The sequence below is a fragment of the Somniosus microcephalus genome, unplaced genomic scaffold (genome assembly GCF_052327205.1).
Source record: "Somniosus microcephalus isolate GS21.2 unplaced genomic scaffold, FLI_Smic_1.0 unresolved_chr2, whole genome shotgun sequence".
Classification (NCBI taxonomy): domain Eukaryota; kingdom Metazoa; phylum Chordata; class Chondrichthyes; order Squaliformes; family Somniosidae; genus Somniosus; species Somniosus microcephalus.
Window position 1 is genome coordinate 78842511 of NW_028225180.1, and position 288358 is coordinate 79130868.

Consider the following 288358-nt stretch of genomic DNA (forward strand, 5'->3'; position numbering starts at 1 on the left):
TCTTGTGCAACGGTTTTTTGGAGAGAGACCAAGGAGGAGAGCTTACTGGTTTGGACCAACACTAGGACAGGTATTTTTGGCTCAGGCCAGAGCTTAGCAATTATCTTTGCCTTCATTGAGAGCTCATTGTTTGCCAGCATATAATGGGGGCTGCATTGGGTGCCAACGCTGACTTTCAGCCTTATGCCAGAAGGGCTTACAGACGCCGTGAGAGAGTGGCAGCCCTGGCTAGATGCAGAGGGGGCAACAGGCGTCGCCAACTGAGGCCTTACCCACCCAGGGTATACCGCCAGCAGTCCTCCTATCTGACCATGTCTGCCGCGATGTGTGTAAGGAGGCTGCGATTCAGAAGGGAGGTGGTTGCAGACATCTGCCAGCTGCTTCAGAGAGATCTGCAGCCACAGCTGATGCGCAGGACGTCTCTGTCGGTGGCAGTGAAGGTGACGGTGGCTCTCAACTTCTATGCCACCGGCTCCTTCCAATCCGCTGCTGGGGACATCGCTAACATCTCCCAGTTCGCCGTGCATTGCTGCATCCGCCAGGTGACCGAAGCCCTTTTCAGAAGGAGACATCAATTCATCTCCTTCCCCATGACCCTGGACAAGCAGCAGCAGCGTGCAGTGGGATTTGCAAGAATAGCGGGCTTCCCCATGGCGCAGGGCGCCATTGACTGCACGCATGTGGCTTTGCGGGCACCTCTGGAGCATGCCGAGGATTACCGCAACCAGAAGGGCTACCATTCCCTCAACGTACAGCTGGTGTGTGACCACAGGCAGCGCATCCTAGCTGTCAATGCCCGCTTTCCAGGCAGCAGCCACGATGCCTTTATCCTGCGACAGACAACTGTGGCTGACATGTTCCAGGCACAGCCTCCCCCAAGAGGATGGCTTATCGGGGACAAAGGCTATCCTTTGTGTACCTGGCTCATGACCCCGCTCCGCGCGCCCACGACCCCTGCTGAAGAGGCATACAACGAGAGCCATCAAGCGACTAGGAACATCATAGAACAAACAATTGGCATCCTCAAGCAACGGTTCCCCTGTCTCGATCGCTCTGGGGGAGCCCTCCAGTATTCGCAGGAGCGAGTCTCCCAATTCGTCGTCGTTTGCTGCATGCTGCACAACCTGGCTATCCGCAGGACTCAGGCACTGCCACCTCACGTTGGACCCCCACCTCAGGAGGAGGAGCAGGAGGAGCATGAGGAGGAGGAGGACGAGGAGTACCAGCCCAGGAGGGAGGCACAAGGTCCAAGGGCCGCCCGTCGGCGGCTTATTGAACGTCACTTCTAGGCCCCCTGTCAGGGAATGGCTTGTGCCAATGAAAGAACATGATTGCAGCCGCTCCGCAAGCCCTCAGCCGGTTAAGGCAACAAACACTTCAAAGATCAAACATGGACAATGTTAATAAATAAAATGCTTTATTGTACAAACTCAGGGCCCTTCCCACATGAAAACCAAAAACAGACGAAACCCCCAAAAAACACTCAAACACATTACTGGCTCCCACAACCTGGAGAGGATTAACAAAACAGTGCAACTAAAATGGCCGTCATCCTCGGACTTTGTAAAATACAAACATCACATCCTCGGCCTTCAAAAAACAAACATCCAATTCTCGGCCTCAAAAAACAAACATCCAATTCTCGGCCTCAAAAAACAAACACAACTGGCCACACATTCGACTTTTTGGCCCGCTAGGGCGATGCCTTGGCCATCTTTGTGTGGCCCCTGCCCGCCCTGCTGCTCCTCCTCAAAGTAAGGCCATTGGCTGCTGCAAGGCTGGGGGCAGGCTCCAGAGGGGCACATGTCGTGACGGCAGATGCCCTTGGGGGTCGGCCTAGTCGAGGTCTGGCCGTCGAGTGGGCGGCTGTTGAATGCTGCAGCTGTGGCTGGCCAGCATCAGTCGCTGCAGCAGCTCCTGGCAGCTCCACTGGGGGAGTGGCAGTGGCGGCTGGAGGAATGGGGGCAAGCTGGCGGATGGCAGGCGCTCGCTGGTCGCCTGAGACACTGGCACTCGCCCGGGCCAGCACTGCAGCATGCGCACCAATCTGCCGAGGGACAGACCGCTGTGCTGCTGCAGCGTGCCGGGTGCCCTGGTGATGCCTGGCTGACACAGCGAGTGTGGCAGCAGTGAGTGCCCGTGTTGACCTGTTCAGTGACCTCATCAGAGCACCCAGTGACAGCACGGCACCACTGATCAGCTGCCCACTCGCTACCTGAGCTGCCCCGAATGCCGCCCGACTCGCTGCCTGATCTGCCCCGAATGCCGCCCGACTCGCTGCCTGCTCTGCCCCGAATTCCGCCAAACTGATGGCCTGTGAGGCCCCGACGTCGGTGACACTCCGAGAGAGGGACTCGATGGCCTCAGGCAACCGTGCCACTACCCCCATGAGCTCCGTGTGCCGGCGCTCTGAGTCCGCGGACAAGTCCTCGAGGCGTTCCATCTCCTCGGCGAAGACCATCTCCGGACTGGAGGCCGGACTCTCCCTCTGGGGAGAAGGCCGCCGAGCTGGCCGACCCTTCCTGCGTTGCTGGACGCCGCTGGGCCCAGCAATTGGACTCCCCTCCGACCCTTCCCCCCTCTGGGGAGAAGGCCGCCGAGCTGGCACCCCCCTCCCGCGTTTCTGCAGGCCGCAGGTCCCATGAGCTCCCCTCCCCTCCGACACTTCCGCGACGCTCCCCTCCAGGGAAGACGTGTCCCCTACATTGGCATGGGTTGCCACGGCTGAGGGTTCCCCTGATGGGCCGCCTTCCTCTTGCTCCTCCTCCTCCTCTGAGGGGCTGTCACTGGCAAGTTCAGGGACCTCCTCCTCACCATCTGAAAGCAGGAAGGCACAAGAGTAGTTTTAGAGTGAGGAGAGGGCGTCAGCGAGGGATGCATGAGTGGTGGCATTCAGCTCATTGGTCGGACAGTGGCAAAGGATGTAGATCTGATGCGCAAGTGGGACAAGAGAGGTCCAAACGTTGATGTCCTTACCATTGGTGCCCAGAACAGGGTCGGCATCTCCACATGCAACGGGGCCAATCACCCGGCCACCCATGATGCGCTCCACGCGATGTTGCAGCTCGGTGAGCGGCTGGATCTGGGGTCGGCCTCCCCCGGTCGCAGTCCGGCTCTTCTTGTTATTGGCCAGCTTGGCCTGCAAGAGAAAGGACGGCCTCTAAGTACAGTGTGTAGCCCTGATCTTGTGTGCACTGCCTCCCATGGTGGAATAGCCTGGCCAGTGTGTCGCCCTGATCTTGTGTGCACTGCCTCCCATGGTGGAATAGCCTGGCCAGTGTGTCGCCCTGATCTTGTGTGCACTGCCTCCCATGGTGGAATAGCTTGGCCAGTGTGTTAAGTGCAGAATGTGCAATTGATGTTCATGCCTGTTCCATAGCTGCTGGATGAGGGCTGGCCATTAGGGCTTTCAGGTCCCTTTGCCCATAATGTGAGGTGCATATGCAAGGATGAGGAGGTGACTGGAAAGGGTACTCACCCTGACAATCCGCGTGAGGTCATTAAACTTTTTGCGGCATTGGACACCGGTCCTGGGGACCTCGCTGTTGGCTGACACCTTGCTGGCGACATGCCTCCAGGCTCTCCGGTAGGCGCGGACCGGCGCCTTCCTGCCATTGTCCGGGTACAAAATATGGCGCGTCTTCTCCACACCACCACACTCCGATCACGCTCTGAGAAGCGCTGCGCTCGTTCACGGGCCCTCTGCATGGCTTCAGGCGCTATTTGGGTCCAGCAGCAGTGTTCAGGCCTAGCTGGAGGGCTCCACTATCCAGGGCGTGGCAGCAGACAAAGTCGACCCTTCCCCCTTAAGAGCTGGCCGGCGCCAGGGTGTCTGCTGTCAATCACGAGATGGCCGCACCTGCACTGCGCCCGGCCTGGGCGCTCTCGCTCAGCACCTCCGGCTTAGCGCCTAAAGAGAGGCGTCCAGCGCCAGTTTTAGCGCTCGAGCAAACTCTTAGGGCGAAGCTAATGAATATCGGAGAAGTGGCCTCGATTTGGCGGCCGCCCGACTTTAACGCCCCAAAAGTGGCTACAATGAATTTCTAGGCCTGGTGGTTTACAGGCTCATAGTGGTGGTAGTGGGAGCAATTTGAAGGGATAAATTAAGACTATCATGGAAGAAGTATATCGTACAATATTATATTATCAATTATCAGAAACATTACAGATTTAGAATATGTTATTGTATGGCCCGCTGTAAAAAGGTGAACATGTGCTAAAGAGGGTCAGTCGTCCCGTAGCCATTCAGAGGATGATGGTGTGTTGAGAGTGAGCTGTGTTTGGTTAAACAGTCTGTTTCATCAGTGCAATGTGTGTTTCCTGCACTGGAATCTCATCCCTTTTTCGTTCCTTTTCTTTTTCAGCACTTTTTTTTGCTCTACACATAAATAAAACAATCTATGATTAGAAAACATTTAACTTTTCTTTCATTGCCTAATTTTCTCCCCTCGCCGAAGTGACCATTCTTCATGTGTGAGCCCAGATAAAGAATCAAGACCAACGTCTCATCTAAGCAAAGACCTTTTCTCAGCAGAAATCCAAAAACCCCCACAATTTCCAGCAGGAGTCAACTGGATTGCGATGACAAATGGGAACCCTGGGAGTTGCTGAGGCCCATTGTAGCAGTTCTCTTACTGCTCTGGTTGAGATTACCTACCTCAAGAGAGATTGTACATTGAATCCAGGACCTTCCTGAATAGTGTAATAACATCCTATATGACTGTGGTGCACTATCCCTCCTCATCCTTCTCGACCGGTCTGCAGCCTTTGACATGGTTGACCACACCATCCTCCTGCAATGTCTCTTCTCCATCGTCCAGCTGGGTGGGTCTGGGCTTGCCTGGTTTCATTCTTATCTGTAGCCAGAGAATCGCCTGCAATGGCTTCTCTTTCCGATCCTGCACTGTTGCCTCTGGAAAGATGAAACTGTTGGACCAATAGTTTTACTTTAATATGGTAACCCTGCCTCTTAATAGTTTTCCAAGTCCACAAGTGCAGAAGTGAACTGAAATGGCTGTAAGACTACGTGGAGTACCCATCATTTTCTAATACGTTGAAATCCTTGTGTTGTTTAAATTGAGCCCTGAGTCACTGTGAATTTTTGACATTACAAACCTGCTTTCCACTTCCTCAATGGTGTCTGGTAAAGGAAGGTTCAGTGTTTCCAGTAAGAAAAAGGTAGCAACTCCAGATATTATTGCCATTCCACCATATGTAACCATCGGTAGAAATGGTATATAATCACCGGTCAGCCTTACAACTGGTGCGGTCATGGCTCCCGCCCGGGCCATCATACTCACAAGTCCCAATCCCGTCTGTCTGCAAGGGGAAAGAAACAAACTAAGTGAGTCAGAAGTTGATGAAACATTTCACTTTTTAACAGTTGTTTTTCTTGTTCTTTTTCTCTAATGAAGCTGCTGAATCTTGCTGGGGTATGTTCAACTTCAGTATGACACTCCCTGATATAGCCCATACCTGTAACTTCGATATACCCCACACCCTCATTGCAGCACTCTGATATAAACCACACCCTCCCTGTAATAGATGTAGTCTTCTAATATTCGAGAGCTTTGACTATTTGATTTCAGAAGAATTTTGGGTCATTTTTAAAATTAAGATCTTGCTATTAAGTTAAATTAGGCTCACAAGGGATTAAATCCACAACACACAGTTTTTGGGAATGGGAATTAACATTCAGATGAGGCGTCTGTCTAGAATGATGCTTACTGCATACCATATCGGATTGAGACAATGGAGGTTTGTTGCAGACATTCCAGTAAACGTGCACACATGGTGTGTTGGAGTGTCTTCATTCATGTAACTTCAGATGGGGGTTGGCTACCCACTCCTAGGAAGGCAGTAGAGGCTCGACTGGCCCAGCTGAGGTCACCTAACTTGGCACAAAGGAGGAGGGAGGAAAATGAGCAAGATTGTCAAACAGACGGGGTGAGGGTTGGATTGTTTGTACAAGGATGAAGAGGCCCAACTAGTCTCCATCCACCACTACCTTCCTCCGCCTGGCCGAACTTGTTCTCACATTGAGCCACTTTTACTTTGACTTCACTCACTTCCTCCAAATTAAAGGTGTAGCTATGGGAACCTGCATGGCTCCTGGCTATGCCTGCCTTTTTGTGGGATATGTGAAACATTCTTTGTTGCAGTCCTACTCGGGTCCCCTCCCTCACCTCTTTTTCCGGTACATTGATGACTATCGATGCCGTTTCCTGCTCTCGCCCTGAACTAGAAAAATGCCTTCACTTGGCTTCCAATTTCCACCCATCTCTCACCTTCACATGGTCCATTCCGACTCTTCCTTTCCTTGACTCTGTCTCCATTTCTGGGGATAGGCTAATGACAAACTGATGGGCCTTCAATAACCACAGAACTAGAAGTTATAGACTTAAACAAGTTGGCTTTTAATCACTAAGATCAGAGCTAACATCTCAACACACCGACTGGTTCACAGGAATGAGTCATACAGATCCTGGGATCTTTATGTAAGAGAAGTCAGGGGCAGAGCCAAGAGCCAAGACCTGGAACCTCCCAGGTTAGTCGGGAAAGAGGAAGTGAAACTATACACAGTGGGGGAGGGTAATATACAGGAGTACAAAACGAATACAGGATCAAGACAAACAGATTTCATTACATTCACCCCTTCTATAGATTTAGTCCATCGGGGTGATGTTTCTTAAAAGTTGGTATAAGTGAGTCTGTCAGGAGGTTTTGCAGTTCTCAGTGATCGGCGCAAAGCCGGTTGGGGTGCCTCTAGGGGAGTGGATTCTGGTTCCTCCGCTGTCCGGGCCTCCGCAGTGTCTTCCAGGTTATCTGCAGTGTCCTCCAGGTTAAAGTTGGGTATTGATACCTCTGGGCGTCCTGTCTCTTTGTAGTGTAGGCCTTCATCGGGTAGTCTCCCATCGTTCTCTCCGCTCCCCGAGGGAGCGAGGTCTTTTATGGAAACAGTGTCCTCTCGCCCATCAGAGTATTCGATATAGGCGTACTGAGGGTTTGCATGGAGGAGCTGTACCTTTTCCACAAGGGGGTCCGTTTTATGGCCTCACGTGCTTCCGCAATAGTACTGTCCCCGGAGACGTCAGCCACGTGGGTAGAGATATGCCTGAGGTGGATTTCCGGGGGAAAACGAACATCTTTTCGTGAGGGGTAGCGTTAGTGGCAGTACATAACAGAGACCTTATGGAGCGGAGCACGTCTGGGAGGACTTCCTGCCAGCGGGAGGTCGGAAGGCCTTTTGACTTTAAGGCTAACGTGACAGCCTTCCAAACAGTAGCATTCTCCCTTTCCACTTGCCCATTACCCCGGGGGTTGTAGCTAGTGGTTCTGCTAGTGGCTATCCCCTTCGAAAGCAAGAACTGGCGCAGCTCGTCACTCATGAATGACGTCCCCCTATCACTGTGTATGTAGTTCGGCATGCCAAACATGCAGAATAGATTACAGAGACACTTGATGACCGTGGCACTGGTCATGCCTGGGCAGGGGATGGCGAAGGGGAAGCGGGAATATTCATCAATGATATTGAGGAAGTATACGTTACGGTCGGCAGAGGGAAGGGGTCCCTTGAAGTCCAGACTTAGGCGCTCGAATGGCCGTGTGGCTTTGATAAGGTGTGCACGGTCAGGCCTGTAGAAACGAGGCTTGCATTCCGCACAGATGCGGCAGGCTCTGGTCATCGCCCTGACCTCCTCGATGGAGTGGGGCAGATTGCGGGACTTTATAAAATGGTATAGTCGGGTGACCCCTGGGTGACAGAGGTCGTTGTGGAGACCCTGTAATTTGTCCGTATGAATGCTGGCACACGTTCCCCGCGATAGGGCGTCTGGGGGTTCATTAAGGGCTCCCGGCCTGTACATAATATCATAGTCGAACGTGGATAGTTCGATCCTCCACCTGAGTATTTTGTCATTCTTGATTTTCCCCCTTTGTTATTAAACATGAAAGCCACCGACCGCTGGTCGGTGAGCAGGGTGAAATGTTTGCCGGCTAGGTAGTGTCTCCAGTGCCGCACTGCCTCCACTATAGCCTGTGCCTCCTTCTCGACAGAAGAGTGCCTGATTTCAGGTCCCTGATTTCAGGTCCCTGAAGGGTTCGGGAGAAGAAGGTCACAGGTCTCCCAGCCTGATTAAGGGTCGCAGCTAAGGCAAAGTCTGACGCATCACTTTCGACTTGAAAGGGAATGCATTCGTCCACTGCACACACTGCAGCCCTTTCAATGTCCTGTTTAATACTGGTGAAAGCATCCCGAACTTCAGCTGATAGTGCGGAGGACGTCGATTTAATGAGGGGTCGGGCCTTATCAGAGTAATTGGGCACCCATTGGGCATAATACGAAAAAAATCCCAGGCACCTTTTTAAAGCTTTGGGATTGTGTGGCAGGGGCAGTTCCTTTAGGGGGCGTAATCGGTCAGGGTCCGGTCCAATTACCCCATCTTCCACCACACAGCCGAGGATACAGAGACGGGTTGTGTTGAAGACACATTTGTCTTCGTTGTAGGTTAGATTCAGCTTTAGGGCAGTTTTAAAAAATCTCGTAAGATTTAGATCGTGGTCTTGCTGGTTGTGCCCGCAGATAGTGACATTGTCCAGATAGGGGTAGGTAGCTTGTAGTTTATTCTCAACCATGTGGTCCATCTCATGTTGGAAGACCGAGACCCCATTTGTTACTCCGAAGGGCACTCTGAGAAAATGGTAGAGGCACCCGTTCGCCTCGAAGGCGGTGTATGGGCGGTCCTCCGTTCTAATGGGGAGCTGGTGATACGCTGATTTGAGGTCGATAGTCGAGAAAACTCGGTATTGCGCAATCTGGTTGACCATTTCTGATATGCGGGGTAAAGGGTAGGCGTCCAGCTGGGTATAAATATTAACAGTCTGGCTGTAGTCAATTACCATCCGTTTCTTTTTGCTATTTTTAACTATGACTACTTGGGCACGCCACGGGCTGGTACTGCATTCAATAATGCCTTCCCGCAGGAGTCTGTCCACTTCCGCCTTGATAAAGTGTCTGTCTTCCAGACTGTGCCGTCTACTTTTGGTCGCTATGGGCCTACAGTTCGGAGCGAGATTAGCGAATAAAGAGGGCGGGCTGATTTTTAAGGTTGATAGGCCACAGACTGTGAGTGGCGGCTGGGACCCGCCATATGCTAGCGTGACACTTTCGTGGTGGCACTGGAAGTCCAGGCCCAAGATTACATTAACACAGAGTTCTGGCATCACGAGGAGTTTAAAATCCTTGTAGTCCGTGCCTTTTACAGTCAGTGTTACCACACAGTAGCCCAAAATGTCCGAAGTGTGGGGCTTAGCAGCCATAGCAATTCTGCTCCGTGTAGGGGTTACCGTTAATGAGTGCCGCCGTACCAGGCTAGGGTGGATAAAACTCTCGGTACTCCCACAGTCAATTAAACATTTCGTTAAATTCCCGTTTACCTGTATGTCCATCATGGATTTTGTCAACGGGTGTGGCCTGGATTGATCCACCGTGATCGAAGCCACTGTTGGGCCCTGGGCGGCCGTTGAGTCGGGAAAAGATGGCGGATCCCAAGATGGCGGCCCGCACGGCACGCACGAGGCGGTGACGGAGTTGGAAATCGGATTCCCCCTGCACTTTGCTAAAATGCCCCTTTTTCTTACATTTGAAGCATATAGCGTCCTTCGCTGGGCATCGTTGTCTGGGGTGCTTGGCCTGGCCGCAGAAGTAGCATTTCGGGCCTCGAGAGATTGCCGCTGTAGTAGGACTCCTGGGTGAACTTGTGTGGGGACTCCGGCAGCGTAGAGCTGGTCCGAGACCTGGATGGGGAAGATGGCTGATTCCAAGATGGCGGCCCCCTCGGCGCGCACGAGGTGGTGAGGGCCGCATGGCCGGAAGAATAAGAGTCAGAGTTTTTCTGGGCCACGTCCAGCGATCGCGCAGTGGCCACTGTCTTTTTTAAGTCCAGGACCTCCTTCTCCAGCAGTCTCTGCCGGATATAATTCGATTTGAGGCCCGTGATGAAGGAATCGCAGACCAATTCGTCAAGCGTACGCGTTGGCCGTCACGACCTTGCAGTTACAGTCCCGGACCAGGTCCTTTAGGCCCTGTAAGAAATCGTCCATTGATTCCTCTGGTCGCTGCCTGCGTGTAGCCAGCAGATGTCTGGCGTACACTTCGTTTACCGGCCTCTGGTATTGGGCCTTCAGGATAGTGATGGCCTCCGTGTAAGAGGTGGCGTCCCGGATGAACGAATAAATCCGATGACTTACGCGAGTAGTCAGTAGACTCAGTTTATCTACCTCGCTAGCGGATGAGGCCCCCGCGAAGAGTTCGAAGCATTTGAGCCAGTGTCCAAATTGATTTGATGCTTCAGCAGAATGTGGATCCAAGTCCAGACGCTCTGGTTTTAGGAGTCGATCCATCCTAGTATTCTTTAGTGATTAAAATTGATGGGCCTTCAATAACCACAGAACTAGAAGTTATAGACTTAAACAAGTTGGCTTTTAATCACTAAGATCAGAGCTAACATCTCAACACACCGACTGGTTCACAGGAATGAGTCATACAGATCCTGGGATCTTTATGTAAGAGAAGTCAGGGGCGGAGCCAAGAGCCAAGACCTGGAACCTCCCAGGTTAGTCGGGAAAGAGGAAGTGAAACTATACACAGTGGGGGAGGGTAATATACGTGAGTGCAAAACGAATACAGGATCAGGACAAACAGATTTCATTACACAAACATTCACTATAAGCCCACTGACTCCCACAGCTACCTTGACTACACTTCCTCCCACCCCGCTTCCTGTAACGACTATTTCATTCTCCCAGTTTTTCTGTCTCTGTTGCATCTGCTCTGACTGACACCTTCCATACTAGCACTTTCGATATGTCGTCCTTTTTCCTCAACTGAGGATTCCTCTCTACCATGGTTGACATGGCCCTCGACCGAGTCCATTCTATTTCCCACACTTCTGCTCTCACCCCTTCCCCTCCCTCCCAGAACCATGATAGGGTTCCAGTTGTCCTCACCTTTCACCCCACTAGTCTCTACATTCAACGTATAATCCTCCGCCATTTCCACCACCTCCAGCGTGATCCCACCACCAAACAAACTTCCCCTCCCCTCCCCTTTCAGCCTTCCACAACACCCTGGTCCACTTTTCAATCACCTCCAACGCCCCTTCTCATGACATCTTTCCATGCAACTGCAGGAGATGCAACACCTGCCCTTTTACCTCCTCCCTTCCCTCTGTCCCAAACACTCCTTCCAGGTGCAACAACGATTTACTTGTACTTCTTGCAAATTAGTATACGGTATTCGCTGCTCACGATGCGGTCTCCACTACATTTGGGAGACCAAACGCAGATTGGGTGACCGCTTTGCGGAACACCTCTGTTCTGTCTGTAAATGTGACTCCGAGCTTCCGGTCGCCTGTCACTTTAATTCACCGCTCCACTCCTACTCTGACCTCTCCGTCCTCGGCCTCTTACACTGTTCCAACGAAGCTCAACATAAGCTCGAGGAACAGCACCTCATCTTTCGATTAGGCACTTTACAACCCTCTGGACTCAACATCAAGTTGATCAATTCCAGACCATAATCTCTGCCCCTAGTTTTTTTCCACATGGCAGCTGTTGATGATTCTGCCATTCCAATTTACACCTCATCTAGACTCATCTTTTGTTTCTTAACTTGTCCCTTTACTATCTCCTTTTGCCTTGCACCATCATCCCTTTTGTCATTTAATCTCTCCTGCCATCTATCCTATCACAGACCTTCCCTTTTGTTCTTTCCTCCCCTCCCCGCTTTCCCTGCCCCTGCAGCTGCTTAAAATCTGTTACATCTCTAACTTTTTCCAGTTCTGACGAAGGGTCATCGATCTGAAATGAACGCCCGCAATTTTGTAAATAGAGCGGGTCAGGTTGTTTCTGGATTCCAGTCCCGCCTCCAACTACATCTGGCCCACGGACATGATTTTACACTGATTGACGTTGTTAAGCCCGCCCTGCGGGCCTGCCGGGCAATTAAGAGGAAGCCGGTCAGATGACATCATTTGATGACGTGTCATCTGCCGGTTTTCTTAAAGTGACCACGCACAATTTTTCTTTGGCAGCTCATTTCTCAATGTTTGACAGCATTGAGGTGCTGCAAATACTGACACACTGTACAAAGGTGAGCTCTTGCACCCAGGCTCTCCAGTGACTCCCTCCATAGGCTGGAACAGATGGCAGCTGCAGGTGAGGTTACAGAAGCGATCTGTCAATAGTGAGAGAGGTTCTCCCAATGAGGTGGGACTAGACATTGATTTCAAAACTTTTTACCTACAGAAAAGTGTAAAAGCATTAAAAATGATTTTCCCAACATTTCCTTACCTCTGAAACTTACCAGCGCACCATTGGATCCTTCACCCCACCTCTGCAGCTGCCAGCAATGCAGAAACACTACAGCAGACTCACAGCACGCCACACTTACCTGGCGTGGTGTCCAGATGTCAGGAACCCCGAGGCAGAAGCGTCAAAATTGAAAAAGAGCCTGTTAACTACTACAGGAAACTTTGTGATATCCGGGACCGGCGTGTTGCCGATCTATCAAAACTGCCGGACATACAAAGTTAATGTTGAAGCATACGGAGGTTTTCATCTCCGTATCTGACAACAAACACTGTTGCTTAGCAACAGCTTCTAAAGCGTCGGCTGCAGCTGCAAGCGTCTGTAGCTGAAGCTGTTGCTATAGCTACAGACCTTGCAGTGGCTGACTGGGAAAAAGAAAGAACGAGATCTAAAAAAACTTACAGAAAACGGCTCCTGATTTTTGCTGTTAGATAGAGTATTCCGGACATACAACCTCCAGATAAACCAAAGTTTCCTGTATCAAGTACCTGTTAACAGGAAGGTAAGTGGCTTTAATCCTCTTCCCACCGCTAGATGTCGGGTCCATGCGCAAATCGGGGACCCGACACTTGAGAAAATTGTTAAGGCAGATTGACGGCGGGATTGAAACCCACCGCCAATCAAAACGATTTTGACCCTTGACCCGCCTCCAAACCTGCCCACTCAGTGCCGATAAAATCGCAGCCGACAACTCGGTTTCTCGCTCCACAGATGCTGCCTGACCTGCTGAGTATTTCCAGCATTTTCTGTTTTTATTTCAGATTTCCAGCATCCGCAGTATTTTGCTTTTATATATAGATAATAAATTGGACTTGTGCATAGGGCGTACAATCTAGAAATTAGCTGATGGCTCAGAAATGGATAGGTTAGTGGAATGGGCACACAAGTGGAAAATGCAATTTAATGCAGATAAGTGTGAGGTTTTATATTTTTTTGAATGCAAGTACACACTCTGGAAAGATGTTGATGGTGTGGGTAAACAGAGACCTAGCGATTCATACACAATTTCTTGTAAGCGCGAATACAGATAGTAAAATCCATAAAAGAGACCAACAGCATTTTGGGTTTATTAACTAGGACCATAGAGTAAAAAAGTAATGATCAATTTGTACAAAGGATTGGTTAGGCCATAGTACTGTGTGCAGTTTTGGGCACCCTATTATAGAAGGGACATTAAAAGCGATAGAGAGCATACAGTATAGATTCACCAGGATGATGCCAGTGATAGGAAACTTGACCTGAGGAGAGATGAGATACTGGGACTATTTCCACTGGAGCAGAGAAGGCTAAGAGGAGATTTAATTGAGGTTTTTAAATTATGGAAGGTTTTGATAGAGTGAATAGGGAAAGACTATTTCCTCTGATTGGGAGTCAGTGCTAGTGGTTATTGAGAGAGTGAGGAGAGAGATTAGAAAAACATTCTTTATGCAGAAAGTTGTTGACACATGGAATGCTTTGTCACAGGTAATGGTTGGGACAGACACCATTGCATCTGTTAAGGGAAAATTGGATAAATATTTGAAGCAGAGGCAATGTAGGGCTATAGGGAGAGAGTGGAACAGTGGGATTCGTTTTGGATTGCCCTAGCAAAGAGTCGGCACAGACACAATGGGCCAAATGGCCTCCTTCTATGCTATAAACTCGTATGGTTCTATTGAATCAAACCTGGTCTGAATGGCTCAGCATACAGCAGAGTCTTTACTGTCAGAGCTCTATCCTGGTGATTGTAAATGGAGTTACTGAGCTTGTTCAAATGAATCAGTTGTAGAATGTAACAGGAGTACTCACCTGACCACAGTTGGGTAGAGTTCACCTGCGTGGAGATAGCAACAGCTGAACGCAGCTGCAAGACATCCCTTCCCAACAGAAGCAAATGAAGTTCGTACGGCCTGCAATTCTGAGAGAGATGGAGCAGTAGAAATTTCACTGTGTGGTATTTTAATGAATTGATTAACACGTTTGGGTGAAATATATCTGCTTGAGATTTTAGCATTCATTAATTGATTTTAATTAATCAAATCTGAAAATAGCAAATACAGGAATTCCAGCAGAACCATTAAACCAACTGGTTAAAAAGTGAGATTTCTATCCCTGATCCAACATCTGCACCCACACACTTTCAACAGAAATCACTGGTTAATGATGAGGACCCTGGTTAATTTTTCCTCTGTTAAGTCTAACACACTTACTACAACTCAGCACAACCCAGGGATCAACCTGGCATTTTCCTGGCACAATTGGTGCAGGAACACATATGTCCTCTTCCTGCCGTGGGACCTAACCTGTATCTCTTTAATCTGTCAAATAAAGGGTCCTGTCTATTTCTTTTTTGAACGTTTGAACACAGCCTAATTCAATGCACGTTATCATCTCTAATTATGAATTAATTATTCTATAAATGATGTTCAGCTCATACCTAGCTTATTATTTTCTGGTTCAGTACAAAGAACATGTCACCTTGCATATACCGATTCTCAGGATCGTGTTTTCCTCCCTTCTCCAGTTTTTTGTTTTTCCAATGAGCATAGATTGAGCTCTTCAGAATTTCTTGATAGCTCAGTGATTTAAAACCCATAACTTGCTGGTAGTTAGAATGAGATGGACAGCCTCATCTTGATAAGTTAGTAAGTAGACAACTATACAACAACAAGGAAGAATGAGCAGTGGCTCTTGCATCTGTGTTCCTCTTTGGCCAGTTATAGATCACCATTGTCAGTTGATCTGGGCAGATGGCATCTATTCTTTCCCCAATTTTCTCCTTGTTTCTCTGCTCCTTTCTTGATGAACTGACTTCTGCTTGGGTATGGTTCCACAGGTGGCAGCAACATTCCAGTATCTTGTTCTCACCCGATATACGCAGACAAGCATCTTCTTGGGGAGGGGGTAACATAAGAACATAAGGAATAGGAGCAGGAGTAGGCCATTCAAGCCTGCTCTGCCATTCAATGAAATCATGGCTGATCTTCTGCCTCAACTCCATTCACCGGCCCTATCGCCATATCCCTTGATGCCTTTACTAGTCAGAAATCTATCGACCTCTGTTTTGAATATACCCAATGACTGAGCCTCCATAGCCCTCTGGGGTAGAGAATTCCAAAGATTCACCACCCTCTGAAGAAATTTCTTCTCACCTCAGTCCTGAATGGCCTACCCTTTATCCTGAGGCTGTGGCCCCTGGTTCTAGAGTCCCCAGCCAAGGGAAACATTCTCCCAGCATCCACTCTATCAAGCCCTGTAATAATTTTGTATGCTTCAATGAGATCCCCTCTCATTCTTCTGAATTCAAGAGAATACAGGCCTAGTTTACTCAATCTCTTCTCATACGACAGTCCCGCCATCCCAGGAATCAATCTCGTGAACCTTCGTTGCACTCCCTCTATGGCAAGTATATCTTCCTTAGGTAAGGAGACCAAAATTGTACACAGTACTCCAGGTGTGGTCTCACCAAGGCCTTATATAATTGGAGTAAGACTTGTTTACTCCTGTACTCAAATCCTCTTGTAATGAAGGTCAGCATACCATTTGCCTTCCTAATGGCTTGCTGCACCTGCGCATTCACTTTCAGTGACTCATGTACAAGGACACCCAGGTCCCTTTGAGCATCTGCATTCCCCAATCTTTCACCATTTAGGAAATACTCTGCTTTTCTGTTTTTTCTACCAAAGTGGATAATGTCACATTTATCCACATTATTATATTCCATCTGCCATGTTCTTGCGCACTCACTGAGCTGGTCAAGATCCCCTTGAAGCCTCTTCACAACTGACACTGCCACCTAGCTTTGTATCATCAGCAAATTTGGAAATGTTACATTTAGTCCCCTCATCCAAATCATTAATATAGATTGTGAATAGCTGGGGCCCAAGCACCGACTCTTGCGGTACCCCACTAGTCACAGCCTGCCATCCTGAAAAAGACCCGTTTATCCCTACTCTTTGTTTTCTGTCTGTTAACCAATTTTCAATCCATGCTAGTATATTACCCCCAATTCCATGTGCCCTAATTTTGTTCACCAACCTCTTGTGTGGGACCTTATCGGAGGCCTTCTGAAAATCCAAATACGCCACTTTGTTTACTCCACTAGTTACACCCTCAAAGAACTCCAATAGGTTTGTTAAACAGGATTTCCCTTTCATAAATCCATGTTGACTCTGCCTAATCTTACTATTAGTTTCTAAGTACCCATTTATTGCATCCTTAATAATAGATTCCAGCATTTTCCCAACTACTGATGTGAGGCCAACAGGTCTGTAGTTCCCCGTTTTCTCACTCCCTCCTTTCTTAAATAGCAAGGTTACATTTGCTATCCTCCAATCTGCAGGAACCATTCCAGAATCTATAGGATTTTGGAAGATGACAACCAATGCGTCCACTATCCCAATGGCCACCTCTTTCAAAACCCTTGGGATTAATGACTTTTAGTCCCATTAATTTTGCCAGTACTGTTTTTTTACTAATAATAATTTCTTTAAGTTCCTCATTCTCGCCACACCCTTGGTTTTCTCATATTTCTGGGAGGTTTTTTGTGTCTTCCTCCGTGAAGACAAAAACAAAGTATTTATTTAATTTCTCTGCCATTTCCTCATTCCCCATTATAAATTCTCCTGTCTGACTGTAAAGGACCTACATTTATCTTCGCCAGTCTTTTCCTGTTCACATACCTATAGAAGCTTTTACAATCCATTTTTATATTTTTCGCTAGTTTGTGCTCATATTGCATTTTCCCTTTATCAATTTCTTGGTTCCCCTTTGCTGATTTCTAAAAAATCCCAATCCTCAGGCTGACCGCTTTTTCTGGCAACTTTATAAGCTTCCTCCTTTGACTTAATACTAGCTTTAATTTCTTTTGTTAGCCATGGTTGGATCACTTTTCCTTTTGGGTTTTTAATGCCCCAGAGGAATATATGTTTGTTGCAAATTATGCATTATTTCTTTGAATGTTAGCCATTGTATGTCCACCTTCATACCTTTTAGTGTAGTCTCCCAATCTACCATGGCCAACTTGTCCCTCATACCCTTGTAGTTTCCTCTGTTTAGATTGAAGACCTTAGTTTCAGATTGGACTACATCACTCTCAAACATAATGTAAAATTCAATCATATTATGGTCACTTGTCCCTAAAGGCCCCTTTACCACAAGATTATTGATGAGCCCTTTCTCATTACACAGTACCAGCTCCAGAATAGCCAGTTCCCTGGATGGTTCCTCCACATATTGATCCAGGAAACCAGCTCGCATGCATTCCAAGAATTCGCCCTCCACACCATTAGTGGTAATTTGATTTGCCCAGTCAATATATAGATTAAAGTCCCCCATGATTATCGTATTGCCCTGTTACATGCACTTCTAATTTCTTGATTGATACTGTGCCCTACATTACCACTACTATTTGGTGGCCTATACACAACTCCCACCAATGTTTTCCGTCCTTTGCTGTTTCTTAGCTCCACCCAAACTGATTCCAGTTCTACATCACGATCTGCCAAGCCAAGATCTTTTATCTCTACCATACCGATCTCATCCCTTATTAGCAGTGCTATGCCACCTCCTTTTCCTTTTTGTCTGTCCTTCCTAAATGTTGAGTACCCTGGAACATTCAGTTCCCAGCTTTGGTTACCCTGCAACCATGTCTCTGTAATGGCAATTACATCATACCCATTTACTTCTATTTATGCCATTAATTCATCCACCTTGTTGCGAATGCTGCGTGCATTTAGATAAAGTGCCTTCAACTTTGCCTGTTTAATTTTTTTCTGCACTTTGAACCTTTTTACTGTTGGCCTTTGTTTCTGCTCCCTACTAGTTTTGCTGACTACTTTTCTAACTTGCACTTCCAGCTTTGTTTCTCTCTGTTCTGGGCCCACACTTAGGTTCCCAGACCACTGCCAAACTAGTTTAAATCCTTCCCAACAGCACTAGCAAACCCCCCCTGTGAGGATATTGGTCCCGGTTCTGCCGAGGTGTAATCCATCCAGCTTGTACAGGTCCCACCTTCCCCAGAATCTGTCCCAATGCCTCAGGAATTTAAATCCCTCCCGCCTACACCATCGCTCCAGCCACGCATTCATCTGGTCTATTCTCCTATTTCTGCTCTCGCTAGCACCTGGCACTGGGAGTAATCCTGAGATTACTATCTTTGGGGTCCTGCTTTTTAATTTATTTCCTAGCTCCCTATATTCTGCTTTCAGGACCTCGTCCTTCTTTCTACCTATGTATGGATATGGACCACTACCTCTGGCTGTTCACCCTCCCCCTTCAGAATGTCCTGCAGCCGCTCAGTGACATCCTTGACCCTGGCACCAGGGAGGCAGCATACCATCCTGGAGCCACGTCTGCGGCCATAGAAACGTCTATCTGTTCCCCTTACGATAGAATCCCCTATCACTATTGCTCTCCCACTCTTTCCTCCCCTCCTGTGCAGCTGAGCCACTTGTAGCATCCACTTGGCTCTTGCTGCATTCCCCTGAGAAACCGTCTCCCCCAGCAGTATCCAAAACGGAAAATCTGTTGGAGAGGGAAATGAACCCAGGGGACTCCTGCACTTCCTTCCTAGTTCTTTTAATCTGTCTGGCGGTCACCCATTCCCTTTCTGCCTGTGCACTCTTTACCTGCGGTGTGACCACCTCATTAAACGTGCTATCCACGTAGATCTCAGCCTCGCGGATGCTCCACAGTGACTCCAGCCGCAGCTCCAGCTCCAAAACGCGGATTTCGAGTAGCTGCAGCTGGAGACACTTCCTGCACACGTTTTCGCCCTGGACACCAAAAAAGTGTCCCTGACTTCCCACATAGCATAGGAGGAGCACTCCACGCTGCCGAGCTGCCCTGTCCTACCCTTAATTTACTCCCTTTACTTCCTCTAAATTAAAGAATATTAAATATACTAGGGACCTTACTTCACTTTACACACTACTTACTCTAAACTAGAGACCTTACTTTTTCTTTAACGACTGGACTATAGAAATACTCTCCAGGTACTACTTACCAATCAGCTCCTTCCCTGGTTGTGATGTTACTTTAGTGGTTTTGCAGTTGTTGTTGTTGTTTGACTGCTCCCGCTTTCAGACTCTTTCCTTGGTGTAAAGTAAGAACCAATTCTTACGGGGTGAAAAGTTAGGAAAAGCAAAGGCGAAGCAAGGAAGCTCCTCCTCCTTCCACTCCTCACCTAACTCCCTCACTCACCCAACTCCAGCACTCTGTTCAAACCGCACTCAGTGCAAATCACACTGCAAAGCCTGTTTTTATAGGCCTGGAAACAAAGGAGCTGGCTGAGCCCTGCTGCAGGAAAACCAGTTTAATCTAGTTTCCCTAATTAACTGCCTTCAGCTGCTCTGAATTGTAGGCTTTGTATATCCCTGCATATCCCTGCTTAAGGCTGGGAAATTTAGATTTTAAACAGTAACAGTAAATGTGAAACAAGCAAAAGTTTGATTTTTAGAAAACAGTCAAGACTCCCTCACTCACCCAACTCCAGCACTCTGTGCAAACTGCACTCAAGGTACATGAAGGTCATTGCATAGGGATAAAGAGCAGGAACCCTGACTGATTCTTCCCACTTGTTAGCCCTAGGACACTTTGACCAATTGCAGCATGCCAATTGCTACCCCTGCTGAGTTTAGCTAACTTAGCATGTCGCAGAAATTGAAGCCTGGATCTTCTGCTCTATACAGCTTCATACCATTCAATAGGCCATCAAAGGAACAGAACAATGGCATCTATGAGTCCCTATTCTCCTGGATGACGAGAGTGACGTGGATTCAATTCCCTTTGTGGGGAAAGGAAAATATGTAACTATAAGACCTTACCTTTTGGGATGAAGATGTTTGTTATTATAATGCTTCCTGCCAGGATGAGGGAGGTGCCTTGTGTGAACCGTCTGCCTATATAACTCACGGCGATAAAAGCAACAAGTTTTGCTGGAATGTCGACAGCTCCAAAAATGACTTGGATGAGGTAAATATCAACTCCAAATCCTTGCAGGTCGATCGATAACCCATAATATGAAAAACTCGTTGAAAACCTGTTTCAGGAAAAGAAGAAGCAGATTTTTTTCATCATGTCCAAATTGTTTCTGTGGATGGAAATGTTATTTGCATCTTCCCCATTCCAACCGCCTTATCAATCATCTATTTGGCTTCAGAGGAAACCAGTCAACTTGTAACAATCTTAGTTCTTTGCTTCATTGTTTCCCTTCCTTTGCTTCCTGCTTCCTTTTTTTCACTGGCATTATTAGTTTATGGGCACCACTTCACACCTAGTTAGAATGAATTATCTAATAACTTACCAAATAAGCATGGTACAACATGCTGTCTTGCGCATTACGGGTGTCTGGAACAGATCTAACATACTGTAGGAATCTTTGGTGTTTGACAGCTCTTTCTCCATAGTCGATTTGAGAATCTACGAAAAACACACACAATGAAACGACACATCTGCACTGAGCATATTCCTTTTATTGGCGTATTCAGCCCATGATATATTCATGACTTTAATAGGACTACTCACAATGAGATGATGCCATGGAGAAGCTCAGAGGGCATCCATTTTCACAAGCATCACCTCAATTTAAGTAGCCATTAAACAGTGGGCTGGATGCTGGGCTGCTCTGTCACTTGTCTGCAGACTCATGTCTTAATCGCCTACCATGTAGCCCTGGCAAAGATTGTTGATAGGTTGAGATATACTTTAAGGCGGTCCAGAAGCTTTCTGCTATTTGGACGCCCCATTCTGACACTCCCCTTTAACTGTTGCCATCTGTTTAAGTTTCACTAACACACAATTTCCCTCTCCTATCTCTAGTGTCATCCCTAGTCCTGTCTGAGTATGCACCTGGAGTTGTGAATAGAATCATAGAATGAAACAGCACAGAAAGAGGCCATTGTGCCTGTACCGGCTCTTTGAAAGAGCTATCTAATTAGTCTCATCCAAAAGAGGTGCCGTCTTTCGGGTGAGACGTTAAACCAAGGCCCTGTCTGCTCTCTCAGGTGGACGTAAAAGATCCCATGGCACTATTTCGAAGAAGAGCAGGGGAGTTATCCCTGGTGTCCTGGCCAATATTTATCCCTCAACCAACATAACAAAAACAGATTATCTGGTCATTATCAGATTGCTGTTTGTGGGAGCTTGCTGTGCGCAAATTGGCTGCCACGTTTCCCACATTACAACAGTGACTACACTTCAAAAGTACTTCATTGGCTGTAAAGCGCTTTGAGACGTCCGGTGGTCCTGAAAGGCGCTGTAGAAATGCAAGTCTTCTTCTTTCTTTCTTTTACTCCCCTGTTCTTTCCCCATCGCCCTGTTAATTTTTTTCCATTCAAGTATTTAACATAAGAACATAAGAAATAGGAGCAGGAGTAGGCCATTTGGCCCCTCGTGCCTCTTCTGCCATTCAATACATATCCCTTGATTCCCTTAATATTCAAAAATCTATCGATCTCTGTCTTGAATATACTCAACGACTGAGCCTCCACAGCCCTCTGGGGTAGAGAATTCTAAAGATTCACCACCCTCTGAGCCAAGAAATTTCTCCTCATCTCAGTCCTAAATGGCTGACCCCTTATCCTGAGACTGTGACCCCTGGTTCTAGACTCCCCAGCCAGGGGAAACATCCTCCCTACATCTACCCTGTCAAGCCCTGTAAGAATTTCGTATGTTTCAATGAGATCACCTCTCATTCTTCTAACCTCGCGAGAATATAGGCCTAGTCTACTCAATCTCTGCTCATAGGACAATCAGGATGTCTCTCTCAGTGGCAGTGAAGGTCACAGTCACTCTCAATTTCTACGCCAGTGGCTCCTTCCAAGCTTCAACAGGAGATATTGCAAACATTTCACAGTTCGCCGTCCATTGCTGCATCCGGGAGGCCACAGATGCTCTGTACAGAAGGAGAAGGGAGTACATCTCATTCCCCATTGCCAGAGACAAACAGCACGAACGCTCACGTGGCTTTGCAAGGATAGTGAGCTTCCCCATGGTTCAGGGCACCATTGACTGCAACCACATGGCATTGTGGGCACCTCATCACAATGCAGAGGTGTTCCGCAACCGCAAAGGCTACCACTCTCTGAACGTGCAGTTGGTGTGCGACCAAAGACAGTGCATCCTCAATACCCGCTATCCTGGCAACAGCCACGATGCATTCATCCTGCGACAGACTAGTGTCCCAGTACTGTTCCAACCACCACATGAAGCTCGTGGCTGGCTGCTCGGAGACAAGGGTTATCCACTCACCACCTGGCTAATGACACCGCTCCACAGCCCCAACACTGCTGCTCAGCATGCATACAATGAGAGCCATAGCACCACCAGGAACCTGATCGAACAGACTACCAGCATGCTAAAGCAACGGTTCCACTGCCTTGACCGCTCTGGAGGAGCCCTGCAGTACTCCCCTGATCGAGCCTCTGTTTTCATTGTTGTGTGCTGCATGCTGCACAACCTGGCCATTCTGAGGGTCCAGCCATTGCCACCAGGGATTGCAGGTCCACCTCAGGAGGAGGATGAGGGACAGGAGATGGAGGAGACGGATGAAGAGGAGGAGGAGCAGCACCAACGTAGGAGGAAGCAATGTTGCTTCTGCAAGGGCCGTTTGTGAACGCCTCATTACACAACACTTCCAATAAATGAGATAGCACGTGGCATTTGTGCAGAACAACCATATCATTACAGCCAGCTCGCAGCCCCTATGACCGGGCAAAGCTCAAATGAGAAACATCACAAAATTTGCTACGTTAAAATAAACATTTATTATTCTCTTATCAAACACAACCAATAAAAAGCAAACACAACAATTTATGAACAAACACAACTGGTTCTTAGCAAACTATCTATTTCTTACCAACTGAACAATATATTTACAAACACATCAACTTTTGTGTACAAACCTGCCGCCTCCCGCCCCCCCCCCAATTTGCTATTAACATTTTATTTACTGGGCCTTCCTCAATGATTTCCCAGCCCATTGCAATTCCCCCCTCCCAACCCTACTGCTCCTCCGAAATGTGGCCCCAGTGGCTGCAGCAAGGCTGGCGGAAGGCTGCTGCGTCTGGGAGCCAGATACTGCAGATGGCCTTGCAGGACACCCTCGACCAGCTCTGAGCAGGGCCGGGACTGATGTCCTAGGGGGAGTGTTTGCTAGTGCTCTGGGGGAAGGTTTAAACTAAAATGGCAGGGGGTTGGAAACCTGAGCGGGGAGACAGAGGAAAGGAAAACAAGGATAAAAGCAAAAGACAGGAAGGAGAAAAACAAAAGTGGCAGACAGAGAAATCAAGGGTTTAAATCAAACATGGCCACAGCAAATAATAATTCTAAAAGATCTAAGAGCGTTAAAAAAACAAGCCTGAAGGCTTTGTGTCTTAATGCGAGGAGCATTCGTAATAAGGTGGATGAATTAGCTGCGCAAATAGAGGTAAACGAATATGATTTGATTGGGATTACGGAAACGTGGCTCCAGGGTGGGCAAGGCTGGGAACTCTACATCCAGGGGCATTCAATATTCAGGAAAGATAGGCAAAAAGGAAAGGGAGGTGGGGTAGCATTGCTGGTTAAAGAAGGGATTAACACAATTGTAAGGAAGGATATTAGCTCTGATGATGTGGAATCTGTATGGGTAGAACTGAGAAATACCAAGGGGCAGAAAACGTTAGTGGGAGTGGTATATAGACCTCCAAACAGTAATGCGGCGGTTGGGGACGGCATTAAAAGGGAAATTAGAGAAGTGTGCAATAAGGGCACAGCAGTCATCATGGGTGACTTTAATCTACATATAGATTGGGCTAACCAAATTAGTAACAATACTGTGGAGGAGGAATTCCTGGAGTGTTTAAGGGATGGTTTCCTGGGCCAATATGTCGAGGAACCAACCAGAGATCAGGCCATCTTAGACTGGGTATTATGTAACGAGAAAGGATTAATTAGCAATCTTGTTGTACGAGGCCCCTGGGTCGAAGCGATCATAATATGATCGAATTCTTCATTAAGATGGAGAAGGAAGTAGTCGAATCAGAGACTAGGGCCCTAAATTTAAATAAAGGAAACTATGATGGCCTGAGGCGCGAGTTGGGTAGGATTGATTGGGGAATGTCACTCAAAGGGTTGACGGTGGATAGGCAATGGCAAACATTCAAAGACCGCATGGATGAACTACAGAATTTGTTCATCCCAGTTTGGCATAAAAATAAAACAAAAAAGGTGACTCAACCGTGGCTAACAAGGGAAATTAGGGATAGCATAAGATCCAAGGAGATGACATATAAATTGGCCAGAAAAAGCAGTAAACCTGAGGATTGGGAGCAGTTTAGGATTCAACAAAGGAGGACAAAGGGATTAATTAAGAAAGGGAAAATAGAATATGAGAGTAAGCTTGCAGGGAACATAAAAACTGACTGTAAAAGCTTTTATAGATATGTGAAGAGAAAAAGATTGGTGAAGTCAAGCGTTGGTCCCTTGCAGTCAGAATCAGGGGAATTTATAACGGGGAACAAAGAAATGGCAGACCAATTAAATACATATTTTGGTTCTGTCTTCACAGAGGAGGACACAAATAACCTCCCAGAGATTTTGGGGAACATAGGGTCTGATGAAAGTGAGGAACTGAAAGAAATCAGTATTTGTAGGGAAATGGTGTTAGGGAAATTGATAGGATTGAAGGCCGATAAATCCCCAGGGCCTGATAATCTACATCCTAGGGTACTTAAGGAAGTGGCCCTAGAAATAGTTGATGCTTTGCTGATCATCTTACAGCATTCGATGGAATCTGGAACAGTACCCATGGATTGGAGGGTAGCTAATGTTACCCCACTATTCAAAAAAGGTGACAGAGCGAAAACGGGGAATTACAGACCGGTAAGCCTGACATCGGTAGTGGGAAAAATGCTAGAGTCCATTATAAAAGATGTAATAGCAGAGCACTTGGAAAACAGTGACAGGATAGGACAAAGTAAACATGGATTTACAAAAGGTAAATCGTGCTTGACTAATCTGCTGGAATTTTTTGAGGATGTAACTGGTAAAATAGATAAGGGAGAACCAGTGGATGTGGTGTATTTGGACTTTCAGAAGGCTTTTGATAAGGTCCCGCATAAGAGATTAGCACGTAAAGTTAAGGCACATGGGATTGGGGGAAAGGTATTGACTTGGATAGAGAACTGGTTGGCAGACAGAAAGCAAAGAGTTGGAATAAACGGGTCTTTTTCCGACTGGCAAGCAGTGACTAGTGGGGTACCGCAGGGATCGGTCCTTGGGCCCCAGCTATTGACAATATATAGTAATGATCTAGACAAGGGAACTAGATGTAATATCTCCAAATTTGCAGACGACACAAAGCTGGGTGGGCGTGTGTGCTGTGAGGAGGATGCCGAGAAACTCCAGGATGATTTGGACAGGTTGGGTGATTGGGCAAAAGCATGGCAGATGCAATATAACGTGGATAAATGCGAGGTTATCCACTTTGGTGGCAAAAACAGAAAGGCAGATTATTATCTGAATGGCAGTAGATTGGGAGAAGGGGAAGTGCAACGAGACCTGCCTTGTGCACCAGTCGCTGAAGGTAAGCATGCAGGTGCAGCAGGCGTTTAGAAGGCAAATGGCATGTTGGCCTTCGTAGTGAGAGGGTTCGAGTACAGGAACAAGGATGTCTTGCTGCAGTTGTACAGGGCCTTGGTGAGACCACATCTTGAGTATTGTGTGCAGTTTTGGTTGCTTTATCTGTGGAAGGATGTTCTTGCCATGGAAGGAGTTCAGCGAAGATTCACCAGGCTGATACCTGGGATGGCAGGAATGACGTATGAGGAGAGATTGGGTCGATTGGGCTTGTACTCGCTGGAGTTTAGAAGAATGAGAGGGGATCTCATTGAAACTTATAAAATTCTGACAGGACTGGACAGACTAGATGCAGGAAGGATGCTCCCGATGGCCGGGGAGTCCAGAACCAGGGGTCACAGTCTAAGGAAAAGGGGTAAGCCATTTAGGACAGAGATGAGGAGGAATTTCTTCACCCAGAGAGTGGTGAACCTGTGCAATTCTCTACCACAGATGGCAGTAGAGGCCAATTCATTAAATATATTCAAGAAGGAGTTGGATATATTTCTTAAGGCTAAAGGGATCAAGGGATATGGGGAGAAGGCAGGGACCGGGTACTGAATTTGGATGATCAGCCATGATCGCATTGAATGGCGGAGCAGGCTCGAGGGGCCGAATGGCCTACTCCTGCTCCTATCTTCTATGTTTCTATGCTAAAGGTGTATCACCTTTTACTGTTCACTTGCTGCTGGAGGTTTCAAGAGGACTTTTGAAACACATTGGGGGACTTTCTGAGACACTTTGTGAAGGCTTCACCAATGCTCTATCAACATTTATCCTGGAAATTCTCTGAGGACCACTTAAAAAGAGTGAGTGCTGTGCTTCTCTACCTTATTGGACACCTTATAGGAGTCACCAGGAGAAATGGAGTGCTTGGTCATCGGCATCCTGCTGGGGGTCCACCTTGGCCTACAGGAGGAATGGGAGGAGGATATGAGGCCCGGCAGAGTAGCACCAGCTACTGCAGGAGAGAGGAACAGGACGGTGAGGTGGACACCTTCCCTCCTGCAGGTACAGAACATTCCTCCTCCTCTGGACCACCTCAACCAGGACCTCCAATGCTGCATCCGAGAACCTGTGCGCCCTCTCCCTCGGTCTGTGAGCCATCCTATAACCTGCTGCTGTATGTCAGCCAGCCCACTTCATACCTGCAGTGGAAGTGGGTGTGTGGAGCTGACATATACTGCGCCACGAAAATTGCATGTAATCCGTGCTTGAATGCTCAACCTGCAGGTTAGCACCCCAGGAAAGATCACATTACGGTAATCAGCAATTAGGCCCAAAATAACGTGCTAAAAGTAGACTTTCAAACAGGCGTGTTTTATTAGCGCAGCACCCGTTTAGCGCCTGTTTTCACTCTTTCACCAAAATACGCTCCCCCCCCCTCCAATTTGGTGCCCTCCCCAAATTTTGAAACTGTACTTCTGATTCCTGAATCCAAATTGTTAATGTCAATTGTAAACAACAGTGGTCCCAACACCATTCCTTGTGGAACACCACTTTCCACCTTTTGCTGAACTGAGTAGCTGCCCATAACCCCTTTTTTTTCCTGTTTTGTCACCACCTTGTGATGCATTCTGCTACCTGTCCCCTGACTCCACACGCTCTGACCTTATTCTACTATGCAGTGTCTTATCGAAGGCCTTTTGATAATCCAACTATATAACGTCTACTGCATTACCCTTGTCTACTCTTTCTGTAACTTCTTCAAATGATAATTTAATAATGTTGATCAAACATGACCTTCCCTTTTGAAATCCATGCTGACTACTCTATTATATTTTCGGTTTCTAGAGGTTTTTCTATTACATCTTTGATTCAAGATTCCATTATCTTTGCTACCACCAATGTTAAGCTAACTGATCTATAGTTCCCTGGACTTGTTCTATCTCCCTTTTTTAATATAGGAATAACATTAGCTGTCCCCCAGTCCTCTGGCACGATTCCCTTTTCTAATGAATTCATATATATATGTAATAGTGCCTCTGTTATCTCTTCCCTAACTTCTTTTATAATATGTGGATGCAATCCATCCGGACTGAGAGTTTGATCCTCTGTAAGTTTGATTCGTTTATCAATTATCTCCCCCCTTTCTATCTTAAATGTCTTTAAATCTTTTTTGATCTCTTCTTCTAATGTCATATCCACCATGATAATCTCCCTGGTAAACACCGAGACTTAGTAACTATTCAATATTACTGCCATTTCGCTGTCATTACCTGTGACTTTAGCTAGGGGGCATAATCTAATAATAAGGGGCTGCCCTTTCAAAACTGAGATGAGGAGAAACTTCTTCACTCAGAGGGTAGTAAATCTATGGAATTTGCTATCCCAGAGAGCTGCGGAAGCTGCAACATTAAATAAATTTAAAATGGAGATAGACAGTTTCCTAGCAGATAAGGGAATTAGGGGTTACGGGGAGAGGGCAGGGAAGTAGACGTGAGTCTAGATTAGGATCAGCCATGATCCTGTTGAATGGCGGAGCAGGCCCGAGGGGCCGTATGGCCTACTCCTGCTCCTACTTCTTATGTTCTTATGTTCTTATGCATCCCTGGTCCTACCCCTATCCTGATCAGGGAGGGGGAGAGTTACCTGGACTCTGTGTATCAGGAGGTAGTCACACCAATTAGATTAATTAATTCAGATGTAGTCCGTGGCCAGGGTCAGGATGGTGTGACTAGAAGTGAGGCAGGTACGGGGATCCAGGAGGTAGTGTTGGAGGAGCCGCAGCCCTTGCTCTTGTCCAACAGGTTTGAGGCTCTTACTCCCTGTGAGGATGGGAACGGGGACTGCGGGGAGGATGAGCAACCCGACCACAGCACCGTGGAGCGGGGGGCCATTCAAGTGGGGGGAGGTAAAAGAAATGTTGTAGTGGTAGGGGATAGTATCGTTAGGGGGATAGATAGAGTTCTTTGCAGCCGAGAGCGAGAGTCCCGAAGGCTGTGTTGCCTGCCCGGTGCCAGGGTTAAGGACATCTCCTCTGGGCTGGAGAGAAACTTGGAGTGGGAGGGGGAGGATCCAGTTGTCGTGGTCCATGTTGGTACCAACGACATAGATAGGACAAGGAAGGAGGTTCTGCTGAGGGAGTTTGAGCAGCTAGGGGACAAATTAAAAAGCAGAACCACAAGGGTAATAATCTCTGGATTACTACCTGAGCCACGTGCAAATTTGGCTAGGGTAAATAAAATTAGAGAGTTAAATGCGTGGCTCAAAGCCTGGTGTGGGAGAAATGGGTTTTGCTTCCTGGGACACTGGCATCAGTACTGGGACAGGAGAGAGCTGTTCTGTTGGGACGGACTTCACTTGGCCAGTGCTGGGACTAGAGTCCTGGCGAATCGAATAACTAGGGCTGTAGAGAGGGCTTTAAACTAATTATGGGGGGGGAGGTTTTAAGAGAGCGAAAAATAAAAATGACAGCGGAGAAGGCAATAGAGCAAGGTAGCAGTGGGGGAATTAAAAACCAGAGTGTGTCAGGAAGGGACAGAATGTATAATGATAAAGGTAAAGTAGTAAAAGGGGTAAAAGCAGGAATAAATTGTCAGAAAACATATTTGAAAGTTCTTTATCTGAATGCACGCAGCATTCGTAACAAAATTGACGAATTGACGGTACAAATAACTACACATGGGTATGATCTGGTGGCCATTACGGAAACATGGCTGCAAGATAATCATGACTGGGAACTAAACATACAAGGGTATTTGACAATTAGGAAGGACAGACAGGAAGGAAAGGGAGGTGGGGTTGCTATGTTAATCAAGGATGGAATCACTGCAATAGTCAGAAATGATATTGGGTCAAAGGATCAGGATAGTGAAATAGTTTGGGTGGAGATAAGGAATAAGAAGGGGAAAAAGTCACTAGTGGGCCTAGTCTATAGGCCTCCTAACAGTTGCAACTCTGTTGGTCGGAGTATAAATCAGGAAATAGTTGGGGCTTGTAATAAGGGAACAGCTATAATCATGGGGGATTTTTACTTTCATATTGACTGGACTAATCAAATTGGGCATGGCAGCCTTGAGGAAGAGTTCATAGAGTGTATTAGGGACGGGTTCCTTGAGCAGTATGTAACTGAACCAACCAGGGGGCAGGCAATCTTAGATCTGGTCCTGTGTAATGAAACAGGATTAATAAAAAATATCCTAGTAAAGGATCCCCTTGGAATGAGTGACCATAATATGGTTGAATTCCAAATTCAGTTTGAGGGTGTAATGAAATCTGTTTGTCTTGGTCCTGTATTCGTTTTGCACTCATGTATATTACCCTCCCCCACTGTGTATAGTTTCACTTCCTCTTTCCCGACTAACCTGGGAGGTTCCAGGTCTTGGCTCTTGGCTCCGCCCCTGACTTCTCTTACATAAAGATCCCAGGATCTGTATGACTCATTCCTGTGAACCAGTCGGCGTGTTGAGATGTTAGCTCTGATCTTAGTGATTAAAAGCCAACTTGTTTAAGTCTATAACTTCTAGTTTTGTGGTTATTGAAGGCCCATCAGAGGGTGAGAGAGTTGGATCTCAAACCAGCATACTGAGCTTAAATAAAGGAGACTATGACGGTATAAGAGTAGAATTGACTAAAGTGGACTGGGAAAACAGATTAAAGTGTAAGACGGTACAAGAGCAGTGGTCTACATTCAAGGAGATATTTCACATCTTTCAAGATAAATATATTCCACTGAGGAAAAAGGGGAGTAAAAGAAAAGACAGCCATCCGTGGCTTAGTAAAGTAATAAAGGATAGTATCCGACTGAAAACAAGGGCATATAAAGTAGCCAAATCTAGTGGGAGGATAGAAGATTGGGAAGCATTTAAAAGCCAGCAAACAATAACTAAAAGATTAATTAAGAAAGGGAAGGTAGATTATGAAAGTAAACTAGCAAAAAATATAAAAACAGCAAGAGTTTCTACAGCTATATAAAAAGAAAAAGGGTGGCTAAAGTGAATGTTAGTCCCTTAGAGGATGGGACCGGCAAACTAGTGGTGGGGAACATGGAGATGGCCAAGACGCTGAACAAATATTTTGTATCAGTCTTTATAGTAGAGGACACTAAAAATATCCCAACACTGGACAAACAGGGGGCAATGGGGGGGGGGGAGGAGCTAAAGACGATTAAAATCACTAAGGAGATGGTACTGAGTAAAATAATGGGACTTAAGGCGGATAAATCCCCCAGACCTGATGGCCTACATCCTAGGGTCTTGAGAGAAGTGGCGGTAGGGATTGTGGATGCATTGGTGATTATTTTCCAGAACTCCCTGGACTCAAGAAAGGTCCCGGCAGATTGGAAAACTGCTAATGTAACACCCTTATTTAAGAAGGGAAGTAGACAAAAAGCTGGAAACTATAGACCAGTTAGCCTAACATCTGTGGTTGGCAAAATGTTGGAGTCCATTATTAAGGAAACAGTAACAGAGCATTTGGATAAACATAATTTAATAGGACAGAGTCAGCATGGTTTTATGAAGGGGAAGTCATGTTTGACAAATTTGCTCGAATTCTTTGAGGATGTAACATACAGGGTGGATAAAGGGGAACCAGTGGATGTACTGTATTTGGACTTCCAAAAGGCATTTGACAAGGTTCCACACAAAAGACTACTGATCAAGATAAGAAATCATGGGATTGGGGGTAATATACTGGCATGGGTGGAAGATTGGCTATCTAACAGAAAACAAAGAGTTGGGATAAATGGTTCATTCTCGGGCTGGCAATCAGTAACTAGTGGTGTTCCGCAGGGGTCAGTGCTGGGACCCCAACTCTTTACAATCTATATTAACGATTTGGAGGAAGGGACCGAGTGCAACATATCCAAGTTTGCTGACTATACAAAGATGGGAGGGAAAGCAATGAGTGAGGAGGACATAAAAAACCTGCAAAAGGACATAGACAGGCTAAGTGAGTGGGCAGAGATTTGGCAGATGCAATATAATGTTGGAAAGTGTGAGGTTATGCACTTTGGCAGAAAAAATCAAAGAGCAAGTTATTATCTAAATGGAGAGAAACTGCAAAGTGCTACAGTACAAAGGGATCTGGGGGTCCTGGTGCATGAAACACAGAAGGTTAGTATGCAGGTGCAGCAGGAAGGCCAATGGAATCTTGGCTTTTATTGCAAGGGGGATGGAGTATAAAAACAGGGAAGTCTTGCTTCAGTTATACAGGGTATTGGTGAGGCCGCACCTGGAATACTGCATGCAGCTTTGGTTTCCATATTTAAGAAAAGATATACTTGCTCTCGAGGCGGTTCAGAGAAGGTTCACTCGGTTGATTCCGGAGATGAGGGGGTTGACTTATGAGGAAAGGTTGAGTAGGTTGGGCCTCTACTCATTGGAGTTCAGAAGAATGAGAGGCGATCTTATCGAAACATATAAGATTGTGAGGGGGCTTGATCAGGTGGATGCGGTGAGGATGTTTCCACTGATGGGTGAGACTAGAACTAGGGGGCATAATCTTAGAATAAGGGGCTGCCCTTTCAAAACTGAGATGAGGAGAAACTTCTTCACTCAGAGGGTAGTAAATCTATGGAATTTGCTACCCCAGAGAGCTGTGGAAGCTGCAACATTAAATAAATTTAAAATGGAGATAGACACCGGGGGCACGGTGGCATAGTGGTTAGCACTGTTGCCTCACAGCGCCAGGGACCCGGGTTCAAATCTGGCCTCGGGCGACTGTCTGTGTGGAGTTTGCACATTCTCCCTGTGTCTGCGTGGGTTTCCTCCGGGTGCTCCGGTTTCCTCCCACAGTCCAAAGATGTGCAGGTTAGGTTGATTTGGCCATGATAAATTGACCCTTAGTGTTAGGGGATTAAATACGTGGGGTTACGGGGATAGGGTGGGATATGTGTCGGTGCAGGCTCGATGGGCCGAAATGGCCTCTATCTGCACTGTAGATTCTGAGATTCTGACAGTTTCCTAGCTGATAAGGGAATTAGGGGTTACGGGGAGAGGGCAGGGAAGTGGACATGAGTCTGGATTCGGATCAGCCATGATCCTATTGAATGGCGGAGCAGGCCCGAGGGGCCGTATGGCCTACTCCTGCTCCTACTTCTTATGTTATGTTCTTATTTTCCTTTTGTTATGTGTATGCCTGTAGAATACTTTACTATTTCTTTTAATTGTCCTTGATAATTTAATTTCATAGTTCTGCTTTGCTTTCCTTATTTTTTTAATTTCCTTCCTAACCTCTTTGTATTCCCTTTTCTCATCCTTTCCTTTATTGTCCATGCACTTACTGTATGAATTTGTCTTTAATTTCAATTTTATCCGTATCTTTTTATTCATCAATGGTGTTTCATTATTGACTAATTTGTTCTTGTTTTTTAGAGGAATGTATTTCTCCTGAACTCTACGATAACCATTTTAAATATTTCCCATTGTTGTTCTATCTCTTTGTCTGTCAAATAAAACTTCCAGTTTATCTTGGAAATACTGAGCAAGTCAGGCAGCATCTGTGGAGAGAGAAACAGAATTGGGCTGGATTTTATCAATGGGGATGCGTTGGGGGCGGGACTGCTGGTTGTCGGGTATCAGTCCCGCCCCCAATGACGTCCGGCCAACCCACGCTATTTTCCCTTGATTGACCTTGTTAAGCCCGCCCTGCGTATGACGTTTCATCTGTCAAAAATTTTTGACAGATGAAATGTCAGCATTTGACAGCTTTGAGAAGTTGTCAAACACTGACAATCTCTGTTCTTTGGTGAGTCCTTGTACTGAAGACTCACTAAACCTCTTTCTTTAGCAGAAAGCAGATGGCTGTTGCATCGGAGAATGCAGCAGCCATTCTGTCATCTCTGCCGTTGAGCTGAGGCACCTCCGGATCTCCAAGGGTTGAAGCCTGCAGGAAGAAGCAAAGGTAAGTAAACTTTTTCTAACACTTTACACTCACCTCTCATACTCACCTCTCCACACTAACACCCATCACTCACCTCCACAGCGGACCTTTTGACCCCTCTCACCCCCGCAAACCCACTGCTTGCCTCGCTGGCCCTGACGAGGTTCGCAGTTGTCGGGAAGCCCGCACTTGTGTGGGTAAAATGGGGATAATCCTCTTAACTGCCTGGTAACTACCTGTTAACAGGCAGTTAATTGGCTGTAATCCCCTTCCCACCTCGAGGAGATGGGTCCCTGCGCGAGTCGGGGACCCGCCTCCCGGGAAGATGGCACAGAAGCAGGTTGGGAGCGGGTTCGGTACCTGCTCCCAGTTTCTACCATTTTCCCGGCAGTCCCGCCTCAATATCCACCTCACCAGGGCTGGCAAAATTCCCCCAATGTTTCAGATCAATGACCCTTTGTCAGAACTGGAAAAAGTTGGAGATGTAACAGATTTTTAAACAAGTGCAGGGGCAGGGAAAGGGGGAGGGGAGGAAAGAACAAAAGGGAAGGTCTGTGATAGGATGGAAGGCAGGAGAGATTAAAAGACAAAAGGGATGATGGTGCAAAGCAAAAGCAGATGGTAATGGGACAAATTAAGAAACAAAAGATGAGTCTAGATGAGGTGTAAATGAGAATAGCAGAATGATCAACAGCTGCCATGTGAAAAAAAAAATAGGGGCAGAGGTTATGATCTGAAATTGTTGAACTCGATGTTGAGTCCAGAAGGCTGTAAAGTACCTAATTGAACGATGAGGTGCTGATCCTTGAGCTTATGTTGAGCTTTGTTGGAACAGTGGAAGAGGCCGAGGACGGAGAGGTCAGAGTGGGAGTGGAGTGGAGAATTAAAGTGACAGGCGACCAGAAACTCGAGGTCATGCTTGCGGACTAAACGGAGGTGTTCCGCAAAGCAGTCACCCCAATGCAGAGGAGACCACATCGTGAACAGCGAGTACAGTATACTAAATTGCAAGACGTACAAGTAAATCGCTGTTTCACCTGGAAGGAATGTTTGGGGCCCTGGACAGTGGGAAGGGAGGAGGTAAAAGGGCAGGTATTGCATCTCCTGCGCTTGCATGGGAAGGGGAAGGGGTGTTGGAGGTGATTGAGGAGTGGACCAAAGTGTCACGGAGGGAGTAGTCCCTTCAGAATGCTGAAAGGGGAGGGGAGGGGAAGATGTGTTTGGTGGTGGGATCACGCTGGAGGTGGCAAAAATGGTGGAGGATGATACGTTGAATGTGGAGGCTGGTGGGATGAAAGGTGAGAACAAGGGGAACCCTATTGTGGTTCTAGGCTGGAGGGGAAAGGGTGAGAGCAGAAGTGCGGGAAATAGAATGGACAGAGTCGAGGGTCATGTCACGGTAGAGGGTAATCCTCGGTTGAGGAAAAAGGAAGACATCGGAAGCACTAGTATGGAAGGTGGCAACATTAGAGCAGCTGTGACGGAGACGGAGAAACTGGGAGACTGGAATAGAGTCCTTACAGGAAGCGGGGTGGGAGGAAGTGTAGTCCCGGTAGCTGTGGGAGTCAGTGGGCTTATAGTGAATGTTTGTCAATAGCCTATCCCCAGAAATAGAGACAGAGAAGTTGAGGAAGGGAAGGGAAGAGTCGGAGATGGACCATGTGAAGGTGAGGAAACGGTGGAAATTGGAAGCAAACTGATTGGTCGATCAGAGACCAAAAAAGAAACCTATGCATGGAGGCAGAGGGTATAGCTGAGGTACGAAATAAGTACTTTGCATCTGTCTTCACCAAGGAAGAGGATGCTGCCATAGACATAGTGAAGGAGGAGGTAGTAGAGACACTTGATAGGATAAAAATTGATAAAGAGGTATTGGAAAGGCTGCTGTACTTAAAGTAGATAAATCACCAGGAGCGGATGGGATGCATCCTAGGATGCTGAGGGAATTGAGGGCAGAAATCGCGGAGGTACTGGCCATAATATTCCAATCCTTCATAGATACAGAGGTGGTGCCAGAGGACTGGAGAATTGCAATACTTAGTATACATGGATTTCTCAAAGGTGTTCGACAAAGTGCCACATACTAGGCTTGCCAGCAAAATTGAAGCCCATGGAATAAAAGGGACATTTGTAGCCTGGATACGAAATTGGCTAAATGACAGGAAACAGAGAGCAGTGGTGAACGGTTGTTTTTCGGACTGGAGGAAGGTATACAGTGGTGTTCCCCAGGGGTCGGTATTAAGACCACTGCTTTTCTTGATATATATTAATGACTTGGCCTTGGGTGTTCAGGGCACAGTTTCAAAATTTGCAGATGACACAAAACTTGGAAGTATAGTGAACAGTGAGGAGGAGAGTGATAGACTTCAGGAAGACAGACAGGCTGGTGAAATGGGCAGACACGTGGCAGATGAAATTTAACGCAGAAAAGTGTGAAGTGATGCATTTTGGTAGAAAGAATGAGGAGAGGAAATATAAATTAAATGGTATAATCCTAAAGGGGGTGCACAAAAGAGAGACCTGGGGGTATGTGTGCATAAATCGTTGAAGGTGGCAGAGCAGATTGAGAAACCGGTTAAAAAAGCATACAGGATCCTGGGCTTCATAAATAGAGGTATAGAGTACAGAAGTGTGGAAATTATAATGAACCTGAATAAAACACTGGTTCGGCCCCCAACTGGAGTACTGTGTCCAATTCTGGGCACCACACTTTAGGAAGGATATGAAGGCCTTAGAGAGGGTGCAGAAAAGATTTACGAGAATGATTCCAGGCATGAGGGACTTCAGTTACGTGTATAGACTGCAGAAGCTGGGGTTGTTCTCCTTGGAGCAGAGAAGGTTGGGAGGAGATTTGATAGAAGTGTTCAAAATCATGTGGGGTCTGGACAGGGTAGATAGGCTCATCGGGAGAAGGGTCGAGAACCAAAGGACACAGATTTAAGGTGATTGGCAAAAGAACAAAAGGCGACGTAAGAAAATACTTTTTTATGCAGTGAGTGGTTAAGATCTGGAATGCACTGCCTGAAAGGGTGGTGGAGGCAGACTCAATTTTATGTTTGAAAAGGGAATTGGATAAGTATCTGAAGGAAAAAGAATTGCAGGGTTACGGGGTAAGGGCAGGGAAGTGGGACTAGCTGAGAGTCGGCACGGGCTCGACGGGCCAAATGGCCTTCTTCCGTGCTATGATTCTATGAATGAAATTTTCTAGTTCAGTGCAAGAGCAGGAAATGGCACCGATACAGTCATCAGTGTACCGGAAAAAGACGTGAGGGAGGGGACCTGAATAGGACTGGAACAAAGAATGTTCCCCATATCTCACGAAAAGGCAGGCATAGCTAGGACCCATGCTGGTTCCCATTGAAACTCCTTTAATTTGGAGGACGTGAGTGGTGTCAAAGGAGAAGTTCAATGTGAGAACAAGTTCAACCAGGCGGAGGAGGGTGGTGGTGGATGGGGACTGGTTGGGCCTCTGTTTAAGGAAAAAGCAGCTGACCTCAGGATGTCCTGGTGGGGGGTGGAGGTGTAGAGGGATTGTACGTCCATAGTGAAAAGGAGACGTTTGGGGCCAGGAAACTGGAAACTGTTAAAGTGGCGGAGGGCGTCCGAAGAGTCAAAGCTGTAGGTGGGAAGAGGCTGGATAAGGGGAGAAAAAAGAGTTTGTGGGGCAAGAACAAGCTGAAACTATGGGTCTACCAGGGCAGTCCTGTTTGTGGATCTTGGGAAGGAGGTAGAAGCGGGCTGTGCGGGGTTGGGGGTCTATGAGGTTGACAGCCATGGAGGGAAGATCTCCAGAGAAGATGAGGTCAGCAACAGTCTTGGAAATGATGGCTTGATGTTCAGTAGTGGGGTCATGGTCCAGGGGGAGGTAGGAGGAGGTGTCGGAGAGTTGGCGCTCAGTTTGCCAAACAACAACAGCGCCACCCTTGTCAGCAGGTTTAATGACAATGTTGGGGCTGGATCTGAGAGAACGGAGAGCTGCAAATTCAGAGGGTGGTAGGTTGGAGTGAGGGAGGGGAGCAGAGAAATTGAGACGGCCGATGTCACGCCGGCAGTTCGCAATGAAAAGATCTAGAGAGGGTAAGAGGCCAGAAGGAGGGGTCCTGGTAGAACGAGACTTCTGAAAATGGGACAAAGGCTCAGCTGTGCGGGGGGAAGACTCCTGGCCAAAGAGGTGGGCACAGAGTTGAAAGCGACAGAAAAAGAGCTCAGCGTCATGCCAATTCGAAATTCATTGAGGTGGAGGTGTAAGGGGATGAAGCTCAGGCCTTTGCTGAGGACTGATTGTTTGGGGTCAGGGAGGAGAAGGTCAGAGGGGATAGTGAAAACAGGGCAGGGGGTGAGATTGGAAGAACAGATGGGGTCAGAGGAAAGCGAATGGGAAGAAGAGGGGCGTTGGTGTTCAAGAGTCGGTGCTGCTGAAGAGAGAGGTCGAGAGCATGCATTTGGCGGCGCATAGCGTTGAGCGTGGATCTCACGATGCGGCGAGAGCAGTGGTTCGAGGAATGCTGACTCCCACAGCTACCTGGACTACACTTCCTCCCACCCCGCTTCCTGTAAGGACTCTAATCCATTCTCCCAGTTTCTCCGTCTCCGTCGCATCTGCTCTGACAACGCCACCTTCCATACCAGTGCTTTCGATATGTCATCCTTTTTCCTCAACCGAGGATTCCCCTCTACCGTGGTTGGCATAGCCCTCGACTGTGCCCGTTCTATTTCCCACACTTCTGCTCTCACCCCTTTCCCTCCCTCCCAGAACCATGATAGGGTTCCCCTTGTCCTCTTTCACCCTTTCACCCCATCAGCCTCCACATTCAGCGTATCATCCTCCGCCATTTCTGCCATCTCCAGCGTGATCCCACCACCAAACACATCTTCCCCTCCCCTCCCCTTTCAGCATTCCGAAGGGACCGCTCCCTCCGCGACACTGATCCACTCTTCAATCACCACCAACACCCCTTCCCACGGCACCTTCCCGTGCAAGCGCAGGAGATGCAAGACCTGCCCTTTTATCTCCTCACTTTCCACTGTTCAGGGCTCCAAACACTCCTTCCAGGTGAAACAGCGATTTACTTGTACTTCTTGCAATTTAGTATACTGTATTCGCTGCTCACGATGCGGTCTCCTCTACATTGGGGAGACCAAACGCAGATTGGGTGACCACTTTGTGGAACACCTCCATTTAGTCCGCAAGCGTGACCCCGAGCTTCTGGTCGCCTGTCACTTTAATTCTCCGCTCCACTCCCACTCTGACCTCTCCAACCTCGGCCAATTTCACTGTTCCAACGAAGCTCACAGTAAGCTCGAGGAACAGCACCTCATCTTTCAATTAGGCACTTTACAGCCTTCTGGACTCAACATCGAGTTCAACAATTTCAGACTATAATCTCTGCCCCTATTTTTTTTCACGTGGTAGCTGTTGATGATTCTGCCGTTCCCATTTACACCTCATCTAGACTCATCTTTTGTTTCTTAACTTATCCCATTACCATCTGCTTTGGCCTTGCACCATCATCCCTTTTGTCTTTTAATCTCTCCTGCCCTCCACCCTATCACAGACCTTCCCTTTTGTTCTTTCCTCCCCTCCCCCCTTTCCCTGCCCCTACACTTGCTTAAAAATCTGTTACATCTCTAACTTTTTCCAGTTCTGACGAAGGGTCATCGACCTGAAACATTAACTCTGTTTCTCTCTCCACAGATGCTGCCTGACCTGCTGAGTATTTCCAGCATTTTCTTTTTTTATTTCAGATTTCCAGCTTCCGTAGTATTTTGCTTTTGACCCAGCTTATCTTCCCTAGTTCCATTCTAATCCTCCTCAAAATTACATTTTTGTCCAATGTATTACTTTAGTCTTAGTCTTACTTTGTTTGGAATTGTTTGAAAAAAATACTGTCGCAAAAACAATGGGGGTGATTTTGCCAATGGGGATGCGTTGGAGGCGGGACTGCTGCTTGTCGGATTTTTGTCCCGCCTCCATCAACGTCCGACCAATCCACGCTATTTTCCCTTAATTGACCTTGTTAATCCCGCCCAGCGGGTTTAGCAGGCCAATTAAGGGGAAGCCAGTGACAGAGAACGTCAGCGTATGATGTTTCATCTGTCAAAAATTTTTGACAGATGAATTGTGATCGTTTGACAGCTCTGTGAAGCTGTCAAACACTGACATTCTCTGTTGTTTGATGAGTTCTTGTATTCAAGACTCACCAAACCTATTTGCTGAGCAGAAAGCAGATGGCTGTTGCATCGGAGAATGCAGCAGCCATTCGGTCATCTCTGCCGTGGAGTTGCCGGAGCCTCCAGATCCCTAACAGTTGAAGCCTGCAGGAAGAAACAAAGGTAAGTAAACTTTTTCTAACACTTTTCACTCACCTAACATACTTACCTCTCCACACTTGCACCCATCACTCACCTCCACAGCGCACCTTTCGACCCCTCCGACCCCCGCAGACCCACTACTCACTGACCCTGGCGGGGCTTCCCGACGTCGGGAAGCCCGCACTTGTGCTGGAAAAATTAGGATAATCCTCTTAACTGCCTGTTAACTACCTGTTAACGGGCAGTTAAGTGGCTGTAATCCCCTTCCCGCCTCGAGGAGACGGGTCCCAGCGCGAGTCGGGTACCTGCCTCCTGGGAAGATGGCACAGAGGCGGGTTGGGGGCGGGTTCGGTACCCGCTCCCAGTTTCTGCCATTTTCCCGGCAGTCCCGCCTCCAAACCCGCCTCCCCAGGGCTGGCAAAATCGCCCCCAATGTGTTTCCCAATGGGAATCTCCCAATCTAAGGTATTTGGAGGACTACAGAGGGATGCCAGACAGGTTAGGCTGCACAAGAGGTGCTGTGTGCCCATCCACCAGCATCCACACACCCACAACTGTAGAGAAAAACAAACATATCTCGCTTAAGCAGATGATTAGTGCATATGAAGGCTCCTATTGCCAAAGAAAGCCAGGACAGCAGATCCAATGCACCAGTTAGATATGTGAATGTCTACTATTGGATGTTTCCTTGGTTTCCAGGTGATCAACGGCCAACACACCCTGATTGGTGGTGCTGCCAACCACACCTACCTGGCAATAATTGTGGGAAACTGCCTTAACAGGGTCTTCACAATCTACTTTTTAGAAATATAGAAAAATAGGAGCAGGAGTAGGCCATTTGGCCCTTCGAGCCTGCTTCACCAATCAATATGATCATGGCTGATCCTCTATCTCAATACCATATTCCCACTCTCTCCCCATACCCCTTGATGCCTTTTGTGTCTAGAAATCTATCTCCTTCTTAAATATATTCAGTGACTTGGCCTCTACAGCCTTCTGTGATAGAGAATTCCACAGGTTCACCACCCTCTGAGTGAAGACATTTCTCCTCATCTCAGTCCTAAATGTCCTACTCCGTATTCTGAGACTGTGACCCCTGGTTCTAGATCCCCCAGCCAGGGGAAACATCCTCCCTGCATCCAGCCTGTCTAACCCTGTCAGAATTTTTTACGTTTCAATGAGATCCCCTCTCATTCTTCTAAACTCTAGTGAATACAGGCCTAGTCGCCCCAATCTCTCCTCATTTTTAAATCATTCCATTTCTAAGCGTTGCTGGTAAGGCTGGCAATTTTTGCCCATTCCTAGTTGCCCGGAGAGGGTGGAAATCGGCCTTCCTCTTGAACCACTTCAGTCCATATTCTTTGTAGTGGTTTGATATAACTGAATGGCTTGCAAGGCCACTTGAGAGCTAACCACACTGGTGTGGGACTGGAGTCACATATGGGCCAGGTAAGGTCGGCAGGTTTCCTTTCCTAAAGGACATAAGTGAACCAGTTAGGTTCTTAAAACAATCACGCCCAGGTCAGGCAAAGCATGTAGAGTAAAGCTTGCTCTACTCTTCCCCAACATTGTGCTTCAATCTCAACCTTAGCAGAGCACTCCTCCTGTACCAGCGGGTCATTTTCCCATTTCCACACTCATACCTGAATGTTTGAACTGAACACTCCTCTTGGGTGTCAGATTATCCCAGTGCATACACATCCATTGAAAGAACTTCCTTCAGTTCCACATTATACACAATGCTATTCAAACCTTAAGTAAAATAGACATTCTCAGTCGTACCTCGCTAACTATTGTAGCTTTAAACTTGGAGTCGTCATACGTCCACCCGTCAGTGCACATCTGTGTGTCGTATTCGGTCCCATTTCCCCACGTCTTGTTGAGATCCAGAAGGTGCCACTGAGGTGAGGAATACACACGGCATTTCTCCAGCTGCTGCTCCTGGTCCAGAGGGATGAAAACCCGGAGAAGCTCCTCTGTCTGCAGCTTGTCTGTTACATTAATGTACCTCGAGCCATTCGCTTCCAAACGGATCCTACAGTGATGATTGGGTACAGCAGCCACAAAGTTCTGAAGCAGATTGTGGCTAGGCATCAACAAAATTGGAAATATTATCAAAAGTAGCTGGATAATTTGGAATTTTCCCACACTTCCAACAGTCTCCAGGATATCAGCAAAGCCCATGGCTGCGGACGACAGACGGAGAGATCGTTAATTGCAGAGAGACTGTTAATGACTGGGGTTGTTCACTTACTGTGTATCTTTGGCTGTACTGAACAATAGTACATAGATTAACTAATGCTTCATCTGGTGATAGCAGAGTTACTTTTTCACTCTAACATGCAAATCTTCGAGAACGTTATTGGTCAAAAGTATATTTAGAAAGATCACAGGATACTTAGGGATCAGGAAGGTCCTTTGGCCCATCTTAATTTATCAATCCGGAACAGCCCTACATTCCTCCCATTGCTGTATCTAAGGCCTAGAAATGCGGGGGTTTAGCGCCGGCCGTTAAGGCCCGTTTTGATGAAAAAGGCTTCTAGCATGTCCTGCGACAGCCGCCATTTTGGGGAGATCAGTAGCGCTGCCGTTGCAGGCGTCGCTCCGGATATTTAGATTAGGCAGATTGTGACGTCAATGAGTGTGCAACATTAATTTGACGCACGATCTGTCATTTTGGACGTTGCTGCTCCATTTAATGTGCTCTCCTAATCACAACCAGCTAACCAAGCGTTCAGCAGCAGGAAGGAGCCCCCAGCAGCACTGTTTAAAGGGATCATTAACAACTTGCAGCTGACTTGCTTTTTCAGTTCTACTGACTGTCTAAGTTTGTGCAACTGCTTGGAGCTTTCTAAAGTTGTTTAAAGATGCTGAGGTCACAGGGAGTGTTGCTGCAAGTGGAGAATGCCTTTAAAGGCTTCTGCTCACACCACTTGTTCCCAGTCATGGGGGCTCTACTTGTAGGCCCCCTCGCGCTTGAGTATGATAGGGAGATGGAGCAGAGGCAAGAAGAGGACAAGATGCTTGCAGAGGGAGGAGGAGGAGGGGCAGGACGGCTCTCAGCAGGAGGCCTTACCAACCTATCGTCTTCCGAGAGCACTTCTCCTACCTGCACTTAAGCCAGGAGCAGTATATTAGCAAGCTCCGCTTCACCGAGGAGGTGGTCACAGAACTCTGCCACCTCCTACAACCAGACCTGCAGTCTCAGAGCAGGATGTCAACGGCTCTCCCAGTGGCCCTCAAAGTCACCGTGCCCCTCAATTTTTTCACCACTGAATCCTTCCAGTCTGCAACAGGCGACATAGCTAACAACTCCCAGTTCGTCATCCATTGCTGCATCCGGGAGGCCACAGAGACTCCACTCCAGGAGAAGGGACTTCATTGTCTTTTCTCTGAACAGAGAGAAGCAGGAGGAGCGCTCATGTGACTTTGCCAGGATAGTGTACTTCCCCGTGGTCCCATCGACTGCACACACGTGGCTTTGTGGGCACTGTATACCAATCCTGAGAAGTTCTGTCACCGCAAAGGCTACCATTCACTTAATGTACAGTTGTTGTATGATCTCACCCAGCACAATTTGATGGTGAATGCCCAGTTTCCCGGCAGCAGTCATGATGCCTTCATCCTGCGCCAGCAATCTTCCAGCGACCACGTCAAACCCGAAGGAGGCTGCTCAAAGACAAGGTCTATCCGCTTTGTACCTGCCTCGTGACTGCCCTCCGCAATCGCACCACTCGTGGCCAGCACTCATATAATGACAGCCATGCTGCCATGAGAAACGTCATCGAGCAGACCATCGGGGTGCTTAAGTAACGGTTCCACTGCCTTGACTGCTCGGGAGGAATGCTCCAGTACAGAGTGGGTGTCCCATTTCGTGGTGGTCTGATGCATGCTCCACAACTTGGCCATCATGAAGGCACAGCCTTTCCACCAGGGGTTCTGGGACCATCTGAAGAGGAGGAGGAAGGGAGGAGGCACGCAGGAAATCCCCACTCCAGGCTGTCCGTGAGCACCTCCTCAGGCTCTGATTCCAGTGAATGAAACCCCAGATTCCCATTGCTCACCACTTCCCCATCATACCATCCCTCTGTCACGGAACATCACAGTGTCCTCCTGGGCACAAAGCTGAAATAAGAGCCACCACAAAACACACATTCCAAACAAAAATCATAAATTTATCAAATTCATATCAAAAGGACAATGTCAGGTAATCACCTTTGTGCATTCGCTTAGGCCTAGAAATTTGTGCTCGCCACAAAAGTTGCAGGTGTCACCGGCAACTGGAGTCGACGGTCACTGAAAATGGCCACAACGCTAACAAGACTAAACTCCTCTGGGGAGCTGGAGATTGGTGGTGCAGGGCTTACCTTCTGTGCAACACCATTAGTGGAGACCTCCGAGGCGAAGTTCCCGTCCTGAAGTGGCGTTCGAGCTTCTTACAGCCTCTGGAAGCGAGGCAGTGCAGCTCGCAAGGAATTGTGGGCAATCAAAAGGGCTGTGAATTGAAGGCCATGCACTCAGAAGTAATACAAATTAAAAATGCAGTGACGCAATGAAGTTTACAGCCCTTTCTGCCTGTCAAAAAAAAAATTAACATTAAAAAGTCCCAAATGTGAATATTCAGCTCTTAAAGCTGAATTCCCTTTCTAACCTCAAAAAATGGCAAAACTGCTTCAGCACTAACACAAATGGAAGAGATGGTGCAGGCCATTCTTGGCAGGAGCATGGCTGAGCCCTTGGCCAGCGGCGGGGCTGAAAGGATAAAAGATGCTGGTATCCTCATACGTCATCCTCCTTCTGGCATGCACTTCATGCTTTCCCGCCCTCCCGTCACCACAACTCCACCCATGTGCCTTCCTCATTTCACACACTCACGAAATTCAGCCTACCCAGCCAGTGACCAAGAAGAGGGAGAGGAGAGTAAAGAAGAAGAGTGATTTGATACTCCCAGCCACCAGCTCATCAAGGTCAACCAGCAAGGACATTTGCAGTGGTAAGATGTGGGACCAATGTTGAAAGAAGAATTGGGGTTGTGCTCATTAGGACTGCAGGCAGATGATTCCATCCCAGATATCCTGGCAAAAAAGGGGCTGTCTGGAATGACTCCTTCTGCCTGCATCCTCCTCTCCTACTTCCTCCTCTTCAGCTTCCTCCTCTTCCGCATCCTCCTCTCCTGCTTCCTCCTCTTCAGCTTCCTCCTCTTCAGCTTCCTCCTCTTCCGCATCCTCCTCTCCTGCTTCCTCCTCTTCAGCTTCCTCCTCTTCAGCTTCCTCCTCTTCAGCTTCCTCCTCTTCCGCATCCTCCTCTCCTGCTTCCTCTTCAGCTTCCTCCTCTTCAGCTTCCTCCTCTTCTGCTTCTTCCTCTTCTGCTTCCTCCTCTCCTGCTTCCTCCTCTTCAGCTTCCTCCTCTTCAGCTTCCTCCTCTTCTGCTTCCTCCTCTCCTGCTTCCTCCTCTTCGGCTTCCTCCTCTTCGGCTTCCTCCTCTTCTGCTTCCTCCTCTTCAGCTTCCTCCTCTTCTGCTTCCTCCGCTTCGGCTTCCTCCTCTTCAGCTTCCTCCTCTTCGGCTTCCTCCTCTTCAGCTTCCTCCTCTTCTGCTTCCTCCTCTCCTGCTTCCTCCTCTTCAGCTTCCTCCTCTCCTGCTTCCTCCTCTTCGGCTTCCTCCTCTTCGGCTTCCTCCTCTTCAGCTTCCTCCTCTTCGGCTTCCTCCTCTCCGGCTTCCTCCTCTTCGGCTTCCTCCTCTTCAGCTTCCTCCTCTCCTGCTTCCTCCTCTCCTGCTTCCTCTTCTTCGGCTTCCTCCTCTTCAGCTTCCTCCTCTTCGGCTTCCTCCTCTTCGGCTTCCTCCTCTCCTGCTTCCTCCTCTTCTGCTTCCTCCTCTTCAGCTTCCTCCTCTCCTGCTTCCTCCTCTTCAGCTTCCTCCTCTTCGGCTTCCTCCTCTTCAGCTTCCTCCTCTTCAGCTTCCTCCTCTTCTGATACCCCCTCTTCAGCTTCCTCCTCTTCTGATACACCCTCTTCGGCTTCCTCCTCTTCTACTTCCTCTTCTTCTGTGTCTTCCTCTTCCCTCTGCGAGCAGCTGCTGTAAACTTTAAATGACAGCATAAAATGCTGGAAATACTCAGCAACATCTCGACCTGAGCCGTGAACTCTGTTTTTCAGTCAAATGTGGCCTTGATGTTACTCTCACCTCACCTCTGGAATTCAGCTCTTTTGTCCATGTTTGGACCAAGGCTGTAATGAGGTCTGGTTTCCTTGCCCGTGCTTGACCTGAAGCCACGAGACTTCATGGGATCCGAGTCAATGTTGAGGACTCCCATGGCAACTCCCTCCCGACTGTGTACTACTGTGCCACCACCTCTGGTGGCTCTGTCCTACTGCCGGTGGGACAAGATATACCCAGGGATGGTGATGGAGGATTTTGAATACCTCTTAATGTCTCTTCACTTCTCTTTTGTTCTCTCCCAGCCCCCAACCTGGCCATTTAATCTATTTCATTTCCTGTGCTTTTTCAGTCTTGACAAAGGGTTTTGACCCAAAATGTTGACTCTTTTTCTCTCTCCGTGGATGTTGCCTGGCCTGCTGAGTTTTTCCAGCATTTTCTGTTGTTATTTCGGATTTCCAGCATCTGCAGTATTTTGCTATCGTATGGTGATGGAGAAGCCTGGGACATTGGCTGAAAGGTATGATTCTGTGAGTATGATTATGTCAGGCTGTTGCTTGACTAGTCTGTGGGACAGCTCTCCCAATTTTGGCACAAGTCCCCAGATGTTGGTGCAGAGGACTTTGCAGGGTCGACTGGGCTGGGTGTGCCATTGTCACGTCCAAAGCCTAGGTCGATGCCGGGTGGTTCGTCTGATTTTATTCTTATTATTGTTTCTCGTAACGGTTTGTTACAACTTAGTGGCTTGCTAGGCCATTTCAGAGGGCAGTTAAGAGTCAACGGGGGAGAAAGTCGGTATCACCTGTTAGGGGCGCTAAATTTTGAAAGCTGGAAAAATTAGCGCCAGGCGTTAATGATTCTCAGCTTTTGATAAATTCAGTGTTAGTGCTCCAGGAAGGAAGTGGAGCGCTCTAACAGAGTGCAGGGCTGATCAATCGCACCATTTAAAAATGTTCAAAATGCACCCTAAAGGAAGGAAACGTATTTCTCCTGAAGACCAGCGGCCTTACCTTTAATTAGCTCTCCCGAAGCGCACAGCCTCCCGCAGCTGTTGGTGGTATCGCCCGGTGATGTTGCAGGGGGCACCACCTAATTTCAGGTCCAGTGCGCTAACGGGGCACTGTGCAGCCGAATGACGTCACGATCTCTGGGCGCAGGAAATTGTGGTGCTAGGGCTTACCACCGCCGCAAACCGGCAGGTGACTTTCACGGGCAGCGGTAATCTGTAACCTCATGGCCCGGCATATCCCTCACTCTACCCTTACCATCAAGATTGTAGAAGAGCATGCCAGGAGCAGCACCAGGCTTACGTAAAAATGAGGTGGCAACCTGGGGAAGCTGCAACACAGGACTACATGCATGCTAAAAAGCGGAAGCAGCATGCTATAGACAGAGCTAAGCGATCCCACAATCAACGCATCAGGTCAAAGCTCTGCAGTCCTGTCACATCCAGTCATGAATGGTGGTGGACCATTAAACAACTAACAGGAGGAGGAGGCTCCAATAATATCCCCATCCTCAATGATGGTGGAGCTCAGCACGTGAGTGCAAAAGACAAGGCTGAAGTGTTTGCAACCATCTTCAGCCAGAAGTGCCGAGTGGATGATCCATATCGGCCTAGTCCTGAGGTCCCACCATCACAGAAGCCAGTCTTCTGCCAATTAGATACACTCCACGTGATATCAAGAAACGGCTGAGCGTACTGGATACAGAAAAGGCTATGGGCCCCGACAACATCCCGGCTATCGGGCTGAAGACTTGTGCTCCAGAACTAGCCACGCCTCTAGCCAAGCTGTTCCAGTACAGCTACAACACTGACATCTATCCGACAATGTGGAAAACTGCCCAGGTATGTTCTGTCCACAAAAAGCAGGACAAATCCAACCTGGCCAATTACCGCCCCATCAGTCTACTCTCAATCATCAGCAAAGTGATGGAAGGTGCCGTTGACAGTGCTATCAAGCGGCACTTACTCACCAAAACCTGCTCAGTGATGCCCAGTTTGGGTTCCGCCAAGACCACTTGGCTCCCAACCTCATTGCAGCCTTGGTCCAAACATGGACAAAGGAGCTGAATTCCAGAGGTGAGGTGAGAGTGACTGCCCTTGACATCAAGGCAGCATTTGACCAAGTATGGCATCAAGGAGCCCTAGTAAAACTGAAGTCAATGGGAATCAGGGGGTAAGCACTGGAGTCATACCTAGCACAAAGGAAGATGGTTGTGGTGATTGAGGGTCAATCATCACAGCCCCAGGACATTGCTGCAGGAGTTCCTCAGGGCAGTGGGCCTGCGGGCCAATGATAATTCAATATGCAAATGTTACAGGCAGTGTCCTAGGCCCAACCATCTTCAGCTGCTTCATCAATGACCTTCCCTCCAACATAAGATCATAAATGGGGATGTTCGCTGATGACTGCACAGTGTTCAATGCCATTCAGAACTTCTCAGATAATGAAGCAGCCCATGCGAGAGTCTAACCACCTCCCCTTGACATTCAATGGTGTAATGTATATACCTTTAAGGGGGGAACTATCTTTTACAGCTCATGTATACTGCAGTACCGGCAGTGACCACACCTGTATATAGCACTGAGTAGTAATCTGTACAGATCAGTTCCAGTGTGAGCCACGTTGAGTAAACACCTGTTGTACCGTTCTCCTGCAGTCTGTGTCTTATTATACACGGACACAACATTGGCGACAAGGCAAGTTCGAACCTACCTGCAACTCTGCATCACCTCCCGGGGATTCGTTCCTGGAGATCAGTGGATTGGAGGTCAAGGCCAGAGACTCGGGCATCGACCATGGGCAACCGCCCAGTCATCCAGCAGAGACTCGAGAATTGCGGGGGAGGCTGTCGAGAGCCAGGCTTGGCTTTCCAGTCGAGGTGGTCCAGCGAAACGGGCTGGCAACAGGTAGTACGCAGACCCTTCCCGGACAGCGGCGGGCTAGAGCCCGACCGAGCGGCACAGCAAAGGGCCGAGCAGCGTCGACAGGGGAGAGAGAGAGAGGGCAGAGCGCACAGGGTGCAGCCGGTGTTCAGGGGCCGAGCAGCGTCGAAGAGAGGGAGAGAGAGACGCCATTGCCACGAGGACCGCCGAGAGCGGCGTTCGCAGCAGCGCAGGAGACGCGCGCGAAACCTACAGGGCGCCGCCATTGCCACGAGAACCGCCGGGAGCGCCGTTGGCAGCAGCGGGGGAGGAAGGAAAGCGCGGGAGATGCCATTTTAAGCCATTGGGAGACGCCATTTTAAACCACACCCAAAATGCCGAAGAGTGGCAGTATCACCGCATTTGACAATGAAGTCGAAGATTGGACTATATATGTCAAACGAATAGAGGTATACTGCAAGGCAAATGAGGTGTTAGATGACAAGAAAGCGTCGGTATTGTTAAATTTAATGGGTGCAAAGACGTATGGTTTATTACGAAATCTAGTAACCCCAACGAAGCCAATGGAAAAGAGTTTTGAAGACATAATAACGATACTACAGGAACATTTAAACCCCACACCGCTGCTGATAGCAGAAAGATTCAAGTTTCACAAACGGAACCAGCATAAGGATGAAAGCAATGCTGATTATTTAACAGAACTGCTCAAACTATCGAAACACTGCCAGTTTGGAGCGGAACTGGCAGATACCTTAAGGGACAAGTTTGTGTGTGGGCTTCAAAGTGAAGGAACCCAGAAACGGCTTTTATCTGAAAAGGACCTTACGCTGGAAAAGGCTTTCAGCATTGCGGTATCATATGAAGCAGCAGCACGGGGCGCTGCAGAGATACAACAGAGACCTCAAGAATATGGCACAAACGAAATGTCATATGGAACAGAGAAGTGCTATCGCTGCGGCAGAACAACACATGACCAGAATGATTGCTGGTTCAAAGACAAAGTGTGCAGACAGTGTGGAAAAGTAGGACACATAGCACGAGTCTGCAGGTCGGGCAAGAAAACCAGCAATAAGAAACCTACCAAAGAAAAGTACAAGAAGGTACATAAGATGACGGAGAATAGTTCAGACGAACAAAAGAGTGATAACGACTCCGAAAGCAGGGAACTGAGTTGTCTGAAACTACATAATGTGATCACAACGGAGGATCACCGAACCATTTGGGTCACTCTCAAGATAGCAGGAGTCCAGGTAAAGATGGAATTGGACACGGGATCAGCCCTAACAGTCATAAACCGACGGGACTACGAGCGGCTATTCTCACACATACCCTTGAGAGACACAAAAATTATTTTGAAGACGTACACGGGGCAAAAAGTCTACCCCAAAGGAAAAATAAGGGTGACCGTTATATATAACGGTAAGGAAACACCAAAACTAGACCTGTATGTATTGCAAGATGGAGGACCACCATTACTGGGACGTGAATGGATCCGGAAAATACAACTGGATTGGCATTCCATACAGGCACTGACTGTAGCTGACAAAAAGGATGACGACGTCACACCTGGGCGACTGTCAAAGATCCTAACTGACGCGAAAGAAGTGTTCCAGCAAGGACTCGGAACACTAAAAGGCATGACAGCGACGATTAAAATTGAAGAAAACACAAGCCCCAAATTTTTTAAGGCCAGACCGGTACCTTATGCGATCCGCCCAGCCGTCGAAGCAGAGCTGGAGAGTCTGGAACGTTCAGGTGTACTGTCCAAGGTAGACTGGAGCGAGTGGGCTACACCCATCGTCCCTGTGATGAAAAAGTCGTTGAGCAGCACGCCTGGGGAACCAAGGAAGGTTCGCATCTGTGGGGACTTTAAGGTAACAGTGAACCCGGTCCTTCACACCGTACAATATCCACTTCCGCGGATTGAAGATATTTTCGCCTCGCTATCTGGAGGGAAACACTTCACTAAGATTGATCTGGCCCAGGCGTATCTGCAAATGGAGGTAGAAGAAGCATCAAAAAAATACCTCACAATCAACACCCATAAAGGTCTCTACCAATACAACCGGCTGGTATTCGGGGTAGCATCAGCTCCGGCTATTTGGCAGAGGGCAATGGAACAAGTCCTGCAAGGGATCCCAGGGACCCAGTGTTATTTGGACGACATCCTGGTCACGGGCGAAAATGACAGTGATCACCTTGCCAACCTGGAGCAGGTGCTCACTAGATTGCAGGAATATGGGCTCCGAGCTAACCGCCCCAAATGCGAGTTTTTTAGAAAACAGATCGCGTATTGTGGCCACGTTATCGATAAAGAGGGGTTACATAAGTCCCCAGAGAAGATTGAGGCAGTAGTCAAGGCTCCAGCACCGGAAAATGTGTCACAACTGAGGTCGTTCCTCGGGCTGGTAAACTACTAACATAAGTTCTTGCCAAATTTGTCTACAATACTACACCCACTGAACACCCTACTGCAAACTGGGGTGCCATGGAAGTGGAGTGACGAATGTAGACGAGCTTTCCAGAAGAGCAAAACACTAATCACATCGAAAGAGGTATTGGCCCATTACAACCCAGCATTACCAATTAGGTTGGCATGTGATGCGTCACCCTACGGCATTGGAGCGGTGCTGTTGCACAAATTCTCGGACGGCTCAGAGAGGCCAATAGCCTTTGCGTCACGATCACTAACCTCAGCCGAGCGTAACTACGCCCAGATTGACAGGGAGACCCTCAGCCTAGTGTGGGGAGTGAAAAAGTTCAATCACTATCTGCACGGGCAGAAATTCACCTTGCTGACTGATCATCAGCCTCTTGTCTCCATTTTTAATCCGAAGAAGGGCGTTCCGGTGATGACTACGCAACGACTACAAAGATGGTCACTTTTTCTAGGGGCGCACCACTATGAGATTGAATATAAGGGCACGAAACAGCATGGAAATGCTGATGGGCTATCACGCCTGCCGCTGCCTACTGCGGAGGAAGCAACAGCAGTGGATCCTGTCGAAATATTCCATTCGAGTACAGTTGAATACCTACCGGTAACTAACGCTTGTATCGAAAAGGAAACCCGAAATGACCCGACACTGTCTCGGGTATATGATTTGACGGTGAAGGGATGGCCAGCACATGGCGACTCACTGTTGCCAGCATTCTCGAGAAGGAGAGAACAGCTGTCACTATGCCGGGGGACCTTGATGTGTGGATCCCGAGTGGTAATTCCACCCAAGTTAAGGGATAGAGTGCTCAATGAGCTTCATGAGGGTCATCTGGGAGGGGTAAAAATGAAAAGCCTAGCCAGGGCTTATGTGTGGTGGCTGGGAATCGATAAACAAATCGAGGACCTGACCAAGAGTTGCTCAGGATGCCAGAAAGTCCAAAATGCACCACCACAGGCCCCTCTACACCCATGGGAGTGGCCCTCATCTCCATGGCAATGGGTGCATATTGATTTTGCTGGTCCATTCATGGACTCAATGTTTTTAATAGCCGTGGATGCGCACTCGAAATGGCCTGAGGTTATCAAAATGCCCTCCACCACCACGGAGAAAACTATTGCAGTCCTACAGACCATTTTTGCCAGGAATGGCTTGCCAGAACAGATTTGCTCCGACAACGGACCACAGTTTGTGTCCGAAGAGTTCCGGAGGTTCTTGAAAAAGAATGGGGTAAGGCATTACACATCCGCTCCGTATCATCCAGCCACAAATGGATTGGCTGAGAGGTTCGTACAAACCTTTAAGAAGGCAATAAAGGCTATGTACAATGACAACATTCCGCTGCAGCGCAAGGTGGACAATTTCCTGTTCGCCTACCGGAATGCGACACATGCAGTCACCAACCAGGCCCCAGCCATGATGTTCTTTAACCGAAGGTTAAGATCTCGCCTGGATTTGCTCAGACCAAACGTACGAAGAGATGTTGAGAGTAAGCAATTCCAGCACATCCATGAGAGGCCAACAAGGAGCTTCAATGTAGGGCAACCAGTCCTGGCCCGCGACTACCGAACAGAAAAATGGCAGCCAGGAACGATATGCACACGGCAGGGCCCACTAATGTACACAGTGGACGTTGGGGAGAGCATCGTGAGACGCCATGCTGACCAGATCCTAGAGTCACAGGAACAAGTCAACCCCATGCCTCGCCCATACGTACCTGGTGATGAACCCGACCTACTGGTCGCATCTACCCCAGAAACAGTAGCATCGGAAGCTGATGAACCAACCGACGACAGGGGGCCAGAATCGCCTCCGCACCAAGAGCAAGACACTCGGGAAAGGCGCTATGCAGAAAGGATCAGGAAGCCTCCCCAAAGACTGAATATATAAATAGACTATTTTCAGCTAATGTTGCATGTTAAAAGTGTTAATTGTAATTAGTTTGATATTTAATTGTTAAATGAGTGTTATGGTACTGTTAATCTAAAAGGGGAGGAATTGTAATGTATATACCTTTAAGGGGGGAACTATCTTTTACAGCTCATGTATACTGCAGTACCGGCAGTGACCACACCTGTATATAGCACTGAGTAGTAATATGTACAGATCAGTTCCAGTGTGAGCCACGTTGAGTAAACACCTGTTGTACAGTTCTCCTGCAGTCTGTGTCTTATTATATGCGGACACAACAAATGGCATTACCATCGCCGAATCCCCCACCATCAACATCCTGGGGGTCACCATTGACCAGAAACTTAACTGGACCAGCCACATAAATACTGTGGCAACAAGAGCAGGTCAGAGGCTGGGTATTCCGTGGCGAGTGTCTCACCTCCTGACTCCCCAAATCCTTTCCACCATCTACAAGGCACAAGTAAGGAGTGTGATGGAATACTCTCCACTTGCCTGGATGAGTGCAGCTCCAACAGCACTCAAGAAGCTCGACACCATCCAGGACAAAGCAGCCCGCTTGATTGGCACCCCATCCACCACCTTAAACATTCACTCCCTCCACCACCGGCGCACCGTGGCTGCAGTGTGCACCATCTACAAGATGCACTGCAGCAACTCGCCAAGGCTTCTTCGGCAGCACCTCCCAAACCCGTGACCTCTTCCACCTAGAAGGACAAGGGCAGCAGGTGCACGAAAACACCACCACCTCCAAGTTCCTCTCCAAGTCACACACCATCCTGACTTGGAAATATATCGGCCGATCCTTCATCGTCGCTGGGTCAAAATCCTGGAACTCCCTCCCTAACAGCACTGTGGGAGCACCTTCACCACACGGACTGCAGCGGTTCAAGAAGGCGGCTCAATACCACCTTTTCAAGGGCAATTAGGGATGGGAAATAAATGCTGGCCTTGCCAGCGGCGCCCACATCCCATAAAACGAATTTTAAATTTTTAAAAAAATATCACCACGCCCAGGCGTGAAGTCGTTAGCACCCTGTTATTGCCCCCTGGAGGCACTAACCAACTGAATTTCTAGCCCAACCACATTGCTGGGGCTCTGGAGTTACATATAGGCCAGACAAGGTAAGAGCAGCAGATTTCTTTCCCTAAAGGACATTAGTGAACTAGATGGGTTTTTAAAACAATCTGATAGTTTCATGGTCACCATTACTGATATTAGCTTTTTATTCCAGATTTATTTAATTAACTGAATCTAAATTCTGCAGCTGCCGTGGTGGGATTTCAACTCACATCTCATGGACCATTAAGTCCAGACCTCTCGATTACTAGTCCAGTAAAATAACCACTATGCTACCGTTCACGCTTAACTCATTCTGTAATTTCTGGGCTGCCTCCTTCGATTTCACCACCGCACCAAGTTTGGTATCATCTGTATTTCCATTGAGTTTCTGAATCCATGTCATTGATTTAAATTATAACAGTAGTGGTCCCATCACTGAGACCTGGAGCACCCGGCTCCATTTCCACACTCCCACCCTGACAGTATCCCTTTAACCAGTGCCTGTTGTTTTCAGCCAGTTTGCTATCAAACCTAAATTTTTCCCTGATTCCCAACAGATTTGAGATTAATTAGTAATCTTTCGTGTGGAACTTTGAAGTCGATGTGCACAATGTCATAGAGTTTACCACAGTCGATTTGAGTTGTCACTTCCTCAAAGAAATTAAGGAGGTTGGTCGGGCAGGATCTTGCCAGTCTAAAGCCTTGTTGACTACTCTTCACTAGGTTGTTGTTATACAGATTGACGTAATAAAACTCACTACGCACTTGGTTTGAGGATAAAGCAAGGCCTTAATCAACTTGTTTCAGAACATGGAAGTCTAGTTGTATTTCACTAGCTCTTTGTCTTACAAAATGTCCCTGGCAAGCTGGGCCCACGCCCGAGTATTTATGCTCCTTGGACGGCGCCACCAGCTGGCCGTCCAGCGTTATTTCATAAGTAGTTTCTTGATGATGAAATTTATAACACAGATAATACTCAAGTTTAATCCTGATAATCAGTTCCATTATCAGTAAGGTCAAACCCACCGTCTCTTAACTCACGAGACAATCTATTAAAAATCATGAGATTTGGTAAGAAATCATGAGTTGCTATTTTTTGATTTATTTAATCTCTAACAGGTCACAGCTCTTTACAAAAACTATATTATTGCATCTGAAAGTGCTTCACAAATTTAAAAAAAAAATCCTACCTGTTATCACCACCGTTCAGCTGGTGCCCAACACAACCACTCCGCAATGCAGTCCCTGCAGCTGCCAACCAACAGTATGTAAGGGAAAAATACATCAGAAACACCCTCCCATGGAGATAGGAGTTGCTATCTCTCCCAGGGAACATTGATGTAATTGGTGATGTAAAAACTTTTATCTTCCCTTCCGCTGAAAGGTAACCCTACAGGTTCAGCAACATGCCAGTTGAATACTTTACCAGCGGCGGCAGGTAGCGAGAGCGGCGGACCTGTGGGGGACTCGGCGGCGGCGGCAATAAAAGCGGCAGTGGGGCCAGGAGAGGCCTCAGAGCAGCGGCGGCAGGTAGCGAGAGCGGCGGACCTGTGGGGGACTCGGCGGCGGCGGCAATAAAAGCGGCAGCGGGGCCAGGAGAGGCCTCAGAGCAGCGGCGGCAGGTAGCGAGAGCGGCGGACCTGTGGGGGACTCGGCGGCGGCAGCAATAAAAGCGGCAGCGGGGCCAGGAGAGGCCTCAGAGCAGCGGCGGCAGGTAGCGAGAGCGGCGGACCTGTGGGAGACTCGGCGGCGGCGGCGGGGTACTTGAAGCGGCAGCGGGGCCAGGAGAGGCCTCAGAGCAGCGGCGGCAGGTAGCGAGAGCGGCGGACCTGTGGGGGACTCGGCGGCGGCGGCAATAAAAGCGGCAGCGGGGCCAGGAGAGGCCTCAGAGCAGCGGCGGCAGGTAGCGAGAGCGGCGGACCTGTGGGGGACTCGGCGGCGGCGGCAATAAAAGCGGCAGCGGGGCCAGGAGAGGCCTCAGAGCAGCGGCGGCAGGTAGCGAGAGCGGCGGACCTGTGGGAGACTCGGCGGCGGCGGCGGGGTACTTAAAGCGGCAGCGGGGCCAGGAGAGGCCTCAGAGCAGCGGCGGCAGGTAGCGAGAGCGGCGGACCTGCGGGAGACTCGGCGGCGGCGGCGGTGGCGGGGTACTTAAAGCGGCAGCGGGGCCAGGAGAGGCCTCAGAGCAGCGGCGGCAGGTAGCGAGAGCGGCGGACCTGTGGGGGACTCGGCGGCGGCGGGGTACTTAAAGTGGCAGCGGGGCCAGCAGAGGCCTCAGAGCAGCGGCGGCAGGTAGCGAGAGCGGCGGACCTGCGGGAGACTCGGCGGCGGCGGGGTACTTAAAGCGGCAGCGGGGCCAGGAGAGGCCTCAGAGCAGCGGCGGCAGGTAGCGAGAGCGGCGGACCTGTGGGAGACTCGGCGGCGGCGGCGAGGTAATAAAAGCGGCAGCGAGGCCAGGAGAGGCATACCAAACTCCAGTCTGCAAGCTCAGAGGGCAGCAGAGAGGTAAAAAGTAATCGGGGTGTGACGTCACCAGGGAGCAGGTAAGTGATTGGTTGGTGAGTATTTCTCTCTTTTCAATACAAGCTTGAATTCTGTGGTGTTAAATTTCTAGGGTCTCTGTTGTAGTGGGGACAGTTGGTAAATAAAGCGCCCTAGAGTATACCTGTAACTGGGGTATTGAATAAATTTTTAAATTAATTAAAGGAGTAAGTCATGGCAGGAGAGCTCAGCCCCGTGTTCTGCTCCTCTTGCTCCATGTGGGAAGTCAGGGACGCTGCCAGTGTCCCTGGCGACCATGTGTGCGGGAAATGCATCCAGCTGCAGCTACTTGTAGACCGCATTGCGGCGCTCGAGCTGCGGGTGGATGAGTTTTGGAGCATGCGCGATGCTGAGAGGGTCGTGGATAGCACGTTTAGCGAGTTGTTCACGCCGCAGGGTAGGGCTGCACAGGCAGAAAGAACTTGGGTGACCATCAGGCGGAGCAACAGAGGCAGGCAGGAAGTGCAGGGGCCCCCTGCAGACATCCCCCTTTCAAACAGGTATACCAAGTTGGATACTGTTGAGGGGGATGACTCACCAGGGGAAGGCAGCAGCAGCCAGCTTCCTGGCACCAGGGACGCTTCTGCTGCTCAGAAAGGGAGGAAAAAGAGTGGGAGAGCAATAGTGGTAGGGGATTCTATCGTAAGGGGAACAGATAGGCGTTTCTGTGGCCGCAAACGTGACTCCAGGATGGTTTGTTGCCTCCCTGGGGCCAGGGTCATGGATGTCACTGAGCGGCTACAGGGCATTCTTAAGGGGGAGGGGGAGCAGGCAGAGGTCGTGGTCCACATTGGGACCAACGACATAGGTAGGAAGGGGGATGAGGTCCTGCATCAAGAATTTAGAGAGCTAGGTAGAAGATTAAAAAACAGGACCTCAAAGGTTGTAATCTCTGGATTACTCCCAGTGCCACGTGCTAGTGAGTATAGGAATAGGAGGATAGAGCAGATGAATGCGTGGCTAAAGAGTTGGTGTAGGGGGGAGGGTTTTACTTTCCTGGATCACTGGGCCTGCTTCTGGGAAAGGTGGGACTTGTACAAGTCGGACGGGTTGCACCTGAACCAGAGCGGGACAAATATCCTTGCGGGGAGGTTTGCTAGCACTGTTGGGGAGGGTTTAAACTAACTTGGCAGGGGGATGGGATACAGAGGGGAGCTGAAATAGGGGGTGATGTGCTGCCAATTATAGAGAAAAAAACAAGTCAGCTTGGTAGACAGGGCAAATATACAAGGGCAAGGCTGGATGGCATCTATTTTAATGCAAGGAGTCTTGCAAATAAGGTGGATGAACTGAAGGTGTTGATAAACACATGGGAGTATGATATTGTTGCTATCACGGAGACATGGTTGAGGGAGGGGCAAGACTGGCAGCTCAATATTCCGGGGTACAGAATCTTCAGGCGAGACAGAGGGGGAGGTATAAGAGGAGGGGGTGTCGCAATATTAATTAAGGAGTCAATTACTGCAGTAAGGAGGGATGACATATTAGCAGGTTCCTCTAATGAGGCCATATGGGTGGAGCTTAAAAACAGAAAGGGGGCAAGCACTTTGCTGGGAGTGTACTACAGGCCTCCAAACAGTCAGGGGGAGATAGAGGAACAGATATGTAGGCAAATCTCAGAGAAATGTGCAAATAATAGGGTAATAATAATGGGGGATTTCAACTTCCCCAATATTAACTGGGATAGTCAGAGTGTGAAAGGCACAGAGGGTGTAGAATTCTTAAAGTGCATCCAGGAGAGCTTTTTGAGCCAGCATGTAGAAGGTCCTACAAGAGAGGGGCGGTACTGGACCTAATTCTAGGGAATGTGGCCGGCCAAGTGGAAGAAGTGCTAGTAGGTGAGCACTTTGGTGACAGTGACCATAATATGGTGAGATTTAAGGTGGTCATGGAAAAGGACAGGGATGGGCCGGAAATAAAGGTTCTAAATTGGGGGAAGGCCGATTTTAATAGGATAAGGCAGGATCTGGCCAAAATAGACTGGGATCAGCTACTTGTAGGAAAATCCGCATCGGAGCAATGGGAGGCTTTCAGAAGGGAGATTGAGATCATACAATGGCAACATGTTCCCGTAAAGGTCAAGGGTGGTTCCAAAAACCACAGGGAACCTTGGATGTCAGGGGATATACGAGAATGGATTAGAAAAAAAAGGAGGGCTTTTGGCAGATACAAAAGGCTAAAGACGGAGGAAGCCCTAGAGGAGTACAAAAAGTGCAGGGGGATACTTAAAAAAGCAATTAGGAGATCAAGGAGGGGCCATGAAATAACACTGGCGAGCAAAATAAAGGAAAATCCTAAGATGTTTTATAAGTATATTAAGGGTAAGAGGATAACTAGGGAAAAAATAGGGCCCATTAGGGACAAAAGTGGCAATCTGTGTGTGGAGCCGGAAGATGTAGGAGGGGTTCTAAATGAACTTTTTGCATCTGTTTTCACTATGGAGAGGGACGATGTAGACATAGAAATAGGGCGGGGGGACTGTGATATGCTCGAACATATTAACATCGAGAGGGAGGAGGTATTGGCGGTTTTAGCAGGCCTAAAAATGGATAAATCCCCAGGCCCGGACGAAATGTATCCCAGGCTGCTGTGTGAGGCAAAGGAAGAGATTGCGGGGGCTCTAACACATATATTCAGAACCTCTCTGGCCACAGGGGATGTGCCAGAGGACTGGAGAACCGCTAATGTAGTACCATTATTCAAGAAGGGGAGTAGGGAAAAACCGGGGAACTACAGGCCAGTGAGCCTAACATCAGTGGTAGGAAAATTATTGGAAACAATTCTGAGGGACAAAATTAGTCTCCACTTGGAGAGGCAAGGATTAATCAGGGATAGTCAACATGGCTTTGTCAAGGGAAGATCATGTCTGACTAATTTGATTGAATTTTTTGAGGGGGTGACTAGGTGTGTGGATGAGGGTAACGCAGTGGATGTGGTATACATGGATTTCAGTAAGGCCTTCGATAAAGTCCCGCACAGGAGACTGGTCAAGAAGGTAAGAGCCCATGGAATCCAGGGTGCCTTGGCACATTGGATACAAAACTGGCTTGGTGGCAGAAGGCAGAGGGTGATGGTCGAAGGTTGTTTTTGTGACTGGAAGCCTGTGGCCAGTGGGGTACCACAGGGATCGGTGCTGGGTCCCTTGCTGTTTGTGGTCTACATTAATGACTTGGATATGAATGTAAAAGGTATGATCAGTAAGTTCGCGGACGATACAAAAATTGGTAGGGTGGTAAATAGCGAGGAGGGTGGTCTCAGTCTGCAGATCGATATAGATGGGTTGGTCAGATGGGCGGAACAGTGGCAAATGGAATTTAACCCGGAAAAGTGCGAGGTGATGCAGTTTGGGGGGACTAACAAGGCAAAGGAATACACAATGAATGGTAAGACCCTAGGCAAGACGGAGGGTCAGAGGGATCTGGGCGTGCAAGTACACAGATCCCTGAAGGTGGCGGAACAGGTGGATAAGGTGGTAAAAAAGGCATATGGGATACTTGCCTTCATTAGCCGAGGCATAGAATATAAGAGCAAGGAGGTTATGATGGAGCTGTATAAAACACTGGTTAGGCCACAGCTGGAATACTGTGTGCAGTTCTGGTCGCCACACTACAGGAAGGATGTGATAGCTTTGGAGAGGGTACAGAGGAGATTCACCAGGATGTTACCAGGGCTGGAGCGCTTCAGCTATGAAGAGAGACTGGGCAGATTGGGTTTGTTTTCCTTGGAGCAGAGGAGGCTGAGGGGGGACATGATTGAGGTGTACAAAATTATGAGGGGCATAGATAGGATGGATACTAAGGAGCTTTTTCCCTTAGTAGAAGGGTCAATAACAAGGGGGCATAGATTCAAGGTAAAGGGCGGGAGGTTTAGAGGGGATTTGAGAAAGAACTTTTTCACCCAGAGGGTGGTTGGAGTCTGGAACTCACTGCCTGAAAGGGTTGTGGAGGCTGGAACCCTCACAACATTCAAGAAGCATTTGGATGAGCACTTGAAATGCCATAGCATACAAGGCTACGGACCAAATGCTGGAATATGGGATTAGATTAGACAGGGCTTGATGGCCGGCGCGGACACGATGGGCCGAAGGGCCTCTATCCGTGCTGTATAACTCTATGACTCTATCACTCTATGTCATTTCTCTGCTCTGCCTGGGGTGGGTTTAGGCTCAGTGGCACCTGTTGCAAACACTGACACCGTTTCAGGTGCCACCCTCCACTGCCCGCCTGCTCACTGCACAGCTGCTGAGTGTTTCAGGGTTTTTTCCTCCCCCTCTGCTGTTTACCGGCCTGTCTGCACGGACCCCAGTTTGAGAACCACTGGATTGTTCTTCCATTAACCAAATACATGGGAAGGCTGCTGTCATATCCAATTAGCAAATGGCAACAAGATTACCGGATATTGGTATTATAAAGTCACTTCAGTTAACTGGTTGTGTGGGCTTACCTACAGGAAAGACTTTTGTCACTGGACTCAAGAAAACCATCTGATGCAGCCTAAAAACTTGAACTCCCTTCTCATCACCCTCCTCTTTCCAGTCTGGACCTCCATCTGTCTCCCATTCCTCTCTGTACCCAATGCTCTCTCTGCATCAATCTTCCCCCTCCTCTCTCTCTGCGCCTCCATCTCTTTCTCCTTGTCACTCTTCCCCAATCTCTCTCTACCTCCATCTTTCTCCCATTCCTCTCTGTACCCCATCTCCCTGTCACTCTCCACCATCTCTCCTCTCCTCACCCAAGCCTCAGCCTCAACAGATCATACTCGCTGGGCTGGATTTTTAATGAGGAGGCGGGACTACAACTTTCGGGGTTGTAGTCCCGCCTCCATCGAGTTGTGGCCAACCAACGTGATTTTCACTTGATTGACCTTGTTGAGCCCGCCCAGCATGCTCAGCAGGCCAATTAAGGGCCACCCGGCAACAGGTGAGGTCACAGATTGACATTTCATCTGTCAAAAGCTTTTGACAGATGAAATATCAGCGTTTGACAGCTGTTTGAAGCTGTCAAACACTGACAATCTGTACTCCAAGTTAATTCCTTCCTCTCAGGCTGATTTAGAGATCTCTCCAGAACAGAAAGCTGAATGCTGCAGATTTTGACAGCTCGCAGCCATTCTGCTTTCTGTGCCGGTGAGATGAGGGACTCCCGAGACCTGAAGGAAGGAAGGCTGTAAATGTAAGTAAAACTTCTTTAAACACTTTACACACACCAAACACACTTACCTCTGAACTCATGCACCCATCACTCACCTGAACACCGGACATCTCGAACCCTCCAAGCCCTTCAGCCCGACAGTCCGCCTCGCTAACTTGGCGTGGTTTGGAGCCATCGGGAATCCCACACTTCAGCAATAAAAATAGGGATTAGGCTAAAAACTGCCTGTTAACTACCTGTTAACAGGCAGTTAATTGGCACTAATCCCCTTCCCGCCTCGGGGAGGCGGGTTCCAGCACAGGTCGGGTATCCGCCTCCTTTGAAACTGGCATGGAGGCGGGTTGGGGGCAGGATGGGTTCGTGCCCCTCGATTTCGAGATTTTAACCCCCCACATGCCTGCAATCCCGCCTCCATGGCCCAACGAAAATCCTGCCCGCTGACTCTGCCGATTCGTGCGCATGCACAGGTGAATGGTGCAAAGCAGTGCATTGTTGCAAATGCAGTTCTCACCGAGCCAGACTTGTGCAGCTCCGAATGGTGTTATGACCAGAATGGAACTGCATCTCCCAGCATGCCCAGCAAGTTGGACTCCTCCGCATAATGTGTGGCGGAGCGCGCACTTCCGATTTGCTCACCTTGTCAACAATATTGCAGACGAAGTTTAAAATCACAAGTTTTCTTAGGTGAATCACGAGTTGGGCTGAATTTTCATTAAAAATCGCGTGCTTGGCAATTAAATCACGAGAGTGGACATTACTGTTAATTCCTTTTCTTACTACCATCTCAGGTGCATATGCCTAATGAGCAATCAGGGAAGCCTATATGGTCCTTGTTAATATGTATCAATAGCAAAACCTGATAGTCAGCCAGGAAAAGAAGTATTGTTGTTTTATGCAACTACCAGGATGGTAGGCAATCTGGATGGACCTTGGTCTTTCTTTGTCTAGCAATTCCTATGCATCTGAGAGGAGATCTTATAGAGGTATACAACATAGTTAAGGGAATGGAAAGGTAAATCCAGCATATTACTTTAAACAGTAGAACAAGGGACACAGTAGTAAAAGCTAAATTTAGGACTGATATCAGGAAGTTCTTCTTCACAAGTGGGTCAAGTGGAGAATGTTACAGTTGGAGAGCATTTCAGGAATAGTGATCATAGTATCGTAAGGTTTAGATTAGTTATGGAGAAGGACAAGGAGCAATCTAGAATAAACATACTTAACTGGAGGAGGGTTAATTTTAGCAAATTGAGGAGGGATCTGGTCCGGGTAAACTGGAGTCAAAGACCTAGTAATTGGATACGGTCCGAAAACGGGCGGTGTCCTGGCGCAATGCTATTTAGCTGTGCCGGATCGAAGTGGTCCAGATAGCATGCAAAATTCATGCTGAGTGCTCACCTACATGATTATAGTGCTGATCTCAGTGCTAAACATGCTGCTGATTGGCTTACCACTCAACAGGTGGGAAATGATCAGATGCAGCCTAATTGCAAGTAATGTTTGGCCTCAGCTTTCCCCACTACTTAAAGGGGAGGTGCTTTGATGCAGCAGCACCTCATTGTCATTGTAGTTGGAGCTCGAATTGGAATCACACCTGAAATTGGAAGACATGGCTGAGCACCAGCAAAGAGAACGAGCCTGAAGGTTCTCAGATGCGGCTCTGGAGGCACTGGTGGTGGCCATGGAAAGGAGGCGCAGACTGGCAGGAAACCATCAGCCCATACATCGAGAAGGCTCTGGTATGAGATATCTGGGTACGTGATGGCCAACAGTGTGGTCCGCAGAACTTGGATCCAGTGCCGCAAGAAGTTTAATGACCTCACACGGCAGGTCACGGTGATTGAAGGCCTCAGCGAATGCCATATCCCACCATCTGCACCACCAGCCTCACACACTGCTCAATGCACCACACCCCCAGTACTCACCCACCAACAATATCTACCTATCACCACTCATACCTCAAAATCATAGCTTCACTTCACCCTCACAACCTTACTGCTGCAGAACTCACACCTTGCATACACTGCCAGCTGGAGGAGCGCGTGCTCGACATCATTGGGAAGGAAGTCACCGAGCCCATGGGGACAATAATGGTATGCTCATTCCTAATCCTTCTTCTCACATCTCACTTCCGCCTCATCCCACAATCTCTTCTCACTTACAAGCTGCTGATGCTGTAAGCGTGGATATCTTACTTTCCCCCACTGCCCTCACTATAATCGGACTCTTGTGCCTCTCTGCTTTTAGATGACGAAGCTCTGCCCGCCACACAGCCTGTCCCCGAAGCAATGGAGGAGAGTGAAAGAGAAGAAAGCACACTGTCACTGCATGTGACACTCGCAGACAGCAGCCCAGAAACTGGCACTGCGCGGAATTTAGAGGGTACTATAGATGCGGGATCTGCACATGGTGAGGCACCGGGCACGAGTGAGCTGCGGCAAGGCTAAAGGGAAAGAGTAGCTCGGGGGCTAGCTCCTAGGAGGGTGAGTTCTGCTGCACACGACTCAGATGAGGACCTCAATGGGGCGGCCTTCAGAAGAAAGGTGATAGGCATGCACACCGGATTGCTAGGTGCAATGGCAAGCCTGCCAGAGAGCCTCTTGACAATGTCAAGGATCATGGAGGAGTCCGGCTCCAACATTGGATGTGGCTTTGTACAGAGCTTGGAGCCCGTGATTTCCAGGCTGGAATTGATGGACAACTTGAGGAGAGACCGTGTCGACCCAGGCATGATGCTCTGTGAGTTGGGTGATGTCACGACTGCCATTGCATCACAGGTGTAAGCGACCCAACGTCTTAGCGCTGCAGTGGAAGCACAGACCGCTCTCCTGCAGTCTCAGCTTGCTGCCACGCAAGCTCAGACTGCTGCCATCATGGCTGGGTTTACCAGTGTCAAATGGGGCTTGCAGGGCATCTTCCAACAGATTGCTAGGAATGTTGAAGCGCCGTCCCGGGGGAGTGGCAGTGGATCTGTGGAGCAGGAACCTGCTGTACTCTCTCAGGATGACAGCGTTCCTATTCCCACCACTGCCACTCCGCCATTGCCCTTGCTGTTGTCTGTCCGCCAGCCAGCTCAGACTCCTGCCGCACATGCCGAAGTGGTGCACTGTACAGCTGGGCCTTCTAGGTCCATAACTGGTCGAGGTCGTCCTGCAAGGCCATCTGCAGTCTCCCCCACAGAATCTGAAGACTCCCCTACGGAATCTCAGCAGCCTTCCAGCAACCGTGCTGCAGCCACTGGGGGAGCACCGCAGGAGCACCAGAGTAGGATAGGGCACATCAACGACAGGCACGAAGGGATTGCACAAGGGTGATTAGTTGATATTGTAATGTGACTTGAATAGTGATGATTTTAATAATTTTGTTTGGAATGTTAGTTTTGTGTAAGATTTGCATCGCAGGTCACACACAAATTACCCAAAAGCGTCTTAGGAGTCATAGGTCGTTTTATTAAGGAGCAGCTGTTCAATTATAATCAAAATCAATACTCAATCAGGATAGACATAGTAGACATACGATCCGTAACAGATGTGAATGGTTTACCGGTCCCGGAACGGACGGATGGACGGAGGTTGTGACAGAACGGTGGTCTCGGATCCCTGCAGCCTGCGGCAGTGGTATCTTCCTCTTTGGTCATCTCCCGAGGCTGGCGGAGGTGTTAAGCCGAAGCTAGCATGAATACACCCAGGGGAAGCTCTTCCTCTCTCCGCCTCCCCGGGAAAGCTCTTCCCCTCTCTGCCTATTTATCCCTTTCAGCTGCCCGTTTATATACCTTATTTTGGGGGGCAGGCAGATACCTCGCGTCGGCTTGATGGCATGGCCGGAATGGCTCTTGGCGGTTGGTGTCGGGAGCGGGGCGGTCGGACGCGTCCTACAACCCATTCAATTGTCCAATTACAGGTACCTATGGCAAACCTCGCCTGTCCCCATGAGATCATCCTGCCGCTTATCTCTTGTTTGGACCTCTGGTTACCTTCTCTTGGACAGTCTGTTCATCTCAAAGCTCCTTGCTCAATCATCTTACCAGGCCCAGTCATGCCTACATGAAGGCCTGTTTCTGCATTTATGCCCTTGTAAATAACCTCAGCTCTTTGTGCAACTCCTTATCTGACATGATTGGAATTCTTCTGTGTCATCAGCTCATCCTGGCTGCTGAGCTAGGCAAACCCACTTCTTTTATAAAACCATTATTTTTTTTACAATTCACAACTTCTTCCAATTCACGATTTCTTACATTTGTGGTGGTTCTCATTTCAGCTTTGTGCCCTGGAGGACGCCGTGATATTCTGTGACAGATGGATGGTATGATGGTGATGTGGTGAGCAATGGGGTTCTGGAGTTTCATTCAGTGGAATCGGAATCTAATGAGGCATTCACGGACAGCCCATGCTGAAGGGGAATTTGCTGCCTGCCTACTCCCTTCCTCCTCGTCCTCTTCCTACTGCTCCTCTTCCTCTTCCTTCTCCTCCTCTCCTCTTCCTGAGGTGGTCCCGCAATCCCTGCTGGCAAGAGCAGCGCCCTCATGATGGCCAAGTTGTGGAACATGCAGCAGACCACTACAAAATAAGACACCCAGTCCACCGAGTACTGGAGGGCTTCTCCCGAGTGGTTAAGGCAGCGGAATCGTTGCTTCAGTATCCCAATGGTATGCTCGATGATGTTCCTGGTGGTAGCATGGCTCTCATTATGAGTGCTGGGCACGAGTGTTGGGGTTGCAGAGGGGCCAGGTGCAGAGCAGACAGACCTTGTCTCCGAGTAGACACCCTTGGGTTTGACGTGGTGGCCCGAAGATTGCTGCCACACTGGACTGACGCAGGATGAATGCATCATGACTGCTGTCAGGATGGCATGCATTGACCATCAGGATGCACTGTGCGTGGTCGCACAACAACTGCACATTAAGTGAGTGATAGCCTTTGCGGTTACAGAAGATCTCAGGATTGTTATGCGGCATCCGCAAAGCCACGTAGGTGCAGTCGCTAACGCCCTGCACCATGGGGAAACCCGCTATCCTGGCAAAGCCACATGCGCGCTCCTCCTGCTTCTCTCTGCTCAGAAAGAAGACAACGTAGTCCCTTCTCCTGGTGTAGAGAGCCTCCCAGGTGCAGTGGTGGACGGCGAACTGGGAGATGTTAGCTATGTCTCCTTGAGGGCCAATTGGAGAGCCGTGTTCACCCTGCTGCGAGGCTTCAGGTCTGGTTGCAGGAGGTGGCAGTGTCCCGTGACCACCTCCTTCTTGAAGCGGAGCCTCCTAATACACTGCTCCTTGCATAAGTGGCCCGAAACGGGCCTTAACGGCCAGAGCAAACACTACAAATTTCTAGGCCACTGACTGGCAGGCAAAATTGTAATGGAGCAATGGGCGGCCTTTAAAGAGGAGATGGTTTGGGTACAATCTAGGTACATACGGGCAGCACGGTGGCATAGTGGTTAGCACTGTTGCCTCACAGCGCCAGGGACCCGGGTTCAAATCCGGCCTCGGGTGACTGTCTGTGTGGAGTTTGCACATTCTCCCCGTGTTTGCGTGGGTTTCCTCCGGGTGCTCCGGTTTCCTCCCACAGTCCAAAAGATGTGCGGGTTAGGTTGATTGGCTATGATAAATTGACCCTTAGTGTTAGGGGGATTAAATACGTGGGGTTACAGGGAGAGGGTGGGATATGTGTTGGTGTAGGGGTTACGGGGATCGGGTGGGATATGTGTCGGTGCAGGCTCGATGGGCCGAAATGGCCTCTATCTGCACTGTGGGGTTTCTGTGATTCTGTGATTCCTACAAGGGGGAATGGGAGGGCAACCAAAGCCAGAGCTACCTGGATGACAAAGGAGTTGGAGAGTAGGATGAAGCAGAAAAAGGGGGCGTATGACAGATATCAGCTTGATAATATAAGGGAGAATCAAGCTGAATATAAAAAGTACAGAGGAGAAGTGAAAAAGGAAATAAGAACGGCAAAGAGACAGTGCAAGAAGAGATTGGCGGCTAGCATAAAGGGGAATCCAGAGGCCTCCACAGGCATATCTATATATATAAAAAGGAGTCGATCTGTCTGTCCTTCTGTCTGTCCTTCTGTCTGTCTGTCCTCGGGTGTGCGTCTGTCCGGCTATGCGCTCGAAAGTTAGAGTCTACCTACGCGTGCGTTACGTCGAAAGAAAGCTTACCTTTCCAAAACGGTCTTAAGCGTATTTACGTTTCGGCCGGGCTAAAATCGCGCCCGCGGTATCCGAAAAACCTTCAACATTCCGCTCATTAGCATCTCATTATCCGCTCATTAGCGACAGAGTGACCTCGAGGTTGACCAATCGTACGCCGGGTTGCTGGCACGTGCGGCCGGGCCCTCCTACGGTCGAGTGACGGGACGATTGACCAATCCTACGCTTTGGTGACCTGACGGTCGACCAATCGGTGCGTGTGTGGGCGGGCCTTATCGTTCTGAACCGAGGTGAGTAGCCGCCATCTTGCTTCCATTCTTTTTCCTGCTTTCTGCGTCTTTCTTTTCAAATATACATTTCCAGCAAAATAAAATTGCTTTTATTAAATTGTTTTAAAAAAAACTTCATTCATTTGTAAATATTTTCTCTAACCTGAAGATTCTTTTTCCTACCTTTCCCCGTTTTTGTTAGGCCTCAAAGCCTGGGTCTTTCTTGCCCAGCCAGGCCCAAGCTAGGTAATTGTCCCACGGCTTCTGCTAAGCTCCTCACCCCCCCCCCGCCCCCCCCCCCCCGGTGTCACGTTACCCGGGGCAACGGCGTCAGCCACGAGGGTCAGGGGTGCGCGCGCAGCAGGAGCAGCTGAGACGCGGCGTCTCTCTCTGTTCCCCGTTCGGCTCGGGCGGGGGGGGGCGGGGCTCTCGGGAGTGCGGATCTCGGCCGGGGCTTGGTGAGCGGGAAGGGTTACCCCGGCAACCGGGCCCGCCGGCCGTCTCACAGCCGCAATCGGCGGTCTTGAAGCCAGCTCGGGAGGGCGGGGCTCCGGAGGGTGGGGGGGGCGGTGCTCGGAAGGTCGGGCCTCTGGAGTTCGGTGCTTGGTGGGGGGGGTGGGGGGGTTGAGGGGGGGGTGCGGGGGGGGTGGTTGGGGTTGGTGGGGGGGGGTCGGGGTGTGGGTGTGGGGGGGGGTTGGGGGGGTGGGGGGGGTGCGGTGGTGGGGGTGGGTTGGGGTGTTGGGGTTGGGGGGGGGCAACCTCGGGGAGTTCGGGGGGGGGTGAGCCTCGGGGGGGGCGGGGATCGGGGTTCGGGGGGGTGTGGGGGGCGAGCCTCGGGGATCAGGGGGCTCGGGGACTCTCCCCCCTTCCCCTCCCCCCCTCCACTTCCCCCCCCTCCCCTTCCCCCCCCTCCCCCCCTCCCCATCCCCCCCTCCCCTTCCCCCTCCCCTTCCCCCCTCTTCCCCCTAGTCGCTCTCTCTCTTCCCCCAGTCACTCTCTCTCTTCCCCCCAGTCGCTCTCTCTCTTCCCCCCAGTCGCTCTCTCTCTCTCTTCCAACAACATGCCCTCGAAAAAGCCTCGGCACCGCCGGGCACTCCAGCTAGTTAATAATAAAAGAGTTGTCAGAGGAGCGGTGGGGCTGATTAGGGACCAAAATGGAGAACTATTGGTGGAGGCAGAAGGCATGGCTGAGGTACTAAATGAGTACTTTGCATCGGTATTTACCAAGGAAGAGGACTTTGCCAAAGCTATGGTAAACAAGGAGGTTGCTGGGATACTGGATGAGATAATAAAAGTAGATAAAGAGGTGGTACTGGAAAGGCTGGCAGTAATTAAAGTGGATAAGTCACCCAGTTCAGATGGGATGCATCCTTGGTTACCCGGCGCAAAAGATAACAGAAATTCAGTTTGCGCTGAAAATAAATTGAACTTGAAATTCTGCAATCTTTTGCGCTGGTTTGGCCGATTTTGGGCAAAATAGCAGGAACTCTACCCCGTGTGTGAAACAGCACTGCCCTCAATCCTTACAGACAGGCATCTGATAGAACCTTTTTCAAGTGATAAAGTTGAATATTCTATGGGTAATGGTGGTTTGCGTGGGACCTCGCAAAATTGCCCTTATCTTTCTTTTGATGTGGAATTTTAGCTGGACCAGAGTTGGCAACTTTACCCTGATTTCTGTTAAATGCTATCTGCAACGAGTTTGTTCTGCTTTCGTGGGGATGTGTGTGACTTGAGCAAATACACATACTTCTGGCTGGAACCATTCCACATTAATGGCCCCAGGAATTATTTCCTGAAAGGTTCCTGTGGTGTATGTAACCTGTTCCACCTTAAGAGAACTTAAGCCTGTTCCACCTTAAGAGATGTACTACTTTCTCTGGCTGCTGTATACGTAATACCGGTGGTGACCACACCGGTATATAAGCACTGTGTAGTAATATTGTATTCAGAATAGTCCCTACCTCCAACCAGTAAAGACCTGTTGAATTTACTCTTGTAGTCTGTGTAGTAATTATCACTATAACACACAGACTTAACAGTGGCGACGAGTCCGATTCTTACCCTGCAGCAGTTATTTCCACGGCGGCTTCGTCCACAGACAGGACGTCGAAGAGAGGTTTCCACCCTCATCACCCTACTGGAAGACACGTCGAGCAGCAGGCATCGAGAAACCGGAGTGCAGAAGACATCCTGACCTCGAAGCCTCCATCAGCGACTGTCAGCTTTCTTCTTTCTACCTCGGTGGTGGGTAAGCCGGGCAGCGACGCGACAGAAAGTCAACCGCGTTGGCTGTACAGACGGGGCTGGGAAGACGGAGGAATAAGGGCGGTGAGATTGATCGCGACCGGAGATAAGGGCCGGGCCACTTTCGAGCGAGAGGCGCAGCGCGGAGACATCGATCGCGACCGGAGATAAGGGCCGCATTCGGGCTAAAAGGCGCAGCGTCTGGGGAAACTGAAGGCGCGAGAGCCGCGGTGAAGCGGAGACAGCGTCGGGGGATGGTTGAAGACCGCCAAGCGCGGGAAAACCACCATTTTGTGGGCGGAGGACGACGACAAGAGCGGGAAGCCGCCATCTTGGATAACATAAAAATACAATAAATTGCAACGATGCCTAAACATGGGAACATTAATACCTTTGATAGTGACATCGAAGATTGGGCCATGTATGTAGAATGCATACAAAATTATTGTAAGGCAAATAAAATTCCTGATGCAGATAAAGCACTAACATTATTAAATTTAATGGGTGCGAAGACATACGGGCAATTGAAACACCTGTTATCACCAGATGAACCGGCGGATAAGTCGTTCGATGAGATTGTTACTGTCCTGAAAAATCATCTAAACCCCACGCCGCTGATGCTAGCGGAACGATTTAAATTTTACGACAGAAGGCAGCTGCAGAATGAAAGCAATGCTGAATATTTGATGGAATTACGTAAGCTAGCAAAATATTGTCAGTTTGGAACGGGACTGACAGAGGCACTACGAGATAAATTTGTGTGTGGTTTATTTAAACAGGATACACAAAAGCGACTGCTCGAGGAGAATGAGCTGACGCTTGAGAAGGCGGTCACTATGGCAGCAGCACACGAAGCCGCAGCGAGAGGCACAGCAGTAATATAGCTACGGTCACCGGAACTCGGTACAAACAAATTGGCTTTGAGTTCTGTCAAATGTTATCGTTGTGGACGATCAGAACCAGTGTTGGTTTAAAAACCAAGAATGCAGAACGTGTGGCAGGCTTGGCCACATAGCTAAAGTATGCCGGTCAGGAAAGAAGACGAGCAACAAAAAGTCACCGCAAGGAAAATACGCAAAGGTACACAAGGTGACAAAGAACAGTTTGACCGAACAGAAGTCAGATTCAGACACTAGCAGTAATGAACTGGATAGCTTAAGAGTACACAACGTTGGTAAGGATGCAGATCTCCAGACAATTTGGGTCACTCTGCAGATAGCAGGAGTCCAAGTAAAAATGGAATTGGACACTGGATCGGCATTGACGGTCATGAATAAGAAAGATTACAGAAGGTTATTCCAACATATTCCCCTACAGGATACGGAGGTTATATTGAAAACATACACGGGGCAAAGAGTGTACCCCATCGGGAAAATAGAGGTAGAAGTGGTCCACAAGGGCGAAGAAAGCCAAGTAATGGACTTATATGTGCTACCTGAAGGAGGTCCACCACTACTAGGATGGGAGTGGATTAGGAAAATGAATATGGACTGGCACTCCTTGAAGGCACTAACGGTAGATTCCGGGGAAACAGATGTCAAACCTAAACGATTGTCCAGAATATTGGATGATGCTAAAGAGGTGTTCCAGCAGGGACTGGGAACACTGAGAGGAATTACGGCAAACATCAAGATTGATGAACATGCACAACCAAAATTTTTTAAAGCCAGACCGGTACCCTCTGCAATACGACCTATTGTTGAAGCGGAACTGGAAGCACTAGAACGTTCAGGTGTACTGTCTAAGGTAGATTGGAGTGAGTGGGCTACGCCCATTGTTCCCGTTATGAAACGTCCTGCGAGCAACAAGCCAGGAGATCCAGGGAAGGTTCGCATCTGTGGAGATTTCAAAATCACCGTTAATCCAGTGCTTCACACGGTGCAGTATCCGCTTCCACGGATTGAGGATATTTTCGCTTCATTGTCTGGCGGGAAACACTTCACCAAGATAGACCTGGCGCAGGCGTACTTGCAGATGGAGGTTGAGGAAGAGTCACGCCAATACCTCATGATCAACATGCATCGAGGGTTGTACCGGTACAATAGGCTGGTTTTTGGAGTGGCATCGGCTCCAGCAATTTGGCAGAGGGCCATGGAGCAGGTATTACAGGGAATTCCAGGCACACAATGTTACCTGGACGATATTCTGATCACAGGTGATGGTGATGAACAACATCTCGCAAACTTGGAACTGGTGCTCAACAGACTGAAAGAGTATGGACTTAGAGTGAATCGGCAGAAATGTGAGTTCTTCCAGAAGCGGATCTCGTACTGTGGCCATGTCATTGACCGGGAGGGGCTTCATAAGTCTCCTGACAAGATTGAGGCAGTTGTAAAGGCTCCCGCTCCGGAGAATGTCTCTCAGTTGAGGTCGTTTCTAGGATTAATTAACTATTACCATAAATTTCTGCCAAATCTATCCACGGTACTGCACCCGTTAAACGCTCTTTTACAGAAAGGGGTACCATGGGAATGGGGCGAAAACTGTAAGAAGGCATTTCGCAAAAGCAAAGAATTGATCACCTCAGAGGAAGTGTTGGCTCACTTCAACCCGACACTGCCTATTCGGTTGGCTTGTGATGCTTCTCCATATGGTATTGGGGCAGTACTCTCACACAAGTTGCCAAATGGCACGGAAAGGCCAGTCGCGTTTGCATTCAGATCATTGACCTCCGCTGAGCGCAACTATGCGCAGATCGATAGGGAGGCTCTTAGCCTTGTATGGGGAGTGAAGAAGTTTAATCATTACCTGCAGGGCCAAAAATTCACACTTCTGACAGACCATCAACCATTGGTATCCATTTTTAACCCTAAGAAGGGTGTTTCGGTGATGGCAGCGCAGCGTCTCCAGAGATGGTCTCTTTTCCTAGGGGCACATCAATATCAAATAGAATTCAAAGGTACGAAACAGCATGGCAATGCTGATGGGCTGTTGCACCTGCCACTACCTGAAGAAGAAGACACGACGAAAGTTGACCCTGTTGAGTTATTTCATTTGACCATCATCGAGTGTTTACCAGTCACCAATGCAAGTATTGAAAGAGAAACCAGGAACGACCCGACACTGTCCAGAGTCTACGAGGTGACAGTGAAAGGATGGCCAACACGGGGTGATCCTCTGTTACCGGCATTTTCGGCAAGGTGAGACCAGCTGTCCGTCTGCCATGGTACCTTGATGTACAGGACAAGAGTGATTATTCCTTCCAAGTTAAGGGAAAGAGTTTTAAACGAACTGCATGAAGGTCATCTGGGGGGAGTTAAAATGAAAAGTCTTGCTAGGGCTTATGTATGGTGGCCGGGTATTGACCAACAGATTGAGGAGTTAACGAAAAGCTGCGCTGGGTGCCAAAAAGTGCAAAATGCACCTCCGATAGCACCGCCTTCAGCCCCATGGCAACGCGTACACATTGACTTTGCTGGTCCATTCATGGACTCCATGTTCCTAATCGCGGTGGACGCACATTCCAAATGGCCAGAAGTCATCAAGATGAATACCACTACTTCAGAAAAGACAATTGCGGTGTTAAGAACAATATTCGCAAGGAACGGATTGCCAGAACAGATCTGTTCGGACAACGGACCACAGTTTGTATCGGAAGAATTCCGACAATTCTTAAAGAAGAATGGAGTAAAACATTATACCTCTGCCCCATATCATCCGGCGACAAACGGGTTGGCTGAAAGATTTGTCCAGACATCAAAAAGGCAATTAAGGCCATGAACGATGATCAGATTCCGCTGCAACACAAGGTCGACAAGTTCCTGATGTCATATCGAAACGCCGATCATGCAGTGACTAACCAAAGTCCTGCCATGATGTTTTATAACAGGAGGTTGCGGTCCAAGTTGGACTTGTTAAAACCAAATGTGCGGAGGGAAGTGGAAAACAAACAGTTTCGGCATATTAACAACAAGACCACTCGAACTTTCGACGTAGGACAACCAGTGTTGGCAAGGGGCTATGGAAAAGAAAAATGGCAGTCCGGAACAATTCGGGCCAGACAAGGACCTCTGATGTACACAGTAGATATTGGTCATAATGTGATAAGGCGTCATGCGGATCAACTGGTAGAGTCGAGAGCAAGGGTCGAACCCATGGTTGTGACAGAGACAACTGTGGAAGACGTTAATGAACCTGAAGCATCTACCTCGGCAGGGAATGTACTTGATGATGATGACACCCAATACATTGGAAACCAAATAGAGGAGGCACCTCAACAACAAGAATCAGAGACTACTGAGAGGCGTTATCCAAGCCGCATCAGAAAGCCTCCTGAGAGACTGAACCTTTGAACTGTTATACCTGAAGTTATATATGTATATATGTTATTATGTTATGTTAAATGGGGATATGACTGTTAAGCTAAAAAGGGAGGATTGTGGTGTATGTAACCTGTTCCACCTTAAGAGAACTTAAGCCTGTTCCACCTTAAGAGATGTACTACTTTCTCTGGCTGCTGTATACGTAATACCAGTGGTGACCACACCGGTATATAAGCACTGTGTAGTAATATTGTATTCAGAATAGTCCCGACCTCCAACCAGTAAAGACCTGTTGAATTTACTCTTGTAGTCTGTGTAGTAATTATCACTATAACACACAGACTTAACAGTTCTGGTTGACCAAGTGAACAGTAGATAATCAAATTATGCATCCTTTGATGGCAATAGTTATTTCTTTCACATGACTTTAATGATATTACATTGAAATGTGCAATGGGCAATGAGGAACATTTTGGCACGGAAAAACAGGTCTACCTCACAGATGAGAACATTTTGCATAATGACTGTTCCTCTTCCTATTCCCGGGCCACTGAGGCCAATTGTAGCATCCCTATCAATGTTATGGCTGAGATGAGCTAACTTAGCACAGGTCAAAGATTAATCCTAGGACCTCCCAGTTCGATGTCGTTCAATTCAAAATTGCCTTTTACCAAATGAGCCATTAGGGAGCTTGTTGACCACAAATAATATTTGTTTATATTCATATTCAGATATGAAAACTGGATTGAGACTGTCTAAACATATTTCTTGTGGTTTTTTTCAGATTTGTGTTATCACCTCAGTAATCAAATGTTTAATATGTATTTTAGAAATCTTCCAGGCTAAGAATGTGTTATTGAATGGCCTGTTGTGAAAAGGTTATGAAAAGTTTGTGAACTTGTATGTTATAGAATGTCTGTCATCATGCAGCCGCTCAGAGGCTGATGGTGTGTTGAGAGCGCGCTGTGTCTAGTTAAACAGTCTGTTTCATCAGTGATCTGTGTGTTTTCTGCAGTTCAAGCTCATCCCTCTTTTGCTCCTCGTCTTTTTCAGCACCTTTTTTTGCTCTGGAAAGGAATTAATCATAAAACAAACACAGTGTTTAGAAAATATTCCAAATGTATTGTGAACCTCCCAATTTCCACCCCCCCCCCCAATCCTGAAAGTACTTTGCACATGATTGTTTCCATGGTGGCAAGATACAAGAGGTCACAAACTTACAAAGAGAATTCAAGGGGAGGTTAAGAAAAATGTCTTTTACAGAAGAGGGAGAGAATGGGGAATTCCCTGCCACAGACTTGTTGATGCAAAATCCATAAATTCTTTTGAAAAGGAATTAGAGTTTGCTTGAAAAAAAGAGGAATATTAAAGGTGGAGAGTAGGATTATGCTAGGTGGGTCATGTGGAAAAGAACACCAGCACAGACTTGATGGACCAAATGTCATGCCGAAACATTCCAGAAATCTGAATGGCTATATTTTTATAGAAAAATAGGAGCAGGAGTCGGCCATTCGGCCCTTCGAGCATGCTCCACCATTCAATATGATCATGGCTGATCCTCTATCTCAATACCATATTCCCGCTCTCTCCCCATACCCCTTGATGCCTTTTGTGTCTAGAAATCTATCAATCTCCTTCTTAAATATATTCAGTGATTGGCCTCCACAGCCTTCTGTGGTAGAGAATTCCACAGGTTCACCACCCTCTGAGTGAAGAAATTTCTCCTCATCTCAGTCCTAAATGTCCTACCCCGTATCCTGAGACTGTGACCCCTCGTTCTAGACCCCCCAGCCAGGGGAAACAGCCTCCCTGCATCCAGTCTGTCTAGCCCTGTCAGAATTGTATACGTTTCAATGCGATCCCCTCTCATTCTTCTAAACTCTAGTGAATACAGGCCTAGTCGACCCAATCTCTCCTCATACGACAGTCCTGCCATCCCAGGAATCAGTCTGGTGAACCTTCGCTGCACTCTCTGGCAAGTATATCCTTTCTTAGGTAAGGAGACCAAAACTGCGCACAGTACTCCAGGTGTGGTCTCACCAAGGCCCTGTATAACTGTAGTAAGAAATATGAGTGGAAACAGGCTATCATTACATGTGAGCAAGATCCTTTCCTCACCTGACGTGTACATACACACACACACACTGGATTATAGTTTTTTCCCCCTTCTCCCAAACTGGGGATGCTGAGGCCAGTTGTGGCATTCCCTACTGCTGCTCTAGCTGAGTTTAGCTGTCTCAGTAGAACCTGTAAACTGAGTCTGTGACCTTCCTGGGCTGTATGGCTCCACAGCTTACTCGCTGAGTCGCTCACTGCATTCTGTAACAGAGGGTCTTGTGAGGATTCCACAATATCTTTCTGTGTGGGTTAGAGATGCAGGGAGTGAATTCCCTCAGAGGTTCTCCCGCTCATCTGCCGTAACTCCAGTGGAAGAGCCACGGAAATCCTGTAAAAACAACGTAAATGTCTATGATTCTGAGTTGGTTCTTCAAAATCTTCCATGTCTAGACTTCAGTCTCTCCATTACATCCTTTCTTGTGTTTTATATATATAGTAATCTGGGATGTTATGATTAAGGTTATCCACCAGGTGGTGCTGTAGCCAATGCTGCTGCTAAGTGTAGTGTATGTACCCGTCTACCTTTAAGGGAACTATTGAATGTAACCGTTCACCTTTAAGAGAACTACTTTAGGTGTGGCACTATTTGTTTGGCTTCTGTATACTGTAATACCGATAGTGACCACACCAGTATATAAGTGTTGTGGCAGGATTGCTGGGGCAGATTCGCCCGGACCTTCGAATAGTAAAGACCTGTTTGTTTGTTACTTCTGAAGTCTGTGTATTTATTAACTGCACAACCCACAGACTTTACAGTGGCGACGAGTCCGATCGTACCCTGCGGCAAGACTACCAAAAGCAACGAAGAGCATCGAAGAGAGACAACCGCCCTCGTCGTGCTACCAAAAGAAAACACGAGGCTACAACAACAGAAAGCAGGAAGACTAACAACAAAAGCTGTATCAGCAACAGGCACTGACTACCCTTCTGCCACGGTGCGGAGTGAGCCGACCAGCAAGAAACAAGGCGGCCGAAGAGACTGTGAGTAGGGGAAGGTGTAGAAGTATCCGGAGGATAAGGGCAGAGCACTCGACCTCGGTCGAGGGGGAGCTGTGCCGGCCAAAAGTCGGGTCCAACGGCGTCGGGTGACAGCCGGACCGCGATCGGGGGAAAACTCCGGGCAGCGACCGCAGCCACGAAGCGCAGAGCCTGCGAGTAGGCGCGGGAAGAGAAACCCAGCCGCAGCCGGGGAGGGAAACACCGGTCTGCGAGAGGGCTGGGGAGGCGAACGGGAACCGTGCGGGTGAGAGCCGGGTGCGGAGAGAGAGACTGCGAGGAGCCAGTCCAGCGGCTGAGCTGTTCTCCACCAACGGGGTACTCAGAGCCGGCAAAACCGAACGTGCGGGAGTGGGTGAGAGACACAGCCGAAAACGGGGTGAGAGACTGCGCGAGAGCCAGTCCAGCGGCTGAACTGTTCTCCACCAACGGGGTACCCAGGGCCGGTAGCACCGAACGTGCGGGTGAGAGAGCGACAGAGCCGGGTACGGAGAGAGAGACTGCGCGAGAGCCAGTCCAGCGGCTGAACTGTCCTCCGTTAACGGGGTGTACCCAGCGCCAGTAGAGCCGTGCGGGCGGGAGGAAAAGACATAGCCGAGTAAGGGGAGCTGTGCGGTAGCCAGCCAGCGGCTGAACCTGTCCGCTGTGGGGGAAGCGTACCCCTTCCACCGGGAAGAAACGCGGGAAGCCGCCATTAGGCGGAGAAGACGCCAGAAGCGGGAAACCACCAATGAAGTGGGCGGGGCGAGAAAGGAAGAGCGGGAAACCGCCATTTTCGTGGGAAAACCGCCATCTTGATTGACATACCGCCATTGAAGTGGGCGGGGAGAGAAGGAAAGAGCGGGAAACCGCCGATTTCGCGGGAAAACCGCCATCTTAGAAACAAACAAATAAATAAGAATACTTAAAGAAATACTGGTGCTGCTCCCAAGGGAAGAAAGATGCCTAAGCGAGGGAATATTAATGATTTTAATTCTGAGATAGAAGACTGGGCCACGTACGTGGAACGCATCGAGATCTATTGTGAAGCCAACAAAATAGAGGAAGACGACAAGGCGATAACATTGTTAAACTCGATGGGCGCAAAGACATACGGGCTCCTGAAGGATTTACTAGCACCAGCTAAACCGGCGGATCAGTCTTTCGAAGAGATTGTGGTTGTTCTGAAGGACCACTTGAACCCCACACCGTTGATGTTGGCTGAACGATTCAAATTCTATGCAAGAACGCAACGGAAAGACGAAAACAACGCAGAATACTTGGTCGAACTGCGTAGGCTAGCGAAATACTGCCAGTTCGGAGGGAACCTGACAGAGGCACTGCGAGACAAGTTCGTAGGCGGATTGTCCAAGGAAGGGACGCAAAAGCGCCTACTCGAAGAGAACGACCTTACACTTGACAGGGCTGTCCTTATAGCCGCATCACACGAAGCCGCCGCGAAAGGAACGGCGGAAATGCAACTAAAGGCGGCGGCGCTCGGGGTGGACCAAATTACCTCGAGTACAACAAAATGCTATCGTTGTGGGAAGACAACACACGACCAGAATCAATGCTGGTTTAAGAACCAAGAATGTAGGAAATGTGGCAAACTGGGTCACATCGCTAAGGTATGCCGGTCAGGGAAGAAGACCAACAACCAAAGGAAGCCATCACAAGAAAAGTACAACAAGGTATACAAGGGGGCTGAGCAGAGTTCAGACGAACAGAATCCAGACTCAGATCCAAACGGCCAGGAGCTGGGTAGTCTGAGTATCCACCATGTGAGTAAGGAAGCTGACCTACAAACTATCTGGGTCATGCTAAAAATAGCTGGAGTCCAAGTGAAAATGGAGTTGGACACTGGATCAGCTGTATCAGTCATAAATCGAGGGGATTACCACCGGCTATTCTCACACATACCCTTAAGATATACCAAGTTCGTATTGCAGACATACACGGGGCATAAAGTATACCCCATGGGAAAAATAAGAGTCAAGGTGAGAGATAGGGGTAAAGAACACCCAAGAATGAACTTGTATGTACTACATGAGGGAGGACCACCACTTCTAGGACGGGAGTGGATCAAGAAAATAGACATGGAATGGCACTACCTACAAGCAATGACGAGTGAGGACTCGGTGCAGACAAGCAGCTCAGACTCTGAGCCGGAAGACGATAAGTCCAGCCCACGTATGAAAAACAAGGTTAACATGAACTCACTGACTAAGGTTGGAAAAACGATGGCGTGCATAAAGACAGAGAATTCTGAGTCTGTTCAAGTCACAGACATATGCATTACGGAGGAACACCGAGCTCGAACTCAACGTTATTTCAAAGTACGACAACAATTCGAACAATTAAGTTACCGTCTCGTACAAGAGATGAAAACAATGAAAAAGTTCTATGACACCGAATGGGAGAGTCTGGAAAGACAACAGAACCTGCTGGCTCAAGCAGAGAGCGACCATAGAGCCATCGTGACCAATTACCGATCACACCTCCCTTATGATGTTCAGGAGTTAGAATATTTGCATGATCTAGAGATACAGCATAAAGGCAAACCACGCTACACTGAGGATTTTGTTCTGCAATTGGAGACGGAGCTAGTGCAGGCAAGGTTAAGAGAAGCTGAATCGCAGTGTGCACTTAAAGAGATGCAGAAAAAAATCTTGGACATGGAAAAGAGAAACGCTTCTTTACCTGATGTGAATAATGTGGCCATGTTGCAAGAGGAGCTTATCACTCAGTTAAATGAAAATAAACGGAAAATGACTGAGATAGACTGCAAGAATAAAGAAGATTTGATGGCAGTGAGACTTCAAGAGGCAGATAGCATAGCAGCCTTGGCTGAACTCCAACAGGAAATTGCGAAAGAAGCAAATGAAGAGGAATCTTCAGGAAGCCGGGATTTTATTCCAGTTCTTCTCTACGACTCCTTACAAGCAGAGTGTGAGAAGTTGAAAGAACAGTATGAACAGGCCCAGGCTACAATTCTGGAGGGGATTAACTCGGCAACCTCCGAAAAGCTAGTTTCAGTAGAAGCATATGAACAACTAAAGGTTGAACATGAGCAAGAAGTCCAAAGGCTGCAGGAAATTCTTGATGAGCTCAAGGCCAAGACAGACTCATCTGTAGAAGTTCCATCCATAGATGAGAATTTAGAGGTGAAAGACATGGCAGAACATGAAAGACAAGGGCCTAGAAATTCAGTGCCCTTAGCGCCGATTTTGCGGCGCTAGAGGGCCTAGCGCTGCAATTGGCGCCGGCGCCGAAATTGCCTGGGGCCCTTCCGCCGCGGTAGACCAGTAGCGCTGCGCCGGCACCGATGACGTCATCGGTGTGCGCAGCATCCCGGTTGCCATGCCGACGGGCCCCAGCGCCGAAATTCAGTTGCGGCCGCCTCGCCCGTGGCAGCCGCAACTAAGACTCTGGCAACAGAGTCTTACATGACTTTGCGCCGGCGCATTAAAGGCCCTGCGGCGGCCGGCCGCTTTCCCGCCGGCCGCCTGGCCGCAGCTCCCTCCCCGGACTTCCCCCCCGCCCCCCCCCGGAACAGAAGCAAGCCCGGCACTTGTCCGAGGTGCCGGGCTCATTTTTAAAAAGATTTTCGCGGGCCGCGGCCGGGTGCAGGCAGCTCCTCCTTAAGGGAAGGAGGAGGCCTGCACTTCCCGAACCTGCCGCACCGCAGCGGGCGCCGCAGCGCCGGAATAGCGCCGAAATTCAGCGCGTTGCGCCAGTTTTCAGGCGCAAACAGCTCTCAGCAGCGCTGGCAGCCGTTTGGGCGCAGAACTATTGAATTTTGGGCCCGACCAGCGCGACTTAGCTCCGGCACTAACTTCCGGCGCTAAAGCCCTGGCTGCACCAAAACTCAATTTCTAGGCCATGATGTCCAAGAACTCATAAAAATATTGAAGGAAACCCAAGACAAATATGAGGCGGCAATGACCGAGGTTCAACGACTTGAAGAGCAGAGTCAACTGGGAATCCTTTCAGTGGAAGGGAAGGAAACTGTAAGAAACACAGAGACTGTAAGAATGGGCTCTGAACATGAGCTTGGGAGCATCAAGGCGCAACTTCTTCGAGCGCTTGAAACCAAAGTACAAGAGGAAAGGAAGGTGAAAGCATTGGAGGGTAAGGTAGATGAAATGGTGAAGACTCTGATCCACAGAGTCCCCGTGGAAGAGTTAACGGTCAGCCAACTCCTTCACATGCTGAGAGACAAGACTCCACAATGGGAACACGAGCTTCAATCTGCAAAGGGAAGGAATTCGGAGCTCCCAAAAGTTACGGAAATAACTGAGGTGGCAACACAGATTTTGTGTTACAGTTTACTCTATGAAGAGTTCGTTGAATCACGTCAATGTGAACAGAAGAATGTTGAAACAGCTGCTTCAGTAGAAGGATTAAATAGCCTGATACCGCAATCCCCGGTGGAAGGGAAGGTATTGAACTCACAAATGAGGTCAGTAGTGAAGGAATGGCAGACAACCCAGGAAGAGCGGGATGAATATGAATGCATGAAGAAGTCTTTTCAAGAAAGATGTCTAGGGAAGGAACCACCGTCAGCTAACGTCCAGACGGGTGAGGAGGAAGAAGAAGGCTCTCTCGCTGGCCTAACTCAGGACGAACCCGAATATTACCATGACCTGTTGAGTGACACTGAATATTACGAGGATGTGGTCTGCCCAGCTTGTGATGAAAACTCCCAAAGTGCTGAAATCCGGAGGAAGCACTTAAGGTCTAAGGAACATAGAGAGTTGGTGGCGCTACAGCTGGCAGCCGAGAAAGGAGCTCCGAGAGTTTCAAAAAGGCAGAAAAGAAAAAGAAGAAGCAGAAGATAATAACTGTCTAAAATATTAGCACTTCTACCATCTCAGGCGGGACACTACGAAAGGAGCTAAATTAGTTGAAAAACTGGAAAATGTCAAGACAGCCAGTTGGTTGTAAAAGTCCGCACTGCTGGTTCAACAGGACGAAAGTTCAAGCTGTTAACGTCAAGAAAAAGGCTATGGAGGAGTCACGCTAGCCAGGTGAACCAGCTGCACCAAAGAAATGTTGTTCGGAACGAGTCAAGATCAGAGACTGAATCTATGAACTGTTTCCGCAGAAACTGAACCTGTGAACTGTTCCCACCGAGATTATATCTGTAAATTGTTTTATATGACATTGACTCCACCGAGATTATATCTGTAATTTGTTTATAGGAAGTTGAAGATATGTATGTTTAACGGAGACTCTGTAAGTAATAAGCTAAAAAGGGAGGATTGTAGTGTATGTACCCGTCTACCTTTAAGGGAACTATTGAATGTAACCGTTCACCTTTAAGAGAACTACTTTAGGTGTGGCACTATTTGTTTGGCTTCTGTATACTGTAATACCGATAGTGACCACACCAGTATATAAGTGTTGTGGCAGGATTGCTGGGGCAGATTCGCCCGGACCTTCGAATAGTAAAGACCTGTTTGTTTGTTACTTCTGAAGTCTGTGTATTTATTAACTGCACAACCCACAGACTTTACACTAAGGTCAGAGGTCTGCTTCCTGTTAAGGTCAGAGGTTTGTTTCCTGTCAAGGTCAGCAAAGGTGAAATGCCAGGATGCAGGCATGATGTTTGTTACTCTGTTTGTTAATAAAGTACTCGTGCTAATTCTACGATATCGCCTCTTTGAGTCCTTGTCTCACTACATGGCTTTATCACATTTGGCGACGAGGTAACTAAAGGACCCTGAATAAAGAAGAAAAGTCTGCCAGGACGTTTAAACAACAAAATTACGAGCTACGGTTAGCTACCAGCTGGAAGAGAGCATGGCTGCCACGGTAGGAACGGTTTCCGCTTTTGATAGTCAAGCACAAACCTGGGAGGAATACTGTGAAGTGTTGGGTTATTTTTTCAAAGCAAATGAAATAAATGATGCTGGAAAAAGGAAAGCCATTCTGCTTAGTTCAGTGGGATGCCAAACCTACAGTTTGATGAAGAATCTGCTCAGTCCTGAAAAGCCTGGAGACAAATCATTTGTTGAATTAGTGGCTTTGCTAAAAGAACATTTCAACCCTAAGCCTAGTGAGATTGTACAGCGGTTCAAGTTTAATTCAAGGAACAGGAAAGAGGAAGAGAGCGTAATGGACTATGTAGCGGTGTTGCGTAAATTAGCACAAGATTGCAATTATGGGAACAACCTGAAGGAAATGCTGCGAGATAGGCTAGTTTGCGGAATTATGGATGACCGAATGCAGCGTAGATTATTATCCGAGACTGGGCTTACTTATGAAAAAGAATTGGAACTTGCTCAAGCCATAGAGACAGCGAACCGAGATGTAAAAGAAATACAGGGTTCAGACAAGGCTAATGCTACGCAAGTTGCAGGTCAGGTTGTTGTGCACAAGTTGAACATGCGTCAGAAACCACAACGTGAGCATGTGAAGGCATGTTATAGATGCAAGGGCAATCACCTGGCGAGTGAATGCCGGTTTCTGGAGGAAAAGTGCTACAAGTGTGGGAAACAAGGACACATAAAACGAGCTTGCAGGGCGCAATCACCTGTGGAGGAATCCAAACCAAAAGGGGGAGGACAGCAAAACCAAGGGAGAGAAGTGAAAAAACATGGAGCACACCACATCAGCGGGGAAGCTGAGGAAGAAGAGGACATGTTCATAATGTACAGCATGTTAGAGAACATTCCAAAAGTGGCTCCTATCACATTGCAACTGACAGTAAATGACTCTAAGGTGAACTTTGAAGTGGATACAGGGTGCGGCGTGACCACAATGAACAAGGCAGAGTACTCAAAATTGTGGAACCGTGCAAAAGTTCCAGAGTTAAAGCCTTGCTCCCTGCATCTTAAAACATATACAGGTGAACGAGTAGCGACATTAGCTACAGCTAATGTAACTGTGCAACACAGGGACACAGTGGAACAGCTACCTGTAGTTATAGTATCGGGTACCGGACCAAACCTGTTAGGTCGGGGCTGGATAAAAGAACTTAAATTAGACTGGGGAGCAGTACATCAAATAGATGCGGGCAAACAGTTGACTTTGCAAGAAGTGTTGAGTGAACATGAGAATGTGTTCAAGGAGGAACTTGGCACATTTAATGGCCCCCCAGCTAAGATTTATGTCGACAAGGAGGCACCGCCAAGGTTTTTTAAACAACGACCTGTGCCTTATGCCATGAAGCCAAAGGTAGAGGCTGAGCTTGACCATCTATTGAGAGAGAACATACTGGAGCCAGTGAAATGTTCGGAATGGGCAGCTCCCATAGTACCTGTTTTAAAACTGGACAATTCGGTAAGACTCTGTGGAGACTATAAATTGACAGTCAATCGGGTGTCCAAACTAGAGCAGTATCCGATTCCCAAAACAGAGGATCTCTTTGCAAACCTGGCTGGAGGAAAGAAATTCACAAAGTTGGATATGAGTCATGCCTACTTGCAGATTACACTGGATGATGAATCAAAGAAGTATGTCACCATAAATACACACAAGGGCTTGTTTACATATAACCGCTTACCGTTTGGTGTCTCATCTAGTCCAGCTATCTTCCAGAGGACAATCGAAGGTGTACTGCAAGGGATTCCACATGTTTCCATCTATCTGGATGACATTCTGGTGACGGGAAGAACCGACCAGGAGCATCTGAGCACTCTGAGAGAGGTACTACAGAGATTGGAGAGGGCAGGGTTCCGGCTCAAGAGGAGTAAGTGCACTTTCCTGGGGAATGAGGCAGTGTTCCTGGGACACAGAGTGGACGCCACCGGGCTCCATCCACTCAAGGAGAAGGTACAAGCACTGCAGGACGCCTCTGCTCCTACAAATGTGGCTGAGTTAAAAGCTTACCTGGGACTGCTGAACTATTATAACAGGTTTTCACCAAACTTGTCAACTGTGTTAGCACCTCTTCACAAACTACTGCGCAAGGAGACACAGTGGCAGTGGGGAGAGGAGCAGGGGTTTTCATTTGAACAGTCCAAGAAACTGATGCTGTCGTCAGATGTGCTGGTTCACTACAATGCAGAGAAAGACATCATTCTCTCTTGTGACGCTTCACCTTACGGGGTGGGGGCAGTTCTTTCACACTGCATGGAAGATGGAACTGAAAGTCCAATAGGGTTTATGTCCCGAACTCTAACACCAGCGGAAAAAAACTATTCCCAGTTAGACAAAGAGGGGTTAGCAGTAATGTTTGGGTTACAGAGGTTCCACAAGTACATATATGGCAGGAAGTTCACCATATGCACCGATCATAAACCTCTTCTCTCTCTTTTCAATGAAATGAAAGCAGTTCCACAGATGGTGTCACCCCGGATCCAGAGGTGGGCAGTGACGTTGAGGGCATATGAGTATGTCATCATCTACAAGGCAGGCAAGTACCATGGGAACGCAGATGCCTTGAGTCGTCTTCCACTGCCAGGCACACCTATCCGTGCAGCTCCAGAGGACAGAGTTTTGATGTTGGAGGACACTGACACGGCACTTGTGACTGCAAAGCAAAGAACATGGACAGGTAAAGATCCAGTACTGTCTAGAGTTCGAGAATATGTGGTGAGGGGATGGCCACAGCATCCAGAAAGGGCTGACTTCACACCTTACAGTGTCAGGAAAACAGAGCTGAGTGTGCAGGATGGTTGCGTGTTGTGGGGAGCACGAGTGATTATTCCACAGCCAGCACGACAGTCTATCCTAGAGCAACTACATCAGTGTCATCCTGGGGTCTCGCATATGAAAGCCTTGGCTAGGAGTTACTTGTGGTGGCCAAAGCTAGATGAGGAGATAGAAAATCTAGTCAAGACATGCAGCACTTGTCAGGAACACCAGAAGGCACCAGCAGCGGCTCCTCTCCACCCCTGGGAGTGGCCGGATAAATCATGGAGAAGATTGCACTTAGATTATGCGGGTCCATTCATGGGGAAGATGTTCCTCATAATCATTGATGCACATTCCAAATGGATGGATGTTTATCCTGTAAATTCTGCTTCCGCCACTTCTACTATAGACTGCCTGCATCGGAGCTTCAGTAATCAGGGGCTACCGGAGATCGTGGTGAGTGACAATGCCACTTGTTTTGTGAGTACAGAGACAAAAGAGTTCTTGAGAAAAAATGGCATAGTGCAGGTGACCTCAGCTCCATATCATCCGTCCTCGAATGGACTTGCGGAGAGAGCCGTACAAACATTTAAGGAGATGATGAAAAAAAGTGCAGAAGGGAGTTTAGCAGCCAAAGTGTCACGGGTTCTGTTAAGCTACAGAATAACACCTCAATCCACCACAGGACTCTCTCCTGCTGAGATGTTATTAGGTCGTAGACTACGCTCCACTCTTGACCTTGTCCATCCAGACCTAAAAAGGAAAATGGAAAACAGACAAAACAAACAAAAAGAGAACCATGACAAAAGAACAAAGAGCCGAAGTTTTGGAGAAGGAGATGCGATCCTTACCAGGAATTTCAGTTATGGACCAAAGTGGATTCCTGGCTTCATAGACTCAATGACGGGTCCAGTATCATACAAGGTCATGTTGGGAGATGGTAGGGTAGTACGCAGACATGTAGATCAGATACTTCCCAGACAAGGGGAAATTGAAATGAAGGTTCCAGATGCAATGACTGAAGACAGGGCTGCCCCCAGTTATCCAAGTGCATCTGTGGTGCCACCACCAGGGACAGAGATAATTCCACAGGAACCTATCCGTCAAGAGGAAACCATCGTTGCAGAGTCAGATACTCTGAGCACTGCTCAGGAGCAGCTGGTGGCTTCACCACAAACAAGCAGGGACTTTACTGTTAGACATTCACAAAGGTCTCGCAAGTCACCAGAGAGATTGATACTGAACTGTTAGATTCATCAAGTATGGAACATGATGAATGGAGACTCCTTATGTGACCCTCAGGAATGGTTGTTTGTTAAGAAATTCATACTGAAATCTTAAGGGGGGAGGGATATAGTAATCTGGGATGTTATGATTAAGGTTATCCACCAGGTGGTGCTGTAGCCAATTCTGCTGCTAAGGTCAGAGGTTTGCTTCCTGTTAAGGTCAGAGGTTTGTTTCCTGTCAAGGTCAGCAAAGGTGAAATGCCAGGATGCAGGCATGATGTTTGCTACTCTGTTTTTTAATAAAGTACTCGTGCTAATTCTACAATATCGCCTCTTTGAGTCCTTGTCTCACTACATGGATTTATCACAATATACTACTATAGTCATTGATTTCTTCATTTGCTCTTTGCAGATTTCACATATGCTCCCTGCATCACAACTGTTGGATTCAAGGCTTTATACAGATTCCTACTCTAAGTCATTCTTCTATCAGAACCTCAAACTGTGGAACTCCTTACCCCATCAGTGTTTCCTGCCTCCTACAATCTTCAACCATTTAAATCCCAAGGTAACACCTAGCCAATATTTACTGATTTACCCCATCTTCTCTTCATGTCTGTTTGGCTCAGTGAGCAGCACTCTTGCTTCTGCGTTAGAAGGGTGAGGGGTTCATATTCCATACCAAGGTTTGAGCCCACAATCTGAGCTAACATTCCAGTGCAGTACTGAGGGAATGATGTACTGTAGGAGGTGATGTTAAACCAAGGCCATGCCTGCCTTTTGAGGGAGAGCCAAAAGATTCCATGGCACTATTGGAAGAAGAGCAGGAATTTCTCCAGGCGTTCTGACCAAATTCCTCCAACCAACACCAAAAACACTTGGTTAACTAGTGATTTATCTCATTGCTATAAGTGAGATATTGCTGGTGCAACTTGGCTATCGCATTTGCTTCTATAACAAATTCAAGTTGTTAATATTTACTCTTTTCATTCCTGTGCCCTTCCCTTGGTTTTTCAATTTAAAAAATTGATCAATAATTATATTAGTGTTTGAGTAGATTTTATGTAAGGTTGCGCTGTGTCACGAACTTTTTAATCAAAGAGCCACAGTCCCAACCTGTATCTTGCCCGAGAGCCACTCCCAAGAGTGAACCAGCTTTCAGCCCCACAGAGTGATTGGATGTGGGCTGCACCCTGTAGTTCCTCATAGATTCTGTTCCTGATTGCTGACATGCTGCTCTGGCAAATTGCTTGCTCCACCCTCTGTAAACTTGAGCTCATCCAAAACTCTGCTGCCCGTATCCCAACTCACACCAAGTCCCGTTCACCCATTACCTATGTGCTCCCTGTCCTACATTGTCACCTGGTCTGGCAATGCCTCAATTTTAAAATTCTCTTCCATGTTACATTCTCCTCCAGCCCTACAACCATCCCGAGATCTCTGCGCTCCTCCAATTCTGACCTCTTGCGCATTCCCGATTTTTATCACTCCACCATTGGCGGCCGTGCCTTCAGCTGCCTGAGCCCCCAAGCTCTGCAATTCCCTCCCTAATCCTCTCCGCCTCTCTCTCCTCTGTTAAGGCATTCCTTAAAACCAACCTCTTTGACCAAGCTTTTGGTCACCTGCCCTAATATCACTTTATGTGGCTCGGTGTCAAATTTGATCTGATAACGCTCCTGTGAAGCATCTTGGGACGTTTTTACTACATTAAAGGCGCTGTATAAATACAAGTTGTTGATGGAGACCAGGCAACACTTCACAGGAAGAGAAAGGATTAAGGCAAAACTGTTGGGCCAATAGCTTTATTTTAATCGGGTCCTTTCTCTTAAGATGTGGAAAATTGGCTTGCACTGCCTCCTAATAGTATTCCTTTGTATTATTTTGCTGGAAAAGGCCATGGGAACAGCACTAAACCCCAGGCATGTTTACAGCTGGCCAGACAATGAATGGAGGCGCAGATACAATTCTGCAAAGATAAAGATGGGCTGCTCGGACCCCTAGACTGTGTTACAAGTATCAGTGCAATAGTCCCAGGCCGAAGAGCTCTTTTCGTGTAATATATTGAGATCCTTGCTGCCATTTTAGAGCAGAGAAGGTTAAGGGGAGATTTGATAGAGGTGTTCAAAATCATGAATGATTGTGATAGAGTAAATAAAGAGGAACTGTTTCCAATGGCAGAAGGGTCAATAACCAGGGGATTGGCAAAAGAACCAGTGGTACAATGAGGAAACATTTTTTATGCAGCGAGTTGTTGTGATCTAGAACGCGCTGCCTGAAAGGGCGGTGGAAATAGATTCAATAGTAACTTTCAAAAGGGGATTCGATAAATACTTGAAAAGGGAAAAAAAATTACAGGGCTATGGGGAAAGTGCGGGGGAATGGGATTGATTGGATCATTCTACCAAAGTTTAGGCACAGGCATGATGAGCCGAATGGTATCCTTCTGTGCTGTCGCATTCTATGATTTTTAATTTGTGCCCTGAATCAGTGTGAATTTTTGACATTACAAACCTGTTTTCTACTTCTTCAATGGTGTCTGGTAAAGGAACGTTCAGTGTTTCCAGTAGGAACAAGGCAGCAACTCCAGCTATTATCGCCATTCCACCATATGTAGCCATCGGTAGAAATGGTATATAATCACCGGTCAGCCTTATAATAGGTGCTAGCATGGCTCCCGCCCGGGCCATCGTACTCACAAGCCCCATTCCCGTCTGCCTGTGTGGGATACACAAAAATACAGAGGAAGCTGATTATAAAACATTTCACCTTTTATCATTTTTTTCCAACATCCTTCCCCCAGAAGATGCTGACTCTTGCTGGGTATGGGCCAACAAACATCCTTCATTGTAGTGCCCTGATATATCCTGTGCCTCTGACTGTAACACTGGTACTCCTTACTGTATTTTCTTGATATACCCACAGCATAATATCCTGGCACACCTCACACTCCTCACTGTAACACAAATACACTCTACACCGTTCATTGCAGTACCAATATAGCTCATAATCTTGATTATAACATTCTGATATAGCTAATATCCTTCACTATAACACTCTCTGCTATAAACCATGCCTGCCCTCTGTAACACGCTTGACGTACCCCACACTATTACATTGTTGCCACTGTAATACTCTTTGTAGTGTCAGCTTGGCTTGGTTGGTTGCAGTCTTGTCTCTGAGTTACGGACGTTGTAAGTCCAACTTACTCCACTCCAGGACTTGAGCACATAATCTAGAATGACACTTGAATACAGGACTGAGGGAGTGCTGCCTCTAGCATATGAGATGTCAAACCCTGTCTACCTGTTCAGGTGAATGTTAAAGATGCCATGGCCATATTTGAAGAAAAGCAGGGAGTCCTCCTCGTGTCCTAGGCAAAATTCTTCTCTCAACCAACACCACCAAAAACAGATTAACTGGTCATTCATCTTAATTGCTGTTTATGGAACCTTGCTAAGTGCAAAATGGCTGCCATGTTTGCCTGGATAACACCAGTGACTGCAATTCAAAGTAATCCATTATATCCTAAGATGTTTTATAAGTATATTAAGGGCAAGAGGATAACCAGGGAAAGGGTAGGGCCCATTAGGGACCAAAGTGGCAATCTGTGTGTAGAGCCAGAGGATGTAGGCGGGGTTTTAAATGAATTTTTTGCATCTGTGTTCACTATGGAGAAAGACGATGCAGACATAGAAATCGGGCAAGGGGACTGTGACATACTTGAACATATTAGCATCGAGAGGGAGGAGGTGCTAGCGGTTTTAGCGGGCCAAAAAGTGGATAAATCCCCAGGCCCGGACGAGATGTATCCCAGGCTGCTGTGGGAGGCAAGGGAGGAGATTGCAGGGGCTCTGACACTAATTTTCAGAACCTCTCTGGCCACAGGGGATGTACCAGAGGACTGGAGAACAGCTAACGTAGTACCATTATTCAAGAAGGGTAGCAGGGATAAACCAGGGAATTACAGGCCAGTGAGTCTAACATCTGTGGTGGGGAAATTATTGGAAAAAATTCTGAGGGACAAAATTAATCTCCACTTGGAGAGGCAAGGATTGATCGGGGATAGTCAGCATGGCTTTGTCAAGGGTAAATCATGTCTGACAAATCTGATCGAATTTTTCGAGGGGGTGACTAGTGGGGTGGATGAGGGAAATGCTGTGGATGTGGTTTACATGGACTTCAGTAAAGCGTTTGACAAAGTCCCGCATAGGAGACTGGTCAAGAAGGTAAGAGCCCATGGGATCCAGGGTGCCTTGGCGCGTTGGATCCTAAACTGGCTGAGTGGCAGGAGGCAGAGGGTGATGGTTGAAGGTTGCTTTTGTGACTGGAAGCCTGTGTCCAGTGGGGTACCTCAGGGATCGGTGCTGGGTCCCTTATTGTTTGTGATCTACATAAATGATTTGGATGAGAATGTAAAAGGTATGATCAGTAAGTTCGCAGATGACACGAAAATTGGTGGGGTGGTAAATTGCGAGGAGGAAAGCCTCCGGCTACAGGACGATATAAACGGGTTGGTCAGATGGGCGGAAAAGTGGCAAATGGAATTTAACCCTGAAAAGTGCGAGGTGATGCATTTTGGACGGACAAATAAGGCAAGGGAATACACAATGAGTGGTAGGACCCTAGGAAGTACAGAGGGTCAGAGGGACCTTGGTGTACATGTACATAGATCCCTGAAGGCAGCGGAGCAGGTAGATAAGGTGGTTAAAAAGGCATATGGGATACTTGCCTTCATTAGCCGAGGCATAGAATATAAGAGCAGGGAGGTTATGATGGAGCTGTACAAAACGCTGGTGAGGCCACAGCTGGAGTACTGTGTGCAGTTCTGGTCGCCTCACTATAGGAAGGATGTGATTGCTTTGGAGAGGGTGCAGAGAAGATTCACCAGGATGTTACCTGGGATGGAGCGCCTCAGCTATGAAGAGAGGCTGGACAGGCTGGAGTTGTTTTCCTTGGAGCAGAGAAGGCTGAGGGGGGACCTGATTGAGGTGTACAAAATAATGAGGGGCATAGATAGGGTAGATAAAGAGGAACTTTTCCCCTTAGTGGGGGGGTCAATAACAAGGGGGCATAGATTCAGGGTAAGGGGCAGGAGATTTAGAGGGGATTTGAGGAGGAACTTTTTCACCCAGAGGGTGGTTGGAATGTGGAACTCAATGCCTGAAAGGGTGGTGGAGGCAGGAACCCTCACAACATTCAAGAAGCATTTGGATGAGCACTTGAAATGCCATTGCATACAAGGCTATGGACCAAATGCTGGAAAATGGGATTAGACTGGACAGGGATGGATTGGCGGCGCAGACACGATGGGCCGAAGGGCCTCTTTCTGTGCTGTAAAACTCTATGACTCTATGAGGTGCTTTAGATGTCCTGAGAGATGTGGCAAGTTGCTGTATAAATGCAAATTCTTCCTTTAATCTAGCCAATCTCTGTTATCAGGAATGTTGTTTCTGGCTCTCACTAATGGAGTACCTTCTCTATAATTCGGCCTCCCTGTAACAGACATATGTATCACTTGAAAATCTGCAATAGAGGATCGAGTGCTGCAATATTCTTAATACTGGGCACATTTACTGAGGGTTATATTCCTGATTATTTTTTTCTCAATTTCTACCCTCCTCTTGAAGGCACTAAGGCCGGAAATTTCTGGAGTCCACGTGGGCGCAATTGGAGGCGGGTCCGGAGGGACATTTGAAAAACCTTGGAGCGGGTTGGGAACCCGCCGTCAACCCGCCCCGACACGCCTTTCCCTCGGGCGCATTTGCCAGCACGGCAGCGACCCGACCGGCAGAAATGGCCAAGGTAATTGCGATCATTAAGAGGTACTTGTCAGACGCTTAAATCTCTTTTTAACCCTACCTTTCAAATTTCCCTGGATGACCACGGGAATCACGCAGCTTGGGAACCACGTCTGTGAACCTGAGGCGGAAGTTGAGTGGCCATTGATCCACCTCATTAGTGCACAGCATGAAAAGTACAATAAAAACTCCCACCTGACAGTGGGTCACTTTCCTAAGGCAGATGCTGTTGCTGAGTGCATTGTCAGCACAGATTTAGCTTTCTAGAGGTTGCAAGTGTTTCCAGCAAAGTCAGGATCCACTGTCACCTCATTGGTAGAACCTATCACACCATTGACAGGTTGCTTCTGTCATTTCGACTTGACCTGCCATCTATTACATCAGCATGGGTGCCATTTATACTGTCTCACCTGGACATGCAAGGTATGTTGGTGTGAGTAAGGATGTGCAGGAGTAGGATGGGGAAGTCAGAGTGATGGGGATATGATGAGAGGCACAGCAGGATGAAGTTCAGTGTGGCTTTGCACTCACTTTTCCTCATCTAATGAGATCATTGAAACGTTTGCGGCACTGCACCCAGGTCCTCCTGACACCATCCCTGCTGTTGATCCCCTGCTATTTGGAGCCAGGCTACTTTGGTCTGCTAGGGTGGTCTCTTCCACCCATCAGAAGGGAAGAGGACCTCCCTGTGTGCTCTCACTCCCTCTACAAACATATGGAGGGAGTCATCTGAGAGCATGGGTGCAGCCCTCTGCCTCTGTGCAGTCATGTTTGACACTCATTGCAACACTCCAATGGTGCAGGGTGCTGCCTGCACTATCCTAGATGAACCTTCAAATGCAATGTGGCCATGGCTGCTTTAAATATCCCGGCTGAAGACGCGTCATCGATGACATCATCAGACCCGCACCATTTACTAGGGCCGGGTAACACACAGGTCTGCCTTAATAGGCGCCATTAACAAAAAGTCGATCTCAGGAGCGGGATGGAATGAAGAACGGGGTCGCAATCCGCCATGGCAACCGCCCGTACCCCACCCGCCCAGTTACAGAAAACTCCGGCCTAACTCTTCAGTGGTGAGATTCCATGGGCACTGGTACCTCACTCAATTGGCCATTGTTCATGAGGGAATGAGTTTGTGTCATTTTCTGGGCTTTTGTAGCTTTTGATCCAACGTTGCAACAGATGAGCCTGCGAAACCTCACAGACATTCATCCCATTGTCGGGCATCACAGTTGAGCCCAATTGTAACCTCCAACCAGAGTTATTGGATAGTGAGCAAGACTGAACAGTCTGGAGATTTTGTCGTTTCCTTCTTAATGCAGGGGGGCTCAGACCAGTCGAGGTGTTGGACTAGCTGAGGTGAGTTAACTCAGCACAGACTGAGTATTAAACTTGGTCTGAATGGCTGTGTACAGTGGAGCCTTTACTCACCAGTCTATTGTCAGAGCTCTGTTCTGGTGATTGTAAATGCAGTTGTTCAAATACATCAGTTGTAGAATGTAACAGGAGTACTCACCTGACGACAGTTGGGTAGAGTTCGCCTGAGTAGAGATAGCAACAGCTGAACGCAACTGCAAGACATCCCTTCCCAACAGCAGCAAATGCAGTTCGTACGGCCTGCAATTCTGTAAGAGAGATGGAGCAATAGAAATTTCATAATTTTGAACAAATTGATTAATGAGTGAAAATTGTTCGTTTTAAACAGTCATTAACTGATTTAAAATAAAGAGATCTATTAAAGTAGCAAAACAGAAATTCCATCTGACATTTAATCAATTGGTTAAAAATAGAGGGATTTCTGCCCCTAAATATCTGATGATAACCTTCAGGATTGGGATATGGGGCATAAATACTTGGGGTTTTTCTGCTCGTATGCCATAACTTCAGTGGAAGACCCACACACAACTGAGATATTTGGTATAATATAACCTACAGGGCTGGGACATTGAGTATAATATAACCTACAGGGCTGGGACATTGGGTATAATATAACCTACAGGGCTGGAACATTGGGTATAATATAACCTACAGGGCTGGGACATTGGGTACAATATAACCTACAGGGCTGGGACTTTGGATATAATATAACCTACAGGGCTGGGACATTGGGTATAATATAACCTACAGGGCTGGGACATTGGCCTAGAAATTCAGTATCGCCACGTTTGGGGCGCTACAGCCGGGCGTTCGCTAAATTTAGCACCTGGCGCAACTTAGCGCCACCTTTGGCGAAATTGAGTTGCATCGCCCCAAGAGGTTGCTGCTGCGCTAAAGCAGGCGATGCACGACTATCATAAGGCGCTAAGCCGGCGAGCCGAGGCGCTAACACCGAGGGCGGGCGCAGCGCAGGTGCGGCGAGTTTCTGAATGAAGGCAGACACGCTGGCACCGGTCAGCTCTTAAAGGGGGTGGGTCGACTTGTTTGGCTGCCATGCCCTGCACACTGCAGCCCTGAAGCAAGGCCTGACCATTGCTGGTTCATCAGTTCTACGCCCTGGACCATGGGGGAGCCCGCTATTCTACCAAATCCGTTTGCACGCTCTTGCTGCTTGTCCAGGGTCATGGGGAAGGAGATGTACTGACGTCTCCTTCTGAAAAGGGCAATGTTAACCTGGCGGATGCAGCAATGTACCGCGAACTGGGAGATGTTGGCAATGTCCCCAGTAGCGGATTGGAAGGAGCCGGTGGCATAGAAGTTGAGAGCCACCGTCACCTTCACTGCCACCGACAGAGACATCCTGCTCCTCAGCTGTGGCTGCAGATCTCGGCGAAGCAGGTGGCAGATCTCAGTGACCACCTCCCTTCTGAATCGCAGCCTCCGAACACACTGCTCCTGAGACATGTTCAGATATGAGAACTGCTGGCGGTATACCCTGGGTGGGAAAGGCCTCCTGTGCCGACGCCTGTTGGCCCTTCTCCGTCTGGCTATGACTGGCACTCTCTCACGGCGTCTCTGATCCCTTTGAATGCAATGCAGAAAGCCAACGTTTCCACCCATTGCAGCCCCCATTATATGTGGCAACTCAAGGTTATGGCACTGAAAGTTAAATCCAAGTGCAAAGCTCTGGCCTGAAGCCAGAAGTACCTGTGCGAGTGCCGAGTCAAAGCAGAAAGCTCTCTGCCTTTGTCTCTCTCCAAATATCCGTCTCTCACACAGAAGGATTGGCACAAAATGGCTGCCACTTATAATGCAGGAGGAGTCCCCTTTAAATAGCGCCCACCGCGCCCCGCAGCGACTGGAAACCGTTCCCCTCTACCTGTCGCTGCGGGCGCCAGGCGCAAAGAGGGGCGGCGCCACTGAAGTTCCGGTTCGGGGCGCACCAAGGGCATTGCACCATGAAATGACATCACGATCTGCGTGCGCAGCTGAGCGGGCGCTGCGGTTTTGCACCGCCGCTAAATCTTGAGTGAAGTTCGTGAGAGGCGCAGATCGCGCCGCGCCCGGGCGCTAGCCGCTTAGCGCCCCACTTCTCCTCCTCCTAAGGCGCTAGCGGCTAGCGCTAACAACTGAATCTCTAGGCCATTGGGTATAATATAACCTACAGGGCTGGGACATTGGGTATAATATAACCTACAGGGCTGGGACATTGGGTATAATATAACCTACAGGGCTGGGACATTGTGTATAATATAACCTACAGGGCTGGGACATTGGGTATAATATAACCTACAGGGCTGGGACATTGGGTATAATATAACCTACAGGGCTGGGACATTGGGTATAATATATCCTACAGGGCTGGGACATTGGGTATAATATAACCTACAGGGCTGGGACATTGGGTATAATATAACCTACAGGGCTGGGACATTGGGTATAATATAACCTACAGGGCTGGGACATTGGGTATAATATAACCTACAGAGCTGGGACATTGGGTATTATATAACCTACAGGGCTGGGACATTGGGTATAATATAACCTACAGGGCTGGGACATTGGGTATAATATAACCTACAGGGCTGGGACATTGGGTATAATATAACCTACAGGGCTGGTACATTGGGTATAATATAACCTACAGGGCTGGGACATTGGGTATAATATAACCTACAGGGCTGGGACATTGGGTATAATATAACCTACAGAGCTGGGACATTGGGTATAATATAACCTACAGGGCTGGGACATTGGGTATAATATAACCTACAGGGCTGGGACATTGGGTATAATATAACCTACAGGGCTGGGACACTGGGGATAGTATAACCTACAGGGCTGGGACATTGGGTATAATATAACCTACAGGGCTGGGACACGGGATAATATAACCTACAGAGCTGGGACATTGGGTATAATATAACCTACAGGGCTGGGACATTGGGTATAATATAACCTACAGGGCTGGGACATTGGGTATAATATAACCTACAGGGCTGGGACATTGGGTATAATATAACCTACAGGGCTGGGACACTGGGGATAATATAACCTACAGGGCTGGGACATTGGGTATAATATAACCTACAGGGCTGGGACATTGGGTATAATATAACCTACAGGGCTGGGACATTGGGTATAATATAACCTACAGGGCTGGGACACTGGGGATAATATAACCTACAGGGCTGGGACATTGGGTATAATATAACCTACAGGGCTGGGACATTGGGTATAATATAACCTACAAGGCTGGGACTTTGGGTATACTATAACCTACAGGGCTGGGACATTTGGTATAATACAATGTACAGGGCTGGGATGTTGGATATATCACAATGGTAGCATAGTGGTTATGTTACCGGACTAGTAATCCAGAGGCCTGGACTAATGATCTGGAAACATAGAAACATAGAAGATAGGAGCAGGAGTAGGCCATTCGGCCCTTCGAGCCTGCTCCGCCATTCAATGAGATCATGGATGATCATCCAAATTCAGTACCCTGTCCCTGCCTTCTCCCCATATCCCTTGATCCCTTTAGCCTCAAGAAATATATCCAACTCTTTCTTGAATATATTTAATGAACTGGCCTCCACCGCCCTCTGTGGCAGAGAATTCCACAGCTTCACCACTCTCTGGGTGAAGAAGTTCCTCCTCATTTCAGTCCTAAATGGCTTACCCCTTATCCTTAGACTATGACCCCTGGTTCTGGACTCCCCGGCCATCAGAAACAGCCTTCCTGCATCTAGTCTGTCCAGACCTGACAGAATTTTATAGGTTTCGATGAGATCCCCTCTCAATCTTTTAAACTCCAGTGAGTATAAGCCCAATCGACACAATCTCTCCTCATCCGTCATTCCTGCCATCCCAGGTATCAGCCTGGTGAATCTTCGCTGCACTCCCTCCATGGCAAGAACGTCCTTCCTCAGGTAAGGTGACCAAAACTGCACACAATACTCAAGGTGCGGTCTCACCAAGGCCCTGTACGACTGTAGCAAGACATCCTTGTTCCTGTACTCGAACCCTCTTGCTACGAAGGCCAACATACCATTTGCCTTCTTAACCGCCTGCTGCACCTGCATGCTTACCTTCAGCGACTGGTGCACAATAACACCCAGGTCTCTTTGCACTTCCCCTTCTCCCAATCTATTGCCATTCAAATAATAATCTGCCTTCCTGTTTTTGCCACCAAAGTGGATAACCTCACATTTATCCACATTATAGTGCATTTGCCATGTTTCTGCCCAATCACCCAACCTGTCCAAATCGTACTGGAGTTTCACGACATCCTCCTCACAGCTTACCCTCCCACCCAGCTTTGTGTCGTCTACAAATTTGGAGATACTACATCCAATTCCCTCGTCCAGATCATTAATATATATTGTGAACAGCTGGGGTCCTAGGACCGATCCTTGCGGTACCCCACTAGTCACTGCCTGCCACTCGGAAAACGACCCGTTTATTCCAACTCTTTGCTTTCTGTCCGCCAACCAGTTCTCTATCCAAGTCAATACCTTGCCCCCAATCCCATGTGCCTTAATTTTGCACGCTAATCTCTTATGTGGGACCTTATCGAAAGCCTTCTGAAAGTCCAAATACACCACATCCACTGGTTCTCCCTTACCTATTTTACCAGTTACATCCTCAAAAAATTCCAGTAGATTAGTCAAGCATGATTTACCTTTTGTAAATCCATGTTGACTTTGTCCGATCCTGTCACTGCTTTCCAAGTGCTCTGCTATTACATCTTTTATAATAGACTCCAGCATTTTCCCCACTACCGATGTCAGGCTTACCGGTCTATAATTCCCCGCTTTTTCTCTACCACCTTTTTTGAATAGTGGGGTAACATTAGCTACCCTCCAATCCATGGGTACCGTTCCAGAGTCTATCGAGTTCTGAAAGATGACCAGCAATGCATCTACTATCTCTAGGGCCACTTCCTTAAGTACCCTGGGATGTAGACCATCAGGCCCTGGGGATTTATCGGCCTTCAGTCCCATCAATTTTCCTAACACCATTTCCCTACAAATACTGATTTCTTTCAGTTCCTCCCTTTCATCAGACCCTATGTTCTCCGACATCTCTGGGAGGTTATTTGTGTCCCCCTTTGTGAAGACAGAACCAAAGTATGTATTTAGTTGGTCTGCCATTTCTTTGTTCCCCATTATAAATTCCCCCGATTCTGACTGCAAGGGACCTACGCTTGGCTTCACCAATCTTTTTCTCTTCACATATCTATAAAAGCTTTTACAGTCAGTTTTTATGTTCCCAGCTAGCTTACTCTCATATTCTATTTTCCCTTTCTTAATTAATCCCTTTGTCCTCCTTTGTTTACTCCTAAACTGCTCCCAATCCTCAGGATTATTGCTTTTTCTAGCCAATTTATGTGTCCTCTCCTTGGGCCTTATGCTGTCCCTAATTTCCTTTGTTCGTGAGTTCAAATCCCACCACGGCAGCTGGAGAATTTAAATTCCGTTAATGAAATAAATCTGGAATAAAAAGCTGGTATCAGTAATGGTTGATCATGAAATTACTGCATTGTCATAAAAACCCACCTGGTTCACTGATGTCCTTTAGGGAAGGAAATCTGCTGTCCTTACCTGGCCTGTATGTGAGACCCACAGCAATGTGGTTGACTCTTAACTGCCCTCGGAAATAGCCTAGCAAGCCACTCAGTTGTAACAAACTGCTACAAAAAAACACCATCCAGGACAAAGCAGCCTGCTTGATTGGCACCTCATCCACCACCTCAAACATTCACATACACTCCCTCCACCACTGGCGTACCGTGGCTGCAGTGTGTACCATCTACAAGATGCACTGCAGCAACTCACCAAGGCTTCTTCGGTAGCACCTTCCAAACCCTCGACCTCTTCCACCTAGAAGGACAAGGGCAGCAGGCACTAAGGAACACCACCACCTCCAAGTTACACACCATCCTGACTCAGAAATATGGACTGCAGCGGTTGAAGAACGCAGCTCACCATCACCTTCTCAGGGGCAATTACGGATGGGTAATAAATGCTGGCCTTGCCAGCGACGCCCACATCCCATGAACAAATAAAAAAATATACAGAGCTGGGATATTGGATACAACACAATGCACAGGCCTGGGACATTCTGGGGTGAAATTAGGCTTGGTAGCGCCCATTTTTTGGGCGCTACGAGGTCCTTAAGGTTCCAATATGCCGTCCATGATGCATGTGCCCACATCTGACGCGAAGTGCACCGGACACCATCTTGCTAAAGGGGTTAGCGCGTGCACACTTAACGTCTGCCGGAAGCATGCAGAGCAGGCAGATCATGACGTCAATCAGCGTGCCATTTTGCAGCTCCACGCTCCAGCCTACGCCCTCTTTTAACCTCGCACAGCTGAACGCGATGTTAAGCAGCAGGAAACATAGAAGATAGGAGCAGGACACCCAGGTCTCGTTGCACTTCCCCTTCTCCCAATCTATTGCCATTCAGATAATAATCTGCCTTCCTGTTTTTGCCACCAGAGTGGATAACCTCACATCTATCCACGTTATCTTGCATCTGCCATGCTTTTGCCCAATCACCCAACTTGTCCAAATCATACTGGAGTTTCTCGGCATCCTCCTCACAGCACACACGCCCACCCAGCTTTGTGTCGTCTGCAAATTTGGAGATATTACATCTAGTTCCCTTGTCTAGATCATTAATATATATTGTGAATAGCTGGGGTCCAAGGACCGATCCCTGCGGTACCCCACTAGTCACTGCCTGCCACTCGGAAAAAGACCCGTTTATTCCAACTCTTTTCTTTCTGTCTGCCAACCAGTTCTCTATCCAAGTCAATACCTTGCCCCCAATTCCATGTGCCTTAACTTTACACGCTAATCTCTTATGCGGGACCTTATCAAAAGCCTTCTGAAAGTCCAAAGGAAGGAACGCCCACCAGTGCTATTTAAAGGGATCATCAACTACTTGCAGTTTAGTTGCCGGTTTATTTCTTCTTGCTGTTGCTACAATTCTACACGTTTTGGGTGCTTTCTATAGTTGTTTCAAGTTTCAAAAGTCTACAGAGATGGTGTGGTAGGTGCTGAAGTACTTTTTGCTGACTTCAAGTCTTCTGCACAAGCCAGTTGCTCCCAGATATGGTGCACGAGTATTCCTTCATCTTGGAATTAAGCATGACTGGGAGAACGAGCAGAGGCCACAAGAGGACGACAAGCTGCTTGAAGAGGGAGCAGGGGGAGAATGGCTCTCAGCAGGCCATATCTGCCCAGAGTGTTCAGGGAGCAAATCTCCTACCTGAACTTCAGCGACGCCAATGTTTGAGACGTTTGCGCTTCACTAAGGAGGTGCTCAGGTCCTCACTGAAATCTGCCAACTGCTGCAGCCACAACTCCAACCTCAGAGCAGGGCAAGGACCGCATTGCCAGTGGCTGTGAAGGTGACTGTGGCTATAAACTTTTATGCGTTAGGCTCCTTCCAGGCTGCTGCTGGAGATACTAGAAACATCAAGAGAGATAATTTCATTTCATTCCCTCTTGCCAGAGAGAAGAGGCTTCCCTATGATGCAGGGTGCCATTCACTGCATGCACATTGCTTTGTGTGCGCCTCATGTCAACTCTGCCATGTACCTGAACCAAAAGGGATTCCACTCCCTCAACATGCTGCTGGTATGTAACCATAGACAGCACATTATATCCTGGCAGCAGTTACGATGCATTCATTCTGCGGCAGTCCTCTGTGTCAGCTATATTTCAACCACCACGTCAAACCAAAGGGTGGTTACTGGACGACAAGGGCTATCCTCTGACGACATGGCTCATGACTCCAGTTTGCAACCCACGCACATGTGCAGCAGACATACAATGAGGGCAATGCTGCCACAAGAAATCTGATAGAGCAAACCATTGACGTACTGAAGCAAAGATTCCGCTGCCTGGACTGCTCTGGAGGAGCCTTGCACTACTCAGCTGAATGGGTCTCAAGCTTTGTGGTGGTATGCTGCACAACCTTGTCATCATGAGAGAACAGCTTTTGCCACCGCCTATCAGACGAGAAGCTGTGGAGCAGGAGCACGAGGAGGCGGAAGAAGAGGACAAGCAAGAGGAAGGGAGGCTGCATCCTAGACAGCCCCTTTCTGCCCGGGCAGTGCATGAACAACTAATTCAAGAGCGATACCAGTAATCTCAACCCCAACTCCCCATTCACCAACAGTCCCACACTCCTTACCTTCCCTCTGTCACTGCGTCCTCTTGCCCAGAATGCAAAAATAAATGCCAACACAAAATACACATTTGAATCCAAATTTACAAACTGCAGGAAACTTTGTTATATCCGGCACCGACGGGACCGAGCTGTTGCCGATCTATCAAAACTGCCGAACATACCAGCGTTAATGTTGAAGCATACGGAGGTTTTCATCTCGGTATCTGACAACAAACACTGTTGCTTAGCAACAGCTTCAAACAGTCGGCCCGTATCTTGGAAGCGTCTCTGTAGTTTAGCAACAGCTTCAGAGAGACTTTCCAGAGCCTGACTGTTGAAAAAAAAGCCACGAGAAGAAAAAAAGCCACGAGAAGAAAAAAAACCTAACAATACGGCTCCTGATTTCTGCCGGTAGATCGAGGTTTCCGGACATACAACCTCCGGATAAACCAAAGTCTCCTGTAAATCACACCATATTGCATACAAAAATAAACTAATCACCCTTGTGCATTCCCTTAGTGGCTGTCTTCCATGTGCCTTTGCCTGTTCTAGTGCTCCTACGAGGTGCTACCCCAGTGGCTGCGGCATGGCTGGTGGAAGGCTGCTGACTTTCAGTGGAGGAGACCACTGGCCTTGGAGGATGACCTCGAGCTGCTCTGGGCCTAGAAGGCCCGGCTTCAGACTGCACCATCTCGGCATGGGCAGCAGCAGTCCGGGCTGGCTGGCTGACAGGCAACAGCAAGGGCACTGGCGGAGTAGCAAGGGTGTGAGCACAAATGCTGTCATCCTGAGAGAGGACAGCGGGTTCGAGCTCAATGGAGCCACTGCCACTCTTCCAGGGCAGCACCTCAGCAATCCTAGTAATCTGTTGGAGGACAGATTGCTGGACTGCTGTGACACCCTGAAGCCCAATTCAACACTGGTATCCAGAGCCATGATGGCAGCAGTCTGAGCTTCCACTGCAGCACCCAGACGTTGGATGGCTGCTGCTTGTGCTGCAATGGAAGCTGAGACATCGGCCATCAGATGCTGCATCATGGTTGGTTCCACAAGTGTGTTGATGGAGTTGGCCACTAGTTCCATGCTGGAAAGGATAAGCTCCAAGCTCTGCTCAAAGCCCTGTGCCAAATTGGTGCCGGACTCCTCCATGCTCCTTGACATTGAACGCAGGCTTTCCAATTGAACGCAGGCTTTCCAATGCACCAAGCATTTTGTTGTGTACACCCATCAGCCTTTTTCTGTAGCCTGGCCCATCGAAGTCCTCATCTGAGTCCTTTGCAGCAGAACTCGTGTGCGGCCTTGCTCTCTGACGCCACCTTCTCCTGCAAGAGAGAGGGAAGTGTGTCAGTGAGTGTCATGCAATATATTTGGCTGATGTGACTGTCATAGTTGAATAGCTGGCAGTGCGTTCAAGCTGTGAGATGTGGGTATGAGGCTTGCAAAAGTGTAAGGTTGTGAGGGTGAAGTGAAGCTTTGATTGTGAGGTATGAATGGTGATAGGTTAAGATTATTGGTAGGTGAGTGCTGGGGGCATGGTGCATTGAACAGTGTGTGAGGCTTGTGGTGCAGATGGTAGGATATTGCATTTGAAGATGACCACTCGTATGAGATAATTGAACTTCTTACAGCACTGCACCCAGGTCCTCGGGACTAAGCTCCTGGCATTGACCTCGGCAGCTATCTGTTCCCACTGCCTTCGCATCATGTGTCTGGAGGGCCTCCTGCCCCCCAGAGGATACAAGACATCTCGCCTCCTCTCCACTTACTCCACCAAGACCTCCAGCGCAGCGTCCAAAAACCTGGGTGCTCGCGCTCTCCCATGGTCAGCCATCCTTCACTCTTTCCCAGGTCAGATTCACTTGTAGAATGACTACCAGCACCTGCTCCAGCCACAATGCACCTCCCCTTCACATGGTGCAGGCTAGCTTTAAGTATTGCAGGCTAGCTTTAAGTAGTAATAAAAACTGAAAATGCTGGAAATACTCAACAGGTCAGGCAGCATCTGTGGAGATAGAAACAGAGTTAGCGGAAACGTTAACTCTGTCTCTCTCTCCACAGATACTGCCTGACCGGCTGAGTATTTCCAGCATTTTCTGTTTTAATTTCAGATTTCCAGCATCCACAGTATTTTGCTTTAGCTTTAAGTAGTGCAAAGTTAGTAACGATATTGGCCCCCCCGCTGATGCATACAGCCAATGAACAGTAGTGCTGGCTGCACGCGGAAATCATTATAATTAGCACGCAGCACGAAGTTGGCATGCTGCCTGCATTCCACTGAACGGCGCGGGTTAATCGCGTATCGCGATCCCCGCGCCCATTTTTGGGGGCTAACCAATTTTACATCCTGCGTATAACACATTGAACAGGGCTGCGTCATTAGGTATAACATAACCTAAAGCACTGGGACAGTGAGTACAACAATGCACAGTACTGGGACATTTGGTGTAACACAATGTACAGATCTGTGAATTTGGGTATCACACATTGCACAGGGCATGGCCATTGAAGATAATACAAGGCTGGGATATTGGGTCTCACAGAATCTATAGGGTTGGCACATGTGGTATAGAAGAGGCTCGAGGGCTAGCACATGGGTTGAACAGTTTATTGAGATGGGGCAGAGAGCACAGCACATAGTTTGTAGGACCAGTGTCAGCTGTGGTTCAGTGGGTAGCACACTCTCCTCTGAACCAGAATGGTTGTGAGTTCAAGTCCCATTCCAGGGACTTAAGCACATAAAAATCTAGGCCGACACTCCAGTGCAGTACTGAGGAAGTGCTGCACTGTCAGAGATGCCATCTTTTGGATGAGACGTTAACCGAGGCCCCGTCTGCTCTCTCAGCTGGACGTAAAAGATCCCATGGCACTATTTCGAAGAAGAGCAGGGGAGTTATCCCTGGGGCCAATATTTATCCCTCAACTTACACCTAAAACAGATGATCCAGTCATTTATTTCATTGCTGTTTGTGTGCTCAAATTGGCTGCCGTGTTTCCTTACTTTGCAGCAGTGACTACGTTTCAGAAGTACTTCATTGGCTATAAAGCGCTTTGGGACATCCTGAGGTGGTGAAAGACACTGTATAAATGCAAGTTCTTTCTTTTCTTCCTAACATCTACAGACAAGCACCCTTTGGGCAGGGGGTCAGGAGCAGGAACCCTGACTGAATTTTCCATTCCCTAGTCCTGGGGGACAGAGCTGAACTTTTCCCTTTTGGGGGGAAAAGAGAAGATATGTAAATATAAACCCTTACCTTTTGGGATAAAGATGTTAGCCAGAATAATGCTCCCTGCCAGTATAAGAGAAGTGCTCTGTGTGAACCGTCTGCCTATCAGACTCAGGGAAAAAAAAGCAAAAAATTTTGCTGGAATGTCGACAGCTCCAAAAATCAACTGGATGAGGTAAATATCAACTCCAAATCCTTGTAGGTCTATCGCTAATCCATAATATGCAAGGCTCGTTGAAAACCTGTTGCAGCAAAAAGAAGAATCAGAATATGAACATGTCAAAATTATTTCTGTGGATGCATTTTTCCTGCATCTTCTCAGTCGTAATCTTCTATTCAATCACTAATATAGCTTCAGAGCAAGTGGTCCCAATGTTCCTCCCTATAGAAGAGGAAGGTTCATTAAACACCCCCTTTATATTGCCTCGCGATTTCAAAAGTAGGCTTCCACAGACAAGCACAAACCCAACATGATCATGGAAATGAGGTCGGAGGAAGCTTTGCTGACCCTCCCCCCTCAATTTTTTCTCAGTATGACCAGCGAGTGTCCACTTCTAGTGACATCCCAAGAAGCTGGCGTCAAGCCTTGCACCCGCAATCCTCTCAGATCAGAGCGTCTGAGGGTGCCAGGCAAAGAGGACCCAAAAGGTAAGTTTGAGCTTTCATTTTCAAGGATGCACCAGTTCCTTGAGCCTTCAAGCTGCTTTGCTCCAACAGTACCAAGGAAGCTCTGAGGCTACACAGCTGCAGGTCTGAGGCCAGTAGCTGCACCTCTGATTCCTGGCGCAAAGCCCTGCTTGGGTCAATGCTCGGGTTGCGACTGGTCCATCAGCCCACCAACTTATGATATGCTCCACCTGCCTTTCTCCTGGGCAAGAGAACTGCAATATCAGGGCCAGCCAATCAACTTGTAACACTCTCGGTCTTTTCCTGGATATCCCTCTTCCTTTTCTTCCTGCTCCATTATTTCCACTGGCATTGCCCGTTCATGGCCACCACTTGATAACCGAGTTAAGAGAACTCATTATGCAAATTTGATAACCTAGGTAAAAGAACTCATTCATCAATAACTTACCAAAGAAGCATGGTACAGCAGGCTATCTTGCGCATGGCAGGTGTCCAGAACAGATCTAGCACACTGTGCTTTTTATTGGTGTCTGACAGCTTGTTTTCCATATTTGACTTGAGAATCTGTGGAACGCACACAATGATATGACACAACATCAATACGAAGCATGTCCCTTCATTACAGTATTCAACCATGTGATAGAAAAATAGGAGCAGGAGTAGGCCATTCCGCCCTTCGAGCCTGCTCCGCCATTCAATATGATCATGGCTGATTCTCTATCTCAATACCATATTCCTACTCTCTCCCCATACCCCTTGATGCCTTTTGTGCCTAGAAATCTATCTATCTCCTTCTTAAATATATTCAGTGACTTGGCCTCCACAGCCTTCTGTGGTGGAGAATTCCACCCTCTGAGTGAAGAAATTTCTCCTCATGTCAGTCCTAAATGTCCTACCCTGTATCCTGAGACTGTGACCCCTCGTTCTCGACCCCCTCCGCCCCCCCCACCCCCCAGCCAGGGGAAACATCCTCCCTGCATCCAGTCTGTCTAGCCCTGTCAGAATTTTATATGTTTCAATGAGATCCCCCTCTCATTCTTCTAAACTCTAGTGAATACAGGCCTAGTCGACCCAATCTCTCCTCATACGACAGTCCTGCCATCCCAGGAACCAGTCTGGTGAACCTTCGCTGCACTCCCTCTATGGCAAGTATATCCTTTCTTAGGTAAGGAGACCAAAACTGCACACAGTACTCCAGGTGTGGTCTCACCAAGGTCCTGTATAACTGTAGTAAGACATCCTTGCTCCTGTACTCAAATCCTCTTGCAATGAAGGCCAACATACCATTTGCCTTCCTAACTGCTTGCTGCACCTGCATGTTTGCTTTCAGTGACTGGTGTACAAGGACACCCAGGTCCCTTTGTACATCAACATTTCCCAATCTATCATCATTTAAATAATACTCTGCCTTTCTGTTTTTCCTACCGAAGTGGATAACTTCACATTTATCCACATTATACTGCATTTGCCATGTATCTGCCCACTCACTCAACTTGTCTAAATCGCCTTGAAGCCTCTTTGCATCCTCTTCACAACTCACAATCCCACCTAGTTTTGTGTCGTCAGCAAACTTGGAAATATTACACTTGGTTCCCTCATCCAAATCATTGATATATATTGTGAATAGCTGGGGCCCAAGCACTGATCCCTGCGGTACCCCACTAGTCACCGCCTGCCACCCCGAAAAAGACCCATTTATTCCTACTCTCTGTTTCCTGTCTGTTAACCAATTTTCAATCCATGCCAGTATATTACCCCCAATCCCATGCGCTTTAATTTTGCACACTAACCTCTTATGTGGGATCAAAGGCCTTCTGAAAATCCAAATATACCACATCCACTGGTTCTCCCTTATCTATTCTACCAGTTACATCCTCAAAAAACTCCAGTAGGTTTGTCAAACATGATTTCCCTTTCATAAATTCATGTTGACTTTGTCTAATCACGTTGATATTTTCTAAGTGTCCCGTTATCACATTCTTTGTAATAGACTCTAGCATTTTCCCTACTACTGATGCTAGGCTAACCGGTCTATAGTTCCCTGCTTTCTCTCTCCCTCCTTTTTTAAATAGTGGGGTTACATTTGCCAACCTTCAATCTGCAGGAAATGTTTCATAATCTATAGAATTTTGGAAGATGACAACCAATGCATCCACTATTTCCATGGCTACCTCTGGGATGCAGATTATCAGGCCCTGGGGATTTATAGGCTTTCAGTCCCATTAATTTCTCCAGCACTATTTTTTTACTAATACTAATTTCCTTTAATTCCTCCTTCTCATTAGACCCTTGGTTCCCTAGCATTTCTGGGAAGTTATTTGTGTCCCCTTCCGTGAAGACAGAAGCAAAGTATTTGTTTAATTGCTCTGCCATTTCCTTGTTCCCCATTATAAATTCTCCCATTTCTGACTGTAAGGGACCTAATTTGTCGTCACTAATCTTTTTCTGTTTACATATTTGTAGAAGCTTTTACAGTCCTCTTTTATGTTCCTTGCAGGTTTACTCGCATACTCTATTTTTCCCCTCTTAATCAATCTCTTGATCCTTTTTTGCTGAATTCTAAACTGCTCCCAAACCTCAGGCGTGCTACTTTTTCTGGCAACTTTATATGACTCCTCTTTGGATCTAATACTATCCTTAATTTCGTTTGTTAGCCATGGTTAGGCTGCTTTTCCTTTTGTGTTTTTGCGCCAGAAAGGAATGTATAACTGTTGCAATTCATGCATTCGTTCCTTAAATGTTAGCCATTGCCAATCCACCATCATGCCTTTTAATGAAGCTCCCCAATCTATCATAGCCAAACCATTCCTCATACCTTCGTAGTTTCCTTTGTTTAGATTTAGGACCCGAGTTTCGGATTGGACTACTTCACTTTCCATCTTAATGAAGAATTCTATCATGTTAGGTCACTCTTCCCTAAAGGACCCGCACAACAAGATTATTAATTAACCCCTTCTCATTGCACAATACCCAATCAGGATAGCCTGTTCCCTAGTTGGCTGCTCAACGTACTGGTCTAAAAAACCATCTCGTACACACTCCAGGAATTCATCCTCCACAGTAGTATTGCTAATTTGGTTTGCCCAGTCTATATGTAGATTAAAGTCACCCATGATTACTGTAGTACCCTTGTTACATGCATCTCTAATTTCCTGTTTGATGCCGTTCCCTACATTACCATTACTGTTTGGAGGCCAATAGACAACTCCCACCAATGTTTTCTGCCCCTTGGTGCTTCTTAGCTCCACCCAGACTGATTCTACATCATGATTTTCTGAGCCAATATCCTTTCTCACTATTGCTCTGATTTCATCCTTTACTAACAACGCCACCCCACCTCCTTTTCCTTTTTGCCTGTCCTTCCTAAATATCGAATATCCTTAGATATTCAGCTCCCAGCCTTGGTCACCCTGCAGCCATGTCGCCGTAATCACAATTATATCGTATCCGTTTACGTCTATTTGCGCTGTTAATTTGTCTACCTTATTACGAATGCTTTGTGCATTCAGATACAGTGCCTTTAGATTTGTCTTTTTAACATTTTTAGACATCTTAACATTTTTTTGTGCTATGGCCCTATTTGTCTTATTACCATTTTTTCTTACCCGGACCCTATTTGTTAGTGCACTCTTTTGTTTGTATGCTCTGTCCCTTCCTGACACAATCTGGTTATCCTTACCCCCATCACTTTCCTGCACTACTTCCTTGTCTTTTCTCATTAGCATTCTCGATTTCTCTCCACCGGGACCCTCCCCCGCCCCCCCCCTCCTTATTTAGTTTAAAGCCATATCTACTTCCCTAGTTATTCGATTCGCTAGAACTCTGGTCCCAGCATGGTTCAGGTGTAGTTAGTCCCAACGGAACAGCTCTCTCTTTCCCCAGTACTGGTGCCAGATCCCCACAAATCGAAACCCACTTCTCCCACACCAATCTTTGAGCCACGCATTCATCTCCCTGATCCTATTGACCCTATGCCAATTTGCTCGTGGCTCAGGTAATAATCCAGAGATTATTACCTTTGTGGTTCTGCTTTTTAATTTAGTCCCTAGCTGCTCAAACTCTCTCAGCAGAACCTTTTCCTTGGTCCTACCTATGTCGTTGGTACCTACGTGGACCACGACAACTGGATCCTCCCCCTCCCACTCCAAGTTCTTCTCCAGCCCGGAGGAGATGTCCTTTACCCTGGCACCGGGTAGGCAACATAGCCTTCGGGACTCATGCTCCTGGCTGCAGAGAACAGTGTCTATCCCCCTAACTATACTGTCGCCTACTACAATCACCTTCCTTTTTACTCCCCCCACTTGAACGGCTTCCTGTACCACGGTGCCGTGGTCAGTTTGCTCGTCCTCCCCGCAGTCCCCGCACTTGTCCACAAGGGTTGCAAGAACCTCGAATCTATTGGACAAGTGCAGGGACTGAGGCTCCTCCAATGCTACCTCCTGGATCCCCGTACCTGCCTCACTCGCAGTCACACCCTCCTGTCCCTGACCACGTGTCAATTCTAAAGTATTTCATCTAAGGGGTGTGGCAGCCTCCTGGAGCAAAAGGTCCAGGTAACTTTCTCCCTCCCTGATGTCTCGCAATGTTTGCAGCTCGGACTCCAGCTCCTCAACTCGGATAGATCCGTGACTTAGTCTTATTTAGAACTTGATCTATCAGATACAATTAGAAGAACTGACGGATTCTATAGAAAGCTTTTTTATTGAAAAACATGGGCGTAAGACCAAAGTCCATTGCATAGGACACCACCAAGGTGGAAGAATAAAAGAGAAGATAATGTAATTCAAAAAGGAGTGGTTTTAAACCCCTTCAGATTGGAGTAGCATGGAAAGACTGAGGGAGATGAAGATAAAGAGTTCCACAATGATGAAGCAGTGGGAAAAAAATAATTAGAACCAGAGACTGTAAATTGAGTGTAGTTTTCAACATAGTGAGAATGTGTAAAGAAATTTCACCTCATCTCCCCTCTAATTCTTCTGCCAATTATTTTAAGTCAGGGTCCTCTGTTTACCAACCCACCCGCAAGAAGAGAGGAAAAAGATGCAAGGCATTGTATTTGTAGGTTTAGAAAAAACAAGAGAGGAAAGTTCAGGAAAGCAACGACAATAATATCGATAAAGTCAGAGAGAAGAAAGGCCAAGAAAGGTCAGAGGTAAAAGGGAAACTGCTTCTCAGATGACATTTTTTCCTGTATCCTGTCAGGAGGGCGACAGAGATGTTGGAGAACCTCCCCAATACAGGAACAGTATTCTAGTCTTGAAAGTATTTGGCCTAGAAATTCAGTGGGCTGCGCCACCCGTTAGCGCCCAAAGAGGGCACTTAGTGGGTTTTGTGCCAATGGCCACGTCTCCCGCTAAATTTAGCGGGACGCGAATGGCGGCGCTAGCCGTTAGCGCTGCGCCGCCACCGATGATGTCATCGGTGTGCGCAGCGCCCCGCTACCGCCCCGATCGCGAAATTTGGTAGCGCCCCCTGCTTTAACGCCGGTCGCAATTTGCGACCGGTTCAGGGGGGGCCTACCTGCGGCGGTTGAGGTGCGGGGCGGCCATTTTTTTTGCTGGCCGCCTGCCAGCACCTCTCCGCGCCGCCGTCCCCGGCCTCCTGAGCACCCCCCCACCCCCGCGTTGTGCCGGCTGTGTCCCAAGAGTCTGGCACTTCTCCTCGGTGCCGGTCTCTTTTGCCGGCACTCGCGATCGCCAATCGCGCTGCAGCGGGCCCCTCCCCTTTAAGAAGGGGAGGAAGGCCTGCAGTACCGCAGTGTGCCATGCCGCAGCGTGTGGCACTGCGGCACGTTGCGCTACGGTTTTCAGTTGCAGCGCCCCAAGAGGGATGCAGGGCGCCTCGAGTAGCGCTGCGCTTCCGTCTGGGGCGCTGAAACTGAATTTCCGGCGGGCGTTCGCGACTCCTTCCGGGGCGGTACTTCCGGCGCCCTGGCGAGACTGGCGCCCCAAACGGGGCGCAAGTGAATTTCTAGGCCTTTGGGTTTTATGGAGAACTAAGAGTTGTTGAGGGAAAAGAAATGTTTGCCATGAATGAGAAAACAAAGCTTCTTGGAGGCAGTTTAGTTATGGAGGAGATGTGGAGTTCTATTCAAGGCCAGAGGAGATTGAGTTAATAGCGCCATAGTTGTTGCGGATATTTTCTTAATCTACTACATAATTACAAGTATGATATTATTATGCATGTATTTATATGCTAGCAGTCCTCCCTGTTGTGTTGTCTACTGTAGGTCAGAAGATATGCTAAATAACAACAGAAAATGCTGGAAAAACTCAGCAGGTCAGGCAACATCCGTGGAGAGAAATTTGAGTTGACGACCCGAAACGTCAACTCAAATTTCTCTCCATGGATGTTGCCTGACCTGCTGAGTTTTTCCAGCATTTTCTGTTGTTATTTCAGATTTCCAACATCTGCAGTATTTTGCTATCAGAAGATATGCTGTTTTACAAGGACAGGAATATTATATCATGTAACACACAATGTATTATTCTGTTGCTAAGGTGCAGATATGCTTAACTGAGCCTATTCTTTTAAGACTGCAAAGTCCAATTTGCTGTATATAGGAGCATCCCAAGGTCAATTGACCGATATCCTATGGTTAGCTACTGTTAGTGAGGGAAGTTTACACATTGGCAGGTGCTTGTATATTCCTGGCTGCAGGTCAGAAGAAACCACTTGCCCCTTTCTGTTTATTACTTTTGACACTCTGAAGTGTGATGTCTTCAGAGAGGAGCCCAAGAATGTCAGTAGAAAAAATGGTGTCATCCTATTACCTTCACTGTGTAAAGAGATTAAAAACACCAGTTCCATGGTGCACTGAGCGGGGTGAGTAAGTGTAAAGCATTTCTTTTAACATCAGCACTTACTGCGATGGTGAGTTTTTCCCCTTCTGCCTCCTTGCCGTTCAGTTTTGCCACCCTTTTGAGCTGTTTCAGAGCCACATCAGGCTTGTCATTTAGAATGAGCCAACGAGCAGACTCTGGGAACCACCTGTGAAAATGACCAGGATAATTAGGAATAGCACCGCAACAATAAAAGATCTCTCAGATAATTTAGGAGCAGAACAGTCTAGTATTGGAGTTGCATTAATCGCTAATTAAACTTAATTGCTATAAAGAGATACGCTAGATTCTCAGTACTATTTCACCCTACAGGACTTCCCTTGTTTTCCCAATTTTCTTCCTTCTCCCAGACGCTCCTGAAATTGGCAACTCATTGTGGAGTATGGTTGTACAGGTGTCAGAAGCCTCCTGCAGTCTCATGCAAGTAATCGGTCTCCATGTGTGAGCACTGACAGTGAATGCTGGTCATGGGGGCATCCCAGCTAAACCCGATTCTAACCTTACTCGACATCAACATTCATGAGCTTTCTGACATGGCTCAGAGAAGGTGACCAGCACTAGGAAGCCTGGATAATATTTCATTTTCTCCAAAGCCCAGTGGCACTGTGGCCGATTGTAGTGTCCCTGTTGCCTCAGATTAAATCAACTAGTTCAGCACACGCCAGGGATTGAAGCTCAGAATTTCTGGTCTGTGTGGTTTTACTGCCGTAAATACAGTTGAATAATGTTAATTAGCTGCACCCAAGGGCAAATAAAGTCTGAGTTGGTTTCATCTAAATACAGCCCTGACAAAATGGCCAAAGTATCTCAATACCAGAGTACTGAGCTTTGATGGCCGAATGGCCTTTCTTTTCTCTGACTTTTCTTATGTCCTTTGGCTCCATTCCTATGGGACCATGAGAATATCACACTTGTAGATTGTGGTGGTCAGGGTTGAAGAGTGTAGCTTGTACGATCAGATTGATATACTGGAGTTTTCACTTGGTTAAGTACGGGGACTGGGGGGGGGCGGTGGTCAGTAAAATTTCAGAGTTGTTCATCTTGGAAGTTTTGCCTGTGGTTACTCATTTTACTCAACAGATTCCTTAAGGTCCATGGCAGTACAAATTCTACTTAGTCAGTTGGAAGGAGTGGGTTCAATGGACTAAATGGCCTTTTCTCATTCCATGCTTTCTTTTTTTTTTAAATCCCCCTTTACTTTATCTCTGCTCATGCTGGGGTACAGTTCTATAAGCCCTTTGGATCCTAGCCCAAGTGGTCATTCTGCATTTGTAACCTTAGGCAATGGGTCTTGAGAGGCTATTCAACTGAGCCCAGTCTTTTTGGCTAACCCATTGTCCAGCAGAGGGTCAGTGGATCAAAAGAGGAAACTTGGCTGCTTTTTCCCCTTCCTAGCCCAGGAATACTAAGGCTAATTGTAGTTCACACTCCTACAGGTGGCCCAGATGAGATCAGACAATTCAGCACAGAATGAGGATTAAAGCTAGGACCTTCTTGGCTCAGCACCAATACCATCACACCCACCGAGCCATCAGGAATGCCTTTTATTAAATACATGGACTGTATCGTATTTAGAGAGACTGTTAAATAATGCTGCACGGAAGCAATCTTGATTTCTCAAAAGCAAAGGTGAGAATTTCAACTTGAAACTAAATGATTTTCATTTTTAGCTCATCCAATGTTTTGTGGTTGAGATTTTACTTACAAGGCTTTTCACTGTCAGATATACACCCCTATACTTTCAACCTAATTTTTTCCCTGTCTGTAAGGCCCTGACTCACACTGGGGTACAGATCCAAGGATGCCAAAACCACTTGGGTACCTCGATTTATTTGCTTATTTTTCCTTCAGTTCCTTGAATTGAGCCCTTTTAAAGTCATGTACCTGTCTCCTGGTCTTAGGTATTTCTGACTCCCAAGCTGCTACGACTTCCATTTGCTGTACATTTTCTGGGTCATTTACAAATACAAAATGAGCATTGCCTCTCATAACTTCCTTGGCACACTGGGTCAGCTCTGACTCCAAACCACTTGGGAACCCCTACTTAATGTTTGGTTGATTGAAGTCTCCCATTAAAATATTTTTTCCATTTTTACATAGCCTTCTTATCTCTTCATAGAGCAAATTGTTCTCTTTCTTATATTGGCCCAGAAATTCGGGTCCCAACGCGTGAGTACGCACGGGGTACTCACGCGTGGACCCGATGGATGTGCCGGTTTCTTGCATGCACTGCGCATGCGCGGGAAACCGGCACTTCCATTCCTCTGAATGAAGGGGTTCAGAGGTCGAACGCGTGTGCGCGGGAGTCTGCGCGTGCGCTTTGAACTTACATTTTTTTTACAGGTTTTTCCGTGAGGGTAAGTCTTTAGATTTCAGAAATGTAAAAACCAGGCATAAGGCCTGCATTTTAAAAGGTAAGTGATCAATTAATTAAAATTAAAACATTTTTTCCACAGGTTTATTGGCCCAGAACTTGGTGTCGGGGGCTTGCCGCGCGTGCAAGCCCCCGATGTGCACTTACCCGGCGCGCCGACATCTGAAACCTGGCCCGCAGTGGATTTCCTGTCAGTGCCCCGGTTCTGATGTCGGCGCGCTGTGCTAACCTGACCCAGCGGCGTAGTTAGTGCGATGTGCCGGCTGGGATCAGGTGAGCACTGTTCAGCCAATCAGGGGAGGGGAAACTTCATTCATAAGTTTGAGAGTAAGAACTGTCAAACTCATGAGAAGTACTGCACCCCAAAACACTACTTAAACTTTAAATAAAATTTTTAAAAACATCCCAATCATTAAATTAAGTATAAATAAGTTTAAAAAAATAATTTAAACAATTTTTTTTTTGAAAAAAATAAATTTTTAATAAAAAGGGTCTAAAACTAAACTTACCTTATTGTAGATTCTTTAAAATAATAAACCTGTGGAAAAAAAAATTCTAAATTGCACTAAAACACCACTTACCTGTAAAAATAAATACTTGCGTGTGCTTTTTACAAGCGTAAAGACCGGAGGCCTTTAGACATGCGCAAATCCCCCAAAACAGAGGAAATCCAAGACGCACGCGCTGCCCCCTACAGCGCACGCGCTAGCCTCTTCACCTCTTGGGTTAGAGGAGAGGAAATGCCGGTTTTCAGCGCATGCGCTGTGCATGCTGAAAACCAGCATTTCCTCCGGCCAGACGCGTGAGTACCCCTTCCGTACTCACACGTTTGGGGAGGAATTACTGCCCCATTATTTTTAAATACTTTAAAGCAAGGTAAGTTTATTTTCAGCCCCGTTTTTTTATAAAATTATTTTTTTCAAAAATTTAAATTATTGTTTAAAATAGTTATTTAATGTAATTTATAGTTTATTTAAAAAGTGTGATTTAAAAAAAAGTTATTTGAAGGTTTACTGTTATTTTGGGGCCCGTATATTCATAAGTTTAGACAGGTCTTCCTGTCAATCTTATGAATGGGCTTTTCCCTCCTCTTATTGGCTGCCCATGGCTCACGTGATCCCAGGGGACGCATCGCACTAACTACGCCCCTGAGACACGCAAGCACACCGCGCCGGCAGCTGGGCTAGGCCCCGGAGCGGAATTCCATGGGAGCCCAGAGCTCAACTGCCGGCGCGCAAGGTATGTTGTCCTGGCAGTCTACAGGATCCACTAGTGTTAACTTCCTTATGTTGTCCTGGCAGTCTACAGTATACACTAGTGTTAACTTCCTTATGTTGTCCTGGCAGTCTACAGTATACACTAGTGTTAACTTCCTTGTGTTGGCCTGGCAGTCTACAGTATACACTAGTGTTAACTTCCTTATGTTGCCCTGGCAGTCTACAGTATACACTAGTGTTAACTTCCTTATGTTGTCCTGGCAGTCTACAGTATACACCAGTGTTAACTTCCTTATGTTGTTCTGGCAGTCTACAGTATACACTAGTGTTAACTTCCTTATGTTGGCCTGGCAGTCTACAGTATACACCGAGGGCTAAAAATTCGGTTCCGCCGCGCCAGGTCTTTAGCGCACACCCGGATGCCCCTAGCGCCCGCCTGAAATTCAGTAGCGCCGCCCCAAGACGGCGGCGGGCGCTATTGCAGGGTTTGGACGCCTCGTTTGGGGCAAAGACTGTCAGTTTCCGGCGCCCAGCTGCCGCTGCGGCAACCGATGCGGTGCGGCAGGCTGGGGTACTGCAGGCCTCCTCCTTCTCTTAAGGAGGAGCTGCCTGCAGCCGTGAGATCGCCGATGGAATCCCCCGGCAAATGAGCCCGGCACCACGGAGAAGTGCCGGGCTCGCGGGAGTCACACACCAATGCCGCGGGGGGGTGGTGCAGGAGTCCGGGGATGGAGCTGCGGGCAGGCGGCCGCCGGAAAAGCGTCTGACCGCCGCTCCACCTTTATGCGCCGGCCTTTCGGAGCTGCAATGCACCGTTTTGCAAACACTGTTTGCGGCCGCAACTCAATTTGGCCATCGGGACGGTTTATCATTGGAACCGGGGCGCTGCGCACACCGATGACGTCATCGGTGCCGGCGCAGCGCTAACGGCTAACGCTGATGTTAGGGACGAACTCAATTTCGGGCGTTAAAAACTTACGGCGCAAACCCACTCTATAGCCAAAAAGTGGGCGCAGACGCAACTGAATTTCTAGGCCCTAGTGTTAACTTCCTTATGTTGGCCTGGCAGTCTACAGCATACACTAGTGTTAACTTCCTTATGTTGTCCTGGCAGTCTACAGTATACACCTAGTGTTAACTTCCTTATGTTGTCCTGGCAGTCTACAGTATACACCTAGTGTTAACTTCCTTATGTTGTCCTGGCAGTCTACAGTATACACGAGTGTTAACTTCCTTATGTTGTCCTGGCAGTCTACAGTATACACTAGTGTTAACTTCCTTATGTTGTCCTGGTAGTCTACAGTATACACCTAGTGTTAATTTCCTTATGTTGTCCTGGCAGTCTACAGTATACACTAGTGTTAACTTCCTTATGTTGTCCTGGCAGTCTACAGTATACACCTAGTGTTAATTTCCTTATGTTGCCCTGGCAGTCTACAGTATACACCAGTGTTAACTTCCTTATGTTGGCCTGGCAGTCTACAGTATACACTAGTGTTAACTTCCTTATGTTGTCCTGGCAGTCTACAGTATACACTAGTGTTAACTTCCTTATGTTGTCCTGGCAGTCTACAGTATACACCAGTGTTAACTTCCTTATGTTGGCCTGGCAGTCTACAGTATACACTAGTGTTAACTTCCTTATGTTGTCCTGGCAGTCTACAGTATACACTAGTGTTAACTTCCTTATGTTGTCCTGGCTGTCTGCAGCATACACCTAGTGTTAACTTCCTTATGTTGTCCTGGCAGTCTACAGTATACACCTAGTGTTAAATTCCTTATGTTGTCCTGGCAGTCTATAGTATACACTAGTGTTAACTTCCTTATGTTGTCCTGGCAGTCTACAGTATACACGAGTGTTAACTTCCTTATGTTGTCCTGGCAGTCTACAGTATACACTGGTGTTAACTTCCTTATGTTGTTCTGGCAGTCTACAGTATACACGAGTGTTAACTTCCTTATGTTGTCCTGGCAGTCTACAGTATACACTAGTGTTAACTTCCTTATGTTGTCCTGACAGTCTACAGTATACACTAGTGTTAACTTCCTTATGTTGTCCTGGCAGTATACAGCATACACTAGTGTTAACTTCCTTATGATGTCCTGGCAGTCTACAGTATACACCTAGGCCTAGAAATTCACTTGCGTTTGCGCCCAATTAGGGGTGAAAGAGTGGGTTGCGCCGGAAGTTGCGTCGCGCCCGAAATTAGGTTGGCCCTAACATCGGCATTAGCCGGTAGCGCTGCGCCGGCACCGATGACGTCATCGGTGTGCGCAGTGCCCCGGTACCGCCCGAAACCACGCCGATCCCCATCTTCAGTAGCGGCCGCCTCATCCGTGGCGGCCGCTAACAACATCGGGAGACCGGGTCCTTACAGCCGCCTTAGTGGGGCGCTTTAAGGTGGAGGTGTGGCCGGCCGCTTTTTCGGCAGCCGCCTGCCCGCGCCTCCTTCCCCGGCCTCCTCCACCGCCCCCCCCCCGCGGCATTGCCGGCTGGTTTCCGTGGAGCCCGGCACTTCTCCGTTGTGCCGGGCTCTTTTGCCGGCACTTGCAATCGGGGCTCCGGCCGTTGCAGGCACCTCCCCCTTAAGAGAAGGGGGAGGCCTGCAGTACAGCAGCCTGCCGCACCGCATCGGGTGGCGCAGCGGGACCGGCAGCGCTGAAATTCACTTTCAGCGCCCCAAGCGGGGCGGCCAAACCCTGGAACAGCGCCCGGTTCCGCTTTGGGGCGCTGAACGTGAATATGGGGCAGGCACAACTGGCTCCGCGGCGGGCGCAAAATTTACGGCGCAAACGAGCTGGCGGGGCTATACCCAATTTCTAGGCCCTAGTGTTAACTTCCTTATGTTGTCCTGGCAGTCTACAGTATACACTAGTGTTAACTTTCTTATGTTGTCCTGGCAGTCTACAGTATACACCTAGTGTTAACTTCCTTATGTTGTCCTGGTAAGTCTACAGTATACACCTAGTGTTAATTTCCTTATGTTGTCCTGGCAGTCTACAGTATACACTAGTGTTAACTTCCTTATGTTGTCCTGGCAGTCTACAGTATACACCTAGTGTTAACTTCCTTATGTTGTCCTGGCAGTCTACAGTATACACCTAGTGTTAATTTCCTTATGTTGTCCTGGCAGTCTACAGTATACACTAGTGTTAACTTCCTTATGTTGTCCTGGCAGTCTACAGCATACACTAGTGTTAACTTCCTTATGTTGTCCTGGCAGTCTACAGTATACACCTAGTGTTAATTTCCTTATGTTGTCCTGGCAGTCTACAGTATACACTCGTGTTAACTTCCTTATGTTGTCCTGGCAGTCTACAGCATACACTAGTGTTAACTTCCTTATGTTGTCCTGGCAGTCTACAGTATACACTAGTGTTAACTTCCTTATGTTGTCCTGGCAGTCTACAGCATACACTAGTGTTAACTTCCTTATGTTGTCCTGGCAGTCTACAGTATACACTAGTGTTAACTTCCTTATGTTGTCCTGGCAGTCTACAGTATACACCTAGGCCTAGAAATTCAGTTGCGTTTGCGCCCACTTATTGGCTATAAAGTGGTTTGCGCCTGAAGTTTTTTATCGCCCGAAATTCAGATGGACCCTAACATCGGCGTTAGCCGGTAGCGCCGCGCCGGCACCGATGACGTCATCGGTGTGCGCAGCGCCCCGGTTGCAATGCTATTCCGGCCCGATGGCCAAATTCAGTTGCGGCCGCCTCGCCCGTGGCAGCCGCAAACAGCGTTTGTGAAACGGGGTCTTGCAGCTCTGAAAGGCCGGCGCATAAAGGTGGAGCGGCGGCCGGCCGCTTTCCCGGCGGCCGCCTGCCCGCACCTCCCTCCCCGGACTCCTGCACCACCCCCCCACGGCATTGATGTCTGAGTCCCGCGAGCCCGGCACTTCTCCGTGGTGCTGGGCTCATTTGCCGGGGGAATCCACCGGCGATCTGACGGCTGCAGGCAGCTCCTCCTTAAGAGAAGGAGGAGGCCTGCAGTACCCCAGCCTGCCACACCGCATTGGGTGCCGCAGCGGGAGCTGGACGCCTGAAAGTGACATTCATCGCCCCTAGCGAGGCGGCCAAACCCTGCAATAGCGCCCGCCTCCGTCTTGGCCCGTCGCAACTGAATTTTAGGCGGGCGCTACTGGAATCCTGGCGAGCGCAAAATTTCGGGCGCAAAATACCTGGCGGGGCCATACCGAATTTCTAGGCCCTAGTGTTAACTTCCTTATGTTGTCCTGGCAGTCTACAGTATACACTAGTGTTAACTTCCTTATGTTGTCCTGGCAGTCTACAGTATACACCTAGTGTTAACTTCCTTATGTTGTCCTGGCAGTCCACAGCATACACTAGTGTTAACTTCCTTATGTTGTCCTGGCAGTCTACAGCATACACTAGTGTTAACTTCCTTATGTTGTCCTGGCAGTCTACAGTATACACTAGTGTTAACTTTCTTATGTTGTCCTGGCAGTCTACAGTATACACCTCGGCCTAGAAATTCAGTTGGTTGCGCCAGCCGGTAGCGCCTTAGGAGGAGTAGATGTCGGGCGCTAGGCGGCTAGCGGCCGGGCGCAGCGCAATCTGCGCCTCGCCCCAACTTCACTCAAGATTTAGCGGCGGCGCAAAGTCTTTGCGCGCGCTCAGCTGCGCGCGCAGATCCTGACGTCATTTTCTCGTGCAACGCCCTTTGTGCGCCCCAAACCGGAAATTCAGTCGCTTCGCCCCATTGTGCGCTTGGCGCCCCTAGCGACTGTTACAGTGGAACGGTGCTCAGTCGATGCGGGGCGCGGGGGGCGCAAATTAAAGGGCACTCCTCCTGAACTATAAAAGGCTGCCATTTCGCAGCACTCCTTCTTGAGAGACGGATCTTTGCAGAGAGACCAAGGTAGAGAGCTTTCTGCTTTGGCTCATCACTCGGACCGGTACTTGTGGCTTCAGGCCACAGCTTTCCACTTGTCTTTGCCTTCATTGACATCTCATTGTTTGCCAGCATATTATGGGGGCTGCAATGGGTGTAAACGCTGGCTTTCTCAATTACATCCAAAGGGCTCACAGACGCCGTGAGAGAGTGGCAGCCCTGGCTAGACGGAGAGGGGGCAACAGGCGTCGGCAAAGGAGGCCTTACCCACCCAGGGTATACCGCCAGCAGTTCTCCTATCTCAACATGTCTGAAGAGCAGTGTGCTCGGAGGCTGCGATTCCGAAGGGAGGTGGTCACAGAGATCTGCCACCTGCTTGGCGGTGATCTGCAGCCACAGCTGAGGTGCAGGACGTCTCTGTCGGTGGCAGTGAAGGTGACGGTGGCTCTCAACTTCTATGCCACCGGCTCCTTCCAATCCGCTGCTGGGGACATTGCCAACATCTCCCAGTTCGCTGTGCATTGCTGCATCCGCCAGGTCACCAATGCCCTTTTCCAAAGGAGACGTCAGTTCATCTCCTTCTCCATGGCCCTTGCCAAGCAGCAACAGCGTGCAATGGGCTTTGCAGCATTCGCGGGCTTCCCCATGGTGGAGGGCGCCATTGACTGCACGCATGTGGCTTTGCGGGCACCTCTGGAGAATGCCGAGGATTACCGCAACCGGAAGGGCTACCATTCGCTGAACGTCCAGCTGGTGTGTGACCACAGGCAGCTCATCCTAGCTGTCAATGCCCGCTTTCCAGGCAGCAGCCACGATGCCTTCATCCTGCGACAGACTTCTGTGGCAGACATGTTCCAGGCACAGCCTCACCCACGAGGATGGCTTATCGGGGACTGTTGTGTATGTAACCTGTTCCACCTTAAGAGAGCTTAAGCCTGTTCCACCTTAAGAGATGTACTACTTTCTCAGGCTGCTGTAGACGTAATACCGGGGGTGAACACACCGGTATATAAGCACTGTGCAGTAATCTTGTATTCAGTGTAGTCCCTACCTCCAACCAGTAAAGACCTGTTTTATTGTTACTGATTAAGTCTGAGTATTAATTACTTGAACAACTCACAGACTTAACACTGGCGACGAGTCAGATTCTTACCCTGCGGCAGTTATTCCACGGCGGCTTCGTCCACAGACAGGACGTTGAAGAGAGGTTTCAAATCTCACCACCCCACTGGAAGCGACAGGCATTAGGACCCTGAAGCCTCCATCAGCGACTGAAAACTGGAGGACAGAAGACATCCTGCAGCTTCTTTTTCAACCTCGGTGGTGGGTAAGCCGAGCAGCGTTGGCTGCAAAGACAGGGCTGGGGGAAGTCGGAGGAACAAGGGCGATCGGAGATAAGGGCCATCGATCGCAATCCCTGATAAGGGCCGCACTCGGGCTGAAAGGCGCAGCGTCGGCAGACACTGAAGGCGCGAGAGCCGCGGTGAAAAGCGCGGGCCATCGATCGCGGCGGAGATAAGGGCCGCACTCGGGGCTGAAGGGAGACGGCGTCGGGGGACGGGTGAAGACCGCCAAGCGCGGGAAAACCGCCATTTTGTGGGCGGAGGACGACGGCAAGAGCGGGAAGCCGCCATCTTGGATAGCAGTAAAAAAAAAATCTGAGAAATTGCAAATCTGATAAAGTACTACAATGCCTAAACACGGGAATATTAGCAACTTTGATAGTGACATCGAAGATTGGGCCATATATGTTGAACGAGTTAAAAATTATTGTAAGGCCAATAAAATTCGTGAGGCTGATAAAGCACTAACATTATTAAATTTAATGGGTGCGAAGACATACGGACAATTGAAACACCTGTTATCACCAGATGAACCGGCGGATAAGACGTTCGATGAGATTGTTACTGTCCTGAAAGATCATCTAAACCCCACGCCGCTGATGCTAGCAGAACGATTTAAATTTTATGACAGAAGGCAGCTACAGCATGAAAGCAATGCTGAATATTTGCTGGAATTGCGTAAATTAGCGAAATATTGCCAGTTTGGAACGGGACTGACAGATGCACTACGAGACAAATTTGTGTGTGGTTTATTTAAACAGGATACACAAAAGCGACTGCTCGAGGAGAATGAGCTGACGCTTGAGAAGGCGGTCACTATGGCAGCAGCACACGAAGCCGCAGCGAGAGGCATGGCAGTAATGCAGCTACGGTCACCGGAGCTCAGTGCACACAAATTGGGTGTGAGTTCTGGCAAATGTTATCGTTGTGGAAAGACAACGCATGATCAGAACCAGTGTTGGTTTAAAAACCAAGAATGCAGAACATGTGGTAAGCTTGGACATATAGCTAGAGTATGCAGGTCAGGGAAGAAGACCAGCAACAAGAAGTCACCGCAAGGGAAATACGCAAAGGTACACAAGGTGGCCGAACAGGAGTCCGATCCAGACGCTAGCAGTAATGAACTGGCTGGCTTAAGCAGTATTGAACTGGCTAGCTTAAGGGTACTCAACGTTGGTAAGGGTGCAGACCTCCAGACAATTTGGGTTACTCTTCAGATAGAAGGAGTCCAAGTAAAAATGGAATTGGACACTGGATCGGCATTGTCGGTCATGAATAAGAAAGATTACAGAAGGTTATTCCAACATATTCCCCTACAGGATACGGAGATTATATTGACAACCTACACGGGGCAGAGAGTGTACCCCATCGGGACAATAAAGGTTGCAGTGGCCAACAAGGGCGAAGGAAGTCAAATAATGGACTTATATGTGCTACCGGAGGGAGGTCCACCACTACTAGGCCGGGAGTGGTTTAGAAACATAAATATGGACTGGCATTTGCTAAAAGCCATAAAGAGTGAGAACTCGGTGCAGATAATCAGCCCAGACTCTAGAACTGATGATGGTAAGACCAACCCATGTGCAAAAGACAAAGTTTCAGCACAGAATTCCACTGAGCAACAACAACATAGTTTAACAGAGAATTCTGAGTCTGTCAAGTCTACTGATATGCACATTTTTGAGGGACACTGGGCTCGAACTCAACTCCATTTCAAACTACAACAGCAATTAGAACAAATGATTCGCCGTTTTGAGCAAGAGATGAATGAAATAAAAAAGTTCTTTGTTACAGAGTGGGAGAATCTGGAAAGGCAACAGAAGCAACTGATGGAGAAAATGGAGCAGGAGCACACCAACCATCTGCGCGAGGAGGCCGAACGAATCAAAGCTGATTCAGGTTCTGAAGGTGCGTGCCATAATCTGGTGTCAGAAGAGTTAACGGTCAGCCAACTCCTTCATATGCTGAGGGACAAGACTCTGAAATGGGAAAAACTTGAACACGAGCTGCGATCTTCAAAGGAAAAGGGTTCGGAGCTCTCAAAAGTCATTGAGATGGCTGATGCGACGACACAGACTGAAACGACTGCAACAGAGCAGCCATTGGATGCCAAAAGTACGCTGACTCACGTCAATGTAGAACAACAGACCGCTGAAACAGCTGCTCCGGTAGAGGGATTGCATAGTCCGATCAATCAATCTCCAAAGGAAGTTGAAGTATTAAAATCACAAATGAGGTCACTAGTAAACGACTTGCTGAAAGCCCAGAAAAAGCTGGATGCAGAGGTACACATGAAGAAGTCTCTTCAGGAAAGATGTCTGGATTTGGAACAAGAGCTGGCTAACGTCCAGCTGGGTATGGAGGAAATAGACGACCCTCTCACTGGTCTAGCTCAGGACGACACCGAATATTACCATGACCTGGTGGACGACACCGAATATTACGATGTCCTGTCCTGCCCAGCTTGTAACTTCGACTCCCAAAGTGCAGAAATCATGGAGGAGCACCAAAAGTCTACGGAACATCGGGAGAAGCTGGCTCTACGACGGAAACAGGAGGAAGAGAAGGAGGAACTGCGCATGCAGCTGGCAGCTGTGGCAGCTGACAATGGAGCCCAGAGAGTCTCCAAGAAGCAGAAAAGGAAAAGTAAAAACAGAAGATGACCCATCTGAACCATTATCACCTCTACCAGATCACACACGTGGTCCCTCCGAACGGAGCCAAATCAGTTCGGAAGTTCAAGCTGTTAAATCCATGAAAGGACTATTGAATGAGTAACGTGAACCGACTACACCACAGAGATTGAATCTGTGAACTGTTTTCCGCAGAGACTGAATCTGTGATATGTTACGTTAAACATGAAGTTATATATGTATATATGTTATTACGTTATGTTAAATGGGGGGATGACTATAAAGCTAAGAAGGGAGGAGTGTTGTGTATGTAACCTGTTCCACCTTAAGAGAGATTAAGCCTGTTCCACCTTAAGAGATGTACTACTTTCTCAGGCTGCTGTAGACGTAATACCGGGGGTGAACACACCGGTATATAAGCACTGTGCAGTAATCTTGTATTCAGTGTAGTCCCTACCTCCAACCAGTAAAGACCTGTTTTATTGTTACTGATTAAGTCTGAGTATTAATTACTTGAACAACTCACAGACTTAACAGGGACAAAGGCTATCCTTTGTGTACCTGGCTGATGACCCCGCTCCGTGCGCCCAGCACCCCTGCTGAAGAGGGATACAACGATAGCCATCAAGCGACCAGGAACATCATCGAACAAACAATCGGCGTCCTGAAGCAACGGTTCCGCTGTCTGGATCGTTCCGGTGGAGCCCTACAATATTCGCCAGAGCGAGTCTCCCATTTCGTGGTCGTTTGCTGCATGCTGCACAACCTGGCTATCCGCAGGACTCAGCCACTGCCCCCAGAGATTGGAGGACCACCTCAGGAGGAGGAGGAGGAGGAGGAGGAGGAGGAGGACCAGCACAGGAGGGAGGCAGAAAGTGCAAGGGCCGCCCGTCGCCGGCTTATTGAACGTCGGTTCTAGGCCCCCTCTCAGGGAATGGCTTGTGCCAATGTCAGCAGATGAATGTAGCCGCTCCACAAGCCCTCAGCCGAGCAGGCCAACCAGGACTTAACCAAAAAACCATGCACAGTGCAATTTAACAACAATAATTTATTGCAAACCTCTGCCCTTCCCACATTACATCCTCATGTGGAGAAGCCCCCTCCAAAAACACAAAACTACCAGTCTCGGCCTTACAAAAAGAAAGAAAGACACCAGTCTCGGCCTTACAAAAACACAACTGCACCAGTCTCGGCCTTACAAAAAGAAAGAAAGACACCAGTCTCGGCCTTACAAAAACACAACAGGCATTTGAGCATACCTTCTATTTTTTGCCCTGCAAGGGCGATGCCTTCCGCATCCTTGCCTGGCCCCTGCCCGCCCTGCAGCTCCTCCTCAATGGGAGCCCAGTGGCTGCAGCAAGGCTGGGGGAAGGCTGCTGAGGGGCAGATGGCGTAACGGCAGATGCCCTTGGGGGTCGGCCTGCACCAGCTCTGGCCTTGGAGTGGCTGGCTGCTGACTGCTCCAACTCTGGCTGGGCGGCAGCAGTCTGTCCAGCGGCTCGTGGCAGCTGCAATGGCGGAGTGGCAGTGTCGGCTGCAGGAATGGTGCCAACCTGGCAGATCGCAGGTGCTCGCTGGTCGCCTGATACAGTGGCACTCGCACGGGCCAGCACTGCAGCATGCGCAGCAAACAGCTGAAGGACAGACTGCTGGGCTGCTGCTGCACGGCGGGTGCCGTGGCAATGCCTGGCTGATCCAGCGAGGGTGGCAGCAGTTAGTGCCCGTGTGGCCCTGGTCTGTGTCCGCATGACAGCAGCCAGTGAATGGACGGCACGACTGAGCACTTGGCTCGAAGCCGCCTGTGCTGCCGCGAAGTCCTGCAGACTCCTGGCCTGTGCTGCTCCAAATTGCTGCACACTCCTTGACAAAGACTCAATGGAGTCAGGCATCCTTGCCACTGCAGCCATGAGCTCATTGTGCCTGCGCGCAGCCTGGACGGCCATTTCCTCCAGGAGCCGCACCTCCTCTGCGCTGACCGTCGCAGAACTGGAGGCCACACTCACCCTCTGGGGAGAAGTCCGCCCAGCTTCCCCACCCCTCCCGCGTTGCTGCAGGCCGCTGGGCCCCGGAGCTTCACTCTCCTCCAACCCTTCCCCCCGGCTCCCCTCCAGGGAAGACATGTCCCCTACATCGCCATGGGCTGGCGCGGCTGAGGGTGGCACTGATGGGCCGGCTTCCTCTTCCTCCTCCTCGTATTCCGAAGCGCTGACAGTGGCAGCTTGAGGGCCCGCCTCCTCACCTGGCGATTCACCATCTGAAAGCAGGAAGGCACAAGAGTAGCTTTAGAGTGAGGACAGGGCGGCAGCGAGGGAGGCATGAATGCTGCCATTCACCGCATTGGTCGGACAGTGGCAAAGGATGCTGATCTCATGCGCAAGTGGAACGAGAGAGGTCCAAAAGGTGATGCCCTTACCATTGGTGCCCAGAACAGGGTCGGCATCTCCACTGGCGACGGGGCCAATCAGCCGGCCTGCCATAATGCGCTCCACACGCTGGTGGAGGTCGGAGAGCTCTTTGAGGTCAGGACAGCCTCCTCCGGTCTCAGTTCGGTTGTGCCGGTTGTGCGCCACCTTGGCCTGCAAGAGAAAGGACGGCCTCTAAGTACAGTGTGAAGCCCTGATCTTGTCTGCACTGCCTCCCATGGCCGAATAGCTTGTACAGTGTGTAAAGTGCTGAATGTGCAAGTGATTTTCATGCCAGTCCCATAGCTGCTGGATGAGGGCTGGCCATTAGGGCTTTCAGGTCCCTTTGCCCATAAAGTGAGGTGCACATGCAAGGATGAGGAGGACACTGGAAAGGGTACTCACCCTGACAACCCGAGTGAGGTCGTTGAACTTCTTCCAGCATTGCACAGGAGTCCTGGCAACCACGCTGTTGGAAGACACCCTGTTGGAGACCTCCCTCCAGGCTTTCCGGTAGGCGCAGGGCAGCGGCCTCTTGCCACCTTCTGGGAACAGAACATGGCGCCTGCGCTCCACTCCGCCAACCAGCAGCCTCAGGTCATCATCGCTGAAGCGCTGCGCTCTCTCCCTGGCCTTCTCCATAGCCCTGGGCGTTGTGCAGGTGAAGCTGAAGTGGTCAGGCCTAGGTTGAGGGCTGCAGTGTGCAGGGCGTGGCAGGCAAACAAATCGACCCTCCCCCTTTAAGAGCTGACCGGCGCCAGAGTGTCTGCCGTCAATCAAGAACTCGCCGCACCGGCGCTGCGCCCGGCCTCGGGGGTATCGCTCAGCAACGCCAGCTTAGCGCCTAAAGATAGTCGTGCATCGCCTGTTTTAGCGCAGCAGCAACCTCTTGGGGCGATGCGACTGAATATCGGCGAAGGGGGCGCGATTTTGCGCCGGGCGCAAACTTTAGCGGCCGCCCGACTTTAGCACCCCAAAAGTGTCTATACTGAATTTCTAGGCCCTAGTGTTAACTTCCTTATGTTGTCCTGGCAGTCTACAGCATACACTAGTGTTAACTTCCTTATGTTGGCCTGGCAGTCTACAGTATACACTAGTGTTAACTTCCTTATGTTGTCCTGGCAGTCTACAGCATACACCTAGTGTTAACTTTCTTATGTTGTCCTGGCAGTCTACAGTATACACTAGTGTTAACTTCCTTATGTTGGCCTGGCAGTCTACAGTATACACTAGTGTTAACTTCCTTATGTTGTCCTGGCAGTCTACAGTATACACCTAGTGTTAACTTCCTTATGTTGTCCTGGCAGTTTACAGTATACACCTAGTGTTAACTTTCTTCTGTTGTCCTTGCAGTCTACAATATACACTAGTGTTAACTTCCTTATGTTGTCCTGGCAGTCTGCAGCATACACCTAGTGTTAACTTCCTTATGTTGTCCTGGCAGTCTACAGTATACACCTAGTGTTAACTTCCTTATGTTGTCCTGGCAGTCTACAGTATACACTAGTGTTAACTTCCTTATGTTGTCCTGGCAGTCTGCAGCATACACGAGTGTTAACTTTCTTATCGCTGCTCACGATGCGGTCTCCTCTACATTGGGGAGACCAAACGCAGATTGGGTGACCGCTTTGCGGAACACCTCCGTTCAGTCCGTAAGGGTGACCCCGAGCTTCCGGTCGCCTGTCATTTCAATTCACCGCTCCATTCCCACTCGGACCTCACCGTCCTTGGCCTCTTGTACTGTTCCACGGAAGCTCAACGTAAACTCGAGGAACAGCACCTCATCTTCCGATTAGGCAGTCTGCAGCCTTCCGGTCTCAATATCGAGTTCAACAATTTCAGATCATAACCTCGTCCCCTATTTCATTTTCACATATTTTTCCACTCCTTTCCTTTCCCCCCCCCCTTTCCTTTTGTTTCTCTCTCACACCTGGCAGCTATCTTTTGCCCTGCCAGTACACTTTACACCTAATCACAGCCTATTACCATCCCGTCTAGCTTCTAATCTCTTTTACTTCTTTTGGTTCTTTAATTCTTTTGTCCGATCGCAGCCCTGCCTTCGATCTAGTTCCTTTTCTCTCCAGTTTTGAAGAAGGGTCAAACCCGAAACGTCAACTCAAATTTCTCTCCACGGATGTTGCCTGACTTGCTGAGTTTTTCCAGCATTTTCTGTTGTTATTTTTAACTTTCTTATGTTGTCCTGGCAGTCCACAGTATACACCAGTGTTAACTTCCTTATGTTGGCCTGGCAGTCTACAGTATACACTAGTGTTAACTTCCTTATGTAGTCCTGGCAGTCTACAGTATACACTAGTGTTAACTTCCTCATGTTGTCCTGGCAGTCTACAGTATACACTAGTGTTAACTTCCTTATGTTGTCCTGGCAGTCTACAGTATACACTAGTGTTAACTTCCTTATGTTGGCCTGGCAGTCTACAGTATACACTAGTGTTAACTTCCTTATGTTGTCCTGGCAGTCTACAGCATACACCTAGTGTTAACTTCCTTATGTTGTCCTGGCAGTCTACAGTATACACTAGTGTTAACTTCCTTATGTTGGCCTGGCAGTCTACAGTATACACTAGTGTTAACTTCCTTATGTTGTCCTGGCAGTCTACAGTATACACCTAGTGTTAACTTCCTTATGTTGTCCTGGCAGTCTGCAGCATACACCTAGTGTTAACTTCCGTATGTTGTCCTGGCAGTCTACAGTATACACTAGTGTTAACTTCCTTATGTTGTCCTGGCAGTCTACAGTATACACCTAGTGTTAACTTTCTTATGTTGTCCTGGCAGTCTACAATATACACTAGTGTTAACTTCCTTATGTTGTCCTGGCAGACTACACCATACACTAGTGTTAACTTCCTTATGTTGTCCTGGCAGTCTACAGTATACACTAGTGTTAACTTCCTTATGTTGTCCTGGCAGTATACAGTATACACTAGTGTTAACTTCCTAATGTTGTCCAGGCAGTCTACAGTACACACTAGTGTTAACTTCCTTATGTTGTCCTGGCAGTCTACAGAATACACTAGTGTTAACTTCCTTATGTTGTCCTGGCAGTCTACAGTATACACCTAGTGTTAACTTCCTTATGTTGTCCTGGCAGTCTACAGTATACACCTAGTGTTAACTTCCTTATGTTGTCCTGGCAGTCTACAGTATACACCTAGTGTTAACTTCCTTATGTTGTCCTGGCAGTCTACAGTATACACCAGTGTTAACTTCCTTATGTTGTCCTGGCAGTCTACAGTATACACTAGTGTTAACTTCCTTATGTTGTCCTGGCAGTCTACAGTATACACCTAGTGTAAACTTTCTTATGTTGTCCTGGCAGTCTACAGTATACACTAGTGTTAACTTCCTTATGTTGTCCTGGCAGTCTACAGTATACACTAGTGTTAACTTCCTTATGTTGTCCTGGCAGTCTACAGTATACACTAGTGTTAACTTCCTTATGTTGGCCTGGCAGTCTACAGTATACACTAGTGTTAACTTCCTTATGTTGGCTTGGCAGTCTACAGTATACACTAGTGTTAACTTCCTTATGTTGTCCTGGCAGTCTACAGTATACACGAGTGCTAACTTCCTTATGTTGTCCTGGCAGTCTACAGTATACACTAGTGTTAACTTCCTTATGTTGTCCTGGCAGTCTACAGTATACACCTAGTGTTAACTTCCTTATGTTGTCCTGGCAGTCTACAGTATACACTAGTGTTAACTTCCTTATGTTGTCCTGGCAGTCTACAGCATACACCTAGTGTTAACTTCCTTATGTTGTCCTGGCAGTCTACAGTATACACTAGTGTTAACATCCTTATGTTGTCCTGGCAGTCTACAGTATACACTAGTGTTAACTTCCTTATGTTGTCCTGGCAGTCTGCAACATACACCTAGTGTTAACTTCCTTATGTTGTCCTGGCAGTCTACAGTATACACTAGTGTTAACTTTCTTATATTGTCCTGGCAGCCTACAGTATACACTAGTGTTAACTTCCTCATGTTGTCCTGGCAGTCTACAGTATACACTAGTGTTAACTTCCTTATGTTGGCCTGGCACTCTACAGTATACACTAGTCTTAACTTACTTAGGTTGTCCTGGCAGTCTACAGTATACACCAGTGTTAACTTTCTTATGTTCTCCTGGCAGTCTGCAGCATACACCCAGTGTTAACTTCCTTATGTTGTCCTGGCAGTCTACAGTATACACCTAGTGTTAACTTCCTTATGTTGTCCTGGCAGTCTGCAGTATACACTAGTGTTAACTTCCTCATGTTGTCCTGGCAGTCTACAGTATACACCTAGTGTTAACTTCCTTATGTTGTCCTGGCAGTCTACAGTATACACAAGTGTTAACTTCCTTATGTTGTCCTGGCAGTCTACAGTATAAACTTGCGTTAACTTCCTTATGTTGTCCTGGCAGTCTACAGTATACACTAGTGTTAACTTCCTTATGTTGGTCTGGCAGTCTGCAGCATACACCTAGTATTAACTTCCTTATGTTGTCCTGGCAGTCTACAGTATACACTAGTGTTAACTTCCTCATGTTGTCCTGGCAGTCTACAGTATACACTAGTGTTAACTTCCTTATGTTGTCCTGGCAGTCTACAGTATACACCGAGTGTTAACTTTCTTATGTTGTCCTGGCAGTCTACAGTATACACCAGTGTTAACTTCCTTATGTTGTCCTGGCAGTCTACAGTATACACTAGTGTTAACTTCCTTATGTTGTCCTGGCAGTCTACAGTATACACTAGTGTTAACCTCCTTATGTTGTCCTGGCAGTCTACAGTATACACCTAGTGTTAACTTTCTTATGTTGTCCTGGCAGCCTACAGTATACACTAGTGTTAACTTCCTTATGTTGTCCTGGCAGTCTACAGAATACACCTAGTGTTAACTTCCTTATGTTGTCCTGGCAGTCTACAGCATACACTAGTGTTAACTTTCTTATGTTCTCCTGGCAGTCTACAGTATACACCTAGTGTTAACTTCCTTATGTTGTCCTGGCAGTCTACAGCATACACAAGTGTTGACTTTCTTATGTTGTCCTGGCCGTCTACAATATACACCTAGTGTTAACTTTCTTATGTTGTCCGGGCAGTCTACAGTATACACTAGTGTTAACTTTCTTATGTTGTCCTGGCAGTCTACAGCATACACCTAGTGTTAACTTCCTTATGTTGTCCTGGCAGTCTACAGTATACACTAGTGTTAACTTCCTTATGTTGGCCTGGCAGTCAACAGTATACACTAGTGTTAACTTCCTTATGTTGTCCTGGCAGTCTACAGTATACACTAGTGTTAACTTCCTTCTGTTTCCTGGCAGTCTACAGCATACACCTGGTGTTAACTTCCTTATGTTGTCCTGGCAGTCTGCAGCATACACCCAGTGTTAACTTCCTTATGTTGTCCTGGCAGTCTACAGTATACACTAGTGTTAACTTCCTTATGTTGTCCTGGCAGTCTACAGTATACACCTAGTGTTAACTTTCTTATGTTGTCCTGGCAGTCTACAATATACACTAGTGTTAACTTCCTTATGTTGTCCTGGCAGACTACACCATACACTAGTGTTAACTTCCTTATGTTGTCCTGGCAGTCTACAGTATACACTAGTGTTAACTTCCTAATGTTGTCCAGGCAGTCTACAGAATACACTAGTGTTAACTTCCTTATGTTGTCCTGGCAGTCTACAGTATACACCTAGTGTTAACTTCCTTATGTTGTCCTGGCAGTCTACAGTATACACCTAGTGTTAACTTCCTTATGTTGTCCTGGCAGTCTACAGTGTACACCTAGTGTTAACTTCCTTATGTTGTCCTGGCAGTCTACAGTATACACTAGTGTTAACTTCCTTATGTTGTCCTGGCAGTCTACAGTATACACCTCGTGTAAACTTTCTTATGTTGTCCTGGCAGTCTACAGTACACACTAGTGTTAACTTCCTTATGTTGTCCTGGCAGTCTACAGTATACACTAGTGTTAACTTCCTTATGTTGTCCTGGCAGTCGACAGTATACACTAGTGTTAACTTCCTTATGTTGGCCTGGCAGTCTACAGTATACACTAGTGTTAACTTCCTTATGTTGGCTTGGCAGTCTACAGTATACACTAGTGTTAACTTCCTTATGTTGTCCTGGCAGTCTACAGTATACACCTAGTGTTAACTTCCTTATGTTGTCCTGGCAGTCTACAGTATACACTAGTGTTAACTTCCTTATGTTGTCCTGGCAGTCTACAGCATACACCTAGTGTTAACTTCCTTATGTTGTCCGGGCAGTCTACAGTATACACTAGTGTTAACTTCCTTATGTTGGCCTGGCAGTCTACAGTATACACTAGTCTTAACTTCCTTATGTTGCCCTGGCAGTCTACAGTATACACTAGTGTGAACTTTCTTATGTTGGCCTGGCAGTCTACAGTATACACGAGTCTTAACTTCCTTATGTTGGCCTGGCAGTCTACAGTATACACTAGTCTTAACTTCCTTATGTTGTCCTGGCAGTCTACAGTATACACCTAGTGTTAACTTCCTTATGTTGGCCTGGCAGTCTACAGTATACACTAGTGTTAACATCCTTATGTTGTCCTGGCAGTCTGCAGTATACACTAGTGTTAACTTCCTTATGTTGTCCTGGCAGTCTGCAACATACACCTAGTGTTAACTTCCTTATGTTGTCCTGGCAGTCTACAGTATACACCTTGTGTTAACTTCCTTATGTTGTCCTGGCAGTCTGCAGTATACACTAGTGTTAACTTCCTTATGTTGTCCTGGCAGTCTACAGTATACACTAGTGTTAACTTCCTTATGTTGTCCTGGCAGTCTACAGTATACACTAGTGTTAACTTCCTTATGTTGTCCTGGCAGTCTACAGTATACACCAGTGTTAACTTTCTTATGTTGTCCTGGCAGTCTACAGCATACACCTAGTGTTAACTTCCTTATGTTGTCCTGGCAGTCTACAGTATACACCTTGTGTTAACTTCCTTATGTTGTTATGGCAGTCTGCAGTATACACTAGTGTTAACTTCCTTATGTTGTCCTGGCAGTCTACAGTATACACCTAGTGTTAACTTCCTTATGTTGTCCTGGCAGTCTACAGTATACACTAGTGTTAACTTCCTTATGTTGTCCTGGCAGTCTACAGTATAAACTTGCGTTAACGTCCTTATGTTGTCCTGGCAGTCTACAGTATACACTAGTGTTAACTTCCTTATGTTGGTCTGGCAGTCTGCAGCATACACCTAGTATTAACTTCCTTATGTTGTCCTGGCAGTCTACAGTATACACTAGTGTTAACTTCCTTATGTTGTCCTGGCAGTCTACAGTATACACTCGTGTTAACTTCCTTATGTTGTCCTGGCAGTCTACAGTATACACCTAGTGTTAACTTTCTTATGTTGTCCTGGCAGTCTACAGTATACACTGGTGTTAACTTCCTTATATTGTCCTGGCAGTCTACAGTATACACTTGTGTTAACTTCCTTATGTTGTCCTGGCAGTCTACAGTATACACTAGTGTTAACTTCCTTATGTTGTCCTGGCAGTCTACAGTATACACCTATTGTTAACTTCCTTATGTTGTCCTGGCAGTCTACAGTATACACTAGTGTTAACTTTCTTATGTTGTCCTGGCAGTCTACAGTATACACTAGTGTTAACTTCCTTATGTTGTCCTGGCAGTCTACAGTATACACTAGTGTTAACCTCCTTATGTTGTCCTGGCAGTCTACAGTATACACCTAGTGTTAACTTTCTTATGTTGTCCTGGCAGCCTACAGTATACACTAGTGTTAACTTCCTTATGTTGTCCTGGCAGTCTACAGAATACACTAGTGTTAACTTCCTTATGTTGTCCTGGCAGTCTACAGTATACACCTAGTGTTAACTTCCTTATGTTGTCCTGGCAGTCTACAGTATACACCTCGTGTTAACTTCCTTATGTTGTCCTGGCAGTCTACAGTATACACCTAGTGTTAACTTCCTTATGTTGTCCTGGCAGTCTACAGTATACACTAGTGTTAACTTTCTTATGTTCTCCTGGCAGTCTACAGTACACACCTGGTGTTAACTTCCTTATGTTGTCCTGGCAGTCTACAGCATACACTAGTGTTAACTTTCTTATGTTGTCCTGGCCGTCTACAATATACACCTAGTGTTAACTTTCTTATGTTGTCCGGGCAGTCTACAGTATACACTAGTGTTAACTTCCTTATGTTGTCCTGGCAGTCTACAGCATACACCGAGTGTTAACTTCCTTATGTTGTCCTGGCAGTCTACAGTATACACTAGTGTTAACTTTCTTATGTTGTCCTGGCAGTCTACAGTATACACAAGTGTTAACTTCCTTATGTTGTCCTGGCAGTCTACAGTATACACTAGTGTTAACTTTCTTATGTTGTCCTGGCAGTCTACAGCATACACCTAGTGTTAACTTCCTTATGTTGTCCTGGCAGTCTGCAGTATACACTAGTGTTAACTTCCTTATGTTGTCCTGGCAGTCTACAGTATACACCTAGTGTTAACTTCCTTATGTTGTCCTGGCAGTCTACAGTATACACTTGCGTTAACTTCCTTATGTTGTCCTGGCAGTCTACAGTATACACTAGTGTTAACTTCCTTATGTTGTCCTGGCAGTCTGCAGTATACACTAGTGTTAACTTTCTTATGTTGTCCTGGCAGTCTACAGCATACACCTAGTGTTAACTTCCTTATGTTGTCCTGGCAGTCTACAGTATACACCTTGTGTTAACTTCCTTATGTTGTCCTGGCAGTCTGCAGTATACACTAGTGTTACCTTCCTTATGTTGTCCTGGCAGTCTACAGTATACACCTAGTGTTAACTTCCTTATGTTATCCTGGCAGTCTACAGTATACACTAGTGTTAACTTCCTTATGTTGTCCTGGCAGTCTACAGTATACACTTGCGTTAACTTCCTTATGTTGTCCTGGCAGTCTACAGTATACACTAGTGTTAACTTCCTTATGTTGGCCTGGCAGTCTACAGTATACACTAGTGTTAACTTCCTTATGTTGTCCTGGCAGTCTACAGTATACACTTGCGTTAACTTCTTTATGTTGTCCTGGCAGTCTACAGTATACACGAGTGTTAACTTCCTTATGTTGGCCTGGCAGTCTACAGCATACACCTAGTGTTAACTTCCTTATGTTGTCCTGGCAGTCTACAGTGTACACTAGTGTTAACTTCCTTATGTTGTCCTGGCAGTCTGCAGCTTACACCTAGTATTAACTTCCTTATGTTGTCCTGGCAGTCTACAGTATACACTAGTGTTAACTTCCTTATGTTGTCCTGGCAGTCTACAGTATACACCTAGTGTTAACTTTCTTATGTTGTCCTGGCAGTCTACAGTATACACTTGTGTTAACTTCCTTATGTTCTCCTGGCAGTCTACAGTATACACTAGTGTTAACTTCCTTATGTTGTCCTGGCAGTCTACAGTATACACCTAGTGTTAACTTCCTTATGTTGTCCTGGCAGTCTACAGTATACACGAGTGTTAACCTCCTTATGTTGTCCTGGCAGTATACAGTATACACCTAGTGTTAACTTTCTTATGTTGTCCTGGCAGCCTACAGTATACACTAGTGCTAACTTCCTTATGTTGTCCTGGCAGTCTACAGCATACACTAGTGTTAACTTCCTTATGTTGTCCTGGCAGTCTACAGTACACACTAGTGTTAACTTCCTTCTGTTTCCTGGCAGCCTACAGCATACACCTGGTGTTAACTTCCTTATGTTGTCCTGGCAGTGTACAGCATACACCTAGTGTTAACTTTCTTATGTTGTCCTGGCAGTCTACAGTACACACTAGTGTTAACTTCCTTATGTTGTCCTGGCAGTCTACAGTATACACTAGTGTTAACTTCCTTATGTTGTCCTGGCAGTCTACAGTATACACTAGTGTTAACTTCCTTATGTTGTCCTGGCAGTCTACAGTATACACTAGTGTTAACTTTCTTATGTTCTCCTGGCAGTCTACAGTATACACCTGGTGTTAACTTCCTTATGTTGTCCTGGCAGTCTACAGCATACACTCGTGTTAACTTTCTTATGTTGTCCTGGCCGTCTACAATATACACCTAGTGTTAACTTTCTTATGTTGTCCGGGCAGTCTACAGTATACACTAGTGTTAACTTCCTTATGTTGTCCTGGCAGTCTACAGCATACACCTAGTGTTAACTTCCTTATGTTGTCCTGGCAGTCTACAGTATACACCTAGTGTTAACTTTCTTATGTTGTCCTGGAAGTCTACAGTATACACTAGTGTTAACTTCCTTATGTTGTCCTGGCAGTCTACAGTATACACGAGTGTTAACTTCCTTATGTTGTCCTGGCAGTCTACAGTATACACTAGTGTTAACTTCCTAATGTTGTCCAGGCAGTCTACAGAATACACTAGTGTTAACTTCCTTATGTTGTCCTGGCAGTCTACAGTATACACTAGTGCTAACTTCCTTATGTTGTCCTGGCAGTCTACAGTATACACCTAGTGTTAACTTCCTTATGTTGTCCTGGCAGTCTACAGTATACACCTAGTGTTAACTTCCTTATGTTGTCCTGGCAGTCTACAGTATACACCTAGTGTTAACTTCCTTATGTTGTCCTGGCAGTCTACAGTATACACTAGTGTTAACTTCCTTATGTTGTCCTGGCAGTCTACAGTATACACTAGTGTTAACTTCCTTATGTTGTCCTGGCAGTCTACAGTATACACCTAGTGTAAACTTTCTTATGTTGTCCTGGCAGTCGACAGTATACACTAGTGTTAACTTCCTTATGTTGTCCTGGCAGTCTACAGTATACACTAGTGTTAACTTCCTTATGTTGTCCTGGCAGTCGACAGTATACACTAGTGTTAATTCCTTATGTTGGCCTGGCAGTCTACAGTATACACTAGTGTTAACTTCCTTATGTTGGCTTGGCAGTCTACAGTATACACTAGTGTTAACTTCCTTATGTTGTCCTGGCAGTCTACAGTATACACCTAGTGTTAACTTCCTTCTGTTGTCCTGGCAGTCTACAGTATACACTAGTGTTAACTTCCTTATGTTGTCCTGGCAGTCTACAGCATACACCTAGTGTTAACTTCCTTATGTTGTCCTGGCAGTCTACAGTACACACTAGTGTTAACTTCCTTCTGTTTCCTGGCAGCCTACAGCATACACCTGGTGTTAACTTCCTTATGTTGTCCTGGCAGTCTACAGTACACACTAGTGTTAACTTCCTTATGTTGTCCTGGCAGTCTACAGTATACACTAGTGTTAACTTCCTTATGTTGTCCTGGCAGTCTACAGTATACACTAGTGTTAACTTCCTTATGTTGTCCTGGCAGTCTACAGTATACACTAGTGTTAACTTTCTTATGTTCTCCTGGCAGTCTACAGTATACACCTGGTGTTAACTTCCTTATGTTGTCCTGGCAGTCTACAGCATACACTCGTGTTAACTTTCTTATGTTGTCCTGGCCGTCTACAATATACACCTAGTGTTAACTTCCTTATGTTGTCCTGGCAGTCTACAGTATACACTAGTGTTAACTTCCTTATGTTGGCCTGGCAGTCTACAGTATACACTAGTCTTAACTTCCTTATGTTGCCCTGGCAGTCTACAGTATACACCTAGTGTTAACTTCCTTATGTTGGCCTGGCAGTCTACAGTATACACTAGTGTTAACATCCTTATGTTGTCCTGGCAGTCTACAGTATACACTAGTGTTAACTTCCTTATGTTGTCCTGGCAGTCTGCAACATACACCTAGTGTTAACTTCCTTATGTTGTCCTGGCAGTCTACAGTATACACCTAGTGTTAACTTCCTTATGTTGTCCTGGCAGTCTACAGTATACACTAGTGTTAACTTCCTTATGTTGCCCTGGCAGTCTACAGTATACACTAGTGTGAACTTTCTTATGTTGGCCTGGCAGTCTACAGTATACACGAGTCTTAACTTCCTTATGTTGGCCTGGCAGTCTACAGTATACACTAGTGTTAACATCCTTATGTTGTCCTGGCAGTCTACAGTATACACTAGTGTTAACTTCCTTATGTTGTCCTGGCAGTCTGCAACATACACCTAGTGTTAACTTCCTTATGTTGTCCTGGCAGTCTACAGTATACACCTTGTGTTAACTTCCTTATGTTGTCCTGGCAGTCTGCAGTATACACTAGTGTTAACTTCCTTATGTTGTCCTGGCAGTCTACAGTATACACTAGTGTTAACTTCCTTATGTTGTCCTGGCAGTCTACAGTATACACTAGTGTTAACTTCCTTATGTTGTCCTGGCAGTCTACAGTATACACCAGTGTTAACTTTCTTATGTTGTCCTGGCAGTCTACAGCATACACCTAGTGTTAACTTCCTTATGTTGTCCTGGCAGTCTACAGTATACACCTTGTGTTAACTTCCTTATGTTGTCCTGGCAGTCTGCAGTATACACTAGTGTTAACTTCCTTATGTTGTCCTGGCAGTCTACAGTATACACCTAGTGTTAACTTCCTTATGTTGTCCTGGCAGTCTACAGTATACACTAGTGTTAACTTCCTTATGTTGTCCTGGCAGTCTACAGTATAAACTTGCGTTAACTTCCTTATGTTGTCCTGGCAGTCTACAGTATACACTAGTGTTAACTTCCTTATGTTGGTCTGGCAGTCTGCAGCATACACCTAGTATTAACTTCCTTATGTTGTCCTGGCAGTCTACAGTATACACTAGTGTTAACTTCCTTATGTTGTCCTGGCAGTCTACAGTATACACTCGTGTTAACTTCCTTATGTTGTCCTGGCAGTCTACAGTATACACCTAGTGTTAACTTTCTTATGTTGTCCTGGCAGTCTACAGTATACACTGGTGTTAACTTCCTTATATTGTCCTGGCAGTCTACAGTATACACTTGTGTTAACTTCCTTATGTTGTCCTGGCAGTCTACAGTATACACTAGTGTTAACTTCCTTATGTTGTCCTGGCAGTCTACAGTATACACCTATTGTTAACTTCCTTATGTTGTCCTGGCAGTCTACAGTATACACTAGTGTTAACTTTCTTATGTTGTCCTGGCAGTCTACAGTATACACTAGTGTTAACTTCCTTATGTTGTCCTGGCAGTCTACAGTATACACTAGTGTTAACCTCCTTATGTTGTCCTGGCAGTCTACAGTATACACCTAGTGTTAACTTTCTTATGTTGTCCTGGCAGCCTACAGTATACACTAGTGTTAACTTCCTTATGTTGTCCTGGCAGTCTACAGAATACACTACTGTTAACTTCCTTATGTTGTCCTGGCAGTCTACAGTATACACCTAGTGTTAACTTCCTTATGTTGTCCTGGCAGTCTACAGTATACACCTCGTGTTAACTTCCTTATGTTGTCCTGGCAGTCTACAGTATACACCTAGTGTTAACTTCCTTATGTTGTCCTGGCAGTCTACAGTATACACTAGTGTTAACTTTCTTATGTTCTCCTGGCAGTCTACAGTACACACCTGGTGTTAACTTCCTTATGTTGTCCTGGCAGTCTACAGTATACACTAGTGTTAACCTCCTTATGTTGTCCTGGCAGTCTACAGTATACACTAGTGTTAACTTTCTTATGTTGTCCTGGCCGTCTACAATATACACCTAGTGTTAACTTTCTTATGTTGTCCGGGCAGTCTACAGTATACACTAGTGTTAACTTCCTTATGTTGTCCTGGCAGTCTACAGCATACACCGAGTGTTAACTTCCTTATGTTGTCCTGGCAGTCTACAGTATACACTAGTGTTAACTTTCTTATGTTGTCCTGGCAGTCTACAGTATACACAAGTGTTAACTTCCTTATGTTGTCCTGGCAGTCTACAGTATACACTAGTGTTAACTTTCTTATGTTGTCCTGGCAGTCTACAGCATACACCTAGTGTTAACTTCCTTATGTTGTCCTGGCAGTCTGCAGTATACACTAGTGTTAACTTCCTTATGTTGTCCTGGCAGTCTACAGTATACACCTAGTGTTAACTTCCTTATGTTGTCCTGGCAGTCTACAGTATACACTTGCGTTAACTTCCTTATGTTGTCCTGGCAGTCTACAGTATACACTAGTGTTAACTTCCTTATGTTGGTCTGGCAGTCTGCAGCATACACCTAGTATTAACTTCCTTATGTTGTCCTGGCAGTCTACAGTATACACCTAGTGTTAACTTCCTTATGTTGTCCTGGCAGTCTGCAGCATACACCTAGTGTTAACTTCCTTATGTTGGCCTGGCAGTCTGCAGTATACACTAGTGTTAACTTTCTTATGTTGTCCTGGCAGCCTACAGTATACACTAGTGTTAACTTCCTTATGTTGGCCTGGCAGTCTACAGTATACACTAGTGTTAACTTCCTTATGTTCTCCTGGCAGTCTACAGTGTACACGAGTGTTAACTTCCTTATGTTGTCCTGGCAGTCTACAGTATACACTAGTGTTAACTTTCTTATGTTCTCCTGGCAGTCTACAGTATACACCTAGTGTTAACTTCCTTATGTTGTCCTGGCAGTCTACAGCATACACTAGTGTTAACTTTCTTATGTTGTCCTGGCCGTCTACAATATACACCTAGTGTTAACTTTCTTCTGTTGTCCGGGCAGTCTACAGTATACACTACTGTTAACTTCCTTATGTTGTCCTGGCAGTCTACAGTATACACTAGTGTTAACTTTCTTATGTTGTCCTGGCAGTCTACAGTATACACTAGTGTTAACTTCCTTATGTTACCCTGGCAGTCTACAGTATACACCAGTGTTAACTTTCTTATGTTGTCCGGGCAGTCTACAGTATACACTAGTGTTAACTTCCTTATGTTGTCCTGGCAGTCTGCAGTATACACTAGTGTTAACTTTCTTATGTTGTCCTGGCAGTCTACAGCATACACCTAGTGTTAACTTCCTTATGTTGTCCTGGCAGTCTACAGTATACACCTTGTGTTAACTTCCTTATGTTGTCCTGGCAGTCTGCAGTATACACTAGTGTTACCTTCCTTATGTTGTCCTGGCAGTCTACAGTATACACCTAGTGTTAACTTCCTTATGTTGTCCTGGCAGTCTACAGTATACACTAGTGTTAACTTCCTTATGTTGTCCTGGCAGTCTACAGTATACACGAGTGTTAACTTCCTTATGTTGGCCTGGCAGTCTACAGCATACACCTAGTGTTAACTTCCTTATGTTGTCCTGGCAGTCTACAGTGTACACTAGTGTTAACTTCCTTATGTTGTCCTGGCAGTCTGCAGCTTACACCTAGTATTAACTTCCTTATGTTGTCCTGGCAGTCTACAGTATACACTAGTGTTAACTTCCTTATGTTGTCCTGGCAGTCTACAGTATACACTAGTGTTAACTTCCTTATGTTGTCCTGGCAGTCTACAGTATACACCTAGTGTTAACTTTCTTATGTTGTCCTGGCAGTCTACAGTATACACTTGTGTTAACTTCCTTATGTTCTCCTGGCAGTCTACAGTATACACTAGTGTTAACTTCCTTATGTTGTCCTGGCAGTCTACAGTATACACCTAGTGTTAACTTCCTTATGTTGTCCTGGCAGTCTACAGTATACACGAGTGTTAACCTCCTTATGTTGTCCTGGCAGTATACAGTATACACCTAGTGTTAACTTTCTTATGTTGTCCTGGCAGCCTACAGTATACACTAGTGCTAACTTCCTTATGTTGTCCTGGCAGTCTACAGCATACACTAGTGTTAACTTCCTTATGTTGTCCTGGCAGTCTACAGTACACACTAGTGTTAACTTCCTTCTGTTTCCTGGCAGCCTACAGCATACACCTCGTGTTAACTTCCTTATGTTGTCCTGGCAGTGTACAGCATACACCTAGTGTTAACTTTCTTATGTTGTCCTGGCAGTCTACAGTACACACTAGTGTTAACTTCCTTATGTTGTCCTGGCAGTCTACAGTATACACTAGTGTTAACTTCCTTATGTTGTCCTGGCAGTCTACAGTATACACTAGTGTTAACTTCCTTATGTTGTCCTGGCAGTCTACAGTATACACTAGTGTTAACTTCCTTATGTTGTCCTGGCAGTCTACAGTATACACTTGTGTTAACTTCCTTATGTTGTCCTGGCAGTCTACAGTATACACTAGTGTTAACTTCCTTATGTTGTCCTGGCAGTCTACAGTATACACTAGTGTTAACTTCCTTATGTTGTCCTGGCAGTCTACAGTATACACTAGTGTTAACCTCCTTATGTTGTCCTGGCAGTCTACAGTATACACCTAGTGTTAACTTTCTTATGTTGCCCTGGCAGCCTACAGTATACACTAGTGTTAACTTCCTTATGTTGTCCTGGCAGTCTACAGAATACACTCGTGTTAACTTCCTTATGTTGTCCTGGCAGTCTGCAGGATACACCTAGTGTTAACTTCCTTATGTTGTCCTGGCAGTCTGCAGTATACACCTAGTGTTAACTTCCTTATGTTGTCCTGGCAGTCTACAGTATACACCTAGTGTTAACTTCCTTATGTTGTCCTGGCAGTCTACAGTATACACTAGTGTTAACTTCCTTATGTTGTCCTGGCAGTCTACAGTATACACTAGTGTTAACTTTCTTATGTTCTCCTGGCAGTCTACAGTATACACCTGGTGTTAACTTCCTTATGTTGTCCTGGCAGTCTACAGCATACACTCGTGTTAACTTTCTTATGTTGTCCTGGCCGTCTACAATATACACCGAGTGTTAACTTTCTTATGTTGTCCGGGCAGTCTACAGTATACACTAGTGTTAACTTCCTTATGTTGTCCTGGCAGTCTACAGCATACACCTAGTGTTAACTTCCTTATGTTGTCCTGGCAGTCTACAGTATACACTAGTGTTAACTTTCTTATGTTGTCCTGGCAGTCTACAGTATACACTGGTGTTAACTTTCTTATGTTGTCCTGGCAGTCTACAGCATACACCTAGTGTTAACTTCCTTATGTTGTCCTGGCAGTCTGCAGTATACACTAGTGTTAACTTCCTTATGTTGTCCTGGCAGTCTACAGTATACACCTAGTGTTAACTTCCTTATGTTGTCCTGGCAGTCTGCAGTATACACTAGTGTTAACTTCCTTATGTTGTCCTGGCAGTCTACAGCATACACCTAGTGTTAACTTCCTTATGTTGTCCTGGCAGTCTACAGTATACACTTGCGTTAACTTCCTTATGTTGTCCTGGCAGTCTACAGTATACACTAGTGTTAACTTCCTTATGTTGGTCTGGCAGTCTGCAGCATACACCTAGTATTAACTTCCTTATGTTGTCCTGGCAGTCTACAGTATACACCTAGTGTTAACTTCCTTATGTTGTCCTGGCAGTCTGCAGTATACACCTAGTGTTAACTTCCTTATGTTGTCCTGGCAGTCTACAGTATACACTAGTGTTAACTTTCTTATGTTGTCCTGGCAGCCTACAGTATACACTAGTGTTAACTTCCTTATGTTGGCCTGGCAGTCTACAGTATACACTAGTGTTAACTTCCTTATGTTCTCCTGGCAGTCTACAGTGTACACTAGTGTTAACCTCCTTATGTTGTCCTGGCAGTCTACAGTATACACTAGTGTTAACTTTCTTATGTTCTCCTGGCAGTCTACAGTATACACCTAGTGTTAACTTCCTTATGTTGTCCTGGCAGTCTACAGCATACACTAGTGTTAACTTTCTTATGTTGTCCTGGCCGTCTACAATATACACCTAGTGTTAACTTTCTTATGTTGTCCGGGCAGTCTACAGTATACACTAGTGTTAACTTCCTTATGTTGTCCTGGCAGTCTACAGTATACACTAGTGTTAACTTTCCTATGTTGTCCTGGCAGTCTACAGTATACACTAGTGTTAACTTCCTTATGTTGCCATGGCAGTCTACAGTATACACTAGTGTTAACTTTCTTATGTTGTCCGGGCAGTCTACAGTATACACTAGTGTTAACTTCCTTATGTTGTCCTGGCAGTCTGCAGTATACACTAGTGTTAAATTTCTTATGTTGTCCTGGCAGTCTACAGCATACACCTAGTGTTAACTTCCTTATGTTGTCCTGGCAGTCTACAGTATACACCTTGTGTTAACTTCCTTATGTTGTCCTGGCAGTCTGCAGTATACACTAGTGTTACCTTCCTTATGTTGTCCTGGCAGTCTACAGTATACACCTAGTGTTAACTTCCTTATGTTGTCCTGGCAGTCTACAGTATACACTAGTGTTAACTTCCTTATGTTGTCCTGGCAGTCTACAGTATACACTTGCGTTAACTTCCTTATGTTGTCCTGGCAGTCTACAGTATACACTAGTGTTAACTTCCTTATGTTGGCCTGGCAGTCTACAGTATACACTAGTGTTAACTTCCTTATGTTGTCCTGGCAGTCTACAGTATACACTTGCGTTAACTTCTTTATGTTGTCCTGGCAGTCTACAGTACACACTAGTGTTAACTTCCTTATGTTGGCCTGGCAGTCTACAGCATACACCTAGTGTTAACTTCCTTATGTTGTCCTGGCAGTCTACAGTATACACTAGTGTTAACTTCCTTATGTTGTCCTGGCAGTCTGCAGCATACACCTCGTATTAACTTCCTTATGTTGTCCTGGCAGTCTACAGTATACACTAGTGTTAACTTCCTTATGTTGTCCTGGCAGTCTACAGTATACACTAGTGTTAACTTCCTTATGTTGTCCTGGCAGTCTACAGTATACACCTAGTGTTAACTTTCTTATGTTGTCCTGGCAGTCTACAGTATACACTTGTGTTAACTTCCTTATGTTCTCCTGGCAGTCTACAGTATACACTAGTGTTAACTTCCTTATGTTGTCCTGGCAGTCTACAGTATACACCTAGTGTTAACTTCCTTATGTTGTCCTGGCAGTCTACAGTATACACTAGTGTTAACCTCCTTATGTTGTCCTGGCAGTATACAGTATACACCTAGTGTTAACTTTCTTATGTTGTCCTGGCAGCCTACAGTATACACTAGTGCTAACTTCCTTATGTTGTCCTGGCAGTCTACAGCATACACTAGTGTTAACTTCCTTATGTTGTCCTGGCAGTCTACAGTATACACTAGTGTTAACTTCCTTCTGTTTCCTGGCAGCCTACAGCATACACCTGGTGTTAACTTCCTTATGTTGTCCTGGCAGTCTACAGCATACACCTAGTGTTAACTTTCTTATGTTGTCCTGGCAGTCTACAGTACACACTAGTGTTAACTTCCTTATGTTGTCCTGGCAGTCTACAGTATACACTAGTGTTAACCTCCTTATGTTGTCCTGGCAGTCTACAGTATACACCTAGTGTTAACTTCCTTATGTTGTCCTGGCAGTCTACAGTATACACTAGTGTTAACTTCCTTATGTTGTCCTGGCAGTCTACAGCATACACTCGTGTTAACTTTCTTATGTTGTCCTGGCCGTCTACAATATACACCTAGTGTTAACTTTCTTATGTTGTCCGGGCAGTCTACAGTATACACTAGTGTTAACTTCCTTATGTTGTCCTGGCAGTCTACAGCATACACCTAGTGTTAACTTCCTTATCTTGTCCTGGCAGTCTACAGTATACACTAGTGTTAACTTCCTTATGTTGTCCTGGCAGTCTACAGTATACACGAGTGTTAACTTCCTAATGTTGTCCAGGCAGTCTACAGAATACACTAGTGTTAACTTCCTTATGTTGTCCTGGCAGTCTACAGTATACACCTAGTGTTAACTTCCTTATGTTGTCCTGGCAGTCTACAGTATACACCTAGTGTTAACTTCCTTATGTTGTCCTGGCAGTCTACAGTATACACCTAGTGTTAACTTCCTTATGTTGTCCTGGCAGTCTACAGTATACACCTAGTGTTAACTTCCTTATGTTGTCCTGGCAGTCTACAGTATACACCTAGTGTTAACTTCCTTATGTTGTCCTGGCAGTCTACAGTATACACTAGTGTTAACTTTCTTATGTTCTCCTGGCAGTCTACAGTATACACCTGGTGTTAACTTCCTTATGTTGTCCTGGCAGGCTACAGCATACACTCGTGTTAACCTTCTTATGTTGTCCTGGCCGTCTACAATATACACCTAGTGTTAACTTCCTTATGTTGTCCTGGCAGTCTGCAGTATACACTAGTGTTAACTTCCTTATGTTGTCCTGGCAGTCTACAGTATACACCTAGTGTTAACTTCCTTATGTTGTCCTGGCAGTCTACAGTATACACTTGCGTTAACTTCCTTATGTTGTCCTGGCAGTCTACAGTATACACCAGTGTTAACTTCCTTATGTTGGTGTGGCAGTCTGCAGCATACACCTAGTATTAACTTCCTTATGTTGTCCTGGCAGTCTACAGTATACACCTAGTGTTAACTTCCTTATGTTGTCCTGGCAGTCTACATTATACACTAGTGTTAACTTTCTTATGTTCTCCTGGCAGTCTACAGTATACACCTAGTGTTAACTTCCTTATGTTGTCCTGGCAGTCTGCAGCATACACTAGTGTTAACTTTCTTATGTTGTCCTGGCAGTCTACAGTATACACTAGTGTTAACTTCCTTATGTTGCCCTGGCAGTCTACAGTATACACTAGTGTTAACTTTCTTATGTTGTCCGGGCAGTCTACAGTATACACTAGTGTTAACTTCCTTATGTTGTCCTGGCAGTCTGCAGTATACACTAGTGTTAACTTTCTTATGTTGTCCTGGCAGTCTACAGCATACACCTAGTGTTAACTTCCTTATGTTGTCCTGGCAGTCTACAGTATACACCTTGTGTTAACTTCCTTATGTTGTCCTGGCAGTCTGCAGTATACACTAGTGTTACCTTCCTTATGTTGTCCTGGCAGTCTACAGTATACACCTAGTGTTAACTTCCTTATGTTGTCCTGGCAGTCTACAGTATACACTAGTGTTAACTTCCTTATGTTGTCCTGGCAGTCTACAGTATACACTTGCGTTAACTTCCTTATGTTGTCCTGGCAGTCTACAGTATACACTAGTGTTAACTTCCTTATGTTGGCCTGGCAGTCTACAGTATACACTAGTGTTAACTTCCTTATGTTGTCCTGGCAGTCTACAGTATACACTTGCGTTAACTTCTTTATGTTGTCCTGGCAGTCTACAGTATACACTAGTGTTAACTTCCTTATGTTGGCCTGGCAGTCTACAGCATACACCTAGTGTTAACTTCCTTATGTTGTCCTGGCAGTCTACAGTATACACTAGTGTTAACTTCCTTATGTTGTCCTGGCAGTCTGCAGCATACACCTAGTATTAACTTCCTTATGTTGTCCTGGCAGTCTACAGTATACACTAATGTTAACTTCCTTATGTTGTCCTGGCAGTCTACAGTATACACCTAGTGTTAACTTTCTTATGTTGTCCTGGCAGTCTACAGTATACACTTGTGTTAACTTTCTTATGTTCTCCTGGCAGTCTACAGTATACACTAGTGTTAACTTCCTTATGTTGTCCTGGCAGTCTACAGTATACACCTAGTGTTAACTTCCTTATGTTGTCCTGGCAGTCTACAGTATACACTCGTGTTAACCTCCTTATGTTGTCCTGGCAGTATACAGTATACACCTAGTGTTAACTTTCTTATGTTGTCCTGGCAGCCTACAGTATACACTAGTGCTAACTTCCTTATGTTGTCCTGGCAGTCTACAGTATACACTAGTGTTAACTTCCTTATGTTGTCCTGGCAGTCTACAGTATACACTAGTGTTAACTTCCTTCTGTTTCCTGGCAGCCTACAGCATACACCTGGTGTTAACTTCCTTATGTTGTCCTTGCAGTCTACAGCATACACCTAGTGTTAACTTTCTTATGTTGTCCTGGCAGTCTACAGTACACACTAGTGTTAACTTCCTTATGTTGTCCTGGCAGTCTACAGTATACACTAGTGTTAACTTCCTTATGTTGTCCTGGCAGTCTACAGTATACACCTAGTGTTAACTTCCTTATGTTGTCCTGGCAGTCTACAGTATACACTAGTGTTAACTTCCTTATGTTGTCCTGGCAGTCTGCAGTATACACTAGTGTTAACTTTCTTATGTTCTCCTGGCAGTCTACAGTATACACCTGGTGTTAACTTCCTTATGTTGTCCTGGCAGTCTACAGCATACACTCGTGTTAACTTTCTTATGTTGTCCTGGCCGTCTACAATATACACCTAGTGTTAACTTTCTTATGTTGTCCGGGCAGTCTACAGTATACACTCGTGTTAACTTCCTTATGTTGTCCTGGCAGTCTACAGCATACACCTAGTGTTAACTTCCTTATGTTGTCCTGGCAGTCTACAGTATACACTAGTGTTAACTTCCTTATGTTGTCCTGGCAGTCTACAGTATACACCTAGTGTTAACTTCCTTATGTTGTCCTGGCAGTCTACAGTATACACTAGTGTTAACTTCCTTATGTTGTCCTGGCAGTCTGCAGTATACACTAGTGTTAACTTTCTTATGTTCTCCTGGCAGTCTACAGTATACACCTGGTGTTAACTTCCTTATGTTGTCCTGGCAGTCTACAGCATACACTCGTGTTAACTTTCTTATGTTGTCCTGGCCGTCTACAATATACACCTAGTGTTAACTTTCTTATGTTGTCCGGGCAGTCTACAGTATACACTCGTGTTAACTTCCTTATGTTGTCCTGGCAGTCTGCAGTATACACCTAGTGTTAACTTCCTTATGTTGTCCTGGCAGTCTACAGTATACACTCGTGTTAACTTCCTTATGTTGTCCTGGCAGTCTGCAGTATACACCTAGTGTTAACTTCCTTATGTTGTCCTGGCAGTCTGCAGTATACACCTAGTGTTAACTTCCTTATGTTGTCCTGGCAGTCTACAGTATACACCTAGTGTTAACTTCCTTATGTTGTCCTGGCAGTCTACAGTATACACTAGTGTTAACTTCCTTATGTTGTCCTGGCAGTCTACAGTATACACTAGTGTTAACTTTCTTATGTTCTCCTGGCAGTCTACAGTATACACCTGGTGTTAACTTCCTTATGTTGTCCTGGCAGTCTACAGCATACACTCGTGTTAACTTTCTTATGTTGTCCTGGCCGTCTACAATATACACCGAGTGTTAACTTTCTTATGTTGTCCGGGCAGTCTACAGTATACACTAGTGTTAACTTCCTTATGTTGTCCTGGCAGTCTACAGCATACACCTAGTGTTAACTTCCTTATGTTGTCCTGGCAGTCTACAGTATACACTAGTGTTAACTTTCTTATGTTGTCCTGGCAGTCTACAGTATACACTGGTGTTAACTTTCTTATGTTGTCCTGGCAGTCTACAGCATACACCTAGTGTTAACTTCCTTATGTTGTCCTGGCAGTCTGCAGTATACACTAGTGTTAACTTCCTTATGTTGTCCTGGCAGTCTACAGTATACACCTAGTGTTAACTTCCTTATGTTGTCCTGGCAGTCTGCAGTATACACTAGTGTTAACTTCCTTATGTTGTCCTGGCAGTCTACAGCATACACCTAGTGTTAACTTCCTTATGTTGTCCTGGCAGTCTACAGTATACACTTGCGTTAACTTCCTTATGTTGTCCTGGCAGTCTACAGTATACACTAGTGTTAACTTCCTTATGTTGGTCTGGCAGTCTGCAGCATACACCTAGTATTAACTTCCTTATGTTGTCCTGGCAGTCTACAGTATACACCTAGTGTTAACTTCCTTATGTTGTCCTGGCAGTCTGCAGTATACACCTAGTGTTAACTTCCTTATGTTGTCCTGGCAGTCTACAGTATACACTAGTGTTAACTTTCTTATGTTGTCCTGGCAGCCTACAGTATACACTAGTGTTAACTTCCTTATGTTGGCCTGGCAGTCTACAGTATACACTAGTGTTAACTTCCTTATGTTCTCCTGGCAGTCTACAGTGTACACTAGTGTTAACCTCCTTATGTTGTCCTGGCAGTCTACAGTATACACTAGTGTTAACTTTCTTATGTTCTCCTGGCAGTCTACAGTATACACCTAGTGTTAACTTCCTTATGTTGTCCTGGCAGTCTGCAGCATACACTAGTGTTAACTTTCTTATGTTGTCCTGGCCGTCTACAATATACACCTAGTGTTAACTTTCTTATGTTGTCCGGGCAGTCTACAGTATACACTAGTGTTAACTTCCTTATGTTGTCCTGGCAGTCTACAGTATACACTAGTGTTAACTTTCCTATGTTGTCCTGGCAGTCTACAGTATACACTAGTGTTAACTTCCTTATGTTGCCATGGCAGTCTACAGTATACACTAGTGTTAACTTTCTTATGTTGTCCGGGCAGTCTACAGTATACACTAGTGTTAACTTCCTTATGTTGTCCTGGCAGTCTGCAGTATACACTAGTGTTACCTTCCTTATGTTGTCCTGGCAGTCTACAGTATACACTAGTGTTAACTTCCTTATGTTGCCATGGCAGTCTACAGTATACACCTAGTGTTAACTTCCTTATGTTGTCCTGGCAGTCTACAGTATACACCTTGTGTTAACTTCCTTATGTTGTCCTGGCAGTCTGCAGTATACACTAGTGTTACCTTCCTTATGTTGTCCTGGCAGTCTACAGTATACACTAGTGTTAACTTCCTTATGTTGCCATGGCAGTCTACAGTATACACCTAGTGTTAACTTCCTTATGTTGTCCTGGCAGTCTACAGTATACACCTTGTGTTAACTTCCTTATGTTGTCCTGGCAGTCTGCAGTATACACTAGTGTTACCTTCCTTATGTTGTCCTGGCAGTCTACAGTATACACCTAGTGTTAACTTCCTTATGTTGTCCTGGCAGTCTACAGTATACACTAGTGTTAACTTCCTTATGTTGTCCTGGCAGTCTACAGTATACACTTGCGTTAACTTCCTTATGTTGTCCTGGCAGTCTACAGTATACACTAGTGTTAACTTCCTTATGTTGGCCTGGCAGTCTACAGTATACACTAGTGTTAACTTCCTTATGTTGTCCTGGCAGTCTACAGTATACACTTGCGTTAACTTCTTTATGTTGTCCTGGCAGTCTACAGTACACACTAGTGTTAACTTCCTTATGTTGGCCTGGCAGTCTACAGCATACACCTAGTGTTAACTTCCTTATGTTGTCCTGGCAGTCTACAGTATACACTAGTGTTAACTTCCTTATGTTGTCCTGGCAGTCTGCAGCATACACCTCGTATTAACTTCCTTATGTTGTCCTGGCAGTCTACAGTATACACTAGTGTTAACTTCCTTATGTTGTCCTGGCAGTCTACAGTATACACTAGTGTTAACTTCCTTATGTTGTCCTGGCAGTCTACAGTATACACCTAGTGTTAACTTTCTTATGTTGTCCTGGCAGTCTACAGTATACACTTGTGTTAACTTCCTTATGTTCTCCTGGCAGTCTACAGTATACACTAGTGTTAACTTCCTTATGTTGTCCTGGCAGTCTACAGTATACACCTAGTGTTAACTTCCTTATGTTGTCCTGGCAGTCTACAGTATACACTAGTGTTAACCTCCTTATGTTGTCCTGGCAGTATACAGTATACACCTAGTGTTAACTTTCTTATGTTGTCCTGGCAGCCTACAGTATACACTAGTGCTAACTTCCTTATGTTGTCCTGGCAGTCTACAGCATACACTAGTGTTAACTTCCTTATGTTGTCCTGGCAGTCTACAGTATACACTAGTGTTAACTTCCTTCTGTTTCCTGGCAGCCTACAGCATACACCTGGTGTTAACTTCCTTATGTTGTCCTGGCAGTCTACAGCATACACCTAGTGTTAACTTTCTTATGTTGTCCTGGCAGTCTACAGTACACACTAGTGTTAACTTCCTTATGTTGTCCTGGCAGTCTACAGTATACACTAGTGTTAACCTCCTTATGTTGTCCTGGCAGTCTACAGTATACACCTAGTGTTAACTTCCTTATGTTGTCCTGGCAGTCTACAGTATACACTAGTGTTAACTTCCTTATGTTGTCCTGGCAGTCTACAGCATACACTCGTGTTAACTTTCTTATGTTGTCCTGGCCGTCTACAATATACACCTAGTGTTAACTTTCTTATGTTGTCCGGGCAGTCTACAGTATACACTAGTGTTAACTTCCTTATGTTGTCCTGGCAGTCTACAGCATACACCTAGTGTTAACTTCCTTATCTTGTCCTGGCAGTCTACAGTATACACTAGTGTTAACTTCCTTATGTTGTCCTGGCAGTCTACAGTATACACGAGTGTTAACTTCCTAATGTTGTCCAGGCAGTCTACAGAATACACTAGTGTTAACTTCCTTATGTTGTCCTGGCAGTCTACAGTATACACCTAGTGTTAACTTCCTTATGTTGTCCTGGCAGTCTACAGTATACACCTAGTGTTAACTTCCTTATGTTGTCCTGGCAGTCTACAGTATACACCTAGTGTTAACTTCCTTATGTTGTCCTGGCAGTCTACAGTATACACCTAGTGTTAACTTCCTTATGTTGTCCTGGCAGTCTACAGTATACACCTAGTGTTAACTTCCTTATGTTGTCCTGGCAGTCTACAGTATACACTAGTGTTAACTTTCTTATGTTCTCCTGGCAGTCTACAGTATACACCTGGTGTTAACTTCCTTATGTTGTCCTGGCAGGCTACAGCATACACTCGTGTTAACCTTCTTATGTTGTCCTGGCCGTCTACAATATACACCTAGTGTTAACTTCCTTATGTTGTCCTGGCAGTCTGCAGTATACACTAGTGTTAACTTCCTTATGTTGTCCTGGCAGTCTACAGTATACACCTAGTGTTAACTTCCTTATGTTGTCCTGGCAGTCTACAGTATACACTTGCGTTAACTTCCTTATGTTGTCCTGGCAGTCTACAGTATACACCAGTGTTAACTTCCTTATGTTGGTGTGGCAGTCTGCAGCATACACCTAGTATTAACTTCCTTATGTTGTCCTGGCAGTCTACAGTATACACCTAGTGTTAACTTCCTTATGTTGTCCTGGCAGTCTACATTATACACTAGTGTTAACTTTCTTATGTTCTCCTGGCAGTCTACAGTATACACCTAGTGTTAACTTCCTTATGTTGTCCTGGCAGTCTGCAGCATACACTAGTGTTAACTTTCTTATGTTGTCCTGGCAGTCTACAGTATACACTAGTGTTAACTTCCTTATGTTGCCCTGGCAGTCTACAGTATACACTAGTGTTAACTTTCTTATGTTGTCCGGGCAGTCTACAGTATACACTAGTGTTAACTTCCTTATGTTGTCCTGGCAGTCTGCAGTATACACTAGTGTTAACTTTCTTATGTTGTCCTGGCAGTCTACAGCATACACCTAGTGTTAACTTCCTTATGTTGTCCTGGCAGTCTACAGTATACACCTTGTGTTAACTTCCTTATGTTGTCCTGGCAGTCTGCAGTATACACTAGTGTTACCTTCCTTATGTTGTCCTGGCAGTCTACAGTATACACCTAGTGTTAACTTCCTTATGTTGTCCTGGCAGTCTACAGTATACACTAGTGTTAACTTCCTTATGTTGTCCTGGCAGTCTACAGTATACACTTGCGTTAACTTCCTTATGTTGTCCTGGCAGTCTACAGTATACACTAGTGTTAACTTCCTTATGTTGGCCTGGCAGTCTACAGTATACACTAGTGTTAACTTCCTTATGTTGTCCTGGCAGTCTACAGTATACACTTGCGTTAACTTCTTTATGTTGTCCTGGCAGTCTACAGTATACACTAGTGTTAACTTCCTTATGTTGGCCTGGCAGTCTACAGCATACACCTAGTGTTAACTTCCTTATGTTGTCCTGGCAGTCTACAGTATACACTAGTGTTAACTTCCTTATGTTGTCCTGGCAGTCTGCAGCATACACCTAGTATTAACTTCCTTATGTTGTCCTGGCAGTCTACAGTATACACTAATGTTAACTTCCTTATGTTGTCCTGGCAGTCTACAGTATACACCTAGTGTTAACTTTCTTATGTTGTCCTGGCAGTCTACAGTATACACTTGTGTTAACTTTCTTATGTTCTCCTGGCAGTCTACAGTATACACTCGTGTTAACCTCCTTATGTTGTCCTGGCAGTATACAGTATACACCTAGTGTTAACTTTCTTATGTTGTCCTGGCAGCCTACAGTATACACTAGTGCTAACTTCCTTATGTTGTCCTGGCAGTCTACAGTATACACTAGTGTTAACTTCCTTATGTTGTCCTGGCAGTCTGCAGCATACACCTAGTATTAACTTCCTTATGTTGTCCTGGCAGTCTACAGTATACACTAATGTTAACTTCCTTATGTTGTCCTGGCAGTCTACAGTATACACCTAGTGTTAACTTTCTTATGTTGTCCTGGCAGTCTACAGTATACACTTGTGTTAACTTCCTTATGTTGTCCTGGCAGTCTACAGTATACACTCGTGTTAACCTCCTTATGTTGTCCTGGCAGTATACAGTATACACCTAGTGTTAACTTTCTTATGTTGTCCTGGCAGCCTACAGTATACACTAGTGCTAACTTCCTTATGTTGTCCTGGCAGTCTACAGCATACACTAGTGTTAACTTCCTTATGTTGTCCTGGCAGTCTACAGTATACACTAGTGTTAACTTCCTTCTGTTTCCTGGCAGCCTACAGCATACACCTGGTGTTAACTTCCTTATGTTGTCCTGGCAGTCTACAGCATACACCTAGTGTTAACTTTCTTATGTTGTCCTGGCAGTCTACAGTACACACTAGTGTTAACTTCCTTATGTTGTCCTGGCAGTCTACAGTATACACTAGTGTTAACTTCCTTATGTTGTCCTGGCAGTCTACAGTATACACCTAGTGTTAACTTCCTTATGTTGTCCTGGCAGTCTGCAGTATACACTAGTGTTAACTTCCTTATGTTGTCCTGGCAGTCTACAGCATACACCTAGTGTTAACTTCCTTATGTTGTCCTGGCAGTCTACAGTATACACTTGCGTTAACTTCCTTATGTTGTCCTGGCAGTCTACAGTATACACTAGTGTTAACTTCCTTATGTTGGTCTGGCAGTCTGCAGCATACACCTAGTATTAACTTCCTTATGTTGTCCTGGCAGTCTACAGTATACACCTAGTGTTAACTTCCTTATGTTGTCCTGGCAGTCTGCAGTATACACCTAGTGTTAACTTCCTTATGTTGTCCTGGCAGTCTACAGTATACACTAGTGTTAACTTTCTTATGTTGTCCTGGCAGCCTACAGTATACACTAGTGTTAACTTCCTTATGTTGGCCTGGCAGTCTACAGTATACACTAGTGTTAACTTCCTTATGTTCTCCTGGCAGTCTACAGTGTACACTAGTGTTAACCTCCTTATGTTGTCCTGGCAGTCTACAGTATACACTAGTGTTAACTTTCTTATGTTCTCCTGGCAGTCTACAGTATACACCTAGTGTTAACTTCCTTATGTTGTCCTGGCAGTCTACAGCATACACTAGTGTTAACTTTCTTATGTTGTCCTGGCCGTCTACAATATACACCTAGTGTTAACTTTCTTATGTTGTCCGGGCAGTCTACAGTATACACTAGTGTTAACTTCCTTATGTTGTCCTGGCAGTCTACAGTATACACTAGTGTTAACTTTCCTATGTTGTCCTGGCAGTCTACAGTATACACTAGTGTTAACTTCCTTATGTTGCCATGGCAGTCTACAGTATACACTAGTGTTAACTTTCTTATGTTGTCCGGGCAGTCTACAGTATACACTAGTGTTAACTTCCTTATGTTGTCCTGGCAGTCTGCAGTATACACTAGTGTTAAATTTCTTATGTTGTCCTGGCAGTCTACAGCATACACCTAGTGTTAACTTCCTTATGTTGTCCTGGCAGTCTACAGTATACACCTTGTGTTAACTTCCTTATGTTGTCCTGGCAGTCTGCAGTATACACTAGTGTTACCTTCCTTATGTTGTCCTGGCAGTCTACAGTATACACCTAGTGTTAACTTCCTTATGTTGTCCTGGCAGTCTACAGTATACACTAGTGTTAACTTCCTTATGTTGTCCTGGCAGTCTACAGTATACACTTGCGTTAACTTCCTTATGTTGTCCTGGCAGTCTACAGTATACACTAGTGTTAACTTCCTTATGTTGGCCTGGCAGTCTACAGTATACACTAGTGTTAACTTCCTTATGTTGTCCTGGCAGTCTACAGTATACACTTGCGTTAACTTCTTTATGTTGTCCTGGCAGTCTACAGTACACACTAGTGTTAACTTCCTTATGTTGGCCTGGCAGTCTACAGCATACACCTAGTGTTAACTTCCTTATGTTGTCCTGGCAGTCTACAGTATACACTAGTGTTAACTTCCTTATGTTGTCCTGGCAGTCTGCAGCATACACCTCGTATTAACTTCCTTATGTTGTCCTGGCAGTCTACAGTATACACTAGTGTTAACTTCCTTATGTTGTCCTGGCAGTCTACAGTATACACTAGTGTTAACTTCCTTATGTTGTCCTGGCAGTCTACAGTATACACCTAGTGTTAACTTTCTTATGTTGTCCTGGCAGTCTACAGTATACACTTGTGTTAACTTCCTTATGTTCTCCTGGCAGTCTACAGTATACACTAGTGTTAACTTCCTTATGTTGTCCTGGCAGTCTACAGTATACACCTAGTGTTAACTTCCTTATGTTGTCCTGGCAGTCTACAGTATACACTAGTGTTAACCTCCTTATGTTGTCCTGGCAGTATACAGTATACACCTAGTGTTAACTTTCTTATGTTGTCCTGGCAGCCTACAGTATACACTAGTGCTAACTTCCTTATGTTGTCCTGGCAGTCTACAGCATACACTAGTGTTAACTTCCTTATGTTGTCCTGGCAGTCTACAGTATACACTAGTGTTAACTTCCTTCTGTTTCCTGGCAGCCTACAGCATACACCTGGTGTTAACTTCCTTATGTTGTCCTGGCAGTCTACAGCATACACCTAGTGTTAACTTTCTTATGTTGTCCTGGCAGTCTACAGTACACACTAGTGTTAACTTCCTTATGTTGTCCTGGCAGTCTACAGTATACACTAGTGTTAACCTCCTTATGTTGTCCTGGCAGTCTACAGTATACACCTAGTGTTAACTTCCTTATGTTGTCCTGGCAGTCTACAGTATACACTAGTGTTAACTTCCTTATGTTGTCCTGGCAGTCTACAGCATACACTCGTGTTAACTTTCTTATGTTGTCCTGGCCGTCTACAATATACACCTAGTGTTAACTTTCTTATGTTGTCCGGGCAGTCTACAGTATACACTAGTGTTAACTTCCTTATGTTGTCCTGGCAGTCTACAGCATACACCTAGTGTTAACTTCCTTATCTTGTCCTGGCAGTCTACAGTATACACTAGTGTTAACTTCCTTATGTTGTCCTGGCAGTCTACAGTATACACGAGTGTTAACTTCCTAATGTTGTCCAGGCAGTCTACAGAATACACTAGTGTTAACTTCCTTATGTTGTCCTGGCAGTCTACAGTATACACCTAGTGTTAACTTCCTTATGTTGTCCTGGCAGTCTACAGTATACACCTAGTGTTAACTTCCTTATGTTGTCCTGGCAGTCTACAGTATACACCTAGTGTTAACTTCCTTATGTTGTCCTGGCAGTCTACAGTATACACCTAGTGTTAACTTCCTTATGTTGTCCTGGCAGTCTACAGTATACACCTAGTGTTAACTTCCTTATGTTGTCCTGGCAGTCTACAGTATACACTAGTGTTAACTTTCTTATGTTCTCCTGGCAGTCTACAGTATACACCTGGTGTTAACTTCCTTATGTTGTCCTGGCAGTCTACAGCATACACCTAGTGTTAACTTTCTTATGTTGTCCTGGCAGTCTACAGTACACACTAGTGTTAACTTCCTTATGTTGTCCTGGCAGTCTACAGTATACACTAGTGTTAACTTCCTTCTGTTTCCTGGCAGCCTACAGCATACACCTGGTGTTAACTTCCTTATGTTGTCCTGGCAGTCTACAGCATACACCTAGTGTTAACTTTCTTATGTTGTCCTGGCAGTCTACAGTACACACTAGTGTTAACTTCCTTATGTTGTCCTGGCAGTCTACAGTATACACTAGTGTTAACTTCCTTATGTTGTCCTGGCAGTCTACAGTATACACCTAGTGTTAACTTCCTTATGTTGTCCTGGCAGTCTGCAGTATACACTAGTGTTAACTTCCTTATGTTGTCCTGGCAGTCTACAGCATACACCTAGTGTTAACTTCCTTATGTTGTCCTGGCAGTCTACAGTATACACTTGCGTTAACTTCCTTATGTTGTCCTGGCAGTCTACAGTATACACTAGTGTTAACTTCCTTATGTTGGTCTGGCAGTCTGCAGCATACACCTAGTATTAACTTCCTTATGTTGTCCTGGCAGTCTACAGTATACACCTAGTGTTAACTTCCTTATGTTGTCCTGGCAGTCTGCAGTATACACCTAGTGTTAACTTCCTTATGTTGTCCTGGCAGTCTACAGTATACACTAGTGTTAACTTTCTTATGTTGTCCTGGCAGCCTACAGTATACACTAGTGTTAACTTCCTTATGTTGGCCTGGCAGTCTACAGTATACACTAGTGTTAACTTCCTTATGTTCTCCTGGCAGTCTACAGTGTACACTAGTGTTAACCTCCTTATGTTGTCCTGGCAGTCTACAGTATACACTAGTGTTAACTTTCTTATGTTCTCCTGGCAGTCTACAGTATACACCTAGTGTTAACTTCCTTATGTTGTCCTGGCAGTCTACAGCATACACTAGTGTTAACTTTCTTATGTTGTCCTGGCCGTCTACAATATACACCTAGTGTTAACTTTCTTATGTTGTCCGGGCAGTCTACAGTATACACTAGTGTTAACTTCCTTATGTTGTCCTGGCAGTCTACAGTATACACTAGTGTTAACTTTCCTATGTTGTCCTGGCAGTCTACAGTATACACTAGTGTTAACTTCCTTATGTTGCCATGGCAGTCTACAGTATACACTAGTGTTAACTTTCTTATGTTGTCCGGGCAGTCTACAGTATACACTAGTGTTAACTTCCTTATGTTGTCCTGGCAGTCTGCAGTATACACTAGTGTTAAATTTCTTATGTTGTCCTGGCAGTCTACAGCATACACCTAGTGTTAACTTCCTTATGTTGTCCTGGCAGTCTACAGTATACACCTTGTGTTAACTTCCTTATGTTGTCCTGGCAGTCTGCAGTATACACTAGTGTTACCTTCCTTATGTTGTCCTGGCAGTCTACAGTATACACCTAGTGTTAACTTCCTTATGTTGTCCTGGCAGTCTACAGTATACACTAGTGTTAACTTCCTTATGTTGTCCTGGCAGTCTACAGTATACACTTGCGTTAACTTCCTTATGTTGTCCTGGCAGTCTACAGTATACACTAGTGTTAACTTCCTTATGTTGGCCTGGCAGTCTACAGTATACACTAGTGTTAACTTCCTTATGTTGTCCTGGCAGTCTACAGTATACACTTGCGTTAACTTCTTTATGTTGTCCTGGCAGTCTACAGTACACACTAGTGTTAACTTCCTTATGTTGGCCTGGCAGTCTACAGCATACACCTAGTGTTAACTTCCTTATGTTGTCCTGGCAGTCTACAGTATACACTAGTGTTAACTTCCTTATGTTGTCCTGGCAGTCTGCAGCATACACCTCGTATTAACTTCCTTATGTTGTCCTGGCAGTCTACAGTATACACTAGTGTTAACTTCCTTATGTTGTCCTGGCAGTCTACAGTATACACTAGTGTTAACTTCCTTATGTTGTCCTGGCAGTCTACAGTATACACCTAGTGTTAACTTTCTTATGTTGTCCTGGCAGTCTACAGTATACACTTGTGTTAACTTCCTTATGTTCTCCTGGCAGTCTACAGTATACACTAGTGTTAACTTCCTTATGTTGTCCTGGCAGTCTACAGTATACACCTAGTGTTAACTTCCTTATGTTGTCCTGGCAGTCTACAGTATACACTAGTGTTAACCTCCTTATGTTGTCCTGGCAGTATACAGTATACACCTAGTGTTAACTTTCTTATGTTGTCCTGGCAGCCTACAGTATACACTAGTGCTAACTTCCTTATGTTGTCCTGGCAGTCTACAGCATACACTAGTGTTAACTTCCTTATGTTGTCCTGGCAGTCTACAGTATACACTAGTGTTAACTTCCTTCTGTTTCCTGGCAGCCTACAGCATACACCTGGTGTTAACTTCCTTATGTTGTCCTGGCAGTCTACAGCATACACCTAGTGTTAACTTTCTTATGTTGTCCTGGCAGTCTACAGTACACACTAGTGTTAACTTCCTTATGTTGTCCTGGCAGTCTACAGTATACACTAGTGTTAACCTCCTTATGTTGTCCTGGCAGTCTACAGTATACACCTAGTGTTAACTTCCTTATGTTGTCCTGGCAGTCTACAGTATACACTAGTGTTAACTTCCTTATGTTGTCCTGGCAGTCTACAGCATACACTCGTGTTAACTTTCTTATGTTGTCCTGGCCGTCTACAATATACACCTAGTGTTAACTTTCTTATGTTGTCCGGGCAGTCTACAGTATACACTAGTGTTAACTTCCTTATGTTGTCCTGGCAGTCTACAGCATACACCTAGTGTTAACTTCCTTATCTTGTCCTGGCAGTCTACAGTATACACTAGTGTTAACTTCCTTATGTTGTCCTGGCAGTCTACAGTATACACGAGTGTTAACTTCCTAATGTTGTCCAGGCAGTCTACAGAATACACTAGTGTTAACTTCCTTATGTTGTCCTGGCAGTCTACAGTATACACCTAGTGTTAACTTCCTTATGTTGTCCTGGCAGTCTACAGTATACACCTAGTGTTAACTTCCTTATGTTGTCCTGGCAGTCTACAGTATACACCTAGTGTTAACTTCCTTATGTTGTCCTGGCAGTCTACAGTATACACCTAGTGTTAACTTCCTTATGTTGTCCTGGCAGTCTACAGTATACACCTAGTGTTAACTTCCTTATGTTGTCCTGGCAGTCTACAGTATACACTAGTGTTAACTTTCTTATGTTCTCCTGGCAGTCTACAGTATACACCTGGTGTTAACTTCCTTATGTTGTCCTGGCAGGCTACAGCATACACTCGTGTTAACCTTCTTATGTTGTCCTGGCCGTCTACAATATACACCTAGTGTTAACTTCCTTATGTTGTCCTGGCAGTCTGCAGTATACACTAGTGTTAACTTCCTTATGTTGTCCTGGCAGTCTACAGTATACACCTAGTGTTAACTTCCTTATGTTGTCCTGGCAGTCTACAGTATACACTTGCGTTAACTTCCTTATGTTGTCCTGGCAGTCTACAGTATACACCAGTGTTAACTTCCTTATGTTGGTGTGGCAGTCTGCAGCATACACCTAGTATTAACTTCCTTATGTTGTCCTGGCAGTCTACAGTATACACCTAGTGTTAACTTTCTTATGTTGTCCTGGCAGTCTGCAGCATACACTAGTGTTAACTTTCTTATGTTGTCCTGGCAGTCTACAGTATACACTAGTGTTAACTTCCTTATGTTGCCCTGGCAGTCTACAGTATACACTAGTGTTAACTTTCTTATGTTGTCCGGGCAGTCTACAGTATACACTAGTGTTAACTTCCTTATGTTGTCCTGGCAGTCTGCAGTATACACTAGTGTTAACTTTCTTATGTTGTCCTGGCAGTCTACAGCATACACCTAGTGTTAACTTCCTTATGTTGTCCTGGCAGTCTACAGTATACACCTTGTGTTAACTTCCTTATGTTGTCCTGGCAGTCTGCAGTATACACTAGTGTTACCTTCCTTATGTTGTCCTGGCAGTCTACAGTATACACCTAGTGTTAACTTCCTTATGTTGTCCTGGCAGTCTACAGTATACACTAGTGTTAACTTCCTTATGTTGTCCTGGCAGTCTACAGTATACACTTGCGTTAACTTCCTTATGTTGTCCTGGCAGTCTACAGTATACACTAGTGTTAACTTCCTTATGTTGGCCTGGCAGTCTACAGTATACACTAGTGTTAACTTCCTTATGTTGTCCTGGCAGTCTACAGTATACACTTGCGTTAACTTCTTTATGTTGTCCTGGCAGTCTACAGTATACACTAGTGTTAACTTCCTTATGTTGGCCTGGCAGTCTACAGCATACACCTAGTGTTAACTTCCTTATGTTGTCCTGGCAGTCTACAGTATACACTAGTGTTAACTTCCTTATGTTGTCCTGGCAGTCTGCAGCATACACCTAGTATTAACTTCCTTATGTTGTCCTGGCAGTCTACAGTATACACTAATGTTAACTTCCTTATGTTGTCCTGGCAGTCTACAGTATACACCTAGTGTTAACTTTCTTATGTTGTCCTGGCAGTCTACAGTATACACTTGTGTTAACTTTCTTATGTTCTCCTGGCAGTCTACAGTATACACTAGTGTTAACTTCCTTATGTTGTCCTGGCAGTCTACAGTATACACCTAGTGTTAACTTCCTTATGTTGTCCTGGCAGTCTACAGTATACACTCGTGTTAACCTCCTTATGTTGTCCTGGCAGTATACAGTATACACCTAGTGTTAACTTTCTTATGTTGTCCTGGCAGCCTACAGTATACACTAGTGCTAACTTCCTTATGTTGTCCTGGCAGTCTACAGCATACACTAGTGTTAACTTCCTTATGTTGTCCTGGCAGTCTACAGTATACACTAGTGTTAACTTCCTTCTGTTTCCTGGCAGCCTACAGCATACACCTGGTGTTAACTTCCTTATGTTGTCCTGGCAGTCTACAGCATACACCTAGTGTTAACTTTCTTATGTTGTCCTGGCAGTCTACAGTACACACTAGTGTTAACTTCCTTATGTTGTCCTGGCAGTCTACAGTATACACTAGTGTTAACTTCCTTATGTTGTCCTGGCAGTCTACAGTATACACCTAGTGTTAACTTCCTTATGTTGTCCTGGCAGTCTACAGTATACACTAGTGTTAACTTCCTTATGTTGTCCTGGCAGTCTGCAGTATACACTAGTGTTAACTTTCTTATGTTCTCCTGGCAGTCTACAGTATACACCTGGTGTTAACTTCCTTATGTTGTCCTGGCAGTCTACAGCATACACTCGTGTTAACTTTCTTATGTTGTCCTGGCCGTCTACAATATACACCTAGTGTTAACTTTCTTATGTTGTCCGGGCAGTCTACAGTATACACTCGTGTTAACTTCCTTATGTTGTCCTGGCAGTCTACAGCATACACCTAGTGTTAACTTCCTTATGTTGTCCTGGCAGTCTACAGTATACACTAGTGTTAACTTCCTTATGTTGTCCTGGCAGTCTACAGTATACACCTAGTGTTAACTTCCTTATGTTGTCCTGGCAGTCTACAGTATACACTAGTGTTAACTTCCTTATGTTGTCCTGGCAGTCTGCAGTATACACTAGTGTTAACTTTCTTATGTTCTCCTGGCAGTCTACAGTATACACCTGGTGTTAACTTCCTTATGTTGTCCTGGCAGTCTACAGCATACACTCGTGTTAACTTTCTTATGTTGTCCTGGCCGTCTACAATATACACCTAGTGTTAACTTTCTTATGTTGTCCGGGCAGTCTACAGTATACACTCGTGTTAACTTCCTTATGTTGTCCTGGCAGTCTACAGCATACACCTAGTGTTAACTTCCTTATGTTGTCCTGGCAGTCTACAGTATACACTAGTGTTAACTTTCTTATGTTGTCCTGGCAGTCTACAGTATACACTAGTGTTAACTTCCTTATGTTGTCCTGGCAGTCTACAGTATACACGAGTGTTAACTTCCTTATGTTGTCCTGGCAGTCTACAGTATACACTAGTGTTAACTTCCTAATGTTGTCCAGGCAGTCTACAGAATACACTAGTGTTAACTTCCTTATGTTGTCCTGGCAGTCTACAGTATACACCTAGTGTTAACTTCCTTATGTTGTCCTGGCAGTCTACAGTATACACCTAGTGTTAACTTCCTTATGTTGTCCTGGCAGTCTACAGTATACACCTAGTGTTAAGTTCCTTATGTTGTCCTGGCAGTCTACAGTATACACTAGTGTTAACTTCCTTATGTTGTCCTGGCAGTCTACAGTATACACGAGTGTTAACTTCCTAATGTTGTCCAGGCAGTCTACAGAATACACTCGTGTTAACTTCCTTATGTTGTCCTGGCAGTCTACAGTATACACCTTGTGTTAACTTCCTTATGTTGTCCTGGCAGTCTACAGTATACACCTAGTGTTAACTTCCTTATGTTGTCCTGGCAGTCTACAGTATACACCTAGTGTTAACTTCCTTATGTTGTCCTGGCAGTCTACAGTATACACTAGTGTTAACTTTCTTATGTTCTCCTGGCAGTCTACAGTATACACCTGGTGTTAACTTCCTTATGTTGTCCTGGCAGTCTACAGCATACACTCGTGTTAACTTTCTTATGTTGTCCTGGCAGTCTACAGAATACACCTAGTGTTAACTTCCTTATGTTGTCCTGGCAGTCTACAGTATACACTTGCGTTAACTTCCTTATGTTGTCCTGGCAGTCTACAGTATACACCAGTGTTAACTTCCTTATGTTGGTGTGGCAGTCTGCAGCATACACCTAGTATTAACTTCCTTATGTTGTCCTGGCAGTCTACAGTGTACACTAGTGTTAACTTCCTTATGTTGTCCTGGCAGTCTACAGTATACACTAGTGTTAACTTTCTTATGTTCTCCTGGCAGTCTACAGTATACACCGAGTGTTAACTTCCTTATGTTGTCCTGGCAGTCTACAGCATACACTAGTGTTAACTTTCTTATGTTGTCCTGGCCGTCTACAATATACACCTTGTGTTAACTTTCTTATGTTGTCCGGGCAGTCTACAGTATACACTTGTGTTAACTTCCTTATGTTGTCCTGGCAGTCTACAGTATACACTAGTGTTAACTTTCTTATGTTGTCCTGGCAGTCTACAGTATACACTAGTGTTAACTTCCTTATGTTGCCCTGGCAGTCTACAGTATACACTAGTGTTAACTTTCTTATGTTGTCCGGGCAGTCTACAGTATACACTAGTGTTAACTTCCTTATGTTGTCCTGGCAGTCTGCAGTATACACTAGTGTTAACTTTCTTATGTTGTCCTGGCAGTCTACAGCATACACCTAGTGTTAACTTCCTTATGTTGTCCTGGCAGTCTACAGTATACACCTTGTGTTAACTTCCTTATGTTGTCCTGGCAGTCTGCAGTATACACTAGTGTTACCTTCCTTATGTTGTCCTGGCAGTCTACAGTATACACTAGTGTTAACCTCCTTCTGTTGTCCTGGCAGTCTACAGTATACACTTGCGTTAACTTCCTTATGTTGTCCTGGCAGTCTACAGTATACACTAGTGTTAACTTCCTTATGTTGTCCTGGCAGTCTACAGTATACACTTGCGTTAACTTCTTTATGTTGTCCTGGCAGTCTACAGTATACACTAGTGTTAACTTCCTTATGTTGGCCTGGCAGTCTACAGCATACACCTAGTGTTAACTTCCTTATGTTGTCCTGGCAGTCTACAGTATACACTAGTGTTAACTTCCTTATGTTGTTCTGGCAGTCTGCAGCATACACCTAGTATTAACTTCCTTATGTTGTCCTGGCAGTCTACAGTATACACTAGTGTTAACTTCCTTATGTTGTCCTGGCAGTCTACAGTATACACTAGTGTTAACTTCCTTATGTTGTCCTGGCAGTCTACAGTATACACCTAGTGTTAACTTTCTTATGTTGTCCTGGCAGTCTACAGTATACACTTGTGTTAACTTCCTTATGTTCTCCTGGCAGTCCACAGTATACACTAGTGTTAACTTCCTTATGTTGTCCTGGCAGTCGACAGTATACACCTAGTGTTAACTTCCTTATGTTGTCCTGGCAGTCTACAGTATACACTAGTGTTAACCTCCTTAAGTTGTCCTGGCAGTATACAGTATACACCTAGTGTTAACTTTCTTATGCTGTCCTGGCAGCCTACAGTATACACTAGTGCCAACTTCCTTATGTTGTCCTGGCAGTCTACAGCATACACTAGTGTTAACTTCCTTATGTTGTCCTGGCAGTCTACAGTATACACTAGTGTTAACTTCCTTCTGTTTCCTGGCAGCCTACAGCATACACCTGGTGTTAACTTCCTTATGTTGTCCTGGCAGTCTACAGCATACACCTAGTGTTAACTTTCTTATGTTGTCCTGGCAGTCTACAGTACACACTAGTGTTAACTTCCTTATGTTGTCCTGGCAGTCTACAGTATACACTAGTGTTAACTTCCTTATGTTGTCCTGGCAGTCTACAGTATACACCTAGTGTTAACTTCCTTTTGTTGTCCTGGCAGTCTACAGTATACACTAGTGTTAACTTCCTTATGTTGTCCTGGCAGTCTACAGTATACACTAGTGTTAACTTTCTTATGTTCTCCTCGCAGTCTACAGTATACACCTGGTGTTAACTTCCTTATGTTGTCCTGGCAGTCTACAGCATACACTCGTGTTAACTTTCTTATGTTGTCCTGGCCGTCTACAATATACACCTAGTGTTAACTTTCTTATGTTGTCCGGGCAGTCTACAGTATACACTAGTGTTAACTTCCTTATGTTGTCCTGGCAGTCTACAGCATACACCTAGTGTTAACTTCCTTATGTTGTCCTGGCAGTCTACAGTATACACTAGTGTTAACTTTCTTATGTTGTCCTGGCAGTCTACAGTATACACTAGTGTTAACTTCCTTATGTTGTCCTGGCAGTCTACAGTATACACTAGTGTTAACTTCCTTATGTTGTCCTGGCAGTCTACAGTATACACTAGTGTTAACTTCCTAATGTTGTCCAGGCAGTCTGCAGAATACACTAGTGTTAACTTCCTTATGTTGTCCTGGCAGTCTACAGTATACACCTAGTGTTAACTTCCTTATGTTGTCCTGGCAGTCTACAGTATACACCTAGTGTTAACTTCCTTATGTTGTCCTGGCAGTCTACAGTATACACCTAGTGTTAACTTCCTTATGTTGTCCTGGCAGTCTACAGTATACACTAGTGTTAACTTCCTTCTGTTTCCTGGCAGCCTACAGCATACACCTGGTGTTAACTTCCTTATGTTGTCCTGGCAGTCTACAGCATACACCTAGTGTTAACTTTCTTATGTTGTCCTGGCAGTCTACAGTACACACTAGTGTTAACTTCCTTATGTTGTCCTGGCAGTCTACAGTATACACTAGTGTTAACTTCCTTATGTTGTCCTGGCAGTCTACAGTATACACCTCGTGTTAACTTCCTTATGTTGTCCTGGCAGTCTACAGTATACACTAGTGTTAACTTCCTTATGTTGTCCTGGCAGTCTGCAGTATACACTAGTGTTAACTTTCTTATGTTCTCCTGGCAGTCTACAGTATACACCTGGTGTTAACTTCCTTATGTTGTCCTGGCAGTCTACAGCATACACTCGTGTTAACTTTCTTATGTTGTCCTGGCCGTCTACAATATACACCTAGTGTTAACTTTCTTATGTTGTCCGGGCAGTCTACAGTATACACTCGTGTTAACTTCCTTATGTTGTCCTGGCAGTCTACAGCATACACCTAGTGTTAACTTCCTTATGTTGTCCTGGCAGTCTACAGTATACACTAGTGTTAACTTTCTCATGTTGTCCTGGCAGTCTACAGTATACACTAGTGTTAACTTCCTTATGTTGTCCTGGCAGTCTACAGTATACACTAGTGTTAACTTCCTTATGTTGTCCTGGCAGTCTACAGTATGCACTAGTGTTAACTTCCTAATGTTGTCCAGGCAGTCTACAGAATACACTAGTGTTAACTTCCTTATGTTGTCCTGGCAGTCTACAGTATACACCTAGTGTTAACTTCCTTATGTTGTCCTGGCAGTCTACAGTATACACCTAGTGTTAACTTCCTTATGTTGTCCTGGCAGTCTACAGTATACACCTAGTGTTAACTTCCTTATGTTGTCCTGGCAGTCTACAGTATACACTAGTGTTAACTTCCTTATGTTGTCCTGGCAGTCTACAGTATACACGAGTGTTAACTTCCTAATGTTGTCCAGGCAGTCTACAGAATACACTCGTGTTAACTTCCTTATGTTGTCCTGGCAGTCTACAGTATACACCTTGTGTTAACTTCCTTATGTTGTCCTGGCAGTCTACAGTATACACCTAGTGTTAACTTCCTTATGTTGTCCTGGCAGTCTACAGTATACACCTAGTGTTAACTTCCTTATGTTGTCCTGGCAGTCTACAGTATACACTAGTGTTAACTTTCTTATGTTCTCCTGGCAGTCTACAGTATACACCTGGTGTTAACTTCCTTATGTTGTCCTGGCAGTCTACAGCATACACTCGTGTTAACTTTCTTATGTTGTCCTGGCAGTCTACAGAATACACCTAGTGTTAACTTCCTTATGTTGTCCTGGCAGTCTACAGTATACACTTGCGTTAACTTCCTTATGTTGTCCTGGCAGTCTACAGTATACACCAGTGTTAACTTCCTTATGTTGGTGTGGCAGTCTGCAGCATACACCTAGTATTAACTTCCTTATGTTGTCCTGGCAGTCTACAGTATACACCTAGTGTTAACTTCCTTATGTTGGCCTGGCAGTCTACAGTATACACTAGTGTTAACTTTCTTATGTTGTCCTGGCAGCCTACAGTATACACTAGTGTTAACTTCCTTATGTTGGCCTGGCAGTCTACAGTATACACTCGTGTTAACTTCCTTATGTTCTCCTGGCAGTCTACAGTGTACACTAGTGTTAACTTCCTTATGTTGTCCTGGCAGTCTACAGTATACACTAGTGTTAACTTTCTTATGTTCTCCTGGCAGTCTACAGTATACACCGAGTGTTAACTTCCTTATGTTGTCCTGGCAGTCTACAGCATACACTAGTGTTAACTTTCTTATGTTGTCCTGGCCGTCTACAATATACACCTAGTGTTAACTTTCTTATGTTGTCCGGGCAGTCTACAGTATACACTTGTGTTAACTTCCTTATGTTGTCCTGGCAGTCTACAGTATACACTAGTGTTAACTTTCTTATGTTGTCCGGGCAGTCTACAGTATACACTAGTGTTAACTTCCTTATGTTGTCCTGGCAGTCTGCAGTATACACTAGTGTTAACTTTCTTATGTTGTCCTGGCAGTCTACAGCATACACCTAGTGTTAACTTCCTTATGTTGTCCTGGCAGTCTACAGTATACACTTGCGTTAAATTCCTTATGTTGTCCTGGCAGTCTACAGTATACACCAGTGTTAACTTCCTTATGTTGGTGTGGCAGTCTGCAGCATACACCTAGTATTAACTTCCTTATGTTGTCCTGGCAGTCTACAGTATACACCTAGTGTTAACTTCCTTATGTTGGCCTGGCAGTCTACAGTATACACTAGTGTTAACTTTCTTATGTTGTCCTGGCAGCCTACAGTATACACTAGTGTTAACTTCCTTATGTTGGCCTGGCAGTCTACAGTATACACTAGTGTTAACTTCCTTATGTTCTCCTGGCAGTCTACAGTGTACACTAGTGTTAACTTCCTTATGTTGTCCTGGCAGTCTACAGTATACACTAGTGTTAACTTTCTTATGTTCTCCTGGCAGTCTACAGTATACACCGAGTGTTAACTTCCTTATGTTGTCCTGGCAGTCTACAGCATACACTAGTGTTAACTTTCTTATGTTGTCCTGGCCGTCTACAATATACACCGAGTGTTAACTTTCTTATGTTGTCCGGGCAGTCTACTGTATACACTTGTGTTAACTTCCTTATGTTGTCCTGGCAGTCTACACTATACACTAGTGTTAACTTTCTTATGTTGTCCTGGCAGTCTACAGTATACACTAGTGTTAACTTCCTTATGTTGCCCTGGCAGTCTACAGTATACACTAGTGTTAACTTTCTTATGTTGTCCGGGCAGTCTACAGTATACACTAGTGTTAACTTCCTTATGTTGTCCTGGCAGTCTGCAGTATACACTAGTGTTAACTTTCTTATGTTGTCCTGGCAGTCTACAGCATACACCTAGTGTTAACTTCCTTATGTTGTCCTGGCAGTCTACAGTATACACCTTGTGTTAACTTCCTTATGTTGTCCTGGCAGTCTGCAGTATACACTAGTGTTACCTTCCTTATGTTGTCCTGGCAGTCTACAGTATACACTAGTGTTAACCTCCTTCTGTTGTCCTGGCAGTCTACAGTATACACTTGCGTTAACTTCCTTATGTTGTCCTGGCAGTCTACAGTATACACTAGTGTTAACTTCCTTATGTTGGCCTGGCAGTCTACAGTATACACTAGTGTTAACTTCCTTATGTTGTCCTGGCAGTCTACAGTATACACTTGCGTTAACTTCTTTATGTTGTCCTGGTAGTCTACAGTATACACTAGTGTTAACTTCCTTATGTTGGCCTGGCAGTCTACAGCATACACCTAGTGTTAACTTCCTTATGTTGTCCTGGCAGTCTACAGTATACACTAGTGTTAACTTCCTTATGTTGTTCTGGCAGTCTGCAGCATACACCTAGTATTAACTTCCTTATGTTGTCCTGGCAGTCTACAGTATACACTAGTGTTAACTTCCTTATGTTGTCCTGGCAGTCTACAGTATACACTAGTGTTAACTTCCTTATGTTGTCCTGGCAGTCGACAGTATACACCTAGTGTTAACTTTCTTATGTTGTCCTGGCAGTCTACAGTATACACTTGTGTTAACTTCCTTATGTTCTCCTGGCAGTCCACAGTATACACTAGTGTTAACTTCCTTATGTTGTCCTGGCAGTCGACAGTATACACCTAGTGTTAACTTCCTTATGTTGTCCTGGCAGTCTACAGTATACACTAGTGTTAACCTCCTTAAGTTGTCCTGGCAGTATACAGTATACACCTAGTGTTAACTTTCTTATGTTGTCCTGGCAGCCTACAGTATACACTAGTGCTAACTTCCTTATGTTGTCCTGGCAGTCTACAGCATACACTAGTGTTAACTTCCTTATGTTGTCCTGGCAGTCTACAGTATACACTAGTGTTAACTTCCTTCTGTTTCCTGGCAGCCTACAGCATACACCTGGTGTTAACTTCCTTATGTTGTCCTGGCAGTCTACAGCATACACCTAGTGTTAACTTTCTTATGTTGTCCTGGCAGTCTACAGTACACACTAGTGTTAACTTCCTTATGTTGTCCTGGCAGTCTACAGTATACACTAGTGTTAACTTCCTTATGTTGTCCTGGCAGTCTACAGTATACACCTAGTGTTAACTTCCTTTTGTTGTCCTGGCAGTCTACAGTATACACTAGTGTTAACTTCCTTATGTTGTCCTGGCAGTCGACAGTATACACTAGTGTTAACTTTCTTATGTTCTCCTGGCAGTCTACAGTATACACCTGGTGTTAACTTCCTTATGTTGTCCTGGCAGTCTACAGCATACACTCATGTTAACTTTCTTATGTTGTCCTGGCCGTCTACAATATACACCTAGTGTTAACTTTCTTATGTTGTCCGGGCAGTCTACAGTATACACTAGTGTTAACTTCCTTATGTTGTCCTGGCAGTCTACAGCATACACCAAGTGTTAACTTCCTTATGTTGTCCTGGCAGTCTACAGTATACACTAGTGTTAACTTTCTTATGTTGTCCTGGCAGTCTACAGTATACACTAGTGTTAACTTCCTTATGTTGTCCTGGCAGTCTACAGTATACACTAGTGTTAACTTCCTTATGTTGTCCTGGCAGTCTACAGTATACATTAGTGTTAACTTCCTAATGTTGTCCAGGCAGTCTACAGAATACACTAGTGTTAACTTCCTGATGTTGTCCTGGCAGTCTACAGTATACACCTAGTGTTAACTTCCTTATGTTGTCCTGGCAGTCTACAGTATACACCTAGTGTTAACTTCCTTATGTTGTCCTGGCAGTCTACAGTATACACCTTGTGTTAACTTCCTTATGTTGTCCTGGCAGTCTACAGTATACACTAGTGTTAACTTCCTTCTGTTTCCTGGCAGCCTACAGCATACACCTGGTGTTAACTTCCTTATGTTGTCCTGGCAGTCTACAGCATACACCTAGTGTTAACTTTCTTATGTTGTCCTGGCAGTCTACAGTACACACTAGTGTTAACTTCCTTATGTTGTCCTGGCAGTCTACAGTATACACTAGTGTTAACTTCCTTATGTTGTCCTGGCAGTCTACAGTATGCACCTAGTGTTAACTTCCTTATGTTGTCCTGGCAGTCTACAGTATACACTAGTGTTAACTTCCTTATGTTGTCCTGGCAGTCTGCAGTATACACTAGTGTTAACTTTCTTATGTTCTCCTGGCAGTCTACAGTATACACCTGGTGTTAACTTCCTTATGTTGTCCTGGCAGTCTACAGCATACACTCGTGTTAACTTTCTTATGTTGTCCTGGCCGTCTACAATATACACCTAGTGTTAACTTTCTTATGTTGTCCGGGCAGTCTACAGTATACACTCGTGTTAACTTCCTTATGTTGTCCTGGCAGTCTACAGCATACACCTAGTGTTAACTTCCTTATGTTGTCCTGGCAGTCTACAGTATACACTAGTGTTAACTTTCTTATGTTGTCCTGGCAGTCTACAGTATACACTAGTGTTAACTTCCTTATGTTGTCCTGGCAGTCTACAGTATACACTAGTGCTAACTTCCTTATGTTGTCCTGGCAGTCTACAGTATACACTAGTGTTAACTTCCTAATGTTGTCCAGGCAGTCTACAGAATACACTAGTGTTAACTTCCTTATGTTGTCCTGGCAGTCTACAGTATACACCTAGTGTTAACTTCCTTATGTTGTCCTGGCAGTCTACAGTATACACCTAGTGTTAACTTCCTTATGTTGTCCTGGCAGTCTACAGTATACACCTAGTGTTAACTTCCTTATGTTGTCCTGGCAGTCTACAGTATACACTAGTGTTAACTTCCTTATGTTGTCCTGGCAGTCTACAGTATACACGAGTGTTAACTTCCTAATGTTGTCCAGGCAGTCTACAGAATACACTCGTGTTAACTTCCTTATGTTGTCCTGGCAGTCTACAGTATACACCTTGTGTTAACTTCCTTATGTTGTCCTGGCAGTCTACAGTATACACCTAGTGTTAACTTCCTTATGTTGTCCTGGCAGTCTACAGTATACACCTAGTGTTAACTTCCTTATGTTGTCCTGGCAGTCTACAGTATACACTAGTGTTAACTTTCTTATGTTCTCCTGGCAGTCTGCAGTATACACCTGGTGTTAACTTCCTTATGTTGTCCTGGCAGTCTACAGCATACACTCGTGTTAACTTTCTTATGTTGTCCTGGCAGTCTACAGAATACACCTAGTGTTAACTTCCTTATGTTGTCCTGGCAGTCTACAGTATACACTTGCGTTAACTTCCTTATGTTGTCCTGGCAGTCTACAGTATACACCAGTGTTAACTTCCTTATGTTGGTGTGGCAGTCTGCAGCATACACCTAGTATTAACTTCCTTATGTTGTCCTGGCAGTCTACAGTATACACCTAGTGTTAACTTCCTTATGTTGGCCTGGCAGTCTACAGTATACACTAGTGTTAACTTTCTTATGTTGTCCTGGCAGCCTACAGTATACACTAGTGTTAACTTCCTTATGTTGGCCTGGCAGTCTACAGTATACACTCGTGTTAACTTCCTTATGTTCTCCTGGCAGTCTACAGTGTACACTAGTGTTAACTTCCTTATGTTGTCCTGGCAGTCTACAGTATACACTAGTGTTAACTTTCTTATGTTCTCCTGGCAGTCTACAGTATACACCGAGTGTTAACTTCCTTATGTTGTCCTGGCAGTCTACAGCATACACTAGTGTTAACTTTCTTATGTTGTCCTGGCCGTCTACAATATACACCTAGTGTTAACTTTCTTATGTTGTCCAGGCAGTCTACAGTATACACTTGTGTTAACTTCCTTATGTTGTCCTGGCAGTCTACAGTATACACTAGTGTTAACTTTCTTATGTTGTCCGGGCAGTCTACAGTATACACTAGTGTTAACTTCCTTATGTTGTCCTGGCAGTCTGCAGTATACACTAGTGTTAACTTTCTTATGTTGTCCTGGCAGTCTACAGCATACACCTAGTGTTAACTTCCTTATGTTGTCCTGGCAGTCTACAGCATACACCTAGTGTTAACTTCCTTATGTTGTCCTGGCAGTCTACAGTATACACTAGTGTTAACTTTCTTATGTTGTCCTGGCAGTCTACAGTATACACTAGTGTTAACTTCCTTATGTTGTCCAGGCAGTCTACAGTATACACTAGTGCTAACTTCCTTATGTTGTCCTGGCAGTCTACAGTATACACTAGTGTTAACTTCCTAATGTTGTCCAGGCAGTCTACAGAATACACTAGTGTTAACTTCCTTATGTTGTCCTGGCAGTCTACAGTATACACCTAGTGTTAACTTCCTTATGTTGTCCTGGCAGTCTACAGTATACACCTAGTGTTAACTTCCTTATGTTGTCCTGGCAGTCTACAGTATACACCTAGTGTTAACTTCCTTATGTTGTCCTGGCAGTCTACAGTATACACTAGTGTTAACTTCCTTATGTTGTCCTGGCAGTCTACAGTATACACGAGTGTTAACTTCCTAATGTTGTCCAGGCAGTCTACAGAATACACTCGTGTTAACTTCCTTATGTTGTCCTGGCAGTCTACAGTATACACCTTGTGTTAACTTCCTTATGTTGTCCTGGCAGTCTACAGTATACACCTAGTGTTAACTTCCTTATGTTGTCCTGGCAGTCTACAGTATACACCTAGAGTTAACTTCCTTATGTTGTCCTGGCAGTCTACAGTATACACTAGTGTTAACTTTCTTATGTTCTCCTGGCAGTCTGCAGTATACACCTGGTGTTAACTTCCTTATGTTGTCCTGGCAGTCTACAGCATACACTCGTGTTAACTTTCTTATGTTGTCCTGGCAGTCTACAGAATACACCTAGTGTTAACTTCCTTATGTTGTCCTGGCAGTCTACAGTATACACTTGCGTTAACTTCCTTATGTTGTCCTGGCAGTCTACAGTATACACCAGTGTTAACTTCCTTATGTTGGTGTGGCAGTCTGCAGCATACACCTAGTATTAACTTCCTTATGTTGTCCTGGCAGTCTACAGTATACACCTAGTGTTAACTTCCTTATGTTGGCCTGGCAGTCTACAGTATACACTAGTGTTAACTTTCTTATGTTGTCCTGGCAGCCTACAGTATACACTAGTGTTAACTTCCTTATGTTGGCCTGGCAGTCTACAGTATACACTCGTGTTAACTTCCTTATGTTCTCCTGGCAGTCTACAGTGTACACTAGTGTTAACTTCCTTATGTTGTCCTGGCAGTCTACAGTATACACTAGTGTTAACTTTCTTATGTTCTCCTGGCAGTCTACAGTATACACCGAGTGTTAACTTCCTTATGTTGTCCTGGCAGTCTACAGCATACACTAGTGTTAACTTTCTTATGTTGTCCTGGCCGTCTACAATATACACCTAGTGTTAACTTTCTTATGTTGTCCGGGCAGTCTACAGTATACACTTGTGTTAACTTCCTTATGTTGTCCTGGCAGTCTACAGTATACACTAGTGTTAACTTTCTTATGTTGTCCGGGCAGTCTACAGTATACACTAGTGTTAACTTCCTTATGTTGTCCTGGCAGTCTGCAGTATACACTAGTGTTAACTTTCTTATGTTGTCCTGGCAGTCTACAGCATACACCTAGTGTTAACTTCCTTATGTTGTCCTGGCAGTCTGCAGTATACACCTTGTGTTAACTTCCTTATGTTGTCCTGGCAGTCTGCAGTATACACTAGTGTTACCTTCCTTATGTTGTCCTGGCAGTCTACAGTATACACTAGTGTTAACCTCCTTATGTTGTCCTGGCAGTCTACAGTATACACTTGCGTTAACTTCCTTATGTTGTCCTGGCAGTCTACAGTTTTCACTAGTGTTAACTTCCTTATGTTGGCCTGGCAGTCTACAGTATACACTAGTGTTAACTTCCTTATGTTGTCCTGGCAGTCTACAGTATACACTTGCGTTAACTTCTTTATGTTGTCCTGGCAGTCTACAGTATACACTAGTGTTAACTTCCTTATGTTGGCCTGGCAGTCTACAGCATACACCTAGTGTTAACTTCCTTATGTTGTCCTGGCAGTCTACAGTATACACTAGTGTTAACTTCCTTATGTTGTTCTGGCAGTCTGCAGCATACACCTAGTATTAACTTCCTTATGTTGTCCTGGCAGTCTACAGTATACACTAGTGTTAACTTCCTTATGTTGTCCTGGCAGTCTACAGTATACACTAGTGTTAACTTCCTTATGTTGTCCTGGCAGTCTACAGTATACACCTAGTGTTAACTTTCTTATGTTGTCCTGGCAGTCTACAGTGTACACTTGTGTTAACTTCCTTATGTTCTCCTGGCAGTCCACAGTATACACTAGTGTTAACTTCCTTATGTTGTCCTGGCAGTCGACAGTATACACCTAGTGTTAACTTCCTTATGTTGTCCTGGCAGTCTACAGTATACACTAGTGTTAACCTCCTTAAGTTGTCCTGGCAGTATACAGTATACACCTAGTGTTAACTTTCTTATGTTGTCCTGGCAGCCTACAGTATACACTAGTGCTAACTTCCTTATGTTGTCCTGGCAGTCTACAGCATACACTAGTGTTAACTTCCTTATGTTGTCCTGGCAGTCTACAGTATACACTAGTGTTAACTTCCTTCTGTTTCCTGGCAGCCTACAGCATACACCTGGTGTTAACTTCCTTATGTTGTCCTGGCAGTCTACAGCATACACCTAGTGTTAACTTTCTTATGTTGTCCTGGCAGTCTACAGTACACACTAGTGTTAACTTCCTTATGTTGTCCTGGCAGTCTACAGTATACACTAGTGTTAACTTCCTTATGTTGTCCTGGCAGTCTACAGTATACACCTAGTGTTAACTTCCTTTTGTTGTCCTGGCAGTCTACAGTATACACTCGTGTTAACTTCCTTATGTTGTCCTGGCAGTCTACAGTATACACTAGTGTTAACTTTCTTATGTTCTCCTGGCAGTCTACAGTATACACCTGGTGTTAACTTCCTTATGTTGTCCTGGCAGTCTACAGCATACACTCGTGTTAACTTTCTTATGTTGTCCTGGCCGTCTACAATATACACCTAGTGTTAACTTTCTTATGTTGTCCGGGCAGTCTACAGTATACACTAGTGTTAACTTCCTTATGTTGTCCTGGCAGTCTACAGCATACACCTAGTGTTAACTTCCTTATGTTGTCCTGGCAGTCTACAGTATACACTAGTGTTAACTTTCTTATGTTGTCCTGGCAGTCTACAGTATACACTAGTGTTAACTTCCTTATGTTGTCCTGGCAGTCTACAGTATACACTAGTGTTAACTTCCTTATGTTGTCCTGGCAGTCTACAGTATACACTAGTGTTAACTTCCTAATGTTGTCCAGGCAGTCTACAGAATACACTAGTGTTAACTTCCTTATGTTGTCCTGGCAGTCTACAGTATACACCTAGTGTTAACTTCCTTATGTTGTCCTGGCAGTCTACAGTATACACCTAGTGTTAACTTCCTTATGTTGTCCTGGCAGTCTACAGTATACACCTAGTGTTAACTTCCTTATGTTGTCCTGGCAGTCTACAGTATACACGAGTGTTAACTTCCTTATGTTGTCCTGGCAGTCTACAGCATACACTAGTGTTAACTTCCTAATGTTGTCCAGGCAGTCTACAGAATACACTAGTGTTAACTTCCTTATGTTGTCCTGGCAGTCTACAGTATACACCTAGTGTTAACTTCCTTATGTTGTCCTGGCAGTCTACAGTATACACCTCGTGTTAACTTCCTTATGTTGTCCTGGCAGTCTACAGTATACACCTAGTGTTAACTTCCTTATGTTGTCCTGGCAGTCTACAGTATACACTAGTGTTAACTTTCTTATGTTCTCCTGGCAGTCTACAGTATACACCTGGTGTTAACTTCCTTATGTTGTCCTGGCAGTCTACAGCATACACTCGTGTTAACTTTCTTATGTTGTCCTGGCCGTCTACAATATACACCTAGTGTTAACTTCCTTATGTTGTCCTGGCAGTCTGCAGTATACACTAGTGTTAACTTCCTTATGTTGTCCTGGCAGTCTACAGTATACACCTAGTGTTAACTTCCTTATGTTGTCCTGGCACTCTACAGTATACACTTGCGTTAACTTCCTTATGTTGTCCTGGCAGTCTACAGTATACACTAGTGTTAACTTCCTTATGTTGGTGTGGCAGTCTGCAGCATACACCTAGTATTAACTTCCTTATGTTGTCCTGGCAGTCTACAGTATACACCTAGTGTTAACTTCCTTATGTTGTCCTGGCAGTCTGCAGCATACACCTAGTGTTAACTTCCTTATGTTGGCCTGGCAGTCTACAGTATACACTAGTGTTAACTTTCTTATGTTGTCCTGGCAGCCTACAGTATACACTAGTGTTAACTTCCTTATGTTGGCCTGGCAGTCTACAGTATACACTCGTGTTAACTTCCTTATGTTCTCCTGGCAGTCTACAGTGTACACTAGTGTTAACTTCCTTATGTTGTCCTGGCAGTCTACAGTATACACTAGTGTTAACTTTCTTATGTTCTCCTGGCAGTCTACAGTATACACCTAGTGTTAACTTCCTTATGTTGTCCTGGCAGTCTACAGCATACACTAGTGTTAACTTTCTTATGTTGTCCTGGCCGTCTACAATATACACCTAGTGTTAACTTTCTTATGTTGTCCGGGCAGTCTACAGTATACACTAGTGTTAACTTCCTTATGTTGTCCTGGCAGTCTACAGTATACACTAGTGTTAACTTTCTTATGTTGTCCTGGCAGTATACAGTATACACTAGTGTTAACTTCCTTATGTTGCCCTGGCAGTCTACAGTATACACTAGTGTTAACTTTCTTATGTTGTCCGGGCAGTCTACAGTATACACTAGTGTTAACTTCCTTATGTTGTCCTGGCAGTCTGCAGTATACACGAGTGTTAACTTTCTTATGTTGTCCTGGCAGTCTACAGCATACACCTAGTGTTAACTTCCTTATGTTGTCCTGGCAGTCTACAGTATACACCTTGTGTTAACTTCCTTATGTTGTCCTGGCAGTCTGCAGTATACACTAGTGTTACCTTCCTTATGTTGTCCTGGCAGTCTACAGTATACACCTAGTGTTAACTTCCTTATGTTGTCCTGGCAGTCTACAGTATACACTAGTGTTAACTTCCTTATGTTGTCCTGGCAGTCTACAGTATACACTTGCGTTAACTTCTTTATGTTGTCCTGGCAGTCTACAGTATACACTAGTGTTAACTTCCTTATGTTGGCCTGGCAGTCTACAGCATACACCTAGTGTTAACTTCCTTATGTTGTCCTGGCAGTCTACAGTATACACTAGTGTTAACTTCCTTATGTTGTCCTGGCAGTCTGCAGCATACACCGAGTATTAACTTCCTTATGTTGTCCTGGCAGTCTACAGTATACACTAGTGTTAACTTCCTTATGTTGTCCTGGCAGTCTACAGTATACACTAGTGTTAACTTCCTTATGTTGTCCTGGCAGTCTGCAGTATACACCTAGTGTTAACTTTCTTATGTTGTCCTGGCAGTCTACAGTATACACTTGTGTTAACTTCCTTATGTTCTCCTGGCAGTCTACAGTATACACTAGTGTTAACTTCCTTATGTTGTCCTGGCAGTCTACAGTATACACCTAGTGTTAACGTCCTTATGTTGTCCTGGCAGTCTACAGTATACACTAGTGTTAACCTCCTTATGTTGTCCTGGCTGTATACAGTATACACCTAGTGTTAACTTTCTTATGTTGTCCTGGCAGCCTACAGTATACACTAGTGCTAACTTCCTTATGTTGTCCTGGCAGTCTACAGCATACACTAGTGTTAACTTCCTTATGTTGTCCTGGCAGTCTACAGTATACACTAGTGTTAACTTCCTTCTGTTTCCTGGCAGCCTACAGCATACACCTGGTGTTAACTTCCTTATGTTATCCTGGCAGTCTACAGCATACACCTAGTGTTAACTTTCTTATGTTGTCCTGGCAGTCTACAGTACACACTAGTGTTAACTTCCTTATGTTGTCCTGGCAGTCTACAGTATACACTAGTGTTAACTTCCTTATGTTGTCCTGGCAGTCTACAGTATACACCTAGTGTTAACTTCCTTATGTTGTCCTGGCAGTCTACAGTATACACTAGTGTTAACTTCCTTATGTTGTCCTGGCAGTCTACAGTATACACTAGTGTTAACTTTCTTATGTTCTCCTGGCAGTCTTCAGTATACACCTGGTGTTAACTTCCTTATGTTGTCCTGGCAGTCTACAGCATACACTCGTGTTAACTTTCTTATGTTGTCCTGGCCGTCTACAATATACACCTAGTGTTAACTTTCTTATGTTGTCCGGGCAGTCTACAGTATACACTAGTGTTAACTTCCTTATGTTGTCCTGGCAGTCTACAGCATACACCTAGTGTTAACTTCCTTATGTTGTCCTGGCAGTCTACAGTATACACTAGTGTTAACTTTCTTATGTTGTCCTGGCAGTCTACAGTATACACTAGTGTTAACTTCCTTATGTTGTCCTGGCAGTCTACAGTATACACTCGTGTTAACTTCCTAATGTTGTCCAGGCAGTCTACAGAATACACTAGTGTTAACTTCCTTATGTTGTCCTGGCAGTCTACAGTATACACCTAGTGTTAACTTCCTTATGTTGTCCTGGCAGTCTACAGCATACACCTAGTGTTAACTTCCTTATGTTGTCCTGGCAGTCTACGGTATACACCTAGTGTTAACTTCCTTATGTTGTCCTGGCAGTCTACAGTATACACTAGTGTTAACTTCCTTATGTTGTCCTGGCAGTCTACAGTATACACTAGTGTTAACTTCCTTGTGTTGTCCTGGCAGTCTACAGTATACACCTAGTGTAAACTTTCTTATGTTGTCCTGGCAGTCTACAGTATACACTGGTGTTAACTTCCTTATGTTGTCCTGGCAGTCTACAGTATACACTAGTGTTAACTTCCTTCTGTTGGCCTGGCAGTCTACAGTATACACTAGTGTTAACTTCCTTATGTTGGCTTGGCAGTCTACAGTATACACTAGTGTTAACTTCCTTATGTTGTCCTGGCAGTCTACAGTATACACCTAGTGTTAACTTCCTTATGTTGTCCTGGCAGTCTACAGTATACACTAGTGTTAACTTCCTTATGTTGTCCTGGCAGTCTACAGCATACACCTAGTGTTAACTTCCTTATGTTGTCCTGGCAGTCTACAGTATACACTAGTGTTAACTTCCTTATGTTGGCCTGGCAGTCGACAGTATACACTAGTCTTAACTTCCTTATGTTGCCCTGGCAGTCCACAGTATACACCTAGTGTTAACTTCCTTATGTTGGCCTGGCAGTCTACAGTATACACTAGTGTTAACATCCTTATGTTGTCCTGGCAGTCTACAGTATACACTAGTGTTAACTTCCTTATGTTGTCCTGGCAGTCTGCAACATACACCTAGTGTTAACTTCCTTATGCTGTCCTGGCAGTCTACAGTATACACCTTGTGTTAACTTCCTTATGTTGTCCTGGCAGTCTGCAGTATACACTAGTGTTAACTTCCTTATGTTGTCCTGGCAGTCTACAGTATACACTAGTGTTAACTTCCTTATGTTGTCCTGGCAGTCTACAGTATACACTAGTGTTAACTTCCTTATGTTGTCCTGGCAGTCTACAGTATACACCAGTGTTAACTTTCTTATGTTGTCCTGGCAGTCTACAGCATACACCTAGTGTTAACTTCCTTATGTTGTCCTGGCAGTCTACAGTATACACCTTGTGTTAACTTCCTTATGTTGTCCTGGCAGTCTGCAGTATACACTAGTGTTAACTTCCTTATGTTGTCCTGGCAGTCTACAGTATACACCTAGTGTTAACTTCCTTATGTTGTCCTGGCAGTCTACAGTATACACTCGTGTTAACTTCCTTATGTTGTCCTGGCAGTCTACAGTATAAACTTGCGTTAACTTCCTTATGTTGTCCTGGCAGTCTACAGTATACACTAGTGTTAACTTCCTTATGTTGGTCTGGCAGTCTGCAGCATACACCTAGTATTAACTTCCTTATGTTGTCCTGGCAGTCTGCAGTATACACTAGTGTTAACTTCCTTATGTTGTCCTGGCAGTCTACAGTATACACTAGTGTTAACTTCCTTATGTTGTCCTGGCAGTCTACAGTATACACCTAGTGTTAACTTTCTTATGTTGTCCTGGCAGTCTACAGTATACACTCGTGTTAACTTCCTTATGTTTTCCTGGCAGTCTACAGTATACACTTGTCTTAACTTCCTTATGTTGTCCTGGCAGTCTACAGTATACACGAGTGTTAACTTCCTTATGTTGTCCTGGCAGTCTACAGTATACACTAGTGTTAACTTCCTTATGTTGTCCTGGCAGTCTACAGTATACACTAGTGTTAACTTCCTTATGTTGTCCTGGCAGTCTACAGTATACACCTAGTGTTAACTTTCTTATGTTGTCCTGGCAGCCTACAGTATACACTAGTGTTAACTTCCTTATGTTGTCCTGGCAGTCTGCAGTATACACCTAGTGTTAACTTCCTTATGTTGTCCTGGCAGTCTGCAGTATACACCTAGTGTTAACTTCCTTATGTTGTCCTGGCAGTCTACAGTATACATCAGTGTTAACTTCCTTATGTTGTCCTGGCAGTCTACAGTATACACTAGTGTTAACTTTCTTATGTTCTCCTGGCAGTCTACAGTATACACCTAGTGTTAACTTCCTTATGTTGTCCTGGCAGTCTACAGCATACACAAGTGTTAACTTTCTTATGTTGTCCTGGCCGTCTACAATATACACCTAGTGTTAACTTTCTTATGTTGTCCGGGCAGTCTACAGTTCTCACTAGTGTTAACTTCCTTATGTTGTCCTGGCAGTCTACAGCATACACTAGTGTTAACTTCCTTATGTTGTCCTGGCAGTCTACAGTATACACTAGTGTTAACTTTCTTATGTTGTCCTGGCAGTCTACAGTATACACTAGTGTTAACTTCCTTATGTTCTCCTGGCAGTCTACAGTATACACGAGTGTTAACTTTCTTATGTTGTCCTGGCAGTCTACAGCATACACCTAGTGTTAACTTCCTTATGTTGTCCTGGCAGTCTGCAGTATACACTAGTGTTAACTTCCTTATGTTGTCCTGGCAGTCTACAGTATACACCTAGTGTTAACTTCCTTATGTTGTCCTGGCAGTCTACAGTATACGCCTAGTGTTAACTTCCTTATGTTGTCCTGGCGGTCTGCAGTATACACTTGCGTTAACTTCCTTATGTTGTCCTGGCAGTCTACAGTATACACTAGTGTTAACTTCCTTATGTTGGTCTGGCAGTCTGCAGCATACACCTAGTGTTAACTTCCTTATGTTGTCCTGGCAGTCTACAGTATACACTAGTGTTAACTTTCTTATGTTGTCCTGGCAGCCTACAGTAGACACTAGTGTTAACTTCCTTATGTTGGCCTGGCAGTCTACAGTATACACTCGTGTTAACTTCCTTATGCTGTCCTGGCAGTCTGCAGCATACACCTAGTGTTAACTTCCTTATGTTGTCCTGGCAGTCTACAGTATACACTTGTGTTAACTTTCTTATGTTGTCCTGGCAGCCTACAGTATACACTAGTGTTAACTTCCTTATGTTGGCCTGGCAGTCTACAGCATACACTAGTGTTAACTTTCTTATGTTGTCCAGGCAGTCTACAGTATACACTAGTGTTAACTTCCTTATGTTGTCCTGGCAGTCTACAGTATACACTAGTGTTAACTTTCTTATGTTGTCCTGGCAGTCTACAGTATACACTAGTGTTAACATCCTTATGTTGTCCTGGCAGTCTACAGTATACACCTAGTGTTAACATCCTTATGTTGTCCTGGCAGTCTACAGTATAAACTTGCGTTAACTTCCTTATGTTGTCCTGGCAGTCTACAGTATACACTAGTGTTAACTTCCTTATGTTGGTCTGGCAGTCTGCAGCATACACCTCGTATTAACTTCCTTATGTTGTCCTGGCAGTCTACAGGATACACTAGTGTTAACTTCCTTATGTTGTCCTGGCAGTCTACAGTATACACTAGTGTTAACTTCCTTATGTTGTCCTGGCAGTCTACAGTATACACCTAGTGTTAACTTTCTTATGTTGTCCTGGCAGTCTACAGTATACACTAGTGTTAACTTCCTTATATTGTCCTGGCAGTCTACAGTATACACTTGTGTTAACCTCCTTATGTTGTCCTGGCAGTCTACAGTATACACTAGTGTTAACTTCCTTATGTTGTCCTGGCAGTCTACAGTATACACCTATTGTTAACTTCCTTATGTTGTCCTGGCAGTCTACAGTATACACTAGTGTTAACTTTCTTATGTTGTCCTGGCAGTCTACAGTATACACTAGTGTTAACTTCCTTATGTTGTCCTGGCAGTCTACAGTATACACTAGTATTAACCTCCTTATGTTGTCCTGGCAGTCTACAGTATACACCTAGTGTTAACTTTCTTATGTTGTCCTGGCAGCCTACAATATACACTAGTGTTAACTTCCTTATGTTGTCCTGGCAGTCTACAGAATACACTAGTGTTAACTTCCTCATGTTGTCCTGGCAGTCTACAGTATACACCTAGTGTTAACTTCCTTATGTTGTCCTGGCAGTCTGCAGTATACACCTTGTGTTAACTTCCTTATGTTGTCCTGGCAGTCTGCAGTATACACCTAGTGTTAACTTTCTTATGTTCTCCTGGCAGTCTACAGTATACACCTAGTGTTAACTTCCTTATGTTGTCCTGGCAGTCTGCAGCATACACAAGTGTTAACTTTCTTATGTTGTCCTGGCCGTCTACAATATACACCTAGTGTTAACTTCTTTATGTTGTCCTGGCAGTCTACAGTATACACTAGTGTTAACTTCCTTATGTTGTCCTGGCAGTCCACAGTATACACCTAGTGTTAACTTCCTTATGTTGTCCTGGCAGTCTACAGTATACACTAGTGTTAACTTCCTTATGTTGGCCTGGCAGTCTACAGTATACACTAGTCTTAACTTCCTTATGTTGCCCTGGCAGTCCACAGTATACACCTAGTGTTAACTTCCTTATGTTGGCCTGGCAGTCTACAGTATGCACTCGTGTTAACATCCTTATGTTGTCCTGGCAGTCTACAGTATACACTAGTGTTAACTTCCTTATGTTGTCCTGGCAGTCTGCAACATACACCTAGTGTTAACTTCCTTATGTTGTCCTGGCAGTCGACAGTATACACCTTGTGTTAACTTCCTTATGTTGTCCTGGCAGTCTGCAGTATACACTAGTGTTAACTTCCTTATGTTGTCCTGGCAGTCTACAGTATACACTGGTGTTAACTTCCTTATGTTGTCCTGGCAGTCTACAGTATACACTCGTGTTAACTTCCTTATGTTGTCCTGGCAGTCTACAGTATACACCAGTGTTAACTTTCTTATGTTGTCCTGGCAGTCTACAGCATACACCTAGTGTTAACTTCCTTATGTTGTCCTGGCAGTCTACAGTATACACCTTGTGTTAACTTCCTTATGTTGTCCTGGCAGTCTGCAGTATACACTAGTGTTAACTTCCTTATGTTGTCCTGGCAGTCTACAGTATACACCTAGTGTTAACTTCCTTATGTTGTCCTGGCAGTCTACAGTATACACTAGTGTTAACTTCCTTATGTTGTCCTGGCAGTCTACAGTATAAACTTGCGTTAACTTCCTTATGTTGTCCTGGCAGTCTACAGTATACACTAGTGTTAACTTCCTTATGTTGGTCTGGCAGTCTGCAGCATACACCTAGTATTAACTTCCTTATGTTGTCCTGGCAGTCTGCAGTATACACTAGTGTTAACTTCCTTATGTTGTCCTGGCAGTCTACAGTATACACTAGTGTTAACTTCCTTATGTTGTCCTGGCAGTCTACAGTATACACCTAGTGTTAACTTTCTTATGTTGTCCTGGCAGTCCACAGTATACACTAGTGTTAACTTCCTTATGTTGTCCTGGCAGTCTACAGTATACACTTGTCTTAACTTCCTTATGTTGTCCTGGCAGTCTGCAGTATACACTAGTGTTAACTTCCTTATGTTGTCCTGGCAGTCTACAGTATACACTAGTGTTAACTTCCTTATGTTGTCCTGGCAGTCTACAGTATACACTCGTGTTAACCTCCTTATGTTGTCCTGGCAGTCTACAGTATACACCTAGTGTTAACTTTCTTATGTTGTCCTGGCAGCCTACAGTATACACTAGTGTTGACTTCCTTATGTTGTCCTGGCAGTCTGCAGTATACACCTAGTGTTAACTTCCTTATGTTGTCCTGGCAGTCTGCAGTATACACCTGGTGTTAACTTCCTTATGTTGTCCTGGCAGTCTACAGTATACATCAGTGTTAACTTCCTTATGTTGTCCTGGCAGTCTACAGTATACACTAGTGTTAACTTTCTTATGTTCTCCTGGCAGTCGACAGTATACACCTAGTGTTAACTTCCTTATGTTGTCCTGGCAGTCTACAGCATACACAAGTGTTAACTTTCTTATGTTGTCCTGGCCGTCTACAATATACACCTAGTGTTAACTTTCTTATGTTGTCCGGGCAGTCTACAGTTTTCACTAGTGTTAACTTCCTTATGTTGTCCTGGCAGTCTACAGCATACACTAGTGTTAACTTCCTTATGTTGTCCTGGCAGTCTACAGTATACACTAGTGTTAACTTTCTTATGTTGTCCTGGCAGTCTACAGTATACACTAGTGTTAACTTCCTTATGTTCTCCTGGCAGTCTACAGTATACACGAGTGTTAACTTTCTTATGTTGTCCTGGCAGTCTACAGCATACACCTAGTGTTAACTTCCTTATGTTGTCCTGGCAGTCTGCAGTATACACTCGTGTTAACTTCCTTATGTTGTCCTGGCAGTCTACAGTATACACCTAGTGTTAACTTCCTTATGTTGTCCTGGCAGTCTACAGTATACGCCTAGTGTTAACTTCCTTATGTTGTCCTGGCAGTCTGCAGTATACACTTGCGTTAACTTCCTTATGTTGTCCTGGCAGTCTGCAGTATACACTAGTGTTAACTTCCTTATGTTGGTCTGGCAGTCTGCAGCATACACCTAGTGTTAACTTCCTTATGTTGTCCTGGCAGTCTACAGCATACACTAGTGTTAACTTTCTTATGTTGTCCTGGCAGCCTACAGTAGACACTAGTGTTAACTTCCTTATGTTGGCCTGGCAGTCTACAGCATACACTAGTGTTAACTTCCTTATGTTGTCCTGGCAGTCTACAGTATACACTCGTGTTAACTTCCTTATGCTGTCCTGGCAGTCTGCAGCATACACCTAGTGTTAACTTCCTTATGTTGTCCTGGCAGTCTACAGTATACACTTGTGTTAACTTTCTTATGTTGTCCTGGCAGCCTACAGTATACACTAGTGTTAACTTCCTTATGTTGGCCTGGCAGTCTACAGCATACACTAGTGTTAACTTTCTTATGTTGTCCAGGCAGTCTACAGTATACACTAGTGTTAACTTCCTTATGTTGTCCTGGCAGTCTACAGTATACACTAGTGTTAACTTTCTTATGTTGTCCTGGCAGTCTACAGTATACACTAGTGTTAACATCCTTATGTTGTCCTGGCAGTCTACAGTATACACCTAGTGTTAACTTCCTTATGTTGTCCTGGCAGTCTACAGTATACACCTTGTGTTAACTTCCTTATGTTGTCCTGGCAGTCTACAGTATACACTAGTGTTAACTTCCTTATGTTGTCCTGGCAGTCTACAGTATAAACTTGCGTTAACTTCCTTATGTTGTCCTGGCAGTCTACAGTATACACTAGTGTTAACTTCCTTATGTTGGTCTGGCACTCTGCAGCATACACCTAGTATTAACTTCCTTATGTTGTCCTGGCAGTCTACAGTATACACTAGTGTTAACTTCCTTATGTTGTCCTGGCAGTCTACAGTATACACTAGTGTTAACTTCCTTATGTTGTCCTGGCAGTCTACAGTATACACCTAGTGTTAACTTTCTTATGTTGTCCTGGCAGTCTACAGTATACACTAGTGTTAACTTCCTTATATTGTCCTGGCAGTCTACAGTATACACTTGTGTTAACCTCCTTATGTTGTCCTGGCAGTCTACAGTATACACTAGTGTTAACTTCCTTATGTTGTCCTGGCAGTCTACAGTATACACCTATTGTTAACTTTCTTATGTTGTCCTGGCAGTCTGCAGTATACACTAGTGTTAACTTCCTTATGTTGGTCTGGCAGTCTGCAGCATACACCTAGTGTTAACTTCCTTATGTTGTCCTGGCAGTCTACAGTATACACTAGTGTTAACTTTCTTATGTTGTCCTGGCAGCCTACAGTAGACACTAGTGTTAACTTCCTTATGTTGGCCTGGCAGTCTACAGCATACACTAGTGTTAACTTCCTTATGTTGTCCTGGCAGTCTACAGTATACACTCGTGTTAACTTCCTTATGCTGTCCTGGCAGTCTGCAGCATACACCTAGTGTTAACTTCCTTATGTTGTCCTGGCAGTCTACAGTATACACTTGTGTTAACTTTCTTATGTTGTCCTGGCAGCCTACAGTATACACTAGTGTTAACTTCCTTATGTTGGCCTGGCAGTCTACAGCATACACTAGTGTTAACTTTCTTATGTTGTCCAGGCAGTCTACAGTATACACTAGTGTTAACTTCCTTATGTTGTCCTGGCAGTCTACAGTATACACTAGTGTTAACTTTCTTATGTTGTCCTGGCAGTCTACAGTATACACTAGTGTTAACATCCTTATGTTGTCCTGGCAGTCTACAGTATACACCTAGTGTTAACTTCCTTATGTTGTCCTGGCAGTCTACAGTATACACCTTGTGTTAACTTCCTTATGTTGTCCTGGCAGTCTGCAGTATACACTAGTGTTAACTTCCTTATGTTGTCCTGGCAGTCTACAGCATACACCTAGTGTTAACTTCCTTATGTTGTCCTGGCAGTCTACAGTATACACTAGTGTTAACTTCCTTATGTTGGCCTGGCAGTCGACAGTATACACTAGTCTTAACTTCCTTATGTTGCCCTGGCAGTCCACAGTATACACCTAGTGTTAACTTCCTTATGTTGGCCTGGCAGTCTACAGTATACACTAGTGTTAACATCCTTATGTTGTCCTGGCAGTCTACAGTATACACTAGTGTTAACTTCCTTATGTTGTCCTGGCAGTCTGCAACATACACCTAGTGTTAACTTCCTTATGCTGTCCTGGCAGTCTACAGTATACACCTTGTGTTAACTTCCTTATGTTGTCCTGGCAGTCTGCAGTATACACTAGTGTTAACTTCCTTATGTTGTCCTGGCAGTCTACAGTATACACTAGTGTTAACTTCCTTATGTTGTCCTGGCAGTCTACAGTATACACTAGTGTTAACTTCCTTATGTTGTCCTGGCAGTCTACAGTATACACCAGTGTTAACTTTCTTATGTTGTCCTGGCAGTCTACAGCATACACCTAGTGTTAACTTCCTTATGTTGTCCTGGCAGTCTACAGTATACACCTTGTGTTAACTTCCTTATGTTGTCCTGGCAGTCTGCAGTATACACTAGTGTTAACTTCCTTATGTTGTCCTGGCAGTCTACAGTATACACCTAGTGTTAACTTCCTTATGTTGTCCTGGCAGTCTACAGTATACACTCGTGTTAACTTCCTTATGTTGTCCTGGCAGTCTACAGTATAAACTTGCGTTAACTTCCTTATGTTGTCCTGGCAGTCTACAGTATACACTAGTGTTAACTTCCTTATGTTGGTCTGGCAGTCTGCAGCATACACCTAGTATTAACTTCCTTATGTTGTCCTGGCAGTCTGCAGTATACACTAGTGTTAACTTCCTTATGTTGTCCTGGCAGTCTACAGTATACACTAGTGTTAACTTCCTTATGTTGTCCTGGCAGTCTACAGTATACACCTAGTGTTAACTTTCTTATGTTGTCCTGGCAGTCTACAGTATACACTCGTGTTAACTTCCTTATGTTTTCCTGGCAGTCTACAGTATACACTTGTCTTAACTTCCTTATGTTGTCCTGGCAGTCTACAGTATACACGAGTGTTAACTTCCTTATGTTGTCCTGGCAGTCTACAGTATACACTAGTGTTAACTTCCTTATGTTGTCCTGGCAGTCTACAGTATACACTAGTGTTAACTTCCTTATGTTGTCCTGGCAGTCTACAGTATACACCTAGTGTTAACTTTCTTATGTTGTCCTGGCAGCCTACAGTATACACTAGTGTTAACTTCCTTATGTTGTCCTGGCAGTCTGCAGTATACACCTAGTGTTAACTTCCTTATGTTGTCCTGGCAGTCTGCAGTATACACCTAGTGTTAACTTCCTTATGTTGTCCTGGCAGTCTACAGTATACATCAGTGTTAACTTCCTTATGTTGTCCTGGCAGTCTACAGTATACACTAGTGTTAACTTTCTTATGTTCTCCTGGCAGTCTACAGTATACACCTAGTGTTAACTTCCTTATGTTGTCCTGGCAGTCTACAGCATACACAAGTGTTAACTTTCTTATGTTGTCCTGGCCGTCTACAATATACACCTAGTGTTAACTTTCTTATGTTGTCCGGGCAGTCTACAGTTCTCACTAGTGTTAACTTCCTTATGTTGTCCTGGCAGTCTACAGCATACACTAGTGTTAACTTCCTTATGTTGTCCTGGCAGTCTACAGTATACACTAGTGTTAACTTTCTTATGTTGTCCTGGCAGTCTACAGTATACACTAGTGTTAACTTCCTTATGTTCTCCTGGCAGTCTACAGTATACACGAGTGTTAACTTTCTTATGTTGTCCTGGCAGTCTACAGCATACACCTAGTGTTAACTTCCTTATGTTGTCCTGGCAGTCTGCAGTATACACTAGTGTTAACTTCCTTATGTTGTCCTGGCAGTCTACAGTATACACCTAGTGTTAACTTCCTTATGTTGTCCTGGCAGTCTACAGTATACGCCTAGTGTTAACTTCCTTATGTTGTCCTGGCGGTCTGCAGTATACACTTGCGTTAACTTCCTTATGTTGTCCTGGCAGTCTACAGTATACACTAGTGTTAACTTCCTTATGTTGGTCTGGCAGTCTGCAGCATACACCTAGTGTTAACTTCCTTATGTTGTCCTGGCAGTCTACAGTATACACTAGTGTTAACTTTCTTATGTTGTCCTGGCAGCCTACAGTAGACACTAGTGTTAACTTCCTTATGTTGGCCTGGCAGTCTACAGTATACACTCGTGTTAACTTCCTTATGCTGTCCTGGCAGTCTGCAGCATACACCTAGTGTTAACTTCCTTATGTTGTCCTGGCAGTCTACAGTATACACTTGTGTTAACTTTCTTATGTTGTCCTGGCAGCCTACAGTATACACTAGTGTTAACTTCCTTATGTTGGCCTGGCAGTCTACAGCATACACTAGTGTTAACTTTCTTATGTTGTCCAGGCAGTCTACAGTATACACTAGTGTTAACTTCCTTATGTTGTCCTGGCAGTCTACAGTATACACTAGTGTTAACTTTCTTATGTTGTCCTGGCAGTCTACAGTATACACTAGTGTTAACATCCTTATGTTGTCCTGGCAGTCTACAGTATACACCTAGTGTTAACATCCTTATGTTGTCCTGGCAGTCTACAGTATAAACTTGCGTTAACTTCCTTATGTTGTCCTGGCAGTCTACAGTATACACTAGTGTTAACTTCCTTATGTTGGTCTGGCAGTCTGCAGCATACACCTCGTATTAACTTCCTTATGTTGTCCTGGCAGTCTACAGGATACACTAGTGTTAACTTCCTTATGTTGTCCTGGCAGTCTACAGTATACACTAGTGTTAACTTCCTTATGTTGTCCTGGCAGTCTACAGTATACACCTAGTGTTAACTTTCTTATGTTGTCCTGGCAGTCTACAGTATACACTAGTGTTAACTTCCTTATATTGTCCTGGCAGTCTACAGTATACACTTGTGTTAACCTCCTTATGTTGTCCTGGCAGTCTACAGTATACACTAGTGTTAACTTCCTTATGTTGTCCTGGCAGTCTACAGTATACACCTATTGTTAACTTCCTTATGTTGTCCTGGCAGTCTACAGTATACACTAGTGTTAACTTTCTTATGTTGTCCTGGCAGTCTACAGTATACACTAGTGTTAACTTCCTTATGTTGTCCTGGCAGTCTACAGTATACACTAGTATTAACCTCCTTATGTTGTCCTGGCAGTCTACAGTATACACCTAGTGTTAACTTTCTTATGTTGTCCTGGCAGCCTACAATATACACTAGTGTTAACTTCCTTATGTTGTCCTGGCAGTCTACAGAATACACTAGTGTTAACTTCCTCATGTTGTCCTGGCAGTCTACAGTATACACCTAGTGTTAACTTCCTTATGTTGTCCTGGCAGTCTGCAGTATACACCTTGTGTTAACTTCCTTATGTTGTCCTGGCAGTCTGCAGTATACACCTAGTGTTAACTTTCTTATGTTCTCCTGGCAGTCTACAGTATACACCTAGTGTTAACTTCCTTATGTTGTCCTGGCAGTCTGCAGCATACACAAGTGTTAACTTTCTTATGTTGTCCTGGCCGTCTACAATATACACCTAGTGTTAACTTCTTTATGTTGTCCTGGCAGTCTACAGTATACACTAGTGTTAACTTCCTTATGTTGTCCTGGCAGTCCACAGTATACACCTAGTGTTAACTTCCTTATGTTGTCCTGGCAGTCTACAGTATACACTAGTGTTAACTTCCTTATGTTGGCCTGGCAGTCTACAGTATACACTAGTCTTAACTTCCTTATGTTGCCCTGGCAGTCCACAGTATACACCTAGTGTTAACTTCCTTATGTTGGCCTGGCAGTCTACAGTATGCACTCGTGTTAACATCCTTATGTTGTCCTGGCAGTCTACAGTATACACTAGTGTTAACTTCCTTATGTTGTCCTGGCAGTCTGCAACATACACCTAGTGTTAACTTCCTTATGTTGTCCTGGCAGTCGACAGTATACACCTTGTGTTAACTTCCTTATGTTGTCCTGGCAGTCTGCAGTATACACTAGTGTTAACTTCCTTATGTTGTCCTGGCAGTCTACAGTATACACTGGTGTTAACTTCCTTATGTTGTCCTGGCAGTCTACAGTATACACTCGTGTTAACTTCCTTATGTTGTCCTGGCAGTCTACAGTATACACCAGTGTTAACTTTCTTATGTTGTCCTGGCAGTCTACAGCATACACCTAGTGTTAACTTCCTTATGTTGTCCTGGCAGTCTACAGTATACACCTTGTGTTAACTTCCTTATGTTGTCCTGGCAGTCTGCAGTATACACTAGTGTTAACTTCCTTATGTTGTCCTGGCAGTCTACAGTATACACCTAGTGTTAACTTCCTTATGTTGTCCTGGCAGTCTACAGTATACACTAGTGTTAACTTCCTTATGTTGTCCTGGCAGTCTACAGTATAAACTTGCGTTAACTTCCTTATGTTGTCCTGGCAGTCTACAGTATACACTAGTGTTAACTTCCTTATGTTGGTCTGGCAGTCTGCAGCATACACCTAGTATTAACTTCCTTATGTTGTCCTGGCAGTCTGCAGTATACACTAGTGTTAACTTCCTTATGTTGTCCTGGCAGTCTACAGTATACACTAGTGTTAACTTCCTTATGTTGTCCTGGCAGTCTACAGTATACACCTAGTGTTAACTTTCTTATGTTGTCCTGGCAGTCCACAGTATACACTAGTGTTAACTTCCTTATGTTGTCCTGGCAGTCTACAGTATACACTTGTCTTAACTTCCTTATGTTGTCCTGGCAGTCTGCAGTATACACTAGTGTTAACTTCCTTATGTTGTCCTGGCAGTCTACAGTATACACTAGTGTTAACTTCCTTATGTTGTCCTGGCAGTCTACAGTATACACTCGTGTTAACCTCCTTATGTTGTCCTGGCAGTCTACAGTATACACCTAGTGTTAACTTTCTTATGTTGTCCTGGCAGCCTACAGTATACACTAGTGTTGACTTCCTTATGTTGTCCTGGCAGTCTGCAGTATACACCTAGTGTTAACTTCCTTATGTTGTCCTGGCAGTCTGCAGTATACACCTGGTGTTAACTTCCTTATGTTGTCCTGGCAGTCTACAGTATACATCAGTGTTAACTTCCTTATGTTGTCCTGGCAGTCTACAGTATACACTAGTGTTAACTTTCTTATGTTCTCCTGGCAGTCGACAGTATACACCTAGTGTTAACTTCCTTATGTTGTCCTGGCAGTCTACAGCATACACAAGTGTTAACTTTCTTATGTTGTCCTGGCCGTCTACAATATACACCTAGTGTTAACTTTCTTATGTTGTCCGGGCAGTCTACAGTTTTCACTAGTGTTAACTTCCTTATGTTGTCCTGGCAGTCTACAGCATACACTAGTGTTAACTTCCTTATGTTGTCCTGGCAGTCTACAGTATACACTAGTGTTAACTTTCTTATGTTGTCCTGGCAGTCTACAGTATACACTAGTGTTAACTTCCTTATGTTCTCCTGGCAGTCTACAGTATACACGAGTGTTAACTTTCTTATGTTGTCCTGGCAGTCTACAGCATACACCTAGTGTTAACTTCCTTATGTTGTCCTGGCAGTCTGCAGTATACACTCGTGTTAACTTCCTTATGTTGTCCTGGCAGTCTACAGTATACACCTAGTGTTAACTTCCTTATGTTGTCCTGGCAGTCTACAGTATACGCCTAGTGTTAACTTCCTTATGTTGTCCTGGCAGTCTGCAGTATACACTTGCGTTAACTTCCTTATGTTGTCCTGGCAGTCTGCAGTATACACTAGTGTTAACTTCCTTATGTTGGTCTGGCAGTCTGCAGCATACACCTAGTGTTAACTTCCTTATGTTGTCCTGGCAGTCTACAGCATACACTAGTGTTAACTTTCTTATGTTGTCCTGGCAGCCTACAGTAGACACTAGTGTTAACTTCCTTATGTTGGCCTGGCAGTCTACAGCATACACTAGTGTTAACTTCCTTATGTTGTCCTGGCAGTCTACAGTATACACTCGTGTTAACTTCCTTATGCTGTCCTGGCAGTCTGCAGCATACACCTAGTGTTAACTTCCTTATGTTGTCCTGGCAGTCTACAGTATACACTTGTGTTAACTTTCTTATGTTGTCCTGGCAGCCTACAGTATACACTAGTGTTAACTTCCTTATGTTGGCCTGGCAGTCTACAGCATACACTAGTGTTAACTTTCTTATGTTGTCCAGGCAGTCTACAGTATACACTAGTGTTAACTTCCTTATGTTGTCCTGGCAGTCTACAGTATACACTAGTGTTAACTTTCTTATGTTGTCCTGGCAGTCTACAGTATACACTAGTGTTAACATCCTTATGTTGTCCTGGCAGTCTACAGTATACACCTAGTGTTAACTTCCTTATGTTGTCCTGGCAGTCTACAGTATACACCTTGTGTTAACTTCCTTATGTTGTCCTGGCAGTCTACAGTATACACTAGTGTTAACTTCCTTATGTTGTCCTGGCAGTCTACAGTATAAACTTGCGTTAACTTCCTTATGTTGTCCTGGCAGTCTACAGTATACACTAGTGTTAACTTCCTTATGTTGGTCTGGCACTCTGCAGCATACACCTAGTATTAACTTCCTTATGTTGTCCTGGCAGTCTACAGTATACACTAGTGTTAACTTCCTTATGTTGTCCTGGCAGTCTACAGTATACACTAGTGTTAACTTCCTTATGTTGTCCTGGCAGTCTACAGTATACACCTAGTGTTAACTTTCTTATGTTGTCCTGGCAGTCTACAGTATACACTAGTGTTAACTTCCTTATATTGTCCTGGCAGTCTACAGTATACACTTGTGTTAACCTCCTTATGTTGTCCTGGCAGTCTACAGTATACACTAGTGTTAACTTCCTTATGTTGTCCTGGCAGTCTACAGTATACACCTATTGTTAACTTTCTTAGTTGTCCTGGCAGTCTGCAGTATACACTAGTGTTAACTTCCTTATGTTGGTCTGGCAGTCTGCAGCATACACCTAGTGTTAACTTCCTTATGTGTCCTGGCAGTCTACAGTATACACTAGTGTTAACTTTCTTATGTTGTCCTGGCAGCCTACAGTAGACACTAGTGTTAACTTCCTTATGTTGGCCTGGCAGTCTACAGCATACACTAGTGTTAACTTCCTTATGTTGTCCTGGCAGTCTACAGTATACACTCGTGTTAACTTCCTTATGCTGTCCTGGCAGTCTGCAGCATACACCTAGTGTTAACTTCCTTATGTTGTCCTGGCAGTCTACAGTATACACTTGTGTTAACTTTCTTATGTTGTCCTGGCAGCCTACAGTATACACTAGTGTTAACTTCCTTATGTTGGCCTGGCAGTCTACAGCATACACTAGTGTTAACTTTCTTATGTGTCCAGGCAGTCTACAGTATACACTAGTGTTAACTTCCTTATGTTGTCCTGGCAGTCTACAGTATACACTAGTGTTAACTTTCTTATGTTGTCCTGGCAGTCTACAGTATACACTAGTGTTAACATCCTTATGTTGTCCTGGCAGTCTACAGTATACACCTAGTGTTAACTTCCTTATGTTGTCCTGGCAGTCTACAGTATACACCTTGTGTTAACTTCCTTATGTTGTCCTGGCAGTCTGCAGTATACACTAGTGTTAACTTCCTTATGTTGTCCTGGCAGTCTACAGTATACACCTAGTGTTAACTTCCTTATGTTGTCCCTGGCAGTCTACAGTATACACTAGTGTTAACTTCCTTATGTTGTCCTGGCAGTCTACAGTATAAACTTGCGTTAACTTCCTTATGTTGTCCTGGCAGTCTACAGTATACACTAGTGTTAACTTCCTTATGTTGGTCTGGCAGTCTGCAGCATACACCCTAGTATTAACATCCTTATGTTGTCCTGGCAGTCTACAGTATACACTAGTGTTACTTCCTTATGTTGTCCTGGCAGTCTACAGTATACACTAGTGTTAACTTCCTTATGTTGTCCTGGCAGTCTACAGTATACACCTAGTGTTAACTTTCTTATGTTGTCCTGGCAGTCTACAGTATACACTAGTGTTAACTTCCTTATATTGTCCTGCAGTCTACAGTATACACTTGTGTTAACCTCCTTATGGTGTCCTGGCAGTCTACAGTATACACTAGTGTTAACTTCCTTATGTTGTCCTGGCAGTCTACAGTATACACCCTATTGTTACTTTCTTATGTTGTCCTGGCAGTCTACAGTATACCACTAGTGTTAACATTCTTATGTTGTCCTGGCAGTCTACAGTATACACTAGTGTTAACTTCCTTATGTTGTCCTGGCAGTCTACCAGTATACACTAGTGTTAACCTCCTTATGTTGTCCTGGCAGTCTACAGTATACACCTAGTGTTAACTTTCTTATGTTGTCCTGGCAGCCTACAGTATACACTAGTGTTAACTTCCTTATGTTGTCCTGGCAGTCTACAGAATACACTAGTGTTAACTTCCTTATGTTGTCCTGGCAGTCTACAGCATACACCTAGTGTTAACTTCCTTATGTTGTCCTGGCAGTCTACAGTATACACCTAGTGTTAACTTTCTTATGTTGTCCTGGCAGCCTACAGTAGACACTAGTGTTAACTTCCTTATGTTGGCCTGGCAGTCTACAGCATACACTAGTGTTAACTTCCTTATGTTGTCCTGGCAGTCTACAGTATACACTCGTGTTAACTTCCTTATGCTGTCCTGGCAGTCTGCAGCATACACCTAGTGTTAACTTCCTTATGTTGTCCTGGCAGTCTACAGTATACACTTGTGTTAACTTTCTTATGTTGTCCTGGCAGCCTACAGTATACACTAGTGTTAACTTCCTTATGTTTGCCTGGCAGTCTACAGCATACACTAGTGTTAACTTTCTTATGTTGTCCAGGCAGTCTACAGTATACACTAGTGTTAACTTCCTTATGTTGTCCTGGCAGTCTACAGTATACACTAGTGTTAACTTTCTTATGTTGTCCTGGCAGTCTACAGTATACACTAGTGTTACATCCCTTATGTTGTCCTGGCAGTCTACAGTATACACCTAGTGTTAACTTCCTTATGTTGTCCTGGCAGTCTACAGTATACACCTTGTGTTAACTTCCTTATGTTGTCCTGGCAATCTGCAGTATACACTAGTGTTAACTTCCTTATGTTGTCCTGGCAGTCTACAGTATACACCTAGTGTTAACTTCCTTATGTTGTCCTGGCAGTCCTACAGTATACACTAGTGTTAACTTCCTTATGTTGTCCTGGCAGTCTACAGTATAAACTTGCGTTAACTTCCTTATGTTGTCCTGCAGTCTACCAGTATACACTAGTGTTAACTTCCTTATGTTGGTCTGGCAGTCTGCAGCATACACCTAGTATTAACTTCCTTATGTTGTCCTGGCAGTCTACAGTATACACTAGTGTTAACTTCCTTATGTTGTCCTGGCAGTCTACAGTATACACTAGTGTTAACTTCCTTATGTTGTCCTGGCAGTCTACAGTATACACCTAGTGTTAACTTCTTATGTTGTCCTGGCAGTCTACAGTATACACTAGTGTTTAACTTCCTTATATTGTCCTGGCAGTCTACAGTATACACTTGTGTTAACCTCCTTATGTTGTCCTGGCAGTCTACAGTATACACTAGTGTTAACTTCCTTATGTTGTCCTGGCAGTCTACAGTATACACTATTGTTAACTTTCTTATGTTGTCCTGGCAGTCTACAGTATACACTAGTGTTAACTTTCTTATGTTGTCCTGGCAGTCTACAGTATACACTAGTGTTAACTTCCTTATGTTGTCCTGGCAGTCTACAGTATACACTAGTGTTAACCTCCTTATGTTGTCCTGGCAGTCTACAGTATACACCTAGTGTTAACTTTCTTATGTTGTCCTGGCAGCCTACAGTATACACTAGTGTTAACTTCCTTATGTTGTCCTGGCAGTCTACAGAATACACTAGTGTTAACTTCCTTATGTTGTCCTGGCAGTCTACATTATACACCTAGTGTTAACTTCCTTATGTTGTCCTGGCAGTCTGCAGTATACACCTAGTGTTAACTTCCTTATGTTGTCCTGGCAGTCTACAGTATACATCAGTGTTAACTTCCTTATGTTGTCCTGGCAGTCGACAGTATACACTAGTGTTAACTTTCTTATGTTCTCCTGGCAGTCTACAGTATACACCTAGTGTTAACTTCCTTATGTTGTCCTGGCAGTCTGCAGCATACACAAGTGTTAACTTTCTTATGTTGTCCTGGCCGTCTACAATATACACCTAGTGTTAACTTTCTTATGTTGTCCGGGCAGTCTACAGTATACACTAGTGTTAACTTCCTTATGTTGTCCTGGCAGTCTACAGCATACACTAGTGTTAACTTCCTTATGTTGTCCTGGCAGTCTACAGTATACACGAGTGTTAACTTTCTTATGTTGTCCTGGCAGTCTACAGTATACACTAGTGTTAACTTCCTTATGTTGTCCTGGCAGTCTACAGTATACACGAGTGTTAACTTTCTTATGTTGTCCTGGCAGTCTACAGCATACACCTAGTGTTAACTTCCTTATGTTGTCCTGGCAGTCTGCAGTATACACTAGTGTTAACTTCCTTATGTTGTCCTGGCAGTCTACAGTATACACCTAGTGTTAACTTCCTTATGTTGTCCTGGCAGTCTACAGTATACGCCTAGTGTTAACTTCCTTATGTTGTCCTGGCAGTCTACAGTATACACTCGTGTTAACTTCCTTATGTTGGTCTGGCAGTCTGCAGCATACACCTAGTGTTAACTTCCTTATGTTGTCCTGGCAGTCTACAGTATACACTAGTGTTAACTTTCTTATGTTGTCCTGGCAGCCTACAGTAGACACTAGTGTTAACTACCTTATGTTGGCCTGGCAGTCTACAGCATACACTCGTGTTAACTTCCTTCTGTTGTCCTGGCAGTCTACAGTATACACTGGTGTTAACTTCCTTATGCTGTCCTGGCAGTCTGCAGCATACACCTAGTGTTAACTTCCTTATGTTGTCCTGGCAGTCTACAGTATACACTTGTGTTAACTTTCTTATGTTGTCCTGGCAGCCTACAGTATACACTCGTGTTAACTTCCTTATGTTGGCCTGGCAGTCTACAGCATACACTAGTGTTAACTTTCTTATGTTGTCCAGGCAGTCTACAGTATACACTAGTGTTAACTTCCTTATGTTGTCCTGGCAGTCTACAGTATACACTAGTGTTAACTTTCTTATGTTGTCCTGGCAGTCTACAGCATACACCTAGTGTTAACTTCCTTATGTTGTCCTGGCAGTCTACAGTATACACCTTGTGTTAACTTCCTTATGTTGTCCTGGCAGTCTGCAGTATACACTAGTGTTAACTTCCTTATGTTGTCCTGGCAGTCTACAGTATACACCTAGTGTTAACTTCCTTATGTTGTCCTGGCAGTCTACAGTATACACTAGTGTTAACTTCCTTATGTTGTCCTGGCAGTCTACAGTATAAACTTGCGTTAACTTCCTTATGTTGTCCTGGCAGTCTACAGTATACACTAGTGTTAACTTCCTTATGTTGGTCTGGCAGTCTGCAGCATACACCTAGTATTAACTTCCTTATGTTGTCCTGGCAGTCTACAGTATACACTAGTGTTAACTTCCTTATGTTGTCCTGGCAGTCTACAGTATACACTAGTGTTAACTTCCTTATGTTGTCCTGGCTGTCTACAGTATACACCTAGTGTTAACTTTCTTATGTTGTCCTGGCAGTCTACAGTATACACTGGTGTTAACTTCCTTATATTGTCCTGGCAGTCTACAGTATACACTTGTGTTAACTTCCTTATGTTGTCCTGGCAGTCTACAGTATACACTAGTGTTAACTTTCTTATGTTGTCCTGGCAGTCTACAGTATACACTAGTGTTAACTTCCTTATGTTGTCCTGGCAGTCTACAGTATACACTAGTGTTAACCTCCTTATGTTGTCCTGGCAGTCTACAGTGTACACCTAGTGTTAACTTCCTTATGTTGTCCTGGCAGTCTACAGTATACACCTAGTGTTAACTTCCTTATGTTGTCCTGGCAGTCTACAGTATGCACCTAGTGTTAACTTCCTTATGTTGTCCTGGCAGTCTGCAGTATACACCTAGTGTTAACTTCCTTATGTTGTCCTGGCAGTCTACAGTATACACTAGTGTTAACTTCCTTATGTTGTCCTGGCAGTCTACAGCATACACTAGTGTTAACTTCCTTATGTTGTCCTGGCAGTCTACAGTATACACTAGTGTTAACTTCCTTATGTTGTCCTGGCAGTCTACAGTATACACTAGTGTTAACTTCCTTATGTTGTCCTGGCAGTCTACAGTATACACTTGTGTTAACTTCCTTATGTTGTCCTGGCAGTCTACAGTATACACTAGTGTTAAGTTTGATTTTTTTTTTAACATTACAGATGACTCACCAGAGTAGCTTTCTACCTCCCACGGGATCGATTTATTTTACCTCCCAATGTCCCTGACAATGTTCCCTGTCGGTCTCTTTATCCCAACCTCATGACACGTCTCTCCTCTCTCAATCCTTTTTCTTCTGGAAGGATTCCCAGCTATTTATGAAGGTAGAATTATTGTACTCAGACCATGCTGCCAGTCACTCATTTGCCTCTTCAATATTTCTGATGAACTCCCCTCCTTTCCCAAATATTGGCGATAGACCAGAGAACATTACTTTGCATCTCCTATCTTTTGAGTTTTAAGCAAATCCTCATAATGTGGTTTTTAAGGCCCATATATTATTGTTCCTTGCATCATTTAGCTATTTATCTCTTTCAGCATCCCTTCTAACCTTTCCCTAATGTACTGCTCTCGCTCCAGTTAGATAGATAGATGATTTTTGATACAATCTGTAAAAGAGACCAATAGTGTTTGACTTTACCAAGAATAAAGGAAGAAGACGAAAAATGGGACAGATACTGTGAACTGAAGCCAACGCCAATCTTGGATTCCATACGCTACACCAGCCAGGAGTAGTTGACCAAAGCTGTAAAGAAAGTTGCTAACCATTGCAACAGAAGTTCGAACTCTTGTTGGGATCCATTCAAACTCTGGAGGAAAATAGAGACAGATTCAAGGTACTAAATTAATCAAAACCGATTCTGCTGTTACTGAATTGGCAAATAGTGAAGTACATTAGAGCCCATGTACTTTTAAAGGAAACTGTATGAGGTACTACAGTGTGAATAAGAACACAGTAACACAGGTTTAATATAAGTTTGCTTCTGAAGGTGCCAATTGACGTTTGGGGTAGGATTCCATGAGTGCTTGCCATCCATTTGGTCATATGTGAACCTAGGCAGTTAATGTTGGCAGGCTGTTTGATGAGGGCGTATCATGATTCAGGATTATTGGCTGTTTGACCAAGGAATGGTTTTTGTTTTACACTATAACGTGTTTCTGATATGAACTCAGCTTCGGGCCGATGAAGGTTAATTCACAAGCCTGACCCTCTCCTCATCTGATGTCCGCACACACGCATAGACACTTACTCATTTTCCTGCAGGGTTCCCTGGATAATAAGCAGGGATCCTGGCTGATTTTTGCCCTCCGTAGCCCAGATGCCTGTGGAAGTTTCCTCCGACTGTCTGTATCCTAAGGTGTCAGCCTTTGCTCAGTGATAGCACTCTCATCTTCTGAGTCAAGAAGGTCACGGGTTCAAGCCTCACTCCAGGACTTAAGGGCATAATTTAGGCTGACACCCTAGTGCAGTACTGAGGGAGTGCTGCACTGTCAGAGATGCCTTCTTTTGGATGAGACGTTAAACCGAGGCCCCATCTGCCTTTTCAGGTAGACGTAAAAGATCCCAAGGCACTATTGGAAGTAGGGAAGGACAGCTCTTCAAATGTCCTGTCCAACATTTATCCCTCAACCAACACCACTGAAACACGTCATTTGGTCATTTACCTCATTGTTGTTTGTGGAACCTTGCTGTGCACAAATTGACTGCCAATATTACAACAGTGACCATACTTCATAAGTCCTTCATTGGCCGTGAAGCGCTTTGGAACATCCGAGGTTGTGAAAGGCGCTGTAAAAGTGCAAGTTCTCTCTTCCTTTATCCACAACAGCACCCTCACTTGTCTTTCTGATTGCTTCCTTTTCCTGCTCATTTTCTTTCCTCTCGTCCTTCTCTTCTGAAGGTGTTAGGGTAGATTTTCAATGCTGTCCTGTGGGAGGATGCTCTGAAGTTCTAGGGCCACCTTCCTTGCTGTTGCTCCACCTCCACCTCACCAGTCATCAAATGGGGGCTGGAGGACTGCGCTGCTCCATCATTTGGCCACAAATTTAGTTTCCTGTCTCCACATTTATTGTGCTAGACACTAGTATTTGCCAGGCATTTTTGTTATCCAAACAACCTGTGCAAAGGCTGAAATATACATTCAAGATTTAAGCAATCTTTGTAAAGGCTCCGAATATTTTTATCCCTCTATGGGGTTACTTGCCTTTAAGTGGCCAACACCCATTTAAATTAATTCATCTCCCCTTATAAGGCAAATTCTTAATCGCCACCCCCCCCCCCAAACTTGGCAAACTCACAATTATGGACCCCACTGTGGGCCACAACCAGGGGGGGTCAGCACACTAATAGTCGGCCGGGTGCTTATAACATGGGTGCCAGGTGGCTTCCAGTGGCTCACCCAAACGGCCATTCTTCATGTAGTGTGAGTGTTGGCATGCTGTTTGACCAATAGGGGGTGTCATGATTTGTGATTGTTGCCTATTTGACCTTGGAGGGGTTTTTGCTTTAAGCTATAGCATATTTCTGATATGAACTCAGGTTTGGGCTGATGAAGGTTAATTCACAAAGAGGCAGCCTTCTCCTGGCTGTTTTTAACATAGGGATAGGCTGGGCCGCAGTGACAAAAAGCAGTTTGGTATGTTAGTAAGATAACCATTGAAACTGTTATCCAGGGAGAAAGTGTTGAATAACAGTTGACCTGGGACTATAGGTAATTTGTTCTCTTGTTTCAGGCTTCCATAGGACATTCATACAAGAAGATGTGAATCGTACATACACAGCCTGGGCTGTCTGCTCACAATCCACTCTTGCGAGGGCCATAGCCGGTTAATTGGAAACTTCACTGATCACATCTATGGACAAGTGAAAGATTGGAGATCGAGGCCCCGCCCCCACTTCTTGTGGATAGGGTATAAGAGAACAAAGACCTACATGTTCAAGGTCAGTTGGTGGGGCCTGCACAGAGAGAGAGGGAGAGAGTAAGACCTAAGCAGCTTACTTTAAGAATGAAGCAACGAGGCCTAGCTTCAGTGCTAAGTACATTGAGCCTACTAGCCAGGAGAGAGTGCCATGGCTATTATTCTTACTTTATTATTCTTATTTATGAGATGGGGTGGACATTAAGTATTTGAAGGCATCCTTAGAGGGTTTGGGTACCTGTGTGACTCTTGCACTGGCCTATGAGGCAACTACAAAATGTATAACATATTTCACTTACTGAGGGAGAAAGCGTTGAGTGAGATCCCAGACAGTGCCATTCCACAAAGAAACCTCCAGAAGCAGAACAAGGGGAAGGAGGGGGAGAAAGCTCCGCATGTTCCAGAGACTGCCATCTGGAAGTGGGACCAAAGCAGGAGAGTCCGCCGCCCGTACCTAACAATAATAAAGACAGGGTAAACATTAAGGAAAAGAAACTCCCTATTACAGGTTTAACAGTGTTACAAAGCATTATTAATGAGTGATTTACCCATCCGTGCTGTGTCTCTGTCTGGTGACATGGTTAATGTTTGGAGCGTGTTCTGTTAGTGTTTAATTGGTGTTGTACAGGACTTTTCTAGCTTACAGAGTGTTAAACACCAGCTATCAGCGCACTGTGAGCCAGCACTGAACTGTCAACAGCAACAGTGACAAAGGATTTTTTCCCCCAACCTTTCTCCCCCTCCTCTCCTGAAGGAGCTGACTCATTGCTGGGCTGCAGTTTCCACTGAAAGTGGTCTGGCACCTCATGCAAGCGGCCATTCTTAGTGTAAGATCAGACGGTGAATGTAGGCAGGATCTTTTACCATAGGGGGCACCACACCCACAGCCCATTCTGTTCTCATTCAACGTTAATTCACACATACTTTCCAGCAAGGGTGACTGCATAGCAATCTGGCGCAAGGACCTTGGCTGGTGTTTCCCATTCCCAGCCCATTCTGTGACCAGCTGTAGTGCCCCTACTGCCGCCCAAGCTGTCATCAGCTGTTGCAGCATAGACTGGCAGGTTTGACTTTCTGACCTGTACGGCTCAGTATTCAGTGAATTTAGCCACAGAGAGACCCCAGTCTTGACAATTAGCAGTAACCAGTGGGAGAAGGGAGCACAAACAATGCCAACCATTCTGTCTATTGAATATATCACACTAGTCAAATTCCACTGACAAGGCTCTTCTGATCGCCGAGTGATCACTGCCAGGGTAGTGCCACGTGGAACAGAAGGCCTCATGGCTTGATTCCCAGTGTGTGCTGAGTTAGCTGATATAAACCAGTTCATAGAGGACAAAGAGCTCAACATGAGGTACGAACAGATGGTCAGCGCCTGTTGAACCAGAGTGCAGCACCTTCGCAAGAGGACGAGAACAAATTGTAATGAAACAAAAGCATGAGACATTAGAGAATCGGTTTGTGGAAACTGAATGGGGTTACCACCCAGTTATCATCCAGAGCTCCTTTACACTTGCAAATTGGGTCTATTGCCACTATTTGCATTTAGCAACTTTAACCAATGAATTTTAAAAATCAGCTCCCTTATCACCCGTATTGCTTTACCTTCCCTTAACCACACCACTCTCATCATCCTTGAATAAAACTCTTCCCCAGCTCCTTCACTAATTCATTCTCAAAATCCCAAATCGCTCTTCTCTGGCGTGCATCTCTGTCATGGACATCTCTGCTGCTGTTGACCTGCTCAACTGCTCCCTCGTCTCTCCTTTCGATATCCTCATCATACCAGATTATTCACCATCTTACCCCTGGTATAGCCCCCGCATCTTCACTCCCTTTAGTCTGAGGACTGCAAAGCTGAGTGCATCTGATGCACGACTGGCCTAATAATTCATGCCAGTAGTACACGGGTAGCTTCCATATGTATCCTGATTACATCCAGCTCGAACTATCCATCACTTCGATCGCCTCTGTGCTGTCAAACTGTTTGTCTGGCATCCAGTCATGAATGAGTCAAAAACTCCTCCAACTTATCATCGGGAAGACCAAAGACACCGTTTCAGACCCCGCCATAAATTCATTCTCCTTGCCACTGACTCTACTCCCTTTCCCAGCCTTGTGAAGCCTTAGCACCCTGTTCGACCCAGAGCTGAGCTACAAATCCTGCATGCTATCCATCACCAAGACTGCTTACTTCTCCCTCCTCAGCTTTGCCTGCCTCTGCCCTACCTTCCCTCCACTGCCACTGAAACCCTTATCCACACTGTTGACATTCTCGACTCCTCCAGTTTCCTCCTTGTCCACCTCCCATCCCTTCACCATCATTTTGTTCAAATCATGTATTCTGTCCCACACTAAGTCCCATCACCCATCACTCCATCCTTGCTGACTTACATTGGCTCCCTGTCACCCAACGCATTGAATTTAATATTTTTGTTCTTGTCTTCAAATTTCTTCATGGCCTTATCTCAAACTATCTCTGCAACCTCCTTCAGTGTTACTTCCTTTCTTGCACCCTTTGATCTTCCCACTCTGGCCTTTTCTATATTTCGCTCACCCCACCCCGCACCGCCCCCCTCCCCCACCCCCGGACCCATTAGGCCACCTCGGCCCTACTCTCTGGAATTCATCTCTAAACCCCTTGAGCTCTGTACTTTGGGTATGGCAGTATAGTGATCATGTTACTGGACTAGTAATCCTGAGGATGTGAGTTCAAATCCCATCATGCCAGTTTAAGAGTTTGGGCACCTTGCTTTCGAAAGGACCTGAAGGCTTTGGAGAGGATACAGAAGAGATTTACTAGAATGGTTCCGGGGATGAAGGATTACAGTTACACGGAGAGACTGGAAAATCTGGGATTATTCTCCTTACAGTAGAGAAGGCTGAGGAGATTAGATTGAGGTTTTTAAAATCATGAAGGGTTTAGATAGAGTAAATAAAGAGAAACTGTTTCCAGTGGCTGAAGGGTTGATAACCAGAGGGCCCAGATTTAAGGTGATTGGCAAAAGAACCAGAGTCGACATGAGGAAAAACTTTTTTACGCAATGAGTGGTTAGGATTTGGAGTGCGCTGCCTGATAGGGCAGTGGACACAGATTCAATAGTAGCCTTCAAAAGGGAATTGGATAAATATTGGAAGGAGAAAAAATTGCAGGGATATGGGGAGAGAGCGGGGGAGTGGGACTAACTGGATTGCTCTTCGAAAGAGCTGGCGCAGACTCGATGGACCGAATGGCCTCCTTCTGTGCTGTACTATTCTATGATTCAATGAATTCAGTTTAAAAGAGCTGGTAACAGTAAAAGTCACCATAAAGCTGTCAGATTGTCGTACAAACCCAACTGGGAAGAAAACCTGCCGTCCTTACCCAGTCTGGTGTGATTCCAGGCCCACACCAATGTGACTGACTCTTAATTATGTCAGCCGTGATTCAGTTGGTAGCACTCTGGCCTCTGAGTCAGAAAGTCGTGGGTTCATAGTCCCACTCCAGAGACCTGAGCATAAAAAGACACTCCAGTGTAGTACTGAGGGAGCATTGCACTGTCGGAGGTGCCGTCTTTCAGATGAGACGTTAAATCGAGGCCCTGTCTGCTCTCCCAGGTGAATGTAAAAGATCCCATGGCAGTATTTCGAAGAAGAGCAGGGGGTTCTCCCTGGTGCCCTGGGCCAATATTTATCCCTCATCCATCATCACTAAAACAGATAATCTGGTCATTATCACATTGCCGTTTGTGGGAGCTTGCTGTGCGCAAATTGGCTGCTGCATTTCCTACATTACAACAGTGACTACACTTCAAAAAGTACTTCATTGGCTGTAAAGCGCTTTGGGACGTCCGGTGGTCATGAAAGACGCTGTAGAAATACAAGTCGTTCTTTTCTTTTTAAGTGGCCGAGCAAGTCCCTACAAAAGATCAAATCGCTACAATGAATAACGAGAATAAGACTGTTGTGTATGTAATATGTGTGCTACTTTGAACCTATGGACAGGACTGCACTACTTGTTGGGCGTAGTGATACGCAGTACCACTCCTGGCCATAGGGGTATAAATAGTACTGTGGGTACTGATCTCCCCTCAGTTCCCGCCTGTGGGCATGAAGTAAAGACCTACGTATAGTCCCTACCTCCAACCAGTAAAGACCTGTTTGAGTTATACGTTTAAGTCTTTGTGTTAATTGTTCAATACAATACACATACTTAACAAAGACCACATGGGCTGCAGTAGTTCAAGAAGAAGGCCCACCACCTCCTTCTCAAGGCAACTACAGATGGACAATAAATGCTGGCCTTGCCAAAGACACCCACATCCTGAGAATGAATTAACAAAAATACTTCCCTCTCAACCATTAAAAAGCTTCCCAAAAATCAAGCTTTTCTACTCCGCTCCTAACTATGCCACCATGGTTTGTTGTCCATTCCATTTATCTTTTTTTTCTCCCTCCTACCATAAAGTACCTCGAGATGTTTCCTACATTAAAGGCTCTATATAAATGCAACTTGTTTTTGTTGTGTTACACTTCACTGGGATCTTCTGCCCTCCTTTGATTGTGGTACATCACCCAGGGAGGCGGGACTTCCGCCTGTCACAGAGATGTGTCCCTGTCGACCTTCTGGCCCTGTGGTCATTAGCATTTTTGGTGGTGGGCTTCCTGGGGAGTCGTGCTCAACTGGAGGCGGAGTTTTGCTGGGGCAGGCCTCGATTCTGCCTGCAAAAACAGAAATGTAAAACAATTCTGGGGGCCTCTTCTTCAGTTGGTGCATGGCCGCTTTCTGTGAATCCTTGCACAGGTCCTCCTGCAAAAGAAAACATTCAGGCACTGCTATCATTAGTAAAAATGCTGGCTGTCTGAGCCTAATAGGCATCCATTGCATCTGGTGTTCAAAGGATGCAAATCACAAGAGCCACCTTGGTTCTGGGGAGCAGGATACAGGAGGCAGCAACAGGATAGTGCCTCCAAACATTATCCGTCACTGCCTGCTGAAAAAGTGGTAGAGGTTGAGCAGGAAATCATGGCCGTCAATTCCTGGGTGATCAGCTAGCAGCTTAAACACACCAACTCGACAGTACGCTTTATACAATTCATCCGGCCTTTCTTACTTGTCAGAAAGCCTGCCCAGTACTATAGCTCCTGTCAGCAAACCAGCCATGTAGATAGACTGTGCAATCCGTTTCAGAGACTTCCAGCTGCACACTAGGTCCCACTGTCAAAACAAGAATGGAACTGATAGTTATTGAGGATTTAACAACATTAATAGTAACTGGGATGTTCTGCAAAAACCTCACCCCTAACCGATAGTGCACCTGGAAATTTTACTTTTTCACCTTGTAACTTTATACAATCACAATTTATTCACCAGCGTATGGACTACATGCTGTGTAATAGTATTGACTTACTCTTAATCCAACAGGATATGGTTTACTCACTGTACACGCATGCAATGATTCCTATCTGTTCAGCAGGGTATGGGTTATTTGCTATGTCATTGAGTGGAATTCCTGTTTCTTCAGCAGGTTAAAGATTGCTGCCAGCATATCTTCACCAAGTTCCTGTTGATCCAGCAGGGTAAGAATTGTTCACTCTGTATGTATTTGGAGTTTGATTTATTCAGCCAGAGGGAAAAAGATCCTGCTTGTTCATCAGTTTTTAGAATAGGCTAAAGGTTATTGCACACACACTGGGTGCGACCTTGCCAGCCCTGGGGAGGCGGGTATGGAGGCAGGACTGCCGGGAAAATGGCAGAATTTGGGGGCGCCATGCCATCTTGCCAGGAGGCAGGTAGCTGTCCCGCGCCGGGTCCCGTCTCCTTGGAGGCGGGAAGGGGATTAGTGCCACTTATCTGCCTGTTAACAGGTAGTTAACAGGCAGATAAGAGGATTATCCCCATTTTACCCACAAAAGTGCAGGCTTCCCGAGGGCTCCGAAACCCGCCAGGGTCACTGAAGCGAGTAGTGGATCTGCAGGTGTCGGAGGGGTCCAAAAGTGTGCTGTGGAGATAAATGATAGGTGCAAGTGTGGAGAGGTTAGTATCTGAGGTAAGTGGAAAGTGTTAGAAAAAGTGTACTTACCTTTGTATCTTCCTGCAGGCTTCCTTGGGTATGCGGAGAGTCTCGCACCTCCGCGTTGGAGATGACAGATGGCCGTTGCACTCTCCAATGCAACAACCATCTCATTTCTGCAAAAGAAAGAGGTTTGATGAGGTCTTGAATTCAAGAACTCATCAAACTACAGAGAATGTCAGTGTTTGACAGCTTCACAGAGCTGTCAAACGATGACAATTCATCGGTCAAAAATTTTCTCTGTAACCGGCTTTCCCTTAGTTGGCCTGCTAAACCCGTTGGGCAGGCTTAACATAAAAACATAGAAGATAGGAGCAGGAGTAGGCCATTCGGCCCCTCGAGCCTGCTCCGCCATTCAATGCGATCACGGCTGATCATCCAAATTCAGTACCCTGTCCCTACTTTCTCCCCATACCCCTTGATCCCTTTAGCCTTAAGAAATATATCCAACTCCTTCTTGAATATATTTAATGAATTGGCCTCTACTGCCTTCTGTGGTAGAGAATTCCACAGGTTCACCACTCTCTGGGTGAAGAAATTCCTCCTCATTTCTGTCCTAAATGGCTTACCCCTTATCCTTAGACTGTGACCCCTGGTTCTGGACTCCCCGACCATCGGGAACATCCTTCCTGCAACTAGTCTGTCCAGTCTTGTCAGAATTTTATAAGTTTCAATGAGATCCCCTCTCATTCTTCTAAACTCCAGCGAGTATAAGCCCAATCGACCCAATCTCTCCTCATACGTCATTCCTACCATCCCAGTTATCAGCCTGGTGAATCTTCGCTGAACTCCTTCCATGGCAAGAACATCCTTCCTCAGATAGGGCGACCAAAACTGCACACAGTACTCAAGATGTGGTCTCACCAAGCCCCTGTACAACTGAAGCAAGACATCCTTGTTCCTGTACTCAAACCCTCTCGCTATGAAGGCCAACATACCATTTGCCTTCTTAACCACCTGCTGCACCTGCATGCTTACCTTCAGCGACTGGTGCACAAGGACACCCAGGTCTCGTTGCACTTCCCCTTCTCCCAATCTATTGCCATTCAGATAATAATCTGCCTTCCTGTTTTTGATACCAAAGTGGATAGCCTCGCATTTATACACGTTATATTGCATCTGCCATGCTTCTGCCCAATCACCCAACCTGTCCAAATCATCCTGGAGTTTCTTGGCATCCTCCTCACAGCACACACGCCCACCCAGCTTTGTGTCATCTGCAAACTTGGAGATATTACATCTAGTTCCCTTGTCCAGATCATTAATATATATTGTGAATAGCTGGGGTCCGAGGACCGATCCCTGCGGTACCCCACTAGTCACTGCCTGCCATTCAAAAAAAGACCAGTTTATTCCAACTCTTTGCTTTCTGTCTGCCAACCAGTTCTCTATCCAAGTCAATACCTTGGCCTAGAAATTCACTGGCCTTAGCGCCACTTTTGAGGCGCTAGAGGGCCTAGCGCCGAAGTTATGGCCAGTTTAGAAATTGACAGGGGCCCTAAATCGGCGTTAGGCCGGTAGCGCTGCGCCGGCACCAATGACGTCATCGGTGTGTGCAGCGTCCCGGTTGCCATGGTAACCCGGCCGAACTCGGAAATTGAGTTGCGGCCGCCTCGCCCGTGGCAGCCGCAAGCAACGTTCTGGCAGAGGTGCCTTACAGAACTTTGCGCCGGCGCATTAAAGGCCCCGCGGCAGCCGGCCGCTTTCCCGCCGGCCGCCTGGCCGCAGCTCCCTCCCCGGACTTCCCCCTCCCCCCCCCCCCCCCCCGGAACAGAAGCAAGCCCGGCACTTGCCCGAGGTGCCGGGCTCATTTTTAAAAAGATTATCGCGGGCCGCGGCCGGGTGCAGGCAGCTCCTCCTTAACGGAAGGAGGAGGCCTGCACTTCCCGGGCCTGCCGCACCGCAGCGGGCGCCGCAGCGCCGGAATAGCGCCGCAATGCGGCGCGTGGCGCCAGTTTTGAGGCGCTGAGACCCCTCAGTAGCGCCGGCAGCCGTTTGGGCGCGGCGCTACTGAATTTTTGGCGCGCGCAGGGGGACTTAGCGCCGGCACTAACTTCCGGCGCTAAAGCCCTCGCTGCGCCAAAACCGAATTTCTAGGCCCTTGCCCCCAATCCCATGTGCCTTAACTTTACACGCTAATCTCTTATGCGGGACCTTATCGAAAGCCTTCTGAAAGTCCAAATACACCACATCCACTGGTTCTCCCTTATCTATTTTACCAGTTACATCCTCAAAAAATTCCAGTAGATTAGTCAAGCATGATTTACCTTTTGTAAATCCATGTTGACTTTGTCCGACCCTGTCACTGCTTTCCAAGTGCTCTGCTATTATATCTTTTATAATAGCCTCTCGCATTTTCCCCACTACCGATGTCAGGCTTACCGGTCTATAATTCCCCGCTTTTTCTCTACCACCTTTTTTGAATAGTGGGGTAACATTAGCTACCCTCCAATCCATGGGTACTGTTCCAGATTCCATCGAATGTTGGAAGATGATCAGCAATGCATCTACTATTTCTAGGGCCACTTCCTTAAGTACCCTAGGATGTAGATTATCAGGCCCTGGGGATTTATCGGCCTTCAATCCCGTCAATTTCCCTAACACCATTTCCCTACAAATACTGATTTCTTTCAGTTCCTCCCTTTCATCAGACCCTATTTCCCCGACATCTCTGGGAGGTTATTTGTGTCCTCCTTTGTGAAGACAGAACCAAAGTATGTATTTAATTGGTCTGCCATTTCTTTGTTCCCCATTATAAATTCCCCTGATTCTGACTGTAAGGGACCTACGCTTGACTTCACCAATCTTTTTCTCTTCACATATCTATAAAAGCTTTTACAGTCAGTTTTTATGTTGCCTGCAAGCTTACTCTCATATTCTATTTTCCCTTTCTTAATTAATTCCTTTGATGAATCCTAAACTGCTCCCAATCCTCAAGTTTACTGCTTTTTCTGGCCAACAATGCCAATCAAGGGAAAATAGCGTGGGTTGGCCACAAATCAATGGAGGCGGGACATCGACCCGCCAAGCAGCAGTCCCACCTCCAACGTGCCCCCATTGGCAAAATCACCCCCACTGTCTGTGGGCTTAAGCACTGCCCACACGAGAAGCCATGGTGGCATCGTGCAGGCCTCACTTTTGCTCTTTTCAGGATAATGCAGAGGGGAACAGCACAGAAATAGAGACAACAGGCTCAAAATGAAGAAGCCTCGGGGAGGACACTAGATTAGAAGAAAACTGTCTCCCACAAAAAATAGTGAAGTTGAAGCTGCGTCAATTACTGCAACTCCTTCAGAAAGAAACCAGATAAATATCAGTTGGAATGGGAGTACGATTTCACGGGCACGTGTCGAGAGGGACGTTGTGCTTCCTGTGCTGTTGGTGCATGGCGAGGAGGTGAAATGTTGCCTGTGGAGGGCAGCAGACCAGAGATGAATAGTGGAGATGTGAGAAAGGATCAATGAGTTTCCTGAAGGTGCTGACTCAAGCTGCAGTATGGTTCCACAGGGCCAACCACCCTTGGCACCTTGCCCAAGAAGCCATTCCATTCAGTCCCACACTGGGTAATGCATTTACCAGCTGAGACCCTGGGCCGGTGCCTCCACAGTTTATAGTGATGGGAAAATAAAGTCAATGTCACCTTTAGGCAGGAACTTTCAAAACCATGGGTTTCATTTCAGCTTCTTTTTTTTAACCTGCACTGATTGCAGTGGGAGATGGGAGCAGAATCATGCGTTGGATTTTGCTTTCATTTACTGCAATAAATTATTCTTTTTGCAGTGTAGACAGTTCCACACCTTAGCCATTACTGGACAGTAGCCACATCACCTAGAGTGTGTTAATAGCTTACTTAAAAGGGGAGTTTGAAGTGATGTCAATCAATTGCAAAATGATATTAACTGGGAGGGGGAATTATACTAAGCAGGGTTGTTATACCAGGAGGGGGTGTCATACCACTTTCAGATAGACATTATATGAGTATCTGCTGTTTGCCAGTGCTTCTGTTATCTACATTATCGTGATTAATAATGAGACTCCCATTTTCCCTTCTTACTCATGCAACCAGTAGGGAGCTACCATCAGGGCAGAGGGAAAGGGTATGGCACACATGGTGCTCATTGTGATCTTCCATTCCATTTTCTCTCTGCCAATATCAGTGGGAATAAGATCAAGTAAGAGCCAGTGTTTTTTATTCCAATGTTCTCCTTGGATGATGCTTACTACTGCTGGGATATGGTACCACAGTCACTGGCCGCCCTCCTGTACCTTGCCCCAGCAGTCATCCTCCAACTGCAAGCCTAGACAGAGATGTCAGCAGGCTGTTGGTGGATCTCAAAGCTGAGCCCAGTCCTGACATCTCCGAGGGCCACACATTTGCACCTTCGAGCAGTGGTCACGGGATTGTAATTCGTGGTGTGAAACCTTAGCTGATATTTCCTCTCCCTATAACAGGGCTATTGCAGTACTACAGCTTCCACCCTGCCGAGATCACAGAAAGGAAACATGGGTTCTTTCTAGTCTTTATGGCTCAGTACCACACCAGTGATCACTTTGCCCACTGAGCCATTAAGGGGGCGGAAGCTGGCGTTACCCTAGCAACGGTGCAACTCCTGCACATGTGCCTGGATGTTTGAACCGAAAGCTCCTTACAGAGGTGAGATTATCCCAGTGCATACACATCCATTTATAGAACTTCCTTCAGTTCCACATTACACACAATGTTATTACAGGGTAAGTAAATAGACATTCTCAGTCGTACCTCGCTAACTATTGTAGCTTTAATATTGGAATCGTCATACGTCCACCCGTCAGTGCACATCTGTGTGTCGTATTTGGTCCCATTTCCCTGCGTCTTGTTGCGATCCAGAAGGTGCCACTGAGGTGAGGAATACACAAGGCATTTCTCCAGCTGCTGCTCCTGGTCCAGAGGGATGAAAACCCGGAGAAGCTCCTCTGTCTGCAGTTTGTCTGTAGCATTAATGTACCTCGAGCCATTCGCTTCCAAACGGATCCTACAGTGATGATCGGGTACAGCAGCTGCAAAGTTCTGAAGCAGGTTGTGGCTAGGCATGATTAGAACTGGCATTGCCAGCAAAATAATGTGGATGATTTGGAATTTTCCCACACTTCCAACATCCTCCAGGATATCAGCAAAGCCCATGGCTGCGGACTACAGATGAAGACACTAGTGCAGAGAGACTGTTACTGGCTGAGAGGTCGTGGCTCTGACAGAGACTCTGCTGTAGAGACAGTGTGCCTTTGGCTTCACTGATCATTAGTACATATATTAAGTAATGTTTAATCTGGTGATAACACAGTTACATTTTCACTCTAAATTGCTAAACTTGGTTTAATAAGTTTGGACACTATGAAAGAAAGGCCAAGGCATTGTGGTTGGTGGAGGTGTAGGTGGGGGTTTGGGGGAGTTATTGGTCAACGGTATACTTGTCACTGACATTTAGGAAGTCGCGTCAAACAATTCACTGCAGTATACAAGGTATCATCATCTCAGTGTGCTAACTCACCAGTGTATATAGCGGCCCCTGTCTTTCTAGAAGCATTTCAGGTCAAATTAATTGAAGCAGCTGAAGCCACAAGTGGATGGTGGGGGAAAAAAAGGACTGAAATTTTATTCACTTGAACTTGAATTGGACTGAATGTCAGGATTATGCAATTGTTTACCTGCCTCAGTCATCCCTTCCTCCTATAATCTATAGACCTATAAAACCCAAGCTTCACGTCACTGGCCACTGCTCCTTGACTTATCCCATCTTCTTGAGAGTGGTCTGCACAGAGTGCTTCTAAACAGAGTGTTAAAGTTGGAAATTTGGAAAGAGTGGGAATTCGGTGCAGAGGGGGAAGGCGGTGCTGCTTTTTGCCTCTAATACTTGTACTGCTTTGTGTTACAGGTAAATATTTAATTTAATCTACCTATAAATTAAACTAGATATAGTATGTAAGCGGTTTTTGATCCTAGCCCAATTGCTAAACGGACGTTTCGAATTGCCCCCACCTTATGAAAGTTCTATACCCGGGAATTATTATTCTGAGTGTAAATGAAATAAGTCACAGACATGAATGCTTCGGTGAAAAATCAAACTTCTATTTATTTGGTCTAACATACACTGGCTAAAACATGCACTACTAAACGAAATCACTGTCTCTGTGGAGAATAAAATCCAGGTTACAATCAACATACATACAGTACACAACTGGGGACTATAACAAGCAGTAATTCCCTTGTTGCTATGGTGGACTCTAATTCCACCCCTACCAACGAATTACCCAGTCGCATAAACCCCTTCGCCTGGCTGAACCAAACGAAGCTCCCACCCTCCGAATAGCCCAAAAACTTCACTTCTGAGAGCCCTTACAGCTCACCCAGCTTGCCTGGGATATGGAGTTACCGGCTTGGGATACTCGAGACTATGCTTACCCCCACATGCGGTCGGTATCGATTGCTCCGCACGGCGGCTTCTCTGGTACTTCTTGTTAGGTCGATTTTGTTGGAGCGGGAGCGAGAGAGAGAGAGAGAATGGTGGGAAAGGATCTATCTTTATAGGAGTCTGGCTACCCCTATCTTTCCCGCCAATCTTTAAAATCGTTTTGTTTCTAAGCACTCTGGTGCATAATCAGTGATGGGTCATCATCGGACCCATGAGTATTCCGTGATAGGATTAATGGCCCTAAGTCTGGGACATATCTTTGGTCTTTGTGTTAGGAAAAACTGGCTCCTCTTCGGCTGGCTGAGGCCAGTGGGTTCATTGTTCTGCTTCTCTTCTGAGATGGAGGTGAGAAGTGCTTTTGCATATTAGAGTGGCCTTTCTAATAAGTTCAAGTTCAATGGCCCCCTTCCTTTTTCCAGGACTGTCGGGCGAACCCATACATTCTGGATGACTGACAGTTCTTTTGTCACAGCCAACTGCCATGCGTTCTCTGGAGTTTTAACAAATCAGTCCCTCACGCATCTGCACAGGGCAATCCCACCACAGGGAAAACACCCTCAGCCCATAAAGTCCACAAAAATATTCTCGACTGAGTCCATTCTTCAAACAGAGACTTTGCGACCTCTTCAAGTAATTAGTTAAAAACTAAACTATAAGCTAAGTTAATTAAATACATGGGGGGGGGGAATTTGGTATCATCCATTTTGGGGTGCTAACGTTGCCAAGGCGCAAACTTTAGTGCCCGGTGCTAATTAGCGCCGGCGACCGCGAAATTCAGTTTTAGCGCCCCTGGAGGGAAGTGGAGCACTAAATCAAGCGCTGCACACTTCTCTTAGGGTGCTAACATCGGGGAGCGGGTCACTACCACAGAGCGCTACTCAAGTTCAGGCTCTGTCAATTACAAGTACTGAGACGGACTAGCGCTTCCAGTTCTTAAAGGGGAGGTTCAATCATGCTGCACAGCCTCGCTTTGATCATTGCTGCTTGTGACCTGGGCCGGCAAGGAGGTGCAATCCATCAACCACAAATCTCATGGCTGATCAGAGGCCCAGGGAGCGAGCACGCTGGTTCAGCGACCAGGCATTGGAGGCTTTGGTTGCGGCTGTGGAACGCCGACGGGCAGTGCTGTTCCCAGACACTGGCAAAATGGCCATTGCCGCAGGAGTTCAGAAGGATGTGGAGGGAGGTGGCCCAGTACGTCTCGGCCAGAAGCGTGGTCCAAAGGACTCACACCCAGTGCCGCAAGAAGTTCAGCGACCTCACTCGGGTGGTCAGGGTGAGTACATGCTTCAAAAACCTCTACATCCCACCATCTCAACCTCACTCTGTGCACGGACGGTATAAACCGCCAAATCCCCAACACTCACCCACCAACTATGCCCATCTACTAAAAGTCACATCCACATCGCACACCTTGCATACAAAGCTGGGTGAGAATATAAGGAGCATGCAAAGAGGCTTCAAGGGGACATAGACAAGCTAAGCGAGTGGGCAAGAACATGGCAAATGGAATATAATGTGGAGAAATGTGAAGTTATCCACTTTGGTAGGAAAAATAGAAAAGCAGAGTATTTTTTAAATGGTGAGAGATTGGGAAATGTTGGTGTTCAGAGGGACCTGGGTATCCTTGTACACGAATCACTGAAAGTTAACATGCAGGTACAGCAAGCAATTAGGAAAGCAAATGGTATGTTGGCCTTTATTACAAGAGGATTTGAGTATAAGACGTCTTATTGCAATTATATAGGGCCCTGGTTAGACCACACCTGAGGTATTGTGTACAGTTTTGGTCTCCTTACCTAAGGAAGGATATACTTGCCATAGAGGGAGTGCAACGAAGGTTCACCAGACTGGTTCCTGGGATGAGGGGATTGTCCTATGAGGAGAGATTGAGTAGACTGGGCCTATATTCTCTAGAGTTTAGAAGAATAAGAGGTGATCTCATTGAAACATCCAAAATTCTTACAGGGCTTGACAGGGTAGATGCAGGGAGGATGTTTCCCCTGGCTGGGGAGTCTAGAACCAGGGGTCACAGTCTCAGAATAAGGGGTCAGCCATTTAGGACTGAGATGAGGAGGAATTTCTTCACTCAGACGGTGGTGAATCTTTGGAATTCTCTACCCCAGAGGGCTGTGGAGGCTCAGTCGTTGAGTATATTCAAGACAGAGATCGATAGATTTTGGGATATTAAGGGAATCAAGGGATAGGGGGATAGTGCAGGAAAGTGGAGTTGGGGTAGAAGATCACCAGTGATCTTATTGAATAGCGGAGTAGGCTCGAGGGGCCAAATGGCCTACTCCTGCTCCTTTTTCTTATGTTCTATGTTCTTATTAACAGTTATTCAACTATGATAGGCACATCTGCCAAACACATGGCTGCACACTCAGTCACACGCTGTCCTTTTTCTTGCAGGCCAAGCTTGCTCATAACAGGAGGGAGCAGCCACACACAGGAGGAGGTCAGGCGGAGCTGCACCCCTTTACACAGCTGGAGGAGCGAGTGTGCAGCATCATCGCGACCTAGGTCATGGGCGCTGTGGCAGTCGGAGAGGTCGACCCCCTTGGGGACAACAACAGTATGTTCTTCACCTCTCCCTCTTCTATCATACCACTTCCCCCTCACAACACAAGCCCTTCCCACTTTCCATCTAAGTATACAGTCGCCATTCCTTGCTCCCTTCCTGCCCTCTTCCCTTGACGTTAAACCCACTCTTTTGCCTTTATGCTTTCAGATAATCAGCCACCATCTGACCAGCCTGTCCGTCAGCCTCCCAGTGGCAGCGACGTGGGAGAGGAGGAGGAACACCAAGCCGGAGCCTCACTGCCTGCATCTCCCGAGGGCGACACATCAGATACTGGGGCCACGCGGTCACTGGAGGGGAGCAGAGGAAATGGCTCTGATATGGGTGAAGCTCTGGGACCCAGCGGGCTGCAGCAACGCCATGGGGAAAGGGAAGCTCGGGGGCCATCTCCCCGGAGGGTGAGTGCACACATGAGTTCTGCACAGGATTCAGATGAGGACCTCGATGACCACACAGGCGATGAGCATGCACACTGAGCTCATGGGTGCAATGGCATGGGGGCCCGAGAGCATAGATGCACTGGCTAGGAGTGTGGAGGAGTCCGCCTCCAGCATTGCTCTCATCTCTACACAAACCTTCGAGCCCATCCTTGGCACTTTGCAGACGATAGTTGACTCGCAGAGAGACCGTGGGGATCCCAGACCTCATGCCGCATGTCATGGGTGAGATGGCAGCAGCTATTGCAGCACAGGCCGAAGCAACTCAACAGCTTAGTGCTGTAAAGGAGTCAATGGTTGGTGGCATCCAATCTCAGACTGCTCTCATGCAGTCTCAGATTGATGCCACGCAAGCGCTGACTGCTGCCATCGTTGCTAGGTTGCCCACTGTCCACTGGGGATCTCACGGTGCCACAACAGGCCAGCAATCTGTGCTCGAGCAGATTGCTCCGGATGCTGAGGTTCTGCCCCGGGGGAGTGGCAGTGTGTCGGTGGAGCAGGAAGGTGCTGTCCTCTCGCAGGATGACAGCATTCCTGCTCCCACCACTGCCACTCCGCCATTGCACTTGCCGCAGCCTGTAACCCAGCCTGCTGCCGTTCATGCTGAGTTGGTGTAGTCTGCAGCCGGGCCTTCCAGGCTCAGAAATAACAACAGAAAATGCTGGAAAAACTCAGCAGGTCGGGCAACATCCGTGGACAGAAATTTGAGTTGACGTTTCGGGTCGAACCCTTCTTCAAAACTGGAAAGAAAAGATAGATCGGAGGCAGGGCTGCGATTGGACAAAAGAATAAAAGAAACAAAAGAAGTAAAAGAGCTAGACGAGATGGTAATAGGCTGAGATTGGGTGTAAAGTGTACTGGCAGGGCAAGAGATAGCTGCCAGGTGTGAGAGAGAAACAAAAGGAAAGGGGGGGGGGGGAAAGGAGTGGAAAAATTACAAGAAAAAATGAAATAGGGGCCGAGGTTATGATCTGAAACTGTTGAACTCGATATTGAGTCCGGAAGGCTGCAGAGTGCCTAATCGGAAGATGAGGTGCTGTTCCTCGAGTTTACGTTGAGCTTCCGTGGAACACGCTTCAGCTATGAAGAGAGACTGGGCAGATTGGGTTTGTTTTCCTTGGAGCAGAGGAGGCTGAGGGGGGACATGATTGAGGTGTACAAAATTATGAGGGGCATAGATAGGATGGATACTAAGGAGCTTTTTCCCTTAGTAGAAGGGTCAATAACTAGGGGGCACAGATTCAAGGTAAAGGGCGGGAGGTTTAGAGGGGATTTGAGAAAGAACTTTTTCACCCAGAGGGTGGTTGGAGTCTGGAACTCACTGCCCGGAAGGGTTGTGGAGGCTGGAACCCTCACAACATTCAAGACGCATTTGGATGAGCACTTGAAATGCCATAGCATACAAGGCTACGGACCAAATGCTGGAATATGGGATTAGATTAGACAGGGCGTGATGGCCGGCGCGGACACGATGGGCCGAAGGGCCTCTATCCGTGCTGTATAACTCTATGACTCTATGACTCTAATACAAGAGGCCAAGGACGGTGAGGTCCGAGTGGGAATGGAGCGTTGAATTAAAATGACAGGCGACCGGAAGCTCGGGGTCAGAAGCTTCCAGGCTCAGAGCTGCTCGAGGACGTCCTGCAAGGCCATCTGCAGTCTCTGGCTCCCAGACTCAGCAGCCTTCCACCAGCTTTGCTGCAGCCACTGGGGCCACATTACGGAGGAACAGTAGGGTTGGGAAGGTGGAATTGCAAAGGGGAGCGAAATGATTGAGGAAGGCCCAGTAAATAAAATGTTAATAGCAAATGGGGGGAGTGTGTGTACAAAAGTTGATGGTGACAAAATTCGGTTGCTTTGCACCTCCCGTTAGCGCCCTACGCAAACCAACTAGCACCTGGGTGCGGCTCTGCTACCACCTCCCGCGAAATTCAGCGGGAGGTTAGCGGCAGCCGTAACCGGTCGCGGCACTGTGCCTCCAGCGATGACGTCATTGCCGTGCACAGCGCCCCGCTCGCGCCCCAGCCACGAACTTCAATCGCGCCCCCTGACTTACCGCCGGATGCTATATCCGACAGGGTCAGGGCGAAGTACATGCGGACTGGGCGGCAATAATTAAAGGGGAGGTGCCAGGTGGCCATTTCTATTGCTGGCCGCCTGCCAGCACCTGCCCCCTCTGCCGTCCCAGCCTCCCTCTTGGGGCACTACCAGTAAATTTCGGGCGCGGGGGCGCTAATTTTTTCAGGGCGCTAAAAGTAGCGAAGTTAGCGGCCCAAAGGGGGTTCGACCGAATTTTTGCCCCGATGTGTTTGTAAATATATTGTTCAGTTTGGTAAGAAATAGTTCCGTTTGCTAAGAACCAGTTGTGTTTGTTCATAAATTGTTGGGTTTGTTTATTATTGGTTGTGTTTGATAAGAGAGAGTTGTGCAGAATAATAAATGATTATTTCGACATAGAAAATTTTGTGATGTTTCTCATTTAAGCTTTGCCCGGTCATAGGGGCTGCGAGCTGGCTGTAATGATGTGGTTGTTCTGCGCAAATGCCATGTGCTACCTCATTTACTGGAAGCGCTGTGTAATGAGGCGTTCACAAACGGCCCTTGCTGAAGCAACATTGCTTCCTCCTACGTTGGTGCTGCTCCTTCTCTTCATCCTCCTCCTCCGCCTCCTCCTCCTCCTGTCCCTCTTCCTCCTCCTGAAGTGGACCTGCTATACCTGGTGGCAATGGCTGGGCCCTCAGAATGGCCAGGTTGTGCAGCATGCAGCACACAACAATGAAAATGGAGACTCGATCAGGGGAGTACTGCAGGGCTCCTCCAGAGCGGTCAAGGCAGCGGAACTGCTCGTCTGTTCGATCATGTTCCTGTTGGCGTTATGGCTCTCATTGTATGCATGCTGAGCAGGAGTGTTGAGGTTGCAGAGGGGTGTCATTAGCCAGGTGGCGAGTGGATAACCCTTTTCTCCGAGCAGCCAGTGCTGGGACACCAGTCTGTCGCAGGATGAATGCATCATGGCTGCTGCCAGGATAGCGGGCACTGATGGCGAGGATGCGCTGTCTGTGGTCGCACACCAACCGGCCGTTCAGAGAGTGGTAGCCTTTGCAGTTGCTGAACACCTCTGCATTGTGATGAGGTCCCCGCAATGCCACGTGGGTACAGTCAATGGCTCCCTGAACCATGGGGAAGCCCGCTATCCTTGCAAAGCCAGATTGTTGTTTGTCTCTGGTCATAGGGAATGAGATATACTCCCTTCTCCTTCTGTACAGAACATCTGTGACCTACAGGATGCAGCAATGGACGGCGAACTGTGAAATGTTTGCAATATCCCCTGTTGAAGCTTGGAAGGAGCCGCTGGTATAGAAATTTAGAGTGACTGTGACCTTCACTGCCACTGAGAGAGACGTCCTGTTCCTGAGCTGAGGCTGGAGCTCTGGCTGCAGGAGGTGGCAGAGCTCTCTGACCACCTCCTTGCTGAAGCGGAGCCTTCTAAGGCACTGCTCCTCTGACAGATGAATGTAGGAGAACTGGTCCCGGAATACCCTGGGAGGGTAAGGTCTATTATTGAGAGCCCTGTTGGCCCTCCTCCCTCTGGCCACGTTTTCCAATCTTACTCTCTGCCTCCGCTGCCTCCGACAGAGAATCTGGAGGGCGAGGTAGGTAAGGGGACCTAGATGCACTGCTAGAGGAGCCTCAGCCTTTGCACTTATCCAATAGGTATGAGGTTCTTGCTGCCTGTGTGGATGAGGAGAAAGTCTGCAGGGTGGATGAGCAAGCTGACCACAGCGCCATGGTACAGGAGGCTATTCAAGTGGGGGAGTGAAAAGGAATGTTGTAGTGGTAGGGGACAGTATAGTCGGGGGAATAGAAACTGTTCTGTGCTGTTGCATCTGGGAGTTCCGAAGGCAATGTTGCCTGCCCGGTGCCAGGGTTAAGGATATCTCCTCGCGGCTGGAGAAGAAACGGGAGGGGGAGGATCCAGTTGTTGTGGTCTACATAGGAACCAATGACATAGGTAGAACTAGGAATGACGTTCTGCTGAGAGAGCTTGAGGAGCTAGGGTCCAAATTAAAACACAGAAGCTCAAAGCTAATAATCTCTGGCTTGTTACCTGAGCCACACACAAATTCGCATAGGGACAAGCAGATCAGTGAGTTAAATACGTGGTGTGGGAGGAAGAGGTTTCAATTCATGGGGCACTGGCAACAGTACTGGGGAAAGAGGGAGCTGTTCCGTTGGGATGGGCTCCACTTAAACCGGCTGGGACCTGTGTCCTGGCGAATCGAATAACTAGGGCTGTAGATAGGGCTTTAAACTAAAAAGTGGGGGGAGGGGTCAGGTGAGGGGAAATTTAGAAACCTAAAGAGAAAAGTCAAGGCAATGGAGAGTTGCAGTGACTTGAGTAAAGATAAGCAGAGTGTGACTGGAACGGACAGAGAGTTTGAACGTGATAGTGGTAAAAAGTTAAAATTAAAGGCTCTTTATCTGAATGCATGAAGCATTCGTAACAAGATACATACATTAGCGGCACAAATAAAGATAAACGGCTTTGATCTAATAGCCATTACAGAGACGTGGTTGCAAGGTGACCAAGGTTGGGAACTAAATATTAAAGGGTACTTGACATTTTGAAAAGGCGGGCAGAATGGAAAATAAGTGGGGTAGCCCTGATAATAAAGGATGACATAAGGACAGTAGTAAGAAAGGATTTTGGCTCGGAAGATCAGGAGGGAGAATCAGTATGGGTGAAGATAAGAAATAACAAGGGGCAGAAAACATTGGTGGGAGTAGTTTAACAGGCTATTTTAGATGTTGTATTGTGTAATGAGACAGGGTTAATTAGTAATCTCATAGTAAAGGATCCTCTGGGGAAGAGTGATCATAATATGATAGCATTTCATATGAGTTTGAGAGTGAAATACTTAAATCCGTAATGAGAGTCTTAAACTTAATTAAAGCCAATTACATAGGTATGAGGGGTGAGTTGGCTAAGGTAGATTGGGAAATTAGATTAAAAGGTATGACGGTAGATAAGCAATGGCAAACATTTAAAGAAATATTCCAAAATTCTCAATGAATGTACATTCCATTGAGAAATAAGGATGATATTATATTAAAAGAAAAGGCTTATAATGTTGTGAAGAATAAGTCTGAAGATGGGGAGAGATTTAGAAACCAGCATAAGATGACCAAAAAATTGATAAAAAGGGAGAAAATAGAATATGAGAGTAAATTAGCAAGAAATATAAAAACAGATTTTAAGAGCTTCTACAAGAAAAGAGTAGCAAAAGTAAGCATTGGTCCCTTAGAGGCTGAAATAGGAGAAATTATAATGGGGAATTAAGAAATGGCAGAGACTTTAAACAAATATTTTGTATCTGTTTTCACAGTGGAAGGCACAGGAAGCATACCAAAAATAGTAGGGAACTGTCGAAGTCTCGACTCCCAAGTAAGACTCTTTAAACACAAAGTATCGTTATAGACAGGCTTTATTTGCTTGCAAGGGAAGAGTTATGTAGTCAAGGGCTACATCAGACGTCTTCAAAGAAATAAAGAAGTTGTTCATATTTATACAGTATAGAAACAAACCAAGCTTTCTATGCTACATGACATAGTATGGAATCATACCTGATTACAAAGGCACAGACCTTGCGAATTATTGAAACAACGTATTCCGGGCTGCGTTAGAATAGCAAACAGAAATACCTCGGGATAAGATTAACTAATCCTTTATTATGGGATCCCTCTGTTCTCTCACTATACCAGCTGGACCTGTAGGCCGATGTTTACCTTATCATGTCCTTGGCTAATTGTTTGGTGAATGAGGCTCTTTGTAAGCTTATCATAGATAAGGAGTACGTATGTAGCATTCCTAACTTGTCTCATTCCCTAGAGACTGGTTAGTGAATCATGCTGTCGGCCATTTGTTTTTTTTATTCTATGCCCAGGAAGCCATTCTGTGTCTAAGTGAGAAACTGTACTTCCACAGAACCAAGGGGCTAATAAGAGTAAGAAACTTAAAGTAATTAATATCAGTAGAGAAAAAGTACTTGAGAAACTAATGGAACTAAAAGCCAACAAATTCCCCTGGACCTGATGGCCTACATCCTAGGGTTCTAAAAGAGGTGGCTGCAGAGATAGTGGATGCAATGGTTCTAGATTCTAGAACGGTCCCAATGGATTGGAAGCTAGCAAGTGTAACCCTGCTATTCAAGAAAGGAGGGAAAGAGAAAACAGGGAACTATAGGCCAGTTAGTCTGACATCAGTTGTCAGGGAAATGCTGGAATCCATTATTAAGGAGGTGGTAACAGGGCATTTAGAAAATCATAATATGATTAGGCAGAATCAACATGGTTTTATGAAAGGGAAATCATGTTTAACAAATTTATTAGAATTTTTTGACGATGTAACTAGCAGGGTAGATAAAGGGGAACCAGTGGATATAGTATATTTGAATTTCCAAAAGGCATCTGATAAGGTGCCGCATAAAAGGTTGCTGCGCAAGATAAGGGCTCATCAGGTTGGCATAATATATTAGCATGGATAGAAGATTGGTTAACGGACAGAAAACAGAGAGTAGGGATAAACGAGTCATTTTCCGGTTGGCAGGCTGTGACTAGTGGGGTGCCGCAAGGATCAGTGCTTGGGCCTCAGCTATTTACAAGCTATATTAATGACTTAGATGAGGGACCGAGTGCAATGTATCCAAGTTTGTTGATAATACAAAGCTAGGTGGGAAAGTAAGCTGTGAGGAGGACACAAAGGGACTGCAAAGGGATATAGACAGGTTAAGTGAGTGGGCAATAAGGTGGCAGATCGAGTATAGTGTGGGGAAATGTGAGGTTATTCACTTTGGTAGGAAGAATAGAAAGTAGAATACTTTTTCAATGGTGAGAAACTATTAAATATTGGTGTTCAGAGAGATTTATGTCTCCTCATACAGGAAACACAGAAAGTTAGCATGCAGGTACAGCAAGAAATTAGGATGGCAAATGGCATGTTGGCCTTTATTGCAAGGGGGTTGGAGTACAAGAGTAAGGAGGTCTTACTACAATTGTACAGGGCTTTGGCGACCACACCTGGAATACTGTGCACAGTTTTGGTCTCCTTATCTGAGGAAGGATATACTTGGCTTGGAGGCGGTGCAACGAAGCTTCACTAGATTGATTCCTGGGATGAGAGGGAGAGATTGTGTAGAATGGGCCAATACTCTCTGGCTTTTAGAAGAATGAGAGGCGATCTCATTGAAACATTTAAGATTCTGAGGGGGGATTGACTGGGTAGATGCTGAGACGTTGTTTCCCCTGGCTTGAGAGTCTAGAACTAGGGAGCATAGTCTCAGAGTAAGGGGCCAGCCATTTAAGTCTGAGATGAGGAGGAATTTCTTCACTCAGAGTGTACTGGTCTCACTAGATGTAACTCCTATCCAGCTATCCAGTCAGCTAAACACTCATTCAAATAACTCCTCGAGAAGCAGGGTGCTGTTTTGAAGCTTTACTTGAATAAAAGTGTGAAACTGTAAACAAAGACAAAGTGGCCTAGAAATTCAGTTGCGTGCGCCAGCCGTTAGCGCCTTAGGAGGAGTAGATCTCGAGCGCTAGGCACTTAGCGGCCGGGCGCAGCGCGATCTGCGCCTACGCCCAACTTCAGTAGACATTTAGCACCGGCGCAAAGTGTTTGCGCGCGCTCAGCTGCGCGCGCAGATTATGACATCATTTCCTCGTGCAACGCCCTTTGTGCGCCCCAATCCGGAACTTCAGTCGCGCCTGCCCAATGTGGGCGTGGCGGTCCTAAGAACTGTGAACTGGAACGCAGCAGAGGCCATGCGGGCCGCGGGGAGCGCAAATTAAAGGGCACTTACCCTGAACTATAAAGGCCAGCCATTTTGCAGCAATCACTCTTGTGCAACGGATTTATGGACAGAGACCAAGGAAGAGAGCTTACTGCTTTGGCCCAACATAGGAGGTATTTTTGGCTTCAGGCCAGAGCTTGGCAATTCGCCTTCATTGTGAGGTCATTGTTTGCCAGTATATTATGGGGGCTGCATGGGGTGCCAACCCTCAGTTTCAGCATTATGTGCGAAGGGCTCGCAGATGCTGTGTGAGAGGGGCAGCCCTGGCTAGACGCAGAGGGGGCAACAGGCGTCGGCAACCTAGGCCTTACCCACTCAGGAAATACCGCCAGCAGGTGTCCTATCTCACCATGCCTGCCGCGCAGTGTGTTAGGAGGCTGCGCTTCAGAAAGGAGGTGGTTGCAGAGATCTGCCAGCTGCTTCACAGAGATCTGCGTCCACAGCTGAGGTGCAGGACGTCTCTGTCGGTGGAAGTGAAGGTCACGGTGGCTCTGAACTTCTATGCAAGCGGCTCCTTCCAAGCCGCTGTTGGGGACATTGCTAACATATCCCAGTTCGCCGTGCATTGCTGCATCCGCCAGGTGACCAATGCCCTTTTCAGAAGGAGACACCAATTCATCTCCTTCCCCATGACCCTGGAGAAGCAGCAGCAGCGTGCAGTGGGATTTGCGAGAATAGCAGGCTTCCCCATGGTGCAGGGCGCCATTGACTGCACGCATGTGGCTTTGCGGGCACCTATCGACAATGCCGAGGATTACCGCAACCGGAAGGGCTACCATTCCCTCAATGTACAGCTGGTGTGTGACCACAGGCAGCGCATCCTAGCTGTCAATGCCCGCTTTCCAGGCAGCAGCCACGATGCATTTATCCTGCGACAGACTACTGTGGCTGACATGTTCCAGGCACAGCCTCCCCCAAGAGGATGGCTTATCGGGGACAAAGGCTATCCTTTGTGTACCTGGCTCATGACCCCGCTCCGCATGCCCAGGACCCCTGCTGAGGAGGCATACAACGAAAGCCATCAAGCCACTAGGAACATCATAGAACAAACGATTGGCGTCCTCAAGCAACGGTTCCGCTGCCTGGATCGTTCCGGAGGATCTCTGCAGTATTCGCCGGAGAGAGTCTCCCAGGTCGTGGTCGTTTGCTGCATGCTGCACAACCTGGCTATCCGCAGGACTCAGGCACTGCCACCTCACGCTGGAGCACCACCTCAGGAGGAGGAGCATGAGGAGGAGGAGGAGGAGGAGTACCAGCCCAGGAGGGAGGCACAAGGTCCAAGGGCCACCCGTTGGCGGCTTATTGAACGTCACTTCTAGGCCCCCTGTCAGGGAATGGCTTGTGGCAATGAAGGGACCTGAATGCAGCCGCTCCGCAAGCCCTCAGCCGGTTAAGGCAACAACCACTTCAAACATCAAACATGGACAAGCTGAATAAATAAAATGCTTTATTGAACAAACTCAGGGCCCTTCCCACATGAAACCCAAAAACAGACAACACACCCAAAAAACAGTCACACACATGACTCACTCCCACAACCTGGGGAGGAATAACAAAACATTTCCACAAAAATGGCCTTCATCCTCGGCCTTACAAAAACAACCATCCCCATAAAGAAAACAACCATCCCCATATAAAAACAACCATCCCCATATAAAAACAACCATCCCCATATAAAAACACATTTGCCCACACCCTCTACTTTGTGGCCCGTGAGGGCGATTCCTTGACCAGCCTTTTGCGGCCCCTGGCCGCCCTGCTGCTCCTCCTCAAAGTGTGCCCAGTGGCTGCTGCAAGGCTGGGGGAAGGCTCCTGAGGGGCACATGGCGTGACGGCAGATGCCCTTGGGGGTCGGCCTAGACGAGCTCTGGCCCTCGAGGGGCCGGCTGGTGACTGCTGTGGCTGGGCAGCAGCAGTCTCTCCAGCAGCTCGTCGCAGCTCCACTGGGGGAGTGGCAGTGGCGGCTGCAGGAATGGGGGCAAGCTGGCTGATGGCAGGCGCTCGCTGCTCGCCTGAGACACTGGCACTCGCCCGGGCCAGCACTGCAGCATGCGCAGCAATCTGAAGGACAGACCGCTGTGCTGCTGCAGCGCGGCGGGTGCCCTGGCGATGCCTGGCTGACACAGCGAGTGTGGCAGCAGTGAGTGCCCGTACTGCCCTGGTCTGTGCCCGCATCAGACCAGCCAGTGACTGCACGGCACCACTGATCACCTGGCGACACGCGAACTGTTCTGCCCCGAATTCGGCCCAACTCGCGGACTGTTCTGCCCCGAATTCGGCCTGACTCGCGGCCTGTGCTGCCCCGAATTCAGACCGACTCGCGGCGTGTGCTGCTTCGAATTGCTCGAAACTCCTGTCCTGTGAGGCGCCGAAATCGGCCACACTATGAGCCAGGGACTCGATGGCCTCAGGCAACCGTGCCACAACCCCCATGAACTCGGTGTGCCGGCGATCCGAGTCCACGGACATTTGATCGAGGAGGCGCACCTCCTTGGCGAGGACCGTCTCCGGACTGCAGGCCGGACTCTCCCTCTGGGTAGAAGGCCGCCGAGCTGGCCGACCCTTCCCGCGTTGCTGGATGCCACTGGGCCCAGCAACTACACTCCCCTGCGACCCTTCCCCCCTCTGGGAAGAAGGCCGCCGAGCTGCCCGACCCTTCCCGCGTTGCTGCATGCCACTGGGCACAGGAGCTACACTCCCCTGCGACACTTCCCCCTGGCTCTCCTCCAGGGAAGACGTGTCCCCTCCATTGGCATCCCCTGGCGCGGCTGAGGGTTCCCCTGATGGGCCGCCTTCCTCTTCCTCCTCCTCCTCCTCCTCCTCCTCCTCTTCCGAAGGGCTGTCACTGGCAGCTTCAGGGACCTCCTCCTCACCATCTGAAAGCAGGAAGGCACAAGAGTAGCTTTAGAGTGAGGAGAGGGCGTCAGCGAGGGAGGCATGAGTGGTGGCATTCAGCGCATTGGTCGGACAGTGGCAAAGGATGTAGATCTGAAGCGCAAGTGGGACGAGAGAGATCCAAAAGGTGATGTCCTTACCATTGGTGCCCAGAACAGGGTCGGCATCTCCAGATGCAACGGGGCCAATCACCCGGGCACCCATGAGGCTACCCACGCGCTCTTCAAGGTCACTGAGCTGCTGGATCTGGGGACGGCCTCCCCCGGTCACAGTCCGGCTCTTCTGATTGTGTGCCAGCTTGGCCTGCAAGAGAAAGGACGGCCTCTGAGTACAGTGTGGTGCCCTGATCTTGTGTGCACTGCCTCCCATGGTCGAATAGCTTGGCCAGTGTGGTGCCCAGATCTTGTGTGCACTGCCTCCCATGGTCGAATAGCTTGGCCAGTGTGGTGCCCAGATCTTGTGTGCACTGCCTCCCATGGTCGAATAGCTTGGCCAGTGTGTAAAGTGCAGAATGTGCAATTGATGTTCATGCCAGTCCCATAGCTGCTGGATGAGGGCTGGCCATTAGGGCTTTTAGGTCCCTTTGCCCATAATGTGAGGTGCACATGCAAGGATGAGGAGGACACTGGAAAGGGGACTCACCCTGACAATCCTTGTGAGGTCATTGAACTTTTTCCGGCATTGGACAGCGGTCCTGGGGACCTCGCTGTTGGATGTGACCCTGTGGGCGACCTCCCTCCAGGCTTTCCTGTAGACGCTGGTGGCAGGTTTCTTGCCACTGTCCGGGAACAAGAGTTTGCGTCTCCTCTCCAAAGCCCTAACCAGCACCCTCAAATCATGGCCAGTGAAGCGCTGCGCTCGTTCACGGGCCTTCTGCATCTTTCCCAGCGCTATTTCTGTTCAGCAGCAGTGTTTAGGCCTAGCTGGAGGGCTGCAGTGTCCAGGGCGTGGCAGCAGACAAACTTGACCCTTCCCCCTTTAAGAGCTGGCCGGCGCCAGGGTGTCTGCTGTCAATCAAGAAATGAGCGCACCTGCGCTGCGCCCGGCCTCGGCGGTTTAGCTCAGCACCGCCGGCTTTGCGCCTAAAGATAGTTGTGTAACGCCAGTTTTAGCGCTCGAGCAAACTCTTAGGGCGAAGCTACTGAATATCGGCGAAGTGGCCTCGACTTTGCGCCGGGCACAAACTTTAGCGGCCACCCGACTTTTCCGCCCCAAAAGTGGCTATACTGAATTTCTAGGCCAGTATGTTTTGTACACAGAAGTAAGTACTATACATTAGATGTTACATAAGATGCAAAAACATGTTTATGAAAACAGAATAGACTGCTTAACACAGATAAGTAGGTAACTGTATAAGTAAATAGCACTGAAGCTAACCCTTAGTAGCTAGCAGCTAATAAACTTCTTATTGACAAAGTATTGTCAAAATACTATACCGACAAGGTTGTTATTATGTTACCAAACAAGGATACTCACAGACATTGCGTCTTGCCTAGCGTATAAGGAAGGATGGAGGAGGATAGAAAACAAGCTGCCACACATGGACCTTGTTCACAACTGAGAAAACACTTCCTCGAATACTACTTCCGGTGCAGACAGGAAGAAGGTCAAATAACACACTGCTATACAATAACTACCACTAGGGGCGCTACCTACATCTAACAAGTCCAGAACATAGAGGGTGGTGAATCTTTGGCATTCTCTACCCCAGAGGGCTGTGGATGCTCAGTCGTTGAGTATATTCAATGCTGAGATCGATAGATTTTTGGACTAATGGGGAATCGATGGATTTGGGGATCGGGCGGGAAAGTGGAGTTGAGGTAGAAGATCAACCATGATCTTATTGAATGGCAAAGCAGGCTCAAGGGGCCGTATGGCCTATTCCTGCTCCTAATTCTTATGTTCTTCTCTGTTCTCTCCATTCTCACTTTCAAAAGCATGAATTTCTGATCGTATTTATTTATTTTATTCATGTCTTTGAAAAACGAATACTTGTAACTTTATCACCCATATATTCCATTCTGTCCATGTTAAAAGATGATACAGTAGGCTTTACAGACTCCATCTTGCATTGACTCTGAGTTGATACATGTTCAATTCATGGCAACTTTGAGTGCTGACGTCATCATTATAAATTTAAGGGGAGAAATTCGGCATGTTAGCGCCTCCCGTTAGCGCCTGGGAGGGGCGCTAAGGGGGCGCTAATGGGTTTGCGGAGAGGCAGGGCGAATCCAACGCCGCACCTCTGGATTACTTTGAAGAGGTCTGATGTAGCCCTTGACTACACAACTCTTCCCTTGCAAGCAAATAAAGCCTGTCTTTAACGATACTTTGTGTTTAAAGAGTCTTACTCGGGAGTCGAGACTTCGACAGCGTGCATGTGGCTTTGCCAGGATAGCGGGCTTCCCCATGGTGCAGGGCGCCATTGACTGCACCCACATCGCTTTGCAGGCACCCCATAACAATCCTGAGGTCCTCCGTAGCCGCTTAATGTCCAGTTGGTGTGCAACCACAGACAGCAAATCCTTACCGTCAGTGCCCGCTATCCTAGCAGCAGCCACAATGCCTTCATCCAGCACTCTTCCAGCCACCACATCAAGCTCGCTGGTCAGAGACACAAGCTATCTGATCTCCACCTGGCTCATGACTCCCCTCCGCAACCCCATCACTCCTGCCCAGCACTCATATAACGAGAGCCATGCCGCTACCAGTAACATCATCGAGCAGACCATCAGAGAGACCGTGGAGGGGTTGAGAGAAGTGGTGGTGAGGTAGAGCTGGCTGTTGTCAGTGTACATGTGGAAACCGATGCTGTGTTTTCAGATGATGCCACCAAGGGGCAGCATGTAGATGAGAAATAGGAGGGGGCCAAGGATAGATCTTTGGAGGACACCAGAGGTAACAATGCGGGAGCCATTGCAGGTGATTCTCTAGCTACGATTAGATAGATAAGAATGGAACCAGGCGAGTGCAGTCCCACCCAGCTGGACAACGGTGGAGAGGCATTGGAGGAGGATGGAGTGGTCAACCATGTCAAAAAGTCAAGAAGGACGAGGAGGGATAGTTTACCTTTGTCACAGTCACAAATACAGTCACAAAGGATGTCATTTGTGACTTTCATGAGAGCCATTTCAGCACTGTGGCAAGGGCAGAAATCTAATTGGAGGGATTCAAACATGGAGTTGCGGGAAAGATGGTCACGGGTTTGGAAGGTGACAATGTTGAGGCTGCCGCGGAACACGAATGGAGGCCGAACCGATCTGAGGAACACGTGGCTTTTTATTACATTCTCTTGAGAGATGGCTGCCCCAGCTCTTCTCTCTGCCTAAACCGAAACCAGAATGGGGCAACGCCCGCGCTTTTGTGTACACACTGAGGGCGACGCCCGCTCCTTTGTCATGCCTTAAAGGCAGCATGCTTCTTAAAGGCAAGGTGCCCGATTTATTGTCCATGGACGGAAAAGTGGATTGCGCCCGTTTAGGTGGCGATCCGCCACACAGCTCCCCCCAGAATCCGCTTAGGAGATGTGGACGAGATGGTGCGGCGGTCTGATGGGCCGGCCGGAGCGGCTCTTGTAGGACGCCGGTGGACGTGGAACGGCCGGGCGTGAAGCAGCCGGGTGTACTGGCTTGGGGGCAGGTCGGCCGCGTGGCGGTGGACGAGCTACTGGGACCTGCTCACCGGGCTCCGAGTGTGCTGGCTTGAGTCGGACAACCGACACTTTTTCAGTCCTGTCGCCCACTTGTAGGGCGAAAAATTTGTCCCCAGCCTGTAGCACTTTGTAGGGCCCGTCGTACGAGGGTTGAAGGGGTCCGCGGTGGGCGTCGTGCCGGACGAAAACGAACCGTGCCTGGTGCAGGCTTAGCGGGACGTGTGAGGTGGATTCGCCGTGCCGGGCAATGGGCACCAGGGTGAACTGTAGCGCCGGTGAGGCGAAGTCGTGGCGTTGCTGGTCGGCTGACCAGGGTGTCGTGGCGGTGGGCAGGAACTCGTCGGGTACGCGCAGCGGCTGGCCGTACACGAGCTCTGCTGCCGATGCGTGGAGGTCTTCTTTAACCGCGGAGCGCAGGCCGAGGAGGACCCACGGGAGTCGGTCGGTCCAGGCGCCGTCCTGGAGGCTGGCTCGAAGAGATGCCTTCAAGGATCTGTGGAACCGCTCACACAGTCCGTTGGCTTGGGGGTGGTACGCTGTGGTGCGGTGAATGGTCACCCCGAGATTGCGTGCGATGGCGGCCCAGAGTTCAGAGGTAAATTGCGGACCTCTGTCCGACGTCATGTCGGAGGGGACGCCGAACCATGCGACCCAGGTGCTGACGAAGGCTCTGGCGATGTCGGCGGTGGTGGTAGAGGTCAGTGGAATTGCCTCGGGCCAGCGCGTGGTGTGGTCGACGATTGTCAGCAAGTGCGTGTGGCCTTGCGACGGCGGCAGGGGCCCGACGATGTCCACGTGGATGTGGTCGAATCTACGTGAAGGGACGGTGAACTCCTCGAGGGGTGCTTTCGTGTGTTGCTGCACCTTGGCCCGTTGGCAGGCTAGGCAGGAGTTGGCCCAAGTACGCACATCCTTGCGAAGGCCGCGCCAGACAAAGCGGTTGGCTACCAATTTGATGGAGGCGCGGGCGCCGGGGTGGGAGAGGTTGTGGAGAATCTCGAATACCCGGCGGCGCCAGGACGCTGGGACGACGGGCCAAGGTTGAGATAGGGATATGTCGCACTTGACCATGACTGCGGTCGGGCCGCAGGCGACGTCGGCCAGGCGTAGCCCTGGTAGGTTGGTAGGTGCGGAGAGCAGATCAGGGTCCGTGAGCTGGTCTGCTGCGAGTTAAGCGTAGTCGACTGCCAGGTGTGCGGCATGGATGGCGGGGCGGGAGAGGCAGTCGGCTACCACATTGTCTCGGCCGGAGACATGTTGGATGTCCGTGGTGAACTCGGACACTGCCGCGAGCTGGCGCTGCTGCCTAGCGGACCAGGGGTCGGTTGTCTTTGCCATTGCGAATGTCAGGGGTTTGTGGTCGACAAACGCAGTGAAGGGGTGGCCCTCCAGCAAAAACCGAAAATGGCGGACCACCAGGTACAGCGCGAGGAGCTCACGGTCGAAGGTGCTGTACTTGACCTCCGGGGGGCGTAGTTGGCGGCTGAAGAAGGCAAGTGGTTGCCAGGCGCCGTTGACCCACTGCTCGTACACGGCGCCGACCGCGTGGTCGGAGGCGTCCGTGGTGAGCGCTACTCTGGCATTGGGCTGTGGGTGCGCGAGCAGGGTGGCGTCGGCGAGCGCGGTCTTGGTGGAGTTGAAGGCGGCTGATACGTCTGCCATCCATTCGACCGCCATCTTGCCGCTCCTGCCCCGGAGGGCTTCATACAGGGGCCTCATGAGGGACGCCGCTTTGGGGATGAAGCGGTTGTAGAAATTCACCATCCCGAGGAACTCCTGGAGTCCTTTGATGGTGGTGGGGCGGGGAAATTGCTGGACGGCCTGCACCTTGGTGGGCAGGGGAATGGCCCCAGCATGGGTGATGTGGTGGCCGAGGAAGTCGATCTTGTCCAGGCCGAACTGGCACTTGGCTGGGCTGAGGATGAGCCCGTGGTCGCTGAGGCGCCCGAACAGGATGCGAAGGTGTTCGAGGTGTTCCTGCTTGGAGGGACTGGCTACCAGGATGTCATCCAGGGAGACGAACAGGAACTTCAGGTCCCGAAGGACCAAGTCCATGAGCCGTTGGAATGCCTGGGCCGCGTTTTTGAGGCCGAAGGGCATCCGCAGGAACTCAAAAAGCCCAAAGGGGGTGATTACGGCCGTCTTGGGGACGTCCGCGGGGTGGACGGGGACTTGGTGGTAGCCGCGCACCAGGTCGACTTTGGAAAAGACTGAGCGGCCGGCCAGTCTAGCCAAGAAGTCCTGAATGTGCGGCACGGGGTACCGATCAGGGGTGGTGGCGTCGTTGAGGCGGCGGTAATCCCCGCAGGGGCGCCAACCCCCGCCTGGTTTGGGGGCGATGTGGAGTGGGGAGGACCAGGGACTGTTGGAGCGGCGGATGATGCCGAGCTGTTCCATAGTGGCAAACTCGGTCCGCGCGATCTCCAGTTTGGCCGGGTCCAGCCTGCGGGCGTGGGCATTACACTGGGGGGCCTGTGGTGGGGATGAAGTGTTCCACCCTGTGTTTGGCGACCTCCGCGGAGAAGGTCGGGTTGGTGAGGGCCGGGAATTCGGCCAGGAGTGCCAAGTAGTCATCCGTGGCCCGGGCGTGGCACTATGACGCCATGTCGGCGGGTTGACGGGGGGCCATGGTGCCCAGGATGGGGGACATGGTGTTCATGTCCACGAGGCGGTGTCGAGGGATGTCTACCAGTAGGCCGTGGGCGCACAGGAAATCTGCACCGATGAGAGGGGAGAGTACCTTGGCAGTGATGAACTCCCATCGGTAGCGACAACCAGCGAGGTCGAGGGTGACTGTGCGGGTGCCGTACGTCCAGATGTCCGAGCCGTTCGCGGCAGCCAGCGCCTGTCCTCGTTCGCCCTTTTGGATGTCGAGGGCGGAGGCCGGGATGATGCTGTGCTGAGCTCCAGTGTCGCACAGGAACCGGCGGCCGGTTTTGTCATCCGTGACGTACAGCAGGGAGCCCGTGTGGCCCACGGCCATCGCGGGGGCTGGTACGGGGGCGGGCTTGAAGGAGCAGGGAGGTGTGCACCGTTGTGCCCTGGCGCCGTACCGTGCGTGGTAGTAACAGTAGCCCGGGTTTGTGGGGCGCGTGGGCCCCGTGGCTGGGCCTTGTGGCCGCGTGGTGGCCGGTGAGGGGCGCGCCCAGGCTGTGGCTGCCAGGTCCGGAGCGACGTCGCGGCTGGAGTGAGCGGACAGCAGCTTGTCGGCCTCGTCGGCCAGGGCTTCTAGGTCCGTGAGGCCGGACGCCACGATCGCTGGGCGGATGCTGGGAGGTAGCTGGTGGATGAACAGCATGCGGAAGAGGGACCCGGGTGGGCTCTCGTCGGTGAGTGAGAGCATGTGGGAGAGGAGGTCTGACGGTGAGGCGTCACCGAGGCCTGGAAGGTCGAGGAGGCGGCAGTTTCGCTGGTATGTCGAGGTCGTTTTAAGGAGCGCGGCCTTAAGGTGTGCATACTTGCCCTCCTCTGGTGAGTTCTGCAGCGCTATCCAGACCTTCGTGACTGTGGAGCTACCGAGTGATGCGACGAGGTAGTCATACTTCGTCCCATCTGTGGTGATGTGTCGCAGCCGGAATCGGGACTCAGCTTGGAGGAACCAGGCTTCGGGCTGGTTTTCCCAAAACTCCGGCAGTTTCATGGAAACTGCGTTCGTGTCCGCCATTGCAGTGCTCAGAATACGTTCTGAGCGTCGGGGTCACCAATGTTGAGGCTGCCGCGGAACACGAATGGAGGCCGAACCGATCTGAGGAACACATGGCTTTTTATTACATTCTCTTGAGAGATGGCTGCCCCAGCTCTTCTCTCTGCTAAATCCGAAACCAGATTGGGGCGACGCCCGCGCTTTTGTGTACACACTGAGGGCGACGCCCGCTCCTTTGTCATGCCTTAAAGGCAGCATGCTTCTTAAAGGCAAGGTGCCCGATTTATTGTCCACGGACGGAAAAGTGGATTGCGCCCGTTTAGGTGGCGATCTGCCACAACAACATGTTAAAAGACTTTGGAGAGGAGAGGGAGGTTAGAGATGGGGTGGTAGTTTGCAAGGACGGCGGGGTCAAGGGTTGTTTTTTTGAGGAGAGGGGTGATGACGGCAGATTTGAGAGAGAGGAGGACAGTATCTGAGGAGAGAGAACTGTTAACAATGTCAGCTAACATGGGAGCCAGAAAAGGAAGTTGGGTAGTCAGCAGTTTAGTGGGAATAGAGTCGAGGGAGCAGGAAGTGGATCTCATGGACAAGATGAGCGCGTGGAGTTCATGAGGGGAGATCAGAGAGAAACTGGAGAAAGATGTGAGTTCAGGGCTAGGGCAGGGGGAAACCTTAGAGGAAGTTTGGCCCGGTGGGCTAGGGGAAGGAAGGGAAATGGCAGAGGCAGCTGAACCAATGGTCTCAATCTTAGAGAAAAAGTAGTCCATGAGCACCTCACACTTGTTGTCGGAGGTGAGGGTGGAGGAGACAGAGGAGAGGGGTTTAAGAAGATGGTTAGCAGTGGAGAATAGAAGCCTGGGTTTATCTTTGCTTTCCAGAATGATTCTGGAATAGTGAGCAATTTTGGCAGACGAGAGCAGGACCCGATAATGCTTTATGTGGTCCAGCCAGATCTGCTGGTGAATGGTTAAACCAGTTTTTTGCCATTTTCGTTCAAGTCTGCTTCCCTTGGACTTAAGGGAGCGAAGATGAGGGCCGTACCGGGGTAACGGCCAGGGTGAGAGAGAGTAATTGTTTTAAAAGGGACTAGGGCATCAAAGGTGATGGTGAGGGTGTGGTTGAGCAGATCAGTAGCTGCAGAAATGTCGTGGTGAATGGAGGGCCAAAGGCTTGGCAGTTGGGATTTCGTAAGTGCAGTTGTGAGAGAGTTTTTTCCAGGGGTGGACACAGAAGGAAGTAGGGCTGGGGGGTGGGGTGGGGGGCGGGATGTGGGTGGAGAGCGATCCGAGGAAGTGGTCAGAGATGGCCTTATCTGTGATTGACATGATGGGAGTAGCAAGGTCACGAGAGATGGCAAGGTTGTGGGGGTGGCCATGAATATGGGTTGGGGAGTTTACATGGAGGGAGAGATTAAGGGGGGATAGGAGGCTAGTGAACTCAGAGGAGAGAGAGCATGATGAATTGAGATGGAGGTTGAAATCACCGAGGATGAGAAGTCATTCAGTGCAGAGGCTGAGGGAGAAAAGCAGTGAAGATATCTCTGTAATAAAATTTTTATGGTTCTTGGGTTGGCGGTAGAGAACGAGAATTTTAAATGAGAGGTGAGAGGGTGTAAGGATTCCGGGGGCTTCTTTAAACTGGTTTACGGTAATCTACCTGGCCAGCAGTCTTTTTGCTGCTACACTCTAAACCAATTTACAAACAGCGGTTTCGAATCGCTACCCCTCCTTTAGTTCTGAGTGGAGGAACTTATAATTAATGATATTAAAACAGAACAAGTGTTTTGGATGAGAGAAAAAAATCAAGCTTTATTAACTAAAAGAAACTATAATCACAATATCAAACTATCCCACACGAACACAGTAAAATTGTAAAACTATACAACAGGGGGGTTGCAGACGGCGAAAACGAGGGATACAATGGCTACAATGTTATTTAAACAATCTTAGCAATTCCCTTAAATCACCAACCCCCCCTTAACTCCTGCTAGGTTGCCTTGTTGAGGAGTCAGAAACTCTGCTCACCTGTGGTCCAGCGAAGAGAGAGAGAGAGAGAGAGCTCACCTATGGTCCCAGGAAGTCAAGAGAGAGAGCTGGCTTCTCAGCTCTATCTTTATATCTGGTGAGCCCCTCCCGTCCTGCCTTGCAAGGCTGTGTGCAAAATTCCCCACCCAAAAGGGTCCAATACACAAGAGAAAGCTGTGATAGGCTAACTCAAAGTGGTTGGATTGAGTTAATGTGATTTTCGGAGCTCCCTGTGCTGAAACAAAAGGGAGATACGACTGCTCTATTGTCCAGTACTGGGGTGATTTAAAATCCATTCAAATGTTAACGCTTCCCATTCAAGATACAAAAGTCTCTTCTGCAGTTTAGATGTCCTTTGTCTTCATTGAACCTTACTTCCAGACACAGAAAGCTGCATTCCAAGCCTCTTTTGTCATTCGGCCATGTGGTGCGACTGCCATTTTTATCCCTGGAAATTTAAAAGCACATTGCCCAGGGATACTTTAATCAAAAAAATGGATCTTCAGAACTGTAAATCATTGCGAACTCTTACAAGGGGTGGAATAAGATGAGATGCTCAATGGAGGAGAAAGTAGAAGGAGTAGAGGGGCAGACCCAGGTGTGATTTGGTGATGAGAGCCATACCGCCGCCACAGCAGTCTGAGCGAGGCAAGTGGTGGAAGGTATAGCCAGGCGGGGAGGCTTCATTTAAGGGTAAGGTGTCATCACCCCTCAACCAAGTTTTCGTCAGGGCCATGATGTCGATGCAATCATCCACGATAAGCTCATGGACGGCAAGGGCCTTGTTCACAAGTGAACGGTCATTCTGGAGGGAGATGCTGAGTGGGTCGGTGATGACTGACCCACTGCCAGCATCCACAAGGTCAGCGTTGGGAGAGGTGAGTTGGACAGGAGGAGATTGGCAAGATTAGCCCCCAGTGGGCGCACTGGGCGGGAAGGTCAGCGAGAGAGTAGGATGGGACAGTTGGGGTTGCTGCTCATAAGGAGGCAGCGACAAGTGCCTCAATGGGCCCTTCGTAGGATGCCAAGAGAGGCACAGAGGGAAGCCAAGCCTGGGACGGCGGCTGGAGAGTAGGAAGGTCATAGAGTAATGAAGGATTACATAGAAACATAGAAGATAGGAGCAGGAGTAGGCCATTCGGCCCCTTGAGCCTGTTCTGCCATTTAATGAGATCATGGCTGATCATCCAAATTCAGTACCCGGTCCCTGCTTTCTCCCCATATCCCTTGATCCCTTTAGCCTTAAGAAATATATCTAACTCCTTCTTGAATATATTTAATGAATTGGCCTCAACTGCCTTCTGTGGTAGAGAATTCCACAGGTTCACCACTCTCTGGGTGAAGAAATTCCTCCTCATCTCTGTCCTAAATGACTTACCCCTTATCCTTAGACTGTGACCCCTAGTTCTGGACTCCCCCGCCATCGGGAACATCCTTCCTGCATCTAGTCTGTCTAGTCCTGTTAGAATTTTATAAGTTTCAATGAGATTCCCTCTCATTCTTCTAAACTCCAGCGAATACAAGCCCAATCGACCCAATCTCTCCTCATACGTCATTCCTGCCATCCCAGGTATCAGTCTGGTGAATCTTCGCTGCACTCCCTCCATGGCAAGAACATCCTTCCTCAGATAAGGCGACCAAAACTGCACACAATACTCAAGATGTGGTCTCACCAAGGCCCTGTACAACTGCAGCAAGACATCCTTGCTCCTGGGGTAGGGATTTGGGAAAGCAGACTATCCGAGACAGGAGAGATGAAAGGAGGCATGACGACAGGAGAGAGCAGTCAGCAAGGAATAGAGAGAAAAGGAAAAGGAGAAAAAGTGGAAAAAGAAATGAACAGCTCGGGTCAGGAGCGGCAGCCAAAGTGCACACGCAAATAGACACAGGGAAAAGCTCAGGTTGCAAAGGCCTGTTTAAATGTAGTAATTAATGGGATACATATTTCCTGGTAGCAGGGAATAGATTGGAGACAATAGTCGGGAGACCAGGGTCAAAGTCAAAGGTCCCATGGAAGGACAAAGCCGACGTAAGCAGGATGGAGCCGGCACAGAGCATCGACGAACCGCTGTCCAACGCAGGCGAGTGAAGTCCAGAAGCTATTTGAAGGGTAGAGAGTTCGAGGATGGAGGTTGTTGCTGTAGGAATGAGAGTCGGTGGCGGTGCAGAAAGATGATGGCGAAATTGACGCAAGTTGGAGGTCACCGTAGATCAAAGTGGCAGAGAAAAAGTAAAACAAGCCAGCGACCAGCAAAGCTGAAAACCAGTAGACCAAGTCACCGGACAGCAAATGAAACAACAGCTGCTAGCTAGCAGCCAACAAAGCTGAAAAATCAGTAGAACCAGTTCAGCAGAGACACAGCCGCAGTTTAAAAGTTATTGGGCTAAAAATTGAGTACTTCGCCGGGGCGCTAAAAGTAGCGCCCCGGAAAAATTAGCGCCCCCGCGCCGGAAATTGAGTGGTTGCGCCCCAAGAGGGAAGCAGGGCACTACTGGAAGCGCCCCGCATCCCTCTTGGGGCGCTGTGAGTCAATATTGCGGCGTTATGTGCCGCAGCGCCACACGCTGCGGCACGTCGCGCCGCGGTATTGCAGGCCTTCCTCCCCTTCTTAAAGGGGAGGGGCCTTGTGCAGCGCGACCTGGGCCCCCGGGGATCGGGAGTGCAGGCAAAAGAGCCTGGTACTCAAGAGAAGTGCCGGGCTCTTGGAGCGCAGCCAGCACTCCGCGGGGGGGCGGGGGGGGGCGTTTCAGGAGATCTGGGACGGGAGCGCAGGCAGGTGCTGGCAGGCGGCCAGGAACGAAAATGGCCGCCCTGCACCTCGCCTTTAAATTGCGCCTCCCTGGCTGCAGGTGCGCCCCCCTGCGGCCAGCGGTAAGTCAGGGGGCACTCCCGAAGATCGTGGCCGGGGCGTTGGTGGGGAACTGCGCACGCCAATGACGTCATCGCCAGCGGCGCCGCAGGGCGCTACCGGTTAGCGCCACCACTAACCTCCCGCTGAATTTTGCGGGAGGCGTGGGCAGTGCCACGCCCGGGCGCTAGTTGGTTTGTGTCCCGTTAGCGCCCTCTTAAGGCACTAACAGGAGGTGCAACCAACTGAATTTTCCCCCCATTTATTTTTTTTAATCCTTTAGCAGCAGAGATAGAGACACAGCAGGTAAGTCTTACAGTGTAATCCAGAACCCATCGTGCAACAAGTTGTTTCAGGCGGCACGCTGAGCAGGAGGCCGAAGATCGGGTCTAAACTATCTGGCCAGTACTGAGGGAGCGCTGCACTGTTGGAGCTGCCATCTTTCAGATGAGACATTAAACTGAGGCCTCGCCTGTTCTCTCAGGTGGACAAAAAAGAGCAGGGGAGTACTCCCAGAGTCTGGCCAATATTTATCCCTCAACCAACATCACTAAAAACAGATTATCTGGTCATTATCTCATTGCTGTTTGTGGGATCTTGCTGTGTGCAAATTAGCTGCTGCATTTCCCTACATTACAACGGTGCTTCAAAAGTTGTTCCATTACAGCTATAACACTGGCATCTGTCTGACAATGTGGAAAACTGCCCAGGAATGTCCTGTCCACAAAAAGCAACACAAATCCAACTCGGCCAATTACCACCCCATCAGTCTATTCTCAATCATCAGCAAAGTGATGGACGGTGTTGTCAACAGTGCTATCAATGTTAAGTATGTGTATTGTATTGAACAATTAACACAAAGACTTAAACGTATAACTCAAACAGGTCTTTACTGGTTGGAGGTAGGGACTATACGTAGGTCTTTACTTCATGCCCACAGGCGGGAACTGAGGGGAGATCAGTACCCACAGTACTATTTATACCCCTATGTCCAGGAGTGGTACTGCGTATCACTACGCCCTACAAGTAGTGCAGTCCTGTCCATAGGTTCAAAGTAGCACACATATTACATACACAACATTCCTCCCTTCCTAGCTTTACAGTCATCTCCCCATTTAACATAACGTAATAACATATATACATATATAACTTCAGGTTTACATAACAGAATAACATAGATACATAGATAACTTCATGTCAAAACAGATCACAGATTCAGTCTCTGCGGAAAACAGTTCACAGATTCAATCTCTGTGGTGTAGTCGGTTCACGTTGCTGGAGTGACTCATTCAATAGTCCTTCCATGGATTTAACAGTTTGAACTTCCGAACTGAATTGGCTCCGTTCGGAGGGACCACGTGTGTGATCTGGTAGAGGTAATAATGGTTCAGATGGGTCATCTTCTGTTTCGACTTTTCCTTTTCTGCTTCTTGGAGACTCTCTGGGCTCCACTGTCAGCTGCCAGCTGCATGCGCAGTTCCTCCTTCTCTTCCTCCTTTTTCCGTAGTAGAGCCACCTTCTCCCGATGTTCCGTAGACTTTCGGTGCTCCTCCATGATTTCTGTATGGTGGGAGTCGAAGTTACAAGTTGGGCAGGACAGGACATAGTAATATTCGGTGTCGTCCTGATCTAGGCCAGCGAGAGGGTCTTCTATTTCCTCCATACCCAGCTGGGCGTTAGCCAGCTTTTGTTCCAAGTCCAGACATCTTTCCTGAAGAGACTTCTTCATGCGTACCTCTTCATCCAGCTTTTTCTGGGCTTTCAGCAAGTCGTTTACTAATGACCTCATTTGAGATTTTACTACTTCAACTTCTTTTGGAGATTGATTGATCGGACTATTCAATCCCTCTACCGGAGCAGCTGTTTCAGCGGTCTGTTGTTCTACGTTGACGTGAGTCAGCGTACTTTTGGCATCCAAGGGCTGCTCTGTTGCAGTCATCTCAGTCTGTGTTGCCACCTCAGCTCTTCCAATAACCTTTGAGAGCTCCGAACCCCTTTCGTTTGAATATTGAAGTTCGTGTTCAAGTTTTTCCCACTTCAGAGTCCTGTCCTTCAGCATATGCAGGAGTTGGCTGACCGTTAACTCCTCTGACATCAGACGTTTTGTGTGCTCCTGCTCCATTTTCTCCATCAGCTGCTTCTGTTGTCTTTCCAGATTCTCCAACTCTATATCAAAGAACTCTTTCGTTGCATTCAACTCTTGCTCAAAACGGCGAAGCATTTGTTCTAATTGCTGTTGTAGTTTGAAATGGAGTTGAGTTCGAGCCCGGTGTCCCTCAGAAATGGGCACATCAGTAGACTTGCCAGACTCAGAATCCACAGTTAAACTATGTTGTTGTTGCTCAGTGGAATTCTGTGCTGAAACTTTGTCTTTTGCACCTGAGTTGGGCTTACCATCATCCGTTCCAGAGTCTGGGCCGACTATCTTCACCGAGTTCTCACTCGTTATTGTTTGTAGGAAATGCCAGTCCATATTCATTTTCCTAATCCACTCCCGTCCTAGTAGTGGAGAACCTCCTTCAGATATCACATATAAGTCCATTATTTGACTGTCTTCGCCCTTGTGGACCACTGCAACCTCTATTTTCCCGATGGGGTACACTCTTTGCCCCGTGTATGTTTTCAATATAATCCCCGTATCCTGTAGGGGAATATGTTGGAATAACTTTCCGTAATCTTTCTTATTTATGACCGTCAATGCCGATCCAGTGTCTAATTCCAGTTTTACTTGGACTCCTTCTATCTGAAGAGTGACCCAAATTGTCTGGAGGTCTGCACCCTTACCAGCGTTGAGTACTCTTAAGCTAGCCAGTTCATTACAGCTTAAGCTAGCCAGTTCATTACTGCTAGCGTCTGAATCGGACTCCTGTTCGGTCACCTTGTGTACCTTTGCGTATTTTCCTTGCGGTGACTTCTTGTTGCTGGTCTTCTTCCCTGACCTGCATACTCTAGCTATATGTCCAAGCCTACCACAAGTTCTACATTCTTGGTTTTTAAACCAACACTGGTTCTGATCATGCGTTGTCTTTCCACAACGATAACATTTGCCAGAACTCACACCCAATTTGTGTGCACTGAGCTCCGGTGACCGTAGCTGCATTACTGCCGTGCCTCTCGCTGCGGCTTCGTGTGCTGCTGCCATAGTGACCGCCTTCTCAAGCGTCAGCTCATTCTCCTCGAGCAGTCGCTTTTGTGTATCCTGTTTAAATAAACCACACACAAATTTGTCTCGTAGTGCATCTGTCAGTCCCGTTCCAAACTGGCAATATTTCGCTAATTTACGCAATTCCAGCAAATATTCAGCATTGCTTTCATGCTGTAGCTGCCTTCTGTCGTAAAATTTAAATCGTTCCGCTAGCATCAGCGGCGTGGGGTTTAGATGATCTTTCAGGACAGTAACAATCTCATCGAACGTCTTATCCGCCGGTTCATCTGGTGATAACAGGTGTTTCAATTGCCCGTATGTCTTCGCACCCATTAAATTTAATAATGTTAGAGCTTTATCTTGGTCACGAATTTTATTGGCCTTACAATAATTTTTTACTCTTTCAACATATATGGCCCAATCTTCGAGGTCACTATCAAAGGTGCTAATATTCCCGTGTTTAGGCATTGTAGATTTGCAATTTCTCAGATTTTATTTTGTTTACTTGTTATCAAAGATGGCAGCTTCCCGCTCTTGCCGTCGTCCTCTGCCCACAAAATGGCGGTTTTCCCGCGCTTGGCGGTCTTCACCCGTCCCCCGACGCCGTCTCCCTTCAGCCCCCGAGTGCGGCCCTTATCTTCGCCGCGATCGCCCGAGTGCGGCCCTTATCAGCGGATGCGATCGCTGGATCGCGAAGTGGCTCCCGACCGAAGCGGCTCTTGCTCGCTCCCTCCCGGGCTCTGGCTTACCCACTCGCGCGTTTCACCGCGGCTCTTATCAGGGATTGCGATCGCCCTTATCTTCTCCAACTTCCCCAGCCCTGTCTTTGCAGCCAACACTGCACGGCTTACCCCACCACCTAGGTTGAACAAGGAAACTGCAGAAAGACTTCTGTCAGTCGCTGGAAGCTGTCAGGATGGCTGCTGCACTCCAGTGCTCAGTCGCTGATGGAGGCTTCAGAGTCCTAAAGCCTGTCGCTTCTAGTGGGGTGGTGATGTTTGAAACCTCTCTTCAACTGCCGCAGGGTAAGAACCTGACTCGTCGCCAGTGTTAAGTATGTGTATTGTATTGAACAATTAACACAAAGACTTAAACGTATAACTCAAACAGGTCTTTACTGGTTGGAGGTAGGGACTATGCGTAGGTCTTTACTTCATGCCCACAGGCAGGAACTGAGGGGAGATCAGTACCCACAGTACTATTTATACCCCTATGGCCAGGAGTGGTACTGCGTATCACTACGCCCTACAAGTAGTGCAGTCCTGTCCATAGGTTCAAAGTAGCACACATATTACATACACAACAATCAAGCAGCACTTACTCACCAATAACCTGCTCACTGATGCCCAGTTTGGGTTCTGCCAGGACCGCTCAGCTCCAAACCTCATTACAGCCTTGGTCCAAACATGGACAAAAGAGCTGAATTCCAGAGGTGAGGTGCGAGTGACTGCCCTTGACATCAAGGCAGCATTTGACCGAGTGTGGCATCAAGGAGCCCTAGTAAAACTGAAGTCAATGGGAATCGGGGGAAACGCTCCACTGGCTGGAGTCATACCTAGCACAAAGAAAGATGGTTGTGGTGGTTGGAGGTCAATCCCCAGGACATTGCTGCAGGAGTTCCTCAGGGAAGTGTTCTAGGCCCAACCATATTCAGCTGCTTCATCAATGACCTTCCCTCCATCATAAAGTCAGAAGTGAGGATGTTCGCTGATGACTGCACAGTGTTCAGTGCCATTCGCAACTCCTCAGATAATGAAGCAGTCCATGTCCGCATGCAGCAAGACCTGGACAACATTCAGGCTTGGGCTCATAAGTGGCAGGTAACATTCGCGCCACACAAGTGCCATGCAATGACCATCTCCAACAAGTGAGCATCTAACCGCCGCCCCTTGACATTCAACGGCATTACCATCACCGAATCCCCCACCATCAATATCCTGGGGGTCACCATTGATCAGAAACTTAACTGGACCAGCCACATAAATACTGCGGCAATAAGAGCAGGTCAGAGGCTGAGTATTCTGCGGCGAGTGTCTCACCTCCTGACTCCCCAAAGCCTTTCCACCACAGGCACAAGTAAGGAGTGTGATGGAATACCCTCCACTTGCCTGGATGAGTGCAGCTCCAACAACACCCAAGAAGCTCAACACCATCCAGGACAAAGCAGCCCGCTTGATTAGCACCCCATCCACCACCTTAAACATTCACTCCCTCCACCACCGGCGTACCGTGGCTGCAGTGTGTACCATCTACAAGATGCACTGCAGCTACTGGCCAAGGCTCCTTCGGCAGCACCTCCCAAACCTGCGACCTCTATCACCTAGCAGGACAAGGGCAGCAGGCGCATGGGAACACCATCACCTCCAAGTTCCCCTCCGAGTCACACACACCATCCTGACTTGGAAGTATATCGCTGTTCCTTTATTGTCGCTGGGTCAAAAACCTGGAACTCCCTCCCTAACAGCACTGTGGGAGGACCTTCACCACACGGACTGCAGCAGTTGAAGAAGGCAGGTCACCACCACCTTCCCAAGGGCATCTAGGGATGGGCAATAAATGCTGACCTTGCCAGCGACACCCACATCCCATGAACGAATAAAAAAAAGTCGTTAATTGGCTGCAAAGCGTTTTGTCACTTCCTGAAGTTGTGAAAAACGCTATATAAGTGCAAGTTAGTTCTTTCTTTTTTCATACTATCTTTCTTAGCTCATCTGAGGACTTTTATATATACATAAATATAACCCTATCTCCCTAGAGAATACTGTTGGGCTTGGGAAGAAGGCTGGGAAAGGTATAGACAATAAACTACAGCAGGAGGGCGATCAGCAGGAGAAGAATGATTTGAGATTTATCATTTCCTCTCCTCTCTTGAAGGTGTTGACTCCACTGGTACAATCAGACCTTCTTCCACCTGGAACTTTGTGCAATGAGAAGGTTAAGATGATGTGTTTGGATGGGAAGTGTGCAGGAGTCGAACTGTTTTACAGATGTCTTGTCAGAAAAAGATGGAAAATTTAAACCTGCTTTTCACCTCTGGAATCTGGGTTGAAATCCAGACTAGTCTGATAGAGGAAAAGTCCCTCTCTATCCCTGCGGAGGACTAGCATAGTCCCACAGTGCAAAACTGCCCCTAGTTGCGCACGAATGGGCAATCTCACTGAGAGAGGCCACAGGACGGCCGGTGTGGTTAATGGAATAAAATTTCACGTTGACGCTCTTTTCTAAGGTTGAGACTGGGCGTCAGAAAGGGGACTCATTCCATTCCCCAGCAATAATATCCCTCACCTTAAGAAGCATAAAAACTTCTTAACAAATGTGAACTTGGCTTTTGCTAACCTCCAAGCCCCTTTCGCCATTCTCTTATTATGTTTAGATCCTCAGTTATTTTTTACCAGAATGATACCAGAACTGAGAGGTTGTACCTATCAGGAAAGTTTGAACAGGCTGGGGCTCTTTTCTCTAGAAAAAGCCGAGGGGTGACCTGATCAAGGTCTTTAAGATTATGAAGGGGTTCGATAGGGTAGATGTAGGGAAGATGTTTCCTCTTGTGGGGGAGACCAGAACTAGGGGCCATCAATATAAGATAGTCACTAATAAATCCAATAGGGAATTCAGGAGAAACCTCTTTACCCAGAGAGTGGTGAGAATGTGGAACTCGCTACCACAGGGAGTGGTTGAGGCGAATAGCCTAGATGCATTTAAGGAGAATCTAGATAAACACATGAGGGAGAAAGGAATAGAAGGATATATTGATAGGGTGAGATGAAGTAGCGGTGGGAGGAGGCTGGTGTGGGGCATAAACACCGGCACGGAGCAGTTGGGCCGAATGGCCTGTTTCTGCACTGTAAATAATGTGTAATACTTTGTAATTGTGATACTGTTCTTTGAAATCTCATCTCAGATGAGAAACATCACTTTCTTCAAAGTCATCACGTTATCACCCAAAGGTCAAACCTCAGCTCGACGGCATCCATGTGTGATGAAATATATGCCTTCATCAGCCCCTGTATTTTACCTGCATTGTATTGTGTGTACCGCCCCCCCTTTTCCCCTATTGTGTGTATTGGCTCCGCCCCTGTCTTTTGTCATATAAAGGTCTCAAGAGCTGTATGAGTCATTCTGCCAGACGAATCCGATGTGGAATGACGTGCAATGTTCTTAGCGATTAAAAGCTTTCAGTTGAATCCTTTAACTTCTTGTCTTTGAGTTATTGATGGCACATCAATTTTAATCGCTAAAACACCAAGATGGATCGACTCCTGAAACCAGAGCGCTTGGATCTGGACCCCCATGCCACAGACGCAGCCACACAGTTCGGACACTGGTTCCAATGCTTCAAATTTTTCAGCGAAACCTCAGCCACCGCCATAGCAGCCACGACCGCCACTGGAGACGTGAAACTGGGAATCCTGCGAAACCGGGTGAGTCATCGGGTCTCCCCTCTCATCCGAGATGCCACCAGCTACGAGGATGCCTGCACCATTCTGAAGGCCCAGTACGTGCGGCCAATAAACGAGGTGTACGCCAGGCATCTTCTGACTACTCGCACGCAGCGGCATGGTGAGTCACTAGAGGGCTTCATGCTAAGCCTAAAAGTACTGGGCAGAGACTGTAACTGTAAGGCCGTGTCTGCCACCATGTACACGGAGGAGCTGATCCGAGACTCCTTTATTGCGGGCCTCAGTTCAAATTACATTCAGCAGAAACTGTTTGAAAAGGAGGGACTGGACTTAAAACAGGCTATGGGCATAGCGCGATCGCTGGATATGGCCCAGAGGAACTCTGAATCCTGTTCCTCAGGCCACGCGGCCCACTCCGCCTCGTGCACGCCGTGGGGGCTGCCATCTTGGAAGCTATCTTCACCTCCCAGGTCTCAGGCCAGCCCAGCACCTTCGGAGCCCCAGCCTCCACCCAGGAGCCCCACTACTGCCGCGATGCATCGGGGCCCGAAATGCTACTTCTGCGGCCAGGACAAACACTCCAGGCATCTGTGCCCAGTGAAGGGCACCACCTGTTTTAAATGCGGGAAGAAAGGACATTTCAGTAAATTCTGCAGAGGGAACCCCGCCTCCAACTCCACCACCGCCGCGTGCGCGCCGTGGGGGCGGCCATCTTGGACGCCATCTTGTCCACCCTCATGGAGTCCACCCTCATGGAGTCCACCATCTTGTCCCGACTACACGGACCCCCAAGACCCACTGGTGGCCTCAATCACAGTGGATCAATCCAGGCCGCATCCGTTGTCTAGATCGATGATGGACATAGAGGTAAACGGGAACAAGGTTAAGTGCTTGATTGACTGCGGGAGCACCGAAAGCTTTATTCATCCTAGCCTGGTAAAACGACTTTCACTAACGATAGTCCCTACACAGGGCAAAATCGCCATGGCTGATAAGATTCATACCTCAAAAATTACAGGTTTCTGCGCGGTTATGTTGTCGGTAAAAGGCACTGATTACAGAGATTTTAAACTGTTGATAATGCCAGATCTCTGTGTGAGCGTGATCTTGGGTCTGGACTTCCAGTGCCACCACCAAAGTATCACGCTTACCTACGGTGGGTCCCAGCCACCCCTCACAGTGTGCGGTCTGGCTACCCTGAAGGTCAAGCCGCCCTCTCTGTTCGCCAACCTCGCACCCAACTGTCGACCCATAGCGACCAAGAGTAGGCGGTACAGCTGGGACAGACGGTTCATTGAGTCGGAAGTAGAAAGACTCAAGCGGGAGGGTATCATCAAATGCAGTACCAGCCCGTGGCGCACCCAGGTAGTAGTGGTTAAGGGTAGCAAAAAGAAGCGGATGGTGATAGATTATAGCCAGACGGTTAATCTATACACCCAGCTAGACGCCTACCCTCTGCCCCGCATAGCGGATATAGTTAACCAAATTGCGCAATACCGGGTGTTTTCCACCATCGACCTAAAATCGGCATACCACCAGCTCCCCATTAGGCCGGAGGACCGTCCATACACCGCCTTCGAGGCGAACGGACGCCTCTACCACTTCCTCAGAGTCCCCTTTGGGGTAACGAATGGGGTCTCGGTCTTCCAGCGGGAGATGGACCGCATGGTCGATGAGAACCAGTTAACAGCCACCTATCCATACCTAGACAACGTCACCATCTGCGGCCACGACCAGCAAGACCACGACTCGAACCTCGCGAGATTTCTGAAAACCGCCCTCAGACTCAATCTCACCTACAACGAGGATAAGTGTGTCTTTAGCACCACGCGCCTCTGTATCCTGGGCTGCGTGGTGGAAAACGGGGAAATCGGTCCGGACCCCGACCGATTGCACCCCCTATGGGAGCTACCCCTACCAAACACCCCCAAGGCCCTGAAAAGGTGCCTGGGGTTTTTCTCCTATTACGCCCAATGGGTCCCCAATTATTCCGACAAGGCCCGTCCCCTCCTGAAATCAACGTCCTTCCCGCTCACGGCCGAGGCCCACGCCGCCTTCAACAGCATTAAACACGACATTGAGAAGGCCGCGCTGCGGGCAGTGGACGAAAACGTCCCTTTCCAGGTCGAAAGCGATGCGTCCGACTTCGCTTTAGCAGCCACCCTCAACCAGGATGGGCGGCCCGTAGCCTTTTTCTCAAGAACCCTCCAAGGGCCCGAGATCAGGCACTCCTCGGTAGAGAAGGAGGCCCAGGCCATAGTGGAGGCAGTGCGGCACTGGAGGCACTACCTAGCCGGCAAACGCTTCACCCTGCTTACCTACCAGCGGTCGGTAGCCTTCATGTTTAACAACAAAAAGAGGGGGAAGATCAAGAACGACAAAATTCTCAGGTGGCGGATCGAACTCTCCACGTTTGAGTACGACATAATATATAGGCCGGGGGCCCTCAACGAATCCCCCGACGCCCTATCATGAGGGATGTGTGCCAGCATCCAGGGGGACAGGCTACAGGGCCTCCACAATGGCCTCTGCCACCCGGGGGTCACCCGGCTATTTCACTTTATAAAATCCCGTAACCTGCCCTATTCCATCGAGGAGGACCGGTCTATGACCAGGGACTGCCGCACCTGTGCGGAATGCAAGCCCCGTTTTTACAGGCCCGACCGAGCCCACCTGATCAAAGCTACACGGCCATTCGAGCGCCTGAGCTTAGGTTTCAAGGGACCACTCCCCTCCACCGACCGCAATGTGTACTTTCTCAACATTGTGGACGAGTACTCCCGCTTCCCATTCGCCTACCCCTGCCCAGACATGACCAGTGCCACGGTCATCAAGTGCCTTGGCAGCCTGTTTTGCACGTTCGGCATGCCGAACTACATCCACACTGACAGGGGGGCGTCGTTCATGAGCGACGAACTGCACCAATACCTGCTGTCGAAGGGGATAGCCACGAGTTGGACCACTAGTTATAACCCCCGGGGTAATGGGCAAGTGGAGAGGGAGAATGCGACGGTGTGGAAGGCGGTCACCTTAGCACTAAGGTCTAAAGGCCTCCCTACCTCCCGCTGGCAAGAGGTCCTCCCAGACGTACTCCACTCGATAAGGTCGCTACTGTGTACTGCTACTAACGCCACTCCTCACGAGAAGATCTTTGTTTTTCCCCGCAAATCAACCTCGGGAGTGTCCCTACCTTCGTGGCTCTCCACCCCAGGGACAGTCCTATTACGGAAGCATGTGAGGGGCCACAAAACGGATCCCCTTGTGGAGGCAGTACACCTACTCCACGCAAACCCACAGTACGTGTACGTCAAGCACGCCGACGGGCGTGAGGACACCGTGTCCATAAAGGACCTCGCCCCGGCAGGAAGCGACGACGACCCATCCTCACCACCCCCAGAAGAACCTCCACCATCCCCAGAGGTATCCTCACCACCCCCAGAAGTACCTGCAACACCCCCAGCACATGGGTATGCCCAGGAGGGCACCACGGACTCCCGGTCGGAACCCGAGGTACTGTTGCGACGTTCAGGAAGGACTATCACACCCCCGGACAGACTAAATCTGTAGAAGGGGTGAATGTGATGAAATATATGCCTTCATCAGCCCTTGTATTTTACCTGCATTGTATTGTGTGTACCGCCCCCCCTTTTCCCCTATTGTGTGTATTGGCTCCGCCCCTGTCTTTTGTCATATAAAGGTCTCAAGAGCTGTATGAGTCATTCTGCCAGACGAATCCGATGTGGAATGACGTGCAATGTTCTTAGCGATTAAAAGCCTTCAGTTGAATCCTTTAACTTCTTGCCTTTGAGTTATTGATGGCACATCACCATGTTTAACCATTAAGTGCTGCGCCTTAACCGTATAGCACCAAATGGTGGTTCAGTGAGCTTATCCGGTGTGTAGCTGAACCATACGGGCCCAGAAAGCCCCAGGTTCAATCCCTGACCAATGCTGAGTTAGCTGATCGTGAATTAGAGCAGTACTGGGAGCTCTAAATTGCACTCAGCACCTCTGGGCGAGAGAGGGGGAAAACAGACAGGTTTCTTGCCTCAGATCATTATGTTGTGACCCCCACCTCACCCCCATTGGGCGTTACATAGAAACATAGAAGATAGGAGCAGGAGTAGGCCATTCGGCCCCTCGAGCCTACTCCGCCATTCAATGAGATCATGGCTGATCGTCCAAATTCAGTACCCTGTTCCTGCCTTAAATCCATATCCTTTGATCCCCCTAGCCTTAAGAAATATATCCAACTCCTTCTTGAATATATTTAATGAATTGGCCTCTACTGCCTTCTTTGGTAGAGAATTCCACAGGTTCATCACTCTCTGGGTGAAGAAATTCCTCCTCATCTCTATCCTAAATGGCTTACCCCTTATCCTTAGACTGTGACCCCTGGTTCTGGACTCCCCGACCATCGGGAACATCCTTCCAGCATCTAGTCTGTCTAGTCCTGTTAGAATTTTATAAGTTTTGATGAGATCCCCTCTCATTCTTCTAAACTCCAGCGAGTACAAGCCCAATCGACCCAATCTCTCCTCATACGTCATTCCTGCCATCCCAGGTATCAGCCTGGTGAATCTTCGCTGCACTCCTTCCATGGCAAGAACATCCTTCCTCAGATAAGGCGACCAAAACTGCACACAATACTCCAGATGTGGTCTCACCAAGGCCCTGTACAACTGCAGCATGACATCCTTGTTCCTGTACTCAAACCCTCTCGCTACGAAGGCCAACATACCATTTGCCTTCTTAACCGCCTGCTGCACCTGCATGCTTACCTTCAGCGACTGGTGCACAAGGACGCCCAGGTCTCGTTGCACTTCCCCTTCTCCCAATCTATTGCCATTCAGATAATAATCTGCCTTCCTGTTTTTGACACCAAAGTGGATAACCTCGCATTTATCCACATTATATTGCATCTGCTCTGCCATGCTTCTGCCCAATCACCCAACCTGTCCAAATCATACTGGAGTTTCTCGGTATCCTCCTCACAGCACACACGCCCACCCAGCTTTGTGTCGTCTGCAAACTTGGAGATATTACATCTAGTTCCCTCATCCAGATCATTAATATATATTGTGAATAGCTGGGGTCCAAGGACCGATCCCTGTGGTACCCCACTAGTCACTGCCTGCCACTCGGAAAAAGAGCCGTTTATTCCAACTCTTTGCTTTCTGTCTGCCAACCAGTTCTCTATCCAAGTCAATACCTTGCCCCCAATCCCATGTGCCTTAATTTTACACGCTAATCTCTTATGCGTTGGGTGAGGATGGCTTCGGGTTCAGGTGTGACGCAGTTGCGATCAACTAGCCTGTTGATCCTTACTGCCACAGCTTACAGGTGTAAATATTGGCCCCTTGGGTGAGGTACCAGAGGGTCCCTGATGGCGCTGCAGTCATATCCAAGCAAAGAGTCAGTGCCTTTTGGAGGGGAGGGCTGAAAGTTGGTGAGGTAAATGTGCGCATGTGTATATATTACGCACTGGCAGATCTCATAGAATCATAGATTGGTTACAGCACGGAAGAAGGCCATTCAGCCCGTCGAGCCCGTGCCGACTCTCAGCTAGTCCCATTCCCCCGCCCTTTCCCTGTAGCCCTGCAATTTCTTTCCTTCAGATACTTATCCAACTCCCTTTTGAAAGATAAGATTGAATCTGCCTCCAACACCCTTTCAGGCAGTGCATTCCAGATCTTAACCACTCGCTGTGTAAAAAAGTTTTTTCTTACGTCACCTTTGCTTCTTTTGCCAGTCACCTTAAATCTGTGTCCTCTGGTTCTCGACCCTTCTGCCAATAGGAACAGTTTCTCTCTCTCTACTCTGTCCAGACCCCTCATGATTTTGAACACCTCTATCAAATCTCCTCTCAACCTTCTCTGCTCCAAGGAGAACAACCCCAGCTTCTCCAGTCTACCAACGCAACTGAAGTCCCTCATCCCTGGAATCATTCTCGTAAATCTTTTCTGCATCCTCTCTAAGGCTTTAACCAGTGTTTTATACAGGTTCATAATAATTTCCACACTTTTGTACTGTATGCCTCTATTCATGAAGCCCAGGATTCCACAAGCCTTTTTAACTGCTTTCTCAACCTGTGGCATTGCTCACGCTGAGTCCGAGGTTATACTGTTTTATAATCAACAAAGTACAATGGGGAAAGTGTGAAGGATAAAGTGTTACAGGAACTTACAGGAAGTATGCTTATATGTGAAACTTATATTACTAGTAGCTCTGCCATGGCATTGCTTGCCTTGAGTGGATAGGCTGTTTTATAACAATAGGGGTGTTTATGCCATGTAGGGCGATTGACTTACAGGGACTGAAGAAGTCAAATTCTGTTTTTATGACACGGTTCTCTGGTGATCAAAATCTCTGCCTCTTGACCATTATTCCGTGAAAGCCATAAATGAGTGGCTTTTAGATATATTTCTTTACCTATATTATACATAATTTTTTATCACTTACCATCTTCAATGCTAAGAATATACAACAAGATGTAAAGCAAGATGTAGAAGTTGGAGGTAGATATCTGGCATTTAGGAGAGGGAGACTGGTGTTAAGCTGAGAATCACTGAAGGGAGAGCCATTCCGAAAATGAACTGATCTTTGCTATGGTTGGTTTTCTCATCCCGCACATTGCAGACAAAATTGTCAAAGCTTTATATTATTGAGTGAAAGCTTCAAGGTCCAACAGGAGGTAACATAAACAATCTCACAAGACAACACAGGTCAAAACAAACACTGAAACTGCAGAACAATTGCACATTGAATTAAATTTCAGCTAGGCTTACACAAGCTGTGGCTGTCATCTCAACTCCTTATCGCTGGCTAATGACTCCTAATGGAATGTGTGCATGTATGTGGTCATCAGTTGATGCCCATGCCACCCCCTCATTGCCCCGCTACCCCCTCCCCTCCGCCCCCGCCCCCCCCTGCCACCACTCATGTAGGTACAAAAAATGGCCATGTTGTAACATATTACAAAAATGATATAGAGGCACTGGAGAAAGTGCAAAAAAGATTTACAAGGACGATAACAGAGCCGAGTGGTTATACATGTCAGGAAAGGCTGAACAGGCTGGGGCTCTTTTCTCTAGAAAAGGCCGAGGGGTGACCTGATCGAGGTCTTTAAGATTATGAAAGGGTTCGATAGGGTAGACGTAGAGAAGATGTTTCCACTTGTGGGGGAGACCAGAACTAGGGGCCATCAATATCAGATAGTCACTAATAAATCCAATGGGGAATTCAGGAGAAACTTCTTTACCCAGAGAGTGATGAGAATGTGGAACTCGCTACCACAGGGAATGGTTGAGGCGAATAGTATAGGTACATTTAAGGGGAAGTACATGAGGGAGGAAGGAACAGAAGGTTATGGTGATAGGGTGAGATGAAGAGGGGTGGGAGGAGGCTCATGTGGAGCATAAACACCGGCATAGACCAGTTGGGCCGAATGGCCTGTTTCTGTGCCGTAACTTTTATGTAATCACTCAGCGCCTTCAGAAAGGGAAGAGAGAAAGCTGGAGGGGGGAAAGTATTCAGCCCTGAACCGATTTTTCACCCATACCTCCGTAACAACGGTGGACAGAAACTCTGAGGTGTCATCCGTCCATCCGTCTGTGCATTGTTCCATATCATAGTCAGTCACGTAATCCTGTGTCACACTGAGATCCAGAAGGTGCCACTGAGGTGAGGAATACACACGGCATTTCCCCAGCTGCTGCTCCTGGTCCAGAGGGATGAAAACCCGGAGAAGCTTCTTCACCTGGGGCTTGTCGTCCCTTGAGCCATTCGATTCCGGCTGAACTCTACAGTGGTGGCCAGGCGCGGCCCCGGTGAAGCTCTGGAGCAGGTTGTGGCATGCCAGTATACAAAACGGGATAGCCAACAAAGCAGCTTGTATGATTGGGAATTTTCTTTTGCTTCCCACCTTCTCCAGGAGGTCAGAGAAGCCCATTGCTGGCGTTCGCTCTCAGCAGATTGATTGAGTCTTACTAACGCAGAGACTATTGTAGCAGTAGACACTTTGCCTAATATTTAATCTAGCCAATTGCATTTTCATGTCACTAATACTTTCCTCCGCTATGCTGTCTTTGCCGCCAACGCAAGCCAGTACTTCAGAGGAGTTAGATGGATGATTTTTTTTCGTTCACGGGATGTGGGCGTCGCTGGCAAGGCCAGCATTTATTGCCAACCCTAATTGCCCTTGAGAAGGTGGTGGTGAGCCGCCTTCTTGAACCGCTGCAGTCCGTGTGGTGAAGGTGCTCCCACAGTGCTGTTAGGGAGGGAGTTCCAGGATTTTGACCCAGCGACGATGAAGGATCGGCGATAGACTTTTCCAAGTCACGATGGTGTGTGACTCGGAGGGGAACTTGGAGGTGGTGGTGTTCCCGTGCGCCTGCTGCCCTTGTCCTTCTAGGTGGTAGAGGTTGCGGGTTTGGGAGGTGCTGCTGAAGAAGCTTTGGCGAGTTGCTGCAGTGCATCTTGTAGATGGTACACACTGCAGCCACGGTGCGTTGGTGGTGAAGGGAGTGAATGTTTAAGGTGGTGGATGGGGTGCTGATTAAGCAGACTGCTTTGTCCTTGATGGCTTTTGCTTGTCAGTGAGTGGAAACTGAATGGTCCCCACCGCCCGCCCCCCTTAGTGTCTCCAAGGATACGAAGTTTTACTGAGCAAAGTATCAAGTCTTTTTTCACGGGCAACTCTCTACGACTCAAATAGCCGTGAAAGATACAAATCCACTGGCTGTCTGTTTCTCCATTCTGATGTCACTTCTGAGCTGGCAAGTCAATTCTCAGATGGGCGGCTACATAAAATGCCAGAAAGTTGAGGCATGAGCATCCGAAATGTACTCCCTCGCCCCTCCCTTCCCTACTGCCAGCCCGCCCCCCCCCCCCATTCCCAGTACTCAGCCAAACAGACCAGCAACGCAACAAACTTCATCCCGGATCTGTGCTGAGTCACCTGATCTCACTGGGGGTGCTATTGGACTCCAAGTCTGGCGTCCTCGAAATACTTTTCTCTCCTACCTCTTCAACCTTGGCACGTTACCATCTAGGCTTTTACTCCAATCTCAGGTTTCTGAACAAAAACTGTCAACAACCTTTCAGTGTGCCAGCGATAAGGTTTTTACATTTAACATCTTGTTCAAAATATGTGACTGCGCAGAGAGTAATGTGGAGCGGGCAGGGGCAGGTGGAATTGGGAAGAGCATCGATATCAGAGTGAGGTCAGGTCCTGTACCATCACACTAAATGACACAAAGGGCAGGGAGTTCTCAAGCGGGGGTCTATGGCCCCCCCCCCTAGGGGTCTGCAAGGTTTCAGGGGGTCCGGCATAAATAACCTCTAGGATTTAAAGAAGAAAAATGCACCGTCGCGTAGAGGTGGGATCGAGCTGAGAAAGCTGGTGGCTCTGGCCCCGACATGGACCTCTGTGTTCCCCCCTACGCCACCCGCCCCCCCACCCCCACAATACACTCCTCCCCCCGAACGTCTGTGCGAGGACGGCGGCAGCTGCCACTGAGCCCAGGCTCCTGCTCGTGTCCAACCGACTCGACATCTAGACTTGCGAATAAAAGCATCCAACTGCACCCTTAACTTATTCTGTGCAGTATCGGAAACTTCCGGTTAGCCGACAGATTTTAGCAACACTGTAGTATAGTTACAAGGGTTGATTCAGACTGTAGTATAGTTACAAGGGCTGACTCACACTGTAGTATAGTTACAAGGGTTGACTCACACTGTAGTATAGTTACAAGGGTTGACTCACACCGTAGTATAGTTACAAGGGTTGACTCACACCGTAGTATAGTTACAAGGGTTGACTCACACCGTAGTATAGTTACAAGGGTTGACTCACACCGTAGTATAGTTACAAGGGTTGACTCACACCGTAGTATAGTTACAAGGGTTGACTCACACTGTAGTATAGTTACAAGGGTTGACTCACACTGTAGTATAGTTACAAGGGTTGACTCACACTGTAGTATAGTTACAAAGGTTGACTCACACTGTAGTATAGTTACAAGGGTTGACTCACACTGTAGTATAGTTACAAGGGTTGACTCACACTGTAGTATAGTTACAAGGGTTGACTCACACTGTAGTATAGTTACAAGGGTTGACTCACACTGTAGTATAGTTACAAGGGTTGACTCACACTGTAGTATAGTTACAAGGGTTGACTCACACTGTAGTATAGTTACAAGGGTTGACTCACGCTGTAGTATAGTTACAAGGGTTGACTCACGCTGTAGTATAGTTACAAGGGTTGACTCACACTGTAGTATAGTTACAAGGGTTGACTCACATTGTAGTATAGTTACAAGGGTTGACTCACACTGTAGTATAGTTACAAGGGTTGACTCACACTGTAGTATAGTTACAAGGGCTGACTCACACTGTAGTATAGTTACAAGGGTTGACTCACATTGTAGTATAGTTACAAGGGTTGACTCACACTGTAGTATAGTTACAAGGGTTGACTCACACTGTAGTATAGTTACAAGGGCTGACTCACACTGTAGTATAGTTACAAGGGTTGACTCACACTGTAGTATAGTTACAAGGGTTGACTCACACTGTAGTATAGTTACAAGGGTTGACTCACACTGTAGTATAGTTACAAGGGTTGACTCACACTGTAGTATAGTTACAAGGGTTGACTCACTGTAGTATAATTACAAGGGTTGACTCACACTGTAGTATAGTTACAAGGGTTGACTCACATTGTAGTATAGTTACAAGGGTTGACTCACACTAGTATAGTTACAAGGGTTGACTCACACTGTAGTATAGTTACAAGGGCTGACTCACACTGTAGTATAGTTACAAGGGTTGACTCACACTGTAGTATAGTTACAAGGGTTGACTCACATTGTAGTATAGTTACAAGGGTTGACTCACACTGTAGTATAGTTACAAGGGTTGACTCACACTGTAGTATAGTTACAAGGGCTGACTCACACTGTAGTATAGTTACAAGGGTTGATTCACACTGTAGTATAGTTACAAGGAGTGACTCACACTGTAGTATAGTTACAAGGGTTGACTCACACTGTAGTATAGTTACAAGGATTGACTCACACTGTAGTATAGTTACAAAGGTTGACACACTCTAGTATAGTTACAAGGGTTGACTCACACTGTAGTATAGTTACAAGGGTTGACTCACATTGTAGTATAGTTACAAGGGTTGACTCACACTGTAGTATAGTTACAAGGGTTGACTCACGCTGTAGTATAGTTACAAGGGTTGACTCACACTATAGTATAGTTACAAGGGTTGACTCACACTGTAGTATAGTTACAAGGGTTGACTCACACTGTAGTATAGTTACAAGGGTTGACTCACACTGTAGTATAGTTACAAGGGTTGACTCACACTGTAGTATAGTTACAAGGGTTGACTCACACTGTAGTATAGTTACAAGGGTTGACTCACACTAGTATAGTTACAAGGGTTGACTCACACTGTAGTATAGTTACAAGGGTTGACTCACACTAGTATAGTTACAAGGGTTGACTCACACTGTAGTATAGTTACAAGGGTTGACTCACACTGTAGTATAGTTACAAGGGTTGACTCACACTGTAGTATAGTTACAAGGGTTGACTCACACTGTAGTATAGTTACAAGGGTTGACTCACACTGTAGTATAGTTACAAGGGTTGACTCACACTGTAGTATAGTTACAAGGGTTGACTCACACTGTAGTATAGTTACAAGGGTTGACTCACACTGTAGTATAGTTACAAGGGTTGACTCACGCTGTAGTATAGTTACAAGGGTTGACTCACGCTGTAGTATAGTTACAAGGGTTGACTCACACTGTAGTATAGTTACAAGGGTTGACTCACACTGTAGTATAGTTACAAAGGTTGACTCACACTGTAGTATAGTTACAAGGGTTGACTCACACTGTAGTATAGTTACAAGGGTTGACTCACATTGTAGTATAGTTACAAGGGTTGACTCACACTGTAGTATAGTTACAAGGGTTGACTCACACTGTAGTATAGTTACAAGGGTTGACTCACACTGTAGTATAGTTACAAGGGTTGATTCACACTGTAGTATAGTTACAAGGAGTGACTCACACTGTAGTATAGTTACAAGGGTTGACTCACACTGTAGTATAGTTACAAGGATTGACTCACACTGTAGTATAGTTACAAAGGTTGACACACTCTAGTATAGTTACAAGGGTTGACTCACACTGTAGTATAGTTACAAGGGTTGACTCACATTGTAGTATAGTTACAAGGGTTGACTCACACTGTAGTATAGTTACAAGGGTTGACTCACGCTGTAGTATAGTTACAAGGGTTGACTCACACTATAGTATAGTTACAAGGGTTGACTCACACTGTAGTATAGTTACAAGGGTTGACTCACGTTGTAGTATAGTTACAAGGGTTGACTCACGCTGTAGTATAGTTACAAGGGTTGACTCACACTGTAGTATCGTTACAAGGGTTGACTCACACTATAGTATAGTTACAAGGGTTGACTCACACTGTAGTATAGTTACAAGGGTTGACTCACACTGTAATATAGTTACAAGGGTTGACTCACACTGTAGTATAGTTACAAGGGTTGACTCACACTGTAGTATAGTTACAAGGGTTGACTCACACTGTAGTATAGTTACAAGGGTTGACTCACACTAGTATAGTTACAAGGGTTGACTCACACTGTACTATAGTTACAAGGGTTGACTCACACTGTAGTATAGTTACAAGGGTTGACTTACACTGTAGTATAATTACAAGGGTTGACTCACACTGTAGTATAATTACAAGGGTTGACTCACACTGTAGTATAATTACAAGGGTTGACTCACACTGTAGTATAATTACAAGGGTTGACTCACACTGTAGTATAGTTACAAGGGTTGACTCACACTGTAGTATAGTTACAAGGGTTGACTCACACTGTAGTATAATTACAAGGGTTGACTCACACTGTAGTATAATTACAAGGGTTGACTCACGCTGTAGTATAGTTACAAGTGTTGACTCACACTGTAGTATAGTTACAAGAGTTGACTCACACTGTAGTATAGTTACAAGGGTTGACTCACACTAGTATAGTTACAAGGGTTGACTCACACTGTAGTATAGTTACAAGGGTTGACTCACACTGTAGTATAGTTACAAGGGTTGACTCACACTGTAGTATAGTTACAAGGGTTGACTCACACTGTAGTATAGTTACAAGGGTTGACTCACACTGTAGTATAGTTACAAGGGTTGACTCACACTAGTATAGTTACAAGGGTTGACTCACACTGTAGTATAGTTACAAGGGTTGACTCACACTGTAGTATAGTTACAAGGGTTGACTCACACTGTAGTATAGTTACAAGGGTTGACTCACACTGTAGTATAGTTACAAGGGTTGACTCACACTGTAGTATAGTTACAAGGGTTGACTCACACTGTAGTATAGTTACAAGGGTTGACTCACACTAGTATAGTTACAAGGGTTGACTCACACTGTAGTATAGTTACAAGGGTTGACTCACACTGTAGTATAGTTACAAGGGTTGACTCACACTGTAGTATAGTTACAAGGGTTGACTCACACTGTAGTATAGTTACAAGGGTTGACTCACACTGTAGTATAATTACAAGGGTTGACTCACACTGTAGTATAGTTACAAGGGTTGACTCACACTGTAGTATAGTTACAAGGGTTGACTCACACTAGTATAGTTACAAGGGTTGACTCACACTGTAGTATAGTTACAAGGGTTGACTCACACTGTAGTATAGTTACAAGGGTTGACTCACACTGTAGTATAGTTACAAGGGTTGACTCACACTGTAGTATAGTTACAAGGGTTGACTCACACTGTAGTATAGTTACAAGGGTTGACTCACACTAGTATAGTTACAAGGGTTGACTCACACTGTAGTATAGTTACAAGGGTTGACTCACACTGTAGTATAGTTACAAGGGTTGACTCACACTGTAGTATAGTTACAAGGGTTGACTCACACTGTAGTATAGTTACAAGGGTTGACTCACACTGTAGTATAGTTACAAGGGTTGACTCACACTGTAGTATAGTTACAAGGGTTGACTCACACTAGTATAGTTACAAGGGTTGACTCACACTGTAGTATAGTTACAAGGGTTGACTCACACTGTAGTATAGTTACAAGGGTTGACTCACACTGTAGTATAGTTACAAGGGTTGACTCACACTGTAGTATAGTTACAAGGGTTGACTCACACTGTAGTATAATTACAAGGGTTGACTCACACTGTAGTATAGTTACAAGGGTTGACTCACACTGTAGTATAGTTACAAGGGTTGACTCACACTGTAGTATAGTTACAAGGGTTTGTTGTGTATGTACCTTTAAGAGAAGAACTGATTTTATACTGCAGTACTGGCAGTGACCACACCTGTATAAAAAGCCCTAGCAGGCTTCTGTACTTCAGTCTTGAGTTACCCTCTGTTCAGTTTGCACAGCATTGCTGGCTGTGCAGCTGCAAGCACGAGCAGAGGGAGCAGCCAGACTTTGGAGAGTGGATTAAAGTGGTGGTCCCCTGACAAGGAAGAGGAGGAGAACGTTGGACCACCACCACCACCAACTCCACCATCATTACATCAACTGAGGTGCCTGGAGAGAGAGGACAGAGGAGGAGAAGGAGAAAGGAGGCCTACATCAACATCAACCAGGGGAGAGGCCTTTTCTATCACTGCCTCCCCAAATTGGCCTCCACTTCAGGAGAGGGAGAGAGGGGAGAGAAACCAACTGCTTGAAAGGAGGGAAGAAAACTTCATCCGGAACATCTACAGGTGGGTGTTATTTGGGGCACTCTCCCAAGACTTTGTATTTTAGGTGGGGGGAGAAAAGAAGAAGCAAGGCCGGATCATCAAGGGGTGTAGTGTGTGTGTGTGTGGCTCTTGTTAAAAGCTAGGCCACACACACCACTAATTAGCATCCCTTCTATTGCCTGCCCTGGGAGAGCTTGGAGCTGCCCAAGGTGAAGTCCTTAATTTAATTTAATTACATCGTTAAGACCTGTTGCAGGACTGAGCCTGGGCTTCTCCAGCTTTTCCAGGCGAAGACGTCTTCTCCCCCTGCCAGAAGACCACCACCACCAAAGACTTTTTCCATCGGAGAGTGCAACCCTGCCAACACCCACCCACCATCCTGAGTGGCAACACTGCCCTTTGCGGCCTCCCTCCTTCCCACCCCCCCCACCTCTCTCTCTCTCTTTGTCTCTCTCTGCCTGTCTTTCTAAGGCACCTTAGTTTCAGCTATTTTATTAATTGCCAATTGAGCAGAGGGGAGAGGGCCCCTCTCCCAATTTAAATCAATAAGGAGAGAGGTGTGTCCTCATTTTAATCAGCTCCCTCTGCTCAATAGAGGACAAAAAATATATATATACACCGAGGCCATTAACACCTTCAGGCCTGTGACTTGGGGTGAGTGTAGCCCTTAAAAAAAGCACCCCAGAATGGCGACTGCGTCTTCGCCGGTGGCGGGGCCAGCCGGGACCTATGCGAGAGTGGTAGCCACAGCCACAGCTGCTCCCGCTGTTCCTGCTGCCCCGTCACCTTTTCGATTAATAACAAAAAAGCTTGGGGTGAAGAGCTACACTCACCCCACTATGACCATCGAGGCCTGCGTCAAGGCCATGGCTGGGGTTGTCGGCCCCTCAGCCATCGTCGCGGCCTCGAAAATGTATGGGAAGGCTGTGTTCTTCCTGGGGTCGGAGCGGGCGGTGTCCCTGGCTGTCGCCAAGGGGCTCACCGTGGGCGGGACCTTCCTGCCGGTGGATCCTCTCGAGGCCACCGCGCAGAGGATCATTATTTCCAACGTCCCGCCCTATGTTCCTGGTGAGCTCCTCCTTCCCCATTTGCGACAACTTGGGGAGGTGAGGTCGGGGATCACACCCATCCCGCTCGGCTTCCGGGAGGCCAGCCTTCGCCACGTCTTCTCCTTCCGGCGCCAGCTGTTTATCCAGCTGGCGCGGGAGGAGGACACTGACGGGGCGTTCGTCGTCCTCCACGAGGGGACCGCCTACCGCGCCTTTTGGACGTCGGACGGTGTGAGGTGCCATGCCTGCAAGGAGGTGGGGCACATCAGGAGGAACTGCCCTGCCTCCAAGGCCGCCGGATCATCTCGTGCGGCCGAGGCTGGCGCCACCGCCGCCGCCCTTCCCCCCGGATCTGCCCGCGCGTCAAGTACATCTGATGCACGGTTGACGTCGGGGGCCGATGCCACCAAGGCCTCCGGCGGGGGGGAGGGAGCGTGTCCGGCCAGAAAGAAGGCGCGGGGAAAAAAGAAGCACCTTAGGGCGGGTCCCCCCGTGGATGGCGAGCCCTTGCCCCTTGAGCCCCTTACACCCGCGCTCCTCGCGGAGTTGATCAGGGCAGATGTGAGCGGGAGAGGCCTCGTGCCCGAGCCTGTGGCCGCAACCGCCGCAGCGGTAATGCCAATACCTGCGGCCGGGCTCGGGCCCGAGGAACCCGACAAACCTGCTCCGCCGGAGGGAGTCGAGGAGGAGGCCTTTGCAGACATGGAGGTCTCCCTCGCTCCCTCCGTGCTAAAAAGAAGGCGCGACCCCCTGGATGAGGAGGAGGACCGGGAGGAGGAAGGTCCCTCCGAGCAGGGGGAGTCGTCGCCCGCCGCGGGTACTGCGCCCCGCCCCCCCCCCAGCGCTGTCGTCATCACCAGCGATCGGCAGGGGTCGCCTGTCCCTCGGGAGGCTGAGGCAGATGTGTCTGTCCAGCACGTGCCTCCCGGGGATGGGGATGAGACCCTGCCCGTGGGGGGGGTTGCGGAACAACCCGCGGCAGTAATTGAAATTGACCTTTTATCGGTGCCGTTACCCCTCGCCGGGTCGGGCAGCCTGGGGGCTGGGTCGGGCGAGCTCGAGGATAATGAGCTCGCCCAATGCGACCCGGACGTCTCCCAGGGGATGCTCGTCCTGGTATAGCTTTTAATTCAAAACCCCCCGTCCGCTGGGTCGGAGGTTGGTGGCGGGGAGGAGGATGGCCCCCTGGCTGCGTCTCTGGTGCCGGACGTACTGGAGGAGCTGGAAATTGTTCTCTCCCCGGTTTCTCCGGTCGTTCCGGCGTCTGAGGCGGAGGGGAGCTCTGAACCGCCGCCGTCTTCTGGCCCGGCACCCCTAGAGGAGCCCAGGGAGAAATCCTCTGCCGCCGATCCTGGGGGTGGGATCCGGGCGGAGGCGGAGCTGGCTGGCGCGGCCGAGTCGTTCGCTTCGCACTGCGCGGCGGACGGGTCGGCCGCTGGTGACGACCCCCTGGAGGAGGATGGGGACTCGGTGATGGGCACGGAGGACGATTCGGACTCCAGCGCCGACGTGGCGATGGATGACCTCGTGCCCCTTGCCGAGTCTCCCCTCATTTCCGTAAGGGAACTCCGGGATTTTATGGCCACGTGCCTGGGTCAGCGCAATAAGGTCCGGCTGGCCCTCGACAGGTGGTCGGAGCTGGCGCTGCTCATCGATTCCGTCCGCGCCGCCGTTAAGATCATGGGCGCGGACGAGGGTGTGAACCCGCTCGAGCTGCGTCGGCTCACAACGTTTCTCACTGGGCTGCTGAGGAAGTGGCGGCTGACCAGCGGCTGCGCTTCCTCCCCCCGTTAGGTGTAGGTAGAGGTTGCACTATGCTTCTGACATGAAGATAACCATAGCCAGCCTCAACATCAACGGCAGCAGGGAGGCGCGCCGCAGATTCAATAACTTCTCGGTCCTTCGGGACGGGAAGTATGCGGTGTGCTTCCTGCAAGAAACCCACACCGTTCCGGGAGACGAAGCCACGTGGCTCCTGGAGTGGCAAGGAGGGGTCAGCATGAGTCACCTCTCCAACAATTCCAGCGGGGTGGCTATCTTGCTGGCCCCGCATTTTCAGCCGGAGATCTTGGGGGTCAAGGAGCACGTGCCGGGCCGCTTGCTCCAGGTCACTGTTCGCCGGGGGGGCGTGCCGCTCCATCTAGTGAACGTGTACGCCCCTCAGACCAGTGCGCAGCAAGTGCGCTTCTTCGAAGAAGTGTCCGCTCTCTTGGGCTCCATCGACGTGGGCGAGTGCGTCATCCTCGGGGGGGATTTTAACTGCACCCTCGAGGCGAGGGACCGTTCGGGTCCCCCGCGAAGCCCGGCGGCGATGGAGAAGTTGAGGGACCTGGTTGGGTCCTTCGACTTGGTGGACGTCTGGCGAAATCTCCACCCCGACTCCAGCGCCTTCACTAGCGTGAGGTCTGGGGGAGGAAGGTCCAGAATCGACCGCCTCTACATTTCCCGGGCGTACGTCTCCTGCGTTCCGGCAGCTTCCATGCGGCCGGTGCCGTGCACGGACCACCACCTGGTGTGGGCGGAGCTCGCTCTGCTGCGCGCGCGGGGGGGGGTCCGTGTACTGGCATTTTAACAACCTGCTGCTGGAGGACGCACGGTTCCGGGATTCGTTTCGTCGATTCTGGGCCGACTGGAGAAGGAAGCAGGGGGGCTTCCCCTCCTTGAGGCTATGGTGGGATGTGGGCAAGGCTCACATCCGTCTCTTCTGTCAGGAGTACGCGAAGGGGTCGACCAAGAGGCGGGAGGCCCGGGTCGGGCGGTTGGAGAAGGAGGTGCTCGACCTGGAGTCCCGTCTCGGTCAGGTCGTCGAGGACCCGGCCCTGCGGAAGGTGTACGAAGAGAAGAAGGGCGCGCTGAAGGACCTGCAGCTCGTCGGGTCCCGAGGCGCGTACGTGAGGTCGCGGATCCAGCTCCTGCGGGACCTGGACCGCGGCTCCCCCTTCTTCTACTCGCTGGAAAAAAGACGGGGGGTCCGTAAGCAGCTCTTGGGGCTGCTGGCCGACGACGGATCTCTGGTCTCGGATCCGGAGGGAATCAGCGCGGAGACCCGCGCCTATTACGGGGCTCTGTTCTCTCCGGATCCGTCCAACGAGGATGCGCGCAGAGTTTTGTGGGAGGACCTGACGAAGGTTGGCCCGGAGGGCGCCGAAAAATTGGACACTCTGCTAAGTCTGGCGGAGCTGACCGGCGCCCTCCGCCAGCTCTCTAGGGGAAAGTCCCCGGGGCTGGACGGGCTGACCGTGGAGTTCCACAGGGCGTTCTGGGACGTCTTGGGGGGCGACTACGCGCGGGTCCTGGGGGAAAGTTTGGCGACCGGGGAGATGCCCCTCTCTTGGCGCAGGGCGGTCATTGTCCTGCTGCCTAAGAAGGGCGATCTCCGCCTCCTTAAGAACTGGCGCCCGGTCTCCCTCCTCAGCACGGACTATAAAATCTTTGCCAGGGCCATGTCTGCTCGCCTTGGCACCGTGCTGGCCCACATGATCCACCCCGACCAGTCCTACACGGTCCCGGGCCGGACCATCCACGATAACATCCATCTGGTCCGGGACCTGGTCCACCACTCCCAGAGGGCTGGTCTGTCGGTCGCCTTCCTTTCCCTGGATCAGGAGAAGGCGTTCGACAGCGTGGATCACGAGTATCTCTTCGGGACTCTGCGCGCATTCGGGTTCGGGACGCATTTCGTCGCCCGGATCCGACTTCTGTACGCCGCCGCGGAGTGTCTGATTAAAGTTAACGGGTCCTTGACGGCGCCCCTTCGCTTCGGGAGGGGGGTGCGTCAGGGATGCCCCATGTCCGGTCAGTTATATGCCATTTGCGTGGAGCCTTTCCTGCGCCTCTTGCGGAAGAGGTTGACGGGACTGGCTCTGCAAGGGCCGGGCGTGGAGGTGGTCCTCTCGGCTTACGCCGATGACGTGCTCCTCATGGTCACGGATCCCGCTGACTTGCGGAGGATGTGGGAATGCCAGCAGATTTACTCGGACGCATCCTCCGCCAAGATCAACTGGGAGAAATGTTCCGGACTCCTGGTGGGTCAGTGGCGGGTGGACTCCCTGCCGGAGGAGTTCAGGCCTTTCGCCTGGAGCACCACGCACCTCCTCTATTTGGGAGTCTACCTTAGCCCTGCCGAGGACGCTTGGCCGGCGAACTGGCAAGAGCTGGAGGCCAAAGTCACCGCTCGCCTAGGACGCTGGACAGGACTGCTCCGAGTGTTGTCCTACAGGGGTCGAGCGCTGGTCATAAACCAGCTGGTGGCCGCCATGTTGTGGTACCGGTTGGTCACTTTGATCCCTCCCCCTGCGTTTGTCGCCAAGATTCAGAAGAAGCTCATCGACTTCTTCTGGGACAAAAGGAAGCACTGGGTCTCTGCCGCGGTTCTGTGTCTCCCACTTAGGGAGGGCGGTCAGGCGCTGGTGTGCCTTCGCACCCAGGCTGCGACTTTCCGTCTTCAGACGCTGCAGAGATACCTGTACGTCGAGAATCCTCCGAGATGGTGTGCGCTGGCGACGTTTTTCTTCCGCCAGCTGCATGGCCTCAATTACGACACGCAGCTCCTGTTTGCGAAAGTGGGCAGCAGGCGTGCCGGCCTGCGGGAGCTGCCTGTCTTCTACCAGGAACTACTATGGGTTTGGAACTACGTCGCTTCCAGGCGGAGCTCTCCCCCGTCAGGAGCGGCGGCTCTCCTTCGGGAGCCGCTGCTCAGGAATCCGCACCTCCACGAACACGGGTTCGGGCGGCTGGCGGAGGGTAGGGCTGTGGCTGGCAAGGTGACCAGAGTCGGGGACCTGCTCGATGGCGGAGGAGCGGGCTGGATGGCGCCGGAGGAGCTGGCGCGGCGCCTGTCCTGGGCCAACGTCCGGCTCGCGGTCGAAACCATCGAATCGGTAAAAGCGGCACTGGGCCCCGACTCCACTAGGTGTATCGAGGCGGCTCAAGCACGTGGGGCGATCCCGTCCGAGCTTACCCCCGTTCGGACGGAATTCCTCATCGGCGCCCGGCCCCGAAACTCCCCTCGGGAACCGGCGCCTCACAACTTGAGCCGTCTCGAGGAAATACCCTCCGTGCCTTTTCATTTCGCGCGGAGGGGTTTCCTGTACGGGCTGCTCCTGCACACTCTCCACTTTGCCATCTTCGTCTACCGTCCGGACACGCCTTGGTGTGGCGTTTTGCCGACCGGCGGTAGCGGAGGTCCCCAATGGAGGGCTCTCTATGCGGGAGTCCTCCCTTGTTCCATCGGGGACTTGGCCTGGAGGGTGTTGCACGGAGCGGTCCCGTGCAATAAGGTTTTAAGTAGGTTCACGGACTCCCAGGCCGCCTGCATTTTTTGCGGCCTGGAGGAGTCCGTGTTTCACGTTTATATGGATTGTGAGAGGTTGCAGCCCCTCTTTCACTACTTGAAGGGGCTGCTTCTCGATTTTTGGTTGCACTTCAGTCCCACGCTCTTGATCTACGGTCACCCGGTGCGGAGGGGAGCGGACAGGTTGGAGGACCTCCTTGTTGGCCTGCTCCTGGGCCTGGCTAAAAGAGCCATCAATTGGTCCAGGCAGCGGGCGGTCGAGGGGGTCGTCCAGCCGGATTGCCTGCATCTCTTCCGCGGCCATGTTCGCGCCCGGGTGGCCCTGGAGATGGAGCACGCGGTGTCCGCCGGTGCGCTTGAGTATTTCCGCGACCGATGGGCGCCGCGGGGACTGGAGTGCATCATCAACACAGAAAACCAAATTTTAATTTGATTTGTTAAGCTTTAGTTGAACTTTTGTTCATTTACAGTTGAATTGGGTTTTTTTTTTGGGGTCCAAATAAAAGAGTACCCTCTGTTCAGTAAATACCTGTTTTATTGTTCTCCTGCAGTCCGAGTATTATTGATACCCGGACACTACACTGGCGACGGGCAGGTTCGAACTCACCTGCAGTACTGCATCACCTCACGGGGATCTTTTCCCTGTAGAGAAGCTTCTTGGAGGTCGAATTCAGAATGGCGGGCGTCGACCGCGGGCAACCGGCCAGGGATCCATCGGAGAGTTGCAGGGGAGGCTGTGGAGAGCTGGGCTTGGCTCCCAAGTCGAGGTGTTCCAGCAAGTCGTGCTGGTAGCAGGCAGTGCGCTGACCCTTCCGGACTGCGACGGGCTCGGGCTCGATCGAGCTGCTCTGCAAAGGGGCCGTGCAGCGTCGTCGGGAGGAAGAGAGAGAGAGAGGGTGGAGCGCACAGGGCGCGGTCGGTGCTCAAGAACCGGGCAGCGTGGAGAGGATAGAACGAGGGGAAGGAAAAGTGAGATGCGCCGAAGCCGCGGGTCGCCGCCATTACCCTGTAGAACGCTAGGAGCAGCAAGGGGAAGAAGGAAAAGCGCAGGAGGCGCCATTTTATTCCATTGGGGAAGGAGGAAAAGCACGGGAGGCGCCATTTTATTCCATTGGGGAAGAAGAAAAAGCGCGGGCGGCGCCATTTTAAATCACGCAAGATGCCTAAGAGTGGCAGTATCACTGCTTTCGACAATGAGGTAGAAGACTGGACCACGTATGTGGAAAGAATTGAAGTGTACTGCAATGTCAATGAGGTGGCCAATGGAAAGAAGGCGTCGGTATTATTAAATTTGATGGGCGCGAGAACGTACGGCCTATTGCGGAATTTAATTACCCCAGCTAAACCAATGGAGACAAGTTTTGAAGAGATTGTTAATATCTTACAGGAACACCTAAACCCTATACTGCTGCTGATAGGAGAAAGATTCAAGTTCCATAAAAGAAACCAGCACAAAGAAGAGAACAATGCTGACTATCTTACGGAACTACGCAAGTTAGCGAAGCACTGCCAGTTCGGAGCAGGACTGGCAGACACCTTACGGGATAAGTTTGTCTGCGGGCTCCAGAGTGAAGGAACCCAGAAACGACTACTTTCGGAAAAGGACCTGACGCTAGAACAGGCTTTCAGCGTGGCAGTATCCTACGAAGCAGCAGCACGGGGAGCTGCGGAAATACAACAGAAACCACAAGAATACAGCGCTAACGAAATGGCGTATGGAGCAGAAAAGTGCTATCGCTGCGGCAGAACAACCCATGATCAGAAGGACTGCTGGTTTAAGGACAAAGTATGCAGGCAATGCGGGAAAATGGGACATATAGCAAGAGTCTGCAGGTCGGGAAAGAAAACCAACACTACAAGAACTACTAAGGAAAAGTACAAGAAAGTAAAAAAAATGACAGACAGTAGTTCGGAAGATCAGGGGAGTGATAATGGCTCTGGGAGCAGGAGACTAAGTTGTCTAAAGTTACACAACGTGATCGCAAAGGAGGATCACCGAACCATTTGGGTCACCCTCATGATAGCAGGGTCCCAAGTAAAGATGGAATTGGATACAGGATCAGCCCTAACTGTCATGAATCGACGAGACTATGAGCGGCTATTCTCACACATACCCTTAAAGGACACGTCCATTGTATTGAAGACATACACGGGGCAAAAAGTCTACCCCAGAGGAAAAATAAGGGTGCCAGTTAAATACAACGGCAAGGAAACACAGAAACTGTATCTATATATACTACAAGATGGAGGACCACCATTATTGGGATGTGAATGGATCCAAAAAATACAATTGGATTAGCATTCCATTCAGGCGCTAACTGTGACTGACAAAAAGGATGATGACGTCGCACCTGGACAACTGTCAAAAATTCTAACTGACGCGAAAGAGGTGTTCAAACAAGGACTTGGGACTCTAAAAGGAGTAAAGGCAACGATAAAAATCGAAGATAACGCAAACCCAACATTTTTTAAGGCCAGACTGGTACCGTACGCGATCCGCCCAGCCGTTGAAGCAGAACTGGAGAGTCTGGAGCATTCAGGTGTGCTGTCCAAGGTGGACTGGAGTGAATGGGCCACACCCATCGTTCCTGTAATGAAGAAATCATTGAGCAGCACGCCTGGGGAGCCGAAGAAGGTTCGCATCTGTGGGGACTTCAAGGTAACTGTGAACCCAGTCCTGCACACAGTACAATATCCACTTCCACGGATAGAAGATATTTTTGCCTCACTATCTGGAGGGAAACGCTTTACGAAGATTGATCTGGCCCAAGCGTATCTACAAATGGAGGTGGAAGAAGCATCTAGGAAAAACCTCACGATAAACACTCACAAAGGCCTTTACCAGTACAATCGACTGGTATTCGGGGTAGCATCAGCCCCGGCTATTTGGCAGAGGGCGATGGAACAAGTCCTGCAAGGGATCCCGGGGACCCAGTGTTATTTGGATGACATTCTGGTTACGGGCGAAAATGACAGTGAACACCTTGCCAACCTGGAGCAGGTGCTCACTAGATTGCAGGAATATGGGCTACGAGCCAACCGCCCCAAATGCGAGTTCTTCAGGAGACAAATCTCGTATTGTGGCCACATGATTGATGAGGAAGGGTTGCATAAGTCGCCAGACAAGATTGAGGCTGTAGTCAAGGCTCCAGCACCAGAAAATGTGTCGCAATTGAGGTCGTTTCTCGGGTTGGTGAACTGCTACCATAAGTTCTTGCCGAATTTATCTACAATTCTGCACCCACTGAACGCCCTGCTGCAAACTGGAGTAACATGGAAATGGAGTGATGAGTGTAAGCGTGCCTTTCAGAAATGTAAATGCCTAATCACTTCAAAAGAAGTATTGGCCCACTACAACCCAACACTACCGATTCGGTTGGCATGTGATGTGTCTCCCTACGGCATTGGAGCGGTGCTGCCACACAAATTCCTTGACGGTTCAGAGAGGCCAATAGCCTTTGCGTCGCGCTCGTTAACCTCAGCCGAGCGTAATTACGCCCAGATTGACAGGGAGGCCCTCAGCCTGGTGTGGGGGGGTGAAGAAGTTCAATCACTATCTGCATGGGCAGAAATTCACCCTACTGACTGATCATCAGCCCCTGGTCTCCATTTTTAACCCAAAGAAGGGCGTTCCGGTGATGACGGCGCAACGGCTGCAAAGATGGTCACTTTTTCTAGGGGCACATCAGTACGACATAGAGTACAAGGGTACGAAACAGCATGGAAACGCTGATGGGCTGTCGCGCCTACCGTTGCCTACGGTAGAGGAAGCACCTGCAGTGGACCCTGTTGAGATATTCCATGCGACCATAGTCGAATGTCTGCCTGTTACAAACTCAAGTATAGAGAAGGAAACCCGAAATGACCCGACACTCTCGCGGGTCTATGATTTGACGGTGAAGGGATGGCCAGCACATGGCGACTCACTGTTGCCAGCATTCTCGCCAAGGAGAGAACAGCTGTCAGTGTGCCGGGGGACCTTGATGTGTGGATCCCGAGTGGTAATTCCACCCAAGTTGAGAGACAGAGTGCTCAATGAGCTTCATGAGGGTCATCTGGGAGGGGTAAAAATGAAAAGCCTAGCCAGGGCTTATGTGTGGTGGCCGGGAATCGATAAACAAATCGAGGACCTGACCAAGAGCTGCTCAGGATGCCAGAAAGTCCAAAATGCACCACCACAGGCCCCTCTACACTCATGGGAGTGGCCCTCATCTCCATGGCAACGGGTACACATTGATTTTGCTGGTCCATTTATGGACTCAATGTTTCTAATCGCCGTGGATGCCCATTCGAAATGGCCAGAGGTCATCAAAATGTCCTCCACCACCACGGAGAAAACTATTGCAGTCCTACGGACCATCTTCGCCAGGAATGGCTTGCCAGAACAGATTTGCTCCGACAATGGGCCACAGTTTGTGTCTGAGGATTTCCGGAGGTTTCTGAGGAATAATGGGGTGAAACATTACACATCTGCCCCATACCATCCAGCCACAAATGGATTGGCTGAGAGGTTTGTTCAGACCTTTAAAAAGGCAATAAAGGCGATGTATAACGACGACATACCACTACAACACAAGGTAGATCATTTCTTGTTTGCTTACCGGAATGCGACACATGCAGTCACCAACCAAGCTCCAGCCATAATGTTCTTCAACCGAAGGCTAAGATGTCGCCTGGATTTGCTCAAACCAAACATAAGACGAGATGTTGAGGATAAGCAATTCCAGCACAACAATGAGAAGCCAACCTGGAGCTTCAAGATAGGGCAACCAGTCTTGGCCTGCGACTACCGAACAGAAAAATGGCAGCCAGGAACGATATGCACACAGCAGGGACCACTAATGTACACAGATGGACGTTGGAGAGAGCATCATGAGACGCCATGCTGACCAGATTCTAGAGTCACAGGAACAAGCCAAACCTATACCACGAGCATGTGCACCTGGTAATGAACCCGAAGTACAGATTGCGCCTACCTCAGAAGCAGTGGTATTGGAAGCTGACGAACCAACCAATGACAATGAGCCAGAATCGACTCCGCCGCAAGAACAGGATACTCGAGAAAGGCGCTATCCAGTCAGGATCAGGAAGCCTCCTCAAAGACTGAACTTATAAATAATTATTTCAGTTGATGTATATAGTACAGAGAAAATTGTAATGGTAATTAGTTTTTATTTAGTTGTTAAATGAATGTTATGTACTGGTTATCTAAAAGGGGAGGAATTGTTGTGTATGTACCTTTAAGAGAAGAACTGATTTTATACTGCAGTACCGACAGTGACCACACCTGTATAAAAAGCCCTAGCGGGCTTCTGTACTTCAGTCTTGAGTTACCCTCTGTTCAGTAAATACCTGTTTTATTGTTCTCCTGCAGTCCGAGTATTATTGATACCCGGACACTACAGGGTTGACTCACACTGTAGTATAGTTACAAGGGTTGACTCACACTGTAGTATAGTTACAAGGGTTGACTCACACTGTAATATAGTTACAAGGGTTGACTCATACTGTAGTATAGTTACAAGGATTGACTCACACTGTAGTATAGTTACAAGGGTTGACTCACACTGTAGTATAGTTACAAGGGTTGACTCACACTGTAGTATAGTTACAAGGGTGCTGGCTGCCCTCTGGTGCCTAACCTCATTCATATTTCACCTGCGAATGTTAGCAGTCTTGCTCTACCAAGGAGGGCATCACAGGCAGGCCTGATTGTTCACACCCAGTGTTGGCCTCCAGCTAGGGTTTCAATTCTCCAGGATCGACCTGGTGTCGCCAGGAATAAAACATTAATCTGGATATACGAGAGTGGATTAGGAAAAAAAGGAGCGCTTTTGGCAGATACAAAAGGCTAAAGATGGAGGAAGCCCTAGAGGAGTACAAAAAGTGCAGGGGGATACTTAAAAAAGAAATTAGGAGATCAAGGAGGGGCCGTGAAATAACACTGGCGAGCAAAATAAAGGAAAATCCTAAGATGTTTTATAAGTATATTAAGGGTAAGAGGATAACTAGGGAAAAAATAGGGCCCATTAGGGACAAAAGTGGCAATCTGTGTGTGGAGCCGGAAGATGTAGGAGGGGTTCTAAATGAATTTTTTGCATCTGTTTTCACTATGGAGAAGGACGATGTAGACATAGAAATAGGGCGGGGGGACTGTGATATGCTCGAACATATTAACATCAAGAGGGAGGAGGTATTGGCGGTTTTAGCTGGCCTAAAAATGGATAAATCCCCAGGCCCGGATGAAATGTATCCCAGGCTGCTGCGTGAGGCAAAGGAAGAGATTGCGGGGGCTCTAACACATATATTCAGGACTTCTCTGGCCACAGGGGATGTGCCAGAGGACTGGAGAACCGCTAATGTAGTACCATTATTCAAGAAGGGTAGTAGGGAAAAACCGGGGAACTACAGGCCAGTGAGCCTAACATCAGTGGTAGGAAAATTATTGGAAAAAATTCTGAGGGACAAAATTTGTCTCCACTTGGAGAGGCAAGGATTAATCAGGGATAGTCAACATGGCTTTGTCAAGGGATGATCATGTCTGACTAATTTGATTGAATTTTTTGAGGGGGTGACTAGGTGTGTGGATGAGGGTAACGCAGTGGATGTGGCATACATGGATTTCAGTAAGGCCTTCGATAAAGTCCCGCACAGGAGACTGGTCAAGAAGGTAAGAGCCCATGGAATCCAGGGTGCCTTGGCACATTGGATACAAAACTGGCTTAGTGGCAGAAGGCAGAGGGTGATGGTCGAAGGTTGTTTTTGTGACTGGAAGCCTGTGGCCAGTGGGGTACCACAGGGATCGGTGCTGGGTCCCTTGCTGTTTGTGGTCTACATTAATGACTTGGATATGAATGTAAAAGGTATGATCAGTAAGTTCGCGGATGATACAAAAATTGGTAGGGTGGTAAATAGCGAGGAGGGTAGCCTCAGTCTGCAGGACGATATAGATGGGTTGGTCAGATGGGCGGAACAGTGGCAAATGGAATTCAACCCGGAAAAGTGCGAGGTGATGCACTTTGGGGGGACTAACAAGGCAAGGGAATACACAATGAATGGAAAGACCCTAGGCAAGACGGAGGGTCAGAGGGATCTGGGTGTGCAAGTGCACAGATCCCTGAAGGCGGCGGAACAGGTGGATAAGGTGGTAAAAAAGGCACATGGGATACTTGCCTTCATTAGCCAAGGCATTGAATATAAGAGCAAGGAGGTTATGATGGAGCTGTATAAAACACTGGTTAGGCCACAGCTGGAATACTGTGTGCAGTTCTGGTCGCCACACTACAGGAAGGATGTGATCGCGTTAGAGAGGGTGCAGAGGAGGTTCACCAGGATGTTACCAGGGCTAGAGCGCTTCAGCTATGAAGAGAGACTGGGCAGATTGGGTTTGTTTTCCTTGGAGCAAAGGAGGCTGAGGGGGGACAGGATTGAGGTGTACAAAATTATGAGGGGCATAGATAGGATGGATGCTGAGGAGCTTTTTCCCTTAGTAGAGGGGTCAATAACTAGGGGGCATAGATTCAAGGTAAAGGGCGGGAGGTTTAGAGGGGATTTGAGAAAGAACTTTTTCACCCAGAGGGTGGTTGGAGTCTGGAACTCACTGCCTGAAAGGGTTGTGGAGGCAGGAACCCTCATAACATTTAAGAAGCATTTGGATGAGCACTTGAAATGCCATAGCATACAAGGCTACGGACCAAATGCTGGAATATGGGATTAGATTAGACAGGGCTTGATGGCCGGCGCGGACACGATGGGCCGAAGGGCCTCTATCCGTGCTGTATAACTCTATGACTCTATGGACACTGCTGCGAGCACTTTGGGTGAAAAATCTCACGGGCCTTAAAAAAATTGTGGGTTTTTTTCATTTTCATTGTACACTTCTGTTTATTAGTGATGAAAATATTGGCGACTGGGGGGAAGCAGGCTGTTTGACTGACAATTAAGCAGCGAACCAGGACTAAATGGCTGATGTGCCGGGAACAGTCAGTGAGAGAGTCAGGGGAAAGAGAGAGTCTGGGGGAGTTTCATCTGATTGGGGCTCACGTGGAGGGAAAGAGGGAGTGGGATGGGTGGGCGTGGGATTTTCTGCAGCGCCGGGATAGTAGCAGCAGTAACATGGTGAGAGGGCGCGGCGCTGAGAGAATTTTTATACAGAAAAAGGACTTGTGTTGCAAGGGGTCCGCGGAATTTTTATAACACGGGAGGCGGGCCTCAGAGGCACAAAGGTTGAGAACCCCTGACATAGGGGACAACTTTAACGTAACCCGCTCACCGGGAAACTGACAAGATCGGGCACAATGCCGGTTTGACACGCCTCCTGATTTTACTCTCCATTTGAGTCCCTGGCGCTGTGAGGCAACAGTGCTAACCACTATGCCACCGTGCTGTTACTGCTGCTGTTATCCCGGTGCTGCAGAAAATACTGGCCCCCCCAGCCATGATCTTATTGAATGGCGGAGCAGGCTCCAGTGGCCGACTCCTGCTCCAATTCTTATGTTCAACTACAGTTCGTTTCACTGGGAGCTGAAACTCTCCGTAGCTTAAAGCCGCTCAGTGTCAGTAGAAGCTGGAGCTGGAGGGCAAGCTCAGCTGCAGCCCTTGAAACATGGAGGACACCCACACACAGAACGCCAGACCCCTCAAATATAAAAAGCAAGATCCTGGTGCACAAAAGCCTCCATACACAAAATATTCAACTCCTTCCCATTATCCTCACCCGTCCTTCTTCCCAACCCATTCGTTCCTTCATCCTCACTCCCATTCTTCCGAAAATTCCGCCATCTATTTCTCCCCCTCCACTTTCAACCTTCTCTCCCCTACCCTACCCTTTCCCCATCCATCTCTCCCACCCTCTTCACTTCCATTCTTCTCCCCACCTCGTTCCCTCATCCTCACTGCCATCGCTCGAGAGGGTTCGAGTACAGGAACAAGGAAGTCTTGCTGCAGTTGTACAGGGCCTTGGTGAGACCACATCTTGAGTATTGTGTGCAGTTTTGGTCGCCTTATCTGAGGAAGGATGTTCTTGCCATGGAGGGAGTGCAGCAAAGATTCACCAGACTGATACCTGGGATGGCAGGAATGACGTATGAGGAGAGATTGGGTCGATTGGGCTTATACTCGCTGGAGTTTAGAAGAATTGGAGGGGATCTCATTGAAACTTATAAAATTCTAACAGGACTAGACAGACTAGATGCAGGAAGGATGTTCCCGATGGTCGGGGAATCCAGAACCAGGGGTCACAGTCTAAGGATAAGGGGTAAGCCATTTAGAACAGAGATGAGGAGGAATTTCTTCACCCAGAGAGTGGTGAACCTGTGGAATTCTCTACCACAGAAGGCAGATGAGGCCAATTCATTAAATATATTCAAGAAGGAGTTAGGTATATTTCTTAAGGCTAAAGGGATCAAGGGATATGGGGAGAAAGCAGGGACCGGGTACTGAATTTGGATGATCAGCCATGATCTCATTGAATGGCGGAGCAGGCTCGAGGGGCCGAATGGCCTACTCCTGCTCCTATCTTCTATGTTCTCTCTGCCCTATCCTTCTCCTCACCCTATCAATTCCCCCATCTAGCTCTCCATCTCTACATTTCCATCCTTCTCTTCCCCTACCCCATCCTTTCCCCCATCCTCACTTGCATCCTTGCCTGCCGCCCACCCTATCCCCACTCTCACACATCCCCTCTCAGAAGCTGGAAGACTGGAGTGCTTGAACCTCAACTCATTAAACTAACTGGAGCACTGATTGGTGGGGAAATGGCTGCTCCCTGATTGGTCTAAATCCACCAAGGAGCAGCCTTTTGTCGTCCTCCATGTTTCAAGGGCTGCAGCTGAGCTTGCCATCCAGCTACAGCTTCTACTGACACTGAGCGGCTTTAAGCTACAGAGAGTTTCAGCTCCCAGTGAAATGAACTGTAGTTGAACATAAGAACATAAGAATTGGAGCAGGAGTCAGCCACTCGGCCCCTCAAGCCTGCTCCGCCATTCAGTAAGATCATGGTTGATCTTCGACCTCAACTTCACTTTCCCCCCCGATCCCCATATCCCTTAATTACTTTAGAGTCCGAAAATCTATCGATCTCAGCCTTGAATATACTCAACGACTGAGCCTCCACAGCTCTCTGGGGTAGAGAATTCCAAAGACACACCACCCTCTGAGTGAAAAAATTCCTCCTCATCTCAGTCCTAAATGGCCGACCCCTTATTCTGAGACTGTGACCCCTGGTTCTAGACCCTCCAGCCAGTGGAAAGAACCTCTCATCATCTACCCTGTCATGTCCTGTAAGAATTTTATACAACAACAGGAGGGGGGGCGTTGAATTTGTTGTTAGACGTTTCAGTGAGATTGCCTCTCATTCTTCTAAACTTCAGAGAATATAGGCTCATTTTACAATCTCTTAGTTGAAGCTAACTGAACGAAAGGGGCTCCATGAGCAGCATGTTGCACATTTCCACCATCTTCAGTAAAAGAGGAGTATTGGAAGAGAGCAATATAGCGATTTTAGCCAGTCTCATCCGCACAGGTCTGGTATGACCAGGCTGTGTGTAATAAGCGCAAACCAGGCATTTGTGGCCATACATGAGATCTGCATACAATCAGTGAAAGTTGTGCAACTGTGACCGGGTTAATTAATTGAAGCAGTTGGCAAAATAACCATAGCAACATCATAATCAGGATTTAAGTTGGACTAATGAAAGGAAACAGGAATGCATTAATCCTTAATATTGTCTCCCACTGAGAAATTAAAACTTCCTAAACCACACTTGTGGACACAGAATAGACCAGTAGGTCAATAGTGAGTATATTCAGATGAGCAAGCATTTGCAGTGTACTTATTAGTCCATCGCTGTCAACCATTTGCAGTGTACCAATTACTCCATCGCTGTCAACCATTTCCAGTGTACTTATTACTCCATCTCTGTCGGCCATTTGCAATGTACCTATTACTCCATTGCTGTCGGTCATTTGCAATGTACCTATTAGTCCATCGCTGTTGGCTATTTGCAGTGTACTTATTACTCCATCGCTGTTAGCCATTTGCAGTGTACCTATTACTCCATCGTTGTCGACCATTTGCAATGTACCTATTACTCCGTCGCTGTCGGCCATTTGCAGTGTACCTATTACTCCATCGCTGTCGGCCATTTGCAGTGTACCTATTAGTCCATTGCTGTCCGCCATTTGCAGTGTACATATTAGTCCTTTACTGTCCAATATGGTTACCAACTCTGGAGATTTAGTCATGTGATGTTTGATCATGTGACATTTAATCAAATGATACCCTCTCATATGGCCTTTGATCATGTGACATCTGCTTGCGTGACGCTTGCCCGTAATCGGCATTATTCTAACGAAAAGTCTTTTTATTTCCTTATACCAGGCCGCATCCTAGTCAATCTGCATTACATCCTCTCTAAAACCTCAACGCCCTTCCTATAGCGTAGAGCCCAATACAGTCCTCACCACTTATAGCGGGCACGTTCGTGCAAATGCGATTTGTCCAATATACATGATGACTCGTTACTCATGGTAACAAGATCAATTTTTAAGCGCTTTTGAATGATCAAACCATCATAGGCCAATATAGGCAGTGATGCTGTTAATAGCACTTTGCGGTTACTCACTTACTACATTTTCTCAAACAAATCCAATGTATAATGCAGATCATGATGTCGGAAAATGAGTGATTCTCACTATTGATCTTACAGTCGAAGCATGTTAAATGCAAATGTAAAACATTATTGAAAGATCACAACAGTAGTTACAGAAAACTGGTGATAAAAGTGAGAGATGTGTGGAAAATAGAGTTAGAGGAGAGAAAATGTAACAATGTGCGATGAAGTATGAAAGTATTGTTTTCTAGAAGTTGTTCTGGATGACTTGACTTCATTTAATCTCTCCTGCCTTCCACCCTGTCACAGCCCTTTCCTTTTGTTCTTTCCTCCCCTCTCCCTGCCCCTGCACTTGCTTAAAACCTGTCCCATCTCGAACTTTTTCCAGTTCTGACGAATTGACCTGAAGCGTTAACTGTTTCTCGCTCCACGGATGCTGCCTGAATTGCTGAGTATTCCCAGCATGTTTCTGTTTTTATTTCAAATTTCCAGCCTCCGCAGTATTTTGCTTTTGACTTGAGGATGTGTTTGCTCGACTAAGAAAGCAGGACCCCAGGTCTGATGCCTGAACAAGCCAAGCATTATTCAGCTTCACAAACGTCAGGGTTCCATTGAGAAGGTGGGAAGCCAGATGTCTCACAGCTGTCGCTGGGTTGGTGCCTCGGCGAACTGGGTGATTGGGCCAACAGCCAGTTAGACCTTATAACCCAACCAATCACAAAGGATTGACTCTAGGGATAAGAAATGTTATTAATGTATAGCTGACGCGTCCCTACGGGGAACAAGCATTCCATTGTACTTGTTACATATGGCAAATAAATCGAATCTGAATCTGAATCAATGCAACAAAGTAGAGCACAGAGCATGTAATTGCTGGTCCGGGCGGAGGGCCTGAAATGCAGTCAGGGAGCCTGAGTGATGCCACGAGACAGGAGATTGTCGTCAGCAGCGTGGGAAAACCGGCGAATATGGCACAGTTCTTACACATATTTATTTTGCTCTTTTGACAGGAACCATTCAATTTGTTATGCAATGAGCGCCTGACTCTGAATATTTGTATAACACACAACCATGGACCATATTGTAGCTCAAGCCTGCGAGGTGAGAACCAGTGAGTAAACACTGAAATAAACGGAGCCTTTAAGACGCTATAACCGGCAACTTTGAAATTGACGCCAATGCAAATAGTTATCGCTTGCAGGCCGATATAAGCGACTGCCTGGTTTACGTGGTGGGGACTGTACTGCGCATGGCATTCTTAATGTTTAACTGAGATCTTATTAAGGTTTTATGCAGGCTCATCATTTTCTTTTGGCTTTTATATTTTATACCGCCTGTGATAAAAATTAGAATTCCATTCGCTTTTTCTTACAGCCTGACACCTGCGCCGCCAAATCCCTCTGGTCTTCCACAACCCCGAGCCTACTTCCATTTGCGGTGTAATTACTGCCGGCTTTTTTATTAACCAAATGTGTCACTTACTGACATTTGAATTCCATCTGCCGCTTTTCAGCCCATTTCCCCCAACTTAGCAATATCCCTCCTATGTTGGTACAGGTAGACTATCCCTTATCCGCACTTCCGAAAACCTCTGAAAACCGAAAGTTTTTTCGTGGAGCGTAACTAGAGTATTTATGGTCTATATACTTATCCCACTATTTAATTTACCAAATTATTACTGTACAAATAAACTGTAATACTATTTATAGTCTTTATTTATCCCACTCAGTGTGAATATTCATAAGGTTCGCTGCAGAAATATTAATGTGTTTGCTTACGGGGTGCTGCCCAGACCCCCGCTAGGGTGTTACATACTGATTCTGAATACCATTCTGAAATCCGAAAAATTCCGAATTCTGAAAAACATCTGGTCCCAAGGGTTTCGGATAAGGGATAGTGCACCTGTATCAGCTGCAAATCTCGAGACCACTCCCGCTAGACCGCTAGAAATAAATACACAGTGAACAGAGGTGGCCCCAGAACTGAACCCTGTGGAACACCATTGCCCACTTAAGTTCCAGCCGCTCTGAAAAAAACGGCCCTCAAACCGTGGCTTCTGTCTCTTCTCTTCAAACTAATTTTTAACCCAGTTTGCTATCCTCCCGCTATTTGCATGCCCCTTAATCTCCTGTAATAATCTCCCATGTGGTACCTTCTGACCTTAAACCATGGGCAACAGCCCTTTACCAATCAACCAGGTTTTATAATCTTTAACTATCCCACTTACTACCAGCAATGAAAAGAACATCTTTTACACTGGGGCA

At 47.0% G+C, this 288358-nt stretch overlaps 2 protein-coding genes and 1 pseudogene across 3 annotated transcripts; all 3 read right to left on the bottom strand.

Moving 5' to 3' along the window:
* Nucleotides 1-4245: 4245 nt before the first annotated feature.
* LOC147092854 (solute carrier family 22 member 6-like) lies at nt 4246-42890 on the bottom strand (annotated as a pseudogene). Its single transcript, XR_015075007.1, has 6 exons — nt 41869-42890; nt 20654-20769; nt 20175-20389; nt 14158-14266; nt 5116-5319; nt 4246-4378 (listed from the first exon to the last, which is right to left on the bottom strand). The product of XR_015075007.1 is annotated as a solute carrier family 22 member 6-like (transcript).
* Nucleotides 42891-75559: 32669 nt separating this feature from the next.
* LOC147092855 (solute carrier family 22 member 6-A-like) lies at nt 75560-218680 on the bottom strand. The gene is made up of 10 exons (XM_085976112.1): nt 218183-218680; nt 212464-212567; nt 207667-207821; nt 205089-205257; nt 114136-114259; nt 107718-107833; nt 106670-106884; nt 95371-95479; nt 90565-90768; nt 75560-76218 (listed from the first exon to the last, which is right to left on the bottom strand). The coding sequence occupies exons 1-10, from the start codon at nt 218582-218584 to the stop codon at nt 76125-76127; spliced, it is 1692 nt and encodes a 563-aa protein (XP_085832238.1). The 5' UTR covers nt 218585-218680; the 3' UTR covers nt 75560-76124.
* Nucleotides 218681-259802: 41122 nt separating this feature from the next.
* LOC147092856 (solute carrier family 22 member 6-B-like) lies at nt 259803-261299 on the bottom strand. The gene is made up of 2 exons (XM_085975702.1): nt 260910-261299; nt 259803-259874 (listed from the first exon to the last, which is right to left on the bottom strand). The coding sequence occupies exons 1-2, from the start codon at nt 261297-261299 to the stop codon at nt 259803-259805; spliced, it is 462 nt and encodes a 153-aa protein (XP_085831828.1).
* Nucleotides 261300-288358: the final 27059 nt, after the last annotated feature.

Coding starts and splice junctions, on each gene's coding strand:
- LOC147092855 (XM_085976112.1), bottom strand. CDS start 218,584: ATGGGCTTTGCTGATATCCTGGAGGATGTTGGAAGTGTGGGAAAATTC. Junction 205,258..207,666: donor ACTCAACGCTTTCTCCCTCA/GTAAGTGAAATA, acceptor ATTTTCCTCCAG/AGTTTGAATGGATCCCAACA. Junction 95,480..106,669: donor TAACATCTTTATCCCAAAAG/GTAAGGGTTTAT, acceptor TCTCTCTTACAG/AATTGCAGGCCGTACGAACT.
- LOC147092856 (XM_085975702.1), bottom strand. CDS start 261,299: ATGGGCTTCTCTGACCTCCTGGAGAAGGTGGGAAGCAAAAGAAAATTC. Junction 259,875..260,909: donor TGTCCACCGTTGTTACGGAG/GTATGGGTGAAA, acceptor CCTAAATGCCAG/ATATCTACCTCCAACTTCTA.